The 243793-nt window shown below is 41.7% G+C and overlaps 1 protein-coding gene across 1 annotated transcript; it reads left to right on the forward strand.

Moving 5' to 3' along the window:
* Positions 1-39784: 39784 nt before the first annotated feature.
* On the forward strand, positions 39785-238043 carry HS6ST1 (heparan sulfate 6-O-sulfotransferase 1). Its single transcript, XM_086754726.1, has 2 exons — positions 39785-40644; positions 231452-238043. The coding sequence occupies exons 1-2, from the start codon at positions 40127-40129 to the stop codon at positions 232158-232160; spliced, it is 1227 nt and encodes a 408-aa protein (XP_086610852.1). The 5' UTR covers positions 39785-40126; the 3' UTR covers positions 232161-238043.
* The last annotated feature ends 5750 nt before the right edge of the window (positions 238044-243793 follow it).

Here is a 243793-nt window from a genome sequence, read left to right on the forward strand (position 1 = left end):
GTTATTTATAGGACCCTAGCATAGTGAGGCAGCGATGGCAGTCATAATACACCATTTCCAGCAAACAGTGGGTGTCTGCTGAAGTTTATGGCTATTCCAGGTAGATGTGAGTTGAGCTCATGTTCTAGGCAAACAATGGTGATGGACAGAAAATACCTGACCTTTTTTATCTGTGTTGGAAGCACATCACTTATTTTTCTAACCGGTTGGCACACAGTGGTATCAGATATAATTAGGAAATAGTTTTGAGTTGCATTTTGGAATATGTGCATATAAACATTGCTCTATTGAGCCTTTCAAAAAGGGGAGGAAGTTGCATTTAAATTATACATTAAAGACATGAAAAATAAAAGGAATTAGTTGGATGTTGGCCAACCTATTTCCTCTTACCAACATCCACTTTTCATTCTCCTGCAAGAAGCTAGGGCAGAGACACAAAGCATTCCTATTTTCCTTCTTTGAGGCAGTTCTTCTCAGGCTTTGCCAACAAGTAAGGTCAGTTTTCTCAGGCTGCAACCTCTTTCACATCTGAATTACGTTGGCAGATAGCCCTGGACAGAACCATTTGTAAGAGAGTTCCTCAAGTTATAAGGCCTTTGTCCAATGTCTATTAAAGCCAGTGTGAAAGTTTTCACTGAAGTCTCTGGATTTGGTGTTGGGGTCTCAATGGGGAGTTTTACTTTAAAAGCATGATTTTACAGATGCTTAAATTGAACAGGCTGGAGCCCATGACACTAGCCTAACACTTGATTTTTTTAAATCAACTAAAAATTATTTGACATTTAACTTAAAAAGTGGGACAAAATTATTAGTTTTCTAACTGCTTTGTTAACATTAAAAGTTTGATCTGAAGCTCATTGACATTAGAATGACTTTGTGTTAAATAATTAGCTACTGACTGAGAGTTAGAATTATTTAAGCATAGCTAAAATGGAAGTAAAAGACAAAAGGAAGGCAGGAAAGGTTTAGATTCTCATGTTTTATTATTTATAACGGTTGGAGGGAGTGTTAAGAAAAATCAGCAGAGCTTGTGAAAACAGGAATGTAGATTCAGTTGAAACAATATTATAGAAATACTCCTTTGTCACTTGCTTTTTATACTTCAGTATGGAAAACGTTCTGTAGATTCCAAGCATGAGGAACAATAGGATGCTAGGGAGGTAGGATATTGCTGCAAGCATTGAAAGCTTGCCCCAGGTTTTATAACTAACTTGAGACTGGTTTGTAAATATGTTGTGAATGTGAAGGCAGACAGCAGAGCAGTGCTAATTTGTCAGTCTGTGTGGTCAATGGGAGTTGCAGCAGGATAAGAGCACAATGGAAAGTAATTCACGCCTTTTGACACTTTTGTTAATATGCCTCTCCTTTTCCAAAACAGATGGAGGTGTAATTGCTGCAAGAAGAATCTTTTGTTTTATACAGCCTTTTAGAATTATTGGATTAAGTATTTCATTAGAAAAGCTGAGTGGTACTTCTTTGCAGTTTCCCTTCTTTTGCAGGAATTGATAGCAATAATCCAATAATCTTGATTTGGATAGAAACATAGGAAAGAAACTGTTGTGTGGAAGTAATATATAGCTGTATACTTGGCTTTACTGTAACCTAGGCTGGAAAAGCGTATGTCAGTGGATAGTCCCATTGCACAGAACAACTCAGTTTCTGCTGTATGGATCACTGCCATTAACCTTTTAATACCTTACAGGAAAATCTTTTTGAAGGACATCAAAGTAGGTGCATCTTGGATTCTCTGTTGTTTCATTGTGAATATATGCTGTGAAATCTCATGAGTCACCTCAGATTTTAGTTCTTTCTTCTACCTGGTACTGATGGTGCTGATTCACACGTACTATTTCTGTCTCTTTATTTCTGTATTGTTTCTGGTACTTCTGTTGGCCCTTCCTGTGTGCAATGGTCTACTATTCATTCTAATTCCTAGACAATTCAAATGTAAAATTGTGAAAACCAGCAACACTGTTGAATGTACAAGCTGTTTTAATGGAGCATTGACAGAGGTAGCCTTAAGCTGGTCTAAGTTATTAATTTAAATTAAATATTCTATTTAGTTGTCTTTGCAAGAGGTGCTGCTTGTAATGAATTGCAGATAGAGGCAAACTTTGAATAACCTGAAGTATTTGTAACAGCATTAGTTTCCAAACAGTCATCTTCTGCTATTGTATTAGCTTCCCAGAACAGCACTTGCTTTGGACAGTACAATTTGAGATCCAAACATTCAGCAGGGCAGCCTGAAAATGCATTCATATTCCATTTTGTGTGTATATAGAGATCTGTCTATGCCATGCCAACAGGAATTTGCACTGTGGTGCTTTCCTGTTCATCATGCTCAAGAGTAAAATAAGTAATCGCTTCAACTTTGGTGTGTTAGTATTTGGATTATATAACTGAATGAAATGGTGCAAGTGTCCTTTCCTTATAAAAGGAGAGCATATCAACTTTATACAGATGTGTGGTGGTGGTGTAGCCCTGGTCACCACACAGTTTCTCACTCACTCTCCTTCTCCCCAGTGGGATGGGGGAGAGAATTGGGAAGAAAGGAAAACTTGTGGGTTGGGATGAAGACAGTTTACTAGAATAGCAAAGGAAAATTACAATAACAACAGAATACAAGGACACTAAAATATACAAAATAAACAATGCACGATTTCTCACCACCCAATGTCCCAGTCCCTGATACAGCCCGTCTCAAGCAGCGACCATGGAAAATGAAACTGAGCAGCAAGCAAAGAAGCGAGAGGGAGAGCAAGGGATTGAGAGCCATGCCTCCCCACCTAGGCAACCCTCACTTGAGTACTGAGCATGACGTTTGTGGCATGGAATACTCTCTTTGGCCAGCTTGGGTCAATTATTCTGGCTGTATCCCTCCCAGCTTCCTGCATCTGCACATTAGTGAGTCCTGGAAAGCTGAACAGTATCCTTGGTCTCATAAGTAACAACTCATAACATCAGTGTGTTTATCAACATCCTTCACAAAACATTAGCTACTAGGGGGAAAACTAACTCCATCCCTGCCAAAACCAGGACAAGATGGTTAGTGGAGACTAAATTGAACTTCCAACTCTGACACCTACTGAAGTACTGTGCAGCTGGCATATAGTCCATTCTAGCTTATTCTGGGAAAGCATTTGCTATTCTTTTACACTTCCCCTGACATGAGCTTGAGAGAAATGTCTTGCTGTCTAAACCTGTAAAATTATCTCAGTGTCTTAGTGGACATATTTCAGGGCTTCTACTGCAGGGTGAACTTCACGTTAGCCTTTCGTTACCACACCACAAGACCTAGACCTCTTTAAAACTGCACGGACCATTAGAAGAGCAAAAATCCACCCATTCCTCCATCTTTAACAGGGCTGGTTTTTGGGATGCTATACTACTCACTGTAAGAATCACTAAAAGCTAAATATTTTGTAATGACTCGGGATAAAATTAGAGTTCTTCCTTATTTTATAGCTTTTTAAACATTATCCTAGTTGGAACTTTACCATAGTATTTAAATTAAGCAGGGAAATAAATCAGGGTGTTGTCCGTTCAAATTGTGAAAGTAATCTTTACAACATGTAGTATGACATCTCATAATATTTCAAGACCTTGTTTTAGGACTGAGGAAAAAGATTTTGAAAAGACAACACAGGCAGACAAGACTCTTAATTCATGCAGGAGAGTGAATTATTGTAATGTCAAAAAATAAAAGTAAATAGTTTGAGATATGTAAATTTACTTTTAATTAGCATCACAAACTGTTGATATGACAAAAGGTAGAATAGATGGTCAAGTGAGTGATAGGTGTACAGTACAATTCTTGTGGTGGGAGCTGAGATTCCAGGTGAGCAGTAGGGCCTCTGAATGTAGTGCTTGAAAGCACTTTGCCTGAGGGGTTTTTACAGCAGAGAAAGCTGAAACAAGTGTAACTTTTGTGTATCATATGTTGACAGCAAAGCCATTATTGACAAAGTCCTAGTGTTTTCTAAAGGCCATCCTCCACCTAAATCCTTGTTGTATTTCTTGGAAAGCTCTTGCAAAAAACTTGAGATTGTTTTAGAAGTTCAGGACTCAAAATGGGGGCTTTACTTGTCTCACTTCTAAATTATTGTGCATGTGAACAATTTCAAGCTTTCCTCCAAAACTACAAATGCTGGACATTTATATAAAATAAAATGTAATCTAAGTGTGCCCTAGCTCTTCACATCAAGGAATATCTCCCAAATACTTCAAGAATCATTATAGAACTGGGATATGACAATGCTGATCTAATTCTTTTTCCCATCTCTATAATCATAGAAAGCCTAGATGCAATGAAAATACTGGAAGTGTGTAGTGTAGACAAAGGAAGGGCTGTGTAAGGACTCATGCTTTTGTTGGCCATGCTCCAAATTTGTCAGACATGGGCTAGTGATTTTTTATGAAGAGTTCAGGAGTGATTTTGAATAACATGGTTTTTCTCTGTGATGGTAAAAGATTAAAAAGATAGAGATGCAATTGAAATAATTGTGAAATAATTATTTACTAAATTGTGAAATAAATGGAAACTATCTCTTGTCAGAATTCAGGCTGATCACTAATCCATTGTTCTGGGTCACTCAATAGGAAGAATAGAGTCAGTACACTCTGGAGGATGTGCGTGTTGAAGTGTGAATGCCTACACAAAATAGATAGGAGACACTGGTAAGTAAAAAGACGAGTTTAAATCATATACCGTAGGTATTGTATTGCTTCTTAATAGTTGCATGTTTTTGTATGAAACTCAAACTATTTTATCCAGGGAAAAGAATAATAATACAAAGAGCAAGCTTGGAAAGAGCTTCTAGAAACCAGAGCTTGAGTACAGACCAAGCACTTTGCAGAAACACTAAAGAGAAAGTAGAACTTTGGGACCTAGTCCAAAGAGCACTTAAGTATAATTCAGTTCTTCTGTGTAATCCCTTAGAATATCACTGAAATTGCTGAACTGCAATATAACTTTTTAGACTACTAAATCTCTCTTTTCAGGAGGATTTGAACTTGCAGATATTCTAGGTTGGTAACTGTGGCTTTCAGGTAGGTTGTTATTCTTCAGGTTTTGATTGTATGGCAGCTGAGTGTGATAGATAATTTTCAATTCTAAATGTTGTTGCATTTATTACAAATAAAGTTCTTGTGCTAGCTATCTTGCAGGTATTTTTAACTTTCCTATCCATGCTTTTCAGAATAAATTTTCAGAAAGAAATACAACAAGCAAAGTCCCTTGTACAAAGGAACTTATATAAACTAGGCTAGAAAAATAAATTTTACATCTTAACAATTTGTAGAAGTAATTAAAGCAAACAAAGCACATCCACTAAGAAGTAACAAGCTAGATCACGTGGCCTAAGAGCACATTGAAACATTCTGTGGGAAATAGTGAGCTGCTTCTGCAGAATGGTTTGCAGTTCTTGTCCTTGTGCCTTTCTCAATAATGCTCTCCTGGGTAGGAATCATGACTTGAGTTATGCATGTACGCACACCCCTCAGTGAACGTTTTGCTACAAGATAGGGTTTCTGCTTTTTTATAACGAAAAATTTTGTGTTTTCTGTCCACACTCCTGTCATCTCTAAGTTTCCAGCCATTGCTGTGTCTTGTTTTCTCAGTCTTCCTCTGCCCAATTACCACTCCAGTAACAATCAGTCCCTTTAGGGCTCTGGTAAGTGCCTTGGTAGGGTTACATGAAGAAACAAATCTTTTTTTTTGCGTTAGAAGGGGTAGAAACTGGCAGTACACACCACCCAGCCTCAGTGCAGTGTTCCTATTGATGAAACCTCTCTCAAATAGACTGCAATAACTGTCAGAGAAAGCTTTATCTTCCCTTTCACAAGAACCTTTAAACTTCTCTTTTAAATAAAAGCTTATCTGCTAATTGGTTTGACCCCTGATTCACCTGTTCATTAAAGGAGTTCATCACTTCACCCAGTCTGATAGCTAAAAGGTAATGGTAACTCTCACTTGGGAGTGTGAATGAGGTTCTGGTTTTTATTCCTGGGCAACATGCTGTTACACATATTGTGAAATCCCTACAATACCATTAATAAAGATATTTTTAATCCTTATAAATCAAACCGTACCTATATTTGATATTTAAGGGCAAGTTAAGTATGTTAAAGTATTGCTGAAGATAGTAATAAAAAAACCAGCTGTGCTTGATAATCTATTTAAAGACCTTCAGAAAGGATTGATAATTATCCTGGCACTGTAATAGCTTGATTTCTACAGGCTTTGCATCTCTTGACTTCATATTACTTTTGCATCTATGACTTTTGAGTTATTATTTTTAGGTTAATTTTTTACAAGACTTAGTCTCATATTTGATGACAAGTCTACAAGTCTAAATGGGGTTGCAGTTCCCAAGGGAAGACTTATTAGAAAAGACTTTCTGTGGTGCTATCTTAACTAGAATATTTACCTCATCTGCATCTTCCAGAAATCTCTGGAGTCTGTCATGCAGAAGCAGACCATGGATACAACGAAAGGTCAGTGTCTTGAAACAGTGGATTGTGATAGTTGGATAAAAAGAGAGAGGCAGTGTGTATGTGCATGTGTGAGGGTGTGCAGGCTCCTAAAATGGAATAAAAATGAAAAATGGGTTAAGTGGCCTGGAAACAAAAACTCCAAACTTCTTTCATTTTCCATTGTCCTGCAGAAGCCCAGCTCTATATACCTATTTCACGCAGAGATAAATAGTGATGGTTATCTTCTCTTACCCAAGTCAGAATTGGAGACTAACACAGCTGGAGAGTTATTTTTGTGTAATCAGAGAAGAAACAGCCTCCAATATCGAAGTTTTGACAAGTCTGGAGGAAATCAGTAAAGATTCAGATGGTGGGACTGATAGTTTTACACAGCTTTTCAGATTAACATTCATCATCTTTGACCTTTGGTAAAGCCAAAAGTTTTCAAGGCCCCACCTACTGTTCTTTAGTACTCAGAGCTTTCCAGCCACTCTGAAATATATTTGGCTTTTTACTTAGAGTTAGTCCTCATGCTTTATCCTGTGTTACACCCACAGGGAATGATCAGTGTAGAAAAATGACTGATAAATGAAGCAAGTCCTCCCCTGACAATTCTTCAAATTAATCCTGAAAAATCTTGCCCATTAGAAGTCAATCCTAGCAGTTAACAGAGTTGGGAACCTATTGTGTGAAGTGATGTAGAAACACCGAGTATGGCTGAACCTACAGAGTAGTATAGAGAAGCTTATTTCTTCACCTGCTATGTTAAATAGCAAGTAAGAGTATTTATTAACATAGTTTGAAGTCCAGCTATCAGAATGGTAAGAGCTCATGCTAATGGCAGAGATACCATGCTCTTTAATGCACGGCATGAACTTACAGCGCTGTGTAAGAAAGTACAATTGCTAATTTAGCAGCAGCAATGTTCCAGATCCTAATGTCATTTATATCTTTTATTATATCTTTCCATTATAACAACTGCCAAAGCTGATGTAAGAAAAGCAAATTTCCCATAAACAAACATGATCATTCAGGAATTGGGAGGCAACTCGGCATGCAAAAGATACCTCCTAGTTCTTCCATACTTGTGTCTGTCTTCATTTTTGTGCTTCAGGAAGGAGAGGATTTGTTCCCCAAGTTCTCCAAGCATGTACTCAAACCCCAAGCAGGTGGAAGGCTGACCCTTCCTAGCCTTGTAGCTAGGGACATATGGGTACAAGCCCATTCTGTGTCAAGATGTGAATGAGATCTTCAGATATAGCCTCCCATGTGCTTCCTCTAACAGTGAATGCGATTCAGATAGAGGAACCACTGGAAGCACGTGAATTGGTGTGACAGGCACTATCGGCCACTGAGCAACTGAAATAAGAAAGAAGTCATCTGATTTCCTTATTAGAGCAGGACAATTAACTCTTTTCCCAAGCAAAAAAAACAAACAAACAAAAAAACCAGGACTAGAAACGTATTGAGGAGCTCAAATCGGAGAATGTGGGACTTGTCTTAATGTTGGGGAGGGCACTGAAGCTGTGGCTGCAGCGCTGGCAGTGCTGGTGGAGCTTGCTGCTGCACTGGGGGATCACTTACCTGCAGGGTGGCTGTTCCAGTGTTGGAGGAGCTACTTTTTGTGCAATTCTCTGTACAGCTCTGGCAGGTTCCAGGGCTTTTTGCTTGCTGAAGGAGCTAGTCCTGATCATTCCTGTAATTCCTCTCTTGCTAGATAATAAATTCAGGAGAGAGAAGAGCCTTGGGATCTCTCCAAGGGTGAGCTCTGCCGTCTTTACAACCCGGTTAGTGAGGAGATATTTTTTTTTTTTTTTTTCAGATGACTTTAAGATGGTTTCCCCCGTCCGCTTTAAAGTCAGCTCGCCCCCAGCGCTCGCAGCGAGCTGCGGTGCCGGGGGTCTGTGCGGCGGCGGGGCCCCGCGGGGCGCTCTGCTGCCATCTGTTGGCGCGCCGGGCAGGGCGCGCCTGTGAGCCGCTGCGCCGCCGCTGGGGCCGGGTCCGCGCAGCTGAAAAAAGTCCTGAGAAGCTTAGGGGAGAATTGGAGCAGCGATACTGAATTACTGCTGTCCTCGCGCAGAGGCAACAAAGCTGTTTTAATGTGTCTAAACCAAAAAGGAACTTAGGCTGTTTTCCAGTATCCTCACAAGTTACACTGCTCCAGCGCTGCTGGAAGAGTAATTTCCACCCATCCTTGTCATAGCACAAGGAGATGATGTTATGGGAGACAGGGTAGAAGCTGCGGCATTTCCACAGCCTGGAGTCAGATCTGCTTGTTGGTGCCCCAGGCCAAGGGACTTGGGTAAATGCTGGCTGTAAGTCCGAAGTGGAGCGCACACAAGACAGGCATATTGAAAGCTGTGTCACTACTGGGATATTCACTGGAGCATGTAAGGAAACAAAGGATTTTTCCAATGATATTGCAAGAATATAGCAGGATTATATAAACATACAATATAAATATTTTCTTATATATTTACCCACATTACCTAGTAATATGCAAAGTGTAACTCTGTAAATTGCATTTATTTACACTCACATACTGAACTACTAGCAGAGGCTTGCAGCATTACTGTAGGTACTGAAGGAGGATATTGCATTTCCTGTGTTATTGGGAAAGAAGCCAGAATCACTTTCCTCCCCTCGGTACGGTTCCTAGAGAACTGAGTCCTCTGTACGTACTGCTAACATTGACTAAAGTGGTTGTATTTAGGGAAGGTTTTTGTGTTCCAGCTTTAGGAGAAAAACTTTTTTACTATCAAACTACTCTGCAAAACAGAGAGTGAATAGGAGTGGAAAACAGAAAAGCAACAGCAAGACTGCTATGAGAAAATTTAACAGTAAGGAATGAGGAATGTCAAACAGCATGAGAACCATGAAGTAAAATGTGTGGGCGTCCAGCAGCAGTGGAACAAGGAGATATGGACAGAGAGGGTGGGTGGGAGACAAGATCAGCTAGAGAGTCTACCTGAAAAGATAAGCTTGCCCTCGGTTTTTTCTCTCTTCACTGAGGATGAGTGAAGGATTAGATTGACTTTCAGTCTGTTGGTTGAAAGAAGATACCGTTCTTGTTCCATGGCTGAGGCTTGTCTTTAAAATAGGAGTTAGTTGGCTAAAACAGAGCAAACAGGGCTAGTACAAAGGACCTATGACAGCAATATTTATCCTTTTAGCATGGCATATAGGAAATTTTATCAGTATAGGCAACTTCTAGTCAGCTGTCTTTGGTTAGGTATTTGGGAATCCTATCACAGCATAGCCTAGCTGTGAGAGAGAGAGAGGGTTCACTGCACCCATAAAAAGTATACTTGTGAGAGTTTTACTGTACTTGGACACATCTTGCTTCCTCTATGTAATTACTTTGTGACACTTATCACTGAAAGGGTTCTGGGCACAGGCATGATTTGATAAGCATAACTAAATGGTCTTTGTAAATTTAGTCATGTGTTTTGTGACATGATAGTTTTAAATCTCAATTATAGTAGACAATTTTACCAAAGTACTCTTTCTAAAGCCCTTCTGTTATGACTTATGCTCTTATGCTCTTCACACACGAAATCTAAAACATACCAGCTACTGAGAGGAAAAATTAACTCCATCCCTGCCAAAACCAGGACAGTGCTAAATTTGAGACATGGAAATCATAGGAGCTGAAATTACTGCAATGTAATGCAGGAATACAGAAACAGTTGGGGCAGTGGCAAATGGACTCTTGGGAATTAAAACATATTTCTTGCATGTTCCTCTGCTAAGGGAGGAGAATAGAGAAGCTGAAATAGCAGAAGTTCTCCCCAGTATGTTGGTTCTCAGTGCTAAAATGGAAGTTTCTTTAACCTTAGGCATGGTTTAGTTTAGCAGTGTAGTCCTTGTCCAGTGCAGAAGACTGTATTGACCCTGTTCTTGGCAGATCTGAAGCACTGAAGCTTCTAAGGGATGGCATGTCTGGACCTTGCTAAGGACACTTACATCCGAAATTCAGTCCAAACTAGTAAATAAATGTAACGAAGGACTGAGACTCTGTGAAAGATGGAACGGCTAGCGTATGTATTGGTAATATGGAGCCTATCAAACCTCATATCTTGCATTTCTAGTGTAAAGGCTTGAGCTTTTTGGAAGCTCAATTATCAGTGTCCCAAGGATGGTTTTCTTACAATGTAAAATCACACAGAAAAGCATCAGATCTATTCTGGTGAAAGGTCTAGAGAACTAGTCTTGTGAGGAACAGCCGAGGGAAGTAGAGCTATTTAGTCTGGAGAAAAGGAGGCTCTGGGGAGACTATCGGTCACTACAACTACCTGAGAGGAGATTGTAGCAAGGTGGGTGTTGGTCTCTTCTCCCAAGTAGTAAGTGATAAGACAAGATGATGGCCTCAAGTTGAACCAGGGGAGGTTTAGATTGGATATTAAGAAGAATTTAATCACTGAAATGGTTATCAAGCATTGGAACAGGCTGCCCGGGAAGGTGGTTGAGTCACTATCCCTGCAGATATTTAAAAGATATATAGGCATGGCGCTCAGGGACATGATCTAGTAATGGACTTGGTAGTCTTGGGTTTACGGTTGGACTCAATGATCTTAAAGGTCTTTTCCAATGTAAACAATTCTATGATTCTATTCAACAGCAAATGAGCAGTTTTAAGTGAGTAAAGTTTCTCTGAATTTTTCAGAGTATAATGAGACAGAGAATGTTGTATCTGGGAGAGGCTCAGCTGGTGCAAAGAACACAAAGGAATATATTGGTCATATATTGAGATTAGTTTCAGGCTCCCGAAAATCGCCATGTTTTGGCAAAGCAAAAAAGAAAGAAAAGTCAGTAACGTGACAATTGAATAGGACTGATATTTACTCTGCTTTTTCTCTTGCTATAGCTGATTGCTGGCAGCAGAGTTGGGCTTTTTGATGGCACATGGGAACCTAACTTTGCATCTGAAGTTTAAGCAAATTCTGCCCAGCTAGTAATGAAGTTTAAAACTAAGCTCTGAAGGCATGTGACCTGGAGGTGCTATTGGAAACTGTTGTACTAGAAAATCTCCCAAACATATTGTAGTGTTTTTTCACTCAGTAAAGCTTGCAGTGTTAACTGGATGAAATTGCAATTGTTTAAATCTAATCGGATTTTGTGCTTTTGCCATTAAGAGGTTTTAGTCTTGTAGATAGGCTGCACAATCTAGTTTATTCAAGCACTGAATATGGGAGTTTGGTGGTCACTGAATTATAATGAATCCACCTTAGGAGGAGATCTCATCCACAGGATGTGCCATTCTAGCGTGCTGCAGTGCCTCAGAGAATCTTAAATGAAGATGTGATTAGTATGAGAAGGTTTGATGATCAAGTCCTGCTAGTTGCATTCATTTTCTTCTGACCTTCTTCCTCAGTCTCTGGGATATTGACTTTAAATTCAAAGTTTTATTTGTAACAAAACATAGCCTGTGTATGGAAAATGCAACAATTTTTTCCTTGTCAGCTGTCCCTTTCTCTCCTTTTTTACTTTCTTTTTCCTTCTAATTTCTTTTTGTTGCCTTTCCTTTCTTGTTGGTACATAAAATCTGTCCAGTGACTTAATGAAGGGATGCTATTTCACTGGCAACCAAGCACCTCTGCCAGGACACCACTAACTGGCATGCTGTAAGTCACCCAGCCTTTCAAGCTCCAGGCAGATGTTTTCAAAAGCAAATGGAAATTTGTTCCCAAAAAAGAGGCACAGTGTTAGTAGAAATGCAGCAGTAGATGCAATTTAATATCTCAGACCTTCAGCTCAGCTGAGAGTCAGTGACTGCAGTAAGGGATGTACAAGTGGAAATGAGATTCGTTATGATTTATTGACTGAAGAAGTTAAATAAAGGAAAAGGTGGCAAGACCCTCAGAAAATACTCTGGTGTGAAGTATAAAATGGGCACAGTTAGAAGTGTGCTTTCATTGTCTTGCCGAAAAAAAATGCCTCCTCCAACATGTGTTCAGCCACTCTTTACTGGGAGCAAGTAAAGTTTTACCAGGAGGCATCGTGCCACCAGATTTCAGTAAAGTGTTTTCTGCAGTTTTCATCCCTTACTGCATCTGCTTGCTCTTAGCATGAGGAGTGCACTTCAAGTTGGGCACAAACATTCAGTCAGCGTATTTCCATTTTACCAGAAGGTGTTGCACAAATTATTAAAGGTAAATTACCACCTTGCTAAAAAAAAAAAATAAGTTTCTGCCCTATTTGCCTTACCCTACCAAGAAGCACAGTTGTGCTGCACTCCTGGTCCTACCTGTCCAAGCTGGCACCTGTGTTTCTTTTTCTTTTATTACCCTGAGAGTGCCTTGCCTTCAGATCAGCATCCTTTTATCAATCTGTTTTTCTCTTGTCCTGATTTTAACAGAGGTTTAATCTGGTAATGCTGCTCTTGTTTGAATACCAGTTAAACTTGCTGTATTTTGCATTCGAGCACAGGCATGAAAGGGTTAGTGTAGCACCTGAGGCTGTAGCTACCTCTTGGGAACAGCACTTGATAGTCCCTAGGATGGGAGAGCTTTCCTCACTTGGGAGGTAATTAGGGCAGCAAAGCCATTCAGCTCTGACTGGGGGACAACAGCAAGCTGGGCAGGACTAAGGGCAATCCTGCTTTTCCCAAAGCTTTCCCTCCTCCCCCCAAAAAGCTGCCAGAAAAGGCTGCTGGCCATCAAACCAGTCAATCTACTTTAGCCTTGCTGGCAACAGGGTTCCCTCTCCTTTTTTGACACTTTGTAATTCCAGTGAGGGTGAAAGTGGCTGCCAAGGCCAGAACCCTTTATGGGTAGAAGATACATATCTTAGTCTTTATTTTGAGCCTTTAGTACCATCTTCTTAAAATGATAAAAGGTCTGTTACCTCAGGGAGAATTTAGTCAGCTGAGCAGAGAATGGTTTGGAGCCTGAACAGAGTTAGAGGGAAACTGAGGCATAAGCAGTGGCAGGCTGCATTGCTAGAGAAAGAAATTAAGGAACACCTGATTTTCCTTCCACAGACGGTTACTGTTTCCAGTCTTTACCAAAGAAAAGGGATCATTGAAAACTGGTCCTTTTGGAGCAGCATAGCTCAAAGTCCCTCTCTTTCTCTCCATTCTGTTAAATTAATGTTTGATGAAATGTTGGTGGTGACTTGATGCCTCCCTTCTCTCAAGAAGTAAGGTTGCAGGAAACTACTCCCGTACTGAGGCAGGGGTAAAGGCAGAAATGCCAAGCAAGATTATGAACCCTGGCTATATAGAAAAACAGGAAGGAAGAGATAAAGAAAGGTATAGGAAAGAAAAAAAAACAAACTTCCCCACCTTACTGGTTCCACTGTGGTGTTGTCATCTCTCTACATCCAACGTTCAGTGACTCTGATGTTTTGTGAAGCTGTTGTAAATGCAGTGTTTGTTTTGCTTTACTCTCACAAGGCTTCCAGTATCCCCTGCTCCACACCAGATACAGTATCTCCCTCAGAAGAGCTCTCCAGACTTGCTGTGAAATCTCGCTCTAGTGTGGTAAATGGCATAGGATGTTTCTCTGGGTATTTTACAGACCTCAGTCTTTTCCAGACTCTTAAATACCTGGTTTGGAATGCATTTTCCCCACATCCTTATGGAAATTCAGCATACCCCTGTGATGGCATGAAAGACCTGCTTATTTCTCTGCTGAGTACAGTGCTAAAGTGCATAATACCAGCAGAACTTATGGCAATGTGTCAGAAACAGCAAGAGCTGAGAAGATGTTGCTCTCAGTGAGCAAGAACAGAGAGCCTTCACACAACCTCTGTTTTGTCTGACACTATTTGCTAGTGCTACAACCTCCCTTTTCCATTTTGAAGGCATTTGGTGGGAATACCTGTCCCCAGCTTTGATTAGATTACAAGTTTAGATTTATGTAGGTGGTACAGAGAGCCATGCAGGTGGAGGAAGAGATAATGCAGAACTACAAGTCAAGTTTGTTAAGGAGAATCTATTTATCGTGAATACAGCATCATAGTAAAGACACCCTTCGGTCTCCTTCTTGCTTACCTCACCTTTTCCCTTTTTATTTTTTTTCTCTATCTGGTCTTAATGAAGCAATAAGAAGGCTGAGTGCAGGCCCCACCATCCTTAGTGAACTGTTGAAGAAAGCATCTCTAAGCCAAAGAGATCGCTTCTTTGAGGTGGTGCAACACCAGTAGTTTCAGCAAAGCTACGCTAACATGCGTAGGAAATAATTCATCTTGGTCATTTCCCCAAGAGGCAAGGAAGAAGGAAATATAAAGTAGTTCAGTTTCCCCTGACTGCACAGACATTATTGTACCAGGTATGAAGACCTGGCTGGCCTTCGCTATACGTACTGTCATATGGATTTACTGCTAATGTACTTCTTCCCTTTCCTCGTAGTGGCATAAGACATTTGCAAGTGTGGTGTGTTGCGTTAATAGGAATCTTTTCAAATTACTGTAAAGAAAAAAATTCTCCCTCTCATAAACTTATAACTCCACTCTAAGGTCACTTCTGTGAGAACTGGATGGTATCAGCATCTATTTCTAACAAATTCAGATGCTGGGCTACAGACAGGTCAAGGCAAAAGTAGATGGTGCTTTCATGTTGTTTGTACTCCAGATGAGGCTGCCAGGGGGTTCCAATTACAGCAATTTCTAAATTTACTCTGAAATACGCTAAGAGCCATATCTCCAAGAGGTTTTTTTATTGCTAATTGCACCATTCCCCTGTGCAAGGTCCCCTTCAGATCTGCGATTGCAAGGCAGTGAGTGGGGCTGGGCTGAGCACCTTGTCGTGGTCTGTGCTGGGAGTTAACAGTCCCACGGAGGAAGTGGTGGATGCTCTTTAGCTTTTGACTGCTAGAGCCATTAGCCTGGATGAAGGGTTTGTTTTTGTTGTTTAGCTGCCAAATGTGGTAGCCAAGAGAAGTCAAAGGACACTAAGTTTGGGAATACCTTTAACCACACATCCATCACTGGTCTTTTTAATTGGATTATTGTTTTTTCATAGAAAAACCTCTCATAAATCACCTACCTCTTCCATTCAGTAGTAGTTTCACTTTTGCATTGCAGCAGCATGAGGCTGAATGGCTGGCAGAAAAACTACTCTTTGTAGAGATGGAAAGAGTGATTTTTGCATAGGAAAAATGGGGGGGGGCGGTGGCAGGGCGGTTACTTCCTTGCTGCTAAAATTGCTGGTTGTAAAGATTCTGCCTGCAATGGAAGGATTTTCTGTCAGCAGACCTCTCAAATATATTCATTGCCATGGTGGAGGGACCTGTCCTGTGCTTTCAGTCATTTGAAAATGGAAGGGCTATATTGCAATGCAGAAGGTACCTTCCAGCACAGCCTCTTCCAATTTGATATTCCTTGGGCAGAACAACATCCAAGAGTGTTGTAGTATTTTAATTTCCCTCCTCCTTCAAGATACTGCAAAGATCATGCAGTAGGTGAGAGATCAGACTGGCTGGTCCTATTCAGTGTGTAGTATCACAGGTTGAGGAAAGAGACCACCACAGTGAGCTGCATGTGACTGTGCTGAATGAGATTTGACAAGTTGTGGTGGAATACACACGCATATTTGAGGTTTTACAGGTCTTGAGCATCTCGTTTGCTAGTCTGAGGCTACGGTCAGAAGCATCAGGTGAAGGGGCAGCTCAAGTGTTTGAGATACTGTCCAGAAAAGCTTGTGGAGAGTGGAGTTGATTACTTTCTTCTCAGAGCAAAATGTAGACGTTAAGAGCAAGTTTTGTTGTGCTCTACTTCCTTTTCACCACCGGGAGGAGCTGGTAGAGTAGGCTCCCCAAATGCCCCAGGTGCCTTCACTCCCAACTTTAGATTCAGTAGAAGCAGAGATGCCTGTGAGTTGTGCTGGGGTGGATGTGTGTATTTTCTCAGGATAAAGAGCAGTTCCCTGTGTGTACATTTCCCAGTCACACCGCTTTCTTGGTGCGGAGAGGGCAGATATTCCTTTCAGCTCAAGGTCATACATTTAAATAGCATATTGCATTGGACTAGGTGCAGTAGATCAGCCAGAAACCAATCTACACAGAGTGATTTGTAAATATCAGAGACATGTCAAAGCCATCCAAAAGCAAAATTCTGCCTTCAACCAAGAAGGAAACGTATGAACAAGCCTCCAGGCTTTTCAGATGCTTCAGGCAGTATTCCTGCTTCAGCTCGCAGGCCCTATCACTCACTCCGTACAGCATGACCAACAAGTACTCATCTGAGTGGTCAAGAGCACGAAGGACAAGGAAGATAGAATTTTTAGACCTTTTCTAAAATGTCATGGCTCAGTTGTCCCATGTTTCTCAGCTAAGATGAGGGTAGCGAAGAATTTCTGAGAACAGAAATATAAAAAGCAAAGACAATGTTGGAAGAGTGTGATAAATGTAGACTCTTCTCTCTCAAGACAATAACTGACAGTAATGATGGGCATGTCTGTGTGGCAGCATTAAGTCAGTCCAGTGATTCTTCCTAGCTTGCTGCTTTGTAAGTAAGCAGAATTAGTTTCTGTGTAATACAAATGTATTGGTACGTAGTACCTTTGATTTTTGGCTCAGAGCACAGATGGCAAACATTGTGTGGACCCTTACAAGGTCACTTGGGGAAAGTCAGTCTTAAAAAAGCTGTCTGGGGATGGAGTAGTCAGCTGTACCACACAGCAGTGTGTCATAGAACAGGCAAAGGAATGTAGATCCCTTGAGCTGTGGGAAGGAAAATGGAAGAGTGCCAAGTGCATCTCCCTGAGCTAGAATTTGCTTATGGCATTATAGCATCTTTTGGTTACCTTATGGTAATTTTAATAACCACAAGTGGTCTCAGTGCTTCATAGCAGGGATGCAGCACAGACCCACTACTGAACAAAGGGAGAGCATCGTACCAAAATATCAATACCGGTTCCTATAAGCTTTATCAGGCTCTTCAGCACTTTGCTGTTGCCCACAGCTGTTTGCCCTCAAGATTTTCAGACTGCACAGAGTAGCTACTCTCTAGGTGAGCGGATTTATTCTAGTTTTATTAACCTATGCTACAACTCTGAAAGGCCTGAACAGTTCATTAACTTCCATCTCTACTTAGATACTGAGAGAATAGTTGCGGAAGTCAGTGTAAAGAGACCACATAAGCTACACAGTCTGGCAGTCAGTAGAGCGTTTCAAATGTATTGTCACGTATGGTCAGCTAATCGAGTGGTATGATTTGGCAAGCACCACTCTGATTCTACAGCAAATACAAGAGCTATCTGAGTGATGAAAGAACATGTAAGTAATTTGAATATTTTTCCTCTCTGTTGCTGGATTTGGGGCTTTTAGCTAATCACTTACACTGCAGAGCATCCAAAGTCCCTGAAAGTCTTTAAGATAAGGAGGAGGAGAAGAATAGGTAGCTATGAAACATTTATTTTCTTGGCTCCTCAGACATTGCCTGCTGCCAATTTTCACTGCTCTGCACACACAATGCTATTTGTCTCTTAATGCTAAATCCCATACTGGGATTCAGAAAGGCTTCTTCCATGTGCCTGTAGGGATCAGGCAGATGTACAGAATTGCCATCAAAGAAGCTATGTGCTTTGGCAGGAGAGAGAAGGGGACCAAATGCTTAACGTTGGTATTCTGCATTCATCTATGGAAGGTAATCCCAGTATTAGGACAGAAGTAGATATGCAATGTAGTTTGCAGTTCTGTGTTATGCCTACCCCAGAAAGCCTCAAAACTCAGCAGTGAGACAATCTCATGGATGAAAATACACTGAAGAGCTTAAAAGCCCAGATCTTCTCTGCGAGAAAGCAAGTACTCTGCAAAGGCTGTCACTGGAGGTTCAAGTCTGCAGAACTGGGCAAAGAAAATTTATTCTATGTTTATCTAATATGTGCAATCTAGTACCTTATAGCAGCCCTTTGAGGTGTAGCACATGCCACATCTCATAAAACTGAACCCTTTGGCAGACCAAAGGCATTTTCCAAGGAATAACGTAAGCAAAGTTGCAAACATCATCTAGGAATTCCTTGGCATCTGTAGTCCTATGGTATACTGTCCTTGTGAAGATCTGGGATAATGACTTGAAGTTCTATTTCCACTAGCTGCTATGTTTTCTATTTGAGTTTTGTTGTTAATTAATTTTTCCTTAAAGGAGTTGTATATTTCGCTGCTACTGACATGGAATTTGAACATGTAGTATAGATTAACAATCAGCAGTCAACACTTACTTGAATGTTCACAAAGTGAAAGGAGATGTACATAAACAAAAATGAGCCCTCCTTCCAGGTATATTGAGAAGTTTCTTGGAAATGGCTCATATTTGAATTTCTCTCAAAGGATTGTTAGTAAATAAAACTTAAGCAGCAAGCTAAATTTAGCATAATTGCAGGACACATCTAACACACTTGAAACACTTGAAAGCAGGGACATCAGTTATTGAAAGACATGACGTTCCTACAAGTTTTGTGAAAAATTTTTAGCTGTGTATAGGAAAGAGACAAGCTACCAACTTCTGCAAGAAAGCTAGGTAGGTTGAATTCTACCATTCTACCATATGCAGATTCTTAAACAGAATATGAAATATTCTTATATATACAGTTATATATAGATGTACGCACACATACTCTATTCTGATATATGTAGTAGTTAGAGATGATGAGTCATCCCTGGTATAGCTTGAATGTTGTATAACAGCAGATAGAGGATGTGAGGGAGGCAGTTAGCATTGGGAGCATGGTAGAAACATGGGAGTTACATGGAGCAGGGGGTGGATTCAGGAACATAGTGTACGAATCTGTAGAAACCCAGGCTTTGTTAGTTTTCCTGTTCACAGAACAAAAAACAAGTGTTATTTGTCCAGAGAAATTGTTCATGTAGCATAGGAGTACATACAAACTGTGAGTGAAATAACACTAAGCATTAGTTCCTGGTGATAAAATTTAAAAGCAAATCTTTTTTTAGTCTTCGTCATTATTAGACTCTTTTTCAGATCAGGCAGTTATTGAGAATCCACAGCAACTTTTCCATTAGACTGTTACGTTAGTATTAAAGTGACCAATTAAAGGGACAAACAGAGCCTGCAGTAAGCAGTACAGCAAGACTGTGCAAAGGTCACATGTAATGAGGGAGTATTTTCTTAAGAAGCCATACCTAGGTTTTTCGTATTCCTTTGTGAGGCAATTAAAGATGGCAGAGGTTTTCATGCTTGAGAAATAGAAAGAATAAAGACTTTTATTTTCATAGTTCATAGCTGAAGCAGCAATGATAACTTATGGTCTTGTTGCTTGCTTTTGCAAGTCAGCGACAAAGTCACAGTCAAATTCACACCACATCAAGTTAACTGGCCAAGAAGAAAAAAGAAACCCTTTCATACAGATTTACTCCTAATTGTTTTCTAATCAGTTTAGGTGCCGTTTGTAATCAGAGAACCCAAATCAATATTTAGCTAGGCAAATGTGCTATGGAGGCAATCTTTCCTGATGCCAAATACGAAAATAACGCCAGCTTGCAGTGTTACGACCTTTCTAATCTCACTATATTAACAAAGCTGAATCTTCAATTTCATGATTGCCAGGTTGTCGCAATCCTGTGAGGATGTTTTACTATATACTGACAGTACCTCACCTACCTCAATAATTGTAATAAAATTTCTTCTTGATTATGCTTGTGACATGGTTTTGAAGTAAACTAAAATCTTAAATAAATCTGCTTTAAAGAAAAGCACTTTTAAATCTTTGTCAATATTATGTTTTTAATAGTATTTACATCTTCAATAATATGTCTGATCTCAAAATACTAATATTCATAGTATTGATATATTTCGTTTGTATTTCTTTAGGATTCATGGTGTATTAAAATATTCAGATCCTCCAAAGTTTTCCTAATAATCCTGCTAATCAGGACCTGGGCCATGGAGCCCACAAACCCATGGAAGATATTCAGAACAGGAGGCTGACAATTGTGGACAACTGCATGAATTACTCAGCCACTGAGTAATTTAGTTAATTTTTTTTTTGCCTAGACCTTTGAGTCTACACTTGTTTCCTCTTCAGGCAGCAAAACCTGGGGCATGACCAACAAACAGTGGTGTGCCAGGGCCCTCCAGGACCCAGGGTTCCCAAAGGTCCTCAGTAATTTAGGCAGGAGCTTACCTAGGGACCAGATTGTGGCAGTCCGAATGATGGCCAGACAAGGATAAGTGGACTGTGTATCAGAAATAAATCACTCGCGTGATTGTGCCCAGACCCCTTTTCAATGCTAATATAAACATACACATTAGTTGCGCAGGATGTTTTGAGAGTTGTTTTCTTATTGACAAATATTGTATGAAGCCTTTGCATAATGCTTCAAGACATCGAGTCACATATCCATCTTCATAGCTTCTGCAGCTTCCTAAGAGAAGAGGTGCAGTCTAATTCTGATGAAAAGTAGAATAATAGGAAAGTTAATTTGGAGCTTTTGAAAGAGCACACCACAAACTTTTTGCACTGAAGTCACTGAATATTATTTCAAAAATTTCTGGATAGCGGATGTTCAGTTGCATCATGCAGTTGGTCAACAAGAGATCTTCTGTGATGCTATGCACATGCTCAATTAAAAATATTAGTAAGGTTAAGAAGTCCAACACTTCAGTGTTAGAAACTGCACAAATCATTGCTTGACCTAGTCCTTTAGGTAATAACTAAATGTATCTTCCACTCTTCCGAGGTGGCTAGCTGAGATTTTGAGGTCTAATTACAGAACTGTTGTTAAGCCTTAACAATTGTACTAATATTACTAGCAAATATTATTGTAATGTAGAAATGTTCCTAAAGATAGGTTTTTGTCATAACAAATTGGACATTTAATATTAGGCATTGTGGTTTTACGTTGATCTGAGTGTTTCTCAAATCCTTTCTGTAACGCAGATAATGTCCCCAGTTAACTCAGATGGACATGTGAAGCTCCGTTTTCTTCATGTATACAAATGCTTTTTATTATTTGAAAATAAGGAATAATAGAAATTTCAAAAAGGTATTTTCATTTTTCTCTTTGGATTGAAATGGGAGTAATGCTCAGTAAATAAGGTCTTTCACCATAACAATGAAGCTTAAAACTACTGAAGAGGTATTTGTTCCATAGGTGTTGTCCATTCTATGTACTGGATAAAATGTTGCTCTGTGGTAAAAAGTATACATGCAAAGATTTCATTCAATATTGTATCCTTCATAGCAAAAAAGGGCCAAATTGAGATTACACAAGCAATCTTTATTTCTGGGTTTTTAAGTTTCAAATGTTTGACTTTGTAAACATAAAGTTCCTTTCTTTCTTAACTGTAGTTTTAAATAGGTAAATTCCTGGATTTACAAAATAGTAATGTGACTTATTGCCCTCTCCCTCCTTAAATTCCATAATTGAGATAATCAACAAGCACCATTAGAAAGTTTACCAGTTGAGCTAGTACTTCAGGGTAGTGTTCACTATATAGCCAGACAGTATGGGAGCAGAAGGGGTTTTGTATTACCTTTTGAAACTTTCGCTTTCAAAACAGAAATTCCAGTTTAAGAAAATATTAGGTGTTATTCCAGATTCTGGAACTGCTGCTCTTCTTTTGTGAGCAAAGACACCTCCTAGGCTACAGCAACTTCTCCTTCATCTTCTCAAACCTGTTGTTGTCCAGATTCCAGTCTGTCTCAGTCACTCCTGTCACTGGGCTCCATGCTTGTGCTGTTCTGCTGCCTTGCTCCTCCTCAGTCTGCCTTTTTATTTTTCTGTGAGGACAGCCCTTGAGCCAGGTCAGTAACAAGGAATTGAGAGTGGTTTGAGCATGATCAGGGAGGAAGGAATTGTCCAGAACTGTATCTGCTAAAATCTGACTCTCCACTGACACCTGTGTGTTGTGACTTTCACTCATTTCAGTGTTTTCTTTCCTTCTCAAGCAAGAACATGGTCATTTTAGGGGACAAACAGGTGGATTATTCTTCATAAATTAGTAGGCATAAGTGTGTACTAATTGCAGTTAAGAAGTGAGCTTCAATAAATTGTAGTGCATTTGAATAAAGGCACTTAGCCCAGGGGTAGAGACTGTTTTCTAAAGAGATTCACAAAGCCACAATCCAGTGTAAACTCTGATAAATTAAAAGGTAACCTAGCTTTTAAGCTGTCACCTTGTTACAAAGATCCAGTTGCAAGTCAAAAGCGTTTCCTTCTTTACTGAAGGGTTTTCCATGTATTAGGAAGGACAATTCCCAAAACTTCCAGGCACTCTTATTCAAAATTCATTAAATGATCATGATAAAAATAGTGTATTTTTCCCTGCACCATAGCAAACTATTCACATGTAAAGAATGCTCTACTGGCCTTGTTTCTTGTCTTCCACCAGACTTCCCGATCCACTTTTTAAAATTGTCTTCCACTATTAGTACTCCATAGGATAACTCAAAATCCCAAGTGCTAAAATGCAGCGTAACAAAAAAACCATGGTGCTGTGAGCTGGTCCAAATTAGGCAAACATGCCAACTGTTGCCAAACAGCTTGGCACTGGAGCCCAACTAAGTATTTATGCCTATGTAAAACACTTCCCAGAGCTCTGGCTTATATGTACAAAAAAGCCTTTGATTTAAACAAAAAAAAAAACTTGTGAGGCAGGGGTGAGGGTGAGGAAGAAACCTTGCATGCACACCATGGCTTAAGCATAAGGAAATTCTATGCTTTTAAAACTGCTGTAAAATCAACAAAACTCCCATGAATTAAGACTTTTACCACCTTCTTTATGATAGCAATATTTAATACCAAAGGCTGTTGCCAGGTATGAAGGAGAGGTTTCTGCCTTAAAAGAAAAGGTTCTGTGTTATGATTTTTGTTTTTCAGCAGGAGTGTCTTTTGGGAATAGGAGACAGGAAAAAGGCATTGGAGGTAGGAAGGAACCAAAAATGGGATAACAGCAGGGTGTCCTTACTGGGAGGAGCACATCTCTGTGCCTTGGTTTCTCAGTTAGAGAGTGCAACTAGCACTTGCTTTGTGCTTTTTTTCTGAGGAAGCCCGCAAGCACACTGTGCCATTACCTATCCCTAGGTATCCATCTGTTGTATAGTGCATGGCAGTACTGCTCTAAGGCTTCACCTCTTTATCGTACTACTATGGTACCACTAAGTGGGGAAGATTGATACAAAACTTATTTAACAGCAGTTTAAAGAATAGGGTGAGTTAGCGGAGGAGAAGAATGGAAGGGAATTGCAACAAATGAAATGAATGTGGATTTACTAAGAGAAGTGTGTCAGTGTTGTGTGAACTACTCTTTAGGGACAGAGGCACCCCTCAGAACTGGGGCACTACAGCCAAAGAGTATGTTGCTTTGCATTGACTGTTTTATCTGCGGAAATGTAATAAAAAGGAAAAACAAGGATTTTGTTTTGCTTACTGCTTAGGAACATCATGGCCATGCCTTAAGTATCTTGTGACTCCTGAAGGTCCTTTTCCATATTCCATGAGGGGGCTTGGCTATAGGTGTACTTCAGGCTGTTGTAATGTCAGATACAATTTTAATTGATGGTGTTATAGATGTAGTCTGAAATACGACTACTTAGTATGGGAGAAAGGTGGATTATTTTTCCCATCTGCTTTAGGCTGGCAGCATCTATGTTCAGATACGTAAGTTTATGATATAGTTAAAATAGAAACTCCAGAGGTCGATGCAGTGTGCCTAAACTGGATGTCTACTTAGAGGCACTAAATCTCTCCTACTCCGATATATTTTAGTTGAAAACACTTCTAAAAGGCAAATAGCAAAGAAAACCATAAAACTGTCTTCATGGTGAGTTTACACTATTTTAACAGTAGAATCATGTAACTTAGGCTGGAAGGGATCTCTGGAGGTCATCCAGTTCAACCTCCTGCCCAAAGCAAGGCCAACCTCCAAGTTAGATCTGTTTGTTCAGGGTCAGTCCAGTCAAGTTTTGTTTATCTCCATGGATGGAGATTCCACAGCCACCAGCCTGTTCCTGTATTTCACCACACACTTTTCAAATTTTTATAATATCCAATTGGAATTTCCCTTGTTGCGACTTGCTTTCATCAATAGATATGCCTCAGCTTCATTCATAGCTGTTGTACTACAGTATACCTACAGTATATATGTATCACAGTTTGCCTTAAATGAGCTGGGTTTGGTATCAGAGCAGCTGGTTACAGCAGTGTGGAGCAAAGAAGACCCTGTAAAATCCAGCTGAGTACCATGGAGCAGACAGGCAAGGAAAGGACTGCGTAATCTCTTTATCAAGGAGCATAATGGGACTGAACGGATACAATTCAATAATAGGGAATAGTAGGAGAGTATTGGGTATTTCAAACAGTGTGTTAATACACTGTGTTAAGTCACAGCTAATTGGTATTTTATTGCCAAGTTTTCAAGTATCTCAAACTGCTGCCTCCTAAATTGCATTGTGTGAAATGCAAGTCATGTTCTATTCATCAAAACACTGCTAAAAGGCCAGCCTCAAACTCACTCGGTTTCAAAGTGAGCAGAGAATGACTGAGGCTGAACTAAAGCAGTCAGATGCGAGAACAGAAGGAATGCAACACAGAGGGATGGAGTTTGGTAAATCGACAATATCCAAGCAAGGCTGGAATGTTATCTGGGTATTGCAATGACAAAGCACTGGAATCAAAAGAATCACAGATACAGCAAGTCTGTGCAGAGGGGAGGGCTGTAAGAGTTATGTGTTCATGGTGAAGAAGTACTGTTTGGTTAGCAAAAGTTTGAAAAAACTGGTGGCACAGGGAAAAGGATGAGTTTCCATTATTGAGAGGAAATGTAATGCTCAGTTTCAGCAGGGTCTGACTCTTCAAATCAAGGAATACTGAAGAGCAGGAAGGAAGTAGCTGTGTGTAAATGAATGGAAGCAACTAGTGACAAGGTTAGGTATGCAGATTTAGATAAGTGAATGTGGTGGTATTTTGGAGCCCTCTCGAGTGCCCTTTTGCTTTGCTGACCATATGTTCCTGAACAGGTTGACAGAACACCCTAAGTGCTCACAGGGTTAGAGCCCTGGGAAATGGAGTTCTTAAGCTACTTGAGAGTATCAGCGTACCATCTAGGCAGCAGGGTCCTTCTTCTGGGAAGGTAAGGGAAAGAGTTGTGCCCAGGATGCTCAACAGAGTTTAAGGAAGAGGCTAGTGACACAACCTGTAGCAACTGAGAAAACTTTAAGGGCTCAATGTGATGAGTCCATGGCACAATAACTTAAGTGTTCAGCTTTCCCAACAATACATAATATTTTGAAACAAATAAATGCATTTATTTCTAGTATCAGCATGACTTCTTTATTTGAAGTCTGTGGCAGGAAGGCTTACAATTTTCATGAAATACAAAACACATTAAAAATAAGCAACATATAAAAACTTGATATCAGTGACTCAGACCAGTGTCTAAAGTCAGATGAGCTGCTAAGAAAATGCTAGGAATATTCAGATAGAAAATTAACTGGTTCATGATCTCAGCTTAATGTATCAGCAGGATGCATTGTTAAAAATGAGTAGTGATACGAAAGTCCAAATAACAAAAGATAACTGTGTTCTTTTAAGAGGTAGAGTTGAAGAGAATTTAGAACAAGATCAAATGATTATGAGGCTTTAAGGAGTGAAGCGTTACTACTTATAAAGCAAGAAAAATAACAAATAAATTTATTGAAACTGTATCATTGCCAAGCTGCTTAACATAAACATGGGGGCAGGGAGGGTGATGGTGTCTGTATTCACACAGATCTGTTAATTTTGGATAGCTTCATTTTCTTTTTCAGGAAAAAAGATGGTTAGTATGATAATACTGAGAGCTGAAAGGGGAAACAAGCTTGCTGCGTCTCAATTAGACACAGGGATAATAAATTTGTCTTCAAGAATGCCAGATCCCAGCGCATTTGCCTCTGTTTACTTCACAATACTATAAAGATCAGAGGATCAGGGCAATTTATAGAACTCTGATTTGTCCTGTTATAGCCTAAATTTCATATGTATTCAGTTTAGGCTTTGGCACAGATATAACTTTTCACTGGAGTTAATTCTTCTCTTCAAGTGACCCCCGAGAATCTTCTACAGTCTCTTTCTTCAGTGAGTTACAGTAGCTGCCAACTCAAAAGATGGGATGAGTTCAAATCTGAGTGGACTGCATTTTCTTACATTTTTTTTTACTACAGTAATACCTTTATCTTTTTAGAGGTAGTTGTTCACAGGAAAACATCAAATACTAACTAACCTTCCCTTTATTCTCTCCCATTATAGTCTCTGTTAAAAGACTAAAGTAAATTTGAGTAAAAGATGGTCAAAACTGGATATTCTAGTGTGTAAAGTTAAGCCACATCTGTATATATGTGTCTGCATTTTCCATCCACACAGCTGCTATAGTGCAGGGAGCAAGGGCTTGTGCTTTGTTTAGGACTAGGGCAAGATGGCACAAATTCTGGGACTTAGGAAGTTGTTTGGACTAAACATTGTAGGTAAAGATCATGCTTCATGGCCTGAAGTTCATAAAATTTACTCTGAGTTAGTAAACTTAAGAGCACAAGGTCCAGTGATTATGAAACACACCACAGTGCAGAAACAGGAGTCATACAGGATATGGCAGTAGACTGCGATATGGCTTTAGTTCAACTATTTTTCTGAATATGATACTTTTGAGAAAGTTCCCTGTCTGTTACTGTGATTATCAGTTTTTAGCCAAGGTCACAAGCCACTGATAATAGATTTCAGTTCTCAGGAAGAAATGTTTTTCTAAACCCATTTCAGAAAGCAGGCTTTTTGATCACGTATTAGTGGTTGCACGCTCTCATTCACATCAACACATTTAAAATGTTCCTATATGCACATTACTTGAGTTGTATTTTTTAAAAAGCATATGATGAAGTTTGCTGCTGAGAATTGCTAGTATATAGATCTTCAGCAAGATTTTTTTTTATGGTTTACTGTGTAGCTATCTTCCTCAGAAGTACTGTGAGAGGGGAAATGTGTTGCAGATCTTTGATTAGTCTCATCTTGGTCTGGGGACAGAGTGGCACAAAACAGGCACAAGTTCTTCTCATAGAGGCTGGTGTCCAGGACCAAGATCCTGTTTCTTCCTCTCCACAGACTATCTGAAGTGGGAGAAAGGTGCTCGTTTTCCTTCCTTTTCTCCAGCTTGCTGCAAAAGTTGTGTCAAAATAATTTTTCCCTAGAGACAAATAACTGCTTTTTAGGCTTTCCAGGCTATAATTCTTAGAGGGGTGGCCTCCTTAGAGAAAGGTCTGATAACTTCTACTCTCAGCTTGCCCATATTATCTTTTCTACAAAGATTCCTGCTCCACCTCAGTGCAGGAAGGCTCAGTTATTTGAAGAGCTCCCAAACCATTGCTAATTACAGCTGACATAATAGGGAAAGCTAAAATTGATGCCAGTTTACCATTCTGTAAGTTATTACAGCTCAATTCTTATCTCTTAAAAATCTGAGGCAACAGTGAGACAGGCAGCTGCGTACGGACACAGTAACAGATACTCCCAACGGTCAGTTATGTGTGTTTCTTGCACCAGACCCCTTTCCAGAATGACAGTCACTTCTAGAAAATAGTCTGGGGGGACCTAAAAGGGGAGATAATGAAAGAGTATTTTGCTTTTCCTATTTTGACCTTCCCCTCCACAGCATCTTGCAGTTCAGCAGTGCAAGGGTACCTGAAAATAGTCCATCTTCCTCTGGCTAGTGCCAGAGAACTTTGCTGGTCAATATGCACTTATGCTCTCTCTGACTGCTGCTGGGCCAGCCTGTGCTGAGAACTAGCCTTCCACAGCTGTTTTCAGTACAATTGCTATACAATCTGCTCTGAGCATTGCTGTCAAGCCAGAGACACTCATCTACTCGGGCTCCCACTGTGCCTACGTGAATGCCAGTAAAGATGGAATTGTCGTGGTATAACCAATATTGTTAGCAAAGAGACCACATCCATTTTGCTGGTTTCCAGTTGCTGTTGTTGGTCTGTTCCTGGAATATGTGCCCTTTTAACTCCTTTTTCTAGAGCTGAGTATCTTTGTCAGAGGTTGTACTGGCAAAAGACATCACGCACTGTCAGTCCAGGGCTTACAGCTGCTGACAAGGCTGTGCTGCTGGACTGCATCCACTTTGGCACTTTACTGGTAACTGCATCAGCTGTGACCTTGCATGCTTCATACAGACAATGGAAGGCTGGACTGCACCAAGCTACTTCACCTATTTTTTTCCTGCCTTTATAAAAAGCTGTTGTAACAAAACAATGCACACTTTTCCTTCTCTGCTGCTTAAAATTTGTTGTATATCCAAACCAAAGTGGTCTGCTGATCAGCTTGATGTATATTCATTTCTCATAGGGTTTCTAGAATTTAGTATAGGGAACTGTTGACTCTTTTGAAGTTATCTAAAGGAATTCTTGCCAGTTCAGCGGCAACAGACGTTAGACAGAGGCCTGACTTTACCAGCAGGCAATTGTTTGCTTCTTGAAGCTATGAAAAGTCAAATGCCAACTACAGTAACTCAAGTTTCTGCAAAACCAACACAAAAGCTTTTCCAGGATTTATCTCTAGGAATTCTGTGGAATTCTTTCTAGTATGTTTTGCTGGATTATCTGAACAACAATAATGAAGTATGCGCTAACTCTTTTGGTTTCTGCTTTGCTGAGGACATTCAGATTCTCTTCATAGGTGGCAGTAGTATTTATCAGCGAGATTCATGTATTCCTCCAAGGGATGCTGTGGACAAATGCACTTGTACTGCCTTGTTACAGTTTTTGCTTCAATACAACATATATTTTTCTAATTTCTGTTTCACTATCATAGATAAAGTTTAAAGCCCTTCTTTCCTATACCCTCTTTCCTCAAGAAAAACTCCACTGCTAACTTGACAAGCCAGCTGCAGGAGCAGAGAAAGCTCTGAATTAAAATGCTCCAATGCATTACGATTACCAAACTTGGCTTTTGCTTTTCAACAGCCCTAATTTTGCCTGTTGTTTTGCATTTCAATGTTTCATAATGCAAATATCTAGCCAACTGTCAGTCTCTTTTCCAAACTGATGCAACAGTTTAACATGGATACAAAGCCACAAACTCTAGGCTATATTCCTAGTGTAAAGTGGTTTTCGCTCAAAATAGAGCACTTCTATAACCTCTTCCAATTCCTGAATAAGCTAAGAGCATGTCTATATAGGTAATAAATGACCAGAATAGTTCTCTGTATGGACATGGCTCTAGAAAAATAGCGGGGGGGGGGGGAGGGGGCAGTAACAAAACAAACTATTCTGCATTTGAGGTAAACTGATTATTCCAAAATAAATCACTTTTATTACAGAAGAGTGTCCACACTGGGAACTGTTGTAATATATTTCACTGTACTGCCAAGCACAAACTAGAAAGAGTAATACTTTTATTTTAAACAATCTCTAGCCTGTGTGACCTCCTTTTATTTAAGGCTATTTCCAGTGTAAGAATGGTATTAGCCAGCCCGTTTCTGTTCAGAGATTCTTATCTCAGTTTTCTCAAAAGCCGTTTTCCAAGAGGTTACCAAAATGACAGATGTGTAGAAAGCTCTCATATTCCAGCTGGAAAGAGGAATTTTACTTCTTCCATTTCTTAGGTAGCATACCGTTGCCTTAAGTTTGTTTGGTCCACACCAGAATCTTATGTACTGTTAGGAAGTGCTCAAAAACCCTACCTTGCCCAGCTCCTATGGAAAACACAACTGTGTTTCTGTGAAACAGATACTTGTATCTGTTCCAACCAGTGTTAAAGAAAATGGTCTCTCGCCTCTGCCTCCAGTAGCCTTTTCAGGAAAATGCTCATCAAATCTAGGAAACTAAGTTTGAAATAGTCATTGTTCTTGAAAACAATTTTCCATATTTTCAGAAATTCACTCCTTTGCATTTTTAATTAAGAATATTCCTATAACAATTTCCCAACAAGAAGGTGGCATTTCCTTTCACTGCAAATCAATATACTTTTAAGTAAGGGAAGTAATATTAAAGGCATATTAAAACTGCACTTGTTTTGACAATTATACAATAACTGTATCAGAGGGAGAGATTAAAACTTGTGAAATTAACAGTTGCTATCTGTACATTCAGTATATTTCCTTTTCTGTGATATATATTTTACAGGAAATAGATTGTTGGGCTTCCTACAGCAGAGTACACATGCTCTGTGTTTTTCTTTAAAACATACACAAATTGGCAGGACTGCCTGGTCGTGCTTAGGTCCCATTTTACTGTCAGTGACAAAGAAGTCTTGGCCCTGTTTCCATCCAGCATCAATAAATAAGGTAGCACTGCATCCTCTCAGGGAGTGATGTGGAATTCTCACCAGTAAGTCTGGTTGTGAACAGTTGTTGACTGTAACCATTCTTCCTCCTGACAAAGGAGAACGAGGCAGGAATGTTTTTTTTTTTATTCCAGCAAACATTTTCAAATGGAATTATGGAGCTGGATGAATAGTAGTGACAGAGGGAGGAATCAGTTAACTGAAATTGTCAGTGTGTAGGAGTCAACTCTGGGACAAAACTCAGCACAAGTTCAGTGTAGCTCTGGTTTTGTTGTTGTTTTTTTTTTTTTTTTTTTTTCAACCATAGAGAGTTTTATGCTTACCTGCCTTGTGAGACTCAGTGAAACGGTAGTTGGGACTTCTGTGTTTCCCCTAAAATCAAATAATACATTTTTATGGTGTTTTAAAGTTTAATTCTCTATTTCTACTATGTCTAGACTTGTAGGCTCAAATTTATTTTGTTTTTCCTCTTACTGTTCTTGTGAGTCCTTCATCCCAACCAACTGTAATACCAGTGTACTGCATTTGTATGCATTAGGCTTATTTCAAGGACTTCATAAAAAATTGAAGAGGCAGAAAACTCTGTGCCAACAGGTATTGCTTAGTGTACAAATGCAAAAAAATAATTCAGAGATTGATATACTTGAAATGCCTAAGCACTCACTCCAGAGACTGTGCTGGGTCTACAGTTGTTTCCCCTGTGTGCCTGCATCACGCCTACCTGATGATTCACTCTGGAGAGGGTCACTCCTTTATTTGATGCAACTTTAAATCACCGCTATCAGGTACAGTTTGTGTAGATCACTGGTCTTATCTTTCTAGTAAGTTACCCTGTGGCAAGGTTCAAAAAGGAATGGAAATGCCACATCAGACTGAACAGCCCAGAAAAGTAAACTTGAAATTCAGTCCAGGAAAGCAGCCTCACCCTGCAGCCCTAGTACGCTACATTGGCCCCACTGTTTTCATTTTAACAAAAAACTTGTTTGCCTGGTGGCATTTTAGCCTTTTCTCACAATTTCCTTGTTGCTGTGTCCTAAAAATGTTTAAGGCTCAAGGGTTCCTTTTATGATAGCTTTTCTTTAATTATAAACCTTGTGGAGTTAATTTTAGTCTTGCAATCTTAATGAAATTCCTTTTCCTTGTGCTCTCAAGTGTTGGCTTGGTATCTTTTATAAAGAGACTGTTTTGATAAGATGCTGACAATCACAATCGCTGTGATAAAAACAACTGTGGAAAATCCCTTCTGTTTGCAGCATCAACAGCTCTGGGAGTGCCTGGAGCCACGGCCGAGCGCGCTGTCCGGCGCTGGGCACCCGCACTGCACAGGCGTGTGGGCGGCAGCGCGGGGAAGCCCTTGGTCTCTTGGTTCTCAGACGCGCAGCTCCTACTACACAGGGGCAGCTGGAATGCAGTCTTCTTCCCATTTACTTTACCACTGAACTAATTTTATAGTGTTCCAAATACTGTGAAATGAAGGAGGTTTTTTATTTATGCACTTTTTTTCACACTAGGGAATTTTTAAACCAGTGGCTTTTATTTATTCAGAAAGTATTCAGACTTTTGTTGGTCAAGTCTACAGCTCTTCTGCTGCATTGCTTGTAGAAGCAACATAAATGAAAGAGCTGATCCTGTGGACACAAGACAGAGGCTGTGATTATCCACAGCTTGGCTTTGCCAGTCAATTTATTTTTTTAAAAAAGTCCATTAAGCAGTACACTTCAAATTCCTCACACTTTTCAGGTAGTTGACTTCTATCTAAAAGCCTCCAAAGAGCTGATTTCCAGTTTCACTGCACATCTCAAGGCATATGATTGCTATATAGCCAGTTTATTTTATAGCTTTCAGCTTATTCACTTAATTACATAGCATCTTAATTTGGGGCTTACAGGGGAAAGTGATTAGTTACTTTTGTGCATGTATCTCAATTCTCATGAACTTTAGCATCTCTCTTTTGTCTGTTCACCATTTATGTTGCAACATCAGCAAGGAAGGACGAATGTCTGTTCTAATTAGCTCTTTCCTTAGAGGATCACACAGAGATCTCCAGTCAAAATCCTGTAAACACGTTTGCTTTAGAATGCAATTTCCAAACTGGGTTGTCAGTTTTTTGATCAAGGAAACAATGGTATAAAACATTAAGAAACAGTGCATGTGTTAACAGGACATTTATATGTTTATGTAAGTCTCAGTGGCAAAGAGACAAGGATCTTCCTCATGCACTGTCGCATTTGCTGAAGAGCGTAAAAATAAAACTAAATTTTATTTCCAACAAGATTTAGATTAATATGTATGACACAAAAAATCCATGCCAGCAAGCTTGACCATAAGCCAATCTTAAGCTTGAGGTCTACAGAAAGTTACTAAGCTGTTCATACAGAAATTATTCCAGCACCATTTTCTGTCTAGCTACCTGTTATGGGTGTGGATTGAGTCAACACGCAGGAACTTTGCTGGCTGCACAGACTTCATTCCACGATGAGACCACCATCGTGGTGTTTCTAGATACATGTCACACTAATGTCCCTACCAGAAGCCAAGTGTTTGTGTCCTCTTTGTGTTCTGAGGGGTTTTACAGAGCAAGGCTGAAAGGGTTACTCTTGTTCCCTGCTAACAGGCATGTCACAGTGGACAGCTGCTGCATGAGAAAGAGTTGATGAGAAGTGAAATCTTGTAGAACCCAAGCTTCTCTTATGTTTATTTAATCCCCGTGTACGACCGGGTAATAATATGCCACCAACAAATAGGCCTATCCTTTCTATTGAGCCCAGACAGCATCATCGTGCAGCTGTTCCAGTGCAAGTAGGAAAAAAAAAAAAGAGCTTGAATAAGGAGCAGCTGGCACCTTGTGCCTTCTCTGTGAACCCACAAACTCCTCGCTTAGAGGGGTTAATACCTTAGAAACTACATATGCTTCAGCTGCAGTCCCAACTCCCTGCTTAAACTTGTAGGCATTTGTATGTTTTGAGAGATCAGGTAAAGTCTTTCCAATGTTTCCAGGTCATGACAGGCATTTTTGTCTACCATCTGCAGTTATTATACCCACATGTACATGCAGCTTGGGTAGGTTCAACTTTTGCTTATGTCTGTCCACAGGAGATCTCGAAGCAGTGAACTGCTCATGGGGTGGATCTACTTCAACCATCTTCCTTTGCAAGAGAGAAAGGCAATCATTAGGTAACTAGCTCTGTCTTACCACTTATGTGCTGACCTTCTAAGCCACAGATGTTTAGATTCATAGCATCCACATCAGAAGAAGGAGTGGGATGATATCATAACGACGTGGTCTGTAAAGGTAGTTCTAAAACTCAGTCTCTGTAGCTGCTGAAGTTAGACTTTCTGATGTTTGGGACAGCTGTTAGTGGCTTCACTGTTTTGATTCCTGTGAAGGTTTCTAAGACTGTCTTTGATAGGTTCCAAAGAGCAGACCTTTCCGGTGGCCCTAAAAAAGTAGTGCAAGAGCCTGAAATCAGAACTAGGTTTCCAGGGTCTGATAGATTTTGGCACGTTCAGTACCTGCTTCCCTGCCTGAAATGGAACTGTGTTGTACTCAGGGAGCAGCGATCTCCTCGCTGGCTGTGACAGCTCTGTGGTGTTGTGGCTGACCTACAGCACCAGTACTGAAGACATAGAGTCTTTACACCAGTGCTTCCAAACTGCTATGGGTTTCCAACCAGGAGTACAAGTATCACAGGAAAATGGTCTGTGAGTGCTGCCATTCTGTGTAAATGCGTATGGCTGGGAACTGCTACTGATGCTGCAACAGCAGTAAATGAGCAAGATAAGTTTAGAAACCCCTGTTCTATACTTTGCTGTAGGTCTGAGCATTGATATTAAAGGTCAGCTGCTAAATCCCATCATTTGTGGCTCCTCACCATTCACTCAGTATATGGTACAAGCACTTGCAAATCACCAAAGCAAATGAGAGTATCACATGCCCACTCTTCCTAAAGGAGCTGGAAAAAAAAAATCGAGATTGGAATAAACAAGGTAAGTGGTTTATTTAAACCTATTTGGGGTAACAGGATGCTTGTCCTTGAGAAACAAAGTAAATTCTTTTTTCTTCATTATGAGTAGTAGAATTTTAGTTAAGGTGTTTTTATTGAGATATTTCTTAGGGTTTGCAAATGTTTAAAGAGCATTTGTTTACTACTTTGGTTAACTAAGTTATACTAGTTTACAGGAAACTAGTGTAACTTCTGTGCCTTTAGACTTTCCCTGCCTAATAAAGCTACTATTTATTTATGAGGCTTTGAGATAAGTATTTCATTGAGGTTTTGGTGGCAGAGGTGGTATGTGGTTTACATGTTTCCTACTGCTATTTCTCATGGGAGGCTTTCTGTAAAAAGCTGTACTCTCACTATATCAGAGTTTGTCCTCACTTCAGTTTAAACTCAGATGTTGCTCTTCATCTGAGTTCTAACTGCAAATCCATAAACCTTGAGCTCAGGTGTGTGTTAGTAATTTACACCAAAACCAGTGGACCCATCCCATCATACAGGTGTAAGAGCTAAGCCTAAGCTTGGTAACCATGTGGATGCAGACTCAACTGTCTGAAGGCTCAGTTCTTTAGTGCCTGCATTCTGCAGTTACTTGGAAAGAGTGGGAAAGGGACAGACTGGCGTGCTGGGAACCAAAATGAGGCCCTCAGAAATCCCAGGTGAACACAGGATACTGCACCTTGCTGTAAGCCAGTCTGGCTTTGTAAGGGGACAGCTTACTCCCAGTCAAACCAAAGCCACTACTCTTAGCTTCTCTGTGGGGAAGGCATAGCCCCTGTGAGATATAAAGCAGAATATTTCATTAGATCTTAAGGTAAATATTTAGGCATCCAATGGCCAGCAGCAAGCAATGATAAAATACTTTTCAGCTGCATTTGCAAAATTTGTGTTTATTTCTTGTTATCTGTAAGAGGATTTCTTATCTTTGTATCTCACTTGTAGCAATGTTGTACCATGAATAAATCATGAGTGCTGGCTTAGCTGTCTAGGTTTCTCTTGACTAGGAAAATGGTTGAGTGTAGATCAAGCTCAGGTAACTTAGCTAGCATAAGTCTGACCTCAGCCTGATTTATTTTGTAGTGAGAATTCAAAGTTAATGCCTTCACAAATATGGGCTAGTGTGAGGGAAGGTACAAAAACCATAGACCTTTCAAATGTACCTGAAGTGACTTAGTCATGTGAAAATCACTGAAAATCAATGGAACTCATGCTCCTAGATCAACTGGGTTCCTCTGAAAATGCCATACATAATATTTCAATTTGCTTGTATTAGAAGAGGTTCTGCTCAGTTTGGCATAGATCTGGAGTGGAAAGTCACTAGATATTTCAGTTTTATGTCTGTATAAATGAGCAGAATGTGACCCACTGCTAAAAGTTGTCTTCTGTCTAGTGTCAAGCACAGAATAAAGGAAATTATATTGGAAAAATAAAACATGTGAAGTCCATGTTAAAGTTTAATCTCCTAGCACCTAAGATGTGGTTTATTTTTCCCACCACTTTTTAAAGTCCTAGCATGCATCAATGCAGATTTAAATACAACATAACCTTCAGTCAGTTGATTTTGGAGTTCCTGCAGCTTTAGGTATGATTTTAAAATGGATACCCAAACTACTTGTGGTGTTTAACTGTGTGGCTGATGCAACCTCCTTTGCACTGGAGATGAAGGTGATGTAAAATGTTATGAATTCCAAAATGGAGTATTGCTGTCTGAGGCTTGGTAGTGGAACAAGAGACATTTGGCAGAATGCAGTATGAGAGTTTCCACTTACTGGGAGCTGTACAAAAAGGGGAGAGACAGCAGATCCCAGTATACACTTGAATGACTGCAAGTTAAGCCATTAGACAACCGGGGGTAGGATTTATGCCAGGAATGGATTGCAAAACTTATTTTTCCAATCTAGAATGCAAAGGATCAGGTAGACAACAAAGGGTCAAAGAACTTTTTCAGTGGGCTAAGGGAGGTCTTCTGTTTGCGTTTGCCTAGAAGAATGCAGAAATCTGAAATGCATCTCCCCCAGCCCACAAGCTACAGATAAAAATACATATTTTTTTTTTCTCTAAAATGCTTTTGTTCTATGTAAACATTTAGTTTTTAGGCAACTCGGTGATTGCAGATTGTCATCCTCACTGCCTCACAGGAGTTCTGCTCCTGGATTTCGTTAGACCTACTGTGATGAATCCCAGATGAGACATAGGAAAGCCTAGGAAGATGTGGCCTGAGAGTGGAAGATTCAACTTGAAAAGATGGATAATGGCTAAATGCACAGTCTAGGTGAACTCAGAGAATAAGCAGGCAATAACAGCAGGTAACAGGAAGTAGCAGTAACAGCTTGAACTTTATGGATTTCTCATCTCTTTCCACTGTTGTTTCCAATGTAAAGGCCAGGGAAAGTGTAGATCTTGTTATTTTTAACTCCATTCAGATCCTCTCTGATCTAAGGAACATGCTGGTCTAAACTAGCACTGGTGCAGTACTTGATGTTTAACTCCCCATGCAGCAAAGAACTACTCTGTCATTGTCTTCAGCGCTATTTTACCTTGAGTAGAACTAGGGATTGATTTAAGTATTTGATTAAGTGATCATCTTAGGTGAGTCATACCTGTAAGCACCTTTGAAATAGCAGCATTTCAGAGCAGTATATAGAATTATCATGGAAGGATTCCACAGCTTGTCAGTAAAAATAAAACTGTTGATCCCAGAGCTTTGGTTTTGCAGTGTCTCCTAGGCAGGATGTTGTGTCCTTGCATGGGCGGGTGTAGATCAGAAGGGCGCAGCCCTTCTCTACGCTTCCAGCATGTTTGCCATCCCCCACTTCTAAATGGAAGGTGCTGCAGTAAAGAAAACAGCAGATTTTTATCCAGAACTGTATTTTCCTCTGTGGTCTGCTTATCTTTCATGGATCGTATTTTACTATGTTCTTTCACAAACTAGCAGGCACTATGCTTACCACAGATACAAATCAGTAATGAAATCCATTGGAGTATCTCCATCTGTATAACTAAAGAAAAAGGCCAAAATATTTTCTATCTTAACTGAAATTAACTTAATGGGTAATTTCTTCATAGTTGTATCATTTCTAAATATTTATACATTTATAACCACAGGCAAAGACACTACAATCCTAAAATCTGCTCTGCTTTTTTTTTATGCTGCAGTGTATAGCCCAACCATGTATGTAAACCCCCTGTGTATGCCTGTGTTTCCCAAATTGTAATATAAATTTCAAACCTTTAAATTGGGTTATACTGTGCTCCTGGATGTAGCTGAACTTTGTGTATAAGGATGACATCATTGTTTCTGGAGTTACTAGCCTACATTAAAAGAGGAAAATCAGAAGCAGACTTTTAAGAGGAAAACATCAAACAAAATAAATGGTTTGAACACAATATAGGATGCTTTTGGGTGCTATAAACATTTTACTGTTACTTGTTTGGGAAGAACCGCATAACTCACTGGGGCTCCACAACTTGTGAGTAATGCAGCCATCTCAAAATCTAGCAGATTTATCAGTCATGGTGTTCAAATGAAAATCTGGGATCTCATTTCCTCCTAAGCCCTAATAAATTTGATTCAGTGTTTAACAATGGCTCATCTGCATGTGTTTCCTTACACTCGTTATAAGACACAGCTTGGATTAAAAAGTGTAATCTGAAGGGAATATTTCAGTGCTGGAGTGCTAAAATCTAGTCAAAACTTCTATTTTAAAGAGCATTGGAAACTTAAGAAAACTGTCACCAATAGCAGTCATTACAGGAGATGCCATATTTCAGTTAAGGATTTTTTTTTGCTAGAAATTAACAATTGTTCATTTTATTCATTCTTCTTAGACAATAATTCTCGTCTAGATGAAGGGCCAGCATGACAGCCATTGCAGTGAGCCTCACCATACTCTTTGACACAGGGCCATGTTTCGTCCTCCACGTACAGACAGCTGAAAGGCACCAGACAGATTTTCTGGGGCTGCCTGGACACTTTGTGGCAGTGGACCCACCTGCATTTCGGCAGTGGGCTGACCGACGAGTCACGGGACCCTTCTGGCACCTTCGGGAGAGAACTCTGCTTGGGTAAGGCGATGAGGTGAAGCTGTAAGCACCCCAGCCAGCCTCTGTAGGTCCTTATTGTACTGTTCCTTGCCAGCAGCATCTCACCCTGCTAACTGCTGCCCTACAGAGGATACTGCTGTAAGCCAGCTGCCTAGCTTGGCAGTTCCTGGTCTTCCAATGTTTTGCTTCATTTGTGAGACTAACGTATAGCAAAGGAATTCTGCAGCAGCTCCGCTGCTGGGTGGAAGGCTGCCTGACAGACCAGCAGAATGCATTTCACTGCAAAAGTTTTCTGTAAATAACACCTCTGTGGATTTTTGCCTCAACTTCACTTATTACTATTATTATTTCCAAATTATGTGGCTGATGGTGTGCACAGGCTGCTCACATCCTCCTCTGTGTGACCCGAGTATTTTCTTGTTGCATCCAGTTGCGACGTTGCAAGTAAAGGCTCGTCGTGTCCCGTGTGGCGGCAGCAGTGGGAGCAGATACATGTGGAAAAACCCACTCCTATTTCCATGCAAATGTTCTTGTTGCTAATAAGTGTTGTTTCGAACAGGGAGTATAAATCCAGCCCCCAAGGAGCGCCGGGGCTCGCTGTTTGGGGCTTATTTTAGGGTGGCCTATAAGGGCTGCCCCTGCCAGCGACTGGAGTCGCAGCCGCCTCGCAGCCCACCCGACTCTGCAGTGCGAGGGATTTTTGCGGCCGGCGAGCGGGGCATTCCCGGCCGGCGCCCGCAGCTCCGGGCCGGGCCGGGGATCCGAGGCCGGCAGAGGCTCCGGGCGGAGCAGGCACCCCGAGTTCCGACCGCGCTGCGGGACCGCCGCGCCGCTGCCGCCGCCGCTCGGTGTGTGCCCGCGGGCGGGCGCGGGGCGGCGCGGGCGGCGGCGCTGTGCATGCCGGGCGCGGGGCGGCGCGGGCAGGAAGCGCTCGCTCCCGGCCGAGCCGAGCCCCTGTGCAGCCGGCGGCGGGGGCGGGCACTTGCCGCACCGGTGCCGCGGGGGCTGGGGCACGGCGGAGTGCCGCGGCGGAGGCAGCGGCGGGATGGGGTTGGCTTCCTGAAGCGGGGCGGGGGGGGGAAGGGCGGGAGGGGGCTGGTTTCGCATTTCGGTCCCTCTCCGCCCCCCTCCTGCCCTTCTCTCCCAAGTTCGCCGCTCTGCCGAGGCCCCTCCGAGGCGGCTGGCTGCGGGCTGCCCTTGCCCCGCTCCCGGCGCTGCCCGCGGGCGGGGGAAGCCGAGGCGGGGAGCGGGGGAGCGGGCCCACCGCCCCCGGGGAGGCTCCGCTCCGGGGGAGACGCGGGGGGAGGCGGCTGGCACAGGCGCCGGGCTCCGCCGCCCGCCCCCCGGCACCGCCGCCGTCTGCCCAGCGCTGACAGCCCCGGGAGATGGTGACACATGAAGCGTGCGGGAAGGACCATGGTTGAGAGGACCAGCAAGTTCTTGCTGATCGTGGCCGTCTCGGTGTGCTTCATGCTCATCCTGTACCAGTACGTGGGGCCGGGGCTGAGCCTGGGTTCCCCCAGTGGCCGCTCCTACTCGGAGGAGCTGGACCTCTTCCCCACGCCGGACCCTCACTACGTGAAGAAGTACTACTTCCCCGTGCGGGAGCTGGAGCGGGAGCTCGCCTTCGACATGAAGGGCGAGGACGTGATCGTCTTCCTGCACATCCAGAAGACCGGCGGCACCACCTTCGGCCGCCACCTGGTGCAAAACGTGCGGCTGGAGGTGCCCTGCGACTGCCGGCCCGGGCAGAAGAAGTGCACCTGCTACCGTCCCAACCGCCGGGAGACCTGGCTCTTCTCCCGCTTCTCCACGGGCTGGAGCTGCGGGCTGCACGCCGACTGGACCGAGCTCACCAACTGCGTGCCCGGAGTGCTGGACCGCCGGGAGAGCGCCGCCGCCAAGACGCCCAGGTACCGGCCCGCCGCCCTCCGCCTCTTTCCCGCGGGCCGCGCACCCCTCCGCCCGCTGGCGCTGGCCCCAGTCCTCCCCGTGCGTTGCAGCGTGCTGCTAACGTGCTGTGCCCCAACCTGCCCCGAACCTTTCCTCCGCTGGTTCACCTGTCCTCCCCTCCCGCCCTCCGGGCTGTGCCCTGCACCTTCCCTGTGCATTCCCAGGCGAACACCCTGCTCGCTCCCTCCCGCGTACCCAGCACGCTGCACCTTCAGCCCACGGTCTTCTGCTCCAGCAGCTTCCTTGCACCCCTGACCAAGATTACGTTTGTGCCACCTTTTCTCTTTTCTACACGTTTAGTCTTTATCTCAGATCTCACTTGCCACCTTTCAGCACGCATTACACCATACCCTAGTCTCAAGCTTGCCTTTGTCATCAGCTTTGCCCTAGCCTGTGCACCCCTTTTTCTCCAGCTGAAATTGTGCTCCAGTGCAGCTGAGGGGAGACACACAGCTCCTCATGCTCACCTCCGTGTCTGCCTGAGAGTTTTTTTGCACATTGCAGAAAACATCCTTTGAGCACTTTTTCATGTATTCCTTGCTGCTTATTTTTTATGGGAGACCTCAGGTGAAATATTTTGGAGAAAGGAGCTACCTTGTGATATTCCTTGTGTCTCCCTCATCTGTGCACCAGGCGAGAGGGAGAGCTGTCCTAAAACACTCCTCAGTGCATCCCCATTGAACACGCAATGTATTTCTGCCCTCTTATCCCATTATTTCTCTACCTTGGTCTCTTTGTAAATGATAAGCTTCAGAGGAATTTTCTGTTTGAAGTACTCTTGTGAAGACAGTGGCTTATATTAAGATCTCCAAAGATTATGTTCTTTTAGCTCAGTATACCTTTGTGTCTTTTGTTTCAGGAGACAGGTTTTTTTTTAATTGGTGACTGTTTTTTCTAATGCCACGCACACCTTCCTTGACACTTCAGTGTTTTTATTATGACACTTTGTAATCTGTTTACCTTTAAAGTTTCATTCTTAAAGACGTCCAAGATCTTAGGCTAACATTTGCTTATGCCATATGCTTTATTTATAGGCATAACGTTAATACCATACATAATCCCTTTAGTGAAAAGTGGCCTTTAAGAAAGTGTATTTTAGCATAATAGCATTTTTTTCTCCACATTATTTAAAAACGATTTTTAATTATTTTTCTTTCATTCGAGCTGTGTGTGATTGCTGGAGTTCTTTATTGCCTCTGTCATGATTGCTGCTGTTTTCAACCCGTTTCAGTGTTAGTCATCCAAGTACTGTGCTCAAATTGCTGTCACACTGCCTGACCCAGGAGCAGCAAACTGAAGTATGTATCTAAAGCGCTGGGTATTCAGGCTTTCCTGTGGTCTCTTGTTTTATTAATAAGGTGCTTGAAAACACCTGTAAGTAAAATATCCTCAGCCCATCTGGTTGCTGTTGAGGTTTTAGTGAAGTGTTGTAAGGAAAAATGCACATAGTTCAAATCTGATCTTAAAAAGAAACAAAAAATGACCCGTTTTGTTTTGTGAACCTTGGCACTTGGCTAGCAAACCATTAACCTTATATAAAGACCTGTGTGGTTTTGTGAATTTTCTCAGTCTTGTATGCTTCCATTAGCAATTTTGTACTGAAATCTGTTATGTGTTCAGTATTTAGCCATCTCGTCTTACTTAGCAGTTAGTTTTTTGTATAGGTAGCTGAGAGCAGGACACTTCAGGTTCAGAAGTAGCAATTAAATTCCTTAGTGCAACTCAGAGGAAGTTGAGAACCAGAAGCCAATTGCCTCATCTCAAATGCTTGTAAATAAGATTTTCTTTGCCGTTTGTTTTGGAACATCAGGAAGTATCTGCTTTTATATGCTTCTTAACTGTCTTGATTTTGGATGTGCAGGAAAAATAATGAATCCTGTCCCATTCCCTCATGTCTCTGCAGATCCAGATATAGTTCTGCTTAATGTGGTCTCTTTACTTCCCTTAAATCGAAATTAGAACTTAGTGTCAGAACTGTGTTTTGGAAGTTTTAGATAGTCTGAGGTTTATCGCCTTGGTCTGTTAAACAAAAACCAGAATTTACTGTTCGTTGTATCCTGAGGATGGTTTTGGTGCAATGAACAGCTGCTGGTTATTTTAATAATACTGTCCTAGGATACTGCTCTGTTGTACTGCAGTCTGGTTTAGTAGCCACCTTCACTGAACTATTATTTATGTCGTGTGAGAAAATTGGGAATAAGAGACAGGCAATGCTTGTTTAGAATATTCAGTGGATTTTCTGTGTTAGAAAAAGGACAGTCTTGTATGAAGTCCATTACACTAAGAGCAATAGAACTTTATTTCTCCATTGTGAACGTTGTATCTCTTATGTTGAAATAGAATGTTTTTGCATAAGGTACATGCTAGAGAGGCTACTGTTTTATAATGGAACTGAACTATGAAAATACATATCTCTCTTTCAAAAGAAAAAAAAAAAAAAAAAAAGGAGGACTAAACAACTATTCCAGCAGGGTTCAGTCAGATTCTAATATTATCCGTTCTGGGTGTGGGAGTACAGTCTTCAGCTTTTAAACCTGATGTACTGGCCTCTGCTTTTGCTGCTTAATGCAAAGTTTAAACCTTTGTTCTTCCAACTATAAGTTTATCCCCCAAAACAAAACAGCTGACTTCTGATTACAAATAAATTTACCTTCTAGTGAAGGCTGGAAAGCATGAAGGTCATTCAGTATTGCCCACATGTACAAATCATGAGCTTAAAGCTGTTAGCTTTGTAAGGAATGCAGTTTTATCACTGCACGGTGCCCTGTTGCACTACATTCCATAACCTGTGCATGGTACATAAATTTACAGTGCAATTGCTCTTTTTATTGTTCTCTGTTCTGTGTTAGACTTAATGATTAGGAGTCCTAGATTGCCAAAGACTGAGATTATTTTGTTGTTGTTCCTTTCTTTTACATTGATACAGTAAGCAGTTAGAGATGGGTGTTTTAGCTCTGATGGGTCAGCACTCCTTAAACAAAAAAAAAAAAAAAAACAACCACAAGGAACTCTACTGGTTCCCGTCCCTCTGCCACCCTCCCCTAGTGACTTTCTCTGTTTTGTATTCAAAAGACTTCTGGGCAAGCACTTCTTGAAACAAATGTTATGTTTTATACACAGCTAGTAAGAAAAAAAAAAAAAAAGAAAAAAAAAAAAGAAAGGAAAAGATTGATTTGTTTGGGGGCTGTAGAACTTGAGACTCCGAGGAACTCGGAAGCTGGCTATGATTATCAGTTAAGTCACTTAGCTGCAGTTCTCTTCATGGCTTTAGTAGAGGGCAAATTCCAATATTTTGGGAATGGAGGCCTATTCTTTCCTGGTACTGTTAGGTGTAAGTAACTGCTGGAAAAGACTTTAAAAAAAAAAAAAAAGCAGCAGATAATACTAGGATGTGTGCTTTGAGTCATCATGATGATACTTCAGAAAGCAGAGGCTAAGCAGTTTCTGTGAACTGCTCCCTTAAATTTGTCTCACCTAAAACTACAGGACATCTAATCTCTTCCGTTGATTCTGAAAAAAAGCCAAACTTTTCGGTCAGCTCAGTTCTTTAATTTGACTTCCAGAATTAAAAAAAAAAAATCTCTGAAGTGATCGTCTAGTAACTAGTCCATCTGCTCCATTAAAGGACTGAATGAAAGCCCTTAGAGGTGTTGGAAGGCTTCTCTTGTTAGCCCCTGGAGGACATGTGATTCAGGGCCCTTCAGCATCCTTCAGCCATGCTCCTGACACAAGAGCAGCGGTAGGTGTTCTGAGATTGTCCTTGTAGGACACTTCATGCATGAGCTTGACTCTAATGTAATGTGCCGTAGGAACAATAAAACAAATAAATGACACTGAAGGAATTCTACGTGCTTCCTCCCTACCTCTTCTAAAAAAAAAAAACCCAACAACTACAAACCCAAGCCGCCCAGGCTTTGTTGCTGTCCTCCTGGTTTCTTCTGTCTCATGAAAACAAGAGCATCTAAGTTGGGCATTTTCCTGAAGACACATTGTTCACGTGGAGAGGATTTGAAGGCATACAGCTCCTTTAAAAATACGTTTTGTGCCAGCTGCCTGTTGCTGTGGAGAACCTGTGTACTTGGTAGAGTTTTGGAAGGGCATTGCTTGGCTCTGTGTTTCCCCAGCTCACATGCATGCTCTGCCTTCTGTTAGACTGTTTCAAGCACCGGGTAGATTTTTTAATTTTTTAATTTTTTTTTTTTTAATTGAGCCACTTCAAGACACTAGCTTAGCTTGGCTTTGTGGATGTGTTTCTGTGCTAGTCTGCCATAGAAGTTTGGTTTCTGAGTTCATCTATGGACAAATAAATTGGCAAAAGTATTTCTTTGTGATTTTAAAAGCATGTGCACACTTCCAATTTCAATATTATTTCTCTAAGTTTCATATGCTTTAGAAATAAAACAATTGTAGTCCACATACTTTTATGTAAGAAATCTATGGCAGGTTAGTAAAACCTGCTGTTAAACATATCAGTCCAAGTTTTGGAATCTCTCTGATAAGCTATTTAGAGCTTATGTTTTGGGCTGTGTGGTGTTTTGTTGGGTTTTTTTTTAAGAAACAATTAACAGGGCTCAGCAGTTTGTTAGTTTGATTTTTCTGAAGTGTGAACTTTCACAGCTTGCAACCACGTATCTGTCCCTTTGCAGGGATCTGTTCTTGATGAGGTTTTTTATTATATGTGTGCTTAGGAGCTGCAGAGACACATTGTCAAGAGACCAACTGTTTGAGAATGAAAGGCTTTACCAAATCATTTTTATAATATTAGCACTTTTTAAAAGCTTAGGCTTCTAATTCTTTGTGAAACTCTGTGCTGGGGGTTCTGAAATACCTGTCTGCAGAGAGCAAACGGCATTTTTTCCACTCATCAGTTCGACTCAGACTAGTTTCTCTTAAAGACTAATGGAGAAATATCAATATAAAGCCCTTTCCAGTAGCCTGATTCTTGCCTCAAATCCTTAGCATTTGGTGTATTTTAAAGCCTGCTAGTCTGATGTGAAACCTTTTGCACCTGGTTGTGCTCACTCATAAAGCCAGATTGGTCTTTCAGAGCCAGATAATTCTGAAGGGCTGGAGAGTTTCGTAGTGAAAAATCTTTACATTTGGCATCAGAACTAAAAGTAGCTGAAAGTTGAATCTCTTCAAATAGCTGCCTTAAGTTTGAGGTACTCTATTTATCTGAGCTTAAGACTTTTGGCTACTATACCAGGCTTAATTACTCTTAGGGGTTTTTTTTTGTGTTTTTTGTTTGTTTGTTTTTTTTATTGGCAAAGCATAAGGATATGTCCTTAGGCTTGCCCCTGCCTGAGAGTATACTTATACTAGCCTGATTTTGCAGAACTATGCATTAGGCTGTTCTTCATTAATCTTTAAACAAAAGTTGCATCATAACATAGTAATTTTGTTTTTCTGCTTACAAGTTTGCAAACACTCTTTACCCAGACCTCAGATCTTGCCTTTTTGCCCTTATCCGTTCCCACTCTACAAATAAAAATGTATGCTACTCTGAGTAAAATATTTGATAATCACCTTTTTAAAAAAATATATCTAACAATTTAGAAATAATTCCTTTAAAAGAGCTGGCTTGAGTTTTATTAATAACTGAACTAGATGCTTTGATACATACTCCCAGTGTAAGGACAGTCTTTAAGGAATGGTCCACTGTAAATGCACAGCTGATACATCCCACCACACTACTGCATGCAAATTTTTTGAGGTTAATTGCTTAGAGATTGCAGTTTCTGACATTTTCTGTGAAACATCTTGGCTAAAGCAATTCTGTGCCCTGTTTTCAATACTTTGTTGGATGGTCCTGTTTTGTCACTTTGAAATGCCAAATACAGAGCCTGTTCTCTATCACTCATTGAGTAGTATTCTGGTACCTAAAGGGGGCTGATAGGAAAGATGGGGAGAGAATATTTAGCAGGGCCTGTTGTGGAAGAACAAGGGATAATGGTTTTAAAATAGAGGGAGGTAGATTCAGACTGGAAATAAGGGAATTTTTTTTTCTTTTACAATGAGGGTGATGGAGTACTGGAACAGGTTGCCCAGAGAAGTGGTGGATGCCCCATCCCTGGAAAGATTCAAGGCCAGGTTGAACGGGGCTCTGAGCAACCTGATCTGATTGGAGATGTCCCTGCTCCTTGCAGGGGAGTTGGACTAGATGGTCTTTAAAGGTCCCTTCCAACCCTAACTGTTCTGTGAATTTTAGTGTGCATATATCTCTTCCAAACTAATGTGATCTTGAGCAATGCCACCTTGTGAACTTTGTCACATCTAGAAAGAAATCTGTGATTTAAGAAAAAAGGAGTTCATTAGTGCTGTAGAGGCTTTAGATGAAAAATAATGTGTGATCTGCAAGTGTGTGAATTTGATGGCACCTGTTAGAACAGCTGCAGCCTTACCTGCGGTGACTGGGTGGACATGCCTGGGTATGGGTACTAAGGCCTCTTCCCTACAGGAGACTGGTGAAGGTCTTCAGTTGGATATTAGGATGTAAACTGGAAGAGGTCATATTACTTCTTAAGAAAGCACTGCTAGAGGAGATTATAACTTGGAGATTATTACAATACTGCCTTCCCTCTGGGCCATCTGTTTCTTCTAGCAAGGAGGAAGAGATTAGCCTCGTCTTGTGGCTTCTTCTTTCATTGATTTGCAGGGTTAGACTTAATGGGTTTGTTCGGCAGTCAGCAGAAGCTTTTGGCTGCCTTTTGTAGAAACTGGAGGAGTGTAAACTGGAATCTGTTTTCTAAAAAGTAATTCCGGATGTGCAGGCTCAGAGTTATTTAAGAAAACCTTGTGAGTTCATTTCAGAGGTGGAATTGATGCTGTGCCTTATCTGAGTCATATTTGTATGCAATGCCCACGCTTCCTGCTCTCACCAGAGTCCTAGATGACTCCTTGCCAACATGTTCCTAACCCAAATGTTAGTCACAACAGTGACAAGCAGAGCCACCGAAGAATCATGATAGAGATCAGTCAAAGGGGTTGTGGTTTTGACTGTGGTATTCTAGTTACTTTGACCTGGAAGCAGAGTGACTGTACAGACCGAACACACCTAATTTTAAATTCCATTAGGAATATCTGGCTTATCAAATGTATCTCACATGTTTTGAGCCTCCCTATTGTACATCCTGCTAGCTTTTTAGATTATGGCTTTTGTACATCTCAAAAAGTGGCAAAGCAGCATGGACAATTGCCTTCAGTCAGTCATAGAACCCAGATTACTACTTTGAGTCTTTATTTTAAACTTCCAGTTATTTAACAGCAACTTTACCAAATTTGTGGTAGTAATGCTTTAAATAGGTAATATTTTGTCAGTGAACACTTGGGCTTGTGCTTGCTTTAGAAAGCCAAAGTGGCATAGCCTAACTCCACAAAGCTTATCTTTGTTTATGCTTGTATTTCCAGAAAGTATCAGAGCAGAGAGAAATTTTCCATTATTGACTGAAATTGTGCTTTGTCAAGCAAAGATGAAGCATGGTCTTTATGCCTAATAATCACAATTGTGATAGCTGCCAAGTAAAGATTTTTTGATGGAGTCTTGCTTGGTGGGGGTGGAAGGGAATGATACTTAAACATCAGAAGCAAATGTCTTCCTAAACAAAGATGTTAGTGATAGTGTGTTTAAAGAGTATATGAGGCACAGGAGGAACATAGAGCTGAAGTTGTCCATTACAAATTCTCTTGTTTCCAAAATGGTGCTTGACCTTAAAAACAAAACAAAAAAAATCTCTACTTTTTCTGAAGGAATTGAAGTAAGAATTGAGGAGGGAAAAAGTAACCGCTAGCATAGATTCAAGGCAACACAGTTTCTCTAATCACTTTCAAATGTATTTTTGTTCACTCTTCTATTTCTGTAATGCAGTACTCTGCTGAATATCCTGTCTGAAAATCTCTCTGAAGAGTCATTTGGAGATTATTGCCGTAAAGACAGACAGAACCTTAAACACCTCTGTACTGTAGCATGTCAAGTTTCAGGTCTGAAGAGGATGCTTCAGATAGTCTTGTGTGTTACTGCCAAAGTGGGAACTGTTTACCAATGCATGGCTGTTGGAGTCTGAGATAACTCATGATTGGAAAAAGTGTTTTCAGGAAGGGTCAATGCAGAGAGAGGTTGTCAAACAAATACTTAATAGGATTTAGTTGTTTCTGCTTGTATTAAATCACATACATCAATGCTTAGCCTCAGAAATATGATATATGATATACTATACTGAATGCCACTGCATCCCTACAAACTGCTGAGTAGAGCTAAGGATATGAAATATTCTGGGGCATCTCTGTTCTGGTGGTGGATCCAGAAAGGATTAAGAAACTCTTGTTGTCCACCTCTAACTGTAACCTGACTTTCTTAGCAGTACTAATTATATAGCTCTTTCACCTGTATGTCTCAAAGCCTCTTAAAAGACATATGGTAAATAGCACCTGGTTCACAACCTAAAACAACTCTTAAGTGGTCTGTCTTGAAGTTGGCTTTGACTATAAATCTCAGACTTATAGGTTAATATACAGACCTTTCCTGCATAGCGACTTTGCCTCTTTCAGAAGGAACTGGTTTCTTAGCATATTATTACTACTTTGCTCTGCACTTCCCTTCCTTCCACCTCGTTAATGGTAACTTCTACATAACAGCTCACCTATGTTTTTATAGAGGAAATATTTCACAATTTCCTGCCAATTTAAACAAGAAAACAGTGATTTGTAATTAACTTTTCATGCTCTGACTCTGTATTTTGCTTCATTACTAATCTCCAGCCTATTAAGCAGAGATTCTTTGATTACACCTCACTGCAGATTGAAATATTATCATTCCTATTATGGAGCTCTTCTGTGCGAGGGGGGAGCTTCCTGAGCCACCTTCGCGTTTTTATTTTTAAAATATACCAAATTTCCTTTTTGGGTAACGTTAATCTTGAATTACTAACAAGATGATTTAAGATTTTCTGGCCAAATAGCATTGCTTAGACTTTCAAAATGCCCACTGACTTCTCATTGTCTAATTTTGGATGCGTTGAAAGGGGCCTGATTTCTGGACAAGTGCTAAAGAAATACAAGTGCTGACTTCTAAAAACTCCTTCCACGTATTGGAGTTAGTCTACATTTTAGCCTTAGTTCTTGTGTTAATTAGACATATACATATATAGGATACTTGATTACAGGGAAATATTCATTGACTTTTGAAAGAAGATTTTGTGAAGAGCATGCATTGTTCTTTCCTTTTTTATCTTAAACAACTTAAAGAAAAAAGTATTTTTTGTATTTTTTCCTCTCAGGTCTCTCAGAAAATTAAAATGTCCAAACAAATACTGTAAAAATAGAATTGACTTTTTTGTTTAAACTAACAGCTCTTGCTGCCCTGACCCCCTTGCTCTCAGTAAAGATTTTAGTCAGGATACCTGTGACCCTGTATCAAAGCTTTGGGGAAAAAAAATCGATGCCTCATAGCTAAGACAAACAGCAGCAGCGTGCTGACTCACCAGTTTCCTGAAAGGTTTTGCTTTCCTAGTGGAGATGGGGAAGGAACAGGGAGCACAAGAATCGCAGAGTATAATCATAATCAGGTAACCATCCCTTCTGTTAACATACCTTAAATCATAAAAGACAGGATTACCTTCTTCTGTTCTTTGCCCCTTTCTCTTCTCTTTCTTGCTGCTTGTACCTTTTTTAGGTCTTTTGAAAGAGAAAAGACAGATGTGACTTGTGTAGTTCTGCAAGGAGGAAGATTGAAAGGATTTATCCTGTCTACTGAAGCAAGTACAGTAGGGGTTGTTTTGATGAAAACCCCATTAAGAGAAATACTTCATCCATTGTACAGTGTACAGCAAAGCCACTACGCATGCACAGGAGCCATTTCAGATGAGGAAATGCCGTAGCATCTTTTCTAGGAGGACAAAACTGGAACTTCTTGTTCCAAGCATCTGAGTGGAGTTTCCATCACTGGTTATACTGTTGTGGTTGGTGTTATTATTTGCAATACATCCAAAGTAAATCGTCCTGAGCCTTTTTTTCCCCCGAACCCTTCCTTTGATTTATTTGACCAGATTTCCATAATGTTTTAAAATGGCAGCTCCTTTCTGTTATGTACATAGCCTGACTTCAATAGAGCCTTAGACCTGGCCAAAGACTTCACCATTAATTTCACCATTGTTGTAGTGAGGTCCTGTGTTTTTAACAACCATATTGTGTTGTGTGCATGAGCATTCCTGCTGTTGCTACCAGTAGCTTTGATTTTGAAATATAAAATTATGCTAAACACTAATGCCTCAATATTGCCCTTCTTTATTCAAGCTGTTATTTGGGCACACCATTTAATCCTGCTCTTTCTCTTGTACTTTGCAAACAGGCTTTGTCAGAGCAGTGTGTTATTTCTTCATAATATCTGCACAACCTTTATTTTACATCCCCTGAACAAACATTTTCCTCCAGCCTGGCATCTTCTTGTGCCTTGATTACTTCAATACTATCTCCCTGAACTTGATAAATTAAATCTTTCTCTTTCACTTTAGAGATCTCTTGCTGCCTAACCCTTCTCACTCTCATAAGTTACTGGAAGTAGGACTTGTATTCTGAATCAGCCAGTAGTCTGCATCACATCTTGAATTGTCAGGCAAATTCAATCACAGTATCTAATATACCCTGTCTGCTTGTCAAGGAAGAAGTTTCCTGCGTTGAAATGCAAAGTTTCTTGGTTGTTGTTCATGACTGAGAGCTCATAGACCTATGAGCTTATACACACAATGAATGCTGTTATCAATGGAAAAGGTTAGTGTTGGTATTTTGATTAGACATCCTCAGAAATGTTTGATGCTGTAGCAGGACTTGAAATGTTAGGATTGTTTTTTGTCATATAGTTTACTTGAAGGCTGTGTCATCTCTGCGTAGATGCTAATGACTTGACTCTTCATCATGTGTGGTGTGCAAGCCATGGCCAAAGCAGTCCTCTATGCCCAGAAAGTCCTACAATGTGCTGCAAACCATCTGATTGCTTTTTGGGTGCTTCTGTAGTAATCACTTAATAAAGAAGTGAAATCAGCTATATTTTCTTAGAATGGGAAAATGTGTTTAATAGGATGTATTACTTTTTGTTTTGTATGCTTTATTCTCTTGCAACATGTCACATGCTTTGTTAAATTAGGGTAAGTCAGAAGAGAGTGAAATAATTTACTTAAAGCTGTGCTTCATTTTTTGGCTTTTTTTTTTTTAACCAAGGTTTCTCCCCATAAATCTGTATGATCACCTTCCTCCACCTTTCTTAGTCATGATATGAATGTAGTCCATTTGCATACATTTAAGAGTTTCCGAAGCTGAGTAGACTAGCAACCTTGAGCCTTGACATGGCAGGAAGTTACTAAAAAACTGTCCCATGTTGTCTATATTTAATATATAGAAATAATAATAGATATCTCACTGTTATGAGACCTCACCTGGAGTACTGTGTCCAGCTCTAGAGCCCCCAGCATAAGAAGGACGTAGACTTGTTGGAGCAAGTCCAGAGGAAGCCATGAAGATGGTGAGAGGGCTGGAGCACCTCTCCTGTGAGGACAGGCTGAGAGAGTTGGGGCTGTTCAGCCTGGAGAAGAGGAGGGTCTGGGGAGACCTTATAGCGGCCTCCCAGTACCTAAAGGGGACTGATAGGAAAGATGGGGAGAAACTCTTTAGCAGGGCCTGTTGTGACAGGATGAGGGGTAATGGTTTTAAAATAGAGGGAGGTAGATTCAGGTTAGACATAAGGAAGAAAATTTTACGATGAGGGTGGTGGAGCACTGGCAGAGGTTGCCCAGAGAGGTGGTGGATGCCCCATCCCTGGAAACATTCAAGGCCAGGTTGGACGGGGCTCTGAGCAACCTGATCTGATTGGAGATGTCCCTGCTTCTTGCAGGGGAGTTGGACTGGATGGCCTTTAAAGGTCCCTTCCAACCCAAACCCTTCTATGATTCTAATTCACAGACTGCTTGTGATGGGGAGGATGTCACTCTGAACCCAACGTTTCCCAGAATATGGAAAGAAAATCCATGTATCTGTTTTCAAATGCTGGTTGTATCTTGAGATTTTTATTTGGATTTACTTTTTGTTCTGATTCTCAAAGAGCCCCCTTCTTAATAGGTCAGGTAATTTTAGGCTTACAAAACGTAACTATGCCAACATCAGAAACAACTGTTAATCTTTTCAAATTTAATAGAGTCAATACACTCAAATCTTTTGAGTGAGGTATTACCGTCTTAGGCTGAGCCTCTTAACACTACTCAGGAAGGGTTGTTTTCATGACTTTAGCTAAATTGAGTGAAGCTGACACCTGTTTATGCAGCCAGTCATACGTAGCAAACACATGTATTGGAGAAATTCAAAATTAGCCAATTACTACTTTCAGCACTTACACTTTAATAGCCAGTTACCAATTTTGAACCCCAAGTGTTCAGAAATTAGGCTCCAAGCAGGCAAAGTATGCTAGCACTTTATATGAAAGCATCATTTTCTTTTTTTTTAGAAAATGCCAGCTTCAAATATTGAAATGATAAAACAGAAATTACCGAACGGTACATGAGTTTTGATTTGAAAAAATAACCCTGTCGTTGACTGTTTCTAATAACAGAAGTGATCTCTTACTTGTGACTTGGGTATGTCAGGAAGGGACTGAAACAATTCTATTACTGTGAACTTGAATTTAGTCATACGTCATGCAAGCTGATGTGACTCCCACCAAAAACAGCTTATCAGAAAGTTGTTCAACAGCAGGAGAAGTTGTACTTAACTTCTGGTCACAAAATCAGCATCTGAGATTGAGAACAGAAGGAGAAATGAGATAATCGGTCCTTAGCTGAGGGGAAAAAGAAGAAACCACACATACCTTGTGTTGACAAGGATCTTCAGGTATTAGGTGGTTTGTTAGTTAGCAACAAAGCTTTTTGTTAAATGACCATAAAGTCTTTAATCTTGGTGAAGATGTAGTTTGAATTTCTTGCCTTTCTTTCCAACAATTTCTTTTTACCTTGGAAGTTCTCTAGGATTTGATGCTGAAACTGTTTAATTGTTTAAGGAGTAATATTGGACTAAGACATGCAAGAAAAATACTTGAAAAGTCTAGTGTGAAAAAAATATAGTATGTGAGACAACTAGCTTAGTAAATTTTCAAGACATTTGTCCCTGGCTTCGAAAACATATTTAGATCTTCAACTGGCAACTGCTAAGAATATATTTTTATAATATGATTTAGACAACTTCTTGGAAGAAAAGTTTGGCAAGTTCTGTGTAATGTTTTAACTTTTTCCTCAGTATGTTAGCTGCCTTGAGACAGCTGAAAAGGTCATGGATTTGCCTTCAGCTAGTCTGAAGGTTTTCCAGAAGGTTTTCCATGGTGTGACATGCTGCTTCTGTGATGTAATGATGCATTAGAGAAAGGTGTCTTTCCCTGAAAGCCTAGTGAAAGCTCAAGGGAGGTCTCAAAAATCAGAATTAGTGCTTTGAAATGGATTAACTTGCAGTGGCTGTGATACAGAGCTTTTGCACAGTCCTTTCGGTTTTCTCAGTTCAGGGAACAGGTTCCTGTGTGATAAGCTAGCAGCGTGGTAAATGAGTGGATCTGTGTGGCCAAACACGGTGTTGCATGAGGGAGAATAACCACATATCCTTGCTGCCTGGCGGTTGCCGTGTCACTTTCCTGGGCCGGTGGGTCAGGTGCTGGTATCTGTCAGGTCTTCCTAGAAGTTCATTTTCTCAGAAACGTAACTGTAGATTTCTGTGGATTATGCTTATGCCAGCGGTTCTTCATGTAGGTGTTAACCTGCCTGTGACAGCAGTTCCTGGGAAGAAATATTCCCGTAGTTGGCTGAAATGTTTCCACGGTGCTTCTACCAGTAGCTGTCAGCAGGAGAAATTCACTTGTTTTGCCTGAGCCTTTGAAATTGGTTGATGGAAACAGTTTTGTTTACTATAACAGGATTTCACCAAGTGGAAAGCAGTAGGAAATTGTCCATCTCATTTCCATCCCAGCGAAAGGCCCAGCCAGGGGTGTGGAAGTTGTGTATTACAAAAGCTGGATTGTTGCCCGTATTATTGGGTATTTCAGGGAAGCTCGCAGAAACTGTTCTCAACCCGACTGTCTGCCCCGGCCTGCTCAGGCAAGTTTTCGTGTTTATTTGGCAGTACTGAGACTGGGTTATGCACACTATTTGCACGGCCAGCTTTTATGTTGCTAAACTGTAAGGTGATACATGCGTGTGGGGCGGGTGCTGGGTTTTCTATAACTGTTCAGCACGGCTTTTATATTCCTCCCAGACAGTTGAGCTCTCAAGTGCAGGGGGAACCACGCATCGTTCCCCACCCTCTATCACCAAAGCTGTTAAGACAGCTTCTCCTTTGTGACTGGCTCAGGACAGCAGCACGTGAAGGAAGCAGCACCAGCAGCAAACTCTTTTGCTGAATAAAAAAGGGAGATTCATGCTGTACCTGGATGTTGGTTTGTATTTGTGAGTAGCCCAGGCGTCACCTATAAAAGGCGACAGAGAACTTTGCCTGCTTTTCATATCCAGAGAAAGTGCTACTTGCCATCTGACCTGAATGTTTTAACGGTAGTTATTTTTTGTTGTATTATCTGTTGCATGTATCCCTTGAAGCTCTTTTGAAATAGGTTACCTGCACAAAAATGGAGAAATGTTTGTATCCCATTAGTTTCCCAGTCTTGAAATCACAGATGACAAAGCCGTTAGCTAGCAAAGGTACATAAGGGCTGTTGTTCTTGAAGAACATATACATGGGATGTATATGTATACATACTCTTTCTTCAAATTCCTCTACAGTATAACTGTTAATCCCTGTGCCGTGCTGAGCTGGGTTATTACATGTTCTTTTTAGAACTAGTAGGTTATACCTCACCACGAGGAGAGTTGTACTGTATGATCTTTCCTGTCTGAGGGTCTGCCGAAGCAGTGAGCTTAGGTTGGACTGTGTAACAAGGTAACTGTGAGAACGCTTCCTGTCACTCGATAAGATGATATTAGTAAAGATCGTCTAAATCAGTTTTCTAAATATCCTGAAACAAATGCAGAAGTAAATCTTCCTGCAGGCTCTCCACTGCATGACTGCTTCCATTTGGAAATAACTTCCCCTTGAGGCTTTCTCTCAAAAGGCCTTCCTGAAGAGAGCATTTCCTTCCTTGTGCTCTAGCTAGTGTTGGAGGGGGAGGACTTGACACTTGAAGTGTAGTTGAGCTATAATGACAATATAAATCACAACGGGAAAGATGCAACTGCAATTTCTAAAACTTGCTGGATGATCAGTATTTTCTCCTGTGTACTGTGTGGATAGCAGTTGGCAATGATAAAGCACTGATTGTCAGTGTAACACCCAGCTGGAAATCTTGCAGAAATTGAAGGATGGATTCTTTCAGCATTTGGGAGATGTAGGATGCTTGGTCTGCCAAATACTTCAGGCAGGATGAATCCACCCCTTTCCTAACTAGGATATTTCCTGACTTCTGAAGTTATTTGGGGATTGTAATGAAAAGTCTGTTTTCTGGATTGAAGCCTGGCCAATCCCAAATCTGGAAATAACTGCTCGTGAGAACAAAAAGAACAGTTATATTTGTCAGCTATACTATTGTGGATAAGCAAGATTTAGAGACTCTTGCCTAGTGCAGAAAGGATCTGCGAACAGCTTTCTCTTACGGAAGTCAATAGAATTACTTACATACTGAGGAATTTATACGGCTCTTTACTACTTCATTTTGTGGGAGTACGTTTGTGTTGGGATGTTTGTGAAAGTTTAAACCAAACCAAGTTAAAATAGATGGATTAAACTCAAGCAGGATGCTATATCTGTATGAACCATGACATCTTGAATTACTCTGAAAATAATTTTGTAATCTGTACAGAAGAACTTGTGTAGATCAGACCCAGAGCTAGTGAATTCCACAGGTGTCTGCTGTTAAGTTCTTGAATACTTCGGGATGTACTATATAATGCGTACTGCTGTAGTATCTCTGTCTCGAAAATAAAAACTTTCATGTGAAGTGGTCTCTCTGGGGTCAGTGAGGAGAAAATACGAGGAGGAAATGACTGGGCGTTAACAACTTCCCACAGGATAAAGCACACACAGTCCTCCCTTCAAACAAATCCAGTTACTGGGTGTGAGTAGGAACTCTGAATTTTAGTGGATTTCTGCCATTAAGAATAAAGGCCTCATGCTCCAGAAAATAATTACACAAGTGTTTATAGTGGTGAGGGAACTTGGAATAGGAGCTGGTTATACAAATTCATTCTGGTTATTGGCCTTTCTTCCCCCTTCCTATTTATAACTAATTTAAACATGACTAACGGCAAAAGCTAGAGCTAAACTACATGTCACATAATCTTTTTTTTTTTATTTCACTCTGCTTGATGATGCGAGTTGAAACAAAGGCCTAATTGTTTGAGCTCCCTGTAAACTCTATAAAAGTTCACATACGACTAAGCCATGCTTTTAAATCACACCTCCAAGCCTGTACGGAAAAGCTACAGGCAAGTTTTGAGAAATCCGTTCTTCATTCTATTCAGCACACAGCTGATGGTGTCACAGGAGAGGGAGGACGAGTATAAGCATGAAAATGGTGCTTGTAAGTGCTCTCCTTCCTTAGAGATGGAGGTGGGACCAGTGCCTTGAGGTCAAGTAAGGAGATATCTGGAGGTTTTTGCCCCCAGGTCACTAGATCGATGCAGAACATGCTTAATGGTGCTAAAAGCTCATATCCATCTGGCTGGTACTTTAGATGCTGCTCTTAAGTGACAGATGTCCTCTCTACAAATGCAGCTATCTGTATGGCATGAAATAGATCCTATTTCTTTTGCAGTCTTTGTTGAGCATGTAAGATTGAATAAAATGGAGGAACTGAACTATGCAAATGGCCAAGTCATTCGTGATGTCTTAAGGCTTCCTCTGATGATTTCTGATTTCATCAGCTACCCTCTCTGTCATGCCAGAGTGCTCTTCTGCTCTTTGTAGATTAAACAGTGGTGGCAGAATGGGACGCAGGTACAGAGTATGGCACTGCTGTTGGAGCATATCTAGTGCAGTGTCACAGCTGCAGTCCTGGCCTCCAGGAATCATCTCACTTTAGTTCTGTGATACAAGGAGTATCTGAGCTTGTACCCAAGTGGTCCTTGGACACAAGAACCAAAAATGTTTGACTTTCACTCACTCACATTAGAAAAGTTACCTCAAAGGCACACAAACTGGGGAGTAGGAGAAACCTGACTTTTGAAATGAGACCTTTGGACGTAGTCACAGTAGGAGTCACTTCAGTAGCTTGGGCAGGTACTGGGTGCCCTTATTTTTCCTTTCCTTTGTGATGGCACTATATAACTCTAAAGAAGTTACAAAGACAGAGCATTGTAAGCTAGCCCAGGAGACAGGAGCAGCTTTCTGGTATCAGTTGGCAGGAAAATGGAAAGAGATACTGCATTAGTACCAGAAATAAACGTGGATCAGGGCTTTAAATACAGAGTTCATCTTTCTCAACATTTGTATAGTTTTGTAGTTTTGGTTCCTGTTTATATCTAATAAGAGTTCCCCTAGTTTGGGAGAAGGGAGGTGTCGGTAAAGTACGAGCTGTTAGGGGTATGACTCTGTTAACAAGTTAGTGCAAGGGGAGGGCGTGGATTGCTGGCAGGTCATTGCTCTGCTCAGCCTGCCTGATTCTTGCTCTTCTCCCATGGTGAGGTGCAGTGTTTCCATCTCAGTGGAGATTGAGGGGGTAAACTGCTTCACACCTGCTGTGCGGCGAAAACATGCCCACAACTTTCATGGCATAAGCAGCATGCTATAAATTTACATAACATACCTTCAAATATTACGATGCAAAACCTATTGTGTTTGGATTGAGAGTAAGTACTGCACTACAGCTGGTTGCCTGCCTCAGAGGGGAAGGCTAGTGAACATCTCTGCCATATTCTTGAGTCAAAAGTATTTGTTTTGTTTGCTCCAGCAATCTTTACCAGAGGTAAGAACTGTGTCATCACAGTGTCAGGAGGTCAAGTTCAAATGTTGTACAGAGCCTACGTGCATTAGCTCTGTTTCTCACACACTGGAGCAAACATCCTTTTTTTTTTTTTTTAAGTTTTTCATTTTTCTTTTAACCATTTGGTGCCACCTGCTCTTCCCTCTTCATCTCTATTTGTCTGTATCACAAAAAAAAGAATAGTAAATGCAGGCACTCAGATAACTCTGAACCTGAGAAAGATGGAATTGGTTTATTTGGCTAGAAGCCACAAAACTAAGTGAACCTGTTGTCATAGGAGCCTTAGCCACTTAGGAGAAAAGTCTGGGTTTAGTTTCAACAATTTATTGATGAAATTCAAGCACGGGTAACAGTTGTGGTTCACAGTCTCAGGAGAAGTACACTGAAGAACTTCGTTTCCAGTTCTCTCCTCAGAGCCTTTGCGGCAGTGGGAGAGCACCAAGCTGGACTGCGGCTCATCCAGCTGTCGAGAGATCAGGTGTCACACTGAAGAGTGCTGTTGTAGTATTGATCTAATCTGGAGTGAACAAAAAAGGACTCATGTCTCTGACAGAAAAAAGGGTTGGGCTGCTCATGCAAACTTGTAGTTCTGAGCAGTTGGTTTCACTGGCAACAAGACAGAGGCTCTGATGCAATTAATCTTTGTCTGGCCTTATGTGACAACACTACTTGGGTTTATGTGCTGCATCCGATTGCATCCTGGTGGAAAAGGAAGGCAGAAGGAGGACACTGGAAGGTACCTTTGTTCACTGGCCAAGAATCTCCATTTGCCTTCAGGCCTTTTCTGGCTTTATTTTGCATGGCTTCAGTGAGGTTGTACTGTCATTCAGTTAGTTTGTAGGGTGCAGTCTCAGACAGCTTGTTTCCTGGGTTTGACTAGTCCACATCCAACTTTCTGGTTCCATAAACAGAGAGATGTGGGAGGTTTAGTTTGTGGGAAGCTTTGACAGGCACCACGCACATGACAGAGGTTCTGAAAAAGCAGGTTTAGAACAGTGGCTTTGAGGAAAAACCTTTTTGTCACTGATGGATCTTCTTTTTGAGAGTTGCTGTGCATAAGCAGATGGATGCCCAATTTCTAAGCTTTTTAGCCCTGTTATTTTATGGTGTATAGGCATGAAGTTTAGCATGATCAGGTTCAGCAACTCCGATACCTATTTACCTGCGCAAACAGTCCTCAGCAAAAAATAACAAAGGTGTCCTTCAGGCTTTAGGAGTTTGGTTTTCTGTTCATTGGGGTTTTTTGAGTAAAGGAAAAGATAGTGGTGCTGTGAGTAGCAAGAAAGATTCCTGCTTTTTTATTTAATTGAGGAATTTGAAGAGGTGAAGTAAAAGAGCATGGTTTATTCTTTTGCTTTTATTCTTTTATCTTCTTCAGAGAACAGATGTTGGAGTTGGGTTTATGTCGTTCCAGTGCTCAACATTTGCCTTGACTTAAGCAACAGCATTGTTGCAAAAAAAAAGAAAAAGAATGAAAAGTTTCATGCCATGCCACAAAGCATGTATGAATTACTGCAGAATGTTGACTTGCGTTTCTGAATTTTGGCAGGAAATGAGGCAGGAAATGCTTCATTAGAAACCTTGCCCAAAGAATCTATAATGGCACAATTTAATTATGTTGGCAAGGGACTCTGGAAGGGCGCTCGAGCTTCCGTCAAGCGGTGACAGCGTATCTATGTTTTGCCAATTGTAGCCTCTTGCCCTGCACGCTGACGTTTGAAGAGAACAGTCAGTGTTTGCTGAATGGGAGCATGGAGGTGGAAACAAAATAGAGCAACATTTTCAACTCCAATGCAGTCAACTTCTGCATGTAGCACACTGCCTTTTCCACAGGGATTTGCGTGTTCTGTGGAGTGTACTGGACTGGACTGAAACTAAGCATTTCCAGCATTAATTGTAGTGTCAGCTGTGTGAGCCCGTTTATCTGTATCGATGTGCGTGTAATGATTCATATTGTTCTGAAGCTTTTCTGCATGCTCTCATCTATGAACAGTTCAAACAATGTACAGAAGGCGTCACCAGTGCTGTGATAACACTCACGTTCTTCTGCTGAACTCTTTCCTGGTGTCAGTCATCCTTTCAGAACCCAAGGGCACAAACTGCATGAAAGACACCTCAGATTACATTGGCAGGTATCTCATAAATTTGAGTCTGGTCCTGGCTACTCCTCAGTTACAAACATTATCTCTGTGGTTGCTGGCCTGTTAACAAGAAATGCAGACCTGGGATTTAGTTTGAGTAAGTGCCATTTGAACCTTACATATGAACACTACAAATAAACCTACCAGCCTAAACAGAAATCAGACGTGTAATTCCTTCTGAGGTATCTAAATGCCTTGATATCTTTTCTGCAGGTGACCTGCCAATCAAGAATTAAGAGTTGTTGCTCCCTGTCTTCTCTTGAAGGATGTTCTTCTCCTTACTCGTACTATACAATTTCATTTATCAGTGCTGCTCTCCTACTTTCAGATGTTTCTTTTGCTACTGGTTGTAGCTTCACCCTCAAGAAGGGGTCATTCTACAAGACTCTTGTGGGATGTCACTGCAGAGCAGACCTGTGCTGTTTTTTTTTCCGTTAGACATGAGTTAAGGTTCTCAGAGCTGACCTAAATTGGTCATGTTCTAAAGGTGGAGAATTGGTAAGGCTATTGAGGATAAGTGTCTAACAGTGAATTACAAGTTCCCAGATCTTTCTTTTGCACTATAGTAAATTAACATGATACAGTCCAAGTCTGTAATGTTCAACTCTTGCCAGCCTTCAAAATAGAGTGACTGCATGCAAACCGTCTATGACAGAGGTCCCAGGCCCTTGCTAATTCGTGAGCTATGCTGTAAATTTGTTTGCAAGATCATTGACTGGCCTGGACCAAAATCACACCAAAGACCAACAATTAACAATGCAAGAGAGGAATGTTCTTTAGGTGGCATCATCTAAGTGTCTAGGTAGTTTTTCCCCTCCTCCTCCCTGTTTTATAGTATCCATCATCTGAGGTGTGTATCTAAAGCATTCAGAAGGGAAGTGCCCTCTTCTGTCTCTGTATCCCACGCTGCCATGTGGCTGTCCCATACGTAACTAGGAATCTGCAGAGACGGTAGTCAGCGAAGGAAGCAACCATCTGTTGGAAATTGGAGACAAGTAACTGAAGTGGAAGCTGGGATTAGTATTGCTTCTCTTTTTCTGGCCCTGCCTTTCCTTAGAAGGAAAATTAAAAGATTGTAGCCATTATAGAAAACTCTGAGAGTAAAGTTTAGAGTTTGATTGTAGAGGAAATAAATGCTGCACGAAGGGGCAGCGTTAGCTTTTGTAGTCCAGTCCCATTTCTGAGGTTTGATAATGAATTTATTTTCTCTGACTTTGAATGACTCCTTGCTGCTCTTCCTTAACCAGGTGAAGGAGGGGCAGAGCAGGCCTTCTCCATGTCCAAATCACAAACAAATTGAGCAGTCTTGATGTTTTTGGAAAACAGCACAGTGGTACAGTCTTCAAGTAAAATGATAATAGGGCATGAGAACCCAGGATGATGACAAAGTCACTTGATCACCACTTCTTCCTTCTTAACTCTCCAGCAGGCATGTCTGCTTCTTCCTTTGCTGAAATGTTTTTCATTTTGGAACAAGGAAAGAGGAACTGGGAAGTTGTTTGCAAGCATTCAGACTGTTTGCAACACTCAAGAATAGAAAGCTGGCCTGTGATTTCCTTGGTTTTGGTTTGTTTGCTTTCCCATTTCAAGGAGAAGGAGGAACACTTTGTGTCCTGCTCTGTGGGCAGCATCTGTATGGGTACACAGAGTCCTCGGTGGAGATCAGACCTCTAAGGCACCTCACAAGCACCAAGGAACCCTGCACCATGTGCAAGGCGATAGAATGCCCCTTCCTGCTCAACCCTTTGGCCTCTCAGGAGGCACAAACAAATACCACATTGTCATCCCAGAATGGGAACTGCAGCACCAGAAAGGATAATGTTACCCCTGTCTTTTTCTCACAATTTTAATACCTGTATTTTGATACTTATTTTGGAAATCACTTTTGTTATATGCAAGCCTGTCCAAGTAGCACTGGTGCGTTCGTAACTGAAGAGAGACTTCTCTCACAAGTGTTTTAATGAGATAGAGTTCAGCACGTTTGAGGACTGGAAACCATTTGCTGTGGGTTCTGTGTCTCCTTGGACTCCCTTGAGACACTGGTATTTACAGAGTGGGTTTCACCTTTAACTGGCCCAAACTGGGTATTTTTTAGCTGAAGCCAGTAACCTTACTGCAAATAAGGAAAGAAAAGGAGTTCATATAAAAGGAGTTAATTTTTTTCTAGGAGACTTGATCACACTAAATTCTATTTGTCCCAGTGTAAATTTCATGGAGTTCAACTCTGGAGCCATCCTCTTCTGCCCCTCTAGTTTAGGAGGCAATAAGGAGCTGCACCATGGAGCTGCACAAGCTGACACTTGCCTAGCTATTGATTTTTTCCAAAGCTCTGCCTAACAAAATATTTTATAACATGCAATGATCAGTGCAAGTACACAGAAAATTCCACTACATTTATTTTTATTTTGAAGTAATAAAAAGAAAAGCAGGCACATTATATGGTATGCATATATATAACATATATAAATTTGTGTTTAAATGGGAAATGAGCAGCTTTCCTCTTCTTTCCTGGTGTGTTATGGTTATTCCCTCTTCGCTTGCAAAAGACTGAAGGTCTTGAAACAAGCAAGGAGGAGGCAGGAAGAAAAGCTTTCCTAATAGAAGCAGCAGCGTTTGATGCCTGCAGCCATGTCTTGTTTTAAATGTAATCTACTCATTTTATGTCAGTGGAACAAAATTATCATATCACCCTTGGCTAATATTTCGATAACCAAACGAGTGAATATATGCAGACTATGAAATGAGCTAAAACATCTGTAAGTTCCCTCCTGGAGAGAATAGAAGCAGGAAGCCTAATTCAAAGTCTCAAACAGACTACAGAGGAGCTGGTCCCAACCATGAGTGCTGTGGTGTGAGATTCACCTGAGAGTGGTAAGCTGCATCCGTAAGACAGAATTAGATCTTCTTCTGTGGATGTTGTCACCTTCTGTATGGTCTAGTGGGGAGTTTTTCGTACTACTTGTAGGCAGAAGCTGCTGTCTGTCTGGAGGCAAGTATTTTCCAAGCCTATGTCAATGACAACCCTTTAAATAGCCAGTGGCTCCCTTTTAAACAGTGACTTTGCCTCAGACAATTTATTAAAATTTGTGTGCTTCCTTTCTCCATCGATCGAAACAAAGTGATGATGAGCAAAACGGAAGGAATTCTGTACTTCCTACCTCATCTTGAATTGTTGCTCTCAAAGTGCACTGAGACATCATGCTGGGTCCTAGTCTCTAGGTCCGTTCTGCAGAGCTCCATTTGTCTGCTTGCGGAAGTGGCAAAGCAAGGTTCCTGGGGGCTTGGATCTTCACTGGGGATGTTGCAAGCAATGGCGTTTTGTTCTGAAGAGGAACAAAAGCGACGCTGCCTATTAGAAATGGAACTGATGTCTCAAAGAGTTTGTGACAATTTATAGATTGTTAAAGGAGGTCAAAATAATCTCTCTGTTGTGTAAATAATCTTTCTGTTATGTGATAAAACAAATAGGATATTGTAGAGAACAGCAGTGACAGAGACTCAGACGGATCTTTAATCTTAAACAGATTAAGTTTGGATTTATTTCACTTTTTTTTAAGCTTTGAATACAATATTAAAATTTATGTGTTTCATCTTGATTTCATAAAAAGTAGAAAAGTCTAATGTAGAAAAAAAATGGGTAGAGCTAAGAGGTATCATTTTTGTAAGGGCAATAAAGTGACAGTTTCTTGAAAAGAGGCATAAGAGAGACTGTTGCTTAGTGGGCATTTTTTCAAGTTAATAATTGGGAACAGTGGGTTAGAAGTCTCCTGAACTTCTCCTATTCTTACTCTTCTGTGACATTCTGGAGTATTTGCAGTTTGGAAACAGATACATTAGTAGTGAGTTGCAAGAAATAATTTAATTTGTATTTTTACTGCATTTTCCTTGCCATTCATAGAATATCATAAAATATGCAATTTAACTTGGTGGTATGTTTTTAGGCAGAATTACTACTGAGAAATAGGCTTGGAATTATGCCACTGAAATCACAGTAAGCTCGTGTTTTTTCCTGACTTGGAAGAGTGCTGAATATCTCACAGGGCCAAGCCCTTAATAATTGAAAATCCTGAATACATAGGTCAATTTTTTTTTTCTTTTCCTTCCTTTAATTTCATTTTCCTTTTTGCTGTCTGAAGTTGGCACTTCTTAATGTCTGTTCTATCTTTTGTCAATCAATTTTACATATGAAAGTGTAAATACCACTTATTTTACTGTAGAATACTCAGAAGAGAACAGGACCAATGTCTTCCCTATTCCATGAAAGTCCCGGGTTAACCCTTGAGGCTTTTGACAAGTGCCTTTTTAGTAGTGAGTAAAGTGAGGGAAGATTGTGAGCTCTTCTCTGAAAGGACAGGATAGATAACTCACAAGTTATTCTTATTTGCCTGCCACATCTTCCCTACAGTCATTTGTTCTTAAGACGTTTGATTTTCCACAGCTAAAAGATCAAGGAGAAAGCTGCTTTCTGACTTTTTCATTTGAGTTCCCAGACTGCTGTGGGGAAGATGGGGAGAAGAGGTAGGCATTATTTCCTTTTTTTAATTAGGTCATTGATTTCACTGTCTTTGTACAAAAGGTGTTTGAGCTGTAGCTGAGGCACTGGCAGATTTGTAAAGGTAACTTTATTTTGCCTAAGTTTGCTGGCGGGACAGATGCATTAGCTGCTAGGAGAGAGAGGTTCAAGTTCTTTAAAATGAAGTTTCACTCTGTGCAATTCAGTAATCTTGGCTTCACAGGATGTTTTCACGTCCTGTGAAAATCTTTGTGCTCGGTACTATGAATGGTCCTTTCCAGGTCTGTTTGATGGGTTGATACTTACAATTCAGCAATAGTCAGCGTAAGGCCATTGCGCACAGCGTGTCAACTATGAATGTGGTCATTCTAAAGTAAGAGTTCCAAGAATTAAACATGGAATGAGTTGGGGGAAGAAATGGGAGAAGGTCAGGAGAAAGAGGCTGGCAGAGAAAAGGGAAAAATTGAAAGTGGATACCTTGTAGCTCATCACCAAAAGCTGTCTTACCTGCAGCTGCTTCTGTCTGGTTTCCCTTGGGTACCAATGATTACTGGGGGACTTTTTGTATTGAAGAGAAGCCACACAGTAACTCTGAAGCAAAGCATTTTAAAGAAATGGATGAGGAGGGTGTGTATATATAAACATACGTGTGTATATATATAGATGGGGGGTACATGTGTGTATATATAGAAAGATAGAGGTGTTTATGTGTGTGTGTATATATACACACATATATAGTCAGAACACTTTTATCCATGGTTATTTCTAAGAGAGTTGGGTAGGAACAGTGCAGTGAGAGAGGAAAAGGAAGCATTTAAGAGAGACATTCTTTATTCTCCACTAATTCACCTCCTAAAAAAAAACTGCAATATGTGAGTATGCCATACAGCTGTATTAGGAAATAAAGTCTCAGTGATTCATTTTGTTTGTTTTAATTTAACAGCAATAGGAGAAGCAAGTTATTATCTTAATAAGCTAGTTCAACCCTTTACAACTAGCACTACATTTCCTCATCCCAGAGTTACAAAACCTGATTTTTCCATATGTGAAACATTGGCAGTCACTGTTTTGAGGATTTTCAGCTTGGTATATGAAAAATCAGAAGCATTTAACAATTCTTGCAAGTGTGTTTTTGACAATATGTTGAAAATGCCGTGTCTGAAGTTTTATTTGGGCTGCCTTAGCAATTGTATGTCCAGGGACTGCACTCTGACATGACTGGTGCCACCTCTCAGGTGTGCAGGGAAAAGGCAGCGAAGCAGGACATGATGAGGAGTTTAGAGGTCTGGTTTACTTCATCACAGCCTGTTTCACAAACAGAAGGTAGCCAGAACATGTTATTTTGTTGACTGTATCCTTTTCTATGCTGAAACCATGTGTACAGGAAGTGGAAATTTCATGTTTGGTTTTTCTCGCTCTTCAGTACTTGGCTGTTGTGTTAGCTTCCTTTCAAAGCCATTGTTTGCATGGAAAGCTGTGTGATATAATCACCCCTGTTTGTGTGGTTGTTTTAAAGGGATTTTACTGTATGTTACTGCTCCACTGTTTTGTGTTTTATATAGTTAAAATTGTTATATTTTAAAACTTTTTTTTTTAATGGACTATTAAGTCATTGCATATAAGGTCAATGAGGAGAAGTAAGTGATCAGATATTTGGAGTTAGAACTAAGTCAGAGACAGAGCCTTGTTTTGCTCTCTGTTAGGTGTGGATTCTCTAATGAAAAAGGAGACCTAAAATTAAATCACATAACAAAAAAATACGTAGTTGAAATAATTTACTGACAGTTGAAAAAGACACTATAATCTTCTCTTTCTGGCAGTTGCTCTGAAATGAAATGTCAGACATGGCATGATTTAGTGGCAGATCAATATAGGAAATACATTTCTATATATTATTGCGTTGTCAGGACCTTTTAGAAGGTGCTGGTGTTTGTCAGAGATCCTGCCTGTGAAGGGTTGGGTTTGGTGGTGGTATTAGGCTGCCGTGAGGCCTGTTACTACGGCACGTTCACAGTAGCTTGCAGTTACCCTTGTGACAACAGATGTTCTATATGAAGGATTCAGATGAAAAGTAGTGGGGAAAAAATAGAAATAGAGCTATGGCAGTATACTCTGCTTCTGTTCCCACAGAAAAAAATAACTATAGTGGAGATTCATAAATCAAAAGAAAAGCATTCCTTGTGTATGTGAAGTCAGTTATGTGGCCTGAGCTTGTCAGTCAAACATAATGAAATTCCTATTTCTGCTGAAATCATTGTATTTCGCTTTAGAAAGGAACACAGAAGATTTCACAAGTCCGTGAAGTGCCATGAACTGTAAATACATGGGAATTCTGTGACTGCAAAAAATATTACTAGTGCAATACAAACTAAAGTTCATCATATTTTTTTAATGCAAGGGGAATACATCTTGGAACTTGGCAAACTTAACTGTAGTGTTTTTCTAAATTTGATGTGCAACCCAGTAATAATCTAGTTGTAGGAGAGAAAAATAATGGCCATGGGAGAAGATGTATCATTGCTTTGGCATGTCACCATGATAGCAAAGGATTCTTGTCAATTTTGGTTTTGAACAAAAAAAAAAAAAAAATGGAAGAAAGGGAAAATTCTTTGTAGTGTCTTTCTTGTCTTGGGGGAAAACATGAAATGCTTAACTGGGTGGGATGATACGTTGGTGAAGAGTAAAAATGACTAAGACTAATAACTAAGAAAACAACTCTTTGCAAAGTTATTAATGCGGATAGCCACTTTTCTAAAGAAAGGAGGACTTCTGTGATTACAGAGATTATGAAAGAGAAGATAACTTTGTTGTTTTAGCCAAACTTAACAAAACCTCATCAATGTGGTGTTTTTCTTTATACCTTCAGGAGATATTAAGCCAGTTTGTAGACACGAACTGATAGACATGTCTGAACAAGAAAGTATGTGTTTTTACTTTATTATTCAGCATTATAAAAGCTTGCCAGGTCTCAAATTTATATTAATTTTTTCATGCATGGTAATTTATTTTTGACTGTCCAAAAATGGGTGCACTTTGTATACAGAAGTGACTTTGTAGTCTTGCAAATATTTCTAACAAGTGTGGAATTAAACAAACTAAGCATACATGAGTTAACATACTCGTTCTGGGCTCACAAGCTACCTGGCTGGAGAATCCGCTTTGCTTTGGGAGAGCTGCATCAATTAGCTTCCTGCATGGAAACCCTGGCATTTTCCAGCAGTGCAATAACAGATGTACGCTCACGGAGCTACAAAGATGATCGTAACAAACAAGCAGCCAGCCAGTAGCAAGTTTGCTGTGCTCTTTTAGCCTCCCAGGAAGTGTGGTTCATCTTTGATAACCACATAGCTGCAAAAGACTTCGTGGGATGGGCAGGAAAGACAGGAACCAAAGCACCCATTTGACTTAACATCTTCTGCACAATAAGTATTTTCCTAAATTTAATAAAAACTTAGAGCAGCTGTTGAAACTGTAATCTCTGCTGTCCAACCTGCTCTTTTGCTCTGTTCCTGTACGTGTCACAGAGCAAACTGAAATGAATCCTGGCTAAGTTTTGACTTCAGTGACTGAATATGATGTGCCCAATTTTATAACTGGTTTTTTTTTTTAATAACCAGTTTCATTAACAAAGCAATGTCTTATTTCAGAAACTTTCTTGCAAAATGCTTTGATTTTGAAGAGAAGTTTAGCAAGTTTGCCAGTAAAAGCTTGTAGAAAGTGTGTGTGCCTAACTGTGGAGGCAAGAAGTGTGTTTTGACTTGAATTCTTAATATAGCTTTAACCTGCTACCGTGACTGGTTTTTGCTTGTTTATGAGCACTGGAAGTAAGCGAGAGACAAGAATCTTGTAGTCACAGATTTGCAGAATGTAGGACAGACCATTTGCAAAACTGCTTTAAATACCAGGGTCTCTTGATGGGTTCAGAGCTGAGGCTTTGTTTATAGAGAGTTAAAAGTGGTAAACTCCGCTATTGAAGTGTCCCTTTCAACCAAAAATCTTGACAGCTCTGCTAGACTCAACTAACCCCAGGACCCAACAAACCCCAGGAGGGAACAGATGCTGGCTGAGCAGTGGGCTGATTATTCCAGAGGAAAAGTCAGGCTCCTGCCTAGGCCAAAGAAGAAATGAGGAGGGGAAACACATGGCATAGTGAGCTGAGGTGCTGATCTTGGTCATGACATCTGGCTCCCTGTTTTGTGTTTTCATAGCAGTAAATTCATTGTGTTGCTTACTTGTTGGGATGCATGCGGATTAGTTAGCTAATTGTCGCTTACATAATATGAATATTATTTTTTCAGGCTGAACCTACCTCTTGTTACTGTGACTATTCTCCTTTGCAAATATCATGGGACCTTATTTCCACTAAACTGCAATTTCTCCTCTTCTGCCACTGTGGTGTTAAGTAACTGTTGACCAGTGAGTTCTCTGCCCCACAGGAGTTGCCAGCCTGACTGGGAGGCAGCCTTTTCAAAGGTACTTAGCAGCGACTTTGTCAGTCGGGCAAAACCCATGACTGTTTTCAGATTGGAGTTTATAGGGACCTGAATCTAAAAATGTCTTCATTTTAACTATTATTTCTGGAGACTTTAGATTTTCAAGTCTAGACAGAGAAGAAACTGAGTCTAGCTTGCTTGTAGTTACAGTAAAACACAGGGGTCAGTGCTAAAACTCTCAGACAGTTACAGAGTGCTTATTCTCTCAGCTCTGTCGAATGGTGGGAATGAAGGGAGTAGGTAAGTAGGAGACTTCTTGCTGTGGGGCAGCTTTCTGTTCATGGTACGTATCTTTTTGAAATGAGTATTGGACCCTTAGACCTGTCATCTGCAGGGTTTTGTCTGAAGTTGGAGGAAGGGCAAAAAATAATCAGTGTAAGTAGAAATGCAAACAAACAGTCATGCTTTTAATCACAGAGGCAGAATGGGAATCATAAATCAGGGAGATGGCTAACAGAGTGGTTACAGGAAGCACAGATGAATAGCAAAGGTTAGACTTTTCTTCAACGATGCTTTGGCTGCTCACTGACCCTGCACATGTTACATTTTTGCATAGTAAGTATGATGAATAGAAAACATTATTATAGAGAAAGAAAGCAGTATTATGTAGGTATTTTCATGCACGTTTCTAAGCGTATTTTCTATACTCTGAAATATGTATGCACCTTTTAACCGCGTGCAGTAACAAAAGACTACACCCTTCTGACTGCCTGTACAGTATACATGCACACAGAGTGCTTTTCTGTTCCTCTTTCTTTCCTCCTGTGTTTCCCTTGCTTTCTCAAGAATGGAAAAAGATTGTCATATGATGGAGTTCTTTTTCCAGAAAAGAAACCAATGAAGTTGGAAGAGACAGAAGAACATAATAAAGTAGCTTTTTTTTTTGTTTCATGTCAATACAGCTGAGATACCTCTTCATTTCTTACTTAGGCAAGCAGGGACAAAATTGGAAAGCTGCTTGTATTTCTAGGTGTATTGCCTTAGACACACCTTTGAGCCTGGAACCACAGCCAGAAGAATTTAGTAGTCAAGGAATGTATCACAAGAATGTTTACAGTTCAGAGAACTTATGTGCTCACAAACTGACATTTTTCTATGCTCGATCAGTTCTTTCAATCATAGATATTTCATTTCCTTAAAAATCTTTTCTCCTTTTGCTTTGATGACCCTTTCTTAAGGCTTGCAATTATCTTTACCTTTCCTTCTTGTAGAGTAACCCAAAATTGACTTACTGCTATAGTAGCACCTGGGAATTAAAGATTTCTAGGACCTATTTTCTGTTCTATTTTAGTTTTGTGAAGCCTTGGGCTTCTAACATAAGCCTTATATCTTTAAAAATGTCCTTATTTTTAATACATCTATAATATAGTGCCCAACTTGAGACATCTTTGGCCTAATTTGGGGAAGTATCTGAGTTTCCAGCAGATGCATTGCAAGCAATGCATGTCCAGAGATTTCAGGTTTTCAGTTTCACTATATAGAACTTTTTTAATGTTTCCCTTAAAGTTTCTCTGTCTCACTTTCTAGTTTTGCAAATGGTATCAGTAATACCACTGCTGTCCTGCACTTCAAGGTTCTCTGCATAAGCTTTGTCAGCTTTTTTTATAACTCTACGCAATGACAGCACTTTGTTATGCTTTTGATGGGCAAAGATATCGTAGCCAACAGTTTAATTTTTTGCAGGTAGCTGATTTGGTTGTGTCACTTGTGAAACAGAACCAGGTGTCAGTGCAGTGCTCTGCCTCCAAGTTTGCATTTGCCAGTTTAGAAACTGGTTTGGGATCAATGAGTGCTGCTGAAGTCTTGCACGCTGAGTCTCCCCTTTCTGAAAAGAGGTGCCTTCTCTACCTGTCTCATCCCACAGACGTTTCTATAACATCCACTTGTAAATTTCTCCAGATTAATCTCATTTGTCAGCTTCTGGTCTTGTAACGCCCTGAGGGTAAGGGGTCTTCCAGAGTCTGAGAGGGAAAGCAAAGCTCCTTTGACTCTGTATCATTGCCTTGAGCACCAAGAGATTCTGGACAGTGCAAGCTGCAGGCCCTCACCCTGTATTCCAAATTTGGCTGTCTCCTCCTTGGTCCAGCACAGCTGAAAACTTGAGGGAGGGAAGTGTGCAAGAGAGATCTGTTTCACTCAAATGTGCAGAAACAGTGTAGGAGAGGACAGGACTTGGACAGGTTTAAGTAAGCATTGTGGACTTGAATCAGCCCTGCAGAGCAAGGGTGAGGAACAGGAGTCCACTGAGACCTGATGAGTAAATTGCACCAGGTAAGGACAGTGTCGCAGAATGAGACTTCACTCCTGAACACCTTCATGCATTTCCTTTGCGTTAATGATCTGACTGTCCTGTGACACAGTTGCTTGTCTGCAGACTCAGGATTTAACTTCTCGGGGGCAAACTGGTGCTGTGGAAGTTTGATGAGTAACGGTGACAGCACACGGGTTGTACTCTGGTGAGAGCAGAGTTGCTGTTGCAAAGTTCAGTCGTCTCATTATGATTGCTGGGTTAACAGCCTGTGAGTGATACTTGGAAAGAGGGATTTTTGTCTTATTTTCTTTAAAGCCCTTTGATTTGTTGTGTTTCTCATTTGAGGCCTCTGCCTTATTGCTGGTAGGTGACCTGTTAATATTCTGGAAACTGAGTTTTTTAAAAGGATTGATGCCTTCAACATTAAAAAAAAAATTCCTTTGCATTAGTCCATTTTAACAGCCAAGGCAATTTTCCACATGGTGGCTTTATGGAAATGGGTTGCAGCTCTTGCCGACCATGACCACAACATTACAGGAAATGTATTTTCATGGAAGATTTGCTGCAATTGCCAACTGGAGAAAGGGAGGGGGACAGGGGTTTGTTCTGTTAATGGACAACTATGTGCCATGATGTGAATCCCTTCTGTTAAATTAAATTGGTTTGCACTTTCCACTATTGCTTGTTCCATGCTGAAAGAAATAGTCACTGATACACCATTTCCCTCTGTAAGGACCCCAGTGTGCTGGCATAGCATGACACCTTATGCTGAAACGGGGTGAACAACAAATGCATTTAGGTATCTGACTGAGTTATTTTAAGCGGTACAAACAATTGGAATATTTCCATGGAGTGGCTTGGTCAGAACTGGAACTAATAGAAATCTGCTTTGCAGCCTCAGTGCTTATAGATGGTAGTATCGTACATGGTTTACAGTCGTACTGAATGAGATTTTAAATCTGCAAATAATTGCTGCACAAGCATAACTTTAAGCATGTGCGTAGTCTCTGTAAGTTTAAACTTAAGCATGAAAATCTGAAGGTTTGGGTGGGTTTTGGTGCACTGTGAGTGTATTTTTTCCATAGCTGCTGCAGCTGAAAATGATACTTTCCAAGTGGAAGCACAAATCATACGTGGCCTTATTCGTACATGAAAATGTTATCTGTGCTGGGAATATATGATTGCATGCAGGAAAAAGCACCGCATGACTGAGTCTCCTATAGTAAATATTTGAATTCCAGTAGGTCCATTATCAATTCCATATGAGATATTTTCCGGCTCTTACTGCGTACATAGAAGATGAGAACAAAAGAGAAACAGAAAAGAGAACATAGGTACCATCTCCTAAGTTAAACTCTTGTTCCTCTCCAAGTAGATTGAAGCTGCGGACGGGGATACCTCTTCAATACTCATGTCGAGTCTTACTGGCTTATGGGGTTTATTTATTTACTTTTTCTGCAGCTTGATTTCAGTCTTCTCTTCTAAGAAATTTAAAGCTGAGCTCTGTAAGTTTGTATTGACCCTGACACTGGATAGACAATTCTGTTTAAACAGAATTTAATAGAAAATTTATTTGAAATTGACAAATATCATTCTAAAAAACTGTATGAGGTAAGATTTGCTCTATAAGAGTAGACTTATGCCAGACTGGGATGGGGGTGGTAAACCCACCCAGATGGTAAAAATAGTGTTTGTCAAAATAGTTTTGGAGGGGTTGAGGTTTTTATAGTGATGTATGGAATTTTCAGTGGTTGAGTTGGTTTTGCTTTGAATTTACTCTAGAAGAAAGTTTTAATGTCTACTGTGTGATGTTTGTAATTACATGAGTAGGGCAAGAGGAAATGGTGGAGTAAGACTAATTTGATAAAATTACCCTGAACATACAATAGATGTATTTCTTGACAAGTTGCCAATCTGTGTGTTAGAAAATTTTCATTATTAGTCCTTTAATTTCCCATTCCCAACAAGGAGGAAATGGTTTAGCTGTGTTTGCTCGCTGGGCACAAAAAGTTGAATGATCAGTTGAAGGTCACCCTTTTGAGGAGGTGCTGGTTTATATTAAGAGCATGTACTGGACGAGTATAGCCGATATACTTCATGTGGCATATGATATATTTAAAGTCTGTTTTTAATTTTGATCTTGTCAGCAGCACTGTAATAATGTTGCACAGCTTATTCTGCTATACCTGTCATGTTTTAATATCAAGTGTGTTACACAGAGAGAAATACTGCAGTAAGTTGAAAGAAATCAGGAAGAGGGAGCACGGTGGAGAGGCAAGGGCCATCGAGAAGAGGACACTATGTTGCTTCCCCTTTGTGACTAAACTTAGGAAGCACGAGGTATAGTGCTTATTTCTTTGTGAAGCTTGATGATGCTAGAGAGAGAATACCAAGCGTGAATGATTTCCAAACATTTCTGTACTGTCTTGAACACGAGACTTTGAAAAATATGCAAAAGTAATTTAATTCAGAGCTGAGGTTGGGGAATCAGTCATGCAGTGCCTTATCCTCCAAGGGAACAAGGCAGCCTTTCTGTATGGGTCCTTATTACTGCTTGTCTTCTGGATAAAGGTGTGTGCAATGAACAGCCTCCACCAAACACGGTACATGGAAATAGTGAGGAAGGGAAATGAAGAGGGGAGAAAAGTAAAAATAAAACCTTAAGTCCTGTTTATATAGTAAATACAAACAGGGAGTGAAGCCCACACGTGTACTGTATGATTCCTGCTTTTTCTTTGCCTTTTCTTTTTTCACTGATGGGTAGCCATTCTTCTTAGTATAGATAATTGAAGTCCAGGCTACTTGGTGGAAGACCTGGAGTTCGATAAAGCAGTCAAATGAGACACAGTGAAATAGTGCAATCATTTTACAAATCAACTCTCCCATCAATGATTGTTTCCACCTGACTGGAGTGGCTTCTGTGGTAGATTGAGTATGACGTGCCATTTCGTATCTGAAGACAGAGTTATTAAACCAACGTACCGTGCATGAGTTCTTAACACAGTATCACCAGAGGATTGTTAAATATTCACTGAAACTGGAAGAAATGCAGGCTTTATGAAGAAAATCAAGCTCTCCTGTGTCAACTGACTACTAAAAACTTATTGATGAAAAATTACAGTTCAGCACAAGTGCACCACACTGCACTTGGGGAGCTATATGTAGCTTGTTCCCTTTCTGAGTCCTGTTAGCAAGGCAGCTTCTGAAAGAGAAAGGGACTGTTTCGTGTAACTGGATGAAACAATGGAGTTCTTTGCCTATTGGTAGATGGATATGGTACTTAGGAAAAAGTGCTTTAATTGTTTGTGTGGTCAGTGCTCAGCCTTGAATAACTCTGAGATAAATGAGCCACGTGCACCTGGTGGCTGGTGCAGAGCAGTAGGAACAAAATGCCTCCAGTCAGTCAGCAGGTTATTTAGCTGATGGATGGGCGTCAGTAGATACGTGTTAGCATAGATGAATGTAGTCATGCTTTTTGGGAAAGAAACAATACATTTACAATGCCTGTTTTAGGAATAAGCGTTAGATGCTTGCACTGGAAATGACAGTAAAAGTTTAATGTCAACTCGTAAAACTTGAGAAATGCAGAGTTAAAGCTTAAGTGTCCTTAAGGTCTTTGTTTGCCTTGGACATTACAGCATCTTAAAATACAGTATTTTAACCCTGTGTTTCTTACATATCTGTAAGAGTGAATGCATATAACAGAAGCGGTACAAGTGGGAGTAAATACAGAGGGTCCATCTTTGATTTCTCCATTCATTGCAGTTCTTCCAACAATGGAGCAGTTGTTTTGCTTGTGCAGGAAGTTTTCTCTTCAGCATCTGATGATCCCACTGACCTTTTTGATAAGAACTTTTTTTTTTTTTTTATGATAAAGAATGGTGATGAACTCTGTGCCTTGAAATTTTCTGTGTTTTTTCTTGTTACCAGTTTTTCCCCCTGGTTGAGTATGTAGCTGCAAGCACTGAATTAACATGTTTTTGTAGTTCACTTGCTGCTGTAGTTCTGCAATGAATCATCCTCACTGGATTGGGAATGGCTTTCTCTTGGAAGTGAAAAATAATAGGCCGAAGGCGAAGTTTTAGAAGTTGTTTCCTGGATTTTCAGTGCTTTACAAAGAGACTTGAGATTATAAGAGACCTGCATTGATTCAGAAAAATCCCAGCTCACTCCTTGCCACTTAAATTATAGGAAATAGTTCAACAAGCAGATGTTTTATTTATTAAACAACCAGTACTTATGATCAGTAACTATCTGTTCTGAAAGGAATCATGACCTCAAACACACCTAAAGTGGCTGCAAGGAGGAGCAATGGTACTTGGACTTGAAAACAGATTCTTCATGGTATTATTAACAGATGTGGCTGGTTTGTTCTGAGCGTATCTTTTGGGGCTTTTTACGCAGTTGTGTTTGCTGATAAGGTGTCTGCCTAAGCGCCCAGGGAAGGGTGTCTCAAGATGAGAAAATCTGTGGTGGTGAGCTTTGAAATTATGATCCATAAAAGCCTGTTGTTTGTATTAGTGCTGTTCATTCTTTATACAGGTTACAGAATATCTGGAAAGAAGCAAAGTTTGTATACTCTTGCAGTCTGAACCCCGTCCTTCCCCTGTCTTGGATACAGAGAAAGGTCCTGTGCTGCAGCGTTACAGTTGGGTGGCACAGGGAAACTGCGTAGTCAGCCTCATCAGATACTAAATAGAACTGAAGGTACAAAAGAATTTATACCCTTCATTCCTATTGGATTCGTTGCTTGATCACAGATTGTTCTATCTGTTGTTAATGTAAATAGAGAAGTCTGCTTTTCTGAAACAGCTGAGTGTCTTTGGAAGCTGGGTTTAAACAGGGCTATTTTACAAATCAGTTGGTTTTCTGCTTTCTCTTAAACACTTTGCTTACTGAGTGTTGTATTGGCAGCTAAACAGCTGATGCTTCAAAAGAGAAAAAAGCTAAGAAAGAAAACAGAAGAACCAGCTATTTTCTCAGTTGCTATAAATTGATGTAGGTATCCCATGTTTAACCAGAGTTACTCTGACTTACTGCTGAGCTGGGGACTTAGAGCTGAAGACTCTGAGCCAGTGAGCTTTCCTGTACCAAAGGTGGGGTGCTCCTCTGCCACATGCCCAGTGCCTGCATGCTGTCATTCTGCATGAAGGCAGATTTGGTATAGTTTAGCTGACAGTGGTGATAATTTCTTTGTGTAGTATTCTTAGTGAAAGAGAGAGCAGTGAGGCTCACTGAGTCTTATATCCTGTCAGTTAATAGGAAGTAGTAGCGCTGTAGTGCATGGGATCTGAGGCTGTCCTCTGTCTTTATTTTTCTTTTTAAAGAAAGAAGAAGAAAGAAGCTTTTATCATTATCTAAGAAAATATGGTGTAACTTTACTGCTTTTCACTGTTGTATGCTAATAGAAATAAAATAGAGTGCTTCTTGCAGCTGCATTTTTTCTTTGAGGCAAACAAGTATTACAAGTCAGTGAAACAGTATTTGATATCCTGAAGCCAGGGTCTTACCTGAATGAAAGAAAAAAAAAAATATATATATATCTCCCAGCTTCTATTTCAGTGCATAATTAGTGCATTTAGCCTCCTATTTGTCTGGTACAAACAAGAGCTGTGGAGGTGCTGGTGAAGGGAAAGACATTAACTGTATTAAGCTGTTTCCTTTGCCCTTAACATCACCATTAAGCTCTGGGTTTCTGATCAAAGATATGTCTTCTACCCAGGGCAACGCTGAAACTGTAAAATCAAAACTTGACAGTAAGATTTGGTATTTAAGGTTATAAACTAACTCTACTGAAAAATGCTTTCAATGCTACTGGAACAAGTCAGTGTGCAGCCTGGAAAGTGTGGAGGAGATTTCTGTGTTACATGGGTAAGATCTAGGGCAATAATATCTACAATAAATAGAGGAATTTCATGGATGTTCTACCAGAGTTGGGCACCTTTCCTAAATGGAGTAGGAGGATGCAAATGGATCATTCATCCTTTCTGCAAACAGTAAATGAAATAAAAAGCTTCATTGGATTTTGTTTTCCTTCCTTCAGGCAGCAGCTGAATTGCAATTAGACTTAGATTTTTTTTTTTCATGTTATTATTAGAAGGAAAAAAACCCTGTTTCTTATTCTAGCATTACCAGTTCAGTCATGAAAATGAAAATGTTTATTTACTTTTGTTACAGAGGTTGAGTGCGTGATCCCACTTGCGTTGCCATCAGTGGCAAAGCTCCTATTGATTTCAATGAGAATTAGGTTGTTCTCTTGCTGGGAACAGGAGACGCTGTGATCAGCTTGATTTGGGACAGTGAAAAGAGTGTTCAGAGCCAAGGGATTGAAAAGCAACCCACAAAAATGTGGAAAAACATATTACAAAAACATCCAGCTATCATATCTGTGGGCCTGGTAACAATTGTAGGGGAAGTAAACAACGCAGTGGACTCTGAAAACACGCAGTGATCAGTTAGAAATACCAGATTGTTGAAAAACTCTTCCCTGAGGGAAGAAGTCTCTCTTTGGAAAATAATTATTTCAAAACAAATATAGCGAACATCTCAAAATTAACATTTCAAAAGCATAAAATGAGACGTGTGTGGATTTGGTATGATACGGTGTAATTTGTCTCTAGATAAGCTTTGTGGGTGTCCCGGCTTGGCAAGTGCGGTTATCTGTCCGCGTTCCCAGGCTCGCAGCATGGTGGGGGAAGGAGGACTTTAGTGGAATTCTCTCCAAATGTGGAGGAGGTCCACGTACTGAGAGCCCAGTCTGAGCAACCTACCTGTGCCGCTTTGTGCACAAAGCTTACTGGTGTTCCATGGGGTTAGTTAGCTACGGCTTGTCTGCACGGAGTAGGAAACTGAGAGTAGCTAGTGCATTTTAAACCTGTGCTTGCTTCTCCTGCTGGCAGGCTTGAAGCAGAGCTATTTCTGTTTCAGTTTTATGGTATCTGAGCCAAAGTTTATGTAGCCCATGTCTCTTCTGTTTGGTGAATAATCACCAAAACAAAAGTAATCAGTCTGTGTCTTTTTTGTTAAAAGCAAAGAAAAGTCATTATGAGCGCCCTTGAAATAGAAGACATGAAGAATACCTGTTGAGAAAGAACATAAATGATTTTTTTTAATGTTAATGCCTTGCTGTAAGTAGAAAGCTTTTAAATTTAAACAACAGTTTTAAAGTGATGAAAAATGCCTTAAATGTGTCCTTCACTCTAAAGCTTTTGACAGATTTGCTTTCTCTTGAGAATAAACTTGAGCAGAGCAGTGATAATTCTCCAATGGAGGTGACTTTTATTTCTTGTCTGGTGTTTATATTTACAAACCCAGTCCTTTAGTACTTACTCAAGATTGGGTTAATGCAACCCTGGTTTCATTTTGTCACTAGATTAGCACACCAAGGTGGGAATAGGTTACGCAAGGCGCTGAACAGGGAGAAGCTGCAGCGGTTGTTGGGAGAGCTCGCTGCACCGGAGGGGCTTAATGGTTCCGCAGCCCGATTCCCCGTTCAGCGGGCTGGAGCCACTCTGGGCCTTGCTTTTCCCTTGGATCTGAAAACTTTCTGCTCTTCTGAGAATAGAGGGAGGGCAGCAACTCAGTTAGCTACACACTAACTCAGCAACTCAGTTAGCTACACCGGGCTGTGAAGTGAGTTTGTGGTTTTTGGAGAGCTGAGAGGAAGCTAACTGATTTGAGTCCCAGCTCCGCAGCTTTGTTTTACTGCAAGAGTCAGGTCCCCTGGCTTCAGCAGCGGCTATTCCCTTTGCCTTGGGTGCAGCCAGGAGTCATCCTTCTCCTTATTCTAAGCAGCTTGACACGTAGTAATTCAATCTGTATTCTCCACGCTTGTCCTGTGTGGGTGGGGATGGGATTGCTCCCTGCTTGTTGCATGTTGGGAGGTGGTGGAGAAGAGCACAAAGTAGATGTTGGCAAGATCAGGCAGAAGATTTGGTTTGGGCTGGTTGGTTTCTTTGTTTTTGTTGGGGGAGTTCTTTGTTTTCTGTTTGGGTTTTTTTGTTTATTTTTTTCCAGTTGTGTGTGTGTGTTCTCAACAAATAGCATTTCACAGAGGGGAAATGTCATTATTGTTGATTTCAGATTGGGTAGTTTATTTGTTTGCACCTAAATGGCATGGCTTTAAAAAAAAAAAGTTATTTATCCAGCTAGATTAAACACCATGTAACTTAAACTGGTTTTGAGAGAGGGGAAATTGCCAGCAAACGCTGAAATGATTGTGTTCTTAATCTTCCTTATCTCCAATTGCTGTGGGGATCCTGGTGCTGCAATTTCAGATTCTGGCTCAACTTCTCAGTCTCGGACATTTAAGTAGATTCGTACAGCTGCAGACGACCTACTGGACTGGGCTTTTTGGGTCTTAAAGATTTGCTTCTTATATTGTGTTAAGTATTTTCAGATTAATTAATGAACTTCTGGTGATTCAACTTCCCTTTCAGTGTTTGCAAGGGTGATCCCAGGCTGAAGAGCTTTCTCCCTGTATTTTGTTGACTCTTCTTTTTGTTTAGTTTTGGTTATAGCCCTCTCTATCTCACTGTGAAGTGCTGCTGTCTGCAAGTTTTAGTTTTTTCAATGACCATTTTCCCCTCTACAGAGGAAGGTGTGTCTGTAAGACAGGAATGTGTTATCATCCTGTGTAACCTCAGTCTCAGTGAAAAAGAGAGTGGTGCCGGGAGATGAGGCCATGAAATTCTGCCCAGTTGGAGGACTTATCACCTCTGTAATGCAGCATCATGTGCTTTCCCCACTTTGGCCAGATTTCTGTAGGCTTTTCCCTAGACAAGGGATGGCCATTGTGGCTATGTAGACTACAGAGTTCTCAGAAACTCAGAAGTCATTCAGAATAAAACACACCAGTTACCACAGTAAGGTCTACCAAGCCTGGGCTGATGATTTTTTGGTTGGTTGGTTAGTTTTTTTTGTTTTGTTGGTTGGTTTTTTTTTCCCCCATCATCAGCCTGTAAATTTATGACATGGTTATAGAAATCTGTTTCTGTTCTGAAGAAAATCTGATTTGAGGAATTTGGAAGCAAATGCTGTTTGACAGGGAGTTTCCTTTGGAAGGCTTTTGTCTTGCAGCCCTGTTGTTTCCCAGTTGACTGAAATGGAGGAGAATGAGCTCTGTAGTCTTTACCTTCAGCTTAGAAAACAAGTATTTGCATTACGTTAATCTGCTTTTCACTGGATTTTTCTCAAAAAAAAACCCCAGATCTCTAAAGATCTCTGTGTTTCTGTGACATCAGGAAAAAGTCATCCAGACCTGACATCTTTAACGGAGTTTGCAAAGCTGGAGAGATTTCAGGCCCCGTGCCTCTCTATTTAATGCTCGTGTAATTTAAAAAAAAATGTGCATTGCCCACTTTATTCCACTGACTCTATGGCACTACCAGTGACCAATATTGGGTTCTTTTCTTCATTCACTTACATTTTCTGTCTAATTACACATTTTCACATTGCTTTCAGTTAGGATGAGTTGGTATCAGGGTGTGTTAGTCTTTAGCATGCCAACGATTAGCTATTTCTATTGTGTCAAAGGTGAGACAGTAAAAGCTGTAAAATACGCGAGCTCTGGACTGGCATTCAATATTCTACTTCCTTTCCTGTGCTCTTTCCACCAACAGCCCTTCAGATGAGTGCGGTGAGGTGGAATTCTGTGGTTAAAGACACAGGCTGCAGGTACACCTGCACTGCAGCTGGGTCCAAAGCTGAGCTGCCTTTTTGTACCTTATTTTTGGTATTGGTAGTGCCTCATGTTGCATGGCACAAAGTACCTCCATCTTATCTAGTAGCATGAATAGATTTTACAGCTCACACTGAGGTCTCTGCAATCAGAATTGTGCTGTTACCGATAATCTCTGCTTTCCAGTTTACAGTTTGCTTTAACTGCAGACCAAGCGACACCTCATATATTCTTCAGTTCATTTATGTAGTTTCTTCTTATAGTTTCTATTTATGACATGCCATGCCATGCCATGCCATGCCATGCCATATCACCACTATCCTGATTGTCCTTATGCAAATGTTTGGAGGCCAGACTTTAAAACAGTGTCACTAAAAGAACTTGATTTAAATAGATTTTCTCGAATCCACATCACTTTGATTTTTACCCAAGGTGCCACAAATGTCTGCCTCAGCGCAGCTGAGAAAAAGACCAAAGTGTGATGTTGAAGCGTGGATGAAATCTTTATTTCATTGTTTTCATCCTATACCCAGTGTTTTCAGTTGATGTAGAGTTGTTACGTCCCAAGACCACTAACACAGCTGTTCACTCAAAAACAGCGTTACAGGAGTTAGTGCAATGCAGCAAGAACAGTTGGCTCTGCGAGAGCAGAGTGTGCTACCACGCGCACAAGCCGGACACAAACTGTGCGCCTGCCTGGGTGTGCTCTTTGCTGCTGCTGCCGATCTTCACAGAAAATCAACAGCATTTTAAGTTTGCTTTGCCTTTTTCATCTGCACACAGTCACTTGGCACAGCAAAACCAAATCTGTGAGCCCAGTGATGTCTGTGAGGCTCTTGGTATTGTCAGTGTGTAATTTTTTGGTTACCATTCCAGCCTCTGTTTGATCTACCTTTGTGACGGCAGGCAGTGCTGGGATAGATGGCTATCTCTCCTGCAAATGCTCGCCCTTTTTGCCTTATTCATTTGCCCATGCAGTTTTGGATGTATACACCCCCTAGCCATTCTGCTGTTCACCTCATCCACAATATATCCAGAGCCTGCCAGGCTGGGCCTGCCACTGCCCGCGATGCTGTCATTAGCACAGCAGGTAAAACTGGAGAGTTATTTCTAGCAGTGTGTCATGTAAAGGAGCTGATGAATGTCATCCCAAACCTGTGGTGTATCTTAAGGAGTTCTAACCTTCAGAATTGTGCTGAAGGATGCTTGTTCACAGTGTAGGCAGATTTTTGCCTACAGCTTCAATTTCTGGTTTATACTCCTGTGAATACTTTCTGATTTCTTACTGTTTCATTTGAAAAATTTCTTCTCAGACAGTCACAGTATAGTTTTTATATACTTGGTTTTATTGTATATATAAAGCACTGAAATAATAATTATCATTTTGTTCCGCAGTTGATGTTCTGCAATTTTAAGATGATGAATTGTCTAAAAAACTTTTATGAAAGGAGGTGTTTTTTCTGCTGACTCTGTAATCTGTAATCTTTTTGATCTTCCACAGAGATTCTGTGGCATAAGAGCCATTTGTTTGTAGTTCAGTATTTGAAATTCTGTGAATTTTGGCATGCAGAATTGTTCTTTAGATGCTTTTTAAAAATTATTATTTCCCAGATTATCTTTGCTGGTAATCTATATATAAATAGTTGTTATAATGCCTAATCCTTTGTTAAAGGAGACCTGGAAGGATCAATGGTGCTGTAAAAGAATAATTAGCTATTTTTTCCCCGTTACCTTAAATTGAATTTTCACTCTGTGTTGTATTGACTTTTAACAGTTTATTGAAGATGGGATTTGAGAAAGTCTGACTCTCACCTGACAGGCTAATCAGTCAATTGCTAATAGACCTGTGATGCTCCACAGCCACCAGCTAATAGATTTTCTACTGTTGTTCCATCCTTGTTGATCAGATAATCCGTTTCGGCAGCTGAGTTAAGGCATGCACTCCTCAGAGCATGAAGACCCTAAAATTTCCTTATAAAAAGTTTCCATCCATTCCCACTCATTCATTTGCCTGCTTCCACCTGCATTTCTCCCCTTCCTCTTCCAGCTCTGTTTAAAACTGCTGCTTATTGAATTGAGAGATGCTGAAAGGTGGCTGAGTGACGGTTCCGCAGCCTTTATTCTCTCAACACCCATGCGGCAGCTAGCACGTAGAGAGCAGGAGCAGGCTTTCTTGCCCTTGGCTTAGCTGTGGTGTCAGCTTCTCTCTCAGCGCTGCCCTGTGCTGGGGTGGCTGCTTTCACAAGGCTTCTGGGGGTCACGGCTGCTCCTTTCTGTTGGGGGCACACAGATGCAAAACAATTTCACATGCTGCAGCTTTACTTGTGCCCAGAGCACAAGTGACGCCAGGGTATGAGTAAAACTTTTATCTGTAAGGAAGCTGAAGTTTAGAGAGCTCCCTGAAGCCTGTAATCTGCCGTGAAATACATGAATATAAAAATGGTCCGTCACAGATGGACATTATTAACAAATGAGTTAATGCCAGCGAAGCATGAAAGGGAAAGTAAAAATGTAGTGGATGATATTGTTTCTCTGTAAGAATTAGATTCTAAAAATAAGCCTGTGAGTTAATCTTGCGTACTGCTGCACACTGGATCCATCCAGGAAACCTTGCCTCCTTGCCTCTGCTAGGACTGCTCTGGACATGAAATCAGGGTGAAAAATATGACCAAAATACTGCATGAAAAAAAGAAGTCACTAAGAATTGTATCCTGAGCCTGTAGGTCTAATAGCAAGTGAAGGTGCTTGGAGTTCTGTCAGGAACTTTGCAATGAGCACCCAGCTGCTCCTGCACAGAAACTAGAGCTGTTTTTATCCAGGATCAGAAGTTAGCAGTGCCTCCTTTTTTATAGATAAGCTCAATAGGCCAATCGATTAAATCTTCAGTGTAGGGGAAAAAGAGTTATTTTTCAAACTATGAGAAATACCTAGGAAAAATAAAGAATCTCCATGCATGCATTGTTTTGTGTACTGTGCATCTATACCCCCCAATCCTGACAATTTTCATTTTCAGAAATTTTAGCTGACTGAATGGTAAGCTGCTGTGATGGGGCAGACACAGACATGCAACCCCTCCTACCCTCTCTCCACCCAGTGAATGAATATTTTCACAGTAATTGACTGATGTGTGGACAAATTACTTATTCCTAACAATGACAAGATATGTTTTTAAGGATAATTCCCAAGGATTGTATTTCAAAGAGGAAAAGTAACACCTTTATGGTCAATTTTCACTTCCTTTCCAGAACTGTAGAAGTAATCTTTAAAGAAAATATTCCATGTGGAAGACCTGAGAGTTCTGATGCAGTGCTACATGCAGCATCAGAAAATTTTTATTGAGAGATGATTATGCCAGAAATCTGAGTTCTAGAAACTCCATAGAGACTCTAAATGTAGTTTCCTGTTATTGCCATGTTGGTGTGGCTGTTTGAGCCCTGGAAGTCAGGGCCTCTCAGGCTTCTTAGGCTTTGGTCCAGTTTTGTGTTCTCTGTGTAGCCTTCATTGCAATAAAAGTAACCCTTGGTGTGAGTGGCGACCTTTTAAAATTAAACTGAAATGAAAATGGTGCTGATTTGGTTAAACTCCCTATTTCTATTTAACATCAATACGTGAAGAGTAAGTGCTCATTTGCAGTTCTGAATTCTGAGCTTCAACCACGTGGTGCTGTGAGGCGTGAGATGAGAGCTGCTTCGCAGCCAGCTTCTTGGATCAAAAGGGAAAGAAAATAAACTGATCCCGGTAGGTTTGCCTGGAGAAAGATGATTGATAAATGGAAAATAAGTAGCAAAAGCTTCTAGAGATATTTGGAGGGGAAAACGTTTTCTGGTTAAATGATATCTTAAATAAGCTCACAAATGTTTTTTCTTTCTTGAAGTTCTCTGTTTCTGCTGGCTGACGCTCTTAGTGCGTAATGAGACAAAGATCTTTAGCTGATAATGTCGTTCATCAGAGCCCGGTAAGCAGCCAGCCAAAACGTTGAAATTGTATTGAAAGATGAAGGGCTGGACAACAGAAACCATGAACTGCCCTGAAGGAATGACTCTGCACAATTTCTTTTTTAACTCATTATCTTTTTTAAAATCACAGTTTTAATGATATGCACTTTGAGAAGAACTCTTGGGCCTAACCTTATCTTGAATTTTGATCATTATTCTGGTACTTTGCTGAGAGATTTAACCCCTTGAGAGCCTGCCCAGGTACACTCCATGGGTGTAAGGTGTGGTTCTGATCTGCTTTAGACAGCAGTGTTCCCTGCATAATGCTTAAAGCTGTGACAGACCTTTTGGGAAAACAGATTTTGTTATTTTGTCCAAATATTGTCAACATCTTTCCTGAGAATAGACAATGTAAATACTTTGCATAAATAGGGAAGTGATCTAATTCCACTCATGCTGGCTATGATTTTCCCATGCAAACGACTCACGTGCTGTCCCTGTGCTTCCTACCACACAGGGGATAAGTGGCTGCCCTTCTAATTGCTGACAGTTAACTGTTGTCCCAGATAGAGACTCCAAGGAATGTGAAAGCCATGATCTTTCGAGTCCTCGTGTCTGAGGACACAGGCTGTGCTAGGTAGTTTTAGGTCCTAGATGCATAGATCCATTGGCAAGCTTAAAGCCAAAGCGATTCAAAGACAGAAGCACCTGAAGAACCCTAAAACTTCTGATGTATTAACTTGCAATATCTCAGTCCCTGCACAAGCCAGCTAGCTTGCTGTGCTCCACATTATATTCCAAATTTTCACATGTTATTGGACAAATACAGATGTACATGTGTGTGTATATATGTATAAATAAAATAAATTGGTGTGGAGAGAGAAGTTCAAATAAAATACAGGGGAAAATATTCCAAAAACTAGAAAATAGCACGATTCATTACCTTTTTCTGTTCATATCTTGTGTTTTACATCATCCATCATCATTTTTCTGAGAATTTTCTGCCTGAAAATTTACTGGATAAGTCTGAGTTTAGATCTAGTCTTAAATGCCATTTCAGGCTGTAGAAGAGCACAAACAGCAGTGAAGAGACCTTCTAAGAACTCAGGCAGGAATTAGTTTGGATCCTTGATACTGTTGTATATACTGCTGAAGGTAAGAGATTTCATCATTCCTAACCGCAGCTAGGAATTACTTGATTTTGAGAACTGCATTTTTGTTTTTTAAATGTGTAAAATTCCTTTGAAGTAAAAGAGAAAAAAAAGGAGGGGAAAAAAAGAAGAAGAAAAAAAAAGAAAAACTATTGAAACAGGAACGCTGGAGTATCCCATTGCCTGTCAAAGGCCCTAAAAGATCTTTTTGTCCTGAGCACCCTCCAGCATTCCTGGACATGGGAAGAAGCACACAAACTTTTTCAGCCCTTTCAGGGAATCTTCCTCTTCCCTTTCAGGCATCAGCCAGCCTGATTGGTTTGGTTACTGACAGGATAGCGAGGTGGAATAAGCATGCCATATTTCGAAGAGCAAATAAGAAGGCAGAGTAGAGGTAGGAGTTTGATGTGTGCATCTAAGCCTCCACTCGAGGGTTTTGGCCAGAGATGCCTCGTGAGAGGGAACCGTTAGCCTCCAGGGCTTCAGCACAGCCCTCTTGGTGGCCACAATGGGCTGAGCCCTTCCCTCCACCTCTCTGAGGAGCTGATCTCCAGCACTTGTACTTGGTAGTGATTTAAAGAAAAATCAAACCCCTGATTGGATTGCAATTATCTGAACTGTGTCCTGGTGGGAAAGCGTATGTATGTGTGGAGTAAAAAGGATTAGTGGTAACACTCTGCAGAAAGAGATCATGAAGCTGAAACCACCCGAGCTTTATGTGACCTGCTCAGAGGCAGAAAGAAAACCTGCCCTTCCCCTTTGGGGGTCTGGACGGGCGGGTGTCATCTGCCTTTCTGTGGGTTGAGTCAGTAACAATTGGCAATTTGTAATAATTGATTTCTTGAGAGGATAATCCCAGGTTAAAAACAAATAAACAAAAAAAGCTGGAAAGAATCATGTGTTTTGTGGTAGCTTTCCCAGCAGAGAGCAAGTTTGTAAAAGAGAAACTACATGTGCTATAGCCTTGTATTTTAAATGTCTTTTCTTTGGGCACTTCTCTCACCTGATCTGGTTATTTCTGAGCACCTTTGAATGCTGAAATGGTTTAATTCTTAGTTCATTTTGAAAAATAAATCAAAGCATGTTTTGTAGAACACCACACTGAGTGCCCTATGTAATTAAATAATATTGTAACTTAGTACGAGATTCTCAGAGACAGTGTATGTTTTCAATCTGGGAGTTGTTCCAGTGATTAGCCATGTGGTATGAGTACTTCCCAAAATGCCAAGTTGCCTGTTTTTCTTTCATTTTCCCTAGCCAGTGTCTTAGTATCCACCTGATTGTTTCTCTGTACAAAAAGCTAGCTATTGCAAGGCTGGCTGAAATTCCTGGCTTACTCTTTGGGAGCTTGATGTTTCGGAAACCACAGTTGATTTCTAAGGAATTCTCATTGACAAAATCTGTCCGTGGCAAGGTTCCATCAGAAACAATACGATTGAGGTAAACTACAGTAGGAGTATTCTTTGGATCTCTTTGGAGGTCTCCAAATATACTTACAACAGTGAAATGGGAAAGATTTATGTTCTCTAGACCGCATATGAGCAGCTTCTGATGAAATCATCACTCTGCCTAGCAGGCATTTGAAAGAAGAGGTCAATCAAGCTGCTGCGTGGCGCAGGTTGGGCAGGGAGGGGCTGGGTGCTGCTGCAGTCCAGCCGCCTCCTCTGCGGAGCTGAGAAAGGGTTGGCTCTTGGGAGTCCTGGTTTCAGGTTTCATCTCTCAGGCTGGGAAACCAGGAAACTATTATTTCATTAATCATCTATCCAAATATGCCTGTGTGTTATATAGACTCCATTGTTTATAAAAGGAAATTATCCGTTTAATGAGTAATAGCGAAAGAAGGGGAGAGGGAAGAGAAACCCACTCCTGCATCCATTAAGACAAATTTCCTCGCAGAGAAAAGCCTTCCGTTTCCTATAATGAATTCCTCTGCAAATAGCAACATATACCAAGTGGTCCTGCTATGCTAGTGATAGAAGACAGGGCACATATATACTTTCTGTATATTACAATAATTGTACAAGAGATGTAGGATATGATTAGACGCCACTGAGATAAGTGCATGGGCTTTGTAAAAATGTGGGGCAAGTTTAGCATGGAGTATGTTAGCTTGACCTTCCTTAACTTTGTTAATTTGGTGAAAGGCCCCACAGTGCTTAAGGAGCCTCTTTATTCCTGTGGCATTCTTCTTCCTGTTCCTGCTGCCTGTTTCTTTAGTGTAATTATTTCTGAAATCTCTTAATACAAATCAAGTTATGAACATGCTAGAGCTTTAGCCGTATAAGGTAGCAAGATGTGAAAAAGCCAGTCATTTAAAGGATTCTGGGTTACCTTCCAAGGGAGAGAGGATGTCAGGCTCTTTGTGAAAGTAGTGCTTGCTTGTGACAGTAGGTTTGCTGATTTCTGTAATAGGAAAGGGCATCAGTGCTAAATGGACAGGCAAAAAAAAATTACACCAGAATACAGCACTGTAGCTCTTGTAGACCAATTAAGTGCATAAAATGGCGACCACCTGTGTTAGTCACAAGGTCACCAATACAAATAGTAAACTGGAGCCATTGCATTGACTCCTACACATGCACTAAAAATGTAAAGCCAAAGCAACCAATTAACACATCTGACTGTTGTAGATCAGGCAAATATACCATTTGCTTGCTCTCTGCATCTGTTATCGTTCCCTTGAAAGGTTCCTGACAGCAGGATCCAAAATCCTTCTTGGAGAAAGATGGGGCAGAGGGATAAAGGATGTGAGAAAAACAAGAAAGGTAGAACTGGTGTGAACAAGAGCTACATTTATATCTGTGCGTGATTTTTCATATTTTTAAAATTGTTTCATTGCATTTGCCTGTTTGCAGTGTACAAACTGTTCTCTTCCCAAGCCTCAGTCTGCAGAAGCCAAATATTGTCAGTAAGCTGTCCCAAAATGTGGTATGGCCTGTTGCGGCTAGCCCTTAGGTGGCTGATACTTTCTGCATGTTTACCTGGGGGTAAAAAAGAAATAGAGAATGAACTGGCACCTGCTGGGGTGGTACTGTTTATGTTGTATCATCTTAATGTACCGTTTGGTGGCCCTGAGCTCCACAGGCATATTAGTAAGAAAATAAGACTTCACCATTGTTGTGGAATGCATTTGCAAGTGATTAAATCTGTTTTTCAACTTTTGCTGTTTAGAATATAGTTCTTTCAATCCTAGATTACTGTTTCATTTGAGAGAATTAGGGAAACTTCATTTTCGATCAGAGTCTCTATCCTAATGTTTGGTGGAGGGACAGGGTAAACTTAGTAATTTCAGTTGCCTTCTTTGAATTTGTGTAAAAATCTGCTTTTTCCACTAATTTTGAAGTGCTGTTATACTCTGCTCTAGCAATGGAGGGTAAAAAGAGTCGTTTTAGTGAAGGAGGAGAGACATGCTTTCACAGGCGCTCGGTCACTTGCATTTTTTAGAATTGCCAGGTAGTCCTGGTCAGGAAGAGAGTGACCTAACGAGACTGATATGCAAATGCTTTCTGGTGAAAGCAAGGTACCCAGTGTTTTCCTAGACCTTACACGCCATTTACACGCGTAGACCACTGATCTTGGTTGAGGTTAAATAGGTCTCCAATAACATGTTGTTACTTTTCCTATGTTTCTTTCAATTTCTACAAAAAGTATTATAGAAAAGTATAGATGTATTTTGGGGACATATAAGAGATATTGATGACATTCTTATGTTGAAACTAAAAGAGTTGTTTAACTTTTTTTTTAACTTCATGTGGTCTAGTGAAAGAGAAGATAGCATTTTGAATACAAACATCACAGTGGAGATTATCCAACAAGCATTTTTCTGGCTACTTTACCCTTTCTTAAGCATTTATCGCAGCATTTATATTTATCGTTGCTTTCTTTGCACTTAGATAAGTGTTTGCCGTCATTACCACACATATGTTTTAACTTAACCTTGCATTTCGTTACTGACCAAAAGCAATCATTGCAAGCACAACCCAAACATTGTAGCTTTTAAAAGGACCATAAAAATATGATGGTTTTTACAACTGATAAATATACTTTCTGAGTAGTAGGATAGCATCTGCAAATCAGCATTCATTTCCCTTAGGTCAAGGAATTCTTTTGAGCCTAAGTTGTCTGAATTTTTCTAAATACTTTTTTTTTTAAATAAAATTCAGGAGTACACAAATGATTAAATGGCACAGAAATCTGCTACAGTTGATCTGTGGTTTATTAAAAGTATTTAAAAGTTTTATTTATTGCATGATAAATTTGTTTAGGGAATTTTTTCTATTTTATCCCCAAGGCTGTCAATATGACTTGAATTAAGGTAGTTTGAAGTCACAGCGTAAGTTTAGTGTTGCACGTTACATCTTATTCCAGCTCTTTTCTCCTGACTTGTCTCGAGGCACTGGGTAAGCCACCTCACCCTCTTCCCATGTTTTTCTTAGTAGCTGGCACCTTCTCTCTCACCCTCTGTTTCTTTTTTTTTTTTTTTTTTTTTGTATCAGTATAAAGTGCCTTGGGCCAGGAACAGCCTTGCTGCTTTGTGTATGTTCTAGCATGGTAGAATGACCGATCTTGCTTAAAAACCTCTCAGCTCTACTGTAATAGTAATGAAAATCATAAATAGTAAATAACAACCCTATAAGCACTTTATAGTTTACCACAAACAGCTTTTGTTCATAATATATACCTTGCTTTTTTTTTTTTTTCCTTGAATGAATTAAAACATGTGAAGTCAAGATAAAAATCCCAGAATACTCAGATACAATTAAAAAATAAATTGGCTCTCAGGAAGAAACACTGTGCACTTGAGTCACTTGAAAGAAAAAAAAGAAAGTGGGTAGAAGTGCTGCATTGCTTTCTAGATGGAAAACATGTCAAATATGCATGAAACTCTCGATCCAGGGGGTGGGGAGGTTGGGAAATGGAATGCATTTTTTTTTTATCAGCTAAAAGAGACCGTTTGCTTTCAGCCTCACCTCTAATCCTGATAAAAGAGTTTATTGAACTCAGATGCTTTTCAAAGAGAATTGAAGGGCATGCTCTAATTTTATTTCTGAGAGAAAGCTGAAATGATGATGTTGCCTTCATGTTCTCCATGCTTCTTCAGAGTTAGAAAAAACTGCAGGAACAAAGCAGAAAAAACCTACCCTCTGCTCCCTCTTCCCGGGCCTGGTGACAGGGTGTTTTTATTAACTCTGTTTGTGCTTCCATGCCCTCTGCTAAAGCGAGATGAATTCAGCACGAGGCTGCTGTATCTCCTGTTGCAGGAACCACGGGGGACAGTCCATTCTGCTCACTCTCTAGCTTTCACAGAACCTGGGACTCAAAAGCCTCTGAAGGAGGGAACCACTACTGGGAGATGCAGAAAAGTGAGGTTGAATATGCTATGGAGAAGCTTGCATATAGTTTAAAAAAATTTAAAAGTCCATATGTACATTAGCAATTGCTTAAGGCAATTGTGCAAACTGGAAGAGGTGAAATACCACAGCTGTTTCTTTACACAAGTTTTCTAGAAACATTCCCCATAAAATGCTGATGGACAAGTTAAAGACACTGGATGTACTTGGGAAAAGATGTGCGATATTGTAATGGTTGCTTTAAAGCAGTATTGAAGGACATAAGTGTCTTATCTTACGGTTGTGTGGGGATTTTTGTGGTTGTAAATCTTTACTCTTTTCCTTTTGGACCTCCACAGACAATTAATGGACAGAAGGAGCTGCGGATCTGAGGGAGCTTGTCCTTTTTTGTAGAGGAGTAGGTTTTCCTTCCCTGTTTCTCTGCTTGTGGCTGCTGAAGTCCTCATACCTGCATGTCTGTTCTGGTTTTTTATAGACCAGCTTGCTTTATAGTTGTTCTCTAAAACACATTCCTGCTTCTGTCACCTGAAACACCTCCTCTTCTGTTTGAAATGCATCATTTTCTTATTTGCTGAGGTTTAAAAAAAATAAGTCTGGAATTATGCAAGAGGCTGTTTGAATGCCTTGATCAAGACCATGGGAATGAGCAAATGGCCACTGAAAGCTCAGGAAGATAAAAGGATGGTACGAAGACATTTCTTTTGGGTTTTTTTTGGCAGTCAGTGGATCAGATCCTGTATCATTCATTACTTGGAGGTAGTGAACAATGCCCGCTGATTGACCTTTTTTGCTTAGTATGTAATATTGAAGAATGAAGAATTGAGGGTTCTTCCAATTACATCCGATTATTTTTTAGTTTCTCTTAATCTACTTGTAACTAAGAGAGGATAGAACTTTTAAATAACTGCTAATGGGGAAGAGTTAATTTAATAAACTTGATCATTTATCAGCTAATAAATACTAATTGGAAATGTCATTACTCTATGACAGTGTATGCTGGTTACCTGTTCTGACATTTGTTTCTTATCCAGTATTCACAACTTGTGAGCCATCTTTTTTGTTTCTAACGGGTTTTCTGCCTCTTAGTTCCGTTTGCCAGTGTGGTAAATTCATCCTTTCATATGGCAAGTCTTGTCTTTGTATTATGCATGAATCTTCTTTCTTTTCAAGGCCCCTGGGTCTCCAGGTCCATAAATATTCCATGAATAGAAAGCCCCTTATGCTTCCCCTCTGGACTGGAAGTGGTTGAAAAAGAGGAGAGGTTACAGGAGTAAGGGGATGGGGCAAATGCTAAGCAATTCTTCAGTTAATTCTTAAAGAAAAATCTTCATGTCTTTTTCCTTCCTTCCCTCTCTGCTTACAGCATGTTTGGGCTGCTTTTTACACTGGAGTGGGGCAAGAAACTATTTTATTATTTAGTTCCTGACATCTCTGATGTCCTTGGAAAAAATGTTAGTGTCAAATATTAGAATGAGTGGAGGAGGGATAACAATGGTTTGAAGTCATCTTGTTGTTAATAGGATGTTATTTATGTAATTAGCCAGTGCAGATGTAATGATATATCACAGAATGTGACTGTGGCATGCAGCATCACTAATAATAGGGGTGAAATATTTATGGTTTTCTTCTCCAGGTAAGAGTTGTAGTTTTAATTTTTTCTTTTTACACATCCGTATCATGTTTCTTTGTCTTCATGCAGTTCAATTGTTTTCATGTAGCTTTTGTAACTCTTAACTTCCCTTCCTATTGCCAGAGCAGCACCTGCTGGCTAGAATTGATATAATTGCCATCTTTGGCAAATAAATTACCTCCTGTATTTCCTATTTATTCAGGATGTTGCCATATCTGTTCTTTCCTTATATTTGAAGAGTTATGCCAATTGCCAATGCAGAGAAGTCACAATCAGTACCTTGAAGAAGGGTCTAATTTTTGTGTAGGAAGTATGAAGCGGTACAGTGATGACTTTGGTACTCTTTTTCCTGATACATAATAAGCTTTTAGTCCTAGATATACTATTTCACATCTTATCACAGTTCTCATGCCAAAACAAAGTATCTTTGAGCTTCATCTCCTTTGTGAGCCAACTTTAAAAATGACCACGTGATCTGATGTTTGGATTTGTTCAGTAAATGCTGTTAGCTGGAAGAACAGTGGTGAAGATACTGAAATGAAAAGCAATGGTAAAGTCTGTGTTGGGAATTTTTGTCCTTGTGTTGTCAGGGAAATCCTGATAAGAATCCCCTAATATGTGCTCAGAGGGGGAACATGATGATGAGGGATATGCTTCCCCTATAATTCCCCCACTGCATTTGAACAAGAAAAGGAAGTGAGATACCCTTGTGCTTTTTGAGTTATATTGTGGATTTCTGAGAAAATTAGTTCTATCTATCAAAGTTATAAATAAATATGCAGATTGAAATGGTGTAGTGCCAGACAATGTCCAGCTGGGATTTACCTGAGGCACCATGTGGACATTTTGTGAAAGACCTGGATTTAGCCTGTCTGTGGACACTTAAAATTTTGGGAAAAGAAATCCTTGAAAAGTGGTACAGTCTGGTACATGGCAAAGAGAGAAAATGTGTCTGAGAAACATTTTTATCAGGCTAAGTATGAGGTTTGTCTTTAGCAAGTGTGATTTCATAGTACCCACAGAAAGGAAGAAGAGGAGGGAAAACCTTTATTAGAGCCTGGGAACCATCTTGTGTGGCCTCAGGCCGGGGAGCAGGATCTTAACGAGAGAAAAACATGAGTTGCCCTGGAGTCTTCCAGCCCTCATCTGTCTCCCTTGGGCTCTCCAGCACTCCCTGCGCTGGCTCAGGAGTTGCAGTATTTTAAAATCCTTATTGTAAAGCAGTGATTTATATGCTGAATTTTGGAGGAGTTTATTTCTTATGTTGGTGGGGAGTAACATATGACAGTGGGATCTTGCTGGGTACTGTATAAATGGTGAGCTGTGGCCCAAGCCCTATGGACTTTCCGAATTATGCAGAGACACAGAGGCATAAAGTGGTGTGGCTTGTACAGCCTATGGGAGAAGTTAGTGGCAGTCGAAGACATGGTTTAGATCTGCGTTTCTCCACTTGCCCGTGCTGTCTGTTTAAATCATGTGAAGATAAGATAATGCTTTAAACAGTGACAGCAATAAATACGTAAGTAGACCTCTAAAAGCTAAATGCTCACAAGTGTTCGCACTGCACATAGTCTTTATTGTGATGTCTTTTGTACAACTACAGAAAATATGAATTTGGCCCAAAGAGAGAATCTTTACGTTTAGAAACTCAAACTTTTCACCCTGCCGTTTGTCGCTGTTCATCCCCCAGGCTCCAGCTAGCTGCAGGTAACCGCTTCCTGTTTTTTTCCTTAGTTTGAAACCTCAAATCTTACAAGTAAACTTTGCATATCTCAGAAGTGTGCACATTTCAGTGCAACCACCTGCTACTCTCTGCTCCAGAAATGAATTTACCATTTCGTGACAATTTGGTGAATGAGATGTTGAACTATTTTAAAATCTGAAATAAAAACAAAGTGAACAGATAATTTATTATGCTGTTTCATACTGAGAGAAAAAAAAAAAAGAGCAGCTCACTAAGAAGGTAAAAACTTCCTCTTATATGCACTTAACATATTTTCTGTTGCTTTGTTTGTATGTGAGATGGCTTCACTATGCAGTATAGTCTGTGAACTTAGCTGCCCAGTGTTTACACTCACTGCATGTTGTCACCTCATGTTTCTGTTCCAAAGAGAAGTAGGAAAGCCAGACGGGATTTTTAGCAGAGGACAACTTAGAGTTCTCCTCACGGTTCACCTTAACTTCTAATTATTCTTTTATCTGTGCTCCTGAAATACAGATATTTTTGAGAGTGAATGCTGGGGGCTGGAAGGAGGAAGGGAGGGTATTCTTAGCCAGGAATGTGAGATTAAACCTTTTTCTTCCCTGCTTTGCCTGGTGCTGCCCTGACCTCTGATAAACTTGAGACGAGTTCAGGAGTGGTGTGGAATTTACTCACGTTTGAAAGCTCAGTGTTTTGAGCTGAGAATAATTTACTGAGCCACTTTCTGCCTGCTGATGAATGACTAAGATGGTGAAATTTAAAGGGGGAGAAGGAGTTGTAGAGAGGATTGATGGGGGAGGAGGGGAGAATTTTAAAACAATCTGGCAGCCCCATTTACTTGGGAAATCCTGTGTCCAGCAGCCATGTACTCAGCTCGATACTGATGGTTCTTGTGAAGAGACTGTAACAACCTGGCCTGGGTAACTACACTGTTAATTAAGCTGTCATGGGGGGAATGTGAGTGAAAGCTCTGGCATTACAGGAGTGTTTTTAGTATAATCCTTAGTTGTTCTGTGAGCAGTCGCCCAAATAGGTTTCAATTTGTGGAAACCCTTGAGCATACATGTGAGATTTCATCTGTTTATTTGTATAAATACCAGTTTCTACCACAACTGTGCCTGTACCCTCCCAGCCTGCGGACCTGCTCTGTGTGCGGAGCAGCCAGAGCCGAAGGGAGCACCAGCCCTGCAGTGCTCACACCTGGCCAGCTCAGTCAGGGGGGAGTTCTTTGAATTTCCTTATGTCTGCACAACAGCAAGTACAAAACAAAGATTTTTTTTTTTTTTGAGATCCTGATCTCTGGCCATTCCAGTACAGGGAGCCCCTCCTCATACCAGAGGATCATCATGATCTGCTTTGGGGAGAGGTGGGTGAAAGCACAGTGCACTGTTTGTTCTGTGGAGCACTGGGGAACTCCGAGATACACCTGAATGTTGCATGGCTGGAGCAGTCCCTCAGCATTCACCACTTGTTTCCGAGAAGCTGGGCAAAGATCTTTTTATTTAGATTGTGGGAAGATGCAGCTCCACCAGCAGCACAGCATATTCTTCTGGCTTTGGGAAGGGATAAGTAGGAAGTGTTGGTAGGGATTTCACAATGTCTTAAAACGTATGACATGTGACTTTTTGGTAGGAGAAGAGGACAAAGAAAAGGGAAAGGCCGAAGGCAATACGTCATGAAGTAGACTCAAAGAGGTTATGTTTTTGTTTGTAAAGGAGCGGGTTGCTTTACAGTGCACCATGAATGAGGTAAAAACTCTTCTAAGCAAAAGCTTGAACAAAAAAACCAAGCCTACATGAACCAGAAAGGCTTTTCCTTGACATGTTTGTTTTTACATGCCTTATATCACAATCTTTTTATTAATTATTTTCTTCTTCAGGTTTTATTGTGTATTTATTCCAAAACAAGCACTTGATTTTTGTGCCTAATTTTGCTTCTTGCGACTTTATAGATATTGGGCTCCCTCTATTTTGGAAAAAGGTCATTTGATTTCATAAACCTCTGAAATTCCTCATCTAACTTCTTAGGCAAGACTAAACACAGAAACTCTTAAGATGACTGGACAATTTTTCAGGCAGACGTGAATCATGGAATAGTTTGGTTTGGAAGGGACCTTTAAAGGTCATGAGCAGAAACTGGAATTCATAGCTTTAACTATAGTATTTTCTCTGAGAGTCCAAGATAGTGCAGATGTTGTTGAAGTAAACGACAAAACTGTCAGCTACCGGCTACATTCGAACATAGTTTTAGGAGGAATTGATTTGAGGCAAGGTAGGTAAGTGCAGGTTAACAGTCTCGCTCTGTGACCTGCTGCGATACTTCCCGATCAAGCTCTGCTCAGACACTGCCAGTTGTGCCAAAAGGTGGTGTGATTTTGCAGCAACCAAGGAGCAGGATGGGACTTGCCAAATACTTGTGTGCCTGCGACTGATGCCAGGACTAAAAAAAACTCAGCAGCTCTGGCTGCCTTACTGAAAATGTTGCTTTGTATTTTTCCTTCCTTTTCGTCTTAATTTCTAACAACGTCACATGGTTGCAATGGCAGCCTCTATTTGTCCAAAGATCTACAGGCTTTTTTTTTTTTTTGTTCTGTGGCTTATACCAGGAAAAAAAAAAATGTGCAGAAATTCAGTCCTTCCCTAACCCCCATTCCCTTTTTCAGGAAGGGCAAGCCAGGTGGAAGATCTGGTACTCTTAAGATCTTTAATTTTTAAGCTGGGAATGGAAGGAATCAGACTAAATTAGTCCATTGGTCTCCTCACTTTTTGCCCTGTTTCTATTCCTGGTTTCCGTACATCCTTTCCCCTTGGATTCCTGTCAACTGGTTTCTGTTCCATTGCCTACAGCCAGCGCTGTGGCTCCCAGCCCCGGGCCGAGTGCAGCGATAAATCACGCCCACTGCTGTGTGCTGGGAAGAAGGATGCTTTCTGTGAGCTGAGGGCTTGTAATGCAGATGAATGTTCCGGCCTGTCCTGGGAATGCTGGAGAGAGCAGCGAGAGGGCGGGAGGCAGGCAGTGCTGCGTCTCCATGTGGGAGCCGTCTGGCTGTTGGGAACTTGCCTTTGTGGAGTCCCACTCAGGTCCCGGGAGGTCACGCATTTGCACTTGTTATGAATAAGGTAGAAGAACCCTTGAGAGATGGCGTTGCCAGAGAGGGCCGGGGAGAGCAGGGAATGTATTTGGGGCTTGCGAGAGCTAAAGCTCCTGGAGTGTGGCAAATGGAGGTCAGAGGTCTCCTATGACCTCGCGCTGCCTTCCTGACCTTTTTAAGTCTGGTGACTGTGATGATTTCCCTGCCTGAGGGATCACTGGCATCTGCAGGCATTCCAGCAGCAGTTAAACACCTGTGCATTTGCTGCTGACATTTCATTAGGACGAGTAATGAGGCTGGATATGAAATGTCTACCTTTCTGACTGGTCAGGAGAGAAAACTCGAGAGGGCTTGTGAAATCCTCATAAGTAAAGCATTCTCCCCTCAGCCCTGCTGCTGCGAACAGCGCGTGGAGAATGGACCCATGGAGCAAGGTACCCTCCCTGGACAACCCTCACTGAAGTACTGAGCATGACATTTATGGCATGGAATATTTTCTTGGGCCAGTTTGGGTCAATTATTCTGGCTCTTTCCTTCTCAGCTTCCTGCACCTGCACATTAGCAAGACCTGGAAAGCCGGACAGCGTCCTTGCTCTCATTAGCAACAACTCATAACATCAGTTATGACATCAACGTTCTTTGCATAGGAAATCCAAACCACACCAGCTACTGAGGAAAATTAACTCCATCCCTGCCGAAACCAGGACACAAGGTCAAAACATGGGAGCTTCCTACCCTTGAATTCAGCAAATGAAATCCCAGGAGATGAAATACTTTTCTGCTCATTTCAGTTGTCACAGAATTGCATGTGTTTTGAAGTTTCTTACGCAACTGGAACTCCTATACCACAAACACATACTTTTTCAAACCAAATAAATGTCAGGCTGTGATTGGCAAAACAAACAAAACCCCAGGAGTGGTTTTATGAAAATTAATCCTTTGGAGAAAGTTGTCATCTGCTTACAGTCTGATCTTGCAAAAAACTGCACCTCCAAATCTAGTTCTTTTTCTGCTTGTATAGGGGAGACTGGACTTATCCTAACAGCATGTGAAAGGACTGGATTGTTGAGAAGGCAACAGGTGTGCATGTACACCTCTAACACGCCTGACACCAATGCAAAATCTTTCTCTTGGAGACAAGACATGCTACCACAAAGGTGGCAGCTGTCATTTTGCTGTTCCTTTGAGCTCTACTGAAATACAATCCTACTGACTTGCACTGATGTTCAGAAAAATTGATGTCTGTTTGTTTACACAGTAACATAAAGATGTGCTACTCCTTACAGACAGTTGGCAGGCTCCTGTACTCAGCAGCTGAGCTCAAGATGGTTTAGATGTGCTGGTGGAGATGCCTTCCTAAATTTTCAGAGGTGCTAAAATTATACTTCTCTTCAACAGACAAAGATGGGCTTACATAACCACTCCTGTTTTCTAATAAAAACTGAAATAAGTGGGATAGTGATACTCTCTTTAATTTGGCTGAGATACGGATGTGGACCTTTAAATATCCCATTTGTCACTGTTGGCTGAAGGACAAGGTTAGTGTCCCTCAAGTTTGTATTGTGTTTAACTGGAGGCATGTTATGCTTCATTCTGTCCATATGGGGTGTTCAAAATGAGTTTACCACGGTACAGAGAACAGTTAGCTGGGTGGTTTTTTTTTTTACAGCCTTAGGGAAATTATTGCAAGATTGTTTTATTCCTTTTGTTGAAAATGCACAGGACAATATTTTCATGAGCAGCATTTTCATTTCCGACAGTAGCTGGCCTATAAATCACTTTGGTATAAAACTTGTTGTTTGCAATCTGAAAATGGCATGTATCTTATGTAACCGTGCTCCTGCCATGGTCAGGAGTGTATGCACAGGAAGTGTTTGGGCTCCTTAGACTCGTTTATAAACAGATTAAAGAATCAGTAATTTTTTTCTTGTTCTCGGGTGTCCATGTGTTGGTTTTGTTATGTGTCTGTTTTCTTGCCTTCATGCTACCTCAGGCATTGGTGTCCTTGCAGATGAAGGGCTGCATGTTTTTGTGTTTCCCGTTTCACTATAGCAGTGCCTTATCCTCCTAGGGCCCTGTCATGGTTTAACCCCAGCTGGCAGCAAAGCACCACCCAGCCGCTTGCTCACTCCACTACGAGTGGGATGAAGGGAGAGAATTGGAATGGTAAAAGTGAGAAAACTCCTGGGTTAAGATAAAGACAGTTTAATAGGTAAAGCAGAAGCTGTGCATGCAAGCAAAGCAAAACAAAACAAGGAATTAATTCACTACTTCCCATCGACAGGCAGGTGTTCAGCCATTCCAAGGAAAGCAGAGCTTCACCGTGCATAACAGTTACTTGGGAAGACAAACGCCATCATTCTGAATGCCTCCCTTCCTCCTTCTTCCCCCAGCTTTATCTGCTGAGCACGATGCCACAGGGTGTGGAATATACCTTTGGTCAGCTGGGGTCAGCTGTCCTGACTCTGTCCCCTCCCAGCTTCTTGTGCACCCCCAGCCTCTTTGCTGGTGGGATGAGGTGAGAGGCAGAAAAGGCCTTGACTCTGTGTCAGCACTGCTCAGCAATAACGAAAACATCCCTGTGTTATCAACACTGTTCTCAGCACAAATCCGAAACATAGCCCCATACTAGCCGCTGTGAAGAAAATTAACTCTGTCTCAGCCAAAACCAGCACAGGCCCTTACTGTTTTCTCCTCTGTTCGGTGTTTCTGTCCCTACTCACTGTCTGTCTCCCTTAGCAGAGCGGATACACACGCTTAATTGGTTCAGGGTTATGCTCCGTCTGAATAGACGACTTCCTTGGAGACTACGGTTCAGTCATTTTTACAGACAGCCACTATGGACCATCAGATACTGACTTTGACTGAGCTCTCCTCCCTGCTTCCTTCAGTGTGTCATGAACATCACTGACCCCCAAAGCTTCTGTTTTCTCCTGGTTCCGTCAGCAGTGATGTCTCCTGTGCTGCCTGCGAGTCGAGTGACTCCCAAGAGGATTTTGGTTTTTAACTCTCTTCTTTGCTGACTTAAAAAATGTCTTGAGTGAAACAGCCATGCTCATAACAGTGAATATTTGTGATGGTGTTTCAGACACAAGAAGTCTGGTACCAAAGTTTGGAAATGGCGAACATGGGCCATTTGGGAGGGACAGGCATTTGGCTGACCTTGACCAATGGCCATGCTAACCTTTTAAACTGGTGATGACAAGCAGTGTGGTCGTGTGAGCAGCAGAGAGGTCGTGCACTGAACCTTTGCTGAGAGCTCAACTTCACTCATTCGACTGATCAGCAGCCGCATTGTGAAACCAGAGAAGAGCACATATAGGACGCAGTTTACTTGCCCTTTGAAGTAAGATTATGATTTCACGGACAGTGACAAATTCTCTGAAATAAGGCAGCACTTTGGCTGCTAAAGTGCTTGTTCACTCCGGCTGCGCCAGAGCAAGTCTACCGCTGTAGTGAGAGAGATGCTGAGAATACTGAGGGAAATCTGCAAAATCATTGTAATTTGGTGGAACAAAGTGGCATAAATGTGAATGTTTTTCTGCCGAGCATCATATAAGCTCATGGTAACAGGCAGTTCCTGCTTTCAGATGCCTGCATCAAAGAGGAGGAAAAGAGGCACAGAAAGGTGAAATGATTCTGCTGTAGCTATGCGTCAGGACAAGGATCGGGGAAACTTTGTGCTTTATGATCCCAACTAGACAGGGCTGCATTTGCCTCTCTGTACCGCTTCCTTTTCATTCAAAGCAAACCTTTTGGTCCCCCTTTCTCATAATAAAACTATTTTCTTAATTCTAATATATATCTGAAGGAAGAAAAACACTTTACAAGAAAAGCTGATAAAAATAGTACTGAATATTTTTGGTTTGGTAAAGTAAACATCTCTGAAATGAAGTAACTCTCTGAGGTATGCTCTGTCCTGCTCCTTGACAACAAGCTGCGCTGAATGCAGAGTGGGATTCTGAAACGTGTGGGATGTTGATCCAATTCTATGGTCACTGAAGTCAAAACTACTGATTTCAGTAACAGCAGGCTTGCCATGCTTGCTTGGACATAAAATTCCAGTTCCCCCACAACTGCCTGTTGGTTTCAAAGATGAAATGGAGTGCCTAATGTATCATAGAGTCATGATGGATCTGTAGATTTTCTTCTCTGTTCTGAAAAATATTTTTTAGTGTTTAGTAAAACAAATATTCCAATATGGCACTTTAAAGTGAAAAAAGGTATCACTTTTATTGCCTGAAAAGCTAACATTTTTGGAGACATCTGATTGCTTTTTTTTCAGTTTACTCAATATGGTAGCTCCCAAAGTGAAATACTGAATGCTTTTTAAATATGTGTAGGGGAGTAAACTGTAATTTCATGAATGTCCAATATAAAATCAACCCAGTTCATACAGTAACAGAAAATGAAAAATCTTTAGTAACAACTAAAAGGAATCAGTGTAGTTTCATTCCACACAAACCTTTTTATGAGTAATGTGAAAAAAACCCATAGCATTTACCATATGGTTTTATTTCAGTGAAATGTTAGCTTATTCTAGAAGAAGTGAAAGTCATCAAGGCTTTTGAAAAATGTTTTTTAGTGGAACTAGTTTTCATCTTCTTTTCAGATTGCATGGGGGTTGTTGGGATAAGGTCTGGGCAGGTCCCTCTGCCAGCTGGCCCTGCACCGATTTCTGCATCTGCGTCTGATGCTGTGAGATCGTGCCCAGATCATATCATATTCTGCTTTATTCATCCCTGCCCATAGAAGGGAGGCAATAGTGCTGTACAGTCTTTTGAGACTGAGGGGACACTCTGCATAAACGCCAAGCGATGATATCATTTGAGTCTGAGCCACAGATTTGAGCTGTATTCCTCTGTCACTCCATGCCCAAGGCTTTGAACTAAAACCCCACTTAAAAGCTGAAACAAGCAACTCTGCTGTCTCGCCACGCCAACCAAGGCACAGGTATGCAGAAAAGGTTGCCTTTTTATTGCTTTTCCATCGGAAATTCCTTGCAGTGGAGAATGCTGAGTTTTGCTCTCTTACAGTGTAGTTGGCTGATTATCTGATCTGGGTGTGAGGAGTTGTTAGTCCTCAGGCAGCGGGAATTAGGATTTTAAAAATGCAAAAAGAGAGGGTTTTAAATGGAGTATCGTATTGTGTTAGTTTTACGTTAGGCTGCAATTATTAAAGTCAGAACCTAAGCTGTGAAAAAGTTCACACTGTAGATGTTTTTATTGTCTCTTCCTCTTACCAATAGTTTTGTATCCTTCTTGTTTTCTCCTTGCTCCTGCTGCATCTGTCAGCCTTGGAGAGCTTGCATGATGTCCTTGGCAATGCCACATACCTCTAATCTTAATTCTTATTACTGCCTGGCTCTGGGATTGTACGCACGTTTCTCTAAGACACTGCGGAAGGTGGCCAGCAACAATCTTTCTTCTTTATATCTCTGCAGCTCTAATCCTGCAGAAGTCCTCGCTTGTAAAGATAAAGGTACATTTATTCTCCCTAATGAGGCAGCAGGTCTGGAACTGCGAATCGGTACTGAATTATGTCAGCAGAACCATCCAGTGACTGAAACATTATTGCTGGTAAAGACCAAGAGGCACTGAAGGAGCATCTGCACTTTACCTAGCTCTAGCCTGCCCTGAAGAGTTGCTCATGTTCATTTATAAATTATGTTAAGATTAAGAAAAAAGCAAAGAAATTATTGGTTTTACCAGCACAGAGTATTATGTGTTGGGTTTTTTTTAACTTTTTCTGATTAATCTTATGGAGGTAAGAGGAGCTGTTCTTCTTTTCTCCTTAATCTCTTTTTTCTTTTTCTTTTCCTCGTGAGCACCTGCCTTGTTTTCTAGCCATAGAGAGCCTTCCTGGAGAACAGCCAGGCTTGAACCTTTGAATACTAGGATATAGCTATCCTGGATCAGATTAAAAGCCCATCTTAACAGATTGTCTCCAGTGCTGGTCATAAAGAGATCTACAGATAACTAAAACAAGGAAGGGTGTATGCTACTTCCCCTGAGTAACTCTCCTAGTCTCCAACTACTTCAGCTCAAGAGATTTCCTGAACTAGATGCAATTTCTACTCTATTTAGTAATTCTCAGCAGATGTTTCTTCTTTGAATTTGCCCAGTGTGCCATTAGTATGGCTGTCCTTTGGCGGTGCTTCCTCTAGGTGGGTATGTTTCTATATTGCCCACAGCATGAAGGATTTACTTACTGTTGTGCATTTTGAATTTGGCTCACAATCTCTCCATCCACTGCCCCAGCTCTGAAATGGACAAGATGGAGAACACTTGATCCTCCTCTGTTCACTGAAGGTCTGGATGAACATGATGGGAGTCGGTGGCCATTTTCAGCAAGGATGATTTAATTTGTTTGAGTTTCCAGAGAGCTTAGAAGGAAGTTTTGTATAAAAGCAATAGCAAGACTCAAGATAAAATCATAGTAAGATTTGGCAGGAATAAGAGGATGAAAATGAAAGACTATGGAAGAGAAGACATTGAGGAGCAACGGTGTGGTATCTGGTTGTTGGAAATGTCCATCCTTGATTTAGGGAAAGCAAGCAGATAGGTAGATATGGCTGAAGTAAAAATGTGTTGAGGTAAATAAAACACATCTTTTTTCCAGTTGATGTTAGTTGCCGTAGAAATGTAGGTTATTGTGAGTTACTACAGCTAGTGGAACTGAGTGCCAGCTGTTCCCCTGCAAAATCTTTGTTAAGAATTAAGAATTTTGCCATGCAATGGGATGAAAGAATAAGGTTATATTGTATTAAGTAAATATGGTTGTAACAGGAGCCTCAATAAGAAGAAAAAAAAAAACAGTGCAAAATAAAGATATTTTGAAGATTAATAATTTTCCTGTTTTGTTTTGTTTTTTTTTTTCCTATTTTCCTTAGAGCATTTTTTTCCCCTGATTATTGTCTGCTCTTGAAATTTGCTCCAGGCTTAGCACACCTAAGAATTAATGTGCTCAGTAGGAATCAAGTTCCTAAAACTGCTCAGCCAAAGTCAATGAGATCTGCAGGCAAAGTCAGGCCTTTGTGTGCGCAAGCCACCTGTGTTGAGCCACCTGTGTTGGGTCTGTGCAGAAGCAGTCCTAGGTAGGCAGCTTCTGTGAGCCTTGCAGGTGGAGCTGTGTTCTGTCCATGGTGCACTAAGGATTTGTTTTTATTTTTCTGTTTTTATATCAACTGATCTGGACACATCATGCTGCTACTAAGCCAACACATAGCAAAAAGGCAACGCTTGAGTAGAATTACTCTGTTAAACTTTGCTCACTCAAAGGTTGGGTCTGATTTATTTGGGGTACTCCTAGCTCCTGTCATCAAGCTGACTGGAGTTGTCTATCTTTGAACTAATTTCTTCTCTCTTTTTTTTTTTCCCCCATGTTTCCTTGATGTCTTCTGACCTGAACCCATTTCACCATTTGATGCGGTTTAGGTAAGTGTGTATGCTCTAAAGGGGTATAATTTTGTTGTGGGATGTTTTTATTCCCTTCCTCTCCCCTTTCGTACATCACACAGCATTTTCTGACCGTTTCTCCCACAGTTAGGAAGCAGTTTTTGCAATCTGTCACATTATTGTTCCATGGACTGAGCTCCGATGCTACACCCTCAGGGTCCCTTCAGTTCCAGATTTGGAAAGGAAGATGTCCTCATGGGCTCTTTATGAGGATGCTGTCCTTAGGCCTCCAGTGCGCTGGAGCAAGGAGAGCATCTCTAGATAAAACACGGAGTAATACCACACAGGGTTAGCACACTTACAGCTGACGAGAAAAGCTTTATGAAGCTACCTAAGTCGTTGCTGTGTAACAGCCACCTTGTCTTACCTAGAATTCCAGTTTTGTCATTTGTTTTCCTCTTTTCTTTTTTCTGCCTACAAATCAAAGATGCAGGCTGTTTAATATGGGACCTTCACATGTATTCAGAGTCCACACCACTTTCAGGCTAAATAGGAGCTGGAGATTTTTTAAAATTCTCCAAAAACTGAAATCTTAAATAGGTGTTCCTGAAGCCTTCCTTGAAGGGCTTCTTGAAAATCTTGCCCTTTTAGGAAATGTATTCCTATACTTTTGAAGAGAGAAATCCATTTCACCGTAAATGCAGGCAAAAATAATTTTCCTGTTGAATGGTTGGGCTGCCATCTGATAATTACTCTAAATCATTATTATACATAGGCTTTGTTTTTTAAATTCAAAATGAAGTGCTTTATTTTTAGGTTTTATCCATATCTAGAGATAGAGAATATGCTGGCATCTATTGAGAATGTTCATACAGCCATGTGACTGAAACAAGTGAAGCACTTGCTGTAGCTGGGGAACTGCCTTAGGTACCTATAATCCACTGTGATAGCAGCTGTAATTGTGATCAGTGTGTGACTTTTTAATGGATATTTTTTGTACGAAAAATACAGAATGTAGAGATACTGACCTACTAAGGCAGCATTTTACTCTTGCATAGTGTAATAGAGTATTTACTAACTTCACTGAACCACAGTGGATTTCCACTGATAGAAATGAGGCAGAATTTGAATTGCAGAATAAGGATGGATGAACTGTCTTTCCTTCATGAGTATTTATGTGTGAGAAATATCACTTTACATGCAGTTATGGAAAGCCTGCATGCATAATGTGGGATCCCATATGCTTGACAAAGGAGAAAGTGTAGAGGACAGCCTACGTGGTAGATTTCCTATGTAGGAAACACATACGTTGTAGATTTAACATTGAGATCTTTCGTGCACAGCAAAGCAGGCTAGTTATCCTACTCACTTCTGTGAGGCTGCAAGGTGAGAAAAAAAAGAAGTGAAAAGGAAAATACTCCCATGGGGGCCAGGTTCCTGACTGTAAGTGTTGTCGTTATGGGCAAACCAGGACAAACCAGTTTAGAATTCATGTTCCAGAAATCCCAGCCCATCAGCAGAGTGGCTGCTCACAGAAACAGATGGCGAGCCTGCCCTGGAGCCTGCGAGGCGATTCACGCGCCAGCTGACGTCTCCCTGCACACCATGTGTCTGTGTGCCGGCATGGGCACAAGGCTGAGGCAGCCAGCGGGAAGGAGAGAGGAGGGGAGCTCAACTCTAGAGGCAGATGTACACCTGCCCGGGCCCTCTTGTAAGGGACAAACGGGATACTCTGCTTCTCTGTACAGGTTCAACTGGGAAACCAAACATGAGCTGGCAACTAGCTGCCTGCAGAGAAACAAATGACTCTTTGAGGAGCCCTGTGAACTTTGCTATGGTTCCTTTCAGAGATAGTTGTTCCAACTCAAAAAGAATTTTCTGCGGAACGCATAGCACTAACCACATCTGTCTTGCTGTGCTCAGAGAAACAGCAAAAGCAGCAGGGCTTTGTCTTCACCACAGAAAGTTTGCCAGTTGGGCCCCAACACATCACACTGACGCATGGAAAAATGTATCGCTAACCACGCGCATTTACAGATTGCTTCTGCAGGAACTGTACTTGCTTCAGCAAAGCTAAATGCTATGCCACATGCCATCATGTTATTTTCTCTCCAAGCAGGAGCAGCAGATTCTGCTCATTTGTCTCAGCTGTCCAACTCCCACAGTCCCACGTTCCCCAGCTACAGCCGAGGTGACATAGCTTGTTGAATTTCTGTCCCCACAAGTTCTTGTAGCATTAAACAAACAATATTTCATTACTTGGACTTTCCTGACAGCTCCAACTTATTACCTGTTGTTCTGTGCTCTTTTAGAAGGCTTCTTTGGAGCCCACCTTTCAGAAGCTGCCTTGCAGGGAAGGATTTCAGGTGACTGTGGGTTGGCTACTTGTGAGCCTGTGGAGAGAAGGGAAGACTGAGCACAGCCATCCTCTGTAACTTGAAACGCTGTGTTCTATGGCAGCCAGTTTAACTATCCGTGGTGTATCAACAGCTCTAGAAGTCATTGCCAGGGAGAAAGAAAAAAAAAACATCTGTAGCTCCTGTTAACAGGGTGGTTAGGAAGAGCAGAAGCTACTCTAGGTTATTAAAGAAAAGATATTCCCTTTTAAAAGAACTGAATCATCTCATTGTTGCCTGTCCCATGTGTGGAGCAGTTCTGAGGAGCTGAGTGCCAGTCTGGTGAGGGACCAAGGTAAGGAGGTCATCAGCCATACTGTCCAGTGTCAGAGCAGTTGTGCCTAAACCCATCCTGGGATCTCATCACCTTGCTCAGGGACTATGGGTGCAGAGACAATGAGGAGGAGACAGGAGACAGCTCTGAGGGGAGCTATGCATCATTTACACTGTAGTAGTGCTGAAAAGACTTATTTTAGCTCCTATGCTGAGCAAGGTTCAGAACAAACCATGTAATTAATGACTGCCTCAGCTTAAACTTGTCATCACATTCAAAGATGAAACAAACAGACGAGGGCTGGGATGAAGGAAGAGGTGACATGCAGACCATCCACAGACAACAGCAGCCGCTGCTTTCAGCTCAGTCATGTCAGCTTTAGCTGGTGCTGTGAGAGGCTCATGTTGAATGTTCTATTACTTGGAAAACATGACCTGAGAATTAAGGGTATTAAATTTCAGCCAGGGAGTGTGTGCTGATACTAGAAAAAATGGTGAGCTTAGGCAAGCACTGGGATAGGTTTCCTCAGAGTGTGTGGGGGGAATTTGCTCAAAGTTTAAGGACTGGTTGGGCAAATATTTTATCAAAAAAGTTTTAGGTAGAGTAGAATCTGTCTTGGAAGAAGGATCTCTTCAGGGTCTTTAAGCACTCTTCAGGCTCTCCTCTTATCTACTTTTCTAAGTCTTTTTCCCCAGCCACTACTGCCTGTGCTAAAAGACAAAACACAGTCCTGAGGGAGGAAACAGCCTCTCTCTATCTGATCTCTACAGCTTTGAAGTCAAAGGAAGAGTCCTCTGCTAGCTTGATCAGTTCTGGTGAGCTTTATCAGTTGTGACCTGAATCCATTTCTTTTTTTAATTTTGTAGGGCAAGGGGGGAATGTCAAATGTTTGCTTAGCATAAACCACATATCCAGAGGCTCTCAGACTCCAGATTACCTGACAGAATGGAAGCAGGATTATGTTATTAGTGTGTTACCTCTTCTTTAAAATCCCCTCATTGAATTTCCCCACTGTTCCCCGATTCCTTCTGTGGATTACCATGACACTTCACCAAGTTTATAAGTGGAGCAAAGAAAACCAAGATTTCGGGACATGTATTTCACTTCAAGTGCAACATACTTCGTGTAATAAACATTTGGGCAGTGTGCTTCTAATGTGCAGCAATTTCTGCTCTATTAATAAACTATTAGTAGCCTGCAGTGTGTTCTCTGTGCATCACCACATCACAAATTAGTGAACTTCCTCTCACAAGTTCATATGAACTGAAACAAATCATAGCAAAAAGGGTGAGAAACATTGCTTTTAGAAGAGGTGAAATCTGACCTCAAGATCAGAAACAATGACTCTTGAAAAATACAGATGCTGAATACAGCCCGTTTCAAGCCTTGGTACTTTCGATCTCCGTGTGCAGTCATGTGAAGTGTGCACACTCCAGTTTGGTTCACTTGCCTAATGCCGGCAGCAGTCCTGTAAATCCCAGGCTGAGGTAGCACTGCTTGTCATTCCAGCTGCACTGCAAATCTCGTGGCCCTTTGAGCCAATGTGCTATTAAATACCTTGCCCTGGCTTTTATAAATGGTGTGCAGAAAAGAGGCAGAGATTATGATACCTCTGCTGCTGATTGCACTGTCATTGGGGGTCATTAATCTCTGCCTGGCTTTGCGCCTTCCAAACAAGCACTCGGCCATCGCTCTGCACCTGCCGCAGCCGCAGCGCTGCATCTGCAGGATCCAGGCCTGGCTTTGTGAACCCCGGGAGCAGGGGGAACGCAGGACTCTTGCAGTCATGGCAGGAACAGGGTCCGTGAATGTGTCTGGTCTAGATACACAGGAAAATCTCTTTACATAGAGTTATATGGTTGTATCGGCTCTGCCCGAGCTGATGGGCAGCAGCTTGGTCCTAGCAGCCAGCACCTATGGGCCAAGTGGCCCCTGGGACTCCACTTTTGATAGGCTCCATGGAGTGGGTTATTTCATAGTTTGGGAAGCAGCCAAGGGCATCTCTTACACCTGACTCCGATTCCATCAGCTGATGTCATGGCTTGCCCTGTATCTCTAGACTGTTCATTGGGCTCTCTGGCCATTGAGATTTTTGGCAAGGACACTTCACAGGTTTCTGCAGAACACTTGATCTGATCGTTGAAGGAGTGCAGCTTTTGAGAAAGTCACAGAGACAAGTTAGTGTGGTTCCCAGAGCAGCCCTTCCTGCAGGACACTTTGGGAGGTCTCTCCCGCAAGACATGCCTGTGCTGGGAAGTGTGGAAAGATGCTCACAGGATGGTCTTCCTGTGGTGGCTGAGCCAGGTATTCACATGTGAAACAAGCAGAGCGGGGCTGGTGACAATGCATATCTACAGCCCAGCAGAACTGACTGCAGGTACAAGGAGCTGATCGAAGGAGGGCAGTTTGTTGGAACAGATTCCACTGAAAATTTGAGCCAGTATCATTTTTCAGTAGCTTTTTCTGCATTTCAGAATTTCTACTCTCTCTTAGTTCTCCTGTATATTTTACTTTTTTATAGCTTTTTTTCCTGTTTTTAGAGAAACAACTCAATTATTTTCAAGATTTGACATAGTATTTGTTCAGTTTCTGCTCCTTTTAGCTCCAGATTTGTCCTTCCTACACTCCCACATAATCTTTTTTTCCTCTGGAGAGACTGCCTGAGTGTTTGAGCCAGGTCCAAATGCGAAATCAATAAAAGCTCATTGCCGTACATGTCATCGTAGTAGAGCTCAGCAAGTGAGGCTCTGGTGGGAAGCCGTTTGCTTCTAGCCCGTTATCAGCCAGCCACCACGCTCCTTGGGTTTGGGGCCAGTACCCCACAGCACAAAAGGAAAAGCAATGTTCTGCTGGTGCTAAGCAGCAACGGAATTAACATTTAGATGTTTTTCCATCAAGTCACAATACTAATCTTTCTCCTTTCCTTCTGAAAATCAAACAGATGAGACTTATCTTTTCTGCAGGGATTTTACTCATTGACTGTAAGACAGGATATCTAAACAGATCATTCATTAGTTGCATATGTATGATGCCTCTTGACAGTTCTCGGTACTGAGTGCTTGGGTTTGGGGCTTTTTTTCTCCTTTAGCCCTCCATTTTTTTTTCAGGAAAGTAATGTAAAAGAGAGACTTGCTTGTGTTTGGAATTTTTTTTCCATTCCTTAATTCTGCATACTTTATTGTTGAGTCATCTATCTCTCCTAAGAGATGAATTTTGAAGGTTATGAACTTTGCAGCTTACTGGGAAATCCTCTTCTGTAGCCAACAGAGTAATGATTTATTATCTTTTCTGCAGTTCTTTCTGGAAGAAGAAAATAAATACATTTGGTGGGGAAACTGGTTCTGGGCAATGAGAATAAAAAGCTTAAAAAATTAAAACAGACTTAGAAGGCACTATAGCATCAAGGCTGTATTTTAGATGAAATACTTTCTGTCTTTTATTTCATTTCTAATTCCCTAAATGCAAATGGAATTTTTACATATTCAAGAAGGCTTTTCCATTTGGAGTGTGAGTTTTGATGTTTGGCTCATTCTTCCCAAGAAAAAGGCCAGAAACACCAGCTTCAAATGCATACGCTGCCCGAGGCGTTCCCCATTACCAGTATTTCAGATACCCGCTGCCCCAGCTTGAGATCTGCGGGGATAACATGTTGCCTAGAAAAGGGTACATAAAGACTGAATGTCGGTTACACAACAGAAGTTGAATAAATAGGGTAGGGGGAGGTGGGTTTTTATGACACCATCTGCTTCTGTGATCTGGAGCCTCAATGTAAAATCATGGCTCAAGCTCTGCTATAGGTTAACAAAAGCCTTTAAATAGGGTAACTAATGGGTCAAACGTAGCTTTGCTTGTAAGGTTAAGACCCACAAGTCATCGTCTGTAAGAAAGTAGGGGGTGGATTGGTCACTGGAGGGGAAAGACATTAAATTAAACGAGGTGAAGCAGCCACATGGGACCCCTTAATAGTTTCTGAGTATTATTTTTTCGTAATGAAATGCAGCTTAATGCAGCCCCACCCTCCTGGCCTCACAAACGTCAACTTTCGAAGGTTGTCATGTCACTACTGCCTTTTCAGTGATTCTGTGCACCCTCCATTCTCTGCTGCTTTCTTGTCACTTACAGCCCCTGGTTTTTGATGTAAACAAGGGAGTATGTCAGTGGAAAGCTGGGACTGTCAGGCCTTTCCGTTTCGCTTCTCACCTCGTTGCTTTCTTACAACAAAAAATAAGATATATTTAAAGTAGGGGTTGTACAGAGACCCAGTGGTGCTTTAAAAACAGGCAGCAAAAGTAGAGGGGAAAACATCTGTGGAATATGAAATATGGATGGGGATCTGAGCCTCTGGAGGTCGTGCTCAAACAGGCAGTGTTGTAGGAGGTGGATCCAAGTGAGCGTCAGCCCTGGGTTCATCTGCTGGTCAGGACTCGGAGAAAGCATTGCTTTTTTGGGAGTAGTGAGGGGAAATGGGTCAAATGCAGGCTGCCTAATTGATTTTAAGAGCCATTTTAGGAAAGCTGAAAGAACTTGGATCTTAAACGTGTCTTTTTAGCAAGACCAAAGGCCACAAACCATCCTAATAATTTTTACGAGAGTGTGTTTAAATGCAGCCAAAGCAACACTGCTACCGACCATTACTCATCAACAGCAGCACCTCACAGATGAAATGCTGTGCTTTCTCCTCTAATAGCTCAGTCCTGGTTTCCATTAGGAAGGGATTTTAGTAGTGTATTTCTTTAACCTCCCCCAGAAGAGTTTGTCCTCCACCCCTTCTGGCTTTCTGTGCAAGAACTGTCATTTTTACTGTTCTGTTGTTGGTGGAGAAGTGATCCTCCTTACCCTCCTCCTCTTCAGACCCAGAGATAAATTGGACCAGAGACTCCTGACCACAGCTCATCTCAGAACCTGCCCACCATCTGGGGAACACTTACATGTTAGTTTTAAAGCTTCTGGGTCTCACAGCTGTTGAACTCACTGCAAAATATTTTCCTGCAAGTTGGCTCTTTCTGGAGGCAGCCTTCAGGGCCTCCTAACTGTGTACTTGGTGATTTTTCCTCCTGTTGCCAGGGCCAATTGCTAAAAGATCCAAATACATGCATCTCCTCATCTTTTCTTCCTTCACACCAACGAACCACATATGCGTCTGGAGTCTCGCCACTCTTTGTGGTCTCAAGGGCAATATTAGATGGAGCCCTTGGTCTGCGTCGTGAGTCTGCACGTAGCTGGCAGAGGAATTACTGGGTTCTTTGGGCAAGAGCAGTCTGCTGTGTGTATCGCATAGTGAGTGCCCTGTTTAATCACCGAACAGGCAAGGAGTGGGGAAGAGGGCGTGTTGTCATCGTGGTTTGTCTCTCATGACTGAGCCACAGAATTTAAATGGCTTGTCACAAGCCTGCAGCATTCAGGTGGCTGGTTTTTTTCCTTTCTCTATATTCAGTCTTTCTTTTCACTGAATGATTAGTGTTTTGATACGAAATGCTTTTAGTTCTGGCCGACATGTTTTTAGGAATGAAAAGCTTTTGGCTTCCTCTGAGAAGTATTTGGGGAGGAAACGCTATCGAACAGTGTTACTGAGATAGGAGCTGGGCTCAGTAGGAACACAAGGGAAGCTGGCTGCAACTGAGAAGCGACAGGAAAAGAAGAGTAGAGGTGACAACAGAGTCTGAAAGATTTCTCATTATCACATAAGTATGTGTGGAAAAAGGTAAAAAAATCTGTCACTTCAAACTAAATGTGTCTGGAAGTGAATGTAACTGAAGTGTCCCAGTACATCAGCATCCATAGCGTGTCTCATGCTATTGTTTTCCTGATTTACTTTGATGATATATTAATTATGCATATGCAAAATAAATATATTTACCTGGGTGAGTCCCTGACTCATTATAAGTTAATGCTTGTTAGCACTGATAAGGATAGTCCAGCAAAGTCTGACGAGTCCTCTGACAATAAAAGTACAGACAGCTTACAAACCTATGGAAATGGATTGTGAGAGTTAAAACGACTCTCCTGCCCTGCTGTGTGGTTCAGCTACTGCCTAGCTTTAGTTCTTGAGAGAATTGCTCAAAGTCTTCCCTTCCTTAAGGGCTGTGCTAATCAACATAATCTGCTTTATGCAACAGGACTGGTAGTCTAATTGATGTGTCCATATAAAAGAAAACTGATAGTGGAACAGAGTTTCATACCCTAGTTGGCATCTCAGCAAAGAGGCATGAGACTGACTGGGCGTGAAATCAGAATTACCTTTATACCCTGCGATGGCGGTTCTCTCAGGGCACGGCTGTGCAACGGCAGGGCATGCTCACAGTTGTGAACTTACTGCTTCTGGAGGCAGAAAAGCTGTCAAAGCTGGCACAGTTTCAAAATAAAAATTGTCTGTGGAGACAGAGAGAATGCTGCAGTCCAGCAGAATTCCTTTGAATACTTATCACAAAGTTTCATGCCACTTGTTGAAAGGACTTGGCATCTACTGTGGTGAAAAAAAGTGTATCAGTAACTGAGCGGTTGCAGTCCAATGCGCATATGTGGCAGATTTTCCTGTGTAGTAGAATCAGCATGCTGAGCGCCTGCGCCCAGGAACCCAACACAGGAGAGGAGGATTGGTTCAGAGCTTTTTGTAAAAGTGGTTCCCAAGGGGCAGTTCCCTCTTGTGCTGCTGCTAATAAAGCTTTTGTCTCTCCTCCCACCTGCGAGAGTCCTTGGAACAGCTGCAGAATGTGGATTTCCATATCCCACCAGCAGACTCAGCTGTGTCCTGGGAAGATCCATCTCCATATTTCTCCTTAGGGTAAGCTGGTGCTTTGATTGCGTGTGCTGTCCCATCAAGGGCTGGCTCTTGCTGGGGACAGATAATAATAAATAGGTGTCTCTAGAGAACCCTTTAAAGCTAGGGACCCTCTGTTTGGTCCTATTTTGGTAACATAAAGGTGAAAGGCCAGGGAATTCATCCATTTAGGGATTCTCTTAGGAAAGAGAATATGTTGTGTAATTAAATAACTGTCCCCACAAGGTTTTCAGGGATAGCAAGCAGTGCTCAAAGCAGACGCTTCACTAAAAATTATATGCAGGTATGCTGCACTCACACTATAACCTGCTTAAGGCAGGTGACAGTTTGAGGCAGGTAAAAGTCCTGGAGGTTATGATGAGGGAACGCGACTGTAATTCTGGCCTCTGTTCTTTCTTAGTATAGGTGGAACTCATGGCCCAAGGGTGGTCATAACGGGGTACATGTGCAAACCCTATCTTAAACCTTTGAGCTTGTTTTAAAGCTAATCCATTTGTGCTTAATTTACAAACAGCTGGTTGATTTAAAGGGATTTTGATACTGGAGTAAACAAGAACAACATTTACACAGGGAGTAGACTATCCTGCTGTAAATTCTCTTTGCAATTGTTGTAGCTATTTGTTTGTATTAGATCTTAACTTCCTCAGTGCAAAGCTAATCCTTCTTGATCCTACAGTGAAGTCATGATCCTATATTTGATGTCACCATCTGTTGCCATAGAAGCAACTGTGATGCTGCAAATTAAACTTTATTACTTCATGGCAAGATAAGAGCACATCCACAGCTGCTTGCAAAAGTAGTTAGGAAGATTTCCATGAAGTTTATGAAAAATATGCCAGTTTAGATTTTGTCTAAACACAGTTCTTGGGAAGTTTATGAACAGGGAGGGGTTAGAATAACATACTTTATGGAAGGGGGGGGGAATAATTGCAAGACTTGTATCAAATTTGAGGTTTAAAAAGAAAATTAAAATCCCTTAACAAGTAATTTGTACTTGGCAGGCGCCCTGTCAGTTAAAAGGTTAGTACGGTGACAAACAGGACTGAAATAGAAACAGTTTAAAACTCAAGCACTGTACAGATGTCTCCTAACTATAGAGAAAAGCTCTCATGATCTCACCTGGTAGTGTGCAACAGCTGTTGGTAATGACGATTTAAGTCATTGTCATACAAATACACAGTCAGGGATTACAAAAGCTTGAATTAGAACAAGATGTTATTTTTTTCCTGAAGCATTTAAATTGCTTCGGAAATGAAGCCTTTATCACACTTCAGGTGTCTGACCCACTTCGAGAAAAATCTTCCTTTTCATAAATTAGAAGAGTGTTTTTTTGCCTCCAAAAGATCAGGGTGTGGGATTTTGACTAAATGACAGGGGAAGGAAAGGCGTAAGTTCGTTCAGCGGTGCGAGAGAGCAATGGTGATACAGATACATCTGCACAAGCGAGCAGGCGACGGGCTGTGCGCTCCTGCTACCGCTTGCTCTCCTCTTCTGCGGGTGGGAAGAGGCTGCAGAGAATGTGAAGTAAAATGCTGGAGAAGTTTTTGTTTTCCTTTTTACTGCATAGAAGACAAGAAAATAGAAAGTATAATTTGTTTCTCTGCTAGCAGGGAAAAAAGCTGCTGAGTCCTAAATTAGAAACTGATTTTTGAATTTATTTATTTTTAATTGACCCTTTCTCCTTCCTTCCATCAATCACTCACTTAAGATTCCTAGCTATTGCCCTCTTAAAAATGGATATTGAGTTTCAGGATCTTTTAATTCTCTGTCTTTGAGTGACAAAATCACCTTACCAGAGCAATCCAGAGTAACATATTCATGTCGAAAGCAACTTGACAGACTATTGATGACACCATGCAATCTCATGGGGAAGGTGAAAGTGTCCCAGTGAAGATCAAGGAGTGCTGTGCACCTGTTGGAGAAGCATAGTCTGGATTTTGCTCGTCTGTCGTTAAACAAGTATACTGTACGTGTCAAATACTCCACGGGCTCATCTTCACCCACTTGCCCTTGTCTGCGTTTGAGGGTAGTGGCTCAAAATGGATCGTTTCTAGATGTTTTTAAGAAGAAGAGGCAGTTTGTAGTGCTTAAAGCGAGGACATAGAATCTAATATTTGGGATCTGTTTGTCTTTCTGTTGAAGAGTGAGCATCTTGGGAAAGAACAAGGTTGTATTGTCCATTCTGTTCAACTGCTGCAGGGTTGTTCCCTCAGATCTATTTGTGGTTAAATTATTTAGATCACTGAGCTCACTTCTCTGATAAGCACACGGCTCTGATAAGCGAGTTAAAGGCTTACTTAAGTAGTTTCTTTAAGGGAAAACACTAATTCTAGATTCTCTTGCAATGTCTTTCCCCATCTCTGAATATTTCTGAGGGAAATGAAAGTCAAAAATAACACCCAGGGATCTTCAGTGGAATTAGGTTCACTTTAAACATCACACATGCTCTATGTCCCTGGGGCAGGCACTTAATTTTGTAGTGTTTCAGACGTTTATGACATGATGATTGATTTTGTAGAGGTGGAGTTGCCTTAGTCATTAGTTTAAAAGCCTGATAAAGCTGCACAAAGATATTAAGTTGTGATCAATCATCAGTGTCTTTTTGTTCTCCCCCAACCTTTACCCCACATTTCAAAGGGAAGGAGAGGGACAGGCAGGAGGCCGTCTCACTTTCAGTCTGTCAGGGTTTTGTTGGATCCTGGCTCTCTTGTCAGGCCCACAGCCGAAACCCAGGTTTGCACCAGATGATTAATGGGGAGCAAGCAGCATGCTCTGGCTGACGGCTTATGCCGGGCGCCTGCTTTCCAGCCGGCAGCCTAAGCCGCGCATCCCAGCCCACCGATCCTGCATTCCAGCTTAAACACTGCCTGGCCCTCGCTCCCTGCCCCGCTCCCTCTCTGCAGCCGCCTTGGCAGATGTGCAGCAGCCTGCAGTTGAAAACGGTGGAAGTTTCAGTGTATTAGTTTCCTTTCCTCCCTTTTTCCATTCTCTTCCCCCTGGTAGGGTTTAATTGGTTCTTGGAAATCTCTTCAGCATCTGAATGGCAGCTGGAGTCCTCCTGTGAATTGAGAAACTGCCCAATGCACACACAATTGATTCTTGCCTTGATTGCATGGGGTTCTCCCAGGTTTTTTTAATTATGTATTTTCTCTGAATCACAGAGGTATTTTTCCTGATTTCTAGTGCTCCATTTCCTTTGTCATTTCTACCATCAGTGTCCTGGGGGTTGGCTTTTTCATTCCGAATTTCCTTTTCATCATTGCCATTTGCACTTACAGACTATGGGAAATCCTCTCAGTACAAGCTTCTTGTTTGATTGTGGTTGGGACTGTTGTTCAGGTTCTTGCAGGAAGAATAGAAGTACGTTTTGTGGATAGGATTTTCCAGCCAGAATAAGCATGTATCCTTATGCCATGGCTATTGAAGGAGTAGTGCAAACTATAGGTGGATAATGACTTATGGAAGGTGATTGCCAGGTCACACAGTTGAGAACAGTAAAACTATGCTTCATCTCTCCTACATGTATTAAATAAAAACCCAAAAAGTATTCATGATTTTTCAGCAAGCCAACCAAAGCTGCTAAGTGCTTCAGATGGCTTACTGTAGCAATGCTATTGTAATTGACTTAATTGGGGAAAGAGGGTTATGTAGATTTTTATTTTTCTCTAGGCTTATGTTTCCATTTTACCTTTCATGGTGTAAAAGCATTTTTCTCATTCTGCAAGTAAGACCCTTTCTGTATCCGAGTGCAACAGAACAGATTTATAAATGTGTTGAAAGGACCTGTCATACTTAAGTTTTTCCTTCTAGAGGCCTTTCACTACAGGAACTCCACTGAAGGGTTCTTGAGTGGTACACAGATAACATACTAAAAGCCAAATTAAATCTGTTTTGACTAAGTTCTGCCTTTTTTTTTTTTTTAACAAGAATGACACGTCAGACAAAAAAATGTCCACCTTGCCCACTGTATCCAACAGCGAGTAGACTGAATGCCTGGAAAATAGCACCAGAACAGGGCAAGAATATAATGATAATTACCTTAGCAGCGTTCCAATCTCAAAGACTTCCCTGAGTCAGAGGTGATATCTTCAGTTATTGCTTCCATTAATTATTCCAATTGCTTTTTGTATCTGTACTCCTCTTAGCATTTGCAGCATTTGTGAAGATGTGTTTTGCAGTCTAAGTAGATATTGTGTACAGAACCATTTGCTCTGCTACATGTGAACTTGCTACCTGCGAGTTTAATTTGATACCCCAAGTTCCTTTTCTAGAAAGTACAGTAGACAGCTGACCTCTGGGCATCTTCTCTGTGTCACTTGATGTTCAATAGCCCTCGTCCATGTCCCTACTTAGATATCTCTGCTTCAGAGTATTTTCTAGTTCAGTTGCATCCATTTTCAGGTGGTAAGAAAACGCAATCTTTTTCTGTATATAAATCCATCGTAGTTATTGTTCCATGTTTGCTTTTCTGTTCTTAATTCCTGTCAGTGTCATTGCTTTTTTGATGGCTGGCATTTTTATTCAGCAGTCTTGTTAACTCCCAAGGTTGGGTTCTGAAATGACCAATTTGTAGTCCATCACTGCATATGTAAAGTTAGGATTACATTGTCCTACCCGCATGATTTAACATTTTTCTACCTAGGTTTTGTCTACCCTTTTATGCCTCACATGTTTAGTAAGGTCTTTCTGCAACTCTAAATTTGTTCATCTTTCCTTGATATATTGGTACCTATGAACTTTGTGTTATTGGTCACCTATTTTCATATTATCTGGGAACATGTTGCCCAGGAGAGACCCCAGCACAGATCCTTGTGTGGTTTTCTGTGTGCCTTTGTGCTGCTAAGAAAAATGACTATTCATATCCTTTGCTACCTGCGTTTAAAGCAGTTATACTTCCTCCCTTGTACCTGCTGAAGCTTCTTTTTTAGGCAGATTTTCTCCTGAATTTGTAGTTTCCACTTTGAAAACACACAGGTGACCAATGACACAGGTGAGAGAGACTCTATGAATTCATAGAGTCGTAAATGGTTTGGATTGGAAGGGACCTTATAGGCCATCTAGTTCCACCCCTGGGCAGGGACACCTTCCATTAGACCAGGTCACTCGAAGCCCCATCCAACACTTCCAGGGATGGGGCATCCACAACTTCTCTGGGCAACCCCTTCCACACAGTAAAGAATTTCTTCCTTATGTCTAATCGACACCTACCCTCTTTCAGATTCAGAATTAGTTGTAGGATTTGGTTTCTAGATGTGCAGGCATAGCAAGGATTGCCTTTGTTGCTCAGATGGTCTCTGTGCTAAAGAAGCTTTTCAAATAGGGAAGTTTTTAGTTCGTTAAGCATGAAAATAAGTTTGAAGAAGAGGTGAAAAATACATACATGTTTCTCCTACTGATGTTTTACAGGTTGCCTATACTTTATCTGCTGTTTATACATCACATAAATCCATTTGCCGTATAAGTAGATTGGAGAATGCCAACTTCTTGTATCAAAACATACTAGTAAATTTAATTTAAAATCCGTAAGATGAATAATGTTCACTAAAGGTGCAGTAGAAAAGGAAATACTTCAGCGAAAAGTGTCAAGATTTTCTCAGACTGCTCAAGGATCCTCTTGCTTTCATCCACATGTATACTGGCTAGTTTTATGGAGCTGTTCGTGAAGTAAGGCTGATCCGTGGTTTATTGCTAAAAAATTAATGCCAGTGTTCACTGTGGACTGTTTTCCAAGCCACTTTCCTCTTTCCAATTTCAGCAAACATGACATTAATTCACAGAGTAGTTTGGATAAACAGTTATTTAGAAATAGCTCGTCTGAATTGTTTTCTCTTTGGAATTGGTAGTGAGTGAGTGGTCTTCCAAGTTAGGTGATGTTGCGCTGTTCTGTTGGCATGATTTAAATTTCTAAAGGGACGAAATGAACAACTGAGAATAATGAACATCAAGGTAATAATGGGGATTCTTGTTCTTGCATAAACACCCTTTCAGCTCTGGAGAAAGCAGCCATTTCCCTAACATTTGTGGAAACAAAAAAAATTGTTCAGTTGAACGTTCATGAATAATAATAAGGCATGAATATTATCTGTAACAGCTGCTTGGTGAGAACTAAGGGGTAAAACAGTGTTTTGAAGGGTTCACCTCTTTGTTCAAGAGCATGAAGTGTTTGAAAAAATACAACCATTCAAATCATAAAGTCCTGGTGTCCAACAACAAAGACAAAAACGGGGAGAATGTTTGATGGTTTTGATATTTACTTTATTTAAGCACTCTCTCCAGTAACCCACGGGAGCATGAATGCCTGCGCGCATGCACGGCTGATTTCAGTAGCATACAGACCTCTGCACAGACTCTTTCAGTGAATTTCTTAAAGCAAGGAGGAAGCTTTGTGAAATATTCGCAATTTCTAGCTGGTGGGATAATTCTCAGAGAACAGCTGCCAGCTGTTCGCACAACAGCCCAAAGGCTGCATGTGTGCAAGGCAGAACAGGAACTGACTCTGGTCACAGCCCTGGTGAAGCCTAAGGGTGAAGAAATGTTTAAGCACTCCTGGATGGGACTGAAAGGATGATATTAATCTGTGAATCATCAATGGGATTTTCAGTATTAGTTTCAGGTTTAGTTTCTTGCTGTAGCAAGCGAACACCATTTCAAAGGAGTCATGAGTGTAAGAGAAGGTGAATAAGTGGAACTTAGAAGTGGCAGTTTCATTTAAGAACACCTTCAATATTGAAAGATGTGAGTTGTCATTTTGATTACATGTGCCTTCCACTGACCATCTGCTCCCTGTAAATACTGTTTCCTGGGCGGCTGAAGTGAAAGCCCAGAAGATGCTGCAGTGCAACTGCTCAAGGGCCTCCTCTTTGCCAGAGAATGCCGCAGAACATGCACGCCTCCAGATGTGGTGTTCTGTCTGGGACGAGCGAGCGATTCCTGGGGTCGCACAGCAAACCTGCTTTCTGGTAGCTGCCAAGTGCATAGATCAGGCTGGTATTGTGAAGCTGAGAACTTGCAGATCACTTATTTTGTGTTTGACTGGGCAAAAGAGTTTGCCTCTTGCAACTGCCACCTTATTTCAGAGTAAGACTCTAGTAATGTGTGTACGGCTAACTTCTCTTGCTGGAGGATTTATTCAAAAGATTGGTCAAAAGCAAATAATTTGGGAATACAAAGGGAGGCTGATTTCTCCCCTCCACCCCACTATTCATTGTGTGGTGCAGTTCAAGCTTGTTACCTCCCCATGTAATCTGCTCATTTTCTCTTGTCAGGAGGCACTCGCAGTGCTGTATTTACAGCGAGGGGATTAGACTGGCACCTCTCCAGCAATGCTGAGAACGGCCCCGGCGAGCCCCGCTTCAGCTGAGGTTGTCAGCGCTGATTGATTTTCATGGTTGACAGCATTTGAAATGCTTTCAGATTGTGATTTCTCATTGGGCCTGATGTGAGGGAGGTATTTTTATTATCATTATTAATAGCAGAAATAGTATTAACTGGATACTTATGCAGATAGAGGTTATGGGCACAGACTGGCATGAGCAGTTGGTATCAAGCTCCATGTTGGCAAGGAATAATCTCATCAAGACTTGCATTGCAAAATGTAGCTAGTTCATGATCTTTCCAGGGTAAATGAAAATTCACCATAAATTTTCATACTTTTTTTTTTTTGTTATTGTTGCTTAATAATAGGAATACTGGAATTTGGATTCTCCTGTGGGATGATCCACTGTTTTCTGTAACTTTTAAAATTTTATTTCTTAGCTTGATGGAACAAAATTTGCATCAGTTTCAAAGGTGAGTGTTTTAGTGAGGTTTTTGTAGAGCTGTTTTTGTGCTACTTCTGCTGAACAAAGGGTCTGCAGGCTAACAAATTGCAGGATTGGAAGGTATAGCACGTGCTTGCTTGCCCATGAGCATGAATCTTTGCGTTTGTCCCTACTTTATTAACTTATTTGGGAAGAGCTGTGAATGCAGGTAGGGATGACCTTTTTGCTGTTATCGTCTGTGCTTGAGCATGAGATGGCAAAAGATTTCTAAAACAGATTTGGCTGCCTTTGATACCACCCCTCCTTAACATCTGATTAATTGCTGCAGGGAAAAGTGGTGTCCTGGGCCTTGAGTTTTGCGTGCTGCCTAGAGCTAAATTTGGGAAAGAAATTCCTTTTGAGTCTTTTTGTGAGTTTCCCAGCGATGTACCTTGCCCTGCTCACTGCATTACCTGGTGTGGCAGGAGAGCGTTTTCCAGCTGAACACATGTTCGCATGGCTGGATACAAGCCATACTTTTCCTTGCCTCATCCTCAGCACCTCATTTTTTTTTTTAAGCGTCTGGCCAACAGCTGGCTGTGAAGAAGCTGCCAGCTTTCACCTCCACCTCCTGCAAATGTGATCTGTGGGCATCAAGTGGTCCCACTTCATGGAGCAGCATGCCGGCTTGTGCCCATGTGGAGCTGATCCTGTGCTGGCTGGGGAAGTGCTGCATAGGGCAGCTGAGCTTGAGCTCCAGAAATACGTTATTGGAACTGTGCAGAGCTTGTCTTGCAGTTCTGTCAAACATGACAACCCTAAGTTGTATGTAACATGAAAGCTAGAAGTATTTGAGTGATGTCCGTAGCTTGGTGGTGTTTGTTCACCCACAACCGCTCCAGGTGCCACAAGGGGCAAAGCACAGCCTAATTTGTTGCTCTGACTCTTGCTCATCACCCATCATATCTTCAGACATACAGAGGAAAGTTTATTATTTGCCTAGTTTTTGTTCAGTCTTCAGAGAAAGCAGGTATGTTTTACTCCCGTGTCACTTTGGGATGTCACTTCATATGACATATGTCTGTCCAGCTCCTTTTTCAGTGACTTGCTGATAAACTGCACTCTGAGCAGTCCCAAGTCAAGAGCACAGGCAGAGGAGCATTTCATAGACTGCGGAAGAGAAGCAACAGCTATCTGCTGAATCCTCTAAACCTGCGCCTCGACCCAGGTTTTTCTCATGCTTTGTTAAAAGAACTGCTTATACCAGTTTAATTTCTGTATAAGTAATATAACTTCCAAAAATATGAAAAAGAAAAGGAAAAACCCATTGAGGGCAGCACAAGAATAGAATTAAGGTTTATTTTTAACATATGGAACATCTGTCAGTTTTGTGCTATGGAGACAACATATCCTAATGCTTTGAAATTAGCTTTGTTACTGTTAAGGGTAACAATGAAAAGGACACACATGCAAAAAAAAAAAAAACGACAAAGGATGTCTGTTAATAGCGTTGCTCTGAAAAACAGTCTGATCTTTGTGGGAAATAAATTACTCACGGAAATAGGAAATCACGGTGGCTAATGAGAGGAAGTTTCAGAGTCGGATCAGTCTGCTCATCTTTGTTTGAAAAGATCCCCCCTTAGCCAGAGTAAAAAATCTTTTAAGTTCAAGGCTGAAGTATGCTACCACTCATGCGATTTTTTTTTTTCCCCTACAGTATAAACATCAAGGAAAAATAATTCCTCATGAACATCTTAGTTTAGGGCTACAGTCTTGAGGATTTACGTGTAATGTGTGCCCTGTATCACCTCCTGAGGCACACTGGTGATAAATCTATGACCTTACTTCACTTCAGCAGATGTTTCCCGTAGTGCCTGTGGACCGAGAATCCCTTCCATAAGCCACTGTATAAATACATACCAAAGGCCTTTTCCTCCCAGCTTCTGTTAGCCTCTGGGTACTGAACTCAGCAGCAAGATCCTACCCATGGCTCTCAGAAGCGGTGGTGTTGGCTGAAAAATCCTTGACAGGGCAAGGCAGGTAAAGACCTTGGCAGCTACTGAGTCCTTCTAAAATAAGGAGGAGATGAGCTGGGCCTGGAATTCCTTGGTTTTTTTCATGCCGTCACAAAAAAAAATTAGTAATCCTTTGACTACGTGTATGCAGTCAGTGTTGTTGACATCACAGTGCATTTACATCTTAATTGTGGACAATCACACATTTTGTCTGCAGATGGTTTCCTAATTTATAGACCTATAAATCTGAGACAGCTAAATGTCAAGTGAAGTATTTCATCTCTCTACAAGTGATGGTTTTGCGTGGCAATCCAATGGTAGAACAAGGTGCTGCTGTTATCAGTGCTTGCCTGTCAGGGACCAGTAATAGCTACTACATCAAAACTATGTATTTCTTTAAAAAAGAACAGTAGTTGTCTATGGTGTGGCATATGTTTAGGATCTGGTCAGTTCTTCCAGATGTCTGTGATAACCTTTAGGCAATTTAAACATATGAATTCTCATCTCACATAGATTCTGGACTGCTCTCCTCACTGAAGGAGGAGAAGCAGAGCTGAGCATTATAACCCTTCTGGGCACATAGATGAGGTGGGTAGATTGCCAGCACTGTTTGCTTTCTTTGCGAGCCACAGATGATTGCTTGCAGGTCGGTAGATAAGTTGTCTTTTTTTTTAAGGATATATCATGGGATTCTCATTACTTGTTCCTTATTGGATTTCACCAGCTGCCTGTGGGGGAAGTCTGTTGCAGGCTGTAGTGAAGGTGTCCTTGAACTCTTGCACTTGTGCAGTCAGTCCCAGCTGGCTCAAACAAGGTGGGCCACATTCTGCTCTTTCACACTGACAGACAGCCCTGTATGGGATATAACACTTGGTAAAAATACCGTTTTGACAAATTATGGTCACATCTGAGGTTTGTGAATGCAGTATATATTTACTAACCTGTTTGATTGTATGTGGTAGTTAATTTCACCAGAAAGCTCAGAGAATACTGTCCTGGCTCCCGTCTTCTCTGATCCAGATTTTCCTTCTTTGTAGAAGTGGTACTGCTTAGTTTGTCAGATGCTTCCTCTCTTCTTTTATACTGAGGCAGTAGATTAATTACTATTCTCTATGCCTTTTATTAATTAAAATAAATGCTTGTTAAAAAAAATAGTATGTATTTTTCATAATAACTCCACACATGGAATTTTCCCCTCCCTCGCCTGTGCAATGGAGAAAAGACAGGATATGGGTGTAATAAACTCTTCCTCATCTTGGCTGTTGTGGTGACATTTCAGGTAGTTTTTCCTAAACTGTAGGATGGTACATTGAAAAGGCATAGCCTGCTCTGCCTTGTTGCTGTAGACCATGTTCAACTCTGGAACGGATTAAGTAATCACATACTGTAGTATTGACTGCATTTGTTTATAGATGTTTCAGATCTTCACTAAAATCAGTTTTATCTTTCTCATTCAGCTTTTCTAGGTGTTTTTTGGTTTGTTGATTATAAGATCCCATCAGATAGTAGTAATCATGTAGAGGACATGCCAGTGACTTACCCAGCATTTTCAATTTAATTGCTAGCAATTTCAGTTGTATTCACTCTGTCTCTGCATACTGAACAGAGCGGTACCCATCACAATGTCCAGATCTTGTTTCTGGAAGGCTAATCCATCACAGCGTAACCCAGGAGTCACAGGTCCTTGCAGACATTTCAGTGCCTGTCTGCCAGTAATGTTTTTTCAGGAGGTCAGGGTTTGCTCAGTTTTGTTTGGTTAGCTAGCTTTTTCTGAAGCTTACCATTTATTTTCACTTGGCAGGCTTCCTAAGTCTATTGATCTTGAGTACAGGTACGCTGCCGCATTCCCCCTCACTTCCAGATCTTCAAATGCCAGGCAGAATGCTGTTGAACTTGGGGGGAATTTTGTCACCTACTTAGAAGAATACAGGCGTTGAGCCCAGTATCCTTTTTGTGCTGTGGAAAGCTCATTTAAGAGTTTTTGTCTCCTGTTCAGGCCTCCCATTGCTTCCTTTGTGACAGGATCTTCTCATTCTTAGTTCTGTGTTACTTTTATGGCCTGTTAGCAGGGATTTCATGAAACTTTAATTGAAAATACAGATAAATTATATCCTCTTGAGCTTATTTATCTGTTATACAGATAATACTGTTAAAAGTAAAATATTGGGGTATTAAGCCCAAAGAATATGTATGAATTGCAGCTATAAAATAGAAGAAGATTATGATGTACACATTTATATTGGCTTACTATCTAAAAACTGTCACACAGGTTGTTTGTAAGACTTTACTGCAGAGATGCTCTGTGCTCGCCAATTTTAAGTATCACAGGAACAGAGAGCAGGAAACTAAAAAGAGAATTTTATCTTTAAACTCTATTTAAACTCATCGTGAATATAAAAGTGTCAAGGTCAGTTGAACCAACATGAAGAACAGTGCTTAAAACACAGGACTTAAAATGAACACCAAACAAAATTCCAGCTGTCTACTTTGTCCTTATGTGAGTGGTTAATAAAACATGTGTACACATTTCTTCACATAGGATAAAGTTGGGTTTCTGATTCTTCCAGAGAATAATTTTGGCAGCAATTATGTCTCTCAAGAACCATTTATTTTTCTGTGTTTGCTCAAGGGATATACTTAAAGGGGAATGGTGAGAAATAAGCTTCTGTAGTGACCTCCACTGACAGAGCAATTCATGTTACAGTGGCAATGCCAGCTCTTAGGTGGGAGTGCTTCTCTTCCATGTTTGTATCTGATCCAGAGTACACGTAAGTGGGGTTCCAGTACTTGTTGTGAGCCAGCGTGTTCCGAACTACCCTGGTTGACTGAAGGTCTCCGCAGCACATTTTGTGTGTTAGCAGGTTTTGTTCTAGACCTGTTATCTACTTGCCTCCTGTAGGTCTTTATCTTGTAATATCTTGTATTATTTTAATTAGCTCTACCTTCTGTGAAGAATCCTCTCTCAAATACTTTACTCTCAAACACTTTACTGATTGTCACAGGACAGGTTGTGATAATGGAGCTCGAATGTTCTTTCAGGTAGGGAGTATCTACACTGTCGTAGATTCAAATCCAACTGTTGTATAGAACAATTAATAGAATATTGCACCGGAATGGTGAGGGAAGTTGTAGAAGAATTTTTGTTCAGGCTACCATATCTCCACAGGCTTTGGCTTCAGTTAGTTACCTTGCATGAAGAATGTATTTTTTGGTTTGACTTGTCTTGAGGAAGCTGGAAGAAGATGCTGCTCTGTTTTTGAGGGAAAGAACACGCCGAGGTGAATGTTACTGCCGGCACTTTGGTCCTAACGAGCAGCACAACCACAGACAGTCAACAGCCGGAGTTTATGTAGAGTAAGTCTTGCCAGAGAAATCTTATTGTTTCATTTGCTAATTTACAAACTTAGTGGCTGAGAGGAATGCAGTTTCAAAGGAAATGTGAGATATGCAAGAAGGAGAGTGATTTATAAAGCTAAAACAGGAAATCAGGGAAGAGGAAAGCTTGAGAGGGTATCGGGAGGAAGGGAAACAGCCTGAGAATGAAATCAATTAATTTTTGAATAGTTCTCCCAATGGATGCATAAAGCTCAACTGATATGAATAATACTTATTATACTGTAGGGAAAAGATTTGTAATGGGAGAGACAGAAATGGTCTAAATTGATTTAGCCTGTTTAATGTAAAACTGTTGTTTTGCACAGGTGTGTTCTTCCAAAAATTTTTGCTTGCTATCTGTTAGCCTGTGAAAGCCCAGTTACTGACCAAAAAATAGGAGCTGTTTGATGTGCCCTGCCAAAACAAGCACCCACTTATCTCGATGGGGTGACAATTTTCACACATCACATTCTCCATTACTCGATTTATCCAATGTGCAGAGTAAAATGGAAGACTCAGGATGGTTACACAGAGTGGGAAGTACATTTTCAATGCAAGGTGATGCTCTGGTCATGGCCAGACTCTTGAAGAAATCTTAGAAGGAATTGCTAGAGAATTTACAGAAGAAACAAAAATCAGCAGCTGCCTGGCCTAGCTTTGAACTTAGCAAGTCCAAACCTCATATTCTCAACAAACTTCAGCCAGGTGCATTGCTAGCGTGCCTCAGGGTGCTCTGTGTTACAACATGAGAATATGGCTGCAAGGCCTACGCTGAAGAGTGAGTCCGTATTTCTTTCATCCCATGGTATGGCCTTTGAGAGGTGCGTTTGCATTATTGCTTAAGCATATGGATTTTTTTCTAGTAGCCTGTAGAATTTAACTAACTGAACACCTAACCCTTAAGATGTTGTTGAAGTTATATTTTTAACATCTGGGTGAAACTTTCTAATTTTCAATTTCTAAGTGGATAGATTTTACTAAAACACATTGTTTCACTGCCGTGCTTCTTTGTTGTTTTTTTCTGTTTGTTTTCCTTTAGTGAAAGAAACTTTTCAAAAACATAACCTTTGCTATATTAGATTTTGTTACTTATTTTCCTCAGGATTATATATTTCATTTAATGGCAGCTATATCAGTAAGTTAATAATAAATGCATGTTTGAGTTCTATATGTAAACCACGTCTCTATCAAACACCAGAGATTAATGAACTTCACATAAATTGTCAAACTTGTCTTAGGGCAAATGTCCGTTTTCATATGTGAGGAGGAGGACAAAGAACAAGATCAGAAGCAGAGTATTTTAAAGCAACTCTTGGATTTAGTTAGAAAAACAAAATGTCATCTTTCAGAAAAGTCCAAGAGCTTTTGGATACTGACTTGTTTTGAAAACCTAACCCAGAGAGGTTTGGTTTTGTTTTTAAAAAGTCATATAATCACGCATTTTCTATTCTAAGCACTTAAATGTTACCTCTTTTCTGAGAATTAAATGAACTTGTGCTGTTTGCCAGGAACTCAGAGCATGCACCCAGTCAGTTACTGCTTTTCAGCTGGGGGACAATAAATAGTCAAGCTCCAGAATTGGTTACTCAATTTTTAAGCTAATGTTGCAGTGAGGTTTTGGTTTTTTTTACAACTGAGGAGTAGACAGATGACATGTTAGATCAGTCTGCAGTCATTCAAATGCCTTTTTTTTAGGCAACTGGAAGACAATATATTGAAATAGCAGCAGTCTTGCAGTGTTGAAAGTCTAAAGGTATATGAGTTTCAAAGACAGATGATATCTTTTGCTACCCTAACTGATACATGTGGGAAAGCAGGGCAAGCTTTTGATGACAAGCTTATTTAATGGGATGAAATATCAAAGCACCTTCTCTTATCTGTATAAGATGGAGATAGTATTTTCTAAGATTTTCATGATGATTCAGTAGTTCTTTAAATACTCCTGTTAAAGGATGTTTAAACCAGCCAGCAGGAATGAAGAATTACAGTTTTGGCCACAAGAAGAAGGTGAGTATTAAGAACAGACTCACTAAGTGTGCTGAAAGGCTTCTTCAGTATATGCTTTTGGGTTATTACTAGAGAAACCAGTTGAAATTCAGCAGTCCTTCAAATGCTGGGGCAGTGCAGTGATGTGCAAGTTGGTGGCATTGTCTATGGGGGAAAGAAATCGCTCGCTCCAGGAAGAGCTGTCCTACTTGCCCTCAGATGTTTGGACTTTCTTTTAATGGCGAGCTACATGAGTTAGCTGCCAAAAGCATTTCCCTAGTGTGGCAACAGGATGTATAGTATATTCCCATCCAGGGAATTCACTCGGCCTGTATTTCTGTGTTATTGCAAGGGCTCCCTGCCGTTAGATCTATGGCAGAAAAGAGACAGTGTCTCCTGGGCAGGAATGTTTAGCATTTGATAACATGATGGTACGATTAGCAGCAATTTATAATGTACCTTTTCTTCTTTTAAAATTTAGTTACTCTTAGGAACAACACTGAATGTTTGAGAACTGTGAAGTATATATAAATATATAATATTTAAGCAGTCCTGTATTTCACTGCATACATTCATTTTTCTTTTGGTTTCTGTGTTTGGATGGATATAAATACTGCATCCCAGAAGGTCCTATTTAAGCTAGGAAATTCAGTTGACTTATTATCACTGAGATGAACATTACAATAGGAAGAATGTTATTAGCTCAGAGTAGGACAGTCTAACCTCACTCAAATCCCAAAGCTCCTTGTTCTTCACACCAGTACTTTAAAGGAAGATCATCCACTTGGAACCGGTCTGTATCAAGTCTCTTGTAGGGCTTCTCTCTTTGTTAGTGTTTATGGTTTTGTACTTGTTTTCCCATCTTAAAACCTTTTTCCATGGTCTGTAAACGATCTGTATAAACAGATAGGCCTGTCCCTAGTCTTTTATTTATAAGGAAGTTACTGTCACTCTTTTAAAAAGACCTGATACTATCCAAATTAACATGCTGTTTCACCATGTGGTTGCATCGTTGTGCTACTGCTTTGTACTTTCTCATCGCTGTTATTTTATATTCCCCTATCCCCAAAAATGTAGGATCCCTGTCCATCCCTGCTTGCTTGCATGTGGTAGAGCTAGAATGGAGGGAGAAAGACACTTGCCAGCCTGAGCCTGTGCAAACAGCCTTTATGAAAAATAGTGGTTGGCAAGAACTGCTGACCTATTCCCAGTCCGTGGTAATAGTGATGGCAGAAGGTAAGGTCCATCTCACTCCTATCAAAGAAAACAAAAAATGCTGTAGTGAACTTTGTCCTTCAGTCTTACTCACACAAAAGTCACTTTAGCCTGATGAAGTGGATTTTTGCCAAAGGGTCTTTCTCAAGACCTTTCTCTCATGCTTCTGGCAGTTAAGGCCTTGGAGGGGATTTTATTTAAAGCCTTTGGCTTTGAGACTGGGCTGTAAGTCACAGGGTCTCTTGTAGCATCTTGGAACATCACACAGCTCTGAAACAAGGACTTTTAGGGGATGTCAGGCAAAATATCAGTAAATCTCATCTAGATAAAGTTGTGTTTTCTAAATCAAACCAGCATATATCAAATGGATTGCGTCAAATAGAAGTCCTTGAGTTAAGATGTCTGGCCCAGACTTACCATAAGCTGCTGTAGTGCGATTTCCTGGGCAGAATCCATCTTCTTCAGCCTAGTGTCACAGTACTTCCTCTTCTCCTTCCTCGGTTCCCTTAAATCTTGAACAAGGAGGCTTTTATTGTCTCCCTCAAATTACCTCATTTGATTTCTTGGTGTGCTGGTCAGGAAGCTTGCTGCAAATACTGTTCACTTCTTAGTCTTCCAACTTGGAAAAGGAGTTTCAGAATTCTGAGAAGAATGAGGCACATAAAGGAATCAGGCAAACCAAATATTGTCTGTATCTGCCATCAGCAGTAATCATGCTTGAAGACTGTTCTAATATTGTCACAGCAGGCAGAATGCGTATATTCTGGTTTCTGTCATACAAGTGGTAGAAAAATAGTTAGGGTAGTTCAGTGCTGGGTGAGAGTACCAGAAATGACACTTTGCAGTCACCCTTGTGATCCAGTACAGCATCATTCTGTCCATACATTGTCTGGTTCAGTCCACATATTTGGGGTCCATCCCAGCTAACTGGTATCTCTATTCTCGTTAGGAGGTATTTGCTATATAGCTTGTGAATATAGGCCATAGAAACAGAACGATGCCTCCCAGAGTGTGGTTCGGACTTTAGGCATCAAGGAAGCTTCCAAGTTAGGCATCTCTGGTAAATGTCTAAAAGTTGTATGGGATGATTCTGGGCTCTTTTATCTCTCCACATGAGAAATTATTTATATATATTTTTGTTTGCTCATAGAGGGATATAATTACATACTTTGCTTTCTTTTCAGTAAAAAAAATAAAAGTAGAAATAAGAAGGAATTAGAAGGGCATAGTTCTGATGTAAATAATACTTCTACATTGCAAAAATGTCCCAGATTCCTTTCAATTTCCAAAAAGCAGACTTAAGAAGCCACAGAAGAACGACTCCCCCATCTTCCCCCTCTCCTTCTCTTTCGTTATTCTTTTTCCAATTGCTCAGTACTTTCCTTGAATAAGAGTAATGATTTTGATGTCAGCAACAATTATCTTATATTTCCCTTTTAAATACTCTTCATGACCCTATCTTTCACATTCACAGTTTCCATGAAAGAGAATATGGAGTTGGAAGCAGTTCGGGTTACAGAGTGGAGAGGGAGATTTTTCCCTTGGGCACCTTCTATGCTTTTTCTCAATTAAATTTAATCTTATCAAATTAATTAAGGAGAGTTTCTCTTAAACCTGATCTCGTCCAGCTGCTTAATGGAAAGACAAGTTAGTTTTCTTAGACTAAAGGAAAGTAAACTATTCCTTTCCTCTTTCTTCCTGGCTTTCCGCCATGAAATGAACACCAGTTTTGACCTGGGTTGTAGAGACAGGAAAAGGATAACACTGGACCTTTTGTACTACAGTGCTCGAAAATGAAATCTGTGAGATTTCATAGATTTTAGATGTTCAGAACACTGAACAAGATAGGCCAACCTGTTCTATGTTGCCTTTTATTTCCAGGTAAAGTTGACTGTAGGGAACAGTAACTGAGAATTGCTGTCTGAGAGTGATGTGGTAGCCACTTTAGAGAGGGGTGAGTGCTCACAAGTCTTAGTAAAAGAAGCAACTCCACAGCACGAAATTCATCGCAGCTCTTGGGACAGACAGATGTTCTCAAGCATCAAATATGGTCAAGTTTGAAGCTTGCTTTGTTAAATAGTGGTGGCCCACAGTTGTAAAATGCAAGCCCTGATTTAGGGCACTGCCGTTCAGTGCATAGATTTTGATGCTCCTTTGCTGTGGCAGTATATTCCTCCTTACTTATAAGTAAGGAGAAAAACAGGAGTAGGACAGCTATCAGATTGTATTATGAAAACAACCTTTAACCTCATGACTGTTAGCCCTTGAGATTTAAATGGAGGTTGTATCTGACAGACCATAGGCAGGATTTGACATGTGATTCATCCGTGGCTCTGAAATACACTCCTGCCCAGGCCTGACAAAAAGGCCGCTGTTATCAGGTGTATCTGAAACCTGTTTGTAGTCCCCGTTGACTGGACAAAATGCTTATCATCCTGAGCTGTAAATGATTCCCCCAGTACTGTCTTTAACTTAATTTCCAAGCAAACAAGGTTTATGTGAGTGTGCTGTATTTCTGTTTAATCACCCACCAGAGTATCTGGAGTAGAGAAATCTGGCAAATTCCAGCCAAAGAGGACTAGTCATCTTAAAGAGAGGAAGGTCTAGAAACTTTAATGAAAGCAGGCAGCAACACAGAGAAGAGAGAGGCAGTAATCTCACAGGAATAATGGCTACTTCTTATTGTACTTCAGAGACTCAACACCAGCTCATAAAGCTGATACTCAAATACATTGTAAACCAGGCTCCATTGGTCTGTTACCCACAGAAGGATTTTCTGGAAATGTAGGTAGACCAAATGATTTGGAGGTAGAGATTAAATGTAGTTTAGGTGTTAATGTCTGAGAAGCAGGTACTATCTGGCTGCTGTCTGCAATGCCTAACAGCAAAGGAGTCCAATCATCATGCTGCTGTTTGGGTACATCATAAAGGCAGAGGCAGCACTTCATTCTCAGCAAATATGCCAGCTGAACTTGAAGTAAATACAGAGATGGAAGTGACATTTCTTAGTGGTAGCCTCGGACAGCTACCTGTGAATGTCATGAGATTGTGAAAGATCTCATTTTATCTTTATGAAAGCTATCACAAAGCTGAACAGAGAGCTACATCTTCAGGGTTGCCTGTTTGATGCTTTTTAACCACCACATTGCATTTACAGTTTAAAATGTTCATTTCTAGTAATTTTGAGTTAGGAGGTAGCTCAATTTTTGGAGCTGTTCCAATTTTATTCTCCCACAGAAGAAACTCCTAACTATATAGTTTCTTGGGTTTTGTCAACACCAGTAAAGAACACTTATCTGAAACTTGACAGATCTCACTAGGTCAGCCAGAGCTATGTGTATTCTGGTGATAATCTGCTCAATTCAGTCTTAAATTCATCTGGTTTACATCCCTTTATGAATAGAAGGTGCATCCTCTGGCTTGGTACCTGGCTCCCAAGCTACCAGGAAAGATTGTGTCATGTTCATTAGCCTAATTGTTACAATAACTGCCTAATGATAGGGCTGTACAAGAAAGGGTTATACAAGGAGGCAGGTGAAGATGTCTTCTGGTGAGAAATCCACCTAGAAGTTGAAACTGTCCACTTGTGGTTTAATTTTCAGCTTTCTACACTCTTGCATACGCTATTCTATTAATCAAATAAAAATCCTAATTCAAAGTCTACACTTAACGGCACTGAGGTTTAGCTGAAGTGACAGACATAGGTGAATGTCCTGCCATCTGGGAATGGCTGTAAAAAAGTCTGAAATGCAGTTGGTGCATTTTTAATTGAAATTTTACAGTTTTCCAGTAAGAGGAGTAACTGCTTGCTCTTTGCATCTGATGTTTAAGGAAACAAAGCAAGAAAGTGGAATCGTGTGAATTCTCTCAGTAAGAAAAATTAACTCCAGTATTTCTCCATGTCCCATTCCCTACTAGCCTTACCATTGGACTTGATGGTAAATCACACATAAAGTTTAGTCCTAGACTATCATGGTTTGTACTCTTATAAAATTCACCATTCTCCTTTTTATTCAGTATTTATTATCTGTTCTATAGTATAGAGAAGATGGAAGGGTTACTATGGGTCCTCTCAGCATTGAAATGTACGTGGGATTTAATTTTTTTTTTACAGCTATTCTCAATTCTAGAAGCAGTATCTGAATTAGCTGTCTCTTTAAAGTCATTGTCAATGATTTTAAAATAGGGGTGGGGTGTGCTGGAGAGGGGAGAAAGGAAGACACTGGCATCTGCTGCCTGTTAAGTCCATTAATTGAAAAGAAAATACTGCTGGTGCCAGAATGCACAGCCCTGCTCCTAATTAAGCCTAGGGAAGCAATGGGCTGGTTTTAATTGAGAACAGCATCTCCCTTAGTGGTGCCAGCAGCTAAAAAATGCAAATACATTCAAAGCTTGAAGCACATGCAAGACAGTAGTGACTCTTTATTTATAGGGTCAGTCATTGTGCCGTACTTGGAAACCCACATCCCAGCACGAGACCTGGAGGAATAATTGGGTCCCAGTTGTGGGCAGAGTCATCAATACTTTTCTAGGTCTGAGAGCTGGGTGTTTACAATACAAATTAGCAGCAGTCATTAGTAGTGTGTCCTTTCAGAAACAGTTAAGGAAGAAAGTATTTCCTGGTAACTTTGGTGGCAGGAGGAAGAGCTGCCATGCCTTACTTTGCTTGTGGCAGTGTGGTTCCAATTAGTGTAGCCTTCATACTTGAAATGCTTTCTGCCCAGGTCACCCACGAGTTCAGGCGTCCGGTTTGTGCACCACATTTCAATCCTGAATCCCTTAATTATCCCTACTTATCATAACAGTGGAAAAAAAATATCTTTGCTCTGAAATGATCAGCCATTAGGAGTTTTGTGCTGAAAAAGGTCCTAAGCCACTTTTAGCCTGGTTTCTTAAGGGAATGAGGCTTATGTGATTGTATCATCTGCTTCCATGCTTGTCACTCCTGTTCTAAAAGCTTTTGAATCCACTAGGCAATTTCAGCTGAAAAGTACATGAAAATAGGTGGCCAGGCAAAGCAAAGAGACACAAATTAATTCCCCCTTTAAGGGGAGGGTTAGGGGTAACCTCAGATACATTATTAGACATTAATAAATCCACATGGGACACATGCCTCTGCTTCAGGAGAAGCTCTGAGTAGAGCTCTCACTTTGGTCAGACATGGGATAATCAAACTCCAAGCGCTGGGAAATCAGTTTTTGCAAGTCCTACTGCTTGCTTGTTTTCCCTGATAGATCAAGGTTTGCCTGGTCCACTCTGGAAAAAATCTCATCATTTCTCCAGAGCAGGGGGCTTGTCCTTTGCCCGGCCATCTGTTCCTCCACCCCCCATGGAAAACCTGCAACGTTGAGGCTTCTCCACCATTTCAAAGCAGCATTTTGATCCATATTCACTGCCTTCCAACACAGATGCCAGTATCCTTTGCCTAGGCAGTGAATGTATTAGATGTATCCTTCTTTCAGCGGATGTGAGCCTTTTTTTTTAAAGAGCCTGGCTCCTGAGCTCCAACTATAGACAAAAACAAGGCTCACGGCTCCAGGAGCATCTGCTTCAGTGCATTTTATCAGCTAAAATGTCCACCATCACACCAAACTGCTGACATTTAACCAAAGCCAGGGTTTGGGACACAGAAATATCTCAGCTCCATCTGTTGTCTTGCAGTTGCTGAGTTAGTTAGCATACTGAGTAACACTTTAAAATCTAAGGTGCTTCTGGAACTACAGAATCGATGAGAATATGTTCCTTGAGTGATGGGTAGCACTTACTCTGTGTGAAGGGAAAACACGAGCCTCCCAGTCCTGCCTGGGACAAGTGGTAGCTCACGGTGCTAACTGCTTACACCTGAATGCCTAAAACCAGCCTCTGTTTATTAAAGAATTCTCAGAGAACACCAAAGCACCTTTCCACAGGAGGGTTTTTAAATGAGACTTCACTTACATCCTAGTCATTTCAGAAATGCAGTTTGGAAGGGGGCTGAACTGTATCTATCTCATCTGGAAGGCAGGAACAAGTCAACAGTGAATTTGCTATCTGGGGTTTTTGTCTAATATTCCTACAGCTTAAAGACTGATTTTGTTTTGGCTTTAACCCAGGTCGTTTAGTAGCCTGGCTCATCTGACTTAGGCTGTAATGACCTGGCTACATTTTTAAGCTGCTGCTGTGAGCCTAATTGTGGATTTAGACATGGCTTATGTTTTCATGGTAATGGTCAGTAAGTTCTCTCTGCATGTTGTAAGCTTTTTGTCACAGTACCTGCTAGGTTTTTCTCTTGATTGTATTGCTCAAATTGTTTCTTAAACTTTTTTTTTTTTCCTGTAGAAATCTAGCCTGTGATTTATTTTGAGGTGTGTTTTCTCACTTTGGCATCCTCAGTATGGGGACCTTCTACATTCAGGTTGTTCATATGCAGATGGCAGCAAAATATTAAATGAAGAGTAAGTTGGCCAAGAAATGTTATTAAGGGTGGGGGGGATCAATATTATTTGCGAACTCTGGTTACCTCTGACAAAGTTTCAACCAAAAAATAAAAGAGGAATTTTTTTTTTTTTTGTATGTGGGGCAAAGGTCTAAGATCCAGAAAATGAAATTATTTTGGTATGAGCAAAAATGAAACTTCTGCATGGATTTGCTCACTGACTTCCAAAAACATTCTTTTGTGTAGCTTGAAGTTGTAAGTTTTCTTTGAGTTCAGCCTATGCTCTGCCCACTAAGGACACTCACCAGTGCCACAACCTAAGATGCCTCAAGGTTTCTTTATTTCTCAAGGCCCAGGCTGCAGAGAACCCTTTGACTTCCTCAGCTACGTCTCTTGAGATTTTGTGGTTTATGTGGTTGTGCTGTTGCAATTTGTGCTTGGGCAATGACCTCTAAGCAGAGTTCCGGCTCCTGAAGTAACATCTTTGACCTTCCAGGCAGAGCAGCAGATTGAACTTAATAAACTGATCCTGTTGGTGACTCAGTAATTCCTCACTCTTCTGGGACCATGTCCTGGGAGGCTGGTGTATAGTCTGGAGATTGCCGACCTGTGGCACTCTCTAAAGACAGTAAGGAGGCAGACTGTTTGGCATAAAGTAAGTCTTGTTTGCATGTGATGAATCTGAACTCTCGCAAAGCCTCTCTAGGTGTGCACTAGCCCTGCTTCATGCCAGCCTAGGGTATGTGGGAGGCAGGCACCTGTCAACTGCTGGATGGGGACCGAGTAGGAGTATGGAGCTGGGAGTAAGAGATCGCTTCCTTTCTCAGAGACAAGCTGCTGCCAGCATGTGTCTCCCTCTAAAAGAGGGAAACTCCTGAACTGGAGTTTACAGGAGTCGGGAGTGCCACCGCCCACAGGCACAATTTGCCTCTGTGCAAGAGAAAAATGAAACCAGCATACTCTGTATTTTTCCTTCACAAAATGGAAACTGTCTGGCATGTGACGCCTGACGGGCTGCTGACCCATGAGCTAGTGGTTAGATGCTGAACCTGAGGTCTAGGGAGTTTCACAAGTGTTGCCCCTGGCCTGCTTTTGAGCCCTTGGGCAGCCTGCTTTACCCTGTGGCTCTGTTGTGCATTCATCCTTTGTCTCAGGCATTTAAATTTTAAGCTCTCAAAGACACTGCCTGTCTCACTGTGTGATTATGTGGTACCTACCTGAACCAAGCACTCTTTGTGAGCTGCCTGCTGCTGTTACACAGAGTGACAGCCTGGAACTGATGAGTATCTTTTGTTCCCCTCCACTTTAGTGAGCTTTGGCCCCATACCACACGCCTGAGACCCCCTAGAACCCTTTCTGGCTGCAGACTGTTACTCCATTTTGGGACTTTCCCATGCTCTGTGATTCTGAGTCAATGAACAAGCTGGTGGTTTGAAGGCTTGTCTTTGAATAAAACTGCCCAAATAAGTTTTTTCCTTGATGTGGAGAACAGGAGTATTCTTACCAAAGTGGTTGGGGTCCTCTAAGTAAATTGGTCTGTCATCAAAAACAAAATGAGGAAAAAGCCTAAGTTTCCATAAAAAAAAAAACCCAGAAGTAATTGGTTAAATAGTTAAGCAAATCAAAATTAAATTCATGCCTCCAGTAGTACTGACTTTTCATTTTTGCTGCTGTTCCCTAAACATGCACATTTAGACAGTCTTAAAAGGAAGAAAACAAGTGTGTCCAGCTGTTAGTAGAGAAACTATTCCATAGCACTGGGTCCTGGTTTGGGAGGGAGGGGGCTATGGTGGCAGCTTCTGTAAGAAGCTTTTAGCGGTTTCCCTGTTGTCCAGTGGACTCAGCTGGGCCTACGGCAGACCCACTGCTGACCAGGGCCAAATCAATTGGTAGCAGAATGTTCTGTGATAATGTCTCTGCAATAACGTATTTAAGAAGGGGAAAAACGGAAAAAAAAAAAAAGTGAAGATGTGAAAAAGCTGGAGGGCGAGGCGCGGGCCTTGTGGGCCTTGCAGGCCTCACCCTCTGGCCTCCTGCCGGGTGGCCGACTGGGCCCAGCTCGTAACCCTCATTCCCTGTTCCCTCCTGTGCTGCTCAGCAAGGTGAAGGAGGTAAATATAATGTTAAACACGGGAAGAGGGAGGGGTGGGGGCAAGTTATCTTGTTCTCTTTCTCATTATCCTGCTGTTTGTAGTAATAAATGAATAGTTTTCCCCAAGTTGAGTCTGTTTTGCCCGTAACGGTAACTTTAAGGATCTCTCCCTGTCCTTATCTCAAATCTTGAGCCTTTTTTCATCTATTATCTCTCCCTATTCCCTTGGAGAGTGAGGGGAGCGAGAGAGAGATCATGTAGTCTGGTCCCGAGCGGGGATATACTATGACATACTGTTTCTTTATACATAAAAGAAAATTGAAAGCGGATCAACTAGTGGGCAGCACTGAGGTGGCTGTATAAATTGCTTTCCAGCTCAGCTGTCAAGCTGGTTTCTAATTGATGCTTTCTCCTTCCTCCTTCTGTCCTGCCAACTTTTCTTTGTCTTTTGGGGGGCCCTTAGCTTTGCTATGGGCTGCCCAGGAGGTAGCACACTGCTTTGGGGAGCTTTTAACTTCTGCTGAAATAGAGTTTCTGTAATGCTGTTTAAAAACATGGCTTGCATTTGTTTGAGGCTGAGATTGGTGGTCTGGAAAACAAACATGGGTGACAGCTCTTCTGTGTTTGATAAGTTAGATTGGACAACATCATCCCTTTCAATTGCTTTCTATTTATTTCTGGCTCACCTCAAGCAGTGCTCTCTTTTTAAGACAGGCCATGATGCTGAATTGAGAATCTGCTGCTTTATAATCACTGGGTGTACTGGGTGGCAGCACCTTTGTCATCTGTTCTCATTTTTCCTCTCTTGCCCAGGGCAGAACCACACCTCTCGGCTCCTCAGCCTCTTCCTCCTCCTTTCCCCAGTGAATATACCTGAGCCATTTGTTCAGAGACTCCCTGTCTGAAATTACTGTTAGCCCATTAGCACAAATGCCAAATCTCCCAGCCCTCCCGTGTGTTTTTTAATGGAGCCCTCTGCTTTATTTTGGGGGCTCTGCTAGACAATAGACTCTCTGGATTCTCCTCCGGGGGACAAGCTTGTCAATCAAATTGTCACAGACAATAATTACCCCCTGCTTTATTCGCTCTGTCTGTCTTCAGAACAGTCAATTAGAGCTATTGATACAGACAAGCTATTCTCACCAAGTTAGTTTTCAGCCTAATTAAAAGGAACCTGTCAGTGCCTTTCCCGTAACCCTCGGGCTTCTAATGGCTTCTCTTTGTGTACAGTGCAGGAACTGAAACTCGGCCTCAGTCTTGGAGACAGAGGGCTTAGTTAAAGTTTAGTCTTTCATCTCAGCTTTTTCCTCAGTTATGGTGAGAGGGCGGGATGGAGAAGAGGATTTTCTAGAAAAAGACGGAGTTCTGTCTGACTGGCTTTGTCCAGTGTTTTTAAAATTCATCGTGTGGAAAGGGGAGAAATCCTCTGAACTTTAGAGTCCTTGAAAGCACTCTGATGGTCTGTATAATTCTCTCTGAGCACAGAGACTTTTAAACAGACAAGTAAGGGACCTCTTCAGGGATGAAAAACAGTCCTTTTTCCTGCCCAAGTGTTTTGTTCTGCTTTTTTTCTTAAAATGACTAGAACACACAAAAAGACATGCCAAAAATCTCGTCATCTTGAGGATACTGCTGACCTAAAATGTATTCAGGATTGTAAATACTTTGACCAGACTTTCATTGCGATATAAGAAAGAAACTGCCACACTCCACAATCTAGGCTCGTTGCAACAAATTGTGCCCTCAAACATAAAATAAACTCGCTGTCCAAACTTCAGGGGGATTCTGTCATGAGTTTACACCTTCTGAGATACAGTGTACAGGATCTGGTTTCTGAAAAGACAGTGGATAAGATTTTCAGGCCTCTGCTCCTGTAAGACCAAGTTGTATGTGTTCTGTACATCTGCTGCTATAACTGATTAGTCCTTTTCTGAATTAACAGTATATCTTTTCATTTTCTTTTGTCTTCCATGTTTCTGCTGCTGTTGGATCTTATTTTCTTCCTCTCTTCATTCATGAACTGAAACATACAGGTAAGTGTAAAATATTTTTTTACAAATATCCATTATCAATGTTCCTTTTTGCTTTGCCTTTCCCCCAATTGTCTGCTATATTGCTAGTGACTTCTGAGGAGTGTGTTGCACAGAGAGAGAAATAGTAGTGAGAAAGATACGGCATGATCCCCAGTGCTCTATAAATACATGTTCCCAAACAATGAGCCATTTCACAAAAAGAGAAGAAAATCCAAACCCAAGTTTCCCATTTAACCCAGAAACTGTATAAAGTGAGGCAACACATTTCTCTTGCCAGTGAAATTGCTAAGCCCCTGCTTGTGCCAATGTTGTAATGAAAAGCACTGGAAATCAGAACTCTACAGGAAGAAACTCTTTACTTTCCTTTAGTGAGGTAGACCTCCATAGGAGGTCAGAAAATTATTTTCTAGTGTAATTCAAAATGGGAGTGGGATTTTAAATGTAAGAAAACCTACCTGTACATTTCATCAGTATAGCTTTCAGCTCAAAACTCTGCACATTTGCACAAAGTGTTTGCTGACAAGTTTGCTGTAATATGTAAGTCTACTGCAATTCAAAATCTGTCCCAAATCCTTTCCTTCACCTTGCCTGTAATTAACCAGTACATAAAAGGGAATAAGAAGTATTTAATTTCTGGAGTGTTGGAAAACTTTACTCCCACCTTTGAAGATGTATGGAGAGTCAAAAGAGTCTGAGAGATCTAACACACCGGAGCTTTCAGAGGCTTTTGAAGCCTGGGCCATTGCACCTGAGTTCAGTAGCACAGGATACGTCCTGAGCTTCTCCCATTCTCTGTGTGCCCTGAGCTGCATGCTTTCTCAAAGAGATTATAATTGCTTTGGAGCTACGCTAGCAATGACTGCGTTGTTTGGAAGATGTTGTAGGTACCTCCCATATTACTGCTCTTGCCAGCACTGCAATTTCTCTTCATAACAATTTGTAAGCAACTGCTGAAAATTCAGTTTTGTTCTCAACCTTGTGTTTCCTGCATCCTTCCTCACCTAGGTATCTGTGACTGCTGATGTTACAAAGGCAGAGTAGCTATGTGTGTGCCACTGCACACTCACTAGTCATAATTTTGTCTCAGTTGCATTAAATCTTGTTTTAAATGTGTTTATTTTCAAACATTTGGTTAATCAGTGTTGTGAAATGATACAACAGCCAGAACACTTTAAAATTCCCATTGTTTGAAAAACTGTTTTGCCCTGTAAGTGAACTACTAAGCAAAGGGCAATTACAAGTATAAAAGCACTCATGTAAACTGTATGTTTTAAAAACTCTGTGCATATTACAGTTTTAAAACTTGAAATGTAACAAAGTACCATCAATATTGCATGTAGCACATATGGAGCGTACAAATATCTGAGCTGTAGATCTGCATATGTAATCGTGGCACAGTTGCACAAGTATATATTGACCTTAAGTTGTGTTGATGTGGGACGTTACCATTTTTGAAAGAAAAAGAATAAGAACAGCTGTACTGGGAAAAAAAAATCCATCTAGTCTGACAGCCCAGGGAAAAGTAAAACAGGGCAAGCATATGATATTTCCCCCTAGTAGTTCTCCGGCTTCCTATTATTTTCAGTTTAGTGACTTCCTGACCATCGCAGAAGGAGTACATTCAGAGTAAAAATTAAACTTAGCAGACAAATATGGAGTTTCTGGCCTAAGGATTTAAACAGTACTTACAGCAACATATTACTATCTTCCCCACGTCTCCCATTCCTTAAGGTTCCTGGTGCTGCACCTCCTGTCACCCACCGAGGTTAGCTTTCTCCCAGAGGGCAAGTAAATAATATGCACCCGTTTACAGGTTCCTCTGATGTGGCACTCTTAAAATTATTTTAATATTAGTGGTAGTTGCTAAGTGAAATTGTAGTCAGTGCTGGAAAATTCAAAGCGGTTCTTCTGTATCTGGGCAAGAGGGAGGTTTTTCTCTTGTTCATGTCAAAGGCACTACACAGGGCTGTGTGAGAGGTCATTGCTCTCCTTCCCCATGGTTTTTATATGTTATCCTCCAGTCTTGCCATTAATGAGTAATCTTCCAGGGTTTGTTCAGTTACGTGGAACGGTTGGAATCTGTGTCTATGCTGAAGTCTTCATGACTGTGGGTAGCTTATGTAGCATTAGAAGTAGATCTCCTAGGAGTACCTACCTGCTGTCCTTTCCAGTGCGTAAGGGATATTGTGAGCATTAGTTTAATCCTCCAGTGCCACTGTATTCTCCAGTCCATAGCCAGCATGAATTGTTGGCCGTTACATTTGCAGAAAGACAATAATAGGTCATCATTGTGAAATACTTGTTTCAGAAATAATTCGTTGTCTGATAGAGAGAATGTTCACTTTGGTTACAAAATGTCATATTTTGAAATATAACTGAAGGCAAGCAAAATGCATGTGTTGGAGGGGTGAAGCTGGGCGTGCTTGTGGTATTACAGAAAAAATGGGAAATGAAATCACTGGATTTGCACTCTCCTAAAGGAGGCTTCTCTCACGTGCAGTTTGCCTGTTGTGTACCGAGTCACAACGGCAATTTGTGGGCTTATATGGTAGATTTTTTATTGTATTTTTAAAATTCTTCTTGAAAATGAAAGACTAGACTTTCCAATACAGTAGTTAAGGGGTGTATTCTTGAAAAGACAATGCTTAGAGGCTTCTTCAGAGGAGCAGTAAAGGTAAGAGTTATTTAAGTGCAGGAAAGATCAAGTAGCAGTGTTACTAACAGTACCATTATTCTTCTTACAAAATGTGCATGTGTTTATATGCACAGAAATTTGGGAAGGTAGCACTTTTGAAAAGAACAGAGTTCTGGTTTACTTTTGATTGATGTTGGAATAAGAATTCATTGCTGGGAGTTGAATGAGATGTGAACTGTCAATTGGCCAGCTGTAACATGTGGAAGATTTCCAGAAAATTTGTCTGCCATTTTTTACAAACTGTGCCCTTGGGCTTTTGTCAGCTGTGATTGGGAGGTTTAAATACATAAAAGTTCTATTTAAAAGGAACAGTCCCTATTTATAACAAACTTTTCCGTGAAAAATCAAACCAGCCTCACTAGAAATCCGCTGACTCTCAGATAGTTTAATGACCTTGAAATTTTCCCTGTCCTCCTTTTTCTCAGTTCCTGAACACTCCTCAGTCTCTGGTGTCTTAACACACTTTATATTGAAACATATCCAACTGAAGCAAACTTTTCCCGACTTAGAGATTAGTAAGGAACTACAGATCCTGAGATAAAAAGAAATCTCAAGGTGGACAAAATCAAGTCAAATTACAACAGGATTAAGACAATGTGCATGAATCCTGCAGATTTGAGTAAATTTAGCATAAAAGAGAGAAAATATATCATATATTTATTTAACTCTTCATTTATTTTGTTACAAGCAATTAGAGCTTTCCCGATCTTGTACCTAACATCATTGAGTCTTAGCCTGCATTGCGTGCAGTGGTAGAGTAGCGCAGCGTCAGCCGTCTTGGTTTAAAGCCATATCAAAGGTACTAACACCTCTTTGAAGTGAAATACTGGGGTTGCTGGTTTAGACGCTGAACTTTGGTATACGTATGTAATTGTGTGTATGAGGGCTTGCGTAAATGTTCAGTACTCTTGCAGAGCTACTTCACAGCCTTTCATAGGAAAATTCAACCAGAATTTGTGGTTTACTAAACCTGAATGTGTCTGAAAGCTCAGCTGAATGTTGTATATGTTCTCAAGTGAATTAAGTATAGTTGGCTTAAGTTTCTGGAATTGACATGAATGAAAAGAAAGCATATATCAGTTACAGAAGACTCTGGATTTTCTTCTCTTTTATTTACTTCAAAGTGGCATATGAATCTGCTTTGCAGCTATGATATGGCTGTATCAGTAGCAAGTCCTCTTGTTAAAAGTTGCATGGTAGTTCTGATATTTTCTTTTTTTTCTGTTGCTTGTAGCATTCTGAAAATGTAATGTCTCAGGCTAAGGTATTCCTGCTCAAAGCTGGCTTATGTGGGAGGGAGAACTGCCATGGTTCATCAGTTTGGGTGCAAGTCTGTGGTGGAAGGGAATTGATGTTCTGTTATGAAAACTGGAAAACGATTCTTGCAGTTTCTTCTGATCTGTTATGATGCTGTTCAGCCAAATAATACACATGCATCATGTCCAACAGAAGACACGTTGCAACAGGTATTTGAGAAATGCAAGCATGTAATTAAATATTGTACCGTAGCGCACACTCAAGTGGGAATGCAGTTAACGTCATTCCTTCACGTAAATATTTTTCTTCTTTGGAACATTAGTTATACAACAGTAATGCTTTCTTAGTATGTTTTCTTTGATAGCCTTGCACGCAAAATACAAACATTACTGAAAAAAATTACTTCTGTATATTGAATTGCCTTATCTTTTACATGAAATTGTCTGAAAATTTATTGGCAGAGTTACTCCTGGTTTTCTTAGTTTCTCGTGGTGTTGTTGCAAACAGATAGATAGCTGTGATTTTGATCACAATGAGATAAGAACAGGTAAACCAGCTTCATGCTGTTGTATCGCCTCTGTATTTTCTGTTCCCTGCTTTTATTCTGGCATTTAACTCTGCTGCAAACTGCAGAAATAAAAGAACACTCAGAAGGAAGAAGCATAGGAGTTTGTAAAGCTTGTGATGATACAGGGTAAAGGGAAAAATAAATGATATGTTGAAAAGATGTCTAAAAGACAGAGCAGGCTTTCTTGCTAAGCTTGTTTCCCTGAAGACCCAAGTGGTTCAGTCTGAGTCCAGATATGCTGGTGAGTGGCCTTTCCTATGCAGCCTGTGGAGCAAGATGCTTTCCTACCAAGCTTTGGTCCTTTTATCTTGATGATGGATTTCTGGTGGGAGGCTGAGAAGTTGCAGATACCTCTTCAGTCTGGATACTTGAACATCTATCTGACTGATAACGTGGTGGACAAATGGCCTGTGTTGCGGGATTATTTTGGTTTTGCTATACTGTTATGTGATGATACAAGTGCTTTGTTAGGTTAAAGAAGAAAATCATAATGCTTGAGTAAAAGTTACTGCTATGGGTCCAGTTTCAGAGGCTGCTACTTCAGTTTGGTGACTGTGGTCTTGCAAAAAGCATCACTTAAATCCCTCTTGCTGGGAGGCTGGTGAGTGTCCACCATTTGTACAAAGGGGAGAGTCTCTTGCCTTTTCAGAGCAAGGCTGCTTTGTTTCCACACACCTCATTGTGGAAAGCTTTGAACCTAGAGAAGGTCCAAGCTGCAGATTAGGAGTGTTGGTCTTTCATTGGCCCTCTCTGCCCTTGCCCTCCCAGCTTCCCCTGCCACTTTCCTGAGAAAGTAACATCGGGCACAGCTTGGAACGTTCAACCACAGCATGTTTTTATATTCCAGACATCTAGCTGAAGGAAAATCACTGTCCCATCAGGAAAGATACAGCATACCCAAATGTCACAGTTGCTTCATTTATAGATATTTACTTAGAAGAGTGGGCAACCTGAAAGCCAGATTAAGTCTCAGTGAAGCTGAGCCTGGATGATGAACAGTTTTGCCATCTTATCACATTGCTTCTCAGTTCTTAAAGATACTCTGCTGAATTAAAAAAAGGTGGAGATACAGTTTCACTTCTTTCTTTCCATACCATTTTTGTCTAGACTCCAAAATTATTTATTTTTTTTTTAATAAATTTTTTGAGAGACTTAAGCTGGCCTTGGATCTGGATGGACAGAAGATTTTAAGAGAAAAGAAAATGAGAACTCTTCAGACTTGCATCAATGAATGGGCCGCAGACATTGGTTTGCATTTCTGTCTCTCACAGAAATCTGCAATGTCATTTTTTTCCTCATCCTGTGGGTTTTGTGGTCCTCAAGATAATTATTGAGATTGGGAAGTGCCTGGCAGTACACTGGCTAAAACAAGGCATTCACATCTGTTATTGCTTAAATCTTCTACATCCCTATAAAATGCATTTTTTGCAAGTCTCTATTTCACAGGCAAAACCATGACAATCATTCTGATTTAAGAAAAAAAGAATTTCACGAATGAGATTAATAAAAGTGTTTATGACTTTCCCTTCTGTATATCAATGGCTGGCAGCATCATATTGAGAACAGGGTAAGCCAATTCAGCGAGGTTCCCGAGCAGAATTATTACATGAAAATGTTCAGTTTTCCTGCACATCATCCTGCAATATCAGCAGATGGTCCGGTCAGACAAGCAAAGAAGTGATCCATCTCTTTCCAAAGAAAAAAGAAAGGGAAGGGAACGACAAACCAAAATCTTGAGTTTCATACTAGACACGTTAGAAGTTCAGATGTCCAGGGAGAACAAATGAGCAATGTAAGCCGTCAGAATAAAACGGTGGACTCGGAATCTTACTCTTTTTCACCAGCATAACTCCCTTGACATCAGCTGAGATAAACTCCACTAACTCTTAGAAAATCACACCCATTACATTACTTAAAGGCTTAAATTATTCTCATATTTCATCTCTAGCCCTTGTCCTCTTGCCCTGGAGACTGTGTTTCTGAGCAGATGCCAATCAAGTCAGAAGATGAAAGACCATTCTGCCCCTGGTATATTGTAAGGGTGGAGGGCTGGCAAAAGGTTCAAGAATTGCCATGCCAAGCACTGACTCACTCTCAGAATTTGTGCACAGATCTGATTTTACCAACATACACCTTTTTAATAATGTTATTTCCCAGTTGCCTGTAAAACCTCTTTTTACTTTCCTATTACAGCCATCATTATCAGCAAAAGAGTAGCAAGCTGCACTGCTGCGATTTTCCCAGGCTCTTATAGCAAGAAGTGGACACGGATGTGACCCTGTTTGTGTTGCTACAGCCCCAGATAAATTTTTCTCTCATTTTCCTGCTACTGCTGTATAGTCTTTTACAAGTATTTTCCTGCCTGGGTGTTGTTTCGTCATTCTAACCTAATATAAATAAGCAATTTAGTGTAGAAAGGAACTTGATTAGCAAATATAAATGGGCAAATATTTTTGGTTTTAGGAATGGTGAAACAGATCTCAGTAGGGTTCTCAGAAGCAAATGTGACTTGCAGTGCAGTCAAGTGTTTATTACTCAGATGAGCTCAATTTTACAATTTTTGGGTCTATAGCTAAAGATTTAAAAGTAAAAAAACACGTAAAACCACCTAGTGAGTTAATTTGTTGAATTTTACTGTACTGTTGTTCTGTAAAGACTGATAATTACAAATTTCTCCAGATGAAAAAAGTAAAGATACAGAATGTCTGGACACTGCAGAAATCTCTTCTGTTCACATAATGATTTACTGGTACAGTTGAACAAAATGAAAATTAATTGTTAGACTTTCCCCTTTTCAGTTTCCTTTTTTTTTTTCTGAAGAGTAGCTTGACTGTTAAAAAATATGGGAGGTGGGTTAATTTTCTTTTAGGTCTTTAGGAAAGGTGGAATTCGGCAGCACTGCCAGTAGGTCCTGTTCTGCAGGGAGTTTTTTGCATAGAAATTTGACCGGTTTGAATGTGGGCACAGAAGCCTTTGCCTGAGCCTACTAGACCTGTTGTTTTCTTGTGGTCTTTCACTGAACCTTTGACCTTCCTGATATGGTCAGATAGTTTCTTGTTTAGGACCAGTTCAGTTCTTCAAGGGAACTCTTGACTTAAGCCTATTACAGAAATGATTTAACCAAGTATAAGCCTCATCTGTTTCTCTCAGCAGTTATTTGCTGGAGAGTAGTAACAAAGGCAGCTCCTAGAATATTTAGTTGGCTTTTTGTTGCAAAAGTTAAATAGAATTACCGTCAGCAAGTTTCTGCAACAGAAATGTATTTAATTCAGGTGACCTTTAGGAAGACTGTGAGATGCCTGCTGATAGCAGGAGAAAATCCCCTCTAAGGCTTTAAATCAGTATGTCCAAAAATATAAAGGAGAAAATGTGTTACAAAATCGAATCCTGATGACGAATGGTGTGAGATATCCTCCATTGTTTGTAGTGTAAGGTTGCTGCTGGGAACTAGCCGTAGCTTGTAAAGCTGAGTACAAAGCCCCAGTTTAATTTCATATTATGTTATCTGCTTTGACATTTAAAATACTGGTCATGACGCATCAGCACTCAAGAGTCTTTATTGCCATTAGCAGGGGACAGAAACTGATAATCAGTTCCATGTATAGTAAGGAAATTCAAGTTTCTAGTCACAGGTTTCAGCTAATGGGTTCCAAATGGTCTTGGGGCTTTATCCTATGGATTCTATATTTGCTGCTGGGGCCAGAAAGATTAACAAGCTGGGGCTTGAAAACACCACAGCACTTCTGCTGTGCCCATCTTGAGTGAGCTGGCAATCTTGTTTTTGAGAATGTATACTTGGACAGGGAAAAGTGTGCTTCTGATTCCTTGATTTTTTTTTTTTTAATCATATTGGCTTGATAGCCTTATCTCAGCAACCCTTTCTGAGATGGGCTTTTTGCCAGTTTTACAGCCTTGTCAACTACATCAATCACACAGCTCATCTCGGGTCACAGCAGTCAGCGACTCAGCCAGCATTAAAATCAAGAACTTTCCTTGATAAGCACATTCACCTTTTTGTAAGAACAGATGGCAGGACTAATCCAGCAATCGTTCATAGCAGTGAATTTGCTGTGTCACCTTAGCAGGCTTTGTGCGACTCTGGCGTCCACCTCAGTCAACTGTCTTCTGCTGGCGACTGGAGTTGCTGTTGTCCCTGGTAGGCCCTCTCCAGCCTGCAAGAGAAATAAGCTCGTGAGTGCTTATGAGAGGAAAACAGAAAATGACAATTAGGACCTCACTGTACCTCTTCATTTGCATGAGTATTGGAGGTATGGTGCCAATTAATGAGTGATTTTCATCAAGCAGATTCTCAAGCTTTTTCCCTGTTTTCCCTGTCTCTGTGACATGTAAGTAAAGCGAAACAGTGTGTTAGAGGCAATGGATAAGCAGCATGGTACTCTGGTGGGAGGGAAAATGGTGTGTTGATCTGCCTATAAACCGCACAACACAGTGAGGTTTCAGTGCTAATAATATCAATAACAGCGTAAGGAACAGCTGTCTGTAAGGAGGCAAAATACACAGTGTGAAGGGCCTCATTCTAGAGGTATCGCTTTTGGTGATTTTGGGGGCATGGCTCAAAACTGTTCTGAATATAGTAGACTCGGTGCACCTCCTGATCTTGGGTCTTGGGCTTGTTCAGTACAGGGATGAGAGACTGCTTAGCCATCTCAGATACTGTAGGCAAAAAGCGAGGAGTCCAGACTGAAGAGCTGTTGCATGTTAAACACTAGAAATCACATGAACTCAAATAATGAATTCACCCTGTCACCACCGCTGAGCTGCAAATTGTGCAGAAGAAGATATCTCAAAGTCCTTTGGCCTGTTGCTTTGAGAATTTTTTTAATAACTTTCCATTTGTCAGCTGATAACTTTCATTACTACCTAAGGAAGATTATTTAATTTGCTCCATAAATCCACACTCAGTAATCCTAAACTTTCTGTGTGGTATTCCTAGTGTTACACTGAGAGTAATGGTAACAACCGCAGTCCAGATAAGAGGTGGTCCTGGCAGTAGGGCGCAGAGATTCTCTGGAGATTCTCTGGAGAACCAACCTCCAGTGCAAATCAACAGGAAAATAGGCCAGAGGCAGGAGGAGAAATAAAGAGCTGGAGAGTCTGAGGGACTGTGCTTTGCACGTAGCAGTAAAGGGTTTGGGAATATTAGGTCTTCTGACTCCAGCTTCCAGCAAGGTAAGAAACCATTAGAGGCTGCTGTTATAGCTCCTGACTGGCTGTTAGGACTTTAATCATACATCTTCATTTCAAGTTCAGCAGGCAGATAGCTGGCTTTCTTACACCATTTGAAGCAGAGGAGGCTGCTGGAACATGCAGGGGTTTTTTTTGCTTAAGGTGACAGACATGCCAGAGTCCTGGAGGACACCAGTATTTGAAAACTGGCGACCACAGACCTGACTGTGTTATGTGGAGGCATCTGCCTGGGGTGATGATACCAGGAAAAACTCTGTGAGAGTTTGGAACAGTGCCTGTCCTCTCTGCCAGCCCAGCTCTCCATGATGCTGCTGATGTGGAATCCTGTGGCTGTTCCAAATGCGAACACTAACTGGTGGTCTTGAAACTTGACTACATGAAGTGGTGGAGGCAGACATGTCCTTTGATCTTCTCTCTAACAGTTTAGGACCAGATTGTTGAATTTTTACCCACATCTGCTTAGGCAGAAGTTCAGCATAGTCTCTAGTTCTCTTTGGCCACAGTTTTGCAGCTGGTTTCTGAAACAGCTTTTCTCTTTACACTACATTTTCTCTCCAAATTATGAGTAGTGTGAAATATGGAATATGCTGTAGGAGTACAGTAGATACCACATGTGAGGGAAACTACTGAATTCCTGCTAACTTTGCAGTCTAGTTTGAGAACTCAGTTTACCTTTAGATAAGGTCTGATCCAAGGATAGGAACTAGTCTAGTTTTTCCCAGAAGTTTCTTGTATCTCTACTAGATAAACCATCAAACCTTTTTCTTGTATGAGTTCTTTTAAGTTAACGCAGAGTGCTGCAGCTGCCCTTTTACTTTTCTGTTTCTTTATCCCCAAATATGCTGCTGTGCTGCTTTTTGAAACTACCTAAAATGGTGCAAATCTAACAGAGCTACCTTTTTTTAAGTTGTGGAAGCCCAAGTACGTTCCCCCTCTTTCCTCTTCTGCCTCATCTCCCCCTCTTTTACTGTGCTTCGCCCATTGTTTAGTCCTTTCCTTTTTGATTGTCAGGTAGTAAATTCACCATGAAGAGTGTCTGGGAACTAACGAATAGCTCCCTCTTTGGATGGTAGGGATCTCTGTTGGGGTGGGGGGGCAACAAGTCAGCCTCCCCTTCACCTTTTTCCAGCAGCCTTCAGACAGCAGTCAGTCAGGGCAGGCAGCGTGGCGGAATGGATGGTAATTATGCACACTTAAGCTACAGCACCTTTCTCCTCTGGAAGTGGGAGTCCTTGATATACTTAGGGAAGTTATGGTACTCTGCCAGGAGGCCTGACAAAATATTTCTCTTTCTTGTTACAAAGATGCTTATTTCTACATAAACACAATAGTCTCTTTTCCTCTATTCTGTGCATCCTACTTCTGCCATGGCGTTGGATCCTTCGGTGAACGCAAAGCGGGGAAGTGGTCACTGAATGAAGGAACAGTGATGTATGGCAGATACAGTGTGGTCTTTTCAGACCTGTGCTGACTAGTTCTGAGTAACTGCCTCTTGTTACTAATGTTTTGTGAAAATGAAAAGAAAGATATAGGGAAATGTACATGTGGTTTGAATTGTAAATGATTTGGCTATAACTCTTAAGTCCTTAAGACAGTCATTTAGAACAAGATTGAGGAGCTACCAGAGGTTTAGAAAGTCTTGCTTGATGCATTGCCACTTTGAAATGTTGCATGCCATCTCATAAGATGCGTTCTTGGTGGCTATAGCCATGAAGTGGACCCGTGGAAAGACTCTGAGATCATACATTTTTAATACACATTTGCTTTCCCAGATGTCATTTATTTGGGATACTGTGTATAACATTTCGATTTATCTTAATTTCACCTGATTTTATTGGATTGTGAAGAGCTGTTAGTTCCTCATTTAGACTGCCACAAAGCATTTAAACGCATTAATTGACAATTATCTAAGAAGCGACAGGAATAGATCTCTTGCTGGGCTGAAGCCTGAAAAGTCCATTTGAACCTTTCCAAATGTTAGCACATTTAATGAACTAACAATGAATTTGAGTTTCTGCATGTTCAGTGGGAACTCTTCCTAATTGATGGCCAATTGCATTTTTCTCTTCAATCTGGAAGAGGTAATGAGACTGAGACAGTGTTCAGAGTCGTCCACAGAGAGCCTCTCTTCAGAAGCTGTTCCTTCTCTCTCCATCATGAGGCTGGACTGAAGAATGTCTCCCATTTCAAAGGGTTAGCATCTGAAATACATTATTTAGAGTTCCTGTAATTTTATTTACAAGGAAATTGGGGATTTGAACAGCAAAATATTACATTTCATGTCAACTTTAATCCATTCTCTGGCCTAAAACCCCCCAAAAGTGCTTGCTGCCAGGGTGGGGAACTGCAAGGATGATTATAATTAGCATTGGACAAGGCAGCACAGCAGTCTGATTCAGTGCTTGCCCAGACATTCTCATCTGGAAAGTATGCTTGATGTCTTCACAGCAGTCCTTCCTTTGCCATAACTAAATCCTGTGCCTCATTAATTTGCCTTTGGTACTTCCATGATACATATATTCATGGTTTTATGTTTTTAGTTTGTCCCTGTGTGTGTCTGAACACTGAGTACTAATTACATCACATAGCTGCTGAAGATCAGCCAGCAGTGTAATGTGTCAAAGATACAGAGCTCTACCTGAAGGCGAAATTGGTTGAGGTGGTTTATTTTCAAGGAGCTTTTTCTAACTTTCCAAATTCAAGCTCTGTCTGAGCTTGGGTGAAAGCTGGAGTTAAGACTAAGGTTAACCTAAGAATTGCTAAGAAAGCTACCCTAGAAGTGCATTTTTCAGGGAAGAAAACGCCATACTGACGAAGCGCTCCTGCTATGGAATCAGCTGTACTGGCAAAGCTGTTCTTTGTACTGTTTTAGTAACACTTCTCCCTGGAGTGCGCACACATGAAATAAGCTTTCCAACCAAAAGCATGTGCTGCCAGTATAAACATGTCTACACAGAGGGGCTTCTGCTGGCACAGCACTGTCCCGCAAAGACCCACCTCTTTTCACCCTTTACAGAGAGGGCTGTGCCAGCAGAAGCCTGTGGTATATACATGGCCTTGTTTTAGCTCAGCTTGTTTATTCAGCCATTTTTGTAAAAGTCCTTGTGATGTTGAGTATAGTGTGGCACAGTGCTGTTCATGAACCCCAGCCTCTCAATGTCAGTCTGTCTATTAATCCTTGCTAAACCTATTAAACCCTGCCTCTTAATACACTTCCCACCTGCTTCACTCCACAGTGCATGTTGTTAGGAACAATGTGGGAGTATATAGCTCGGTAGGTGAAATTTTCACAAGTGTCTCGTGAACTTAGTGACTTAGGCTCTTGAGTGTCTTACTGTGTGTAGCTCTCAGCCTCATTCAAGGTGTACAGTCTTGTATTTCTATTGTCTAATCACTTGTATGCGTAGGTAATCCTTGTTACATTGTTTGCAGTGAGCCAAATCATTGCTGCTAGGAATCAACATCACTCCATAAATTTCCGTGAAACCAGCTCATTTAGACCACAGTGAGGATTTGGTGCTTTATGACTGGACTCATCAGGGAAAACATTTCTATGGATCATCTGAACCCCTAAACTCTATTCAGAGAATCTGTCATGCTGCCACGTTCTAGAAACTGCAGCCTCCCGTGTTTTCCCCCCTTACAGCATATGTCGTATGATATGTGCAATGCAAAATATGCGTGAATTACAAACAGCAGCCTGATTTCATGTATGTTACAAGCAGCAAGTATGTTACATGTATATTACAAGCAGCCATAACACTGCTTGTTATTTGTTATTGGGAGTTATTTGCTTTTCAGTCAGCCCAGAACTATGGGACAGAAAACAGATTGCTGTTATTGCATGTTCTGATAGTGAGCGTACGGGCTATCACACAGGTTCCCTCTTCCACCTCGCAAAATAAATTTTCCCAATTCTTTCAAAGCAGTTATGGGTCTTTCCACTTTTTGTCAGTCTTGTTCTGTGTACAAGAAATGTTATAAACAGTTTTATTTTCAGAAGAATATCCTTTTGCTCATACCTGTCCTGAATACAAAGAGGTCTTGAGACTTAAGCATCAAGTCTTTGAGCAGATCCCGTGCATTTCCAGCAGAATCTCTTCTGTGCATCAGACAGCATTGTCAGTCCATCCAGAGAAAGCGGTACTATTCCATGCCAATACAGAGTCATGCTCTCTGATCTGAGTATTACATTTTTCATTTGTGTAGAGAAATATGCTGTGCTAAGGTTTCTGCAAATGTTGTGTCTTGCCAGTGTCATGGGAAGTTTGTCAAAACCATATTGCTGGGAAAGTAAAGAAATCCAATCTGGGATTTACCTAGGACTTGTGAGAGTTGCTGGTGCTGAGGTCTGACTCCGTGTGAGGGAGGGAAGATTGGAGGTGGTGGTCAGCTCCAGCTTTCAGAATTAAGTGGATCTGCCATCCATGTAACAATTCAAAAGACTTTCATGGCTCAGAGAAAGGCCTTTTCCTTCACAGATTTCTAATGCTTCAAGAAATACGGCTTTTTCGTATATAGTGGAGCTTTTGCCCTTGAAGGATCTGATGCCTTTGTGTTCAAGCCCTCCCAGCCTCCCTCCATTGAAATTGAAATTATCCTTATTGGAGGGGAAATCTTCAAAAACAGGACTGGGACTTTCATCCTCTGCCCTACCTCTGATCTGCTATGTCTTTCAGCAGGTCACTTTACATCATTAAGTTGCTGTTTTCCTTCCCATCCTCTTTCTGCTTTATCTGTTTAGGAACCTAAGACTGAAAATCATCTCTTCAGCTCTCAGTGCAGGCACTCATACACTAAATATTTAGTAGAGAAGAGTCTTTAAAACACCTGCCTCAGATGTGTGCATCTATGGGCTGCCAAGCACTTTCTGGTTCCCTGGGGAACAAAAGCCAAAACTGTGGGCATCATCAATGGTTTAGGTCCTTGAACAAGCAGAGGTTTGTCCAGTAAAATCCTAGGTCACTGAAATGGGGACTGTGCCCCCTGCTACAGAGAAGGACAGAACAAAAGAAAAACCCTGGTCTCAGCCACGGAGAAAGCTTTGTCCCTGCCCCCCTCAGGGGCCAGTGGGATGGGTATTATATATTCTGTTTGTGGCAGGGTTTGTATCTGTCTTGGTGCTGTCCTACTACAAATAAATATTAATAAGTGTAGAGAAAGATAATTCAGAGGGGTTTTTTTCATGCTGAACTTGTATCTGCCTTTCAGAAGTGCTGAACACAAACCAGCAGCTCTGAGAAATTCCATGTGTTTAGTGCTTTTGAAAATTATCAGGCTTTCAATGTTATCCAACTGGCACTGAGGAAAAAAAAAAGGTAAAATAAGTGAATAATTCTTAAGGAAATGAACTTTTTCATCGTTCTTACCTGAATCTTACCCTTCTGTACAGCATGAAGTGAGGGAATAAAGGGAGAATAATTGAATTTTGGAGATGATCAAATGCATTGAAAATTTTAACATGGCGGTTTAGTACGCAGCGAGAGGCTGTCCCAAGGCAGCCTGCCACACTGATGCCTCACTCTGAAATGCCAGGGAGGGCTTTTAAATAAATATGTGAAAAGAGCTTCTCCAGCCCAGTTTTTATTCAGCAGGAGGATGGATGCAAAGGAGTAGGGGGCAGGGCACATTTCCGAGCGAAGCAGTGGTGAAAATACGCTCACTCAAATGTAAAGAATTTTTAACTGGGGGAGGAGGCTGGGAGCAGGCAGTCGGGAACAGGGGAGAGAGCAAGAAGCAGACAGAGCAAGAGAGCGATGGGCTGACAATTCTTAAAGATGCATTAAACTGCAGGGAGCCTAAAGTAGGCTTAGAGATGAGCCTAAGTAACTGGGACAAAGTCTGCTCAGAAGCCACAGATGGGCCTTGGCTTTCACTATTATCTGCTTGAGCTCACAAAGGGGAGGAGAGGGAGGGAAGAGGGCGAGGGTAAGGTGCTTCCTCGCCTCCCTCTCCCTCGCATTTGCATTGAGAGACAAGTATTGTTGGCTTCCCCTTGCCCAGAGACGGGCAGGAGGGATGGAGGGTGGGAGAAAGCAGCAGCTCCCGGTAGCTCAGGGGATCAGACAGCCCTGGATTCTTCCATCCTGCTTCTGCCAGGCAGGGTGTTAATGTGGCGTGAAAGCAGTTTAAAGCCCGGGGCCTCTCTCTCAGTCAGCAGGGTGTCCCATGCGGGCCAGAGTCCCCAGTGGGTGGCTGTCAGTGCCAGTTCGGTTGGTTAGGCAGAAATTTATTAGTATTATATTTTCCCCCATTTTTTTTGTTAGAGCAACGGGGAGAAAGTGACAGCTGTATTAGGGGCTGAAATGCCTCCAAAGAGGATCAGAAGACATCTGCAGGGAAGGCTTCTGACAAAAACCCCTTTCAGTGTGCCTTAGCAGCAGCTTCCAAAGATACTATGGAAAAGAAAAGAAGGGAAGGTTTACTGCTTCTGGAGGGCTCAGGCTCCTGCCTTTTTATTTCTCTGTTTATTTCTCTGTTTCTTTATTTCTTTCCAGCCTTTCACAACATAGGCATCAGGTGCCCCGGCGCCTGAGTGGAGAATAACTGCTCCGCTCCCTCGGCTAGCTTGCTTCTCTCTTGCTCTTTGTCTGATTTCCAAATAACGAAAGTAGAGGCTTTGAGAAAAAAAGGTTGTCTCAGAGTCACGTCTGACGGCAAGTCCCGCAAGGCAATGCTGAGTTCCTCTGCCATCAGTGCTATCAGGCTTGCCAGAAATATTTTAAGCAGTCAAAATGGCTTTGTACTTTTTAATCTCTCTGTCCCTAACCATCCTTCCCCCTCTCATATCCCATCGTGTTCAGCTATGGAGCTTGGAAGGGAAAAAAAATAAAAGGAGAAAAACCCAGCAATCACTTTTATCATTAACCCATTCAGCTGCAAATGCCCCTCTCCAAAGAAAATTCACACACAGATTTGCATATGCAATCAATCAACGGTATTCTTTATTTCTATAGCGCCTTTCTTATTAACCACCTCTCTCAAAAGAACTCTTCAGGAAATAAAATTGGTTAGAGATTAAATACAAGAAGTCAACCTTCCATGTTAAAATACTGCATTTTTTTTGTGAGGGAGGCAACATTAGCTGGCATTATCGTTAACACTGCTCATTTTCACATCTGCTGCCACATTGAGATGGGGCATTTAACACAGCAGATTGGGTTCTGTGCCAAGTAGCTGTGGGCAGCCTCTGTGTGTTACTGATCTTAATCCTTCATCACCTTAACAGGTTTACTATCTAGGATTCTGATTTTTTTTTCCAGGCTTTGAAGCACTGTAGAGACTAAAATACAGGCCTGGGTTTTTATTAATGTTTGAGAAGGTTTCATTCACACCTGCCCAAGTTCTATTTATTTCAGTTTATGTCACCTTTCGTGCGAGTGGACAGAGAGCTGCTGCTGGACAAGCAGTACCTGCTGCGAGTCAGGAAGCTGCCACAGGTACTTGGGGCTGCCAGGTCTGGCAGCTTTTCTGACACTTGCATCCCCCCAACTTTGGCTAGAGAGCTTGTTACAATTGCTGGCAGTAGAAATGTGATTTTTAGAAGGTTTTTGCCCTGAAAATAATACAAAAACCTTTTGAGGATCCTAAATGGAAGGGGTAGCATTTGAAATAAAAGAATGAAGATTAATATGACACTTTGTTACATGTATAGAAGATATAATACATAAACGAAGATGTAACATCATATATGTTTGTTTTGATACGAGTTATGATTTTTGGCTTTAGATAACCTAGTCAGCCTTTACAGTGCACCTTTCAAAAAAATAGTTTTGAAAGCTATGAGTAAGAGCATTCCCGTAATTATTTAACTCCACTGAAGATGATGAAGAAAAAATGCCCCTGAGAACTAAGATTAACTAGAATTTTAAAGTTCTTAAAAACATTCAGGTTGATTTAGATTGGAAATTAGGAAAAAATTTTTTACAATGCGAGTTATAGAACACTGGAACAGGTTGTCCAGAAAGGTGGTGGAAGCCCCATCCCTGGAAACGTTCAAGGCCAGGCTGGATGAGGCTCTGAGCAATGTGATCTAGTTGGGGATGTCCCTGCTCCTTGCAGGGGGGTTGGACTAGATGACCTTTGAAGGTCTCTTCCAACCCTAACCATTCTATGATTCTATGATTTCTATATAGCACCTTTCTTTCTGATTGCAAATACACAATTGCTGAGCATCAAAAGAAATTCAGCAAGAGAGTTTTCATGCTCATTAATCCCGTATGTCATTGTTGTAGGTATGTGTCTTCATTTTCTGAGATCCTGTTTTAAATCTGTGATTGTTAAACCCAGCATTTGAAAGTGTAAGGGAAAATTTGTAATATAGGACTTCACAGCTGGAGGCTCATGTGTCAGTTACAGTTGGACTGACGCTGCGTGCTTTACTGAGTACGAGCACAAAAGACCACTTTTCTCATAAAGAGTTGGGAAAGTGGAAGAAATTACTTTTCAGATTCTATCATCTGTAAGCAGTAGTACCAAATACTGTCATTTGGTAAAAGACCCAAGCAGGTAATTTTGAGTAGTCTCATTTACTGTAAGAAAGGTAAAAAATTACAAAGTACTTGCCAGGAAGTTACTGGAAAACATCGGTATTGTTAAATAATTTATCATTCAAACTCCTAAACAAAATTCAAATGGATGTCATTTTGTGCATAGCAGTACCCAGAGACATCTCATTGCTTCGTGATAGTTTGTTTTCTGTTAGCGGTAATGACAAGAAGAAATTTTGCACTAGCATTTGTTCGCTCTTGGAGAGTAAATCTGCTTTATAGTAACAGCAGTGTTGCCCAAGGGAAATTGTTCACGCTCCAGAAGGTGCTGGGGTTTTATTGTGTGTATCACTGTTTCTGTGGACTTCAGATATGGTTTGATAACTGAAAATTCATAAGCCCAGGAAAGTTTTTGGAACATCTACATATCCGAAGTAAAGCAACATTAAAGATGGATGGAAAAAGACATTGAGAGCTGGTCTCCTTGGCATTTGGCCAGTTTCCTTTTAATAACACATACACTCACCTGTCTATGTAAGTGTTTGTAATCCTTGTTTAAGAATAAACTGACACTGCAGCTGGAGTCAGTGAGGGAGGTGTCATCACCTCATTTCTGCTGTTTACAGTGAAACTTAAATAGTTCACAGTTTCGAATGACTTAATGAAAGTATCAGACTGGAAATGTAGCTTTTGGATAAAAGCAGACATCTGCCTGGATCAGACAGTGATGAAAGTTGAAACGTCACTTGTTTTAAATATTTTTCAAAGGATATTGTTTGCATTTTGTAATGGGAAAATTATGAAAATCCTAATTGAATTGAAACAGCATATTGAAGATTGCATCAGGAGGCATATAGAGATGGTCCATCTGTTCGTGGCTTGTCTCAGTGTACTGATGCTTCAGATACCTTTAAAATCCCTCACTAACTACTCTCACAGAGACTTCTGGTTTTTGGGTTGCCCTTTGGCTAATCGGGATTTTGCTCCTTCACTGCATGGGTTGGTTTTGTGTTGTCTTGAGCTTCTGATGCTGTTTGTGATGGCTTTTGAGGTCCCTGAACGTGCTTGGAAGCAGAGGTAAGGGGGACGGCACTCATCCAGGGTGGAGCGATTAGGGGTAACAGCTAGTGTTTGAAAGAAGATTTTTAGACACAGCTGCTTTTGTTGGAGTACTAAAACTGGAGCTGCACCCAGCAAACTGAAAGCTTAACAACCTGTGTGTGTTAGCAGAATCTTTGTTCAGAAGTGTAAATTCCTGGAAACAAAAATGAGGATTCTGTTTCCACTATTTTCTCTCCCAGCACTTGAATAACGTGTACCTAAGGGTTAGAACCACAAGACTGGTGTCCAAGCACTGATTTTCTCTCTGTAATCCTCAAATGCAGGCAGTCCTGGCCCAGAAATTCAAACCACATACAGAGAATATGACTGCAAGGAAGAATCTTTGATTTTGAAAATAGGAGAATAAAGAGAGGAAGGCCAGAGATTATCACTGCACACATACAGCCTCACTACTGGATGATTTGTTGCTCATTAAAAAGACAGTGATCAAGAAGTGCTCCATTTTGTAACAAAAGTGGGAATTGCATGCAACTGCCCAGCCACCTGCCACTCTCACAACTGCCACTATCTTTCACACATCAAGGAGTGAGCAAATGAAGAACACAAACCACCTTTCCTCGGTGAGATGCAATCTCTAATGTTGCAGCATCAGTCGTAACAGTGATAATGTTATAGCCATAATGATCAAAAGATTTAAAAGAAAAAAGGACTGTAGGGGTAGTCAGTATGTTTTGTTGGACTGACTAACATAGCTGGGGAAAATGGCCAGGCTTTCATCAGCTCAAGTAAAGCTGGGGAGACAATACTGTGCTGCTGTTGTCTTTGCTCTACCTGTTCCTGCATGAAGAGAGAAGCCCAGATTTTGCAGTTGTCAATCAGGGACTTCAAATGAGTCCCTCAAAAACCTCTGTCTTAAAACTCATTTGAAAGCCTGCACACAAGATGACGTATACTTGCATGTACTCTTCTTAGGGTGTGATGAGCAGCCCTGTGGCTGGTTCTGCTCCGGGAAGGATATCATCAAAAGAGGAGAGGGGGGCAAAATCAAGAAAAGCCATATGCATATAAACTGACTTCACACTAGTAAAACCTGAACATCACTACTTCAGTACCTTTTGTTTGGTCTTTCTGTGTAATACATACAATTTCTTAAAATTAGGAAAGACAAGCTTCACCCTTATTTTAATACCATCCAAGAAAGATAATTATTGTGATTGTTGAAAAGGGGTGGGAAGGGGGAGAAGGAGGGAATTGCCATGAAGATTGCTATAAATAGTACTTTGCTATAGCAGTGCTTTTAGAGGAGAGTGTTCTCGCAGACAGGCTTGTAACGAAGAGGGAGCAGATTTATTGTGCAGGACTGTCAGCCTTTCACTGAAAGATTTGTTGATGCTGTGCCAGTATGTTCGGTTTAATTCTCTTGTGCTTCTGCCTAAGAATCCCCCCTCTATGCTTTTTCCCTAAGATTTTCTGTATTCGTAAATCATTCTTTCCATTGCAGTACAAGGAGTAGCACTGTTTATTTGAGAAGGATTCTGCAGTTTAATTTAGGAGAACGGTTCACCTACCTTAGAGGGATGCTTTCTTGCTTTGAACTGTTGCAGCCGATCTGAACCAGTCTTGGCATACTCCATGCTACTATGTGCTTTGTGGAAGTGGAGATGGAGGAACCTTTTTCCTGTAGTCTGAGCAGGGATGACGTAAATATTCTATTGCTTTTTTTTTTTTTTTTAAAAAGAGAGTTTTGATCTAATAGTTTAGTGTAGCTAAAACAGTAGCTAATCCTCCATTATTGTCTGTAATTTCAGACTTATCACGTGAGAGCTTTCTTTTCCTCCCACTGCCCCCACAAACAATTATTTTTAATTTCTATTGACATATTCTTTCACTGGGAGGTGGGTAGACCCTGCTCCTTGCTGCCAGAGTCAGCAGAAAGGTTCAACCAAGTCATCCTCTGTTCGCTTTGGGAACTCATTCAAAGGCAAGTATCAAACAGAAGCAGAAGATTAATTTTATTTTATTGGTTTTGTTATTTCTTTAATTGTATCTACATCAGTCCCTGCATCTTTCTGAATCTAATGAACATATTTTAATGTTCTTTTGTCAGAAAGAACTCAGGACTAGACATACACATGCTGCTGTTTCTTTTCTCCAGCTGAAAGAGGAGGCTCAAAGTCTGCACTAGACATTACAAGGATGGGCAGAATCTGCATGCTAACCTTTCTGATAGCCTCATCCCAGAGGTCAGAGCTGAGGACAGCTAAGAGGGCAGAATCTGACCCCTGTCTCCTTAGCATGTCATACACTCAGCAAGTCATCCCAGAATCATCCCTGAGGAATAACTCTCTTTCCCATCTTAACCATAGAATTACTCATTGCTGTGTCCAGTATGTTAGTGGCAATTGGTGAGGCCATTTGTGGTCAAAACAGTTTCCTGTTACAGGCTCTCTTTAATCATGAGGTATGTCAAGATGACTGCATTTAGAAATTGGGATGGATGGCAGCTGTTCAAATATTCCTTGAAAAAATGTTGTTATATGGATCAACTATAAACCTCACAAACATCTTGGTCTCCCTGTTACAGAGACAGAAATATCCTGCATTTGCTGGCTAGAACTTAATGGTTAACTGTTGCTGACTTTCCTCTTCTAGAAAAAGTACCTGATGTAATGGGACGGTTTACTGGGGTGGTGATGAATGGGCTCTTGTGGGTTGCTGGACGTCACAGCAAGGTGCCCTCCCATGGCAGCACCAAGACCTGCGTGCAAAGTGACACATGAGACTGTCAAATTCAGAGACATCCATAAGTAGGAAAAGGGGTGCACTGGGCACTACCCTTTTTAATAAAATTTTTTTATAGGTTCAGGAATAGAAAATTTAATTTTCTCAATTTATTTTTTTTTTCCTCCAGCCTGTTTCTAAATGTCAAAAATCAGAAGGGATGTGAGTGCCTCTGATGCTTGCTGCATTAGGCTGATTGTCGTGGGGAGAGACAGCTGTCTGCTATCTCAGTATACAGGGGAGGAAATCAAAAGTTCACCCCCGAGCAGACACTCCTGTCAGTCATAACGCATCACTGAGCAAGATGAACCTTCCCTCCTCCCTCCCGCTGGCGAACACCATAGAGGGGCCCATTGTTGCAAAACCTGTTACCAGAACAGAGATGCTACAGTGGCATATTTAATCCACAGAGAGCTTTAGCAACGCTGTATGTATTGATCACAGTAGCTTAATCAAAGAATAGCTGATGAATGAACATATGTGTAACACTTAAAAGGAGGCTGCTAGTTGGAGCTGGAAGCATTGTATTTTGATCAGATTTGTAGGTTTGTGCTCATTACAGTTTCTCAGGCGTATGGTAAAATGTCACAAATATAATTGTAGTTGACATATCATCAAAAAAGAGAGAGGCTGCTCTTTACCCTAATGTTGACTCGCCTTGACAGTCCAGTGGCCCATAACATTTGACCTGTAATCTCAGCAGAGTTGCAACAGTAAGTGGGATCAAGTCCAGTCAAATCTTCACAAAGCTGCTCCAGGAATATATGAAAGTGTCTCAAGAGAGGACAGTCTGTCTGTCCTTGAGCTACTGTTGCACAAAGATGCTGACAACAGCACTGTATGGTACTCAGCAATTAGAAGCTCCTTCAGTTCGAGCCACGTCTCAGTTCTAAGCATTGCTGTCTTTGAAAGACTTTGTCAAAGTGTTTCTACTGTAGTTCGTCAAAATGTATGTAGAGACAGAAATCATTGTTGTAACAAAATTCCTACCAGCCTATTGGTGACTGTAGCAGGAAGCTTTTTTAATAAAATCATCTTCTACCTGCAGAAGGAGGGATACGATGCCTTAGTCCAGGTATACAGAGCAGCTTCCTTTTGCAATTTGCTCTGTATTGCATTTGAGGCAAACAGCACTCATTTCTCAGTAGTTTCGATGCTCTGCAAGAGACAGCATTAGAGTTGCCATGTACACTGCAGCAGGTCGATTATCACAGCTATATTTCCTCTTCCTTGTCTTTTTTTTTAGGAATACCATCTGTTTAGTCATTAGCCCCATCAGCTCTCATTAATTGAGTCATGTCTCATTTAGGCTGCTGTATTAGCTTTTCATTGTTCCCTAGATAAGGAATTGCAGGCTTTTTTCCAGATGCCTTGCTTCCTGTTGAGCTCTGTCCAAAGTCAGGTGTCAGCTGGAGAGCAAGGATGGAATCCAAAGCCAGGCTGTCTTTCAAAGCCAAACTGCAAGCCTGTTCCTTCAGGGCACCCAGTGCCAACTTGTCTGCACTGGCCCAGCTTTGGAAAGTCATGGGGGATACGGAACAGCCTTGACTAAAGAGAGAAAGCCTTCTATCTGCTTTCCCCTTTGATTTCTCTGCTTTTCATCATCTCTGCTACAGCTAATAGGGTTTTTTTCCTCCCTCCAATGGCACAGTGGGTGCATCCAAGTATTAAAACCCTGATGCATAACAGATATTAAGAACAAATCACCTAGAAGGAAATGATGGGTTGCATTTCAATTAGCACACTTAGGTTGCACAGAATTAGTGCTGTCACAGAACTTTATCAAGAAAGCCTTCAGAAAAGCAAGGAGAAAAAAGGAGCCCTCCTGTGTAGTTGAATTTCAACACTGGAGCGCTGAGGGTTTGTTATAAAATCTTCTCTTTAACTTAGTTGTTCCAGGCTTATGTTTTTTTACCATTAGTTTTATTGAGCTTGCTGAGTTGATTCTTATTTTTTGAGGAGTAGAAGGATTAGTTACAGCACAGCCCTTTGATTTGATTCCTTATCCTTAAAAGAGCCCAATTTGAGTGGGAGAATGTGTTCGAAACTAACTAGCTTGCTGCAGAATGGTTCATTGTTAAGACTACAAAATGTAGGTGTGAGTTTGTGAAAGTTGCCTGAGAGGAGGATTAGGAAGGTGTTGAAGTAATCAGGGCTCCTCAGAGTGATTTACAACGAAGTGAATTAATTAGAGCAAATTGTGAGTTCACAGTTTTCTTGAATGACCTGCCTGGCTTGTAGGCTCTGAGGCCTTCAAACAGTATATGATCCCTAAACATTTTAAGCACTGTGCCAAAAAAGCGAGAACAAAATGTGGAGCTGCTGAAAGAAAAGTGTTTTTTCTTGCAGACATTTCGATGAAGGCCTGTTACATCTGTGCGGTTTTCCCAACTTGCTTAGCTATCAAATAATTAAACATTAACAATAAATTCTGCTGCTCCTGTCATCCCCACGTACATCCGCTTTCATTTTCATTTTGCTGCAATGAGGTGCTTACAGTTTCTTCCTAGGGCTTCTCCTAACACGTAGAGCTCAAATGGAGCTTCCTGCAAAGTTGTGGTTCCACGTAGATGTCATGTTTGATGAATCTCCTAGAAACAGTGACCAGTGTAGTGATGACCTTCATTAGTGGGCAAAAATCTAGAAAATTACTAATTGAGAATGGATCGACACATAGACTAAATCCAGTGTCAGATGTAGGCAATGTTGAGCAACGAAATTACTTTCCATGGAGGACCTGTGCCTTTCAGCTTCACCTTCTCTCCCAGAAATGTGGTGTTTACTTTGACCTGTCGTACTACACATTTGAAGCCAAAGCTGGAGGAAGATTTACTAGGGCTTAAGAGGACATAACTCCTTGTCCATCTGTTCTGTGCTGTGCAGCCTTTCTGCTTACCTTGGTGCCTGGCGAGTGCTTAGCAGGGCTGGGCAAGTGATGTCTTCTCCCTGCAGGACTACTTGTAGTTTCCACTGCTGCCTCCTTTATATCACTGCTCTCATCAACCTCTTCTTACTGTGAAGCAGCCATAGACTATCACAAGCTGTTTGTGTTGCATATATTTTATTGCCTGTCCTGTCTTCCTCCAGCCCCTTTTGATTCCAGGGGAGAATAAAATACTGAGAGGCAGTTTTCTTCAGCCAGAAATCATGTATATTATTTACATATGAAAAAAAAATGTATTATTTACTAGCTCAAATTCCTGTGATACCTTTGCAGATTATATTATAAATACATAAAAAATAAGGTTCATCATTCAAACGGTTTACAGTCTAAATAAGAAAAACAAATGTAAAGTTCATAGGATAAAATATAATTTATAGAGAACTGCCTCAAAATGGAAAACTTAAAGAAAAAAATTGTACCCAGTTCTTTCTTAAATGTGGTGGCCATGATGTTTCATGTCTTTGTTCATTGCATTTCTTATCCTTGCAAAGACTCTACAAAATACCTGTTCTAAACGAAGGTGTGGCAGGATGAAGCTTCAAAGGTACTGATTTCTTTATAGGGAAAGCTTTAGCTGGCTTCCTAGCAAGCCATCTACCTTCAAGCTTAATTGTAAATGGATCCTGGTTCACCAAGGTGCCAAAATGTCCATAAAGTCTCTGTGTCTACTTGTCTACTCTGCAAATCAAAAGAATGCATTAATAGTGATGAATACACTGAAGTCGAGTTGAAGGCACCTGTGATTGTTCTGTCTGGGGGAAGAAAAGAGCTCCAGGATTACCAGGGCCTTCTGTCTCTAAGCTAACTGTGCTGTGGGCTGCCTGTGGAGGCCTGACATGCTGGGGATGTGCACTCAGCTCGGGATTTGCCTATGTAACCAGCTTGCGTTAACCCTTCCCTAGAAGGCCTGCCTTCTTTCCCAGGCTGCTAGGCTAAAGCAGAGGGGCAAGCAGGGTTATCCCTAGAGCCAACAAGCTTGTGCTCCTTAGGAAGTTTGAAATCATCTTGTCATAGCGAGCCAAATACAGACATTTTTCTGATTATCATCTGAGGAAGAGAATGAGTGCGGATAGTTGTTTGCCTGTAAGTATCGCTTCTAGGAGCTGAGAGGCTTAGCGGATTAATCTTCCTTCTGGGATGTGGATCAGGCTGAAGTGCAGGGCAGGATTATTATTAAGACTGAAATTCTCTGTCAATTTGTTGGCAGAGGTAGTTTCTCTGCGTCAAGACGATGGTGGCAGAAGCATCTCGTCTCAGAGGCAGCACAGGGAAAGGGCATATCTGAGATGAGACTGAGAGTGGCAGGTTTCTTTCTGGCGGGGAGGGAGGCTGGTTTTGCAATGCTGTATTTCTTTAAGTCTTCCTGCTGTATGAATTACTTTCTTTTTTCCTGCAGAGTTTTTCACAAGGACTATAAGCATTGCAGAAAGCAGCACTGATCAATGGCCTGTTTCTGATCTTTTGAGGGCTGGAACAGTCCTTTCTCTGTCCCTTCAAGGCTGGAGGTGCTTCTTTGTTTTCCCCTTGAAGACCAGAAGGTCTTTCTCTGTCATATTCAGAGTCAGAGTGGTGGTTGCACTCAAGCTACGCTGTATGCCTCCTTGGTGCCAAGCAGTTACCCAGCAAGGAGTGCTGCTTTTGAGGCTTCCTTTTTCTCAGCCTTTGCCAGTCCTTGCCTCCAACTCCTCCTTCCCTTTGAGGAATAATCATTCAGTCTGGAGCATTCATTGTAGATTCCTAATGTCATAAATGCAGAGAACACATTATGTTGTATTTATTTTTGCTATATTCATTTTACACTGTGAGAGTTTCTGGGTCAGGAAGACGCTGAGATGCGTGCTTGTGTGAGCTGCATTCCTTGATGTTGGCTTTAGCCTTGCTTCACATTCACATTACAGCACTGCACAGGAGCCCAGGTAGCAGAACAAGACTCTCACTGTGCTAGATGCTGGACAAACATAGCAGAAACACGTCCAGTATTTTCAGTCCTGCAGGGTTTCTAATTTAAGTGTAAGATCAGCAGTTGTAGCAGCTCCAGGACACAAGGAGCCAATAGTTGTCATTATGATATTCTTGTAATAATGTTTTAATTTGAGGGATGTCAAAAATAGAAGACAGGTAAAACTGGGACCTCTTTGTTCTGTAACATTGTCATTATTTACCTCCAGCTGGCAACTAAGCACCACCCAGCCGTTCTCTCACTCCCTCCCTCCTCCCTGGTGGGATGGTAGAGAGAATTGAAAGAGTAAAAGTGAGAAAACTTGTGGGTTGAGATAAAGACAATTTAATATGTAAAGCAAAAGCCACACACGCAAGCAAAGCAAAACAAGAATTCATTCACTACTTCCCAATGACGGGCAGGTGTTCAGCCATTCCCAGGAAAGCAGGGCTCCATCGTGCGTAACGGTTACTTGGGAAGACAAACGCCATCACTCCAAACATCCCCCCCTTCCTCCTTCTTCCCCCAGCTTTATCTGCGGAGCACGATGTCACATGGTGTGGAATGTCCCTTTTGTTAGCTAGGGTCAGCTGTCCCAACTGTGTCCTCTTCTCAACTTCTTGTGCACCCCCAGCCTCCTCGCTGGTGGGGTGGGGTGAGAGGCAGAAAAGGCCTTGACTCTGTGTCAGCACTGCTCAGCAATAACGAAAACATCCCTGTGTTATCAACACTGTTCTCAGCACAAATCCAAAACATAGCCCCATGCTAGCCGCTGTGAAGAACACTAACTCTGTCTCAGCCAAAATCAGCACAAATATTTAAACAGCGCCCTTTTGATTTTGTTTATTTTGTACTGAAGTGTTTATTAATTTAGTTTTGATGTAAGTGCTATGTTAGGGTCTCAATTAGGAGCTTGTCTCTTAAATACTCTTTAAGAAATGTGAATTTGCACTGGACTGTGGGTAGAAAGAGCGGCAGGTTTGTGCTTTAATAGTCACAGGAGTTTGTAGATGGGTGTGTTTGCATCCTAAGGCAGAAAATATCTTTGTGAGTGCAAGTTTTTGTCATTATTTGATCTAAATGCAATCCCAGGAACTAGTTTCTGGAAAAGTCTTTTCCAAATGCGGCCTGTCTTAGCATGCTTGTCTTCTCTCGTAGGGATGTGTTTTGCACTCAGGCTTCTCCTTCAGACTAGTCAGCTAGAGTTTAGATACTGAAGCACGTGTTCAAATTATTCCCAATGCTCCAGAGACATTTTTATCCTGCTTGCATATTTTACTTTAATTTTGGTGCAGGTTTTATTTTTAAAAGATTGAAAAAAAGATAACAGCAGTTCTGGCCGTTTCTCTTCATCTGCAGTTCAGTTTTTTTCCACTGGGCATTGTGGGAAAGGGATGTGTGTGCCTGACCTTGGATCAGTCCTTCCTACAAAGCTTTCGAGTCAGGAGACTTAATCCTCCTTTTCATGCCTCACTTCTGCACAATCAAGGCCAACCTTTGAGGAGAGAGCATAATTACTTAGTGTGGCAGGCTGGGCAGATGGCAGGGTAAAAATGCATGTGAGGTATTTTGGTTACTTCTGGGGAACAACCCCCATCATCTAAATGATGGGTGGTATAATCTGAGCTGTGCCTTCAGTTCTTTGAAGGGGCAGTAGCTGGAGTATGTGTCTGTGCCTCAAGGCTTTCCACAGTTTCAGTTGTCTTGTAAAAGGCACTTTCTGAAAGTCTCTGGCGCCAGTGCTTAGAAATGGCCAGATGGCACTGAAAAGGTCGAGTCAGGGCCTTGCCTGTGGCTCCAGGGCATCACTCTCAGGCTGTGTTTTGTATTTCTATTTGAATTGACAGGTTTTTAATCCTAGTCTACTTTTGTTTTAATGTAGTAATGGAGACACATGCAGAATCACCTAAACAAGAATTCCTAGAAACCCATTCCTTTGGCATACCAGGAGCCCCAGCTTTCAATGTGCCTTCTTCCCAAATACCCCTCTGCTGCCTCTTTCCCCAACCCGCACGATCCCAGCACAAGGAGAAGCATGAGAAGTCACACGCTTCTTCAGGACCAGCTCATCCCTGTCACACCAGCTGCAAGCAGATTAGTAAATACACTTTAATAGGGAGTGCTGGGAATGGGAAGTTCACAAACAACTGCTCAATCAGGTGTATTAACTGTTTCCGTGAAAAAAAAAAAGCCGACTACAAGCCAGGGAGGATTCATGCCTGCTCGTGCCCTCATACAGAATGCACTGCCCTGCTATAAATTTTGATGAAGCCTTCCTGAGGCAAAGAGTTGTTGAAACATATATCAGTGTGCTGTAACCTGGCAAACCCCGGAGGCCAAAGCGTTGTACCTGACGCAGAGAATGATTAAAATATTAGGCTGACACATATGTGATACCTGAAAAGTTTTCTGCCACAGCCATTAAGCCTCTTAACATTGTGCTTTGGAATGTGGCCACCAGTCATAAAAATGTCTGAACAGGCAAGGGGCTTGATAGTGTCATAAATAATAATGGCACTGCTCTGTGAACATGCGTGAGCACAGAGAGAAAAGGAGAAATAAGGAGCAGAACAGGATGACACAGGAGATTTATTAACCTTAGCAGATATAAGATTTAAGATTTAAGACTGGAAATTTCCTGACAAAAAAACCAAACAAAATACTATAAGGTCTCCTAAAATAAAAAAGGGAAGGCTCTGATTAGTGCTTGGTATGTCACTGGCTGACATTTATTTTTAGTTGCAGCTATAGTAAAAGATCCAAAAAGAATTGAGCTATGCTAGTTTGATTTAGTTTGACACACCATACTGTCACTCTGCTTAATCTACAGTGTGTGCTAGGCAAAGGAAATTCAGATTCCAGGAACAGTGAGTTCAGTGGAAGTTAATATTTTTTCCTGTGTGGTGAAGAAGATGCAATGAAACACTGCCATTTTCAGCAGAAGCTGCCAGTGATAGCATTAGAGGATATTGTGTGAGTTAAAAGTCTTATCCCAGACTATGTGCTTTTTGCACAGAAGTCACCTTGTGATCAGCAGCACTGATGAACCTTGGTTTCTTAAAGAGTTATGTCCTGTGGATTGATTTTTTTTGGTGTAGCAAGATTTGGAAAACTTTGCCTGAAACTGGTATTTATAATGAGCCTATCTCATGCCGAAGCTTTGGTGTTTGACGGAGAAATGCCTTCCCCACTGCTGCTGCTATACTCTTATCTGGTATCTGCTGCGGTCTGGGGGTGACAACAGCTCTACATTGCAGCTCTGCTTTCCAATGAATGGTAAATGCTCTGAGAGAAAAAGTTGGTAGCTCTTTTTGCCATGTCTTTTGTTGCTGCCACATTGCTGTCTGTGATCCTATTTTAACTGACTAGTTCTCATCTATGTCCCATTTTCTTCCAAATGTTGAACAAGGTCTCCCAAAGACCTGTATGGATTCAGTGCTGTAAGGGAGAATCGGCGGTGTCGGCACATCTCTCCTTCAGCACCATTCAAAGCCAGGTTTGGGGAATGTGCTGAAATAGAAACAAAACATCCTGCTGTGGACCTTAAGAGAAATTGTGAGGATGCCGGGATTAGCAGTCTCGAGTGCTAGAACCAGCTGTTTATGCAGGGACACCTGATCGTCCCCAATAGCCAAGATGAAATCATCACCTCGCCTCCTTTGGGTGCTCTCTGTGTTGCACTTGGGACTGTGCCTGCCTGACTTTCCAAATATCAGGTGGTTCTTACATGGCTGCATCAATTTGCAGTGTTGTAAATAGCCGTCCATAGACAAAGGGAGGTTTATGGACTTTGTGATTTTTCTTGTTTAGTCAGTGTGACCTTAATCCCTCTGTATCATCCTGTGCTCTGTTACATATATGGATGCAGCTTGCAGACTAACATCTCATTGACAGAGTCCACTGGCACTAATTTAATCCATTTATATAAAATAATGTGACAGGACAGTCCATGAAATCCCTTGCCCCAGTACTGCTGTTTTATATACTTGAAAATACTTTGACATCCCTGCATGATATGAAAAATAACATTGACATTTAGTAATGTGTAGTATTTTCAGCTACAGGCCAGGCCTTCCGCACACATGGATGGACAGACCCAGACCCATCCCGCAGAGCAAGGAAGGCCAGTACAAAAGCCAGGAACCTATACTAATGCCAACAGAGCTTGTAGATGCTTTTAGCAGAGTTTTGGATGCTTTATAAAGGAGTAAGTTTTGTACTTCATAAATTGAGGCTTTTAGGAGAAGTAGGTCAGAGAGAGTTGGAAATGGTCACAGGTGAGAAGCTTTAGAAATGGTGAACTCTTCACCTCCACAGAAAGTAGTTTAAGCACAGGATACGCGATTAGGCAGGTTAAGTTACCCACAGAATCACAACATCAGGCTAAATATAGGTCTGATGCATCTGAAGCCAAGGTGATAACATTAGGAATGTCCCGTCCTTGTACCTCTTGCAGATGTACCTTAGTCTTTAGATGCTAAGAGGGGCTGCTTCTCTGACACACAAATCCTTTTGCAGGACACAGTTCTCAGCCCCACCTGTAATGAGACCCTTTCTGCCTGAGCAACTTGTTTTCTTATACTTAGGTTATGATTATTTGTAACAGGCCAGCCAATCTGTTAGTGTTCCTTAAAGTTTGAGCTTCAACATTTTTGGTGTTAAGATTCCTTCCTTCCTGCAAAGTTTATGAATACAGTGCTGCGTACATTATTTTATGCAAATTAGTAATACATTATTCATTTGCTATATTTTTTTCTCTGTTTTCTGTAAAGATCATTTTACCTTTCTTTGAAGTTCTTGTTTTCACTGTGGCTGGATCCTTGCACTCTCCTAGCCTCTGGCTCAGGTCAGGGTGCAGCTGAGGAGGTTAAATAATGGGCCTTTTTGCAAACGCAGAGTGTCAGATCCCAGTAGGTTGCTGGAATACATTGCAGCACCCATTAAAGTGTACACTGGAAACCATTTTGAAATTTGTAGATGTGATATACCAGCAGACAAAGGCCAAATTACAAAGAAAAGTAACACGGGACTTTGGAGAGATTATGGACTTTTTTGCATTGCAGCATTGATAAAGGGTGCCTCCCCGCATCCCCCTTTCTGAGCTGCAGCAAACAAAGCCGAGCTTTTTAGCTCTGTCTCTGGAATAGAAATGGACATCAGAAGCCGCATGTAAAATAACCAAACCAATATACAATTGCAAACTCAGATAATCTCTTTAGCCTGGTTTCCTCCAGTAAGCGTCCGCTCTCTGAATCGCTATTGAGAGCCTTAGAAAGCACCCCCGGAGCTGTGCTGCGGGAAACCCGCTTTTCCTGACTTCCAGGCTGCATTTCTTTTTTTGTTTTTATTCTTTTCTCCCCACGCCTCCCGTCTTTGCCTCTTTCTCTATTTTTGTCCATGCAAACATTATAAAAGGCCTAAAAGTGGATAAGTGTCTGCTTCTGGTGTATTTAAGAGGGAGTACCATGCAGAGAATCCCCCAAGACAGCTGCTTTGGTTCCAGGCCAAGACGGCATTAGTGCTAGAGGGAATTAATTATAATATATTAATATATAAACATAGAATATATGGTGCATTTATCTCTTGAAATGGACTTGTTCATTAACTTTGTTTATAATTACTATTCTTTGCATTTGAATACTTCCACCTGAGGCTCTCAGTATACTTTGTCTGCTTTTAGGTATGTGCAAAATACTCTGTGAGGATGGGGACCTTCAGAAAGCCTCTGCTATATTTTAATACTTTGGGAACATGCTGCTTCGTGTATGCACACAGTGTACAGCTGCGAGCATGGGACAGAGTTCTAGGGTATTGAATTACCCTGCTGCGTGAGAACAGCAGTGAGAGCACTGGAGGGATGCAAAAGCAGCATCTTTTAATTTCAGAATGCGAGATAGAAGAGATACTAAGCTGTCAAATTAGAGAAACAGTTTATGGAATGTCCTAGTTCTTAATTGCTAATTTCCTTTTGTTTTTATTACATTATCTGGATACTTCACTAGCATGCACTCAGACAGTTCCTGTCTCAGTTTTCTCTTTTTTGTTATCTAATTCTGGAAATTTATTTTAATACAGCAAATAGACACTAAGTATATTTAGTGAACGCAAGTCACAGAGGCAGTTTCTTACTCTCCAATGCAAACTGGTAATGATGGGCCAGTTCTCTGAGCTGCAAGTAGCTATAAGAATCCTAGTTTTCCTGGATTTCTACTGACAATTTTCTGCACTTTATTCCATACAATTGACTGGTGTGCAGACCTCGCCCAGCCCAAGGGTGTATTAAAGGCCCATGAATCTCACAGATGTTCACAGATGGCTAGTGCTCTGCCGTCACCTTCCCTGTGGCAACACATGGCTCCTTCCCTGTGCTGTCAGCAGCCTCTCCCAAGTGCTACCCTAAAGCCGTGAGGGGTAAGAAGGGAAAAGCTCCCTCCAGCACTCCCTCCTTGCTCATTTACTATTCCTCTGCTGCACCATTTCCACATCCTGTCTTAGATCCGTCAGTAAGGGTGTTTAGGAAAAATTGAATTTCACAACCACAGAATCGGTGACAAAATAATTTCTTGGGGCAACGTGTGAATGAGGTGGGCTGCTCCCCGCCTTCCCTCCCATCTACCGGGGCTAGCTACCTCCCTCTTCCTCTGGGAAAGAGAAACAGATTTTTAGCAAGTGCAGTGAGTTCACCATAGTGGCTACAGCAGCAGCCAAAACAGGTGAAGGGGGCAAACACCATCATTCCCTCACTTCTTCCCCAGTCTGGCCCTGGTTGGAGGTGCAAGCTTGGCAGCAGGTTGGTCTGCTCAGGGGAATGGCAGCGCTCCGCTGGAAGGCTGGCTGAGCAGGGGGAGCCGGGAACCACACAGGACTGGGTTTGTGTCAGCTGGGCTGCATGGCTGCCCACGCCGTCTGCCATGCCAGGCAACTACCTGCTCTGCAGACACTTGATGCCAGCCTTGATTGGTTTATAAACATACATTCTCATCTGCAGCTGCTGAGACTAGACTTAGGGCAAAGTTTTGGAGGAGACTACTGTGGTGGGTAAACTGGTTGGGAATCCTTACTGATATATTTGATCACTAAGGAAGATACATTGCAATGCTCTTGCATATGAAAGAAGTATATTCAGACCCTACCCCCTGCCCCGTCCCACCACCCTTCAGTGCTTGGGATGCATTTACAGAAGGTCTGAGCTGAAATGACAGCTAACAGCTGCCAAAGGGGCAGACTAGTCATCCGTCTTCCCTTCTCCACTCCATGGCTTTGGGGTCCGATTGGCTTAGTGAGTGGATCTGCCTCACTAAACTTGCAAAAAAACCATACTGAAAAAAAAGTTGGGTGCATATTATGCGCTGACTTGATGTGCTGGCTTGGTTCCGGAGACATCAGACGAGGGCCAGAGCAGGGCCAAAGGAGAGGGCAAGGCTGTGTCCCAAAGTGGTGCAGGGAGAGCAGCGCCACTCCCACAGGCAGCAGCAGGCTGTTAAAGTGCTCGGCTCCTCTCATTAAACCACGTTTGCAGGGTCCCTGCTGCCATCCAGTGCTGCTGGGGGAAAATGTAGTTAATCCCAAGCTCCTAGGACATAAGATGCGTATCTCCTAGTCATTAAGAACAGCAGTGATGGCACCACTTGGGACTGAGTGCTCTTGTGTTCATACCTGCAGGTCTGTGAACATTCAGTACTCATCTCGACCACCTTGAGGCCATTATTCAGGATTTCTATGGGCTTTCAGCAATAGGTGACCCTTCTCAAACTTTCTTACTTGTCAGAAGTGTGTTTGCAGTCAGTCATGCTTATATCTGAGCAAGACTGACTTATTTGAAGTTTTTGGTGTTTGTGAAATCTGGCTTCAGTGTAAGGGAAGTTCCATCTCTTGAATGCTGTATTTTTTACAGTATTAAGAAAACAAAAGCCAAAGTAATTGAGAATTCAGCACGGTGTTTTTCTCGGCTCCTGCTAACTGTGTAAGGAAAACAGTTGTCCGCACAGTATCTTCTAGGGGGTCATGGTTCCAAATGGATGGCATTATTATGGGAGTCTTTTCATTAAAAGCCAAAAGGACGGGATCTTTCTCCATCACTACCCCGAGGCCCTGCTTCCCCCAAAGAAAGAAAGCCCAAGACCCCAGGCAAGTCAATTAAGCATTGTATGGACCTGTCAGACAGATAAGAAAGGGACTCTTTGGCCACAGTGAGGCCAAAAGAGAGGAATAAATCCCAGAAAGTCTCTTGAGCAGATAATAAATAGCCTTTATCTGGGAGGTGTGTCCGTGTGTGTTTTTTGAGGAGGTGTGATGTCAGCCTCCCAGACTTCCCTTCTTTGTTGGGCAGACATTCACTTTAATTAAAAACCTCCAAGGGAATGTTAATTGGCCTGTGGGGGGAAAGGAAACCGTTACTTCATCTTCTCTCTCCATCCAAGTCCATGCGCACACATGTGCACGAATACATGTGCTTTCTTTTACAGCAGAGAAGAGGAGCAACAGCTAGTTTGCTGGCAAGGCCTCTTTTCCCCAGTGTGCCTGTTTGCATGTCACACTTTGGCAAAGGAACAGTAAATAAATGTGGTACTTTGTTTCCTTCTTCCTGAGGAGAAGCAAGGGGAAGATCTGCCAGCTCCTTCTAAGGGTTTTATTCCCAGCAGACCCCGTGGGCCCACGCGAGAGCTCTGTGCAGCCGCAGCTCTGCGATGCAGGGCAGCAGCAGTGCCAGAAGCAAGTTCCCCCGGTGGGATATGGCATTATAATAAAGTGGAAGGGGACTCGCTTGGCTAACGAGCATCCTTTGGCTTTGTTCCTTTGAACATTTTTTTTCCATTAGTTTATTTTTTTTAATTAGATCATTTTATCCCACATTCCAGACTGGGAAGCAGCAAGTGAGCTTGCAGAGAGACATGAGAGGGTTCTCTAACCCAGAAAACCTTTGTTTGTTTTTCATTCTTTTTTTCAGCTATTCCAAGATGAGTGAAAACAACCCTACCCAGCTTATATCCTGGATCTATACATTACCACAGCATAAACTAACATCCCCCCATCATCTGATTTTTTCTTTCCTGTCGTCACTCAGAGCAGTAAGGGCAGTTTCTCAGGAGTACCCTGTTGTAAGCAGGGGTGGTTGATTGTCCTGTTGTGTGAAGTCTAGTCCTAATGTGAAACATGGTTTCAAAAGTCCTGTGCCTTTTTCTTCCTCAGTTGTGATCTGGTTAGGTACCAGTCATCCTTGCGAATATAGCTTTTCCTAAAGTTGTGTAGTTTCAAAATACTGTGATTTTTTGCTCTGTGTCTCATACATTATCTTTTGTGACAGTTCATAGAAACAAACTCCAAAATACAGATAGGAGCTGAAATGAAAAAGCCCAATGCCTCCCAACTTCACTGTCATCTCCCTCTAACAAAAGGTGTGTTTCTTTTCTTCCCTTGCCATAATTGTAGAACAGAGGTGTTGAAGTGTGCAGCGAACTTCTACCTTGACCTACCGCTGTTAATGTTATTAGCACACTGAGTAAAGAGGAGTTTGGGGAATGGGATTTAAGCAATAATAAAAATATATATTTTGTGTCAGAGCTGGGATCTAAATGAGAGGAGAGAGGAAAACCCACAAGCGATTTCTGCTGACTGCCAAGTGTTAGTAACACCCCTGGCATTTTGTCAGCAAGAAACCAAAAAGGTAAGAACAGATGCAAAGCCAAATTTAAAAAGAAATGTATGGCATCCCAGTCTAGAACTCAGTAAGTAGGTAGAGGTTCCAGCAAGCTGCCAAGCAGAGCGACTGCCGGAGGCGTGTGGGCCCTGCATTGCTCAAAGCCCAGCAGCACAAGGTCTGGAGGGGTGAGTTCCCTTCCCCTGTGGTGCCGTATAAAGTACCAACCAGCACCTTCAGTTACACTACACTCAGCAGTAAATGAAATAGCGAAAACTTTCGAACACACACACACAGAGGCTTTACGTATGTATGAACATAAGGCAGAACAACATACAATTTGTAAATCATAACTGAATTTTATCTAGCATTTTCCGAAGTGTCCTTAGTTTTGAAGGTGCTTGAGCACAGTGATGTTTATTCATACTAATTTGCTCTTAATCAGGGCTAATGTGCAGCTTTAGACCATCACGGCTAGAATAACAGCACAGCATCTAACTTCAAGCTTTTTATACTGTTAACAGAGAGATAGGCTTCTGTTTCACGTGCTTTGTATCACCATCCAGGGAAGTCTTTCTCTTCTTTGAATGGCTAGGAGACCTGTACTCCCAACACAGGCAATTAGAATAAATGTCAAAATTTGGATGCTGTGCATGCTGTAAATCAGGAGTACCTGTGTACCAAGAGCTAAATACTACATGCAAGTCTCTACTTGCTGAGGAGAAAAATGAAGCCTGTTCGTTTCCTCAGGATTATATTAAAAAGAAGTGAATACATGCCAGGCTCTTGGGTGAGATAACACAGCTGCCCTATATTGCATTCTGGAATGTCTTTTAAAAGTGACCTTTTCAAAGGATGTTCTTGTGCTCGAGGCTTGTACCCATTTTTGCTCCTAGGTATTCAAGCATGAGTGTGATCCTACTTGATAATTGAAAGAGTATTGCTATTGAATTGCTAACAAGGACATCCATTCTGAAAAATGCTCGTTAACTGTTGGAATTTTAAACAAAATATAGGAGCTTTTAAGGAGCCTAAACTGAAAGGTCTTCTCGGTTACACAGCTTTCTTTCTCTTGATTCTCCTACAGTCATACTTTTTGGCATTAGAATGACCTTTCAGAGCAGGCAAGATATGTATCTATATAATGCATAAGAAGCAGGGAGGAAAACTTAGTTAAAAAAAAAAACAACAAACTCAGAAACCCCTATCATTTAAGATTTGTTTATTCATCCCATGAAGTACAAGCCCCATATGATTTCTTTGCAACTTCTCAAAGTAAGGAAGAGAACACCTTTTTAATTCATGCAAGATTTCTTCATGCTCAGTGTTACTGACTGATCTTATAAAATGTATATGGATGAGAAGACTAAAAGTCTTGTCAGTCTCTACAAAACCTATAGCTTTGAGCCTCCAGCAGCACAACAAATTGCACAGAACTGGTTTTTATCTGATTACTGCTGAATGCACTCTGCATTGCTGCCAGATCTCCTCTTCCTGTGCCACATTTTATCTATTCCTTAAAGACCGAAACTGATTTTATAGTTTAATCACTGTTAGCACCTGATATAGGTTATAAACAAGGAGGAAAGGTTAATGTACAATTAATTTTTGCAAAATACTGGAATTAAGCTGCCACATGACTGTGGCTAACATTACTCTTGAAAATACATTTTGTCTCATCCAGAGTTCTGGCCAATTCTCTTTTAGTGCCTGTACGAGCTATGATAAATAGTGCATTTTAAGGCACCGTAGATAGATGAGTGAATTCTAGAGCAGTTAATATCTTAAAATGCTGTGTAACATATTTGTAGTAGAATTTTTAAATTTGTTCCGTTGGGATGTGATGGTTTTCACCCTAATCTGGACATACTAAAGACTCAGATTCTTTTAGAAAATTGAGACAAAATTAAGCAATCCTGAAGTGGGCATAACAACAATTTAAACTCTTTTTCAGGCTGACAGACAGATTAATGGAAAGGAAAAACAATGTAAGAAACTAGATGTGGGCCAGCCTTTATGGATTAAGCAGTAACCACAATCTCAGATGCAATCCGATACGTGCTGTAGTCAAGCAGACGTTTCACCTACCAAAATCAGTTTTTGTAGGATTAGGCCCTTTGATATCTGGTTATTTCTGAGGTTCCATTTGTCATATTCTAGTGCAGAAGCAGTACTGAAGGCAGGTTAAAGGACTTATAAAAGTATAAGGTAAAGCAGGTCTTTATAAATGTAATTTTGAAAACTTACTACCTTTAAAACCACAAATTACTGCTGTGTCTACTCTGGGCATATTTTTGTGTTGTAGAACTGTCTTAGAGATTGCTGGTTTTCTTCTTTGTTGGACTACAAGGTCAACATAAGTATTTCTTTCCACAAGCCTTGCAAATCAAATAACTCAGTCAATCAACAGATTGGGTCTGCTGATACGCAGTTAATGACATGCATTAGGTGCTAATCTCTCGCCCAATAAAAACCTGAGATTAAGTCCTAGCTTGTAAGTCAAATTGGCTGGAATGATTGTAGTTCTTTCCCAGAAGCATACCAAAATCACGCTGGGTTTGGGACAGGCAGCATCATCTGAACAAGGGATGTCTAGGAGGGAGATAGCAGTGGGTCTGGGATAAGAAGAGCAGGGAAGATTTGATGCTTGCTTTGGAGATATATCGATATATGCTGTGTGATTAAGATGTGCAAGCAGCATAATGAATGGTGTCTTGCTGTCAGGATAGCTCGTCCTTCGCCTTGAATAAAGTCACCCCACTTACATTATTTAGAAGAAGGGAGCTGGCTTAGTGCTCTGTAATAATAATAGCTGTTTTGCTATTATGGAAGAGTTGTTGCGTGTTCACATGGCAGGACAAAACAAAGCCTGCTGTAAAATGAATCTTTCAGCTTATGGTATGTGCCAGTGTGAGTAAGGAGGAACACTTGCAAAGTGCAGGCGGTTTGCCTGGAAGTGTGCTTACAGAGTGGAAATGGCCAGGAATCACGCTAGGTGATAGTGAGGCAATTTGTCATCTATTTATGCTTTAAGAAGTATATTTTTGTAAAATACGGGAGTTAACAGAAGATGATCCTAATGACTCAAATCTGCCGTTTTCTCCCTTCCGTTCCTTTTAGGAGAGCCCATCAAACACCAATAATTCTAATCTTTTACAAGTACCTAATGGCTCCCAGCCAAGAAAGGTTTTAAGAAATAAATAGGAGCTCTTAATGCAGTGAATTTCAGTTTTGCCTAATCTGTGCAAATTGATGAATTAAATCCCTTTGCATCTCAAACCCACTTTGGTGATTTGCATGGTGATTATTCCAGTTTTCATAAATTTTCCCCAGTCATTTCCTGTCATTTCTTGAGAACAGACATCTAATCTCTGCAGAAATGTGTGTGTGTAATAGTTACATAGTGTTTAAAACTTGTCTATACATATTCAGCTATTGCACGGTCGTAGATAATGTATGTAGATGCAGGCAGGACAGCAGATAGCTCAGCTGGCCCTGATGACTGTGCCTGCAATATCTGTGTGTGCGTCCTCTCCAAAGAGCAGAAGCATATTTGGAGATACAATGAACGTGATTCAACAAGCAGCGATTAGATTTGGCTGCCCTGCATTTTTTAAAAGCCTGAGTGGAGGCTGGTTGTTACGTATGAATCCTATATTGTGTACACTTACCTGTAAAATATCTTTTAGTAAACTACATTTTATACGTAAGATGCAAGACCATGTATTGTAGTTCAGCTGCTGGCACAGAGCACGCTGAAGTGATAGCTGAACAGATAAGCCCAGAAAGATTTTTCTGTGTTCTGTTTCTATTCTGTGGTGGGGTTTAGTGAAGTTTAAACCACCACTCTGCTCAGGCATTAACTGGAAAGTAACCGCTAAAATGCAGCTAGGTCTTGTTGCCTCCTGGGACCTTCATGCAGAAGTTTTGTCATGTAAGCCTGTCCCTCTCCTATGGCTTCTCAGTATGGCATCAGCTGGAGAATATTCCTGTAGCTTAGAGCTTGCGTTGCACTCGGTTTGGCACATTCTGGCCCAAAAGGGAGATACTACTGATACATGTGATGTTTTGGGATGTGATGGTTACAGCATACAACGGCAGTCGGTTATTTGTTCTGGCTCCAGGAGCTGTAATCACTCATTTTTATTATAAGAAAAGTTTGACTAGTCTGACATGTAGACTCTCTCTGCTTTAAAAATAGCAGTCATGAGTAGCAGCTTTGGAATTATTGTTATGGTCTCTTTACCCTTAATGCTTTTCTTTTCCATTTTCATTCTCATCTACTGATTTCATGATTATCTGGAATGACTCTTGTTTATAGAAACAGTATATGTATGTTCTGTAGATAAATGGTTATAGATACAAACAGAGCTAGAGATATACATCAAGTATGTCTTTCTGTCTGTGGGTATATGTACTTTACGTGTTCATATGGATTAGGAAATGCTTTTAGTCCCTGTTTTATGGCAAGTAGAGCATTCTGAGAAGCTAATGGTAATTGTAAGGATAAATGAAAAGTCATTGTCCGAGGCAGGATTGGAATCGGACTTCTGCTCTCTCTGCTTTCATCAGAATTGCAGAAGATCAACCTAGAAAGGACAAGAGGTCATCTACTATCCTGCTACCCCCGGGCAGGATCAGTTGGAACTAAACTACTCCTGACAGATATTTGTCTAACTTTTTAAAACCTATAACAGTGGAGATTCCCGAGGTCCTGTGGGCAGTCATTTTGGCTGCTAGCTGGATATTTGCTCACAACAGGCTATCCTGTCACTGGGTGTTGCTTTGCCGTCCACGGGATTTCATAGCAAACCTCAGAAATTCAGGGCAAAGTGGGAGCGTGGGCTGGGGGGATGTCTGTGTTTTGGTATGTAGCCCTGCAGGTTTTATAGACTCTTTCTGTGTTGAGATGGACTGTGATCTTACCCTGAGGGTGGTGGAACACTGGCACAGGTTGCCCAGAGAGGTGGTGGATGCCCCATCCCTGGAAACATTCAAGGCCAGGTTGGACGGGGCTCTGAGCAACCTGATCTGGTTGGAGATGTCCCTGCTCCTTGCAGAAGGGTTGGACTGGATGACCTTTGAAGGTCCATTCCAACCCTAACTATTCTATGATTCTATGATACTCTGTGTTATAGATATTTATGAGTCTTCTCTGCTTAACAGAGTCTCTTGGGTATCTGTTTAACAATTCTGGACCTGTTTTTTTTAATCTAGATGAGAGAATGTAGTATGATAGCAGGTTGATAGTAGAGTTTGCTGGAAGTTCTGCATATTCTTGGTAAATGTTTGTAATGTGATAGTCCCATGAGTTTGGTTGGACTTTTGGGAAACCCATGTATAGGGGAAGTACAGCTGAACTGCAAGAAGGAGAGAGAGACAGTTCTTGTGACTGGGAAAACCCAAAACATTGTGAAAAGGAGTAGGCTGTAATTTCATGTGATGTTTTTGGAGTTATCTTTTTTTTGTTAGTACATTGGAGCTACACAAGGTGAATTTAATTTTATAATTCCCTCTTTGGTCTCTTGTTGGGGCAGGAGCCTGTCTGTCCCCTGCCCCATGGCAGTGCACACCTCAGGAGCGCTGTGTAGGCTGTAGAGGCAGTTTTGCATCCCCCATACAGCCCATCAGAGATTGGAGAAGCCCTTATGGAGAAATCATCTGTTTGAAGTCCACTCAGATAGCAGGCAGCTGGCAGGGGCTGTTTTTTGCCAAAGAGGCAACGTGATGAAGCTTCTCATTATGGAGAGAAAAAGAATAGCTTTCCCGGCAGTTCCCAAGCAGAGCACTTCCTATTTGGCATGAAGAAGCCTTTTTAAGAACATTAGCTGAGCTATTACAATGATGAGGATGCATGTAGGTCAAAGTGGTCGTTAATTGGCATGTCCTCATTCCTTTGCATCTCTCCTGGCCTTCCCAGTTACTGTCCACCAAGTTGTGTAAGGGTTTGTTTTTTAATATAGATATCTGTTGCCTAGGGACTGGATTAGGAGTTGCCCCAGTTTACGTTGAGCATGGATCAGTCTCTAGGTAGAAAGATCTATCAAGGCTGGATGTGAGGCTGTGACCTTGGAAGGAGAGCCTGGCTGTTCATTCTCTTTCCACTGAGCTGAGTCGCCCTCCCCATGTGTGTAATCCTAGAGTTTGCGTATTTTCCATAGAAGAGATTCCAATTGACCTTTGAAGTTACCTCGAAAATATTTATAGAGGACAAGTCAACTCTTTTATACACTAAGTGTTGCATGTACTCATAATCGGAGTGTAAATTATGTCTTTCTAAATGCATGCACCTACTCCTGAGTATCAGAGCTGGTCTTAAAATACATACAGCTTGTGAAGCTTTTTATTAACGTTGTGAAGGAGTTAATTTAGAGTCAATTTAGAGTAAGATCTTTTTAAGCCTTATATATGAGAAGGCTTTTTCCACCTGTGATGTCCTTGCCAATGTTTATAATACCACAGTATCCAGCAATTATACTGAAAGATTGGAGTCTACCCATAATTAATTTGCAGTGACAAGTACTGTTACACCAGTCAGCACAGATATCCTGAATATTACAAAGAAGGAGACTATTACATACAGGATTTCTCAATTTGCAAGAAAGAAATGCAAGTTAATGATACCTTGCTATTGCAAATCTTTGCAATATTTGAAAGCTCACCCTTTCCCATGGTTGCTATCCACAGTCCAAGATAAAGAGGAGTGGAGTTACAATAATCTGGCTTTTGTAAACTCGGAAAAGGATGTTACTTCTCCGTATATGAGATCTGTCAGTGTTATGCAGCATATGCCCAACAAAACATGAAACTTGTAGTCTGAATGTACGAAGTATTATATCTTTCAAAGGTAATTATGTAAAGCTGGCACTTAAGCTGGGCCTTATATTGGGACAGCCTGAGTTTCCACTCACGTCTTGGTTTTGGTGATGAAAGCCGTACCCCTAAAAGGTGATTTGACAGGGTACAAGTTAGGGGTGAGCAAGCCAGCAAAGAAGCACTAGCCCCAGAGCTTGAGCTGGAAATCAGGCCATTTGAATGCAAGCCCACAAGCTTAGAGGGCTGCAGCAGGAGTTTTGTGTGATATAAATGCATTTTACGACTTGTAAGGAACAGTCTCTCCCGCTTCCTCTCGTTATTATTATCCAGATTCATAATTAGCCTAGTGCAGCTTTTAACTCAATAGTAGGGTGGATTTTCTTGTGGTTGAAAAAGTGCCCTGTCCTTCTGTCAGTGCATCTGACAGCAGCTATTGCTTGATTTCATTTGAGAGATTTCCCCAGTTTAGCTGCTAAAAAGCATTACTTTAGGAGGCTGCGAGATTTCACGAAGCCATTTGTCTGGCATTTCTCAAACAGTTTACTTCCTGTTGATAGTAAACTGACGTAAAAATGCCAGAGTCGTAATAAACTGTGTTGCTCATGCACTATAGATCTGCTAAGTACAGATCTGCACTAAGTATGTATTTTTTCTTACTCTTTTTATTATTTTATACAGCAAAGGGCAAAGCCAGACTGAAGGTCAGTTTATTTCTTCCCGCAAAAAGGTGGCATGTCATTTTTGTATTTGCCAGTGTTTAGTTAGAGGATAAGCAGACAAGTGAACCGCCTTGCCATAGAGAGCTGTGGAGCTGACCCAAAGACATTCAGCTCCTGCAGAACTGCTCTGGCAAGAAATTAGGCAAGTGGGGACTGAAGCAGACAGCACGCTTATCCTGCTAGCGTTTGCTTAGGACATAAACATGGGAAGTAATAAACTTGTCGCAAAGGTCCATCTGTAAATGCTAAATGCTGGAAAATATAAATGCAATATATACGAGCGTAGATTAGATCTGTTCCTGACTTCTTTGCGAAATAGTTTTGTAAAGCTGACAAGACAGCTATGTGAAAAGTTGGCCTGAGAGAACAGACAGCACAGCTGTTTGTCTTGCCGTGCCTGGATTGGTCCCAAAGGGGAGCAAGGGAGGGATGCTCCTTGTGTAAAAGTTTGTCTCCACGCTTAGGAGTTCAATTTGAACTTCACAGATAGTGATGCAAATGAGAGTGTATAATTAAAACGGAGTTGTGTTGCGAGTGTGTAACAGGTCACCCAACCAGTCTTTTCCTAGGGGAGATGAACAGGGTGAAACTCCACCAGTGAGTACAGAGGTGAATAACTAGATCCCACTTTTAAATCTTTGGGCACTAGAATTGTGTAGCCTGAGTATACACAGGAGATGTGAAGCAGAAAGCACTCATAAAATAAATAAAATAACTCATGCTAATGTGGGCCTTCTTGGAGGGAGAGCCTGTATCATCTGGTCTGAGGTCTCAGACAGGAGTTTCTTTCTGACACCTTCAGAAGAGATCTTGTTACGCTGTGTTATGTGTTAAGGTGAGAAGTTCTCCGAGCCAGGAACTGCCTTCGCTGTGTGTTTCATCGTGTCTCAGCTGAAGCACCTGGGCATTAAAGAAGGCATGCAGTACTTGACAGGGAGCAAAAATTTCCATGAGGAGGTGGTTATGCTGCTGTGTTCTCTTTTTCCTGGGGGAAAAAATATATTGCAATGGTGGAAGATAAAAATAGCCATCAGTCACAGACTGGCCAAGCATCTATATATGTAGTAAGCATGCTGCACTGAGGCTAAATAATGAAGCCATTTAATGCTCCTCTCTTGGTAACACTTTAATATGAGAAGGCCAGCAAAGAAGGCCAGAGCCAAAGCTAAGTCCCAAATGTTTTCTGTGGATGTTGCCTTGTCACTGAATCAGAGAGTTCCCAGCCTCTCTTCAGCTCCTCCTGTGAAAGCAACCGTGAAGGAAAGGGCAAAACCAGGGTGTGTTTGGTCATGAAGGATGCTGAGGCAGGGCTTCCTGAGACAGAGCACCAGTTCTGGAGAAGGCTGAGGACAGCCACACCTGGTCAAGCCAAATCCACCTTTTTCTACTAGTAGTCAGAAGTGGTGCTGAGAGATGGCCAGGAATATATCAAACGTAGGATACATTCCCCTAACATCCTGCCAGCCTCCGAGAGTATTTTTATTCCTTCCCACCCCCACCCCCATCCTGTGTGTTCAGAAAAAAAAAAAGAACTTTTTGTAGATTATTGTGCAGTCTTACTTATTTGCAAAGAAATATTGGAGCTATATCAATTTTTCATGGAAACAAGACAGGAAGGCTTTGAATTTTGCATTCTGTTTGGGCTAAAAGAGCAACAACATAATGCATTTTAATACATGCATTTTTGGTTTTTTCTAACAAAAAATATCAAGTAAGCAAGTTAAAAGAGTGCCAGGGCTACTTCTGAAGCTTGCAAAATAGATAAAAGCCAAGAGTATAAAACATTTCATTAAAAATGAACCCAGAAGTTTTTTGAAGCTCAACATTTTGTTCTGCAAGCTCAGCAATATTCATTAACCTCCCACTGAAGATTGCTGAACAGCTGGATCCAATTTCTGAAAAGATAATCACGAAGAAATTAGATTAATAGTCTTCAAGTGCAGCAGTTGAGGATCAGTTGTGGCAAGCTCTTTTATATGTAGCATGTTGTTAGCTATTTTCCATGCAAAGATGGTTGCTGCAATCCCAAGAGGAATGAGACTGTATCTAAACAATACAGATATCAGTTCTCCTGGGCTGTGAACACAGCAAGGCACAGATAAGCAAGATTGCTGCTGGCTCCCTTTTCTCCTTCTTTCCCATCTCCCTGTTCTGAACACATCACCTCCATGACATATATGCGTATTTGCTGCAAGGAAATTGCTGCCCTTTCAGTATCAAAGACAGCACGTTTCTGACATACCATCCGTGCAAAAAAAGCTCCTGCTGGCCCAGGTGAAGATTAAGTGCTGTTGTGTGGGGCTTTATTGTAATACAGAGAGGTAAGTGTGAAGGATGGCCTGTCCCCTCCTAAGGCACAGCCACAAATACAGTAACATTCAGTACTGGCTTCACTCTCACTGAATTAACTGATAAAACTCCACTGAGTTCAGCAGTAGCTGCTTTTGGCCAGGGCAGAGCACTTCTGAATCCCACGTTAGGCTGTCCTATCCCCACTCTCATTTTTCACTGGTTTCAAGTAAGTCTTGCAAGAAGAGCTGTGAATTTTCTTGTGTTCTCAAGTCAGTGCCAGCTGCCTCGGTGGAAACGCAACATCCTCTCTCACTCCGCGTCCTGCAGCACGTCGTTCCAACAAACAGTTCCTGCGGAGATATGCGTTTCCCCACACAGCCCGACAACACTGCTTGTCTTCACATCCCTGTACTCAGTCTAAACAAGCCTCATGCTCTCAGTCTTTCCCTGTTAGTCTCAGAATACTGCATCCCCACTGCAAAGGGTCCTATTTTTATTTGCCTACGGTGACTGCATTGAAAGGAAGCAAATACTGTTCTGAATGCAGGTCTAGGGCCCGTGTCACTGGTTTCCCCACTCTGTTCATATTCTGGTAGCTTTCTCTCAGGTATGGGACAAGCCAACAAAATTGTAAATGCAAGGCAGGAATTAAAGCACGTTCATTTTTGCACAGGAGACCATTCTCATGGTGCATGGAATAGCACATTCTTCAGCAGCCTAGTTGCTCTCTGCTTTACTTCTTAGCTCGCTCATTCTCCGACCTGTAAGTTTATTCCCGTTCACGCAAATAGATGCAGAATAACCTGGCAAACCTTAGGGCCCTGATTTTCTTGACTAGGTGACCAGAAACAGCTTGCTGTTGTTTGCAGTGTGGTTCCCAGGCAGTTCACTGGCAATCTTTGAAAAAAAAAAAAAAGTCCAGTATCACCACCTTTCACTCATACTTCTCTGTTCTGCAATTAGCAAAATTATATGCTGGTTCTTAGCCACCTATGTTCAGTCATTCCCTGTGCAAACATATCCTTATATAACTGTACAGTTTTTAGGGATAAATTACTGCATTACACCTTTAGGTGACATCCTGTTGATGTCTTGGCTGCCAGATGCTGCAAGGTCTTAGCTAAATGACAGCTGTGGTGTGCATTGGGTTTGATGTAGGACAGCCCAGAGCTGCCTCTTCCAGACCTGGCAGTGTAGGTGTGTGCCGGTCCTCAGGCCAGGGCTTTGAAATGCCAGCTCTGGCACTGCCCACCACCCTGCACACGCATGCACAGACACGTTCTCCCAGTTCGGCGGTCAGTTCTTAGACAGCAAATGGCTTAAGCACATGCCTGAAATTAAATATTCGCTTAAAGGCTTCCTAGCCTGAATGGGAATGGGTCAGCGCGAGTGTTTCTCTGTATCAAGGTCAAGAGAAATTCACTTTTTAGTGTGTCCTCCACTGGTCCCATACCAGAAGACCCCTCATTTTGAGTGAAATTTGGCAACAGAAAAGGCTGTGCCTGACTTCTGACAGTGCTGGAAGCCAGCCACATCGCTAAAAGTGCTAGTCTTTGTCTTTGCAGCTCTGAAAGGAATACTTGAATAAAGTGACAGAGCTAGGTAAAGAGGCAGAAGGGTTGTTTGTTTTCCTTTTTATTCAGACTTTCAGTATACGCTTAAATTGGGGCCCTCTTTTCTGGTATTTTTGGTTTAGACAGAACGTGGTTGTTTCTTGGGTTGAAAATTTGAATTCCAGAAAGAAATAATGCTTCTGGCAAAGCAGACTGCATTCCAGGGCATGATTTCATCTGGTAACTAGACCAAGAGAGTTAATATTAGCTAATATGACCATGACTGCATGTATTTCTCATTAATTTTCATCAAAACTTGCCAGAAAATTCATGTTTTGTTGCCAGCAGATCACTCTTCCTTTCCATATATTTTGTAGTGTCATCATTCACTAATCCCAAAACTCTCTCTAAGGAAAAGAAAAAGCTGTAATGCAACGTGTTCATCTCTTCTCATTGCCCACTGCATAGTTACAGAAAGAGGTGGATAGAAGTCTTTTAGGAAACAAATGAGAGGTTCTTAAAGAAAGTGGTTTTGCTAGTCCCTCACAGGACCAATATTTTCTGGTGCATAAGAAAACATGATTCTAAATGAGCTCATGAAGTGCAAGGCAGCTATGACCGTCTCTCTGCTTTCTCTTTTTGCTGGAGCTCAGAACAGAGCCTCACTGATATTTGATCTGATTTTTATATAAGTTTGGCCCAAATTCCCTCCAAATGTCTTTTGAGAATGCTCAGGACATTCTCGCTCTCCTGTTCTGACGTGTCCTGGCAGCTTTTGCTGCACTGCATTCCCCAGCAGTGAAGTCTAAACATGCAGCTTTTGGGGATTGCTCACTGTCTCACATACAGCATGTGGAAGTATGGGAACTCTACTCACCTCTCCTATCTGCCAGAGTCCTGGATTTTAAACGAGACATGCCTAATATGCCCGTAGTTTGTCAGAGATGGAAGAATGCAGTTGCAGATCCTGGAAAAATCCTCGAAAATAGATCCAAACTCCTGGATTCTCCTGGTGGTTAAGTGCATGTCAGAGTCCCACCAAGCAGCTAAACACTTTGTGTCCTCTGTCCCTAAAAATGATTTAGTTATATCTTTCTGCAGGGACCAGTTAGTGATGAAACTGCCAACAAAAATTGTCCCACATGGGTTTTTTGAAATTCCTCCTGAGCAGTCTGTCACTTCATCAGTCATCATCCCTAAGCACGGAGTCAGGACATATCCCAAACTTTGCTTTGTTGCCTCAACAGGCCAGACTTTTCCCTGCCTTTTTGTTGTATCTGGAAGTTGGAAAGTCCAACTGTCCTATCCCAGAGAATATCAAAATGGATCCCAAGGTTTCTTTTACAGTGCTGTCAGCTGGTGTGCAAGCCATTCTCTCTGAATGTCAAAGTGCTTTCCCTGGGGAGAATGATGGCATCTCCCGCCTGCTTCAGAAACATGCCAGTCTTTGGGATCTGGTCAGCAGATATGTGCAGCAGACTCCTGACCTGCGTTGAACACCGTGTATACATACGGCAGCCAGGTCAGATGCCACGTTTGGAATAGTCATACTTTCAATCAGTCTGACTGACAGAACTGATATTTCTCTTTCTCACTCTCCAAAGAGGAGATTTCTTCTTGTAAGGTACTGCATGCCAGAGTCTACATCCCTGGTATTGCACGGTAAATACCTCATCTTTGGAGTTATCTCAGCCAAGGTAGACCTGCTGACCCAGCTGCCTTTTCTCGCTCTCTGAAATCCTCAGCAACACAGATTTTTAATTCTGAGGAAACTTCTGCCTTTTTTTTTTGTGGCAAGATGAAGAGGCTTAGGAGCATAGACTGAGGCTGGTCTTGAGCTCTGGAGGTAAATGAGTGTTTCAGCACTGGCAGCTGAATTGACTGAAGAACCAACTCAAAGAAGCTCTGTTACTGCAAGTTACAGCTCAGCCTTAAAAACAGTCGCCTCATCCTGCCGGTGTATTTCTTTTGTCTGCTTTCTTTTGGGAAGAAAACACTGGAAGTGATGCATAGAACAAAATTACATTCACAAGCAGTTTACAAATGGGAGGGATGGGAGATAAATACATAAATATTTGTTTAATTATTCACTACACTAAGTTCACCTCTAAGTAGTGCTTATGTTGCTATATGTTGTACACAGAGGGGGTTTTATGTTGAATTTTAGTAAACTGAGTTGGAATAGTTGAAATAGGCACAAGAATCAGGAGCTAGTATGTGTGTTTATAGCAGTATTGCTAATTGGAGGCTTTTTAAACAGTACCACCATGGTGTTTTTCCTTTTATCTCAGCTGCTAAAATTACAGTATCGCCTTTGACTCCTCCTGTAGCGAAGAAGGAACAGTTTTAAAATTCAGGACTTTATATAATAAAAGCTATGACTGTGTGCATGCATGTCTTTAGGTGGAAGGTCCTAAGTCTCTCATTTATTACGTATTTGGCCTGGCACTATTTTACGTGGGTGTGCAAAGAGAAGACAGCGGGGGAATCTAATCTGCCCAAATTCTTATTGAAATCTATATGGTAGAGTAATATGAAGGAAAAAAATCCAGTCACCGCTCATGCACCACTTTCCCCAGTGGTGTGCAATAGGCCCATTATCCGGCTGATCAGATTTTATCTTTTCCCCACTCTGTAAAATTAAGAGGTTTTGAGAGTTAAGTGACAAAGCTCCTTAATACCCGATCTGTTATCAGCAGTGTTACTGTCATCACCTGTGCTGCAAGCTCCGCTTTGTGGGCAGCTGCCTTCGAGTCGGACACGCAGCCGAGGCAGGGGCAGCAGGGCGGGCAGCTTTGGAGGGGGATGCTTTTCTGTTTCTTTCCCCTCCAGCTGCACACTTTGCTCTGTCTTTGGGTAGGTTTCTCTCCTCTAACAAGGATTTCAGAGGGGAGATAGAAGGCAGCTAATGCATTTGTGAAGCATGGAGCTGGAAGTTGAAGTTGAAGAAAGACTCCCTAAAGGGATAGGAGGAAAGGAAACTGTTTTGGCAACCCATAAAAGTAAGCTACATGCCATCCTGCAGACCAAGAGAATTTGTATTGTGTTTAAAAAAACCAACCCTCTTCCCCCCATTTTCTCCCTAACATTTTCACTTAGCAACAGGAGATACATCAAATGAAGTGATTGTTTTAATTTATATGGCACCCTGGATGAACTAGGTACTTTATGAGACACGTAGCACTATTCCAGCCTCCAACTGCTTACAGCCTAACAAGATGCATGCAAAGTGACAATCTGTGCTGGCCCAGAGGACAGACCGCAGGAGCCTTCCAGGTGGGGAAAAAGGCATGGCTGGAAAGCAGCTCAGTGCTGTCAGGGGTTCCTGTCTGCCAAAAATGAATCCCTTGAGTGGTGGCTCATTGCAACTGTCTGCAGCAGCCTCAGCCTGCAGGTGGAAAAAATAAAAGTAGGTGAAAGCCAACTTTTTCTGTCACTGAGATTTGATGCAGAGCACAGTTTGGCCTGACTCTCAGTGATGATGCTGAGAACAGAGCACTATGTGGCTCTCTGTTGATTTATTTCAAAATAGAGTTTCTTATTCTGCTCCACGTGAGCAAAGCCACATCAATCACCATGCTGGCTCCAGCCCCAGATTCCTGTCAGTGCTTTCCTACTTATTTATTTTAACTTTTCTTGAAAATCCATTATATGGCAAATCTTCCTGTGATAGTAGCTTTTGTCAGAGTCCTTATAAGAAAAGGTCAGACATTGCAATAGGTTAGGTTTGGGTTTTGATCTTTGGGCTGAAACATGTAACGTGTCCTTAAAGACAACATCCTTCTTTCTGTTTCTATTTCTCAAAATATAAGGGGTTTGTAGGATCAGGTTTGCTGTTTGCAGATTGGATCAACGTCCATTTAGCTTGTATAATGATGGGCTCTACTGAAATACCAAAATAAGGTGAGATCTCAACTGAGCAGTCCATCACCTCTCAGGGAAGCGCCAAAATACGTGCGAAAGACCCCTTGAGATCAGTGAACATGAAGCACAGGCTCGAACTTAAGCATTGGCCCTGACGGCTCCGTATCCCTGGTTGTACTTCTTTTGTTTCTCCGTTTATTTGCCATCATTCTGAAACTAGTTTGGAAGGTAATGATTAAATACTTTCAGAAAGCATACAGAACAGGAGGAAAGGCCTCCTTAATTGTGTTTTGACATTTTTTGACATCAGCAATTCTTTTGAAGGAGAGAGAAAAAAGAAACAAAACAAAATCTGTTCAGTCAAGATTTTCTGCTTTTTGTTCTCTTTTGCTAAGAAAAATCAGGTTGCAGAGGAGCTAGTGCTGCAGAACCAAAGCTTGCCTCCTAAACAGGAGTTTTCATGTACCCATCTTCCATCTAAAGGCAGTTTTACAGAAATTTGCACTCCTGTAAAGTGAGTGTTTGCTTTGTAAGTGATACAGCACTTCAACTTCCACAGGACCTCCATGCTTTGCACTCTCTCGGTGACTTCAGGGACGTGGTACTAAGATCTGCTTAATACATGGGTCTGTCTAAACACAGTGGGATATCAGCTCTGTGCCCGGGTTTTGCATCACTAGGTAAATAACTTAGCAAATGGAATAGCACGTCTGTGTTTTGTGAGATCAAAACCCTGGCTGAAAGAGACTATTGTATGGCTCTTGAGGGAGCTACAGCAAAACTGATACAGTATCGTCGACATGAAAGGCGTTCTTAGGAGTTATTCCTCTTACTAGCATTTAAGATTGGTTTCAAAGATATTTTCTAAATATCAAACCCAAACCGTAAGAATAATTAATTGCAGAATTACCAGTTAGCGTGTAGTCTTGCGTGCTCTGAAAGCATTCCTCCAGCGCGTAGCAATGACTTCACCCAGAAGACAAGGCCAACAGGAGGTCCAACACCAAAAGCAAGAGTAATTTTTAAATCTCACTGTGTTGGGTTTTTTGAGGTTTTTTAATTTTGAAAGGCAAATAAAGCATTTACAGCCTTCTGTTTCACATTTACCTACCAAACCTTAGGACCAAGATGGTATTCCTTGCCCTGTAGCAGAGGCAATCCTGTTTTGCTCACGTGAGACCCTGCAAAAAGTAACAGAAACAGTTACATCCAAAATCCTTGCGGGGAAGACAGTTTGTTCTCCTTCCTGCTGCCCTGCTGGAGTTGGTGGTCCAATGTAGGTCGCTTTTGGGAAGGATCCAAAGCCACAGTCTTTCCTCCTTATCAGTGGATAGCTCTGAGCTCGGTACAGGGAAACATTACACAAGCCTCTGAGTCAGCCACGGGGACATCTTGATAGATGTGACCACAAAGTGGGTTCTTCTCATCCCCCGCCAGCATGCCTAAGGGCTCTCAGCAGGGATTTCTTTCCTGTAGCTGTTAAGGATATTTTTTTTCTGCTGCCTGGTAAGCTTTGATACTACTTCTTTCTTGGGTTTGGCAGGTAAACGAGAGAACAAGGTTCCAAACTTTTTTTACAAATTTCATTAAAATGTCTTAATTTCCAAAGGACTAGTAAAACCTGAAATCTCCTGAGGGACCTAGGCTTTTCCCTAGAATTAGCCCCAAATAAAAAGGCCATTACTGTTTGAATATTTCCAAAGTATATTTTAGATAGTTTTTAAGATTTTGATTGAAAGTTAAGAGTACAAGTTATTTTGAAGGGCCCTTCTGTTTAGTTCTTAAGAAAGTGAGTTGAAAGGAATGAGTGACTGAATTTGAGCACAACTGAAGACTTGTGGGATTTCCCACAAGTGGGATCTGAAAGAAATCTGAACTCCTCCTCACCTGGTAGTTGCAGGATGTGGTTTTGGAAAGGACTCATACAGTGATATATGTACAGACAGCACAGCTTCTGGCATTTTTTTATGGTAAACAGCATTTTAGAGTCAAGCATCGTTTCAAAGGAGGAAAAACATGGATTCTGCTAATAGGCTGTGAGTAGTTTTCTAAACTCCAGGAACTGCATTCACACCTTGTTTTCCTCAATGTCTAAGTCAAGGCACCTCAAACCTGCCAGTCAAAATGAATGAGAATATTTTGTACATGAACTTGCTAGTGAAATGAATTATGTGAATGAAATTATTCAACCACATGGCTGTTTAGGGAGCACCATCTGCATCACATGTACATTTGAGTTTCCAAATGTCCACAGACTCAATTATCCACAAATTGATATGCATAAATGATTTGAGTGGGTTGAGTTGTCTGTTGAATGTGTTCCTACAGAGTTAAGAGTCCACTGTCTGAAAAACTGGGTCAATACGTAACATGACACAATTTATTAATAATTTTGGAGTTCCTTAAAAACAATAGCATGAAGTGCAGGTGACACTCTCTCAAGTAATTGCTTTGATTTGATTAAGGCAGAACTTTAAAGCCGTATCCTGTCTCAGTCATGAAATGTAATGACAGCTCTGTCACTCACTGGAAAACTTCCTTCTGAAGTTGGAATGGCTTTGTTGTTTGTTTTTTGGAGGTAGCTTTGTTGTTATTGTTGTTTTTTAATGGGAGTCTTTTCATTTCTTTTATGCTTATGGATTTGTACGTCGCTGGTGCTTTGCTGACAGTCCCACCAGCCTGTGAGGAGCTCGCCTCAGCAATATGTAGCTTTATCCTTGTTGAATGCAAACAAACAGCACTTCAGCACAGTCATGGTGGAGGGGTATTCCGGGAAAAGAGACTGAGGCAGACTTCTTTTATGGTAAATGAGCAGGCAGTTTCTCTTGCTTTACTCTCCTGTTCAGATCTTAAGAACAATTTGGCATTTGTAAGATTCCAGAAATTGTTGTCCTCAGAGAGATAAAACTCTCACTTGTTCAGCTGGCGTGCCAGGGCACATCTAAGCGCTTTTCTCCTGCAGGGGCATTCTTGAGCATTTTCCTCTCGCTGCCCGAAGCGAACAGCCAGGATACCATCCTGCTGTGATTTCCAAGACCACTCTTTCATGCCTCTAACGCCAGCCCTGGATGAGATGTCGCATGGAGCAATCCAGCCTTTGTAAGTTGGCATGCAGAAGCTTAGGAAGTAGTTCAGTTCTGCTTGCGTGCATCTCTTCACAAAATTAGAGACTGCAAAAGGCATTGTGATTCAGAGCTGTATTAACAGCCAGATGTAGGAAGTTTAAAGAAAGGCATTCTGCAGATTGATCACAGCAATGCTATTACCATCAGTGATGTGTAAAGTGTCAACTGCAGCTGTGTTGAATTATTCATTATTTCATAAATACAGTGAGGTTTCCAAGGGCAAGGGTTTTAAGATCCATTTGAAAAGTGAATTGAAAGCCCCTGTAATTAAAAAACATTATTAAACTTCATTTATTTAACTTCATTCCAACTTTTCCCTATGTGATTATTATTAAAGTTATTATATTTCTTGATTTTTCTACTCCCTTCCCTTTCTCTGCCAGCTAATGAGAAAAAAGTGGTTTTGAATTAAGCAAATAATCTTGGTCTCCCTAGACAATTGTCCTGTGCTTTCTTGTTGACCCCTGGAAAGAGATTTACTGGGTGATGCTCTTATTGTTGCTGATAGGAGACACTGTGCCAAACAGTACAGGGTAAAAGGAAATAAATTAAAAGGAAATCTGAGTTTTGATGTGCTTGCATCTTAGACCCTTAAAGCTGTCTTTAGGATTGGAATGACTGGAATCTGCCCTGGGCTCAGCAGGAACGAAGTGCAGCAGACAGAGAGCAGTGCTTTCTTGTTCAAGAGCAAGCGCTGAAGACAGAGTGTGTGTCCAGTTCCATACAAACAACTTTATCTTCAGTTCATCTCTGGTAACAGAATGTATTTCCATCAGTACGGTGCCATTCAAGATTAAAAAAAAAAAGTTAAAAGTCCCTTTGATACCTCAGCCATCTTTATGGGCATGCTACAGTCCTCTTGAGGTCAAGGCTGCGGTATAAATACCTGCGCTCGCTTATGTGGCAGGACCAGACAGACACAGTAATGATGCTTGAAATAGCCTGAACTGAGCTGCATCACGGTGAGGGTCACCCGTTTCCTGTATCTCACTTACTCATTTGCAATGTGTAAGGGGGCATCCAGAACGGCAGCTAGGACGCTATGGGAACAGCATGCCTATCCTGAGGACTCCTGGCTCCCTGGTCTCCTCTGGCCTCTTCCAGCCATCATCACAAGTTTTGCATCAGCCAGAGGAAGCTGTATGTGGTGGGGACATAGGCAGCAGGAGCAGTCATAGTGGCAGGTGTCAGCTGCCACTGTGTCTTGTCCCTCCCTCCTTCCCGAGTCCCTCACCACAGTCCGACTGCCCCTTCCCTGCTTAGCATGTGGCATTGGCACCGACCGGCACCGGCCTCGAGGCCTGCCAGGAGCCAGGGCTGGGGCTGGGGGCTTTACTGCCTGCACTATAGCTGTATGACACCCACCTCATCAGTAGTATTAAGTCTGGCTCTCTTATACTTCAGTTTTCCTGCCTGCCCACTGGAATTACTACGATACTGCAGGGCTGTGTTTACTGATGTTTATGAGGTTCATGTTGACCCTACAGAAGCTATAAGGGTCAAGAAGCTGTCACTTATATTGTTACCTTTATAAACAAATGCGTTCGCACAGCTCATCTAGCATTTGGTACAGGAATAAGGGCTAGTAATTCCATTTTTTTCTTTCTGTTTAATCTTCCAGTAGCGCAGTACTGCCCACAATTGAAAGCCAAACTCATAAAGCTTTATGTATTCACCTGGAAAATGGCATCTGTTCCTGGAGTCAGTTGTGCAGGACTCTCTTCCTCTGCTGATTGTGTAGTGCAGCCTTAATATTGCACCTCTGGGCATCAGAGTATCTTAGAAATACAGAGAGTAAACTTCCTTGATTTCTGCGCAATGTGCCAGTGCCCCACAGCAGCACAACATGTGCTTTATAGTTCGTTCCAGCTCTCCATGGGGAAATGGAGCTACAGGGCCCTGTTGAGACAGAAGAAAAAAATAAGTAATGTTGTAGAAGAAGTTCTTGCAAAACTCCCTGTCTCTTTCAGAGGACCAGCTGAACCAGCAATTTTCCACCCAACCCAGAGACAAGAAATTCCTGAGGGCAGATCTCAGTGGGAGGGAAGAGCCCTCAGACCAACTCTCTGCCCAAGCTCCATATCCTCTGGGTTCTCCTACCTTACAATGCTGGCTCTTCCACTTACCTTGGGTTTTGAACTGCTTCCCTCCATTCTCACTGCTTGCCCTCTCAAAAACGGAGTTCACTGAGTGAATTCAGTACACTGACAAGTACTGAGGCAGTAACAGACAGCCTGTAAAGGTTTTGGGGTGAAAGTCAAAGACAATTCATGCTCCCACTTACTTTTGTGACCATATGAACCCAGTGAAACACATCTTGCACGTGTGCTTGCTCATTTCTCATTCATCATTGCTCAGTAGTTATTGAGGAGTGAGATCATAACTGGAATTTATTTAGAGCTATGGTCTCTCCACCCTCTTGAGTCCTTCAGCAGAGTGACTTTATCCAGGATTTCATTTCCTCCCTGTGTTTTTGCATAAACAGAAAGAAAAGGTGGATGGAAGAACATGCTGGCAGAAGGCCCGTATTTTTGTCATAGCCTCACAATGAGTGAGAGCAAGCGTCATAGCTGAAGCTTGTCTGCTGCCTGTCCCCACACGTGTTTCGTGGCTAGAGAGACGGTTTCTCAGCACCCAGCTCTGGCCTGGGGCAGGAGAGGAGTTTCACAGCACATTGCTATCACAGAGTATTTCGACGCTGTGAACTGGAGCCAGCGCAGAGATGCCCGGGCAGTAGCGTGTTGGCATCAGTGGGACTTTTTAGCTTGGAGGCAGCGCTGAGCAATCACAGCCCAGACGCAGCTGGATCAGGTGTCCAGTGATGAAGGGAGCGAGTGCCTGTCTTCCTCCGTCCACCACAGCACACACATTTGCTGTACTCCCCCAGCGCATTACAGTTGCTTTCTGTGTCAGTGGTCTTTCTTCTCACATTAAGATCATAAGTTCTCTGGAAGAGCATCTCTTTATACATGGGCCATTTAGGCTCAAGCATTGGAGCTCAATTATAAAAAACAGAGATATTTGTTAAAGTTTTTCATATAAATGCAAACTTGATTTTGCAACCCCTGAAAAAAGATTCCTCCTAATATTAAAAAAAAAAAAATTGGTTGTAATTTTATTATCAGTGAAAATGGAAAGCAGTATAAAAATAATTAAAACATGGCATGCCAATTCATGAAACCCATGTGCAGGCATGGGAGGAACACAGACAACAGGAGACAGAATTTCCCATTTGCTTGGGTTTTTTCCTTTATTCGAGACACTTATGTCAAACCTTTTACCACAGTGTTGGAGCACTAATGAAGAGACAATTAAAGGACTTCAGCCTCCTGCTTGCCTCCTTCAGTAGCACTAGAAGTCTTCTAGTCTCTGTGATAAATTCCCCAGGAAACTCGCTGAATTTCTGACTTTAGAACAGTCTTTGTTTCTTTTCTTGCAAGTAATTATTCCCCTCCTCTTTTTATTCCTTCATTGCACCAAACTTTTGTTGTTTTATGGATTTTGTTTTAGCTTTAACGGGTCTCCAAAGTATTTTCCTTGGTTGAGTGCCGGAAGTATCTTGCTAATATAGAGCAGAGTGACTGGATAGGAGAGCTGCGCCCAAGGCTTTGAGCTAACATGGCGTATGCAGTGGGCTGGGCTGGTACCACCGAGAACTGGAGTTTTGCCAAGGCGTTAATATTGCTGAGTGTGTGCAGACAGATCTATTGATACACGCCCTGCCTTTTCTCTATCTCTGCATCCATTACTTATACTCAGTGTTCAAAAGTGCACTGGTATGTGTCTGTGCTAAATTTCGTAGTACATAAAAGGTCTTCCTGTTACTCCTTTGATGACAGCAAATCAGTGTCACGAAGGAATGCTAGTGAGAAATTATTTGCATAAATCTTTGAAATCTTTATCCACTGACAAAAGCACTTGGTGTCACTCTATTTCATTTGCTCCATTGTTTTTACTTTATCATTTGCTCAGAGAAAGCAAGCTAAATTAAATTAAAATGTCTTTGTTTTTCCTGTTTTGCTGGTATGCTCATCGTGAAGTACAAATCTAACTGTGGTTTTTCTCTCTCTTTCTCTTTTCCCGTTTGACCTGGATTTGTCTTTTGGTGGCTTTGATATCACTGTGTGATCCTTTCTTCTTCATTACTTTAAAGGTAAGATCATTATTTCCTCAGTCAGTATTATACATGTATCAGAGGTACAGAAATACAACTTTAAAGCCATGTAGGGAAGAGGTTAGTAAGAAGGCAGAATAATTAGTGGCCATTTGAAGTGCCAGAAGTCCAATTAAGAAGCCCACTAACCATTGACTGCACGTAGGGATGCTCTCAACAGAGGAGGCTCGGGTTTTCCTGGGCAGACCCCGGACAACCTATTGTATGCAGTGCCGCTGTGCCGCGCTGGACTTTGTCTCCCTCCTGCTGCTTCCCAGCTCCCTGAATGCAACCGAGCGGCAAGTGAAAGGTTAGCGGGGGCAGTGGAGCAGCCTGGGAGCAGCAAATCTGCGTAGGACTGCAAGGAGCAAGACAAGGTCACTTCATGTTTCCTTTCACATAGGAGTTCCAGAGAATTTTGGCTGTCGAGAGGGGGCTCGGTGAATTTAAAGATACATATATATCTGCTTGTTTAAATTACAATAGAGAGACAGGATGCCAATCAAGATCAGAATACACAGTGATAGGTGTACAAAGACAGGCAGAGACATTGTCTCTTCCCTGAAAGCTTGCAGTGTTTTCTTTACATCACTGTGTTACAAGTATGTCTTTGGTTTAGACTGCATTTTTCTGCTGCTCTCGGGAGCCTGCCAAGTCTGAGGTGAAATACCTCCAAACTGCTACTTCCCAGAGCTTGCTGCCTTTTAATGCCTTTTCAGTACTTTCTGTTCCTCAGGAACCAGGACACTTAGTGAGGAGAACCTTTTGCAGACATGTGCAGATGTTGGGAGGCAAGGCTGTGTTATTTTCTGAGCACAGAATTTTGCTGAAGACAAGCAACAGAAACTAAAGTAGAAGATTTTATTTTAATGAGCACTTTTATATATAATCAGCAAGTGGCAAATTGTGAAGTCCTGACACTTCCCAGCTTGCACGGAGACAGTCCTGGTCTCTGGCAGATCTGGGAGATACCATTATTTTTCCAGACTTTATGCTTTCCCCTCTCTCAGAGGTCAAGAAATACATGCTGTAGTGTTTGAGTCATCTCCGCAGCCCCGCAAAGGCCTGGCTGCGTTCCAGAGAGTGACTGACAGAGAGGGAGAGGGTTGGAGCCGGTTGCCTTGCACCTCTCTCAACAATGGTAGGTTGCCTCCATTTACATAGTGACAGTGGAGTCACAGAAGACTCAATGAATTTAATTAGTAGGAATGGAAAAACGTGTGTACTCATTATGTAAAACATGTAAATTTAACCCTTGAAATGGAATTGTCAATGACTCACCACTCTGGCTGGATGCCAGTGCCAGGGGCAAAATTACAGAAACTGCAGTGTGTCACAAGAAATTAAATCAACTGCATTAAGGTTCCTGGGTTTTGTTGAGGAGGTGGCTGTTCATGCCCTTTATAGACTGAAAACTTGTTAGGAATATTGTTTTTTCTCCATTAAAAATGTGCTTTGAAGCAGGATATGTATGTATAAGAAAGATAATTGATAGAAGACCAGAAAAACATGGAAGAAGTAGGAGGAATCATGTACTGGATCTCTACCAAAGTGTGTGCACAGAGTAAAAGGCTATAATAAACATTACACAATGTGTGGCCACCGTAGGAATACTCAAGGCTCTGATGGGTGTTGCAGTGCCAAAAAATGGCTGTGAGGAAAGTTTTTACCTACCCAGTCACTGCAAATGTTAATTCACAGAGCCTCAGGCAAGTTACATGAGGTTGGATTATCGCTGTGGGATGCCCTGGGGTCTCATTCGGGCTCATTGTAGAGGATATGGAACAAAGAGTTTCATGGGGAGCTTTAGACTATTGTTTTCAATAAGAAGGGAAGGGACTTAACCCTCAGGCTGTTGCTGACACTTCTGGATCCCATCCAGGAGCGGGTGTCTATAGTTGCAGCTTTAGGACAGTGCACAAAAAAGAATTTTTAAGGGTCTTTTTGAACTGCTGCCACTGTTGAAAAGCAAAGAAAGCTCTCTTAATGACTCTGAATATTACACCTGTCATGCGGTAAATGAGCCTCAAAGGCTCTAATTTTTCTGTCCTATTCCAGTGGTTGACATGGCGCTGTACTGTAATCCACGTGAGACTGAAACAGGACTGGGAGCCAAACGGGGTGTCCTGGAGTCGGTCCCTCTGAGGGGCCCAGGAGTCTGGTGGGGTGGCATGTGTTTAGTCCAGCTTCGCTTTCCAGTTCTGCAAATCTCTGACAGCAAGGCAGATACTAACCAAGGCCGGCAGGGCTGAGAGCAGCTATCGAAGGGCTAATCCGCTGAACGAGCATTTCAAAGAGGAAGAAGTACTGTGGCACTGAAAGGCAGAGCGATCTGGGAGACGGCCACCACCAATGGGAAATATGGCCTATTGTCATGAATGTTTTTCCCTCCTTGACTGTGGCCTAGGTTATTTACTCATTTACTCCACATTTCTTTTTTTATTATTATTTTTTTAAGAACTGCTGCTCTTATGCTTTCTCGTGCTCTCTGGGGATCATTTTATGTGTAACATAGCTCTGCTTGAAGGCTCTTGCTTATCCTGCAATTCTTTCCACGAACATGCCGGCATCATGCTGCTTCCAGAGAGGGCTGTGCACTACCAGACATACAGATAACAGTCTTTCCTGACCCCATTTCCCAGTGTCACCATCCAGGGATTTCCTGTGTGTACTCTGGAAAAAATAATCTAAATTCTTCTCAAAAATAGGCGGTGAGCATAAATGTGAAGCCTGGCAGGCCCAAGACAAAGAGCCCAACTCCCACCGTCAGTAAAGCCCACCTCACTGAGCAGTGAAGCACATTTCACAGAGCAGATGTAACGGGCTGAAACAAAAGTGCTGAGAGCGTTGGAAGGGTAATTGTTTTCATTCAGAGCAGAACCGCAGCCTGGAGAACTGCAGCCTGAATTGTCCGTTCCTGCCTGGCTGTCAGTACCCCCAGCTCTTCCTACCTGCCTGTTTGACCTGGCAGCTCAAGGTGAGCAGGTTCTTAGCCAGGAATGTCACAAGAAAGACATTTTGTATTGTGATGCTGCCTTATTTTCCCGGTTTTGCAGTCTGAAAGCCTGAGGCAGTTATTAGACAAGGATGTTAACTAGATCAGAGTCCAAGATTATTCCGGTCTCAGGTCACCATGTCAAGTGCTTCTGTTCGCAACAGTAGTTTGAAGGATTTAACTTCTTAATATCTCCAGTTACCTAGGGAGTGAGACAGACTTGCAGTGGAGAAATGCTTGCTCATGCAGAACTATGTGTAATTTTATGTCTGTGATTTACACCATGCCTCAGAAGGAGTGGGGAAGGTCATCAAGGAAGGTTTTCCACACTAAGGAGTATGGAAAAAGGACTATAAGAAGATTCCTACCACATTTTTAATATCTAGAAAAAGTTCTGCTCCTCCTTCCCAGCCTGTCCCGATGAGTGCCCCAGCAGAGCTACACGGGCTGCATATGCTCTACATCCAGTTTCCATCCTCTGCTGCAAATTCTGCAATGCGGCTCACCCACATCCTTACTGCTGAGGCTCCTCTGCTCAGGAATTTTCCTGGCTCTCTTTCTCTTGGTTTATCATTGCTGCCTACAGCCAACAATGGCAGCACAGTGAAGCTCATGGTGCCTTCCTCCGTTAACCCTAGGGCAGAGGGTATCTGTGGGATTCAGGTGGAATAGGAGAGCCAGCCCTTCTGTCTGCAAAACAAGCAAGGCTTTTCCATAGCAGCAGGTTTGCTTTGGCGTGTGAGGATTTAAGGATTTAAGGTGGCTGGCAGTTGTTCTGAGGCCAAAGAGCCTGCCTCAGCTGAGATGACACATTTGAAAGTGAATCTCAAACTGTGTGAGAAGTACCAGAAGTGACAGCAGTGGAGATCAGGGACAAGCTAAATAATTTCATCAACGTTTTAGCTGACTCGAACACTGTAGATCTGACAGTTGTCATCTTCTTGAATACTACTAGGCTTGTGCTTTATGTAGGAAAGAAAAAATAGCCAAAGAGGAAAGCGTGTTTGGGGAAAAGAAGGTGAAAGCCTCTCAAGCAATTGAACAGTGAGGGAAAAGCACACAGAGGGAGAGGGAAGGAGACTTGCGCTGTTTCACAGCACTGTCAAAGCAATCCAGACTTTTGAAGGGAGATTGGGCACCCTCCTCACTTGTATCAGATATTTGAAAAAGACATTTGTTTATGGAATTAAAGTCCTCTTAAAAAATGAGAATACAAGTATCTGTATGAGACTGTTGCTTGGAGGACAGCTACATACTGACCTCCCCTCCTCTGAGCCAGCCAAATTAAAATAATCAAAACTGGTGGCTGCAAAACCCTGGAAGGCCTGTGGGCTTCTGGACTTTCTGACTTGGAGCAGCATCAGCAGCTATGCCCCAGGTTTCCTCAGAAGGTACCACTGCTGTGCCTCCCCACTGACTCCAGAGTGGAGAGCTGGGCATATCTACCCCTCCATCGCTTTGGTGAAACCGCTGCCTGTGGTAGTCATCCTGGGAATTTGCCCTCTGGACTGAAGCTGTAAATGACTTACACACAGGCTATTAAACATTAACTGCTTCCCATTACTGTTTTTCCAGTCTGCTTATAAGCATATGACCTAAAAGTAAAGTCACTGCCCCTCACTTGCCATCCTGCAAGTCATTTTGTACCCCAGGATTATCTGGTTTCGGAATTTTGCCTCAATTTTACAGACTTTCTTACAAAGACAGCTCTCACTATAACAGAAGCTGCCACTGCCAGTCAGCAAAGTACTGTATTTGTCTAGCTATTGACACTCATTAGTGGCTGCTAGATGATAATGAGGTTTTGTTCATTACTCTCCTCCATCTGATTTGAACTCCTGATCCAGAAACCAAATGCTGTAACATCTCATTTTCATTCCTGAGCAATTTCAGGTCCTTGTTTCTCAGTGTAACAGAATGTGAAATTCGTCCAGAATATTCCTGTCAGTATTTTCATCTTCATGGTTAATTCATTTATCCTGGTTTTTGAGAAAGTCAGTCTGTTCGCTGAGATGGGATCAGTTCATGAATACTGTTTATATCCCAAACACAGGACCATGAGGCTCACCCTGACAATATCTGAAGGAGCACAGGGGATGTTAGTGGGATTTGTTGCCGGGACCCTGCTGTGTGAGCTGTACTGTAGGTACACAACAGGTATCCACCCAGGAGTTGTGACTGTATCTCCTGCAGCTTTGAGTCTAAGCATTCACCCTCCTCAGTTCTGGTACACTGGAGAAGGCGGGAAATAAACAGGGGAGGATTTATTGAAAAACAATGTGAAAGATAAAAAGACTGGAAACCAGGCCTTAAGAGAAAAATTGCAGAGTGCAGCCTTTTGGGTTCATGCTTAAGTTTAAAGGGCCATTGATTTTCAGTCTGTGAGGGGAACAGCAAGTTGGCAGTAGTCTAGTAGACAAAAGAAAGATGAAGCTAGACAAATTCCGACTAAAAATTGTACAAAATTCACTGGATTGAACCAGGTTGATCATTGGTACGTTCACATTACATTTACATTGGAGGTATAGTTACTGATTTAATGTCAGTGTGCTCTTAAAAAAGTAAATTAGTTGACATAGTAAGCATTAGTACTGAAATATAAGTAGACTTAGTTAACATAAGAAGGTGGTCTGTATGTTGATAGCTTTTCGTCTGCCTGACAGAAAAGTGGTAGTGCAGCTGATCATCTCAGCAGGGCAGATCTCAACAAGGAAAGCAAGGAGACGAAAGGGCAAGCCGAAGCAGGCTGCCTTGCTGCATTGCCCTGTCAGGTTGGGCTGCTCTGGAACCCCAGAGGCGCATGAACTTTAGCAAAGGTTTGGGCTGTGGTGATTCACCATAACCACTGCTGTTCACTGTTGCAACCAAGAAAGAAAAAATGCTTCTGGAATCCCACTGTGAAGGTGAACAAGGGCACACTCAGGAAAGGGAAGAAGCAGAAAACTAGGGATTACTCAGTGGCAGCATTTTCAAAAGCAGTCAGGTAATACAGGAGCCTGAGCTCCCAGGAAGGACATTTAGAATCATCTTTGTCATAGATGATTTTCAAGTGTTGCCATCCTTCTGTTCAAAAAATTGGCTTTTATTCAATGTGGGTGCTCTCAGGAAGCCCACTGTAACGTTCACTTCCTTCAGCTGAAAAATTTGGCATAAAGAAGAGGGCCTACAGTGTTTTGAAATGCAAGTAGGCTTCCAGTTTATCGGTATAAAAGCTGGGAGTTACTGCTGCATTATCAGAGCCAAAAAATACTCAGTGGAGTGTTATAGCAGTAATCTCTGGCTGTACTTAATGTGTACCATCGCAAGGGTTAAATGAACTGGAAAGCTCATAGAAAAAGCTCATACAGTGCATTTTTGTTTATACTGAAATATTCCCATATGTTTCAGTTAATGCAGAACATAATTGGGTCTGCCTTGGGATAGAGACATTTTTCTTACACGATTTATCCATTAATCTAGTGTGAGGGAGAGTCCACTTCACCAGAAATAGCTTCCCTTCTATTTCAGCCAAAACCCCACAGTTCAAAATCTCCTCCCTTCTCTTTTTCCCTTTGTGTCCTCATTCTCCTCTCCAAAATGTTCTGCCTTTCTGCAGTGAAATAACCTGGTGGAACAGTTTCAAACATGAGGTAAAATAGTTCTGCCCTAAATTACCTTCCAGTTAATGTGTTTCCTGGCTCAGTTTGCTGAGCAGCTCACATTGCACATAGATGTTCCTAAATTAGAAAATTGTACATATAAAAGTTTTCTTGTGTTTTTGTGTGTACGTTGCTTCAAAGTCAGGATTTCTGGTTTTGATTTTAGTACCTCAAAGTAACAGGAATGAATTGTGCTTGACATTAATTACATTTTTCTGCCTGCTTTATTATTACTAGAATAAACAAGCTACTGATTTGAGGGAGAGAAAAGTCCACAAGGTGTTTGAGGTCTTTATTTCCTTTTCCTTTGGTAAACTTCCAGTAATTTAGCTTGCCTAATTTGCTGCTGGAAACCTGCTGCTGGGAGTGCTCATACCTGAGAGAGTATAAAATTAGTGAGCTGCAAGGAAAATTTCCGTAATAAGATGAGAAGCAGGGAAAATTTGGCTTCGTCTGTTTGTTTGCTTTTAGTATGTGTGTGTGTGCACAAAAAGCAGAAGGAGTATTGATTGTTTGAAAGCAAGACAGTGAGCTGTGCATGAAATGGGATGCTCAGTGATGTCTGGTGGTATAATCAGTCTGTTAGACATTATGCGGTATTTCAGCGCCAGATGGACTATATAGCGTGTATATACAGAGGCAAAGGTCCTGCAGTGCTGACTTTGATCTGCATTTGGTACTAAGTCGGGGACATACAGTGGTGCAATTGATCACTGAATTATCATCTCAGCAGAGGGGAACCTTGTTGCATCCTGGAGTCTTTATTGTGGCTCCCCAGTGTTAATTTAAGGGAATCGGAGTGCGTTTCTCTACATGCTACCACTGATTCCCTGGCGCTTTATTGGCCTGCGGGAGCCACTGACAGCCCGTAAACTTAAGCCAACTTTCATCCTGTTGCCATTTACTACTAGGCATAAGGCAGATTCAGAATTGGTGGCATTCAGTAACTACCTCTGGCCCTTTCTTGACCTGTACTACTCATTTCTCGGTAGTAGCAGGGGATGTGCTATAGTGCTCCGGGCAGAGCAGGTTGGTGATCGGTTGTGTTTCACAGTGTACAACTGTGAAATGACAGTCCTGTGAGCAATAAAGGCAAGTTCCTTGACCTTTTGAACCAGTGCGTTGTCAGTGTATCAAGACTGGTGCCACTTGTGAGAAAAGGCCCCTGTTAGATTAAGAGAGAGATTCATTTACTTAACTAGAGACCAGCCTGAGAAGCAGCTGCCCTGGGAGAAGCTCTCTGAGTTACTCCTTCTGCATGCACACTCATACCCATCCACACAGGTAAATAGATATTTTAGTGCAAAGTTGTGCTATTCATATGGGAAGAGTTCAGTAAGTTTAGTTAACACTTTAAAACAATGTAGTCTAATTAATCCAGTGGTTTTAGAAAGCCTCCTTTCCTCCTGAACTACCTCCCTTTCTGGACACCTATTCTTAGTGCCACTTCTTATTTGCAGTTAGTATTTGCTTACATTTAAAAATTCCTATAAATGAGATTAGCAGTCATGTGTGGGTCCGCTGAGATTGCAGGTAGAACTTCTTATGTTCGCCCAGCATATACAGCCTGATATTTGGTCATCAAGCCACACTTGTCTTAAGCATCATTCCTTATCATGCAGATTCTAGAAGCCAAAATATTTCCCTTACTTCATATGTGCAAACTCTCTAAGTTCACTGTTTTGCTCTTTGCACCACCGTGTGGCTAACTAAGTGCCATTTGGGACAGAACTTGCTTATCAAGCTTAATTAACAATAGTTCTATTTATGAGACAAAAGACAAAGTTGAGTTCAGCTGACATGCCTGTAATTATTTTGACTGTCGTTCAAACAGTTGTAAAAATATACTAAAAACACCTCAAGTCATCAGACGTGACACCGAATACACATGACAAGAGATTCTGTCTATTATTAAATTGATGCAGTTCGTAGCCCTGTTTTAGGGGAGCACTGCACTGTAAGCAGGACAGATCACAAGGAGCTCCTCTACTGCCAGAGTGGTCCCTTACATTTTGTCTCTGGCTGTTTACTCTTCCCTTTCCTTTAAATTAGCACAGTTCCCTCTTGCCTAGCAGTCCCAATTGCTTAAATCCTTCCCTGTCACTTTGTAGTCTGGTCCACTGCACCTATGTGCTTACAACCTCTTAGGGTTATCCAAAATTTATGTCATAGGAAAGAAATTGCCAGCGAAGAGAGAGAAGTGTAACTGTGCAGGAGGCAGAGTGATAAATGAGATTCTAGGAGGAGGGAGTGAGAGGATATTAGTTTTTAACAGCTTCTAGAAATCCTAAAATAGACCAGAACTGGGCCACAACTAACAGAAATCATGACTACTTGCTGATGAACAGAGGCATCACTGCTGTGAGAGAAGGAGGTTTGGCAGAGTTTGACATCTCCTGCAGCTTTCATGTAGTTACTGGAGCGAATGACTCCGAGCTGGAAGGATCCTGGCTCCACTGCCAGAGTACTTGGAGTTTAGCAGAATGAGGTCAGCTTACTGTGGTGGAATTTTTCAGCTGGTCCAGTGGTTTTCCAGAGGCCCAGTCCTGCACCTAGGTCAGGGTAATCCCAAGCACAAATACAGGCTGGGTGGAGAAAAGATCGAGAGTAGCACTGAGGAGAAGGACTTGGGAGTGCTGGTGGATGAGAAGCTCAACATGAGCCGGCAACACGCTCTTGCAGCCCAGAAGGCCAACTGCATCCTGGGCTGCATCAAAAGGAGTGTGGCCAGCAGGTCGAGGGAGGAGATTCTCCCCCTCTACTCTGCCCTGGTGAGACCCCACCTGGAGTACTGCATCCAACTGTGGGGCCCCCAACATAAGAAGGACATGGACTGCCCCTCTTCCACGGTTCTTACTGGTTTTCTCTTCTCTGCTTTTCTCAGTATTGTTGCTCCAGCATGGGTTGCCTGCAGGCTGCAGTCCCCCCAGGAGAGTCCCTGCCCTGGCATGGTTACTCCATGGGCCACAGTCCCCCAGGGGTGTCCCTCCTTCCAAGGATGTATCTCCAGCCCTGTGTCCTCAGTAGTCTATCCCTCCACATGTCTCCTGAGGCTTCTCCTCACATTTTCTCACGTGTGCTCCCCTAGCAGTTGGCGCTGTTTCATAAGAGAGCTCATGCGTGGCGTTTGCTTTGTCTTCGAGGAAGGCATTTGGCAGGCAGGCAGGTGAAGTATGATCCAGCATCCCTAGAAGCCAGTGCAAATCTTTCCTTTGAGTTCAGTGAGCTTTGGATTGTGCTACAATGGAATGAAAATTTGGCAGAAGAGCATATGGAGTAGTTGTGACTTAAGAGTCAGGCAAAAAGATTTCAGCAAACCAGCACGATTGGAATAGTTTAAGATGAGTGCAACAGGCCAAGCAGGGGAAGGCAGACAGAATGGGAGAGGTCAGCACTGGTGCCTGGAAAAACATCTGTAACAGCAGCAATGCTCCATCAGAGTACAGGCATGTTCAGCGTAGTAAAAGTGACAACTGACCTCTGAAGTGTTCAGCTTTCAGCCTGCATCAAGGCCAGGTTTGTTTGAAATATTAATGATAATCATTTGAAAAGTTCTTGTTTCTCATTTTGGAATTAATGTAGTTTTTAAAGTAAGACCTGTGAAAACTTTATCCACTTAAAGAAAAAGAAAAGATAGAATTATAGTAGATATGGATCTAAAAATAAACCTTTTGAGTGATGGCATATGCACCTAACCTCACCCCAAATACTCACCAAAAAGCAAATTTTGTCATTTACAGCCAGAACATCCCCTCCTGCACAAATTGGGTTTAAAGAGAAAATGTCTAATACTTTTTATTTTACCTCTTCAAAAGGGAAGCCCTTTGTTTTACAACCAGATTGACCTGATGGTGAACTCAAGGCTGATATGTTCAGTACTTTTAAGTAATTTTGCAAATTTAATCTAACAAATTTAATCAAATTTAAACTTAACAAATTTAATCACAACTCATCTCAACCTCCTCTTTTCTTTTCCTCCTTCCTTGTTCTTGCTATCCTGTCATCTGGATCATTCCAAGTTTTTCTGCCAGAATATTTTGCTACTTCGTAAAGCTTAGGCAGATGAGAATGTATTTAAAGAAAATCCATGTATTCACTGGGGATGAATAAAAGTGAGATGGAGCTATCTGTTGTCAAGGATAACCAATAATTTTCTGATGAAGGGAAAGTGTAGTAAAAGTACTGAAGGTTTTTTGGGTTAAAAAATCAGAGCACGATTCATAAATGTGCCACCCACCATCTTCAGTACCCCATTTCAAGACTCATAACAACCTTTACAGGCTCCTAGACGATGAGAACGATACAAGGCACACCTCTCTGTGTAAGGGACTTTTGGCACTCAGGTTCTGTAAGTGCCGTCAGAAACCTCATCCACAGAATTTTGTTCATGGTATTAATGGGCATTTTGCTTTAGATGCAAATAATCTCCCTTTTCTCTGAGACTGAGTACTCCAGAAAGAGAAACACCCACTCACAATTTCATGTAAGTTCCTCACAAAATAGAATCCTGTTATTTTCCAAGTTCCATGCACAGCACATGTATTGCACGAAATATGTTTGGGTTTTGCTATAAGTCAGTTCAGCTCAGGTTGAATTCCAGGTCCCTTTCAGGAAAGCTATCTCATACTGTAATGGACTTAAGCATGTACTTTGACTTTTGGAGCAGTATTAAGGACTGTCACAAAAATATGACAGTAAGGGGAATCTCCCTGTGTATTTGAAACACTGTATAATGTATATGATACATGTTCCCATATATAACAAGAAAAAATGTAGCTACTATTCATCAGAATGAGTGTGTTCGGACTAGTACAGTTTCCCATCCTCTTCCCTATTTCCCATCCTCTATTTTCTTCTTGCCTTTGGTTACAGTTACAGTTTTTCTGACTAATCCTGTCACTATGTCCTTGTTCACTGGAGGGATGGCTGATCAATCATACAAGAGCGTTTTTCTCCAGCCCCTGCGGGAGCTCACCTCCACACCCTCAGCTGTGAGGTACTGCTAGGCTAGCGCTCAAACCAGGAACATTTTGAAGCTGTGATTTTGATACCTGAATTATTCTTGGCTTTCAAGTTTTTGTCAATGGAAGTCAGCTGCCTTATGTGGCTTTTAAAGCAAAATAAAATAAGGTCTCTCCAATCTTTCAGTGACAAAGGAGAAATGAAGTTGAGTGGGACGTTCCACTGCCAGTGTAGCGACATCTCCACTGACTTCCTTGAAATGAATGAGGCTGGCTTGGTTGGGAGACACAGACAGCAGGAGACTCTTCCTGCTCCTGGTCGTATCATCAGGACTTCCTTGGCAGTGTAGGAGGAGACCGGGCACTTCAGTTACATTTGCAGACAGCGAGGAAATAATGTTCATGTGGCACAAATAGCTGGAGTCCAAATCTGCTGGTTTCCAGCTCTGCAGGAATGGTGCAACTTCCTAGAGGCATGGAGGGAGAGCAGACACTTCCATGACACAGAGCTCTCTCTCATGGATTATAAGTAACTCACAAGAGGAAGATCCAGAAATCGTTCCTGAAAATGTCTGCATTGCAGTTCAGACACATGTGTAGCTGTCTGTCTGAAAGGTCAGCTCTGTCCTTTGATGTTTCTTGCGCTTGATTATGGGGGACTGTGCAGGAAGGACAGGAAAGACTCCAACTGTCAGAATTATTTAAAAGATCCCTTGAGAAGGAAGGTCTTTATCCAGAGGAAGTGAGCTTTGCCTTGCAGGATGGAGGAGACCAAAACCAGGCATAGCATACAGAAAGAAAGACTCCAAGGACAGATACGTGTTGGACTCAACAATAAACAGAAATTCCCAGTTATCGTTAATTAAATCTCTTCCTGTGCAGTCACAGGGAAATAAGTCTCATGGCAATAACAGAAAGGAACTAAGTCAGTGCCTCCGCTGTTAATTTAGTGCCCTCCTGGGACAGACAGAGAATATTGTTGTGCATCTGCCCTGCTAAACAGGCTTCATCCCACAGAAAGGTTCTGGCTCTTCCCAGCATCTCTGAAAGTGCCCTGAAGCCTCGTCCTGCAGCCAGAGGCCCTGGAGCATCCCCCGAGCAGAGGAACAGCCCTGTCAGGAGGCCGGGCCGACCACAGAATCTGCTTCGGAGGATGAGAACTGGGAGAAGTGTCTTCTCAGCCCCAGCTGGTGCCTGCTACCAACCAGCTGTCAAACAGGGATGGAAAAACAACGCGGCCTCTTTTCTAGAGAGCTGTGCTCATGAGCCACAGTGTGCAAGGGCTAAAATCTCTTGGTTAAAATGTGTCACAAGAAATGAGCAAAACCCAAAGTAAAGGTGAGCATCTGCTGATTGCTGATATACACAGGCAAGATGAGTCTCTATTTGAAAATGGCCTCATTTTGCCCTTGCCTGCCTTTTTTATATAGTGGAATAACTGACTCTTCAGCAAGGCAGAAGGCTCCAGTACTTATGTTTCCACAGCACATTTTCTCTCCCAAACAATGTTTGCTGCCCCAAGAGCCTAATTATCACCTAAGAGATGTTAACAGCCAGATCATTGAAACTTCCAAAAGGTTTTGATCAAATACAAGCAAGATGTAGTTTATATTTTGCTGCCCTGTATTGCAGGAGCAGCTGGTCTCCTGAGGTAGTAAAGTGTGGACTAAGTTAATGAATTTAAATATGCTTCTGTTAGATCTTTTAATCATGAATGTAATTGCATCTGGTAGTCTTTTTAATTTTTAAATATGGAGTATGTAATTGGAGTTCTTTTTTTTTTTTTTCTTTTTCAAATCTACTGCTACTGTTCCTCCCTTCAGGGAATTCTCCAGTAGGAAGACCTTGTCTTCCCAGAGTGAACATTGTGAATCTTTACTGTACTGATTCTTTCAATATTAATTTTCTTTATTAGCAATCCCCTTCCTGTCCCTCTCCACGCCTACTTCTGCCTTAGTTATGTCTGGCATAAGGAGGATACACATGTAGTAACAGGAACACCAAGCCCAAGCGTGAAGTGGGAGAAATTTACCTTTGGTTTTCTCTGTCTCTTATACGTGCCTTTCGTGCCAGCTCTGACACTTGTCTCTAGGCTGACTGGAATAACAGGATGCACGACAAGCATCTGCCCAGCTTCTCAGAAAGACTACTAAGGGGAATTTGAACCCAAATACCCGTGTCCTACAGTTGACTGAGAGATGCCGCTTTTCTGTGTTTGAGCTCATTGATGATAAAAAAACATCATCAGGCTAAATGGAGCAAACAAAGGAAGCAATGCTAGCAGTTCCTGTGATGCCAAACGCTTTCCGGATCTCGTATTTTTGTACACACCCTCTCTCTGGGATGAAAAAAATGAAATATGTCAAGCTGAGATCCCACAGGGTATTCAGAGAAATGGATTGCATTGGCTCTGTTACCCTCCAGCTCCCATTGGCAAAATACTCAAAGAAAAGATAAATGTGAAGACACAGTCAGGGGATTGAATGACTCAGGGCTGTGGGATATGGAGCCTCATATAACAAGATCACCAGCTCTCATCCATCCCAGGTTGGTAGTGACTGAAAGCCTCTCCAAGCTCAGCAGTTTGCCAGTGTATGTGAAAGAACTGATGGCCTCAGCCCAGCCGATCCCAGTGGGCAGAGACTTATCACAGCATGCTCCAGGGATGTAGATTGACACATTCTTATTTCAAAATTTACCAAACACAAGAAACTTTTTCTCTGTGGTAATTGTTTTGACAGAGAGACTAAGTACATGCCTGCATTCAAAATGTGATTATTTCAGTAGAGCTGTGCTGATAAACCCCTCTTGGAAGAGAACTCACACTGGCAAGCATTCCTCTGCCTCCATAACTTAACCCATTTCCCTGGACAGAATCAGCTATACCCACAACTGCATATATAGCTACCCACAACTTTTTGCTGGCATTGCTTTTTGGCTGACAGTGTTCTTTTATTATTTACTTCTCACAGTTCAGCTATGCCAGCAAAACTTTTCCATGTAACCTAAGCCTATGGGAGAGAAAAGTCCTGGATAAATTTTTTTGAGGTGATGGTTTGTAGTCAAGCCTGAGGCAGAGACTTAAGCAAAAGACTCTATGGATACAGAACTGTAATTTTGCAATGCACACAGTGCTTCGCAGTTCTGTGTGCAGCATCACCTGCAGGCCAGGGGCACTTTGCATGCAGCGTTTCTGTAAGCAGTGAGTATATGCTGTTAAATTGGAAATGTAAATACCAGCGGTGAGTAGCGCGAGTCCCTCTGGAAGGAAAGTTGTGTGTGCAGAGAATTGCCTTGGGAGGATGCACTCGTGCCGACTCATACCCGGCTGTGCCACACCATCAGAGGCTGCTGGTGCCCAGTTGTGCTGACTTCAGCGTAGCGTGGGGTGCTGTCGGGTGCTGCACTGGCACTGCTGCCTCCAGCCCCAGTATGGAAGGGGAAATATTCACAATTACCAATTCCCACCACCGTCCTCCTCCACCAACGCAATTAAATGAAATTGCACTGGTGGCCTTAATAGGTAAGACATAACAAATCCCATGGGAATGCAAGAAAAACACTACCCTAAGGAGAGCTGTCCCCGGCTGGCGTTCAGCAGCAGGCAGGTCCCATCTAGTGGGAGCTGGGCCCCAGCCAGCCCCACGGCCGGGCTGGGTCTCAGGATTTTCCCTTCACACAGGGATCTCGGGTATTCCCAGGCCACAATAGAAGCAGGATGAATAGTCCCACTGCGTGGTTTCTTTGGAGAAATGCAAAGGGGTTTTCTGAGTTGAAAGCAGTGCTTTGGGGAATTGCAAAGTACACTTTTAAGCACATAGTTACGACTTACCAGCAGTAGAGCTGCAGAGACGCTCGGTAGCCTTTCAGCCAGCTAGGACACCTCCAGAGTCCTTCAAATGGAAGATGAGGCAATAATGTTGACCTCTATTTAAAAAAAAAAAACCTGTCAGTGAAGGATTTATTCATCAAAAAGCTGCTTTTCAAAATCATGTTCAACGCATTGCTGGTTTTCTGGTAGTCGTAAGTGCTCCTGCTAGCCACAGGGCAAGAGATCTCATTTATCACCCCTAGAAGCAGAAGAACACGTGGTCTGTTAGGGCGTGATATCCCTTCTTCACAGTCCAGGAATGCTGTCTCTGAGAAATACCCACTTGGGAGTTCATTGGACCTTGCATTCACTCAGATTTGCCAGCTCTTAAGCTTCATCATGTATTGATGTGAGGGATCACTCAGCAGAGACACCCTGTGGTTGTTGAAGTTTTGAAGGCTCAAATGTCTCTCTGAAGACCCAAACCACCAATCTGGTTTGTGATTCCTTTGAGTGCAGCTATGAGGAAACAAGAGGATTCCTGAAATTAGAAATAGCTTTGCTATTCCTTGCACATGCTCGGCAGCGCCTGGGACAGGTCAGTGTCAGAGACAGGATGCTGGCTGGCCTGCATGGATCAGTGATGGATTTGGAGCAGAGCTTTCCAGTACCACTCAGCTAATGAATTTTGCAGTCTTTGTTAGCTTCCTCAGTATGGTGATTCACTTAGGAGAGAAATTGTTTCTGTGACCTAGACCATCACTTTGACAATTCCTGTTGGATATTTCTGATGCCTGCTTTAAATGAACTGTGGCTGCTGAGGTTGGCAGAGAGTACTAGTGCTGTTTGGAATAAAATCTCTGCACCTTGTACTGTGTTACGTGTTTTCCTTCTAAGAAACAGTATTAACAGAAGTGTTAATTGCAGGCCAGCTCATGTTGTGTTGTTTTCAGGCTCAAGCAAAAGAAGTTGAAACCAAGAATTAACCTACTGTTTTCAGATCAGTAATTTGCGAGAAAATGAGTAATGATGCCCATGAAGTCTCCAGTTGTGCTGTCAGGAAGGGCTGGTATTGGTTACAGTAAGAGCATGATGAATAGCACCTCTCCATCAGGCTGCAGCCCTTCCTGCCCGCCTCAGCCCAGCTCAAGCGCTTCCTTAGGTCTGACGCTGGATGCTGCACCACATGCAGAATGCACTGCAACATGGGGTTCTCGATGCTGGCACGGCCTGGGCCAGATCAGTTGCTTTTCGCTGCATACCCTTTGATGGATTCATTACATACAGCTTTTAGTAATGTCTCGATTTCCTGGGAAATAATGTGTTTTAGACAGAAGCCAGGCATCTTGTTACTCCTGCCAGCTGGCAAGGGGGTGGCTGTATGGATATAGATATTTGGTGTTTAATAATTGAACCTGGATAGATCTAGGTTGGCAGCATTTTTAGAGACCGGGCATTGTTGTAGGAAAATGGGATTGTTTCCCCCAGCTAATCCTGGTGTCTGCAGCTGCTGTCTAGATATCACCTCCTAAAAGGCAGGGAATGAAGTTCTGAACATCTGTAACAGCTACATTAAGTGGCGTGGTTTATTGTGGAATTATGGATGATGATGGCTGGATTACTAAACTGTAAATCAATCAAAGGCATTCTGATGATATTCTAAACCATGAGAGAGAGACTCACGCAGGAAGAGACAGTGATTTATTGCGCCAACTGGTAACACATCCATCCCCAGTCATTTTTATTTATCATTATTTTGAAAATATTTCAACCCTTCATAAAAGTGAATTAAAAAAAATAAATCTGTAATGATGATAAAGTTTTGCTGGAATGAAAATTGACACTCCTGCACTGTGATTTCTGGTGATAGGAAAGTGGCAAATAAGGAACTTAAGACATACAAATGTCACAATAAATTAGTTGAACAATTAATTGCCTTTGTTTAATTGTCTTTTATGCGCAAATGAAGGGAGCTTTTTCCTCTTTGTTCTTAAATCTATTCCTTTGGAATGTCTCACACTATCTGTAGTTTTAAACCGTTGGTGCCCAGGATTTTGAATGCTTAGCAAGTCATCCATTTCCGAGGCATTAGCAACACAGACAGGATTTATTTCAATCTGTGCAGCTGATTCTTTAATCCGGGGCTTGCTTAAGTGCATTCCAGTGCAATTAATTAGAAAAACAGTATAAGGCAGTGGCAACTCCAAGTGATCTTAAATGTAAAAGTGACTGATTAGTAGCTCTGCTTTCTTGAGGATTATCTATTTGTTGCTTGACAGCATCTGCTATTCCTGAGCAAGGGAAAGTCAGTTAATTGAGAAGAGGGAGCGTCAGTACTCTTTGTAAGCTATTCACAGGAAAAGAAGCAGTGTAGGAACCTCTCCTAGCACTAATTTTAAGAAGGCACTGGGTAAACGGTATTAGAACCAGTCACCTAGCTCATGCCATGGCTCACAGCCACACGTGGCTCACAGCAGCAGGCAGAGCAGCTCTTTGGAAGCCACTCCTCGCAACAGCTCGCACTGTGGCTACTTCCAGGAGTGGGCTGCGCTGCTCTTTGTGGTTTTCTTCCTTGGGAGGTCTCGTTCCTTGATGTACCCTGGCTGGTTGAAAGTTACAGTGTTTACTTGCATGTCCAGGACGTGTCAATCTCGTTTCAGAATTCTGTGCATCTCGATTCTGTTTCCTGAGTCTTCCCACTCCTATCAATAAAAGTAGCCATCCATCAGTTTTTGATTGGAACGAGATTGATCCAGGAGGAACTCACATGTGTCTGTGTCGCAGTTGCAGCGCCTGACACAAATATTGCATCCATTTTGGCTGAGGCAGGCGGTGGCTGAGGAATTCAATTGTCCTGCATAAGCAATCAATATCTGCTCCTCTGACTACTCTTCCTCCCTTAATCTTCCTGTATGGTTTCTTTGTAATTTAATCTTCTGCAAGGAGACATACTTCCTGTCTATCATACCAGTACACTTTTCTTCACTCTTTCTTGAATCTCACTGCCAGTGGAGCTCCTGTGATTTGCAAGAGAAGCTGGCTTACAGTTCAAAAGAAAATGCAAATTCCAGTCTATCTACTTTGTTTGCAGCTGATGCGGATAAAATATCTTTGCATATTGCATATTACTTCTGCTTTGTCTCTGCAGTGTTTCAACTTGCTTCTGGTTTTCTTTTTTCTGTGTGGCAATATCCTGATTGTTCTTTCTTCTGCATCCTGAAGTGTGCAGGAATCAAATGCAGAAATCCTGCTTTATTAGGTTAAATATGCACTTTTTTAAGTCATTGTATCTATCTTGGCACCTGGGGAGGGTGAATCCGTGGCATTCTCACTCTTTCCAGGGCAAAGACAGCATGAAGCTGTGCAGATTTCAGTGCAGAACCAGTGCATCTCTGTCCTGGGAGGAGAGGAGACTTAAAGTTCAGCCCCCCTGATAACATGGCAGCCCTCAGTGGCAGTTTATTAGGGGACAGCACTTACCCCCTGGAGCTAGAATGATGCCCCTAATCTTTTCCACTTACACTATGTAGTGATAGGGTGAAAACTGCTATCTCACGCTACCCATCCAGAGCAAATTGGTCTCTGACGCACATATGAGAAGTTCAGTGTCTCACTGCGAATGTCTCGCTACTCTTCTTCAGGGGTGGATTTATTTCTTGCTTGATTCTAATGTGTCTAACATACAGGAAGAAACTCCAAAAATTAGTGGGTACGGTACCTTTCTAGCAAATATTTTATAGTAAATATGGCTGTAATGTGTCACTGAAGTCTGCATTTTGTGTAATGCTAAAATCAATACAAACTAAAGTCTCTATGATAGAGCCAGTAAATGAAGGGAGTGAAAACTTTTCTTATGGAGAAAGGCAGTGTTTTTTCATCCTGAAATTCCCTACCTTGCTGACAGCAGGAGCAATAATAAAAGCAAAAGAATGCAAAGAATAGGCATGGGTTTTAGACCACATTTCTACCGTCTGTCTTCTGCCAGCATTGATGTAATCCTTCTGGCAGTGAAACTTCCCACTGCAGTCCGTCGGCATTCAGATGTGCTATTGATTAGCCAGTTTACTAAGGTCACTTAGGAATCACAACAAACCCCCTGAAACCGGGAAAGGTAATAAATCAAAGGCATTTGATTTGTAACTTGCCGTCATTTTTGGTGCCTTGCTTCAGTAGAAGACAGCAATCAACATTTCCTAAGCGCTTGATATGAGGAAGGTTCTGATGGCAGAAGAAAGCACTTGTTTATAAACGGTGCAAGTAACATAAGCTTTTAATGGGTCCTAGAGGAGCACAAGGCTCCAGAGGGCTCTGGAATGCCTTCCTCTCTGCCCCCATCTGCTCCCCTCACCCTGACCCCCACTTTTTTTTTCCAAGCCTTCGGCCAATTTTCATCACATTTGTCATTTTGAAAAATGAACTGGCGGTTCGCTCCTAAGGTTCATAACATGTCATGTGTCTTTTTTTAGATTAACTTGTTTGCAAGAGACAGTGCAACAGGAAATTCTTGTGCTTACACAGCAGCTCAATTTTCTTGAAAAGCAGAGATGTTGTTAAAACTCATAGTCTGTGTCTATTCTGCTAATTGGATAGAAAACAGTCATGAGACAGGAGGGTGATAGGACCATAGTTGTTTCCTGGGTAAAAGCCTATTAGCAGTGTATTGCTAGCAAATTGGAACTGGGGCTGAGTGTGTAACTGTCTATGCACACAGTAAGTCTCAGTAGTGCACAACACTGAGATGTGAGGCAAAAGCGTACCCTCATTTTATTTATGGAGATAATGATCCTGAAAGTGTCAGTCTCTGGTTTCACAGGAATTAACACCCAACAATACCCATCTTGATGCTGCATTTGATTCCAGACATTAAATGCTCCCTTGTATTACCATCTCATCAACATGGCATAGTCTGTCCCATACTGCTGCTCCCAAGGTGGGTATCAAGGCTACGTGTCCTCCCACCACAGTTTCACCCATCTGCCCTTGGGGCTGACTTACATCCTTTGTACCTCAGCTCCAGCTCTGCAGCCTTTGGAATATAGTTCAGAAGGAATATCTATGTAAAAGAAAGATATACATAATAGTATGCCAACCGTTGCTTTGTTGGCCTACCTTTCTTTGTCGGTCAACTTTAAATGGAGAGATCTCACAGTGAGCTGTTACTGCGCTGCAGCCACTGTGTGTGCAGAGGCACGTGCAGACGCACAGCATTATCACTCCTATCAGATTCCAAAATTAAGGCTGGACTGCTGCAGGGTGTCCGGATCGAGCACACAGATTGTTCTTTTCCATGGTTTCATGTCTGCAGGTTTCTTCACCATCAGGCTGGAGCAATTGTGTTTGACTCTGGTGTTTTTAAAGCTGTGACTCAAAGCCCATGCCTTGGTCCCAAAAGGGAAGCTTTTGTTTAAAGTTGTTCTGAGTGGATGGAGGAGCGGTTGTTCCTGATGTTCCAAATGCCTGAGCTGCTGCTTGCTCTTTTGTCTCCTCCTTCACTGTCAGCTTCTGTTTCCTACTGCCTTTGCAAGGAGGATGTGTTGTGTTTGGTACACACAGGTACACACACGCATGAGCTGCACGCTCCCTTGCTGGCCCTGCAGCGTGACTGTTCATGGTACGTTGAAAGGCTGCGTCAGCCAGGATTGTGAAGCATTCAAAATCCTCCACATTTTATGAAATACATATGGGAAAAAAAAGAGAGGTGTGGCTTTTCATGCATGCCTACTCACAGTTAAATTATTTTTTTTCAGTCACTGTTAAATAGTACTGGTGTTTTAAGTGTATATATAACGGATGTAACACACTGTAATTCCTGCTAGATGACAGAAATAAGTAACAGATTCTCACTCCACAGCTCTTTAAATCCAAAAGACCAGACCTAAGTAATCTCAGGTTCATTTACACTCTGAAATCTGGTACAGATCTACTTATACCCTCAGTCAATATTGTGGTAGCTGCTGGAATTAGAGTTCACTCTGGTTTTCCATTTTTAACCCTTTTTTTCCCCAAGAGGTTTTGCATACTCCTGGCCAGTAACTGTGACCTGGAAGGGCAGCAGGTAAGGCTGCAGCCCCAAAAGCTGCAGAAATTTTACCAGCTATAGAAGTGCACTTTTTTTCTAGTGCTCACACCCTGTCCTGTGATTCAAGGGAGTTAGACGTGCCATGTCAGTGACGATCCAAAGCTCTGAGTGCCCAGCAGATGCTCAGATGCTGGAATGCTAGACCAGTGTCTTCCACAGACTCCAGAATCTGCTTTGAAACACCTTTCTTGGGAAGGGAGGAATATATGTTTGTATGAAACTGTATTTAAGCTTTTCTGGAAGAATGGCCCTTCTTCCTCCCCCCTTGCCTTAACAGGAGTTGGGTGTGCAGAGCAGTTATTAATGGTTTCTTGGAGCTGGTGTGATATGCGAGACTCCACTTCACATATGCCTGAGATTAGGAGAAGCAAGCAAGTGGTTTCTAGAGCATCTACACACAGGCATTCATATAGTAGCTTTTTATTTAGACACTCTCAAAAATACACCCAAATTGTGAAAGGGTATAGCCTCCAACTCGTTTCCTTTACAAGAAGGGGCAACTGGTCTGAAACACCCAGTTTTACCTGCTGAAACCCACCCTTGCGTATTTAGAAACCTGTGCTTTGGATTGCATCCAGCTGAGAGATTCTGTGAGAGTTTAGTTTTTCCATTTGGAAGAAAAGCGTGTCAATTTGTCTGTAGTATGAGAGCATTCTCTTCTGCCTCCAACTCCTGAAGCGGTCTGAGGGTTATTTTTAGGGGTCAGCTCCCAGTGGGCTGTCAGTGGCGTGGCCCAGGGATCCCTGCATCAGGAACTGGCCCATGGTGAAATCAGACCCTAGGAGAGTACCTGAGAGAAGAGCTGGAGGGCGAGCAGAGCCTGTGTAATGGTTGTTCCATTTCAAAACATCCCATCTTTTCATACAGCAAAGTCCCAAGAGCGGAGACCATCAGGCAAAACAAACACAACTGTGCGAAACAAACCCAGTTACCAAAGCAAGCACTGACTTGCTGTAGAGACACCCCCCTTGTTTACTGGAAAGGAAAAACACTGATGTAGGTGTTTACACACTGAGTGCTGGAGGACTGGCTTTGCTATTAAGTTTCCTGGCTTTTGGTGTTTTGTGTGGCAACCTTTATTTAAACATAGGGGACAGAAGAGACTTGTTTATTTTGTTTATTTGTTTGTTTGGAGTTTTCTTTCTTTTTCTATGACTTTTAAAGGGCTGAAGAGTTTATTGTGTGTGAAATGCAGGAAGAGTCTAAATGAACACCAGATGAGAGGAAATAGACTGAGGAAAATTAGGGCTATTTGGTACCAAAGGAAGTAATCATTGTACATATATTAAATTCCAATCGCTAGCTGAGAGTGTTTTGTTATGCAAGAAATCTGACTGTAGAGTAAAAAGGAAAGGGAAATGTGTGGAGTCTTCCCAAGTTTGGGCTTTAAAAGTGGTAAGCAGGGGTTTGGTGTACTGGTGGTAAATAGGGCAGGAGGCAACTTTCACTGAAGCGAGTGGTGGGGTTGGCTGCCGAGTGTTCTGCCCCTGAGTTTCCCACCGTGGCAGAAGGTGATTTTGTGGCTGTGTGCAGAGGATAAATCAGTTTTTCATATGTCTGTTATTTGTAGGTTACATTCAGTATGACTTTATAATAAGAATATAAATTCCTTATAAACTTTCATCTGCCACATTCTCACCTCATCCATCATTAGAGGCACCGGACTCACCTTTAATTATATTATTATTATTATTGTTGTTGTTGTTGTTTTAGATTTTATTATTAGTATTATTATTATTATTATATTCCAGCAAGTCATTGCTGGAACTGCTCCTCTAGGATACACTGTTCATTTTCAGTGGAGAAACCGTTACCTATTAATCCCCTTAATTGTCCCTGTAAGGTTTAAGCGATCGCAGGTGGGGTGAGGCCTGCTGTAGTTGTTCTTTTTGGTCCCCGCAGACTAACGGCAGGGTAGATGCACATTTTCATGTTGCTGGTGGCAGGCAAAATCACTAGTTGTTTTAGTGATAAACTATTTACAGTGCGAGCCAGTATGAATTGAATAAGGACCCTCACAAATGAGTTGAGGGATGCGTAATGCATGGGCTTGGCTTACAAAGATGCCTTAAATCAGCCACAAATTTGACATTACTACTTCTTTTAAACAAAACAGAGTGTTTCTCATTTCTGCAAGCTGGCAGACACCCTGTTCAGTTCAGTTAATTCAGCAAGGACATAGAAAGATTGTTTTATTTTTTTTCTTTAGCAGTAGAAAAATTGTAACCTGAGGGCATGTTCCTTTGACAGATTGGGGTTATATGGTTGAAGCTGACCTATGCAGCTTCCTTCTCCTTCCCCGTCCTGACAGGCAGGATGAAGCATGTATGATTGGAAGTGGCTACCCTTATTTTGCTCTTTATCTGATGGAAGGCCACCACAGTAGTCAAGAAGAACTTGTTACGGATTTTGCTTTCCTGTGAGGGATGCTTGAAAGCTCAGTGAAGAACCAGTAGAAATAAAAAACAAGATATTTTGGCTGTGTGGGAGGGAAGCATTTAATCACAGTGAAGAGCAGGGGATTGCACAGCCAAATAAGCAGTTCTAGGCAGATTTTAGAGACCAGCAGAGGCAAGTGGGAAGGGTGTAGCTAACAGAAGTGTAGGGAAGAATAAGTGGAAATTAAGTGAAGAGAGATAGTAGAATCATATTTAGAATCTGTCACTTTATCAGAATTATGTTGACTGGTTATTAGCAAAAGAGAAGGAATTGTTTTTTCAGAGGAAGATGGGTTTCATTTCCCCTTCATTAGCTGAGGAACCTGCTGACAGGAATTAAGGTAGACTATTACTAAATGGGGCCTTCAGCCACTCCCTCGTGTCTGCAAGAAAGGGTTATTTTTAACCTAGATCTGCTCAGGGACTGCATTTGCAGCATGGCCCTGGAAAAAAAAAAAAAAAACCAACAACAAAAAACCAAAAACGAACTGCTGGAAAAACTAAGGCTCTAAGGCTGCTTTGTGCTGCTGGGTGAGAATGGGACGGAGAGGTCTGGGGTGCAAGTCCTGTAGGGCAACAGTGCCCCGACGCCTGTGTCATGAAAATAGGCCTCAAGTTAACGATTGTCCTCTGACCTCAATCCATGCTGAAACAGGGGCTTTGCATAATCACCGGAGGAGATGGTGCCTGCTCCAAAAGATGTTATGTTTTGAATTGCCAAAATAGACAAAGGAGACATTGTCAGCCCTTCACACATGGGAAACAGAGGCAGCGAGAGAGATTTGTCTGGGGCACATAGGCTAATTTTGACAGAAGGGGTACTTACCCTAAACTTTCCTGAATTCATTTGTGTATTACAGCCATAGGATTGCCCTTCCTTTCTAATATTGGATGGTTTTCTCCCTGAAACGTCAGTTCTAGTACAGGTTTGTTCATCAAAAACATTTCATTTTGCTCTGTTTAACACACTCACTAGTGATTCTTTCCTCAAACAAAACTGTGCAGCTTGCATGCAGATCCAGGTTGCAACGCTGAAGTTGCAAATGCCCCCGGGTGCTTCAGGTGAATTTTCACGTGGAGACCGCCGGGGACAATAATGCAAGGAAAGGAAGAGGTGTGACTTTGACTTCTGCTTTTCTTTGTCCTTCTCAGAATCACAACCCCACGGATATGTAGAAGGGGAGCCTGCAAGAGTAGTAATGCTGTTCTGCCCAGCTTCACAGGGGAAGAAAAAGAAAATAAGTGTCTTACTTACTAGAATGTCCATTTTTCTTGCACAAACTTATTAACTCCAGGAAGGCCAGTGAGACTTGGCATTGCATGACCAAACTGGGGCTGTTTGGGTTTTTTATGAGGCAGTATTGAGTGGAACCATCTGGGCTAGGAGAAGACCACACTTCTGAAATAAGCCTTTAGGAGTATTTAACTTAAGTAGCTGTTTGGGGCACCATGCTGAAAGGAAGGGCACTCACAGCTGCCTGTATTTTATGGGTTTATTTTATCTCTGATGACAAAAGAGAACTTATCAGTCATGTGGTTCCTCATAAATTTCAAGTTACTGCTGACAAGTGGCACTGCCTGTGTTCTCAACCATGCTGGCGCAAAGTTCCCCCGACTTTCTGGCTTGCAATGTTAATGATGATGCTGCTAATGGACGATGCTTTGGAAAGATATCTAACTTTTCTCTGAACTTATAGGCAACCCCCAAGTTACAGTTTGAGAATGGAAGCTTCAGTATATTTAAGTACCTTGGGTGAATACTTCCAGGTCATTCATCTGTGATCAAAGTGGCTCATGTCTCTGGTTCCTGAGGCCCCAGTCTTCCAAAAGGTGTGCTGCTCACTTTCTGACAGTTGAGAGGATCTGCACCTCTGAAACTAATATCCTTCCAGAGAGCCAAATACAGGTTTGGGAGCCTAACTTTTAGTATGTCAATAGTGCATCTCAACTTAGGCAGTTTAAACTATTATTTTGCATTGTTGGTCTCTGTTTGGTTTGGGTTGGTTTTTTTTTGAATTTATGCCATATTGAGGCAGCTTCCTAAAGTACTTCTACAGGCCTGGTTCCACTGTTTGTATTCCAGTTTCCAATGAAACATCTTATTTCTGTGTTAGGAGGCAAGTTCCCCTCTTCAAGCACTTTTCTATGTGATAGACCTGGGCACATGAAATTCAGTGTAATTTGAAAAAAGGTAACCTATTTTCCTATGCTATCTTTTCACTGAGATAAATCTTAGAGAGAGATTGCTTATGGTAAAATATTTACCAATGTATCACCACAACTAAGATAATAGCTCTTAATAGTGCACATGTGAAGAAAGAAATAGTTGCTCCTTAACCCATTTTCAATCCATGTCCTGTTCAAGCTATCTCTGTTTCATAGAATCACAGCATGATTTGGGTTGGAAGGGAACTTTAGAGGCCATCTAGTCCAACGCCCCTGCAAGGGTCTCTCCCATTTCGAGAAAAGGATGTCATGCAGGACAGTGTCAAATGCTTTGCACAAGTCCCAGGTAGATGATGTCAGTTGGTTGTCCCTTGTCCACCGATGCTGTAACCCTGTCATAGAAGGTTTCAATGGACCCTAGAAGCTTTGCATTATGTTTATTCATCTGATTTACTAATAGACTCCTGAAGTTAAAACAGAGAGAGAGAGAGAGAGAAGACAAACTGGACTCAGGCTTACAGGAATCAAATTCCTGCCAACTCTGCCACAGACACCCATTTGGCTTTATGCACATCATTTAATATTTGTACTTCCCCTGTCTAGAAAATGCAGATACTAATTCTTCCTTTTTTCCCTATCCATATGTCGTGGTTTTCTTAGTGAGGGGGGGCCTAAGGTGGCAGCTTCTGTAGGAAACTGCTAGAAGTCGCTCCCCTTTGTTCAGTGGACTCGGCCGGGCCTAGGGCGGATCTGCTGCTGGCCAAGGCCGAGACGATTGGTAGCAGAATGTCCCGTGATAACGCCTCTGCGATAACGTATTTAAGTAGGGGAAAACAGAAAAAAAGAGAGAGAAGAGAAGATGTGAAGAAGCTGAGCCGGGGCAGAGGCGCAGAGGGGGAGGCGCAGGCCTCATGGGCCTTGCAGGCCTCACCCTCTGGCCTCTCGCCAGGCAGCCGACTGGGCCCGACTCGGTCCAGCCCGGCTGCAAGAAGTGGAGAGGAGATGAGATATGAATAAGATGTAAAAAAGATCCTGAGAGACATCTACCAGCCTGTTGTGTGGAACGGCTGCAGACGCCAAGGTCAGTTCAGAAGGAGGGGGAGGAGTAATGTGGCTCCTGGCCAAGATTCCCCTGCAGCCTGTGGTGACGACCATGGTGGAGCAGGTTGTCCCCCTGCAGCCCATGGAGGTCCACAGAGGAGCAGAGATCCACTTGGAGCCCGTGAAGGACCCTGTAGCAGGGGAGGTGGATGCCTGAAGGTGGGTGTGGCCCATGGAGGGCCCACTGGGACAGCTGTTCTGAAGGGACTGAACTCCGTGGAAGAGATGACCCACGCCGGAGCAGTTCCACAAAGGACTGTGGCGTAGGGGTGGGACCCCACGATGGAGCAGGGGAGGAATGTGAGGAGTTCTTCCCCCAGCCATGAAGCAGCGGCATGAAACAACATGTGATGAACTGACCGCGACCCCCATTCCCTTTTCCCCCGCCGTGCCGCTCGGGGTGGGGAAGGTAGTAGAGATAATGTTAAGCTTGGGAAGAGGGAGGGGTGGGGGGAGGTTATCTTGTTCTCTGTCTCATTATCCTGCTGTTTGTAGTAATAAATGAATAGTTTTCCCCAAGTTGAGTCTGTTTTGCCCGTGATGGTAACTTTAAGGATTCCTCCCTGTCCTTATCTCAAACCTCCAGCCGTTTTTCCTTATATTTTCTCTCCCTGTTCTCTCGGAAGGTGGGGGGAGTGAGAGAGAGACTGCGTAGTCTGGTCCGATCGGGGCTGAACTACGACACCATACTTGTATAGCTTGCAGGTTTGGAAAGGAATCAGCTCCTCCCATGTCTTTGGATACCTCACAAATGAGTCCCTGATCTTAAGTGAAACTTCTAGTCGCTTCTGTAAGCCACATGATAATAATTGGCTTCAACCTGCTTCAGGAAAAAATGCAACCTTTGGATTACCTTGGTGTAAATAAAAAGTCCACTGCAGTTCACAAGTCAAAAAATGCTGGTAGTGTTTAGCATCAATGTCTGTTGTTTGAACATCTGGCATTCATCATTGCTTTCCTTTTCCTTCCACTGTCATATTTTGCCCCCATCTGTTAGAGGTTTCTTAGCACTGTCAATATAAATCATAGCTGCATCTCAGTCTGGGTAGTCGAATCATTACGGGCTGCGATGTAAATGAAGGAAAAGGAGGTAAATGTAAGGGAAGTGTTTCTCTTATGCACTCTGCTCCCCTTCTTTCTCCCCTCTCCCTGCACACAGACTAGACAGTGTTGTTAGACAGCATGATAGTCCTGCTATGAAGAGAGATGGAAAAGTTTCCAAAAATAGCAAATGTTTTTACCAGCCCTAGTTCTGAAGGTGGAAAGCAGGAGAGGATTTGAAGCCTTGAAGCCTGAGTGGACACCCGTTGCCATTGTTGGAAAGATCAAAATTTATTGCCTTGAAACAACCCTTCAGCAAGTTAATAATAAATTGGGAAAGCAAGCATGCCTTAAAATCAGACTTCCCGGGCAATGTCTTTGATGTATTTTCTTAAAATTAAATTATTCTTATTGCAGTAATTTAGGTTACTGCTAGGAAGAATAATATTGAAGGTGCTAGGAAAGTATGGATGCGTTAATATTAGCCAAAGCAGAATTTTTTGTCTTTTTTTTTTCTTTTATCAAAAAACTGTGCAGTGCCCTCACAATGGCCATCACATTCAGCTCTCCCAAGCGGTGCCAGCAGGGCAGCCAACCATAGCAGCATTCCAAAGATGCATTTCTGGTGGGGAAATGAATCCACCACCACCTCTACATTAAACATTTTCAGTTGCATGTGTGTGTTACCCTGCCAAAGACAGGTGCTCCCATTTGTGCAGTGTCACACAGCCCCGTGCGCTGGGAGTACATGTGGATTTAGCTCCCTGCCAGCTTTAGCAACTAGAGAAGGGATTTCCTTGTTCTAAAAACACCGGGAGACACCATAGTCCTAAGCTACTGGAAGTCAGGGCAAAAAATGCCCATTTCCCTCTGTCTGGAGAGGGCTCTTGCAGACTGCCATCGCTATCAATCCCAGAACTTTATCCAGGCTCAAGGTGTGCTGGAGCTGGAGGGTCTCTTTGTAGAAGACAGCAGTTATGTTTGCAGCTCAAGGGACAGCTTCTGTTGTTGGGAACTTCATTATACCTAGAACAGCAAGAACACCCCATGTGCTATGTGTGTTCCTCCTGACTGTCTTGCTTTTTCCCCCTTTTTAGTCTCATGTGTCAAAAGTGTGTCTTAAGTTTTAATTGATAGCAGATTAGCTGAAACGAGACTAAACTGTTGCTACTACTGCTGATTGTCAACTCATGCCTTCTTTTTCTACAAAGCATATTGCATTCCTGATCTCCCATTAGTTTTCATTTATGTTCCTGTGGTGTTATCCTGCTACTCACTGCAGACTGCCCCATTTCAGCTCGGCAGCCAGATCAATCAAGCAGTAGGTGTCCTGGTCAGCATCTGCATAAAGTGAAAATGATAGGCCCAGCTCATGAACACAGCAGTTGCTGGGCTGTCCTGCTGAGCAAGCCCTGGCTCATTCAGAGGGCGCACAGTCATGTGAAAGGCCAGGCAGTCCCTAAAGTCACGGTTGCTCTCTGAAGTTGGTAGATCAGTTGAATCCTGATAATTTGTTCTGACATTGCAGTCTGTTGTTAGGAACAGATGTCCCGGTAAAAGCGTTACTACTTGACAAGGCAAAAATGGTGGGCAATTAGAAAGAAGTACATGGGTCTAATGTTGCACAGACTAGTTTGTATGAGATATTGCAAGAAGAAAATAATCCAAGAGTACAGTGGAATGGATGCTGAGATGTTGATTTAATCTTGTCTTTGATATCTGCACTAGATCGCAGCTTGCCAAGCATCTTCCTTGTTACTAGCAGAATATTTATTTTATTTTCTCCTCTTCTTGTAGAAAATTTTACTACATCACACTGCTGAGAGACCCTGTGTCTCGTTACCTCAGCGAATGGCGTCACGTCCAACGAGGAGCTACTTGGAAGACCTCCTTGCACATGTGTGATGGCAGGACACCAACTCCTGAAGAACTGCCGTCATGCTATGAAGGCACAGATTGGTCAGGCTGCACGCTGCAGGAGTTCATGGATTGCCCGTATAATTTGGCCAACAACCGCCAAGTAAGGATGTTGGCTGACTTGAGCTTAGTTGGCTGCTACAACATGTCTTTCATCCCAGAGAACAAGCGAGCACAGATCCTGCTGGAGAGTGCAAAAAAGAACCTCAAAGACATGGCCTTCTTCGGCCTGACAGAGTTCCAGAGAAAGACTCAGTACCTGTTTGAGAGAACTTTTAATCTGAAATTCATCCGGCCCTTTATGCAGTACAACAGTACCAGGGCAGGAGGGGTGGAGGTGGATAATGACACCATCCGGAGGATTGAGGAGCTCAATGACTTGGACATGCAGCTCTATGACTATGCAAAGGACCTCTTCCAACAGCGCTACCAGTACAAACGGCAGCTAGAGAGGATGGAGCAGAGGATAAAGAATCGGGAAGAGAGGCTTCTTCACCGGTCCAATGAAGCACTTCCCAAGGAAGAGACCGAAGAGCAAGGACGCTTGCCCACTGAGGACTACATGAGCCATATTATAGAGAAGTGGTAGCCTAGGCAGACTTTTATATTAATGATGTTCTAGGGTTTCCATATAAAAGATCATGGAAGTAAAATTACAAAAACAACAAAAAATATTTTATTTAAAAGGAAGTCTGTAAAACAGAAGATAGATTGCTTCCTTAAGCATAGGGTCTTTTTACTGTTTCTTACAAGACCGATGAGATTCTTAAAAAAATAAATACATAAAAATTAAAAAAAGGGTCAACATTATAATGCAGAGGTAAAAAATGCACAAATGCAGTTACCCACTCTTAAGGCCAAATACAAAAGAATGTTTCTTATCCTCACAATTCAAACACAAATGGCAGAAGTAGGATTTAAAAAATCTGTTTATCCCTTGAGCGTAATGATACAAAGATACATAATTAAAAACCAAGGAAATGGAGGTTTTCCTTTGTGGGGTTTTTTGGAGGTGGGATGGGAATTGCATTGCTTGTGAGTAAATGATAACAGTGTCTGAGCTGAGGAAGTGCTATCCTGTCAGGTGGTGATCTGAGCACACAGGCAGTCACTTCGTTTCAGCTGGCAGCCACTGCCAGAAAGTAGAGCACCATAAAATTAAAAGAAGAAGAAAAACATCAGAGGATGAGAAACATTAAAGCAAATTGGCTATGGCCTAGGATATGTACTTAGCACAGTGGTTTTGATACATTGCACTGGTATCACATAAACATACGTAACTTCATCACAAAAGTAATAGAGAATTCATGCACAGAGCTCCCAGATTTGTTTCAGAGGCAGGTCCCAAAACAAGTTAAAAGCCAACAAACTTCACATAGTCTCAAACGTGCACTTACATATCATCCTGTCACCCTACACAACTGCCGCTCATGCTGTCATCAGTATTATGTGCTAACAGCACATGAAAACCCTATCCTACATACTAAAAAAAGGAAGAAGAATTTAAATAGCAATACTCCCTCATAAATCTGCAGGACAAGTTCCGGGGAAGACCCTGTAAATAATCCATCATTAATGGGAACATGATGAGGGGGTGATTTTGTTTTGTTTGTTCCTGTGTGAAATACTGAACTAGAACAAGCATACAGATGTATCTGTATCTGTATTTTTTTCAGTTATTTTTACTTGCTTTTATCAAGAGATAATGGGCATCAGCCTGCTTCCAGTGAAGTCACTAGAACTGATTTAAGTGGGAACAGGATGGGGCTCTCTTCCAGAGCTGTGAAAATTTCTGACTATGGGTCTGAATTAATTATGAGACCGTGCACATTGTCTTTTGGCAGAGCGCCTGTTCTGGAGCTCTTACTTTAAATGAACAAGCTGTATTCATGAAGCTGGAAAGGGGAATTATGGATAATGTTTTCTTAGTCTCAGACCACTTTCAAAGCAGAACTCTTTCAATGCTGTTTTTAGGGACTCGTGTAAGTTTAATCCTTCAGTGTGGTGACAGTCTAACCAGGTTCTGCTTACTGACTTTTGAGTCATGGAACAACAATGACTTCTCTAATTCCTCTTCCCACTCACCAAATTAAAGTATGGCTCATTTTCTTGCTATTGCAAGCACTTCTTTCTTTGGCTGGAAGCATGGAAATGAAGCAGTTTTTGCCTGTTTCATGTCTCACCCTGTTACTACTTAGCCTGTAAGACCTGAACCAGCTATTGTTTAGGGTAAACTATGAACCAAATGGAATGTGATTTTATTTTTAAAGGCCATGCTAACTGCAGATCAAATGGCATTGAAATCACGGGAGGAGAGGCAGAGAGCTATGGCATTCAACTTCAGCATGTCATTTTTACAGCGTCGCTTTCCCATCACACAAATCCACTGAAGTGCTGCTTGTTTATATTTTAATTCTCCCTCTGCCTGTACACTGTTTCCAACAGATTCAAATTCAGACTGAATTTTGCAAAGAAGGGGCTGCTGTAAGCAGAGGAGCCGCCTTGTTTCTTCTGTGTACACCCTGGGGGATGCACCTTGCTTTTGGAGATGTTCTCCAGAAGAGTGAAGATGACTAAAACTTAAGAACATAAAATACAAACAGCACTTCAGGCTCACATGCAACCCTGTTACAGCCCCAATCCAAAGTCCACCAAAGTCAAGGGATGTCTTTCCTATTGATTTCACATGGATTTTGATCGAGTCTGCATCCTGGTGCTGCAAAGTGCACACGCTTATTTGTCTTCAAGCACAGTGGAATGTTGTTACCCATGCATTCGGCTGGTACCAATATCTGCGAGTGGTGTTGCTGCCTTTTGAGGTTCTGTCAGTGCTTCTGGCACAAAATGGCCCCTGTTCCCAGCGATGTGTAGCACAGCCATAAGCATTTCCTCCTAGCTGAAAAGTGGGAAGCAAAATGAAGCCATTTTCGGTTGTTGGCTTGGGGGCAGAAGGTATTACAAATCCATTTGCTCATCTCTGAATTCCAAGACTGGGAGGAGCTATGTCTGCTAGTTCCCAGCGCTTTTCTGTGTTGCTGTAACTAAAGAAAACATTTATATTTTTAAAATGCAATTTTACAGGCTGTTTACCCACAAAACCAATACAGAAGATATAAAAAGCAACTGCTTTGTATGCACAGTTTCCAGCTTTCCCCAAAGGCTTTTCGCTGTGCATTCTGCGTTCCGGATCCGTAACGCACAAATGGTTACTGCAGCGAATCCCTGTCTGAGGTGCACGTCGGCGCAGCTCCGGCAGGGCCGTGCAGGGAGTGCCCAGGCAGGTCTGCGTGTGCCGGCACTGGCGTCTGACAGCCATTCTGTACCAACAGCCAAATTATGTTCTCATCTACCAAAGGGTGACAGTAAACAGGACTGTATATGATTAGGACTCGTAACATTATTTGGCCCAGTTTGCCTGAGTTGTTTCTGTGTTATGGGCTCTGAGTAACCAGCTGGATTTTAATGGGTCTGTCTGCAGGGTTCTCAGAGGCAGCCTCTGACCCTAGAAGCATGTCAGTAGAAGACCTTGTTCCAACATTTTCTTTGTAATATATTACAGTTACAAGCGAAAGACATGAAACTGTCTTGAAAACTGTCTTGTTAACAGTTTCACTTCAACCCACAAAAGGAGAGCTGACCTCAGCTTAGCACTGAGGCAGAGATTTCAAGATTCAAATCCTGCGCCTGGCAAATGCCTTGGTTTCTCCACCTGTACATGGGCAATAACAAATTTATGCACTGGAAGAGGTATTCCAAGGTATGAGAAGTATAGGGCACTTTGGAACAGATTCCAGGTATCAGAAATGAAGAGAATGAGCAAAAAGCCATCCCTCAGCCTGGCTGCTGTGCTGGTCCGTTTATGGCTCTAAGCCATGCTTTAATTTATTGTCAGTGCTGTGTGCCAGAACGTGGGTTGCAGGACGTACCTGGCACTATCTTCTTCCTTTAGTGGGTTTAAGGGAACTTCTTTAACATAATGTGAATGTAGTTTTTTTGTGATTTCTATGTACTACAGTTTGAAGTGGTACAATTTATTTTATTTTTAGGACTCATTATTTGATGCTACAATAACATGAAAAATGTATGTGTAGTTTTAAAATGAATGGAGAACAATGGCTTTAAGGCACTCTGGCAGAAGTAGTGGCCAGATAGTATATTCATGTTCAATATCTGCCTCTTTCTTCCAAAACATTTTTCCTTTGACTTCCAGACACACTGAGACCTTCTTCACTACGTGAAGTGTTTCTTCATGAGGCCCATCAATGCATGACAATCCAGGTCAGGATAGGCAAGTGCCAGGTACAGTGAGGGCAGGGGCAAGATTGCGACCTGTCTCCTACTGGAGTTGGTGACGTGGTTGCCCTTGAATTCAGATTTTACCTAGTCAGATGCTTGTCCATCACAGTGTTTCTGCCATGGTTCCAGGCATGCCCCGTGAAAAGCCTTTACAAAAACTGGGGCTGTGTAACGTATTTCTAAGGGTTTATACCGACAGCAGTATTAGTGTGAGTGAGTATTTTGGACAGGCAGTTATCTGGTACCAGGGCAAAGACGATGGCTTTAGCCTCCCTGTGCCATCTTACACTGTGCCGACCCTTGCACATCCGCAAACGAGGGTGATGCTCTGAGTGGAGAATTCCCAGCAGACTCCATTCCTGCTTTGGGAGAGTGGAAAGGCCAAGACACACTGGAGTGCTAAGAAGGAGGTATTTTTAGCTTTTAGTCACCTGAACAGTGTTAACTTCACTGTTTGGTGGGTGTTGTTGCTGAAGAAAACTTTTTATTGCTCATTTGTCTCATCCCAGCTAGCTCTACTGGAGGAGTTTGCCTCCTACTCCAGAGTTTCCCAGACAGTCAGATGCCACCTTGTACTCCACCGAGGGTACAAAATGCAGGATTGACTGGTGAGGTTGCACAGTGGCAGTGCGGACACGTCAGTTAGGAAGTTTTCACTCCGAGCCCATCAAATCACTTCACAGAGACCACTGAACAGCTGCAGAAGGTAATGACTTACAGTGCAGAACAGAGCCTGACCGAGATTTATATCCTGGGGTTAAAAGCTTCTCTAGTTTCCTACTGCCATTTAATGTTATTCAGACCCCCTCCTGTCCCGTAGAATTTTATGAATGTCACAAAAATGAGTATCACTACAGGAATCTGCAACACAGACTATGCTAAACATTGTATTTCCAGGGCTATAGTTTGGAATGCAGCTCACAGAATCTGCTGGATTCAAATCACAGGGCTGGCTGCGTTATCTTTTTGTTACTGTTTTGGCTAATATTAGCAGATCATGTTCCAGTGGCAGAAGTTAATGCAGGATTCGTTGCCTGATCAGCAGCAGAGCCAAGCCTTTAAAGCACAGGTCAGTTAGCAGCAGTTCGGGTAGACCAGCGAGCAGCGGAGCCCGTGTCTGCACACGCAATCCAAGCTATCTGTGGCTATTTGTTGTGCCCCATCTACAGGAGTTCTGCCAAGGTGAATGCGGTCCTGATAAGCATGTGGGTATTAAAGCCTGTATTGTTCCACCTGCAGGTGGTTTTTTCTGTAATTTTTAGCCATGCAAGCTGAAAAAAACCAAGATTTGCAAATGAGTCTGTCTCATCCCTGAAAGCCCCCCCATTCCCCCTCCCTGTTTTCCCCCAGGTGTCAATTCTGCAGACTGGATTGAGAGAGTTGTACTATAATGAATAATTTTATATTCAAATGGTTTACTGAGCATGATTTGTTTTGTACATATTGGAATATGATTTAACTTATTTTTATTGCCCCTTTTCATCTTTTTTTCATAAGGAGAAGACAAAAATCCCCACCCTCTCTCAATGTGAAGTTCCTCTGTGTTTGTGTGTAGTCTGCCAGGCAAACACGCAACAGCCACAGGATTTCTCACCATGCCTACTGGTATCTGATTTTATATTTCATTGGCATTTGTTTTTGTCTGAGGCTTTGCTTATATTGTTTCTTCTTTTCTCTGCTGCACAATCTGCACAGGGAAGGGAAAAGGCAATGCAGGCAGGACTTTCTTTTTCTCCCTCCCCCCTTTTTGGGTGCTTTACCTACCAAGGAACTCAGTTCTTATCTTCTAGGAGTTGTGTGACTGAGGGTAAAAAAATAAAGCTGTCCCCCCACCCATCTTCCATCCTCCATATTGTAGATCAAACAGATTCAGCTTCTCTGAAAGTGATTGTGGCTGGAGTCATTCCATTGGGCTGAATGTGTATGGTTTGCACTTTTTTTTTCCACTTCAGGAACTTAAAACCAACAAAAAATAAAAGACAACTGTTTAACTTGAGCCAAGTAACACTTAAAGCTTTATATATTTATTTATAGCATCTTACAAAAAAAAAAGTGTTAAAAGGTTTTTTCTTTTCTTCCACAAGAAAAACTGGATTAAAAAAAAATAATAATCATCTAATTGTTTTTGTCTAGATCAAGAATGAATGTTAGCAGATGAAATAAACCCTAAAACTGAGCATCTGTTGTGCGTGTTGTCCTTGCATTGGCCTTTGGATGCTGTTTCAGTGTGATATGCCTTGCCTTCCTGTATTAAAAAGAGATAAAGCTGCCAGGGGAGTTGATGGAGAATGTTTGTTTTCTGCTAAAAAAACAGACTCCTAACACAGAAATATTCAAGCAGAAACTGCCGTCTGTTTATTTCTATTGTTACACTTGAGATGTTACAAAAAGCCTTTAAACCTCCTAAAACCGATTATATTTTAAAAATTAATTACCTTTAATACTGTACAGTCCTCTTAGTTTCCTACAGTCACTGCAATGGAGAGATTTGAGGGCAATAAAGGGTGGTGATTATACCAAACATTACAGAATAATTAACAGAAATATTTTTGTTTCATATTCAGAAGTACTTTGACCAAGTGTGATTTGTGAAAATGTTTTCCAGTTACAGCACCTAAATAAGCTGTGTACCTGGTTTTGACATAGTGAAAGTTGGTAAGTTAGGGGATAAGAAAATGCTGCTACTAGCACTTTACAGTATCCTAAGTGCAAACAGCTAAATGTTTAGGTGACTGCAGCAAATAACACTACTATTATTTTACCCAAGCATCAGTGCACTTCAGTTTCCACCACACATGCTGGAGGCATGTGTGCTGCCAGCTGCGCTGCTTGGGTGTTTTTTCTCTTCCACCTGTGAAAGGAATCCCACTGGCGCGGCAGGAGGCCCAGCCGGGTAACATTTCTGGACGCGCTGCCCACAGGAACACCGCACGGCATCGGTTTCTGCTGCTGAGGGGTGCAGGCGCCGGGGGAAGGTCCAGGTGAGTGCTGGTGCCAGGGTAACGTCGCTCTGATCTCGAGGGGAAGCAAAAGCAGAACAACTTTGCAGTCAGTCACTTCAGGCCGTGCCGCCAGCCTATTGCAGAAGGAGCCCTCTCTGCCTTGGAGCCTTTTGCTGTAGCTGTGAAGCAGCGGTTCCGTAGCCAGATTGTTCCGTTTCACCTCCCATCAATGGCTCCTCAAAAGGAGCGGCGCTCTCGCTGATCTGATTTACCGACATCGGAACCGGACCCGCTCCGGCCCGGCCGCGCGGCGGGGGGGGGGGGGGGGCGCCGCCTGCTCACGCGGACAGAAATTTCCCGAAGCGCCGGGAGCCCCACGTGCCTCGTCGCGCGCAGCTGCGCGTGGCGTCTCTGCCTCTCGGGTATAAAATGGCGGCGGCGGCAGCCGTAACGCTCCTCCGTGATGCTTCCCCGTCGGTAAGCGCCGTCTCCTCCCCTCTTCTCCCCTGCTCTCTCCTCTGGCAAAGGACGCCTATGCCCCCGGGGAGGGCGCAGCACCGGTCCCCCTCGTTCCCATGTGCTTCCCCCTCGGGGCGGGACTGAGGGGAGGGCCCGGCGGCCCCGCGGCGGGTGCGGTGCGAGGCGAGGCCGGAGTTGGAGCCGGGGCTGCCGGCGGGCTCCGGGCTGCGCTGCGCAGCCGTGGCTGCGGTTGGTGCAGGTGGTATCTGCCGGGGACTCTGGGTGGCTGCATCGTATGGGTATGCACACAGCTCGTTCCTCTGCTGCGGCAGCGTTTCTTTTTGAAAGCACTGCTTTTGTGTTCCTTTATCTTCCTTTCCATAAAGCCTGAAAGAAGCTCTCATTCACATGAAGTCTCTGTAGGCAAAGTGCTTTCATTTGCACTTGGTCTTGTTGCCCCATCTTTAATGTGGTTCTCTGTCTCACTCGATGCTAGAAGCCTCCAGGAAAAGGAGAGAGGATAGCAGGCAAGCAGATGGAAGGAAGGCTGCTTCTACTACAAGAACTGGTGTAGGAAGGGGAGAGGACCAGAAGGATGCTGAAGGAGGGTTAAAAGAAGTGGGGAAACTAGTTACTGAGGGGAGAGCCTCCAGAGGGGTTTTTTTTTTTGGTTTTTTTTTGTTTTTTTTTTCTTCTTGCTGGAGCATTGGTCATACTGAAAATTGTGTAATTTCCTTATGCTTGAGTCCAGGATGTTCTTGTTCCTATTATACTTGATCATTTTACACTATCCAGCACTACCTCTGGGGGCTGTGCTGCCTCAGGTTGATTGGAAGGTGCCCTCCTTTACATCCGGCTATTACCCTGACAGTAAGCAGCCCCTGGCTGCTCTGCTGCCCCAGGTGACAGCCTGCTCTTCCTGAATGGAAAAGCTGATCCTCACAGTACCATTTCAGAGAGGATGGTGTTGAGCTCTTGCAAGAGGGTTGTGTTTTGTTTCTCTGGCTCAGGCACTTACATGGAGTTACTTGAACTCTTTAATAATATCTTTCTTGCTGCTCACTACAGGAAGAGCAAAAGTAGAGCAAGTCTGCTTTAACATTAATGCCAAAGATTTTGTGCATTGATTGATCTTTGGGTAGTACAGGTTCCTCTTTTCCTTGTTGAGGATTTGTGTGTGGGTCTGCAGAATGCTGAACAGCCTTTTTGTCAAAGAGCAGAAAGAGGGATGGAGCTTCTTGCGTAATTAAATGTGTATCTAGCAATGACTGCATATTTCAATGGATTTTGTAAAAGTGGACAGAATTTAGGAGACTCCCATGCATTGCAGCTTATAATGCTTTATGATGGAGTACTTCAGTGAAGCTTGCAGTAGGCATGTAAATCATAGAATTGTAGGACAGTTAGGGTTGGAAGGGACCTTCAAAGGTTGTCTAGTCCAACCCCCCTGCAAGGAGCAGGGACATCCCTGACTAGGTCAGGTTGCTCAGAGCCCCGTCCAGCCAGGCCTTGAATGTTTCCAGAGATGGGGCCTCCACCACCTTTCTGGGCAACCTGTGCCAGTGTTCTGTAACTCGCATTGTAAAACACTTTTTCCTAATATCCAATTTGAATCTACCCCCCTCTATTTTAAAGCCATTACTCCTTGTCCTGTCACAACAGGCCCTATTGAACAGCCTCTCCCCATCTTTCCTTTAGGCCCCCTTGAGGTACTGGAAGACTATATATTCTCTGTATTTTATATACATTTATATACATTTCTGCAGCTGGAAATGTTCATGACTGATCTGGGCACATCACCTTAGATCCTCTGCTGCAGGGGTGAACTAAGACATGTTCATATGTACTAAAAAAATATTGTAGGCTTAACAGTAAAGCAATTCGAGCTTTACTATAGTTATCGAATAAAATTCAAATTAGAAGTAGTCAATGAAATACTCATAAATTGAACAGTATTTAATAGACGATTGTTATGTATCTGTTAAAGCAGATTGCAGGTTGCAAGTGAGGAAGGCTTCACTAGCAAGGCCCTGCACACTGTAGTTGATCTGGGGAGTGACTTGGAAAAGAAACCATACATGTTTGTATTTTGCAAGCATTATCTGTAAGCCTAAAATTAATAAAATTATCAGTCTCTATTAGTATTAATCAGACCATACTGTAGTATGTTCAGGTGCTTTGGTAGGTGGTACTGTTTCTTAGATCTTAGGAATTCTTTGGCTAATGTGATCTTACTCATGTCTCTCTTTGGTGATGCTGTTCTCAAAAGCTTTTTTTACTCTGAGTGCTTTCACATCCCTGCCTTACTTTTGCCTGCTCCGTAGTCCTGCTACCCAGAAGTTCTGTCCCCAGAGATTGAGGGCGTGCGGTATCTCAGGCAGGGGTCTTGTGCCTCTTGCGCAGAGGACTGTGGGACAGGGATACCAAACTTTTGAATCAATGCCCAGCCAGCACCACAAGCGAAAAGGTGATGAATACCTGTCCTCTAGGAGCTGGAAATGGATGAGTGGTAGCAGTGCTTTGCAGATGTCTAACAAGCTGTTATTTATATATTTATTTTGTTCTCCCCTCTAATAATATCAGTCTGTTGGACTGTGGTTATGGATTCCAGATGTTTGTGCAGTAAATGAGTAATAGTGATAAATAATAAACATGAAATTCATGCCGCTTTGTTCTACTCTAGCTCTTGCTGGATTTGGTTTAAGAGCTCCTTCTTTCTGTTGACTTAAGCCAAATGCTATACTCAGTTGTGCTGTAAATAGTAAAGAAATTCCATGTGGCCTAATCTAGTTAATTCAGGCTGGATACCTGATACTGAAATAAATACATGGTAATCAGTCATCAGTTTTCTGGCATAGGCAGTGACAACGTTTATAAATCATACAGCCTTTGTGAGAGAGTCAATAGCTTTCTGTAGAGCCCTTTCTGTGGGATCGTATTATTATTGCCAGACATTGTTTTCTGAACAAGAGCTTGCAGCCAAATTAGTAGGTGCTCAGATGTTTTGCCTACTACAACAGCCCCCATCATACATGTTTCTACTGACCAAGTTTTCTTTTGTTTCCTTAATATCAAATGTTTTGATAACAAATGAGAACTTAGAAACTGATGCCAATTAGCCACAACTTCTTGTAGGCTATTAAATTTTACCAGGTTAATGCATGAGCAAACATTTTGTGCTACTGGAAATATTAAAGATCAGATCTAGTGCTTAGTACTGGGTTCAGGGGTAGTTAATGGAGGCTTTGCTTCCAGACTGGAGAGCTTGGATCTTCATAATTGTGCCACTGGGAGAGATGTACAACCCCACCCTCTGGATTGAGAGATCTGCTGTGAGTCTGCTGAAGTTTCTTAGGTTTTGGTCAAGATCAAGCGGGGAGTAACTGCAAAGCATTCATGTGGTCATCTGGTTTAGCTTCTTTCTGAAGTAGCTAAAATACTGACATTTAGTTATTTTGGGTATGACAGTGGAGGTAGTGTCCTGTTTGAGGAGAAATCTCTTGATAATAACCTAGTTAACGTTATTGTGGGACCCTTTGTCACAACTATTTCATGCATTTGTTTTTGAGTAGTGTTGTGAGGTAAATGATTTTTCTCCTCATGTGGAAAGCTTCTTGGAGGAAGGTGTGGAAAACTGGGAGCCAGGGTGCTAGTGGAAGCTCTGGCCCTGATGGGCATGGCCTTGTCTCTAGTTCTTCATGGTCACCCTTGGAGAGAGAAGTTTGTAGCCTTTTGGAAGCAGCGTTCAATCTGAGCAAATAGTCAGGCTTTTTGTTTCTTTTTGGAAATATTTTAATAATTTGAAGGTGGTTTTAGCTGCCCATCTGCCTGTCAGACTCTGTTCTGGTGGGTGCTGCCTGCTGTGCCATTGCTATGCACACCATAGCTAGCGAAGCAGTGAAGGACACTAGCGTGGCTGCCTTCTCCAGTGCAGGAGCAAACCTGAGATTAACTCTGCCGAGATAGCACGCTAAGGCAGGGGCACGCCTTGGTGGGCAAAAATGTAGGAGGGTCCTAAATGCTGGCCAAACTGAGCAGTTGTGGTGTGGATTTTTGTGGTACAGTGATGTCCTTGAGCAAAGCTGTCTGTCAGCCTGGCAGCTAAGTGTTGCAGATGTTGTTCATGTGATTTCCTAATAAGTCTGGAGAGGATTCTCCCTTCTAAAGAAGTATTTTATTTTTCTGGAATGTTGGACTTTATTTTGTGCTCCATTGTAAGAGTAAATAATGTCTGTAAATTAATCATTCATTCTAGGTGCAAATGAGGCTTATGCATGAAGCTTTTGTTAGGAGGTTATTTCACTTTTATTTTTAAGCAGTGGTTAAAGTGAAGAAATGCTTATAATTCATTGAGACCATAAGCTTTGACTTCTTATATGTACGTTTAAGGGCTTTTGCAGGAAAATCAAACCATACATTAGCTGGAGCAGTGTATTGGGAGGAACAATTACACCAGTAAATAAAGCTTTCTGCTTGCATGCCAACCGAACAGGCTTTACTGTCTCCTCATCAAGTGGTCTGCTAT

This window comes from Chlamydotis macqueenii, chromosome 9, assembly GCF_036417535.1.
Source record: "Chlamydotis macqueenii isolate bChlMac1 chromosome 9, bChlMac1.mat, whole genome shotgun sequence".
Taxonomy (NCBI): Eukaryota; Metazoa; Chordata; class Aves; order Otidiformes; family Otididae; genus Chlamydotis; species Chlamydotis macqueenii.

What these genes read in the sequence shown, in the direction of transcription:
- HS6ST1 (XM_086754726.1), top strand. Translation starts at nt 40,127, where the DNA reads ATGAAGCGTGCGGGAAGGACCATGGTTGAGAGGACCAGCAAGTTCTTG. An exon ending in GCCGCCGCCAAGACGCCCAG is followed by an intron (nt 40,645 to 231,451) that starts GTACCGGCCCGC and finishes CTCTTCTTGTAG; the next exon opens with AAAATTTTACTACATCACAC.